At 41.4% G+C, this 255,428-nt stretch overlaps 1 long non-coding RNA gene and 3 other non-coding genes across 4 annotated transcripts; all 4 read right to left on the reverse strand.

Moving 5' to 3' along the window:
• Window positions 1–3,101: 3,101 nt before the first annotated feature.
• On the reverse strand, window positions 3,102–242,993 carry LOC138371291 (uncharacterized). Its single transcript, XR_011230394.1, has 3 exons — window positions 242,642–242,993; window positions 210,870–210,939; window positions 3,102–3,179 (listed from the first exon to the last, which is right to left on the reverse strand). It is a non-coding gene; the product is annotated as an uncharacterized lncRNA (long non-coding RNA).
• On the reverse strand, window positions 117,606–117,678 carry TRNAV-CAC (transfer RNA valine (anticodon CAC)). The gene has a single exon. It is a non-coding gene; the product is annotated as a tRNA-Val (tRNA).
• Window positions 132,410–132,482, reverse strand: TRNAV-CAC (transfer RNA valine (anticodon CAC)). Its single transcript has one exon. It is a non-coding gene; the product is annotated as a tRNA-Val (tRNA).
• TRNAV-CAC (transfer RNA valine (anticodon CAC)) lies at window positions 147,215–147,287 on the reverse strand. Its single transcript has one exon. It is a non-coding gene; the product is annotated as a tRNA-Val (tRNA).
• Window positions 242,994–255,428: the final 12,435 nt, after the last annotated feature.

Below are 255,428 nucleotides of genomic sequence, written 5' to 3' on the forward strand. Positions count from 1 at the left end.
GAAACCTCCGCCCTTTTCCATGACTGTTACATCTAGAAAGGGCAGCTTCCCATCCTTTTCCATCTCGTAAGTGAAACGCAGCACGGAACTCTGCTCAAATGCCTCCTTCAGCTCCTGCAGATGTCTGACATCAGGTACCTGTGTAAAAATGTCATCAACATACCTGCAGTATATGGCCGGTTTCAAGTTCATGTCGACTAAGACTTTTTGCTCGATGGTACCCATGTAGAAGTTTGCAAACAGGACACCTAGGGGAGAACCCATGGCGACCCCATCTACTTGCTTATACATGTGCCCATCCGGGCTCAAGAAGGGTGCCTCTTTAGTACAAGCTTGGAGTAGTTTCCTCAGAATATTTTCTGGCATGTCAAGAGGGTATTGACATGCCAGAAATATTCTGAGGAGGAATATTCTGAGGAAACTACTCCAATAATTTTACCTTGCACCTAGATCCACCAAGCCTGTATGGCGCGCGTTTCAGTACTTCGTAAATCTAGAACTATCTTGAATCTCTAATCTGCAATGAAACAATACATATTATTGCACTTACCAAAACATGGATGAATGTAGAAAATACAGAACTATTAGCTGAATATCAAATAAATGGATTTAATCTATTTCACACAGATAGATATATTAGATATTATATTATATTCCTTTCCTCCCTAGAATCTGGATGTAGCAGGTGCTCAATTGTCAAAAGTGAAAAATTTGGTTTATTTAACATACACGCCATAGACCGGCTTGGGAAAAAAAGTTCGTAAAACCCAGGGGCCATAGACCGGCTTGGGAAAAAAAGTTCGTAAAACCCAGGGGCCATAGACCGGCTATGAAAGAAAATTTGAGAAAACCCTGGGGCCATAGAACGGCTATTTAATCCCCTGGAACGGATAATCATCTGTATCAAACCTTATTACAGGTAAAACCAGTAGGCAGTCTACTGTATTTTATCAAACTCTTATTAGAATAATAGATCTCGTAATAATTTTGCAAAAATAGTGGCATTTACTATTTTTAAAAGATTATTAGAAAAATTACAGATATGGTGCATTCGGAAGACAAAACCAATTTTTCACTTTTGACAATTGAGCACCTGCTACATCCAGATTCTAGGGAGGAAAGGAAGGACGATCTTACTGGATCCCATAGCCTCTCCGAGGCACAAACCAGGCTTTTACACAACCCCCCCCCCTGCACCCGAGCTTTTTAAAATAGTAAATGCCACTATTTTTGCAAAATTATTACGAGATCTATTATTCTAGAGAATAATGCATATAAATGCATATATGCATATAAATACAAAAGTAAATGTAAATAATTTTACCTTGCACCTAGATCCACCAAGCCTGTATGGCGCGCGTTTCAGTACTTCGGAAATCTAGAACTATCTTGAATCTCTAATCTGCAATGAAACAATACATATTATTGCACTTACCAAAACATGGATGAATGTAGAAAATACAGAACTATTAGCTGAATATCAAATAAATGGATTTAATCTATTTCACACAGATAGATATATTAGATATTATATTATATTCCTTTCCTCCCTAGAATCTGGATGTAGCAGGTGCTCAATTGTCAAAAGTGAAAAATTTGGTTTATTTAACATACACGCCATAGACCGGCTTGGGAAAAAAAGTTCGTAAAACCCAGGGGCCATAGACCGGCTTGGGAAAAAAAGTTCGTAAAACCCAGGGGCCATAGACCGGCTATGAAAGAAAATTTGAGAAAACCCTGGGGCCATAGAACGGCTATTTAATCCCCTGGAACGGATAATCATCTGTATCAAACCTTATTACAGGTAAAACCAGTAGGCAGTCTACTGTATTTTATCAAACTCTTATTAGAATAATAGATCTCGTAATAATTTTGCAAAAATAGTGGCATTTACTATTTTTAAAAGATTATTAGAAAAATTACAGATATGGTGCATTCGGAAGACAAAACCAATTTTTCACTTTTGACAATTGAGCACCTGCTACATCCAGATTCTAGGGAGGAAAGGAAGGACGATCTTACTGGATCCCATAGCCTCTCCGAGGCACAAACCAGGCTTTTACACAACCCCCCCCCCCCCTGCACCCGAGCTTTTTAAAATAGTAAATGCCACTATTTTTGCAAAATTATTACGAGATCTATTATTCTAGAGAATAATGCATATAAATGCATATATGCATATAAATACAAAAGTAAATGTAAATAATTTTACCTTGCACCTAGATCCACCAAGCCTGTATGGCGCGCGTTTCAGTACTTCGGAAATCTAGAACTATCTTGAATCTCTAATCTGCAATGAAACAATACATATTATTGCACTTACCAAAACATGGATGAATGTAGAAAATACAGAACTATTAGCTGAATATCAAATAAATGGATTTAATCTATTTCACACAGATAGATATATTAGATATTATATTATATTCCTTTCCTCCCTAGAATCTGGATGTAGCAGGTACTCAATTGTCAAAAGTGAAAAATTTGGTTTATTTAACATACACGCCATAGACCGGCTTGGGAAAAAAAGTTCGTAAAACCCAGGGGCCATAGACCGGCTTGGGAAAAAAAGTTCGTAAAACCCAGGGGCCATAGACCGGCTATGAAAGAAAATTTGAGAAAACCCTGGGGCCATAGAACGGCTATTTAATCCCCTGGAACGGATAATCATCTGTATCAAACCTTATTACAGGTAAAACCAGTAGGCAGTCTACTGTATTTTATCAAACTCTTATTAGAATAATAGATCTCGTAATAATTTTGCAAAAATAGTGGCATTTACTATTTTTAAAAGATTATTAGAAAAATTACAGATATGGTGCATTCGGAAGACAAAACCAATTTTTCACTTTTGACAATTGAGCACCTGCTACATCCAGATTCTAGGGAGGAAAGGAAGGACGATCTTACTGGATCCCATAGCCTCTCCGAGGCACAAACCAGGCTTTTACACAACCCCCCCCCCCCCCTGCACCCGAGCTTTTTAAAATAGTAAATGCCACTATTTTTGCAAAATTATTACGAGATCTATTATTCTAGAGAATAATGCATATAAATGCATATATGCATATAAATACAAAAGTAAATGTAAATAATTTTACCTTGCACCTAGATCCACCAAGCCTGTATGGCGCGCGTTTCAGTACTTCGGAAATCTAGAACTATCTTGAATCTCTAATCTGCAATGAAACAATACATATTATTGCACTTACCAAAACATGGATGAATGTAGAAAATACAGAACTATTAGCTGAATATCAAATAAATGGATTTAATCTATTTCACACAGATAGATATATTAGATATTATATTATATTCCTTTCCTCCCTAGAATCTGGATGTAGCAGGTTCTCAATTGTCAAAAGTGAAAAATTTGGTTTATTTAACATACACGCCATAGACCGGCTTGGGAAAAAAAGTTTGTAAAACCCAGGGGCCATAGACCGGCTTGGGAAAAAAAGTTCGTAAAACCCAGGGGCCATAGACCGGCTATGAAAGAAAATTTGAGAAAACCCTGGGGCCATAGAACGGCTATTTAATCCCCTTGAACGGACCTGTGCATGGACCACTGAGGCATAAAAAAAAACACGGGCCATAGACCGGCTTGGGAAAAAGAAGTTCGTAAAACCCTGGGGCCATAGAACGGCTATTTAATCCCCTTGAACGGACATGTGCATGGACCACTGAGGCATCGAAAAAAAACATGGGCCATAGACCGGCTTGGGAAAAAAAGCTAGGTTAGGCTAGGTAAAAAAGAAAGGAGCTAGGTTAGACTATGTATGTTTAAATCTCTGATTTAAACAGAGCCAGTGTTCAGTCAAATAACTGAATTTATCAAATCTTATCCTTGTATAATATACAAGCTGATGTGAGATCCCTGTCTACAGGTGGACTGGAACTATTATCAACTAATCCATACATCCCACCTGTCCCTTACAGCCCACAATCTATCATTAGGAAAACCATGTGAGAAATCTTTAAGGAATTCTGATAAAGAAAGAGATCTAGGGGTGGTTCTAAATAGAAAACTATCACCTGAGGACCACATAAAGAACATTGTGTGAGGAGCCTATGCCATGCATTCCAACTTCAACAGCATGTTGTGGGGTGCCGATATTGTGTGCTATCACATGTAAACCAACCAAGCCCACAAATACGTCAACATGGACCAGCATTACACCGTCTAACATACTCTGTCAGATGTAACAACTAAATTTGTGAATTCAAGACCTAATCTATTGCATAACACAGTGTTAGTACGAGAAAAACATTACTTACATTCGAAGCCGTGTTTTAAAATGGCGGCGGTCTTGTTGTACTGACGCTCCAAACTGTGTGTTCGTTTGCGTATGATGAACGTGTGACAATTTACTACAACAATTATTTAATTATTCTTATTCTTTATTTTACTATTTTTAGGGTACATGAAATTTCCAAATTATTTGCACACAATAATATAATTGCATTGTCATAACCTTTATATATTACGGAAAATACGATGACATGAACGAAGTCAAAGTGAAGTTGAAGTCAAAGTCATTCGCCGAACGTATTAGTCATTTTTTTTCTCCCAAACGATAAGGGATAAGAAATCCACAGAGCATATAAGTGTAGAGTAAAGTCAATTTTATTCAGGAAAGTACATACATAGTTGATTTACAAACATAATGTTGGATTTATAGATAGAGCTAGTGCATACAATACCTAAAGCCAATATAGTAGGCATATAGCATTTCAGGCAACCGGGCAGTATATATGGACCCCTTACTCAAATCTCTGAATATGTTAGATATTAAGTCCCTGCACATACTCTCATGTGTATTTTATATATATAAAACGCTGCACTGTAATGTCAATCCTGACCCTAAAAGCTTCCTAGAAGGTTGTAACAGATCCCATGAGCACCACACCAGAAACAAATACCTGTAGGTGTGTACTGATGGTGCCTTATAGTGTGTACTCGTACCTTATGGTGTGTACTGGGGCCTTATGGTGTATACTGGTGCTTTATGGTGTGTACTGGTGCCTTATGGTGTGTTCTAGTGCCTTATGGGGCGTACTGGTGCCGTATGGAGTGTACTGGTGCCTTATGGTGTGTACTGGTGCATTATTGTGTGTACTGGTGCCTTATTGTGTACTGGTGCCTTATGGTGTGTACTGGTGCATTATGGTGTGTACTGGTGCATTATGGTGTGTACTGGTGCATTATGGTGTGTACTGGTGCCTTATGGTGTGTGTTCTGGTGCCTTATGGTGTGTACTGGTGCATTATGGTGTGTATAATGCACACTTTAGTGCGCGCGGCACTAGCTGGAAAAACAAGCGGGTTGTGCTCAAGCGTAAACACAAAAAAGTTTATAATCTTTTCACGCTGCTAACCTCAATTCTCGAGCTACGTTTTTCATTTTGGTATCAATGCGTTGGCAATAAAATTCTCTACAAGATCATATGCATAAAATGTCACCGAAGCATTTGGTATCCCACCACGAAGTAAATAAACACGAAGATGACTCGCCGTGACACCCAAACAGGAAGTAAATGTTCATACTCTTTCGTTTGTTGCCAGCCTCACAATCATCCTACAGCGCTCATTTTGATATCACTGAACTCACAATAAAATTCCCCACCCAGACATATGCCTATCAATGTCTAATTATGGTATCGGGTGACCCGCACGAGTGTGGGAACTGGGCGAAGCATTAGCCGTGATTTCAGCAGGGACGACACTGGTGTGATGCAGGGCTTTGAATGTTTATACTGATTTCACTGTCCTGACATTATTTCTGGAGCTACGTATTTCATTTTTATAGCAATGTGTTCGCAATAGAAAGTTCTATAAGAACATGGGTAGAGTTGGCCAACACAGCGTCAAATAAATTTGCGGCGAATAAAATCTTACGCGTGTTTGTACCCGTGAGCGTCAAAAGTTTTTACTTTGCTCATGTTTTTCAAGTTTATACTTGTTTCACACCGTTTTTTTTTGTATAGTGTTCGGAATAAAATTCCCTACACAGACATATGCATATCAAATACAATTCCTTGGAATTCACAGCTGTAGAGATGACGGAAAACACACAACCGGAACCCGCTCTTGACACTCCAACTCACACCCGCAACACCCACAAAAAAAGTTTCTCTTGTTTCATGTATACTTACTTTAGTTTTCGTGCTACAGTTCTCATTTAGGTATCAAAATATTCCTAAGAAAATAGACTACAATACTGAAACAATCTAAGACAATTATGTGTACTTACCAAAGCAAAGACGATTGTAGTAAAATAAGTTGAGCATTTTATCTCCACTCCACCTCCTTCAGGTACTGATTCCTGAAGTTGCTCAACAGATGTTCCTAGGTGGAGTAAAGCTGATGTAGGTGGTTATTTCTTGTCCACCCAATACACCCTTTTCCTGTGATAAGTGGTGTAACAAGGTATGACGCAAAGTGGAACATCGCATGTCTTGCACGCTATACCAGTTTCCTTCCTGATACCCGACTTTGAACACACTTCACACCTGCGACGTTTGGGGATTTTTACCAGCTCATGTTTCAATTTATAGTTCAGGCGAGTCTCTGCTATAACAACACGTCGCTGTTGTCTCTGGGTTGGCAATAAACTACTGTCTGAATCGTCGCTCTCACTATTGTTTTAAACACTAATGTGGAATATGAATTATCTTCATCAGATTCAGCTTCAGCACTAGGTGTAGACGTGAAGAGAGGGCGCCTCACACCCGACGGGCCAGGTGTTGACGGGTCAGCAGCAGGATACACAGGACCAGTGTCATGATTTATGTCTGGAGCATGAACTAGATGTGGAGATGGTGTAGTTGTTGCAGGCCACTCTGCCTTGTCAAATTTCAATAAAGACCAAATAGCAACTTCATGGAACTAGAGCAGAGTTAGTTTCCTTCGATCATCTGTGTTGGCCTTGTACAATGCATGTACAATGCATTGAGTAAAGACCAAATAGCAACTTCATGGAACTAGAGCAGAGTTAGTTTCCTTCGATCATCTGTGTTGGCCTTGTACAATGCAACCACAAGTTGACATTGAATGTGAATTAACAATGAGACAAGTAAGATTTATACTAATACATTTATACTAACTCTGTTGAGCGTTGACCATTTATACATCAAATCTGTTGATGTGAGCACTTTAGTTTAGTCTGCCGTTTAAAGAAAAAAAGAGCATATCAATGGTATATCACAGAAAACGAATTTATCATAAACTCATGTATTTGTCTTATCATATTGAACTGCATTCATATTTTTAATATATAACAATATGAATATACAAATTTCTGTAAATCCCCTACCTTGTTGGAATCTGTGGAAATGAATGAGCAAATGTGCTGGCTGAAGGCGCTGAAGGAAACCACATTGGTTTCATTTTGGATACAAATGTCCATGGAAATTCAAAATGGAAACTAATTATATAGTTGAACCTGCAGAGACGAGTTTAAGAATCTGTGTTGAGAGTGATGGACACAGCCTTCACAATTATACTTCAGAGAATGTAAACATCTAAGAGTCATTAGAAATATGTGTAGAATAATAAACCCTACATTGTTTGAGTTAGGGAAAACACCATTTGTGATATATAGATACTATAGCTGTTCCTAAAGATTCACCCTTTTTTGCACCAGCAAGATAACATATAAGATTTTAAGAGTTGACGAATGTTAATATTCTTGTTTGATAAACTGTGAACTTGAGACATAGTTAATAAGAACATATTAACACAACAAAATGTTTTCAGAATCTTTAACACCACTTTCCAGCAACTTATATAATTTATATAAATTATTTTAGAGAATAATACATAAATTATATATTTAAACATGATATAGTGTTTAGTGGAATGTATAAGGAGTCAAATTGTGTTAAAAAGAGCAATTTTTAGAAAATTTGGAAAAATACTTTTTTCTGTTCAAATTATAACTAAATGGATTTTAAAGGTTTCACTCAGCCAATATATATCATTCACAATTTATTAATGAATTTTACAAAAAAACACCATAAATTTTATATTTAAACATGTAAAAACTATTTGTTTTACATTTGGAAGAAAATAATTGTAGAAAAACAATTTATAATTAAACCTTTGTGTTTGGATTTTTTGAGTAAAAGTTTCTCAAAGGCTTTCCTGCACCATTCTCAATGCAAATCATTCCCACACCTATGGGAAGAGATAGGCGAAAGTTGTGTAGATGATTTGTGTTTGCTGGGCCCGGGCCCTTTCTGGGCCTGTACCCGGGCCCTTTCTGGGCCTGTACCCGGGCCCTTTCTGGGCCTGTACCCGGGCCCTTTCTGGGCCTGTACCCGGGCCCTTTCTGGGCCTGTACCCGGGCCCTTTCTGGGCCTGTACCCGGGCCATTTCTGGGCCTGTTTCCGGGCCCCTTCTGGGCCTGTACCCGGGCCCTTTCTGGGCCTATACCCGGGCACTTTCTCTGCCTGTACCCGGGCCATTTCTGGGCCTGTACCCGGGCCATTTCCGGTCCTGTACCCGGGCCCTTTCTGGGCCTGTACCCGGGCCCTTTCCGGGCCTGTACCCGGGCCATTTCTGGGCCTGTACCCGGGCCTGTACCCGGGCCATTTCTGGGCCTGTAACCGGGCCCTTTCTGGGCCTGTACCCGGGCCCTTTCTGGGCCTGTACCCGGGCCCTTTCTGGGCCTGTACCCGGGCCCTTTCTGGGCCTGTACCCGGGCCCTTTCTGGGCCTGTACCCGGGCCCTTTCTGGGCCTGTACCCGGGCTCATTCTGGGCCTGTACCCGGGCCCCTTCTGGGCCTGTACCCGGGCCCTTTCTTGGCCTGTACCCGGGCCCTTTCTGGGCCTGTACCCGGGCCCTTTCTGGGCCTGTACCCGGGCCCTTTCTGGGCCTGTACCCGGGCCCTTTCTGGGCCTGTACCCGGGCCTTTTCTGGGCCTGTACCCGGGCCATTTCCGGGCCTGTACCCGGGCCATTTCTGGACCTGTACCCGGGCCCTTTCTGGGCCTGTACCCGGGCCCTTTCTGGGCCTGTTAACATGAAAACGTCTCTCGAGTTTATCTCTCTAATGTTGTTTTCCCATCTTTCATTTTATCAGCTTAGTTCCTTTATTATGCCCCAATTACTCATCCATTGAGCGGTAGTTAAACTGAACCCAAATTTAAAAAAAATTCCTTTTGCTAAGCAAGCTACAGTCTTGATAACGTCAGATATATTGTTTGTTAACACATTTCTCAACAATGAACAGTCAGTTTTATCAAGCTAACATATCCTAACAGAACGAGTGAGAGTATTAACTGGTCTAATTATTTAATAGACCAGTATATATTATTAGATTATACTGGTATAATTATATATATATAAATATATATATATATATATATATATATATATATATATATATGTATATATATATATATATATATATATATATATATATATATATATATATATATATATATATATATATATTACAACTATTTAACACTGGGAAGGGATCAGGATAAGGATTTGGGATGGGATGGGGAGGAATGGTGCCAAACCACTTGGACGGCGGTCGGGGATTGAACGCCTAGGACTGCTACTGTGCATTTAAATTACTAACTTACCTGAGAGTCTCTATCCCTACATGTAAATGTTTGTGTATACTGGTAATGTGAGGAACATACAGAAGATAAGGGTAGCTGAACACTACAAAAGGCTGAAGGACAACTTTATTAAAGTTGCATAATGAAATGTGTAAGTACTTCATTCATAATGATATGCTGCCGAAATCTTAGCGAAGAATCCAAAATTTGCTTACTGTAGGTAATGCATGCACATGACTGTAAAACTGCCGCCCAGTTGGGTGGGTGTGGGTGGGTGTGGAGCACATGACTGTAAAGCTGCCGCCCAGTTGGGTGGGTTTGCAGCAAGACTAGTAACTGTGTGACTCACTATAGATGCAAAGTGCCTTTTATAGTGACTGTTGTGAGCCTCTTGTTGATCACCTGTGACACAAAGATTATTGATGTGTGTATTTGTGTAGGTGATTAAATATGTATGTGTATGTATATATGTATACGTATATATATATATATATATATATATATATATATATATATATATATATATATATATATATATATATATATATATATATATATATATAAATATATATATATGTATGAGTGTGTGTACATGTGTATACAACATTAATAATTTTGTAACTAGCGTCAAACATTGTTATTTGCTTAGCTAAACGAACTAGAGGGTTCAGTTCCTGAACTGATTATGTGCCTCTGTAATCCTTTACACCACCGCCCACGGGATGGGTATGGGGTGCATAATAAAGAAAGAAATAGAAGAAATTGAAATTGCATAATACGGTTATTGACATTCAATAATAGTAAGATAAAGCAATGAGGACCAAATGGGAGACCAGTGATCAGATGAATATTACAAACTCAAGGGTAGCCTTCTCTTCTTGTATATAAATGAAAAAATAAATGTTTGTTTAATTCTAATGCTTGTAGGCGAGAACAGTTGTGAACGCCAGCTAGCGCACAAGTACATGAGCGCCCAAAATACTTTTACACAAAAGACATGTACAGACAGGCGTGTGGCTTCTGACTTCTTTTTTATTGATTAATATTAAATATTAGGCGCTTACCTATAATAGTTATCATTTTATACATGTATAACTCTCACATAATAAATATAAAAGGAGTTTATCCAAAAACTGACAGAAGTGTTGTGTTTTGTGCGTTGTATCGTGTTTGTGGGCATTCGGGTGTGTTGTGTTTACGCTGGCGGGCGGCGTCCTTACCAACTCCGGATTATGTCTATTACATCACTAAACTTCATTTAATAACTATATGCCTGTTAAATAGAAGATTTTAATTGTTAATAGCATTATATTGTCGTTTTAATATGGAACACGTACACATATGCGAAACGTCTAAAGCTGGTGTCCGAAGTGGTAAAAATATTAGTGTGCGATGTTGTCAATGTACGGAGTGTCTTGTATCCACGTGGAACTATAATACAGCACATGTTAGTGCATTCAGGTGACAAACCTCACGATTGTCCAGAGTGTGGGAAGAGATTCAGTCGTCCTGGTCATATGAAGAGGCACAAGATGATACAAGCAGATAATAGGCTAAACACTTTGAGTGTGAAAGATAATTAAGAGAATGTTGAAGGATAATGAGGCACATAATAGTATATTAACTCACCTTTAATCTAACAGTGTGCTATCACAATGCCAGTTGGATGTTCTTCAGAGGTAATTATATTTTGCTTGAGAAATACACTTCACAATGAAAGGTAAAGATATGAAGATATTTTATTATATTGTTCTTTTATGAAAGTTAGATGACTAAGCAAGAACTAGAGAAGCTGTCGCTAGGAAAACTCAAAATTGCTTATAAGTACTGTATAGAAATATCTCTTTAATTTAGCAAAGGTAAAACAAAGCTTTAAATGTTTTTCTTCATATTTATGTAAATAATGTGCTTCCTTTTTTTGCTTCCTGTAGAAATTTATTTAAAATGTAATATACTCTGTAGCTAAGTTATGGACATTTTTGTTGTAATATTATTTAGCATTGGAGTTGGTGAAGAAGACAATCTGAGACGTACTTAAGGTGACACTATTTGATTGGTAAGGAAATGTATATTAATCGAGGAATCTTCTCAGGAGATTCATATGCAAACTGATGTCCATTTTTTATTTTTTGTTTAGGCCTATTTATGAGTTCTATTCTTGATTATAAATATTTCACCGAAGAGCATGTTGAAGGCTGATTGGCATTTATAGCTGTCAGTCAAGTTAATATGAAATTTAAATTAATATTACTCTAGAAATTTATCACTCTAAATTTACCAGAAATTTATTACTCTAGCCTAACTTTATCAGTTATGCTGTAATTGTCTGGGAATAATATTTTACCCGATTTACCTGAGGGCCAAAAACCCGAGTGGCCTCAATGAGAACAGGAAGTCGTCGGCTTGTTGAAGGTTCCCTTCCCCCTCCCAGTTTGCCTTCATGATTTTTTCCAGGTATATTTTGAAATTCAGCACAGTTTTGGCAGTTATGGGTTTGGTGGGTCGGCAGTTCCATTGATCAATAACCCTGTGGGTGAAAAAGCCTGATTCAAAGTTATATTAGTCTGATTGGCAATTATATTATCCTGACTGTCACTTTATATAAAAAAATTATATCAAAGAGATATTTATGTTGTGGTGCTTGTGGGTTCTATTACGTCTATCAATGGAGAGTTTCAGATCAGGGTTAGCATTTAGGAACAAGGTTTTGTACTTGTAAATAGCACAAGAGAATGTGTAGAGCGAGTGTATATGTAGCATGTTCAGGGATTTTAAACAGAGAGGTTGGGTGTTGTTTGGAGACAGTTTTATTGTTATGATAGCAGATTTTTGTTGGGTGATGATGGGCTTGAGGTAGTTTGCAGTGGATGAATGAACCTCATCCATAGATACTGTATGTTGAGATACCACCCCTAATTTACAAAAAAAAGCCTCTAGATTTTTAGCTCCAGCCATTGCATTGCTCTACAACAAATTATTTGAACTCTAAACCTTTCCTGATATTTTGAGAAAAAAAGGAAGAGTAACCTTAGTCCATAAAAGCAGCAATCTCACTGAAGTCAACAATTATAGACCAATATCAATTCTGCCGATTTTGTCTAAATTAATTTAAAGTTAATTTACACGCAGCCTTACTCCTATTTATACTTAGTTCTTCCCATAATGGCTTCAGGCCCAAAAAAGGACCATGCCCAGTTAGTATGATTAATTTAATTTATGCAGCCCTTGGAAAACTTATTCATTTATTTGTTGACCTACATAAGACGTTTTGACACTGTAAACACATTAACTTTCTTAAATTGCAACATTATGGAGTAAGAGGTCACTCCCTCCAATACCTACAATCTTACCTCATGCAGTGACAGGCTCCAGTATGTCTCTGTGAATGATTCCAATTTTCCCACTCTACCCATAAACACTGGTGTCTCACCGGGCAGTATTCTTCACCCTCTCGTCTTTTTCATCTCTTCCTCCCTTTCCAGCTCGTTGCCATCGTGAGGGGGATTGGTTGGCGGATGCTAGAGTGTGATGCTCCATGGGACAGTGTCCTCTGTCCTTTTGAAGCCTTATGCTCCTGCTGCCTTCTTCACTAATTGTGCTGAATGCTTTTTCCTACTAAGTTTAATTTTTCCTTCCCAATTCTCCTTTTTAATTGCTATTTCCCAGCGACTTTTTGCTATTCTTGATCATTCTTTTAGATGTCATCTTCTGTTTTGACACTGGGTGTTAGGTGAGGCACAGTCTCTCGCCCGTAAAACTGTGGTACCCGAAATTGTTGAGCAAAGGGACACTTTTATTGTCACTCTTTTTCTTCGTTGCTGAGCCCAATCTTGATGGACTGATGGTTCTTAAAGTGGTGATTGCAGGGCATATATCCACAATGCACCCCTGGGGGGGGCACGTCTTATCGGGTGTCTTATCCTCTAATTGTGGCGCCATGGTGGGTATGGGGGGCTTGTTTGTTGATGAAATAATTACCTGTTCATTTACATGCTGATATCTGACACTTATTTTTAACTTCTCAAATGTGGAATGGGAGACCAGGGCCCTGAGTCGGACTGTGATGGAAAGCCGGGCTCTGTAGCCCCCTCTACATTGGGCCCAGACTGGACTACTCCCCTGCTCCCCTTCCTCTTCTGTGGTTGGGTCGAGCCCCAAGCCCCCTGTGGTGACTACCTCGTCCCCTAGTACGACTCCATCTCTCATTGACTACTGCACCTTATGACCCTCCTCTCTCTTTCTCTCTCTAGGGGGTTCTCACCACCGTGCCCGCCATGGCTGCTCTCGCATGCTTCCTTCCCATACCAATTCCTACCATGCCTTGTTTGATCTTGCTACGTGGACTAAGTCAAAATCAAATCAAATCAAATGTTTATTTAGGTAAGATACATACAAGAGATTTTAAAAAGAGTGATGGATTTTTAGATAGGGCTAGTACATACAATGCCTAAAGCCACTATTTATTTATTTATTTATGCATATACAAGAATGTACATAAGGAATGTGAGGATACAATTATGGTAATTACAGTCTTGTAAAGCCACTAGCACGCAAAGCGTTTCGGGCATGAAAAACTTAAATGATTAAAGCTTAATACTAATTGAGCATAAAGAATAAAATGAGTTGAGAACAAATAAAAAAAAAGAGATAAAAAGGGGGAACATGGCTGAAAAAGCAGCACAAATACAATTCGGTCGACAAACAGCGTCATTTAAAAAAAAAAACATTGGTTGACAATAGAGGGGTAAGGTAGGTTCCAGGGAATTTATTAGGTATAGCTTCGTTTTTATCTTAAACTGGTTGAGAGAGGTAGTCTTTAACATGGTTGGGAAGGTCATTCCACATTCTAGGTCCCTTGATACTTTGACTTACTTCCTTGAAGTACTTTGACCTCCATCATTTAGATTCTACTGCTGACAATTTCTCCCTCCATAGGGACCTTGTTGGTTCAGTAGATGCCTCTGTTACTTTTAACCCCACCCATCTCGGTATGCATGTTGTTGCTGCTTCTTCTCGAGATGCAGCTGTCCACTTGGCGACTTTGTCGTGCATTGAGGTGACCCCCCCCTGTTGGGGTCTCCAAGAATGCTCAGTTAAGTGCCAGTGTTGGCACTGTTCTCCTCCCACACCATGTTGCAACTGGTATTAGGAACCTCAAGGACTGCCACGAGGATATTAAACATGTCCTCGAGGCCCAAGGCCATTCTGTTCTCCAGGTTTACACGTTCCCGACCCCCTCGTGTCTGTCGGCATCTGTCCCTTCGGCTTGTGAAAATTACCTTTGATGGTTGGACACTTCCGCCCTCTGTTATTCTTGCTGGTGCCAGATGCTCCATTCAGGAGTACATACCCTCTTCTCGGCTTTGTAATAAGTGCTGGAAGTTCGCACATGATGCCCTCAAATGCTCCAGTATTCTCTCTCTCTCTCTGCCCTATGTGTGGGAACGAAGGTCACTCTAAGTCGGAGTGTACTTCTCCCCAGGCTCGAGGTCTCAATTGCGGTGATGCCCACCCTACCTTCTCTCGCGCGTGTATCCATTACAAACTTGAGGCAGCCGTCCTCAACATGAAGCACTGGGAACGTTTGTCATTTCCTGAGGCGAGGCGCCAAGTTCACCATCCCCCTCCTCCCCCTTTCGCTGGGGTTTCTTACGCTCACATGTTGCGCTCTTCCTTTCCTCGTCCTTCCCACCTTCCTCAGTCTCAACAGTTTCCAGGCCTTAGACCCAGATATGCCCACCGCCTGCTCCCCCGTTCCTTTACATTCTGACCCGAAGGTCCCCCCTCCTGGTTCTCTGTCTGGGGTTCCCCTTCTTTCTACCCAGTTTGCCATTTCTCCTGTGTCTTCTTTCTCATCTCCCTTTGATCCTCCTTCCCATCCTTCTCCTCTGTCTCTTAGCTCTCCACGCTGCCTGTCTGTTCGAGCTGATATCCATCTTTCTAGCGATCATCTTGTTGTTCGTTTTCGTTCTTCTTCTGTTTAGACATTTGAGTCTGTTGCCCAGTACGTTGCTGCTGGAACACCTGTCTCTCTGAGTCAGAAGCAAAAGCCTGGCTTATCTCCTTCCTCCTCCCTGGCTGGTAAGAAAGCTTCACTTTCATCCTCGCCCCCTACCTCTGACTCTATCGCTCCACCCCTCCCATTTCGGTGGTCGAGCCCCCTGTTCCTACTGTGGAGGTTTCTTTGGCCCCCGCTACCCTCTCGGTTCCTGCCCTTGCTGAGGTGTGCTTCCTGGTTTCTGCCCCTCCTGCTGTCCTTGAAAGTCCCTCTCGGTTGCCTCCTCCTCTGGACCCTGCTCATCTGCCTCTGGTCTGTCCTCCCACTCCCTTCCCTCCATCTTTACTCAGTTTACCCATGCCCACTATCCCTGACTTCGCTGACCCTGATCCTGATCCTGCACTTCTTTGACATGCTGTGTTAATTTTTAACCTTTGTTTCTTCATTGTTCTCTGTTCCTGTCCTTTCTCTTTTTGTCGATGTCTATTCTTCAATGGAATATTCATGGATATTACGCCAATTTCCATGAATTCCAACTTTTAATTTCACAGTTTTTGCTCCTTTGTGTCCATCTCCAGGAGCCGATGCTTGGTGCTCATCCTGGTCGCTTCCGTGATTATTCCTTTCTCTCCCCCTGACCCCCCCCCCTTCAGATTTTGCTGGGGCCAATAACTTTTCTGCTTTTGATTCGTTCTGATGTTCCCTTCATCCCCTTACTTTTTCCATCACCTCTTCAATGTTCTGTTGCCTGTGTCTTTGTTTGTAAATGGTACACAGTTTGTTCCATTTATCTCCCCCCAAATGTGCCCCTTTCTCTTCCCGATCTTAAACACCTAGTGGACTCCTTGCCAGAGTCTGTGCTCCTGCTGGGTGATTTCAGTTGTCGACATACCCTCTGGGGTGATGTTCTGACAAGCACCCGGGGTCGCCTTCTTGAACCGTTCGTCCTCTCTTCTTCCCTGTCTCTTCTGAATTCTGATGGGCCCACTCATTTGGACTCTTGGACTGCACCCTTTCCTGTCTTGATTTTTTTCTTTGCTCGTCGTCTCTTTACATGAATTTCACATTTCGGGTTCTTGGTGACTTCCATGGCAGTGACCATTCCCCATCCTTGTTAACTTTTTTTCTTTTCACCCTCCCCTCTCCTTCCCTAGGTGGCAGTTTGCCGAGGCTGACTGGCATCAATTTACCCTCTGTGCTACTCTCCGACCTCTCCATTTTGCTTCTCCCTCGTGCCCTCTTCCTTTTTCTTGACACCGTCTTCAATGCTGCCCTCCACTCTATTCCTCGCTCTACCTCTCAGGAAACATGGAAGTGCGTTCCCTGGTGGAATGTGGACTGTGCTTGGGCTGTCTGCTATAAGTGTGCAGCCTGGAAGAGACACTGCCGCCGGCAGATGGCTGATTTTTGTCTTTTGTTTCGGAAGGCAAGTTCAGTGGTCCGTAGGACCATCTGTACAGGTAAACGTGAGTGTTGGAGGTCTTATGTTTCCACCATTATGTCCGAAAATACTCTGCCGCAGATCTGGAGGGGTATCCACAAGATAGTGGGTAAATTTGCTTCTGATGTCTCGCCGGTCCTCCACCTCCGTGATACTCTTGTGGTGGACCCGTTGCATGTTGCGACCAAACTGGGTTCCCACTTTTCGTCTGTTAGCTCTGGTTCTCATCTTCCTCAATCTTTCCTTCTTCGTAAGCCTGTTCTTGAATCTCGTCCTTTAGATTTCTGCACTCATCTCAGCCTTCCCTATAACGATCCCTTCTCTCTCTCTGAACTTAAGTCTGCCCAGTCCCTCTGTGGTTCTATGGCAGTGGGTTCCGATGGCATTCATTATGAGATGCTTCACCATCTCCATCTGTGCATGTCTCGGTATTTACTGAGTCTGTATAATCGGGTCTGAGAGTTGTCTTCAGTACCTGAGGACTGGCTTGATGCCATTGTCCTCCCCATCCTCCCTGTTATGTTTCCAGGGTCTCTCGGGACATTCCCTAAGGACTTCCACCCTATTGCCCTCATGAGTTGTCTGCAAACTCTTTTGAACGTATGGTTAACGTTTGTCTGATGTGGGTTTTAGAACACTCACCACCTCTCCCCTTCTTAATTTGGTTTTCGCAAGTGCCGCAGCACAACAGATGTCCTGGCAAACTTAGAGGTCTATATTTGTACTGCTTTTACTGCGAAGACCTCTGTTGTTGCCGTCTTCTTTGACCTGGAAAAGGCTTACGACACCACCTGGAGATATCATATTCTGTCACAACTTCATTCATCTTGCCTTCGTGGTAATCTCCCTCTCTTCCTCCAAAGCTTTATCTCTCGTTTCTTTCGAGTTAGGCTTAGTGCCACTCTCTCTGCCCCTTTTAGGCAATATGAGGGTGTACCCCAAGGTAGTGTTCTGAGTACTACTCTTTTTCTAGTTGCCCTCAATGGTCTTTTTTTCCTCCCTTCTGGCGTTTTCTTCGCTCTCTATGTCGACGATCTTACCCTTTGCTGTCGGGATGATGATTCGCCTCTCCTTCAACGGTGGCTTCAACTTGCGATTGATGCCATGTCATCTTGGGCCACTGATCATGGCTTCAAGTTCTCTATGTCTAAGACTTGTGCTATGACTTTTACTCAGAAGCATGTCGTTCTTTGTCCCTCTTTCACTTTATGGTCATCTCCTTGTGTTCAGGGAGTCCGCTAAGCTTTTGGGGTTAATCTTTGACACTCGTTTGTCTTGGTCGCCTCATATCTCTTACCTCCGAGTTGAATGCTCCAAGACCCTTACCATCCTTAAGGTTTTGTCCCATACTTCTTGGGGAGCTGATAGCCGCACACTCCTCTCTTTACATTCGTCTCTCGTCCTGTCTAAACTCGATTATGGTTGCCCTGCTTACTCGTCTCCTTCTACTCTTCGTCGTCGTGATGCTTTGCACCGTACTGGGTTGCGCCTCAGCTCTGGTGCCTTTCGTTCGATTCCCACCCTCAGCTTGTTTGTTGATACTGCCTTCCTATCTTTCCAGGATCACCGTGATCGCCACTGTCTTTGATATCTTGCACGGTCCTTGCAACATCCTTCCTCTCGCCTCTTGTCATGCTTTGACTTTTACCCCTCCTGTAGTTCCTGTTCTTCATCACCACCTCCCTCTTTTTCGTCTTGTCTTTATTTAGATTTCACATGGTGGATTCTTCGTGACTCCATAACAGTGACCATTTCCCCATCCTTGTCACCTTTTTCTCTTTTCACCCTTCTCTCTCCTTCCCTAGGTGGCAGTTTGCCAAGGCTGACTGGAATCTATTCACTCTACATGCTACTCTTTCTGACCTCTCCTATCTGCCTCACCGTCGAGCCCTACTCCTTTTTCATCACACCATATTAGACGCTACCGTCCACTCTATTCCTTGCTCTACCTCCAGGGGCATGCGGAAGTGCGTTCCCAGGTGGAATGCTGGGTGTTTCGACTGTCCTCTGTAAGAGTGCAGCCTGGAAGAAAGACAGATGCAGACAGACGGCTGTTTTCTTTTGTTTTATAAGGTGACTGCCGTACGGTTAAACATGAGAGTTGGAAATCTTTTGTCTCCACCATTACGTCTGATATTCCTCTGCCCCAGATCTGGAAGAAAACCCGTAAGATTGCGGGTAAGTTTGTTCCAGATGTCTCACCAGTCCTTCACTTCCATGATTCTATTGAGGCGGATCCTGTGTCAGTCGCCACCGAACTGTGTTCCCCTTTTTCGACTGGTGGCTCCAGTTCTAGTCTTCCTTCATCTTTCCTTATTCGTAAGCACCTTCATGAATCTTGTCCTATAGATTTTCGCATGCATCTCCAGCTTCTCTATAATGATCTCTCTCTCCGAACACCAGTCTGCCCTGACTCTGCGGTTCTATGGCAGCGGGCTCAGAAAGCGAAACATCTCCTAATGAATGTCACCTCTCTCAATGCATGGTTTCAGTATATACTGAATCTGTTTAACCTTATCTGGCAGTCATCATCTGTCCCTGAGAACTGGCTTCAGGTGGTGGTTTTTCCTATTCAGAACCCCCTCCCCGCTCAGCTCGTTGTCGCCATGTGGGGGCTTAGTGGGCGGCTGCCGGAGTGTGATGCTCCTTGGGACAGTCCTCTGTCCTTTTCTAGCCTTGTGCTCCTGCTGCCGTCCTCTCCAATTCTGCTGGGCATCTTTTCCTTTTCCTTCTGTTTCGTTTTTCTCCCCCCTCTTCTCCTATCTGCTTGCCGTTTCCTACCGACCTTTTGCTCGTTCTGGTTCTTCCCTTGGACTTCTTCTATTTTGACGCCCGGGTGCTTGAGGAGGCATACTCATGCACCCGTAGAACTGCAGTACCCGACGTCGAGAGCGAGGGGAACCTTTTATTGTCAATCCCCACTTCGTCACTGAACCCGATCTCGACGGACTGTCGGTTTCTTAAGGTGGCGTTTGTGGGGCGTATACTCGCGACGCACCCCTAGGAGGCCCCGACAAGATCGGCGATAGCTTCTTGTTGGGTGTCCTGCCTCTAATTGTGGCTTCATGGTGGGTGTGGGGGCACATTCGTGAGTGAATTCTTTCTTTCGTCAAGATGATTACCCCTGCTTCGGCTTCTTCTGGTTTACCTTCTCAGGCTCGTGGGGTGGGCGACCAAGCCCCCGAGTCGGTCCGTATTGGAAGACCGGGCTCTGTAGCCTCCGCTGCATTGGGCCCCGACCTTGCTCCTCCTTTGGCCTCTCTGACTCCTTCCTCTGGCTCCCCTCCCTCCTCTGTGGTTGGGTCGAGCCCCAAGCCCCCAATGGTGACTACCTCGTCCCCTGGCGCGGCTCCTTCTCTAGTTGTAACTACTGCGCCTTTTAACCCCTCTCTCTCTGGGGGTTCTCACCGCCGTCCTCGTCACGGCCGCCCTCGCTCGATTCCTTCCAGTTCTGCTACCTATCAAGCCTTGTTTGGTCCCGCTTCGTGGGCCAAATATTTTGATCTCCTCCCTCTTGATTCTGCGCCTCCTGACGATTTCTCCCTCCATCGACATCTCATTGATTCCGTGGATGCCTCCATTACTTTCAACCCCACTCGTCTCGGTACACGTGTCGTTGCTGCTCCTTCTCAGGATGCTGCTTCCCGCTTGGCTGCCTTATCCTGCCTTGGCGAGACCCCCGTTCGGGTCTCGAAGAACGTTCAGTTGAATGCCAGTGTTGGCACTATTTTGCTCCCGCCCCATGTTGCGACCGGTGTTCGGGACCTGCGCGACTGCCACGACGATATTCGACATATCCTCGCTGCCCAGAGCCACTCTATTCTCCAGGTGGACACGTTTACTCGTCCCCCTCGTGGTAGTCGCCGTCAACCCCTCCGGGTTGTGAAGATTACCTTTGATGGTAGGACCCTTCCACCCTCTGTCATTCTTGCTGGTGCCAGGTGCTCTGTCCAGGAGTACATTCCTTCTCCTCGGCTCTGCAACAAGTGCTGGAGGTTTGGGCATGGTGCCCTCCGCTGCTCCGGGACTGTCTCTCTCTGTCCTTTGTGTGGTGGCGAAGGTCACTCTAAGTCGGAGTGCGCTTCTCCCCAGGCTCGTTGCCTCAACTGCGGTGAGGCCCATCCTACCTTCTCCCGTGCGTGTGTCCATTACAAGCTTGAGGCAGCCGTCCTCAACTTGAAGCACCGGGAGCGTTTATCTTTTCCTGAGGCGAGGCGCCAGGTTCGCCGGCTCCCGCCTTATGCTAATATCTCTTATGCTCGCATGTTGCGCTCTTCCTCTCCTCGTCCTTCCCGCCTTCCTCAGACTCACAACCGTTTCCGGGCCTTGGACCCTGATGCGCCCACTGCCCCCTCCTCTGTCCCTTTGGGTTCTCTCCCGAAGGATCCTCCTCCTGGTCCTCTGTCTGGGGTTCCCCTTCCTTCTACCCGGTCTGTCGTGTCTTCTGTGTCTTCTTCCTCGTCCCCCTCCGATCCTCCTTCCCATCCTCTTCCTCCATCTATCGGCTCTCCCCGCCGCCTGTCGGTGCGGGCGGATGTCTCCTAACGGCCGTCGTGTGTGCTCTCGTTCGGCTTCTCCTGTTGAGACACTGGAATCCGTTGCCCGGTACGTAGTTGCTGGGACACCGGTCTCTTTAAGTCAGAAGCGTAAGCCTGGCTCCTCTCCTTCCTCTTCCCCGGCGGGTAAGAAGGCTTCGCTTTCTTCCTCAGCTCCTCCTTCTGGCTCTGTTGCTCCTTCCCCTCCCGTTTCAGTGCTTGCGCCCCCTGTTCCTGCTATGGAGGTTTCTTTGGCCCCTGCTTCCCTTTCGGTTGCTGCTCTTGCTGGGGTGCGCTCCTCTTTTTCTACTCCCCCTCTTCCTGCTGCTGTCCTTGACTACTCCTCTCCGTCGTCTCCTCCTCCTCCTCCTCCGGACCATGCCCGCCCACCTCTGATCTGTTCTCCCGTTTCCTTCCCTCCGTCTTTGCTCAGTTTACCCATGCCCCCTAACCCTGACTTTGCTGACCCTGATCCCGACCCTGATATTCTTTAACGTGCTCTGTTGGTCTTTCGCCTTTGTTTCCTCCTTGTTCTCTGTTTTTGTCCTTTCTCTTCTCGTCGTTGTCCATTCTTCAATGGAACGTTCGAGGTTATTACGCCAATTTCCTCGAACTCCAACTTCTGGTTTCGCGGTTTTCGCCCCTTTGTGTCTGTCTCCAGGAGCCAATGCTTGGTGCTCGTCCTGGTCGTTTTCGTGGCTATTCCTTTCTCTCCCCCCCCCCCAGCCATTGGTGGGGCTTCTAATTCTTCTGCTCTCTTGATTCGGGCTGATGTTCCCTTTGTTCCTTTACTTTTTCCTTCGCCTCTCCATTGTTCTGCTGCTCGTATCTTTGTGGGGAAATGGTACACAGTTTGTTCCATTTATCTCCCCCCGAGTGTCCCGCTCTCTCTTCCTGATTTGAAACACCTCCTAGACTCCTTGCCGGAGCCTGTGCTCCTGCTGGGTGACTTCAATTGTCGTCATTCTCTTTGGGGTGACGTTCTGACGAATACCCGGGGTCGCCTCCTTGAGCCGTTTCTCCTCTCTTCTTCCCTGTCTCTTCTGAATTCTGGTGAGCCCACTCATTTGGACTCTCGAACTCGCACCCTTTCTTGTCTTGATCTTTCTCTCTGCTCTTCTTCTCTTTACTTAGATTTCACGTGGCAGGTTCTTGATGACCTCCATGGAAGTGATCATTTCCCCATCCTTGTTTCCTTTTTCTCTTTTCGCCCTTCCCTCTCTTTCCCTAGGTGGCAGTTTGCTAAGGCGGACTGGACCCTATTTTCCCTCAGTGCTACTCTCTCTGACCTCTCCCTTCTGCCCCTCTCTCGCGCTCTCCTCCTTTTTCATGACACTGTCTTCGACGCTGCCCTCCGCTCTATTCCTCGCTCTTCCTCTCGGGGTCCACGGAAGTGCGTTCCCTGGTGGAATGCGGACTGTGCTCGGGCTGTCCGCTGTAAGCGTGCAGCCTGGAAGAAGCACCGCCGTAGGCAGACGACCGATTCTTTTCTTTTCTTTCGGAAAGCGAGTGCGGTGGCCCGTAGGGCCATCCGTACGGCTAAACGTGAATGTTGGGCTTCTTATGTCTCGACAATTACGTCCGAAACCCCTCTGGCCCAGATCTGGAAGCGTATCCGCAAGATAGCGGGTAAGTTCGTTCCCGATGTTTCACCGGTCCTTCACCTCCATGATACTCTTGTGGCGGACCCGTTGCAGGTCGCTTCCGAACTGGGTTCCCACTTTTCTTCTGTTAGCTCTGGTCTTCATCTTCCCCAATCTTTCCTTCTTCGTAAACCTGTCCTTGAGTCTCGTCCTTTAGATTTCTGCACTCATCTTCAGCTTCCCTATAATGATCCCTTCTCTCTCTCTGAACTTCGTTCTGCCCTGGCCCTCTGCGGTTCTACGGCGGCGGGCTCCGATGGTATTCATTATGAGATGCTTCGCCATCTCCCTCCGAGCACGTCTCAGTATTTACTGAGTCTGTATAATCGGATCTGGGAGTCGTCGTCAGTCCCTGAGGACTGGCTCGATGCCGTTGTCCTCCCTGTTCGCAAACCGGGGTCTCTGGGTACTTCCCCTAAGGACTTTCGCCCTATTGCTCTCACAAGTTGTGTCTGCAAACTCTTTGAACGTATGGTTAACGTTCGTCTGATGTGGTTCCTGGAACACCATCACCTCCTCTCCCCTTCTCAATTTGGTTTCCGCAAGTGCCGCAGCACGACAGATGTCCTGGTGAACTTGGAGGTCTATATTCGTACTGCTTTTGCTGCGAAGACCTCCGTTGTTGCCGTCCTTTTTGACCTAGAAAAGGCTTACGACACCACTTGGCGTTATCATATCCTATCTCAACTTCATTCTTTTGGCCTTCGTGGTCATCTCCCTCTCTTTCTCCGCAGCTTCCTCTCTCGTCGTTCCTTTCGGGTGCGCCTTGGTACCGCTCTGTCTCCCTCTTTTCAGCAATACGAAGGTGTGCCCCAGGGTAGTGTTCTGAGCACTACTCTTTTTCTGGTTGCCCTCAATGGTCTTCTTTCCTCTCTTCCTTCTGGTGTCTTCTCCGCTCTCTATGTCGATGATCTTACCCTTTGTTGTCAGGGTGATGATTCGCCTCTCCTTCAACGCCGGCTTCAACTTGCAATTGATGCCGTGTCGTCTTGGGCCACAGGTCATGGCTTCAAGTTCTCTACTTCTAAGACTTGTGCCATGACTTTTACGCGGAAACGGGTTGTTCTTCGTCCCTCTTTGTCACTTTATGGTCATCCCCTTGAATACAAAGATTCCGCGAAGCTTTTGGGGTTATTCCTTGACACTCGTTTGTCTTGGTCTCCCCATATCTCTTACCTCCGTGTTGAGTGCTCTAAGGCCCTTACCCTCCTTCGGGTCTTGTCCCATACTTCTTGGGGGGCAGATAGGCGCACTCTCCTTGCTTTACATTCCTCTCTCGACCTGTCTAAGCTCGATTATGGTTGCCCTGCTTACTCGTCTGCTTCTCCTTCTACTCTTCGCCGTCTTGATGCTTTGCACCATACTGGGTTGCGCCTCAGTTCTGGTGCCTTTCGTTCGACTCCCGTCCTTAGCTTGTATGTTGACACTGGCTTCCTGTCTCTCCAGGACCGCCGTGATCGCTACTGTCTTCGCTATCTTGCGCAGTCCTTGCAACATCCTTCCTCTCTCCTCTGTCGTGCTTTAACTTTTACCCCTCCTGCGGTTCCTGTTCCTCTTCACCATCTCCCTCTTTCTGTCCGGTTATCTCGCCTACAGGATTTTCTTTCCGTTCGTATTTCTGATGTTTCTCCTCGTGTTGTTCCTTCTTTGCCCCCGCGGAGGGTCCCTCTTCCGCGGTTTTGTACATCCTTGACTCGTATCACTAAAGCTTTTACCCCTCCTACGGTTCTAAAGTGCCTTTTCCTCGAGCACTTTTCTTCTCACTCCCGCTCCGTTTCTGTCTTCACCGATGGGTCTAAGTCAGCGGACGGTGTTGGCTACTCTGTTGTTTTTCCTGATCGCACTTATATGTGTCGCTTGCCTCCGGAGACTAGCATCTTTACAGCGGAACTTTATGCTATTCTCTATGCTCTTCGTCTCCTGCTTTCTCGTTGTCAGTCTTCCTTTGTGGTTGTTGTTGACTCTCGTAGTGCCCTCATGGCTCTCGGGTGCTTTAATCCAGTTCATCCAGTAGTTGTCGAGATCCAGCATTGGCTGTTTCTCGTTCACAGTAAATTTAAGTCGGTTGAGTTTTGTTGGGTTCCCAGCCATATTGGCGTGTCTTTAAATGAGCGTGCGGATGCTGCCGCTAAGGAAGCTGTCCGCTCTTGTCCCATCTCTCGTAAAGGCATTCCGTATTCCGACTTTTACCCGGTTATCCATTCCTCAGTCCTTACCCGTTGGCAGGCTTCTTGGTTGTCTGTTACTGGTAACAAGCTACGTACTCTTAAATGTTGTGTTTCCTCGTGGCCGTCCTCCTTCCACCGTAACCGGCGGTGGGAAACAGCTCTGGCGAGGTTGCGTATTGGCCATACTCGCTTAACCCATGGTCACTTGATGGAGCGCCGCCCTGCTCCTTATTGTCCTAGTTGCATTGTCCCTCTTACGGTCGTGCATGTCCTTCTTGAATGTCCTGACTTCCAGGACGAGCGTGTGTCTTGCTTTCCGACCGCCCCTCGCGGTCACCTGTCCCTCGATAGAATTCTTGGTGACTCGGATACTTTTGATATCGTTCGCCTTATGCGTTTTTGTTCTCGTATTGGCATCCTTGGTGATATTTAGCGCCCTCTGATTATTTTGCGTATTTGATGGTGCTACATAGCCTTCCCGGTTTGGTGCCTTCTTTTGATAATTACTTACTTACTTCCTATTCAGAAACCAGGGTCTCTAGGGATAGCTGCTAAGGACATCTGCCCCATTGCCCTCACGAGTTGCATCTGCAAACTCTTTGAACGTATGTTCAATGTCCTTATGATGTTGTTCTTAGAACACTATCGCCACCACTTACCTTCTCAATTTGGCTTTTACAAGTGTCATGACTGATGTCTTGGTGAACATGGTCTATATATGTACTGCTTTTACTGCAAACACCTCTGTTGTTGCTGTCCTTTTTTTGACCTGGAAAAGGCATATGACACCACCTGGAGATACCATATTTTGTCCCAACTCCATTCGTGGTAATCTCTTCCTCTTCCTACGAAGCTTCCGCTCTAATCGTTCCTTTAGTGATGGTTTGTACCATTCTGCCTTTTTACGGCAATATGAAGGTGTACCTCACAGTAGTGTTCTGAGCACTTACTAATTTTCCTGGTTGCCCTCAGTGGTCTTCTTTACTCCCTTCCCTCTGGAATCTCATCAGCTCTCTATGTTGACAATCTTACCCATTGCTGTCAAGGTGATGACTTGCCTTTCCTTCAACGGCGACTTCAACTTGCGATTGATGCCGTGTCATCCATGATGCCAATCATGGCATCAAGTTCTCTACAACTAAAACTTTTGTGATGACTTTTACTCGGAAGTAGGTCGTTCTTCATCCCCCTTTGTCGCTTTATGGTAATCCCCTTTTGTGCAAAGATTTTGCTAAACTTATGGAGTTAATCTTTGAAACTCGTTTGTTTTGGTCTCCCCATATCTCTAACCTCTGAGTTGGATGCTCTAAGGTCCTTAATTTACTTAAGGTAAGTTATACTTCCTGGGGAGCTGATACAAGCACGCTCCACCTTCGTGCTGTCTAAACTTAGGTATGGTTGTCTTGCTTACTCGTCTGCCTCTCCTACTCTTTGCTGTCTTGATGCTCTGCACCATAATGGGTTATACCTCAGCTCTGGTGTCTTGCGTTTGACTCCTACCCTAAGTCGGTATGATGAAACAGGCATACTGTATCTACAGGATCGCCATGATCGCTACTGTCTTTGCTACATTGCACAGTCCGTACAACACCCTCCTCACTCTCGCTTATGTCGTACTTTTCCTTGCACACTTTTCTTCACACTTCCGCTCCATTTCCATCTTCACAGATGGGGTCAAAGTCTGCAGATGGTGTAGCCTACTCTGTTGTTTTTCCTCACCACACCTATGTGTCGCCTGCCTCCAGAGACTAGCATCTCCACAGCAGAACTTTGTGCTATTTTGTATGCTCTTTGTCAACAGCTTTCTTGCTGTCAATTTTCCTTTATTGTTGTAGTTGACTCTCACAGTGCCCTCATGGCTCTGGAGCCCTTTAATCCAGTTCATTCGGTTGTAGTCGAAATTCAACATTGGCTGTTTATCTCCAATAGATTTAAGACAGTGGAATTTTGCCGGTTTCCCAGCCATATTTGTGTGTCCTTAAATGAGTGTGCGGACTCTGTCACTAAGGAGGCTATCTGCACTTGCCCCATCTCCCTTAAAGGTGTTCCTTATTCTGACTTCTACCCAGTTATTCATTCCTCCATCCTTACCCATTGACGGGATTGTTGGTCTTCTGTTACTCGTGACAAACTGCATACTCTTAAAGGTAGTGTGTCCCCATGGCCCTCCTCCCATCACCATAATTGGTGGTGAGAAATGGCTCTGATGAGATTACGTATTAGCCATAAATGTCCCTACATTTATGTTTAATTCATAGGCACTTAATGGAGCACCGCCCTGCTCTTTATTTTCCAAACTGCATTGTCCCTCTTACGGTTGTGCATATCCTTGTCGAATGTCCTGACTTCCAGGAGGTGTGTGTGTCTTGTTTCCTGACTGTCCCTCGTGGTCACTTGTTCCTCGATAGAATCCTTGAGGAATCAGATACCTTTGATATTGTCTGCCTTATGCACTTTTGTTCTCGAATTGGCATCCTTAGTGATATTTACCATTTTTTTATATTCCACACAGTTGATGGTGCTTCGTAGCCTTCCGGGCTTGGTGCCCTCTGTTGATAATTACTTGCCTACTCTTTCTCATTTACATTAATGACATTCCGAATGCCTCTCAATACCTCAAGCCAGTTTTATTTGCTTTTTACACAACCCTCATTTTCTCCAATCCTAAGAATTGGCAATATCCAGATTGGTAATAAAGTATATAGTATATTCCATGATGTTCTCATTGATAAAAAGCTGAATTTCCAGTGTCACATACAAATTATAGCTAAAAAATATTTTAAAATCACTTGGCATTCTTTTCTAAATCAGATATTATGTACGTCACCCTCTACCTTGGTTAAGCTTTATTGGCCTCTCGTCTTTCCTTATCACAATTTTGGTATCATTGCCTGGGGTTCTCCCTAAATTATTTATGATCTCTAATTACTCAAGACAAATCATCAATTAGAACAATAACAAACTGAAGCCACAGACAGCATTGCATTCTGCCCTCCCCCCCTTTCTTAAATCTAAATCATTGAATATTTTAGATATTAAGTCTAAGTCACTTCACACCCTGTCAAGTGCACTATATATATATATATATATATATATATATATATATATATATATATATATATATATATATATGTCGTACCTAGTAGCCAGAACTCACTTCTATGCCTACTATTCAAGGCCCAATTTGCCTAATAAGCCAAGTTTTCATGAATTAGTATATTTTCTCTAATTTTTTTCTTATGAAATTATAAAGCTACCCATTTCATTACGTATGAGGTCAATTTTTTTTTATTGGAGTTAAAATTAATGTAGATATATGACCGAACCTAACCAACCCTACCTAACCTAACCTAACCTATCTTTATCGGTTAGGTTAGGTTAGGTAGCCGAAAACGTTAGGTTAGGTTAGGTTAGGTAGGTCAGGTAGTCGAAAAACAATTAATTCATAAAAACTTGGCTTATTAGGCAAATCGGGCCTTGAATAGTAGGCATAGAAGTGCGTTCTGGCTACTAGGTACGACATATATATATATATATATATATATATATATATATATATATATATATATATATATATATATATATATGTCGTACCTAGTAGCCAGAACGCACTTCTCAGCCTACTATACAAGGCCCAATTTGCCTAATAAGCCAAGTTTTCGTGAATTAATTGTTTTTCGACTACCTAACCTCCCTAACCTAACCTAACCTAACTTTTTCGGCTACCTAACCTAACCTAACCTATAAAGATAGGTTAGGTAGGGTTTGTTAGGTTTGGTCATATATCTACGTTAATTTTAACTCCAATGAAAAAAAATTGACCTCATTCATAATGAAATGGGTAGCTTTATCATTTCAAAAGAAAAAAATTAGAGAAAATATATTAATTCGGGAAAACTTGGCTTATTAGGCATATCGGGCCTTGCATAGTAGGCTGAGAAGTGTGTTCTGGCTACTAGGTACGACATATATATATATATATATATATATATATATATATATATATATATATATATATATATATGTCGTACCTAGTAGCCAGAACTCACTTCTCAGCCTACTATGCAAGGCCCAATTTGCCTAATAAGCCAAGTTTTCATGAATTAGTTGTTTTTCGACTACCTAACCTACCTAACCTAACCTAACCTAACTTTTTCGGCTACCTAACCGAACCTAACCTATAAAGATAGGTTAGGTTAGGTTAGGTAGGGTTGGTTAGGTTCGGTCATATATCTACGTTAATTTTAACTCCAATAACAAAAAATTGACCTCATACATAATGAAATGGATAGCTTTATCATTTCAAAAGAAAAAAAATAGAGAAAATATATTAATTCAGGAAAACTTGGCTTATTAGGCAAATCTGGCCATGCATAGTAGGCTGAGAAGTGCGTTCTGGCTACTAGGTACGACATATATATATATATATATATATATATATATATATATATATACATGTCGTACCTAGTAGCCAGAACGCACTTCTCGGCCCACTATGCAAGGCCCGATTTGCCTAATAAGCCAAGTTTTCCTGAATTAATATATTTTCTCTAATTTTTTTCTTATGAAATGATAAAGCTACCCATTTCATTATGTATGAGGTCAATTTTTTTTAATTGGAGTTAAAATTAACGTAGATATATGACCGAACCTAACAAACCCTACCTAACCTAACCTAACCAATCTTTATAGGTTAGGTTAGGTTAGGGAGCCGAAAAAGTTAGGTTAGGTTAGGTTAGGTAGGGTAGGTAGTCGAAAAACAATTAATTCATGAAAACGTGGCTTATTAGGCAAATTGGGCCTTGCATAGTAGGCTGAGAAGTGCGTTCTGGCTACTAGGTACGACATACATATATATACATATATATATATATATGTCGTACCTAGTAGCCAGAACGCACTTCTCGGCCTACTATGCAAGGCCCGATTTGCCTAATAAGCCAAGTTTTCCTGAATTAATATATTTTCTCTATTTTTTTTCTTATGAAATGATAAAGCTACCCATTTCATTATGTATGACGTCAATTTTTTTTATTGGAGTTAAAATTAACGTAGATATATGACCGAACCTAACTGACCCTACCTAACCTAACCTAACCTATCTTTATAGGTTAGGTTAGGTTAGGTAGCCGAAAAAGTTAGGTTAGGTTAGGTTAGGTAGGTTAGGAAAAGTCGAAAAACAGTTAATTCATAAAAACTTGGCTTATTAGGCAAATCGGGCCTCGCATAGTAGGCAGACAAGTGCGTTCTGGCTACTAGGTACGACATATATATATATATATATATATATGTCGTACCTAGTAGCCAGAACGCACTTCTCAGCCTACTATGCAAGGCCCGATTTGCCTAATAAGCCAAGTTTTCCTGAATTAATATATTTTCTCTAATTTTTTTCTTATGACATGATAAAGCTACCCATTTCATTATATATAAGATCAATTTTTTTTTATTGGAGTTAAAATTAACGTAGATATATGGCCAAACCTAACCAACCCTACCTAACCTAACCTAACCTATCTTTATAGGTTAGGTTAGGTTAGGTAGCAGAAAAAGTTAGGTTAGGTTAGGTTATGTAGGTTAGGTAGTCGAAAAACAATTAATTCATGAAAACTTGGCTTATTAGGCAAATCGGGCCACGCATAGTAGGCTGAGAAGTGCGTTCTGGCTATTAGGTACGACATATATATATATATATATATATATATATATATATATATATATATATATATATATATATATATATATATATATATATATATATATATATATATGCAGAATAACCACATATGAAAAATAGAAAATGCTTAATGCATTTTCGGCTAATTCGCCTTCATCAGAGCAAAGTAGAACGATTCTATTTTGATTCTTCTTTGCTCTGATGAAGGCGAATTAGCCGAAAATGCGTTAAGCATTTTCTATTTTTCATATGTGGTTATTCTGCATACTTGGATCAGTGTTTTTGTGATCATTGTTGCATATATATATATATATATATATATATATATATATATATATATATATATATATATATATATATATATATATATATATATATATATATATATATATATATATATATATATATATATATATATATTCAGATTCAGATTCAGATTCAGATGTTTATTCAGGTAAGGTATATACATACAAGTGATGTTACATTAATGGATTGATATATAGATAGAGCTAGTACATACAATGCCTAAAGCCACTATTACGCAATGCGTTTCGGGCAAGAAAAACATTAATATCTAGAACTTAATACTAATTGAGCATAAAGAATAAAAGGTGTTGAGAACAAATACAAATAAAGATAAAAAAAAAGGGGGAACATGACTGAAAAAGCAGCACAAATACAATAGGTTGACAAACAGTGTTGATTAAAAAAAAAAAAAAAAAAAAAAAAAAAAAAAAAAAAAAAAAAAAAAAAAAAAAAAAAAAAAAGAGAATAACAGACATGGGTTGACAATAGAGGAGTGAGGTAGATTACAGGGAATTTATTAGGTAGTGTTTAGTTTTTATCTTAAACTGGTTGAGAGAGGTACAGTCTTTAACATGGTTGGGAAGGTCATTCCACATTCTGGGCCCCTTGATTTGCAGAGCATTTCTAGTTTGATTAAGACGTACTCTAGGAATATCAAAACTGTATTTATTTCTGGTGTGGTGCTCATGGGTTCTGTTACAACCTTCTATGAAGCTTTTAAGATCAGGATTGGCATTATAGTTAAGCGTTTTATATATGTATAATACACATGAGAGAATGTGCAGTGACTTAATATCTAACATATTAAGAGATTTGAGTAGGGGTACCGAGTGATGTCTGGGGCCAGAGTTGGATATTGTTCTAATAGCGGCTTTGTGTTGGGTAATTAGAGGACGTAAGTGATTTTGGGTAGTAGAACCCCAAGCACAAATACCATAGTTGAGATAAGGATAGATAAGGGAGTAATAGAGAGTCACCAGGGCAGGGCGTGGTACATAATATCTGATCTTAGAAAGAATGCCCACAGTTTTTGAAACTTTTTTTGATATATTTAGAATGTGTCCCTTGAAATTCAGCTTGTGGTCAATGAGAATGCCAAGGAATTTGCCATCTAATTTGTTACAAATTTGGGTATTGTTTATTTTGAGATTTATAAGACTAGAGGATTTATTGCCAAACAGAATATAGAAGGTTTTGTCAATGTTAAGGGTGAGTTTGTTGGCAGTTAGCCAAAGATGGACTTTATTTAGCTCAGTATTTACTGTGGCATTTAGAGCAAGAGGGTCAGGACTGGAGTAAATGAAGGTTGTGTCATCAGCAAATAGAATTGGTTTGAGGTGTTGGGAGGCATTTGGAAGGTCATTAATGTAGATGAGAAAGAGGAGAGGGCCAAGTATGCTGCCCTGAGGAACACCAATGTTGATGGGTAGGGTGGGAGAAATTGTATTATTCACAGAAACATATTGGAGCCTGTCAGTAAGGTAGGACTCGAGGTATTGTAGGGAGTGTCCTCTGACTCCATAATGATGTAATTTAAGAAGAAGGTTATGGTGGTTGACAGTATCAAAAGCTTTACGCAGGTCCACAAATAACCCAACAGGGAACTCCTTTTTATCAAGAGCTGTATGAATCGAGTTAAGCATACTAATAAGTGCATCGTTAGTGCTTTTGTTGGGTCTGAAGCCATATTGGCAAGGGCTAAGTATATTGAGTTTGGCTAGATATGAGTAAAGCTGCTTGTATATAAGTTTTTCAAAAATTTTTGACAAGTTTGGCAGGATTGATATAGGTCTGTAGTTGTTAACATCTGTGGGGTCACCACATTTGTGGACAGGCGTTACTCTCGCTTTTTTTAGAATATTTGGAAAGGTTTAGAGTTCAAGTGACTTGTTGAAGAGCAAAGCAATAGCAGGGGCTAAAGATCTGGAGGCTTTTTTGTAAATTAACGTTGGTATCTCCTCAAGGGCACCAGACTTGGTTTTAAGGGAAAGGATTATCTCATTGACGTCAGTGGAGTTAATAGGCTTTAGGTACAGAGACTGTGGATAGTTACCTGTAAGATAGTCCTTAATGTCAGTACTGGAAGATGGAATATCATTAGCAAGGGATGAACCAATGGAAGAGAAGAACCTATTGAACTCAATAGCAGAATCAGAGGCTGAAAGCTGACCATCGTTATTAGACAGGAGAGTCGGTTTGTTATTTAAAGATTTCTTTGATCCCAATATTTGTGAAATTGTGCTCCAAGTTTGTTTAATGTTGCTCTTTATTTGAGTAAATTTATCTTCGTAGTATTTAGTTTTGGCTCGTCTAATTATCTTAGATAGCAATAATGAGTAATTCTTTGAGAATTCTTTGGAGACAATTCCTAACCTATACTTCTTCTCAAGGTCGTGTTTTTTGTTAATGGATTTCAGTATTCCCTTTGTAAGCCAAGGATTGTTAAGCCTTTTGCTTGTGACTTGTTTTGTAAGCCTAGGACAGTGGGTGTTATAAAGGCTAAGAGTTGTTTGTAGAAAAGATTGCACTGCTAGGTTGATGTCCCCTATGTTACCTAACTCGGACTCCCAGTTGACATTATCAGCAGCAGTTATAAAATTGTTTATAGCAGTTTCATTGTGCAGCCTAAAGCTTAACTCCCTTGTTTCTAGAGGTGGTTTGCTAATGTTAGTTAGGAGAAATGTGGGGTAGTGGTCTGTAGTGCTATCGGTGATTATACCTGAAGTAAGCGGAGAGGTTATGTTGGTCCAGATGTGATCTAGAGTCGTGGCAGTGCTATCAGTGATTCTAGTAGGTCTAGTGATTAAGGGTATGAGGAGGCAGGAATTCATACAGTTGAGGAAGCTAACAGCAGTAGGGTGTTCTGGCTCGCAGAGGTCAATATTAAAGTCCCCTGCGATAATTAGGTGGTTTTTGTTCAGTCTGTTATCAAGAATTAGATTTCTAAGGTTTGAGTTGAATACAGACACATCAGTGTTGGGAATTCTATAGACTGCACCCACAGACAGGACAGACTCGGCACCCTTGACTCTGAAGCTGGCGAAGATATACTCCCCATAGCAGTCTCTAGTTCTAAATTCTTTTAAGCATGTTAGTTCATGGTGGTAGTAAAGAGCAGTGCCACCACCTCTCTGAAGTTGACGACAGTTGTGAATTGCTGAGTAGTTAGGCATGTTAAAGAGTTGAGTAGTATCCTCTTTCAACCATGTTTCAGTAAGTACAATAAAAGAGAATTTGTTGCCAATAGTTTCAATCAAGGCACTAACATCATCGAAGTGTTTACCTAGGGATCTAACGTTCAAATTGATTACAGAGATATTGTGATTATGAGTATATATATATATATATATATATATATATATATATATATATATATATATATATATATATATATATATATATATATATATATATATATATATATATATATATATATATAATAATAATATTCCTTAATATAATATAATAAAATATGAAACACTGAACTGCAATGCTAAACCTGTTCTTAAATACATGGTAGGGGGCTGTAACAGAATCTTTGAAATCCACACTAGAAACAAATATTTATTTGATATTCCAAGAGTGCGACTTAGCCAAAGTGGAAATATTCCACAAATCAAGAGTCCCAAAATGTAAAATGTTCTTCCCAATAACATCAAAGACTGTCCCTCTCTCAACCAGTTTAAGAGAGAAACTAAGTACTACCTAATAAATGCCATGTAACCTACCTTACCTACTGATTGTCAACCTATGTCTTGCTATTATTAAACAATAATGAATAATGACTGAACTTGTAATACTGCTATATGCCAAGTAAACAAAAAAAGTTACTATGTTTATTTAGTTAAAATTACCATCGGCTGTTCTGTTGCAGTTTTGCTGTTCCGTTCAACATGTAATTATTGTCATTCTTTTTATTTTTTCTACTTTTGTTCAACATTTGCTTTTCATCTCAATTATTTTTAGCAATTAATTTTAAGTGTTTATCCACAGCATGTCTGAAACACTGTGCATATTAGTGGCGTTAGGCACAGTATATTCTTGCTTTATCTAGAAATCCAACATTGTGCTTGTAACCCATTTTCTATGTACGTTTCTCAAAAAAACATTATCATCTTTAGCATTATCATTATGTTAAACAAGAATAACTTATGGAATAGTATAGTGAAAGGACAGAAGAGTGGGGAATATAATATGTGATTTTTGAGAATATACCAACAGTTTGAGACTTTGCCTTTGTACTGTATGTGAGTGTTCCAATTTAGTCTCTTGTTTATGTATAGGCCAAGGAACTTTTTCGTCTTTTTAATGGTAATGTTGACATTATCTATTTGAAGGTGAATTTCATTTGATAATTTACTTCCAAATACAATGTAATAGGTATTCTCTATATTTAGTTTGTTGGTTGACATCCAACCACATCCAGTTTGTTTCAATTTGTTGTTTACAATATTACTTATTGTGTGATGCATTGGAGTTTGAATAGATGAAGGTAGTATCGCCAGCAAATAGTATTGGTTTAAGGATGTTAGAGATATTTGGTAAATCATTGATGTATATAAGCAATAGGAGAGGTTCTAAGATGCTGCCCTGTGGCACTCCTACGGTTACAGTAGAGATGTGGGGGGGGGGGTTATGTCATTAATGGCTACATATTGGTGTCTATCATTAAGATATGATAGAATATAGTTATCAGGAAGGCCTCAGATTCTGTAATGATTAAGTTTAAGAAAGAGGTAGGTATGGCTTACAGTATCAAAGCCTGACTGTCAATTATATTAACCTGAATCTGGCAGTTATATTATCCTGAGACTGGCAATTATAAAACTCATATATATGAAAATAGCATAAATATGTTAATTACATTATCTTGAATCGGGCAGTTTTATATTTATACGGATCTAGCAATTCGATATATATATATATATATATATATATATATATATATATATATATATATATATATATATATATATATATATATATATATATATATATATATATATATATGCAATTGACGATCACTAAACACTGATCATTTGTATGCGGAAAAACCACAAAGAAATGGGGAAGAGAGATGAACGTTTCGGCCTGTTAAAGCCGTTGTCAACACCAGACTGACTAGAGAAAGAGATAGAGGATACAGGCAGGTTGTGTGTATTCGATTCCCTGCAATGATTGTGAGTCTGTGTACCTTGGACAAACAGGAAAATCCTTACAATTACGTATGTCCCAACATGCTTATAGTATAAGAACTGCCCAAACGTCTAATGCTTTGTATCTACATACAAGTTTGTGTGATCACACTATTAATTGGGATGGGGCGAAAAGCATTGCCAATTACAATGGATTTGTGGAACGGAATTTAATTGAGTCTTCCCTAATTAGTAAATGTCCAAATCTTCTCAATGTTAGTACTGGTATGTACAAACTTGACCCAGTTTTAAGTTACAATATTACACAACAGTTTAAGAAAAAACTCTGAATGGGAGGCTTACAATGTCTCATTACAATTTTTTATTCATTTATTGTGTGTTCATGAGGCTTTTCTTTAATCTTCATCCTTATTCTCTGACCGCTTAATCCTCTTTGATCATTCTAAGCTAAGCTATTCCTGTTTCTGGTAATTCTTTCCCTAGAGATGGGTTGGTCAGGTTCCTGGGTTGGCCTGTATCCTCTCTCTCTCTAGTCAGTCCGGTGTTGACAACGGCTTTAGCAGGCCGAAAGTTCATCTCTCTTCCCCATTTCTTTGTGGTTTTTCCACACACACACACACACACACACATATATATATATATACAGTATATATATATATATATATATATATATATATATATATATATATATATATATATATATATATATATATATATATATATATATATATATATACAGTACTGTATATGAATCTGGCAATAATATTAGCCTGATTCTGATATTTGTATTATCTTATATCTGGTATTTTATAAACCAAAACTTTGCATATATATGAGTGACTCCAGAATTTGTATTATAATGCGGAGTATTTCATCGAAGGCTTAATTACTAATATTTATTTCATTTGTTTACAGATGCCTTAATCTGACAATTTATTAATATAAAAGGATGTCTGCTTTTAAATTAGTGATTTACAAAATTTGATATAAAGTCCTTAGTTTGAATATTGTTTAATTGATAAGTATATTTATGATCATTATTGGCCTGTATTATGAGGTGTAGGAGTAACCTATATGGTTTTGATTGGTCGTTTAATTTCTTGTCTTGATGGATGTGAATGATGTTTAATTATTATATATTTAGGCTCTATTATTAATTCAAATTATTTATAGATAGAATAATGTGCAATAGATGGCTCTTAAAACCTGTTAATTATTATATTATTATTACTTGACAATTGTCTCAACATTCCAATTTACTGTCCTCTTACTATAAGTGTTGTTTTAATTAGCACATAAATGATCTTCACGTAATATGGTTTATTTACCCCCATGACAATGCTTCAGTATTTGTAAAGTTATAATTCCCGGTTATTAAGGTAATTAGAGAAATAACAAACCCTGAATATATGAACGTTAAAAGCATTTTGGTATGTGCAAAATATTCTTGTTTTGCAAGAACACTGGCTTACATCTTATGAATATCAAAACCACTTCAAATTTATTGATAGTTCTTTTTTCCACTGCTAGTATTGACATGTCTATTGACTGGTCAGGTCCTGGAAGACCCTATGGTGCTGCTGCTATCCTGGGCATAACCATATGCAATGTAAAGTTGAGGTTGTCAATATTGTATCAGGGCTCACTCCTGCTATACTTGTGTCCTATAGTTATCTGGAGATGATTTCATGAAATGATGACGAGATGAAATCATCTGGAGATGATTTCGGGGCTTATCGTCCCCCATGGCCCGGTCCTCGACCAGGCCTCCTTTTTGTTACATAATCACAAGGAAGCAGCCTGTAGCAGCTGTCTATCTCTCAGGTACATATTTACTGCTAGGTGAACAGACTCATCAGGATGAAAGAAACTCTGCCCATTTGTTTTCGTCTCCACCAAGGATTGAACCCGGAACCTCAGGACTACGAATCCGATGTGCTGTCCACTCAGATGTCAGAGCCCCTTTGCTCAGGGGCCTGAAAGGTGCTCAGCAGTATTTGATTATGTGTGTGTGTGTATATGCATGGTTTCCACAAGCAATATCAACTGTGCAGATGAGTATGGAAATGTATGATCAGAAATATATCAATTGACTAATTTGTATCATAATGCTGAACTCATGGGTGGTAGGTGATTTTTAACACTGATTTTACCTGCCAAGATATATACTTAAATTTGTTTAATGAATTTATGGATGCTGAAAATTTACATAATTCTGCTATTAATGATTTATTTACTATTACTATAGCTTTATGTCATGAGATAGGAATGGAAGGTCTCATATTGATCATTTTCTTATTGATGATATAACTGGTCACACCTTTAAGTATAAGGCTGTCAGTGATGACAACCTGTCCTGGTATCATCCTGCCATGGCCACCTCCAATATACCTCACTCACAAGTTGCTGCTGCCAAAGATAACATAAACCTCCCTAGAACACACCTAAACGTAGGAAGGCCACTCTTGCTGACCTGGATAAGTTTAAATGCCTGCTTAACCAATACTCAAATCACAAGTGATGCAATTGCTTGCAATATTATTCAGTGCAATTTGCATCAGAACAATCTCAAGGACTTTTTCACATCTCTCATGTCAGTGAGAGATAGGGTAGGGAAGAGTATTTATCTTATAACCAGTAATAGTGGTAGTATGCCTGGTTGTAATAATCATGTTACGAAATTTAAAGAGATCTACCTTTTGGCATAACCTACGGAAAGATGTAGGGAGACCCAGATCTTTTGGCATAACCTATGGAAAGATGCAGGGTGCCCCAGACCTTTTGGCATAATCTACAGAAAGATGCAGGGTGCCCCAGACCTTTTGGCATAATCTACAGAAAGATGTAGGGTGCCCCAGACCTTTTGGCATAACCTATGGAAAGATGCAGGGTGCCCCAGACCTTTTGGCATAATCTACAGAAAGATGTAGGGTGCTCCAGACCTTTTGGCATAACCTATGGAAAGATGCAGGGTGCCCCAGACCTTTTGGCATAATCTACAGAAAGATGTAGGGTGCCCCAGACCTTTTGGCATAATCTACAGAAAGATGTAGGGTGCCCCAGACCTTTTGGCACAACCTACGGAAAGATGTAGGGTGCCCCAGACGTTTGGCATATCCTATGGAAAAATGCAGAGTGCCCCCAGCCCTTTTGGCATAACCTTTCTTGAATACTTTTCTTCACACTCCCACTCCATTTCCATCTTCACCGATGGGTCTAAGTCTGCAGTTGGTGTTGGCTACTCTGTTGTTTGTCCTGACCACACTTATATGTGTCGCCTACCTCCGGAGACTAGCATCTTCTCTGCGGAACTTAATGCTTATTCTCTATGATTTTTGTCTCCTGCTTTCTTGTTGTCAAGCTTCCTTTGTGGTTGTCGTTGACTCTTACAGTGCCCTCATGGCTCTCGGATACCCTAATCCGGTCCATCTAGTGGTCTTCAAGGTTCAATATTGGCTGTTTCTTATTTCCAGTAAATTTAAGTCAGTAGAGTTTCGCTGGGTTCCCAGCCATATTGGTATCTTTTTAAATGAGGGTGCGGACACTGCCGTTAGGAAAGCTGTCCGCTCTTGTCCCATCTCCCGTAGAGGTATTCCTTCTTCCGACTTTTACCCAGTTATTCATTCCTACATCCTTACCCGTTACCAGGATTGTTGGTCTTCTGTTTCTGGTAACAAACTGCGTACACTTAAGAGTAGTGTGTCCTCGTGGCCTTCCTCCTACCACCGTAACCAGCGATGGGAAACGGCTCTGGCGAGGTTGCATATTGATCATATACGCCTAACTCACAGTCACTTAATGGGGCACCGCCCTGCTCCTAAATGTCCAAATTTAATTGTCCCTCTTACAGTCATGCATTTCTTTGTTGAATGTCCTGACTTCCAGGACGAGCGTGTGTCTTCCTTTCTGACCGTCCCTCGCAGTCGCTTGTCCCTCGATAGAGTTCTTGGTGAATCGAATATTTTTTATATCGTTCGCCTTATGAGTTTCTGTTCTCGTATTGGCATCCTTCGTGATATTTAGTGCCCTCTGATTATTCTGCACATTTGATGGTGATGCATAGTCCTCCCGGTTTGGTGCCTTCTTTTGATAATTAATTGCTAACTTTTGGCATAACCTACTGAAAGATGCTGAGGTGCTCCAGACTTTTGGCTTAACTTATGGAAAGATGCAGGGAGCCCCAGAGCTTTTGGCATAACTTACGGAAAGATGTAGAGTGCTCTAGACGCTTTGGCATAACCTACGGAAAGATGTAGGGTGTCCCAGACCTTTTGGCATAACCTACGGAAAGATGCAGGGTTTCCCAGACCTTTTAGCCTAACCCACAAAAAGATGCAGGGTACCGCAGACCTTTTGGCATGACCTACGGAAAGAAGAAGGGGAGGGGGGGGCAGACCTTCTGGCATAACATACGTAAAGATGCAGGGGGCCCCAGAGATGGTTGGTGGCCCCAGCTCAGGTGTGGCACCAGGGCTCAATATCATCAAGAAAGAGGATTAAGAAAGAGAAAGATAATATTGTGAGATCAAAAGTTGCCGATAATCTTTCAAGGAAAAAGTTTTATGAATTTTTGGGTGAAATCAGAAACAAAAGGTTCATGCAGAGGAGTAACAAAAGTTATAGATGATGTCTCCGGGGCACATTAATATATGAAATGGTTTAAAAGAAAAATCTTTAACATTGTAGAACACTGCGAGGTGCAGGACAGATGAGACTGAAACTGACCTAATTACAGCTGTATGGGAAACCTGTATGCACCCTGCCCCCCCCCCCCCTAATACAATACAACAATACAATTTTATTTAGGTAAGGTACATACATACAATAAATATTTACAAGGATTGTTTAACTTATAGGTATAGCTAGTACATACAATGCCTAAAGCCACTATTACGCAAAGCGTTTTGGGCATGAAAATGCCCGAAACGCTATGTTAATGTTAAACACCTGCACACAGTAACCCCTGTAATGGCCCTAATGTTAAACACCTGCACACAGTAACCCCTGTAATGGCTCTAATGTTAAACACCTGCACACTGTAACCCCTGTAATGGCCCTAATGTTAAACACCTGCACACTGTAACCCCTGTAATATGGCCCTAATGTTAAACACCTGCACACAGTAACCCCTGTAATGGCCCTAATGTTAAACACCTGCACACTTTAACCCATGTATTGGTTGAGAAAACATAGAAAGCTAAACAATAGGAATTATGATATTTTACATAATTATGATATAATACAGTAATATATTATGATATATTACTGTATTTTATTTTGTTTGTATACAAGGGTTCTTACATTCCTGTACAGCCAATAGCACGTGTAGCGAGTAGATTATCCCAATAATATACTCGCTCCAAATGCATTGTTAATATTCCTGTCAACCTTTGGAGATGAATGAGGTGAGGCGTTGCCCGGGCAACACGGTGAGGTGTTGCCCGAGCATATAAGCAGCGGTGTAACGAACATTGGCTAGTCTACTTTCAAGTGTGGTCTAGAGCAGACACTTGCGAGATACTGTACCGACGCTCAGTGCGCTCAACTCACACCAAAGTATCACCGGTGTACTTCTGTATATTCGACCAAATATATATATAGTATCTTAGTGTCTGTGTTTATTTGTCACCATACTTTACGTAACAATAGAACCGTTACAGAATATTGTTGAAAACATCTTGATAACTGATTAAACCAAAATTATTTATTAGTCAGAAGAAAGACAGAAACGCGATCTATATGTAAAACCTCTACCAGACAAATATTTTAAGTAAAACCAAAGATATTTGTAGTTGTATAAAAGTGGCAGTTTTCATCGCTCGTCGAGCTCGAAAACCGCAGCATTCATCTCAGAACCATGCCTATTTCACTCAGATTCCTTAATAAACGTAAGAGTTTTATATGTTACAAGGAAGACAGATATATAAGCTTCGTTCTAAATACCTTACTATTGGCATATTTAAATTTAAAGTGAAGATACGTGTACTTTTATAATAGCCGAGCTCCGACCCTGGACAGATTGATCGACCTTGAGGTGCTTCCGGGCAACTCTCTCTCAGAACAATGTTTATTTCAAGTGAATTCGTTAATAAAAATATATGTTTTATGTCTCAAGAAAGGCAGACATATAAGCTTCACTTTAAACACTTTACCATACACATATTTAAAGTTCTAATGAAGATACATGTATTTTAAAAATTACGGAGCTCCGACCACGTACAGACTGAACAACAGAGCAACTCTCTCTCAGATCAATGTTTATTTCACGTAAATTCGTTAATAAAAACAAATGTTTTATATGTCTTAAGCAAGATAGAAATATGAGCTTCATTTTAAATCCATTACAATAGCTCAATAGAATTTATAGCTCAAGTGAAGATACATATGTTTTTATAGTGGCGTTCAGTAGCTTTTCGGTCATGGAGTGCAGACGCCTACGCACTTGCCGATATACAATACAATACAATTTTATTTAGGTAAGGTACATACATACAATAAATTTTTACAAGGATTGGTTGACTTATAGGTAGAGCTAGTACATACAATGCCTAAAGCCACTATTACGCAAAGCGTTTCGGGCATGATAAACTTAAATGACAAGCTTAATACTAATTGAGCATAATGAGTAGAATGAAAACAAGAAATGAAAACATAGATAAAAAAGCAGCACAAATACAATTATGTCGACAAACAGCGCTCTTTAAAGAAAAAACAGACATTGGTTGACAATAGAAGGGTAAGGTAGGTTACAGGGAATTTATTAGGTATAGCTTCGCTTTTAACTTAAACTGGTTGAGAGAGGTACAGTCTTTAACATGGTTGGGAAGGTCATTCCACATTCTGGGCCCCTTGATTTGTAGAGCATTTCTAGTTTGATTAAGTCGTACTCTAGGAATATCAAAACTGTATTTATTTCTGGTGTGGTGCTCATGGGTTCTGTTACAACCTTCTATGAAGCTTTTGAGATCAGGATTGGCATTATAGTTTAGCGTTTTATATATGTATAATACACATGAGAGAATGTGCAGTGACTTAATGTCTAACATATTCAGAGATTTGAGTAGGGGTACCGAGTGATGTCTGGGGCCAGAATTGGATATTGTCCTAATAGCAGCTTTGTGTTGAGTAATTAGAGGACGTAAGTGATTTTGGGTAGTAGAGCCCCAAGCACAAATACCATAGTTGAGATATAGATAGATAAGGGAGTAATAGAGAGTCACCAGGGCAGGGCGTGGTACATAATATCTGATCTTAGAAAGAATGCCCACAGTTTTTTAAACTTTTTTTGATATGTTTAGAATGTGTCCCTGGAAATTCAGCTTGTGGTCAATGAGAATGCCAAGGAATTTGCCATCTAATTTGTTACAAATTTGGGCATTGTTTATTTTGAGATTTATTTGATTAGAGGATTTATTGCCAAACAGAATATAGAAGGTTTTGTCAATGTTAAGAGTGAGTTTGTTGGCAGTTAGCCACAGATGGACTTTATTTAGCTCAGTATTTACTGTGGCATTTAGAGCAAGGGGATCAGGACTGGAGTAAATGATGGTTGTGTCGTCAGCAAATAGAATTGGTTTGAGGTGTTGGGAGGCATTTGGAAGGTCATTAATGTAGATGAGAAAGAGGAGAGGGCCAAGTATGCTGCCCTGGGGAACACCAATGTTGATGGGTAGGGTGGGAGAAATTGTATTATTCACAGAAACATATTGGAGCCTGTCAGTAAGGTAGGATTTGAGGTATTGTAGGGAGTGTCCTCTGACTCCATAATGATGTAATTTAAGAAGAAGGTTTTGGTGGTTGACAGTATCAAAACCTTTACGCAGGTCCACAAACAACCCAACAGGGAACTCATTTTTATCAAGAGCTGTATGAATCGAGTTAAGCATACTAATAAGTGCATCGTTAGTGCTTTTTTTGGTCTGAAGCCATATTGGCAAGGGCTAAGTATATTGAGTTTGGCTAGATATGAGTAAAGCTGCTTATAGATTAGTTTTTCAAAAATTTTTGACAAGTTTGGCAGGATAGATATAGGTCTGTAGTTGTTAACATCTGTGAGATCACCACATTTGTGGACAGGCGTTACTCTAGCTTTTTTTTAGAATATCTGGAAAGGTTTGGAGTTCAAGTGACTTGTTGAAGAGGAAAGCAATAGCAGGGGCTAAAGATCTGGAGGCTTTTTTGTAAATTAAAGTTGGTATCTCCTCAAGGGCACCAGACTTGGTTTTAAGGGAAAGGATTATCTCATTGACTTCAGTGGAATTAATAGGCTTTAGGTACAGAGACTGTGGATAGTTACCTGTAAGATAGTCCTTAATGTCTGTACTGGAAGATGGAATATCATTTGCAAGGGATGAACCAATGGAAGAGAAGAACCTATTGAACTCAATAGCATAATCAGAGGCTGAAAGCTGACCATATATTGTATAATTAACAAAGATATGCTAATAAAACCTAAAATCTTATATGCCTCCAGAAGGACCCAGATATGAACATTATTATGATTGCACCAAATGAAATATATCATGTTGGAGGACAAAGATATATCAATTTTAAATTAAGTTTCGTCTCCCGCCTGGGCAAGAGAGATGAGGCGACTTTCGCCCAATCTATTGGAGATTCTGTCCACTAAAGGCCCAAAGCTACTCAAACCCTCCTAGCATTACTTAAGTAATGAAGTAATATGGTATATTTACTCACTATAACGTGAGTGCTGAATGCAGAACATGAGAAAACATATATTTACTCCAAACTAATATAATTTCATTATGAAATAAGTAAATAAGTAGCATCAAAGGAAGACGACGGTCCAAGCGTCAATGTTGTGGAGCGACTTATCCAAGATATATCGTTGTTTGGAAAGTGTTTGTTGGCAAATCCAGTTGTCGCACTTCTCTGCACAAATTATCACAAATTTAAATAATAATGTTAACAAGTAGAATACGTATTTTTAATAAAATCTAACATAACTAGCCAGAAAACATTTAACATTTATTAAAAAAATATATGTTTGGAAGTTAAATCGACTTCATAGGATAATAGTTTTGTTATATATACTCGTTATTCGTTGACATGCGTTCGCTACTTAAACTACCATGTACTGTACTTATGTAAAATCTCCCATGTCTCTTCGCTCGGCTTAGACTCGCTTACAAGTATCTCTGGGAATTCTCATTATCTGCTGATGTAGACCTGACCAAATGTAAACCGTGTCAACAAAATTATTCGCACACCCTCAGTCACTATGTGATGTCTTGCCTACAGTAAGCAAATGCTGGATACTTCTGTAGCGAGTAGATTATCCCAATAATATACTCGCTCCAAATGCATTGTTAATATTCCTGTCAACCTTTGGAGATGAATGAGGTGGGGCGTTGCCCGGGCAACACGGTAAGGTGTTGCCCGAGCATATAAGCAGCAGAATAGCAAACATTAACCAGGCTGGTCACCATTTGGTCCGGGAGACATCTCCCGTCACGCTGGGTGCAGTCGCACCTCCACAGATCTCCAGTATCAGCTTTTGATACTGGTAATGGCTTAAAAGGGCCACCACTTACGGGCTATTCATGCCCGTGCCACCTTTTGGGTGGCTTAATCTTCATCAATCAATCAATCCCTTCTCCACACGGGAGACATCTCCCGTCACGCAGGGTGCAGTCACACCTTCACAGATCTCCAGTATCAGCTCTTGACACTGGTAATGGCTCAAAAGGGCCACCACTTACGGGCGATTCATGCCCGTGCTACCTTTTGGGTGGCTTAATCTTTATCAATCAATCAAACATTAACCAGTCTACTTTCAAGTGTGGTCTAGAGCATACACTTGCGAGATACTGTACCGACGCTCAGTGCGCTCAACTCACATCAAAGTATCACCTGTGTACTTCTGTATATTCGACCAAATATATATATATTATCTTAGTGTCTGTGTTTATTTGTCACCATACTTTACGTAACAATAGAACCGTTACATTGGTGACCCCAGATAGTTTCGACGATACCCAGCCACGATGGACTACAACATGGACTCTCACTGGACCTCCACTGCTGCTGCTTGCTGTGGACCGCAGCCACCTGTCGTGGAACGTTGCCAATACCCTTGCCACAGCTATGATTTTCATCGCGATCATCTCTGCATTTTCATCTACTACGGCTTGCTGCTCCACGATCACTACTCACTCATCTGGCAGCTTCATCAGTAACTACATAATGTGGGATCTACAGCCTGTCCTGCCGACTCTCCGTCGCTGCCAGGGCACTGCTTGTTCTACAGGGGCGCCCACGAAAGCTGCTCTTTCATCAGATTCATCTACACGTTCACTGCATTCTGATACTCTGCCGACTCAAGCACTTTGCGCAGTACAGGACTTACAGCTTGCGTTTCCGACTCTTCGTCGCCTCCAGGACAATTCAGCTCTAGCAGTGATTACCTCGTTGTCCTAACTACGTGCCTATATTACCTCCTATTGTCCTGGTGCCCGAGCCCATCCGCCCCGGATCTAAATGCTCCATCAACAACCCAAGACGCTACAGCTTCGACACAGAGCAGACAGCAGACTACGACCGCATCGAGCCGCCACACTCTCGCTCCCTGAGTTCAGACACACAATTCTCAATCGAGCCGCCACGTTCTCCCACATAGAGCTCCACGACTCCGGCCTCACTCAGCTCTCTGCTCTGCTCCAGGCTTCGTCTCAACGTCCGCGACACTGCTAAATCCAGAGACACATCCGCCGACTACGCAGTTCACTTTTCGACCACAGTTACCAGCAGCACCGCCACCTACGACGACGGACGATCCTGTACGACCTCCCACCCTACAACCCCAGTTACCAGCCGCACCACAACCTGATCCTACGACGACGGACGATCCTGTGCGACCTCCCACCCTACGACCCCAGTTAGATGACATCAGCGAAGAGGAGGAAGTTAACTTTGATGGTTATGTAACGCGAGCAGGGCGTAAAATTCACCGACCAGCTAAGTTCCTTGATCAAGTATTTTTCCTTTCATCCCCTGGGAGGGGAAGTTCTGTAGCGAGTAGATTATCCCAGTAATATACTCGCTCCAAATGCATTGTTAATATTCCTGTCAACCTTTGGAGATGAATGAGGTGAGGTGTTGCCCGGGCAACACGGTGAGGTGTTGCCCGAGCATATAAGCAGCAGAATAGCAAACATTAAACAACTTGCACTTCAAATACTAGGACAAAAACAGTGGAAAGATAATGTGGAAATAATTACCACCATTTTGTATCTTGGAGCAGTCGCTAAAGGCAAAGGACTCAACATAACTTTAAACTGGATCCCATCCCATATTGGAATCCCATTAAATGAAAAAGCTGATAAAATTGCTAAATTGGCAACTCGTCATCCAGTGACACATAAAACAATTCAACCCAGCCTAGAGAACATAAAAAACATCATCACCAAAAAAACTCTCACATCTCAACAAAGCCTACCTGCACCAGAGAATAGCTGAAGGTTCGCCATCTGCAACATGGTATCTTCAGGCTACCAAATTAGAAAGGTTAAATATCCCAAAAGGAATCCACAGGGAAATAGCAGTTAGGTTATATAGACTACGTCTAGGTTACAGATGCAACTGGGAGATTGGTGAATCCCGACAGAGAGAGTGCATCTTCTGCCAAACTGTCACAGAAAAGCCATTACTTCACTATCAACTGGAATGTGAAGCAACCAATGACCTTAGAAGAGCTTTAAGAGTTCCTAAATCATGCAGTGGCCACCCTGAAGCCATCAACACAGCCACTCTCCTGGTCAACAAAGGTGTCCAGCAGCTGGACACCCTCATAAAGACTGTGAAGCAGTATCCTCCCCCGCGATAACAGCTTGATGGTTAAATGCAACCTCAGAATACTGAGAAAAAAAAATTGTACCACTTACGGGCTATTCATGTCCGTGCCACCTCTTGGGTGGCTTAATCTTTATCAATCATCAATCAATCAAACATTAAACAGAGTCTACTTTCAAGTGTGGTCTAGAGCAGACACTTGCGAGATACTGTACCGACGCTCAGTGCGCTCAACTCACATCAAAGTATCACCTGTGTACTTCTGTATATTCGACCAAATATATATATAGTATCTTAGTGTCTGTGTTTATTTGTCACCATACTTTACGTAACAATAGAACCGTTACACTTCGCTAAGATTTCGGGCAGCACATCATTATGAATGAAGTACTTACACATTTCTTGGACACTATTGATGGTGTTATCTCTAAATTCAGCGATTTTTTCACATTCCATTATATAGTGACGCAAAGTATGCGAATAGTTCTGCTGACAGTTTACATTTAGTCAACTCTACCCTTATTAATATCCCCCTTTGTTATGTTCATTCATAGAATCACTTGATCCATCGTCCAGGCCACGTAACCCAAATTACACTGGTAATAGCACTTATGCTTATTATAATGATTCTAAATTGCATGTACTAAAATGCACTGCCAGAAGAATTAATTGGACTAGCTTATAGAAGGACCTGCACTGCTGAAATGCTTAAGCTCTTTCAAACGGCTCTGGCTGAGGCCAGGGAACGTATGGTAGAGCTGAGGCAGACAGACTGGGAAACTTTTGTCAGTGGTCTCAATTCTCACACGCCAATCGACTTGGAGATCAACTATGAACATGTTTGCCATACAATTTTCGTTTTCTCTAATAGTCACAAAGCCTATTTGAGAGAACGGCATTTTTGTATTGGATCTTCGTGGTAAGACTTGTTTTGTTGACACGACGAGTGTAATTAATCGACGTAGGTTTTTTTGTTTGTTGCCGGTCTAACGCATCCTTGTTTGACATTTTATACATATTTCCTTGTAGAACATTCTATTGCGAACACATTGGTACAAAAATGAAATACGTACATTGAAAATTAAGGTCAGGACAGTGAAAAGAATAAACTTTTCAAAACTAATTTCGTCGATGTGCAGTAACGGGTAACACTTCACCCACTTCCCACACTCTTGAAGGGGGCGCGATCATGATTCTACATTTATATGCTATGTACGTGTAGGGAATTTTATTGCGATTTCAGTGTTACCAAATTTAATGCTGTAGAACAAGTATGGAGTTTACAACCCTGAAAAGAATAGAAACATTTCGTCGCTGTTTGGAGCTCACGGCTAGTGATCAATGTATAGTTATTCATTTGCGGCCGGTCTAACGCATCCTTGTGTGACATTTTATACATATGTTCTTGTAGAACATTTTATTGCGAACACATTGGGCGCTGCCCAATAAACTCGCCCCTCGGAGCAAAATTTAAAAAAAAAATTTTTTTAATCTTGATGGAACATAAAATGGCCGCCTGTGTTTATGCTGTCGTCAGATGAGGCTGTGACGTCACAGGTGAGGGAAGCACGTACTGCGCATTAATGCCTCGATCCCTCGTTATTTATTTATTTATTATATTTATTTATATATATACAAGAACTTACATTGGGGGTTAAGAGACAACATAGAGTTTAAGTTGGAATTACAATCTTGTAAAGCCACTAGCTATATATAGCGTTTCGGGCAAGTCCTTAAACTAATCTTTGAGCAAATCCTTAAACAAACAAAGTTCTAGAGAAATAATTAGGAGTAAAATTGATAAAAAGTGTTTAACAGGTACATTACAGCTTTACTTTACAAGTACAGATGATTTTAAGCAGGATAATTACAGTAAAATTGTCAAAAAATTGTTTACAGGTACGATGCAAGAATTTTCGACACAGAAGCAGATCAGAACAATACACAATAATAACAATACACAATAATGAACAAGGAATCCTAAGTACAATTAGGAAAACATCTCAGGGTTATACATTGGATTACTGAAGCACAATATGAGGATCATTACAAGGAGTAATGCAGTAGAATATGCACTCATATTCTATTATTAAGTTAATATTAAGTTCCTTCCTCATGTTAAGTATCTTTGTGGTACTAGGGGCATCCAAGGATTATCTTCAAGGCTTCGTTCTGCAAGTTTTCAAGCCCTTTAAGCTTTCTTTCAGTCATCAAGGCAAGCAGAGGTGCAGCATAATCCACTAAAGATCTGATGTATGCAAGGTACATCATTTTGACAATTGTGACATTGGCACCATAGCCTGAGTGATAACCTGCAACATCTCCAAGAGGACTTATGGAGCCTCTCTTTATACTGACGACAGAGTTTGAATACAACAGGACAATACAAGGCCAAGGTATTTGAATCTGTTAACATAGTCAAGCTGGGAGCCATCATACAGTTACATCTTGCGAACAGCTCCTCCCTGCCTGGGTGGACACCCGTTTAGTATCTTTGTTTCCTCTGCTGAGATATGACTAAACCTAAGTCCTGACATAAGACTAATACAGAGTTAAGAGTGTTCTGCATGTTAGCATAACAAGTAGTGTGTATCATTATATCATCAGCATATACCCAGTAGTGTGTATCATTATATCATCATGTATGATGATTCATGATACAAGGGGGTCTAAATTGATCTATCGAACGATCTAAATTGGGTACTGAAATATGGTCAAAAGATTGGCAGAGCCGTTTAATTCTGACAAATGTAAGGTTTAGAGGATAGGTAATGACAATAGAGTTAGAAGCAAAAGGCAACATGAAAAGCAAATGGAATACCATGACATATCTATTATCCTAGGAACTAAACAACACTCCTACAACCAGATACTGTACCACTCTCTAAGGATGGCTTTACACCGTCAACTGACTTAGAAATGACGAATGAATTTAATAGCTTCTTTTCATCGGTTGGTGCTAACCTTGCCAGTAAAATCCCACAGACTCAGACATATATCAACACATATATCTCTCAGGCAGCTATCCAAACTCTCTTCTCCTTTCACCAGTCAGTCCGACAGATGTTGTGTCCATCATACACTCACTAAAAACCAAAGCTGGGAACATCAGTGAAATCCCATCCATTGTATACAAGAGCGCCTCCCATGCCCTTGCGCAACCTATAGCTCTGCTGTTCAACAAATCCCTTGAGTGTCATACCTTTCCTGATATCCTTAAAAAAGCAAGAGTAACGCCAGTTCATAAAGGAGGTAATCCGTCAGACATAAACAATTATAGACCAATATCGAACCTACCCATACTATCAAAAATATTTAAAAAAATTATCTACAAACAGCTCTACTCCTACCTCGTAAAATTAAACATTCTTAGCCCCTGTCAGTTTGGCTTCCGCTCCCAAAAGAGTACCAACGATGTAGTTATTAGTCTCCTTGATACCTTGATATAATTTACTCAGCCCTTGACAAAAATGAGTTTCCGATTGGACTCTTCATTGACCTGAGAAAGGCCTTTGATACTGTTAATCACAACTACCTCTTACTTAAACTTCATCATTATGGAATCCGAGGCCATGCACTGGACTATATCCATTAATCCTATCATAGTGATAGACACCAATGTGTAACCATCAATAATATATATCCTCTCCCACTCTATCAATAACCGTTGGAGTGCCACAGGGCAGCATCTTGGGACCTCCCCTATTTCTTATATACATCAATGATCTGCCTAATGTCTATAACATTCTGAAACCTATTTTGTTTGCTGATGATACTACCCTCATCTACTCTAACCCCAACCCACATACACTAAATGATGTTAATAATGAACTAAAAAAAGTCCACTTATGGATGTCAACCAACAAACTAACGCTTAACATAGAAAAGACCTACTATACATCTTATTTGGAAGCAAATCTACAAAATCAATTCAGCTTCAGATAGATAATGTAAACATTAGCAATAAAAATGATGGAAAGTTTCTTGGCCTATTCCTAGACAAGAGACTCAACTTCAGTACCCATATACAACACATAACTAAGAAAGTCTCTAAAACAGTTGGTATACTCTCCAAAATCAGATATTATGTACCTAACTCTGCTCTCATCTCTCTATATTATGCACTAATCTATCCCTATCTCAACTATGGTATCTGTGCATGGGGTTCAACCACTGCAAACCACCTCAAGTCCATCATCACCCAGCAAAAATCTGCTATCAGAATAATATCAAATTCTGCTTTCAGACAACACACAGCCCCCTTGTTTAACTCCCTAAACATGCTAAACATAATCTCACTCCATAAATTCTCTTGTGTCAACTACATTTACAAAACCCTGTTCTTAAATGCAAATCCTTGTCTGAAACTCTTCCTGGACAGATGTATTAGGACCCATTATCACCACACCAGAAATAAATATCTCTTTGATATCCCCAGAGTTAAACTTAATCTGTGTAAACACTCCATGCAAATAAAGGGAACCAGTTTATGGAACTCACTCCCTACTGAATTGAAAAGCTGTCCAACTTTTACATCATTCAAAATCAATACTAAAAAGTATCTAATTTCATCCTCATAGTTTTTCACTTTTTGCCTAAAATTGCACTGTATCTATTGCTACCCAATCTCCCAACCTTTATGTTCCCAATTTGAACATCTTTACCATTGTGATCATTGCTGTTGTAGCGAGTAGATTATCCCAATAATATACTCGCTCCAAATGCATTGTTAATATTCCTGTCAACCTTTGGAGATGAATGAGGTGAGGCGTTGCCCGGGCAACACGGTGAGGAGTTGCCCGAACATATAAGCAGCAGAATAGCAAACATTCACTAGAGGGCTCACACGCTGACAGCACGGGAGACATCTCCCGTCACGCAGGGTGCAGTCGCACCTCCACAGATCTCCAGTATCTTCTATTGATACTGGAAATGGCTCAAAAGGGCCACCACTTATGGGCTATTCATGCCCAAGCCACCTTTTGGGTGGCTTAATCTTCTCTCTCTCTCTCTCATCACTGAGCCACCACCATCTGGTCACCATTTGGTCCGGGAGACATCTTCCGTCACGCAGGGTGCAGTCGCACCTCCACAGATCTCCAGTATCATCTATTGATACTGGTGATGGCTCAAAAGGGCCACCACTTACGAGCTATTCATGCCTGTGCCACCTTTTGGGTGGCTTCATCTTCATCTTAACACATTCACAAGGGAGACATCTCCCGTCATGCAGAGTGCATTCGCACCTCCACAGATCTCTAGTATCAGCTCTTGATACTGGTAATGGCTTAAAAGAGCCACCACTTACGGGCTATTTATGCCCGTGCCACCTTTTGGGTTGCTTCATCTTCATCTTAACACATTCATAAGGGAGACATCTCCCGTCATGCAGGGTGCATTCGCACCTCCACAGATCTCCAGTATCAGCTCTTGATACTGGTAATGGCTTAAAAGGGCCACCACTTACGGGCTATTCATGCCCGTGCCACCTTTTGGGTGGCTTAATCTTCATCAATCATCATCAATCAAACATTCACCAGAGTCTACTTTCAAGTGTGGTCTAGAGCAGACACTTGCGAGATACTGTACCGACGCTCAGTGCGCTCAACTCACCAAAGTATCACCTGTGTACTTCTGTATATTAGACCAAATATATATATAGTATCTTAGTGTCTGTGTTTATTGTCACCATACCATTACGTAACAATAGAACCGTTACATTGGTGACCCCGGAGAGTTTCGACGATACCCAGCCACGATGGACTACAACATGGACTCTCACTGGACCTCTACTGCAACTGTTTGCTGTGATGGAACACTGCCAACACCCTCGCCACAGCTATGATTTTCATCGCGTCCATCTCTGCATTTTCATCTACTACGGCTTGCTGCTTCACGATCGTTACTCACTCATCTGACAGCCTCATCAATGATTACATCATGTTGGATCTACAGCTTGTCCTGCCGACTCTCCGTCGCTGCCAGGGCACTGCTTGTCCTACGCCCAGGACAGCTGCTCTGTCATCAGATTCATCTACACGTTCACTGCATTTTGATACTCGGCCGACTCAAGCCCTTTGCGCAGTACAGGGCTTACAGCTTGCGTTTCCGACACTTCGTCGCCTTCAGGACAATTCAGCTCTAGATGTGATTACCTCGTTGTCCTAACTACGTGCCTACATTACCTCCTAATGTCCTGGTGCCCGAGCCCATCCGCCCCGGATCTAAATGCTCCACCAGCGACCCAAGGACGCAACAATTATGCACATTCTTCTCCTGCTACACCGAGCTTGTCCACACGCTGCCTACATCTTTTATTGGTACCAGACTACAATTTCCACAGTCAACAATGTAGTACTCGGCGTGTACAGTCCTAATCAACCCAAGACGCTACAGCTTCGACACAGAGCAGACAGCAGACTACGACCGCATGGAGCCGCCACGCTCTCGCTCCCCCAGTTCAGACACTCACAATTCTCAATCGAGCCGCCACGCTCTCCCACATAGAGCTCCACGACTCCGGCCTCACTCAGCTCTCTGCTCTGCTCCAGGCTTCGTCTCAACGTCTGCGACACTGCTAAATCCAGAGACACATCCGCCGACTACGCAGTTCACTTTTTCGACCACAGTTACCAGCAGCATCGCCACCTACGACAACGGACGATCCTGTACGACCTCCCACCCTATAACCCCAGTTACCAGCCGCACCACAACCTGATCCTACGACGACGGACGATCCTGTGCGACCTCCCTCCCTACGACCCCAGTTACTACCGCACCACAACCTGATCCTACGACGACGGACGATCCTGTGCGACCTCCCACCCTACGACCCCAGTTAGATGACATCAGCGAAGAGGAGGAATTAACTTTGATGGTTATGAAACGCGAGCAGGGCGTACAATTCACCGACCAGCTAAGTTCCTTGATCAAGTATTTTTCCTTTATTCACAACTGTCGTCAACTTCAGAGAGGTGGTGGCACTGCTCTTTACTACCACCAAGAACTAACATGCTTAAAAGAAATTAGAACTAGAGACTGCTATGGGGAGTATATCTTCGCCAGCTTCAGAGTCAAGGGTGCCGAGTCTGTCCTGTCTGTGGGTGCAGTCTATAGAATTCCCAACACTGATGTGTCTGTATTCAACTCAAACCTTAGAAATCTAATACTTGATAACAGACTGAACAAAAACCACCTAATTATCGCAGGGGACTTTAATATTGACCTCTGCGAGCCAGAACACCCTACTGCTGTTAGCTTCCTCAACTGTATGAATTCCTGCCTCCTCATACCCTTAATCACTAGACCTACTAGAATCACTGATAGCACTGCCACGACTCTAGATCACATCTGGACCAACATAACCTCTCCGCTTACTTCAGGTATAATCACCGATAGCACTACAGACCACTACCCCACATTTCTCTTAACTAACATTAGCAAACCACCTCTAGAAACAAGGGAGTTAAGCTTTAGGCTGCACAATGAAACTGCTATAAACAATTTTATAACTGCTGCTGATAATGTCAACTGGGAGTCCGAGTTAGGTAACATAGGGGACATCAACCTAGCAGTGCAATCTTTTCTACAAACAACTCTTTGCCTTTATAACACCCACTGTCCTAGGCTTACTAAACAAGTCACAAGCAAAAGGCTTAACAATCCTTGGCTTACAAAGGGAATACTGAAATCTATTAACAAAAAACACGACCTTGAGAAGAAGTATAGGTTAGGAATTGTCTCCAAAGAATTCTCAAAGAATTACTCATTATTGCTATCTAAGATAATTAGACGAGCCAAAACTAAATACTACGAAGATAAATTTACTCAAATAAAGAGCAACATTAAACAAACTTGGAGCACAATTTCACAAATATTGGGATCAAAGAAATCTTTAAATAACAAACCGACTCTCCTGTCTAATAACGATGGTCAGCTTTCAGCCTCTGATTCTGCTATTGAGTTCAATAGGTTCTTCTCTTCCATTGGTTCATCCCTTGCTAATGATATTCCATCTTCCAGTACTGACATTAAGGACTATCTTACAGGTAACTATCCACAGTCTCTGTACCTAAAGCCTATTAACTCCACTGACGTCAATGAGATAATCCTTTCCCTTAAAACCAAGTCTGGTGCCCTTGAGGAGATACCAACTTTAATTTACAAAAAAGCCTCCAGATCTTTAGCCCCTGCTATTGCTTTGCTCTTCAACAAGTCACTTGAACTCCAAACCTTTCCCGATATTCTAAAAAAAGCGAGAGTAACGCCTGTCCACAAATGTGGTGACCCCACAGATGTTAACAACTACAGACCTATATCAATCCTGCCAAACTTGTCAAAAAATTTTGAAAAACTTATATACAAGCAGCTTTACTCATATCTAGCCAAACTCAATATACTTAGCCCTTGCCAATATGGCTTCAGACCCAAAAAAAGCACTAACGATGCACTTATTAGTATGCTTAACTCGATTCATACAGCTCTTGATAAAAAGGAGTTCCCTGTTGGGTTATTTGTGGACCTGCGTAAAGCTTTTGATACTGTCAACCACCATAACCTTCTTCTTAAATTACATCATTATGGAGTCAGAGGACACTCCCTACAATACCTCGAGTCCTACCTTACTGACAGGCTCCAATATGTTTCTGTGAATAATACAATTTCTCCCACCCTACCCATCAACATTGGTGTTCCTCAGGGCAGCATACTTGGCCCTCTCCTCTTTCTCATCTACATTAATGACCTTCCAAATGCCTCCCAACACCTCAAACCTATTCTATTTGCTGACGACACAACCTTCATTTACTCCAGTCCTGACCCTCTTGCTCTAAATGCCACAGTAAATACTGAGCTAAATAAAGTCCATCTTTGGCTAACTGCCAACAAACTCACCCTTAACATTGACAAAACCTTCTATATTCTGTTTGGCAATAAATCCTCTAGTCTTATAAATCTCAAAATAAACAATACCCAAATTTGTAACAAATTAGATGGCAAATTCCTTGGCATTCTCATTGACCACAAGCTGAATTTCCAGGGACACATTCTAAATATATCAAAAAAAGTCTCTAAAACTGTGGGCATTCTTTCTAAGATCAGATATTATGTACCACGCCCTGCCCTGGTGACTCTCTATTACTCCCTTATCTATCCTTATCTCAACTATGGTATTTGTGCTTGGGGTTCTACTACCCAAAATCACTTACGTCCTCTAATTACCCAACACAAAGCCGCTATTAGGACAATATCCAACTCTGGCCCCAGACATCACTCGGTACCCCTACTCAAATCTCTTAATATGTTAGATATTAAGTCACTGCACATTCTCTCATGTGTATTATACATATATAAAACGCTAAACCATAATGCCAATCCTGATCTTAAAAGCTTCATAGAAGGTTGTAACAGAACCCATGAGCACCACACCAGAAATAAATACAGTTTTGATATTCCTAGAGTACGTCTTAATCAAACTAGAAATGCTCTGCAAATCAAGGGGCCCAGAATGTGGAATGACCTTCCCAACCATGTTAAAGACTGTACCTCTCTCAACCAGTTTAAGATAAAAACTAAACACTACCTAATAAATTCCCTGTAATCTACCTCACTCCTTTAATCAACACTGTTTGTCAACCTATTGTATTTGTGCTGCTTTTTCGGTCATGTTCCCCCTTTTTTTTTTTTTTTTTTTTTATCTTTTTTTGTATTTGTTCTCAACACCTTTTAATCTTTATGCTCAATTAGTATTAAGTTCTAGATATTAATGTTTTTCTTGCCCGAAACGCATTGCGTAATAGTGGCTTTAGGCATTGTATGTACTAGCTCTATCTATATATCAATCCATTAATGTAACATCACTTGTATGTATATACCTTACCTGAATAAACATCTGAATCTGAATCTGAATCTGAATCTTTCATCCCCTGGGAGGGGGAGTTCTGTACCGAGTAGATTATCCCAATAATATACTCGCTCCAAATGCATTGTTAATATTCCTGTCAACCTTTGGAGATGAATGAGGTGAGGCGTTACCCGGGCAACACGGTGAGGAGTTGCCCGAGCATATAAGCAGCAGAATAGCAAACATTCACCAGAGTCTACTTTCAAGTGTGGTCTAGAGCAGACACTTGCGAGATACTGTACCGACGCTCAGTGCGCTCAACTCACACCAAAGTATCACCTGTGTACTTCTGTATATTAGACCAAATATATATATAGTATCTTAGTGTCTGTGTTTATTGTCACCATACCATTACGTAACAATAGAACCATTACACTCTCTTCTTATATGTGCTGCCAATGTGCTGTATGGTGTTTATAAATCTTGTTTATCTGTATCTTTTGCTACCCAGTCTCCCAATCTTTATGTACCCAATCTGAACATCTTCACCATTGTGATCATTGCTGTCTTATATGTGCTGTCAATCTGCTGTATGGTGTCTATTAATCTTGTTTCAGATTCAGATTCAGATTCAGATGTTTATTCAGGTAAGGTATATACATACAAGTGATGTTACATTAATGGATTGATATATAGATAGAGCTAGTACATACAATGCCTAAAGCCACTATTACGCAATGCGTTTCGGGCAAGAAAAACATTAATATCTAGAACTTAATACTATTTGAGCATAAAGAATAAAAGATGTTGAGAACAAATACAAATAAAGATAAAAAAAAAAGGGGGAACATGACTGAAAAAGCAGCACAAATACAATAGATTGACAAACAGTGTTGATTAAAAAAAAAAAAAAATAACAGACATGGGTTGACAATAGAGGAGTGAGGTAGATTACAGGGAATTTATTAGGTAGTGTTTAGTTTTTATCTTAAACTGGTTGAGAGAGGTACAGTCTTTAACATGGTTGGGAAGGTCATTCCACATTCTGGGCCCCTTGATTTGCAGAGCATTTCTAGTTTGATTAAGACGTACTCTAGGAATATCAAAACTGTATTTATTTCTGGTGTGGTGCTCATGGGTTCTGTTACACCCTTCTATGAAGCTTTTAAGATCAGGATTGGCATTATAGTTTAGCGTTTTATATATGTATAATACACATGAGAGAATGTGCAGTGACTTAATATCTAACATATTAAGAGATTTGAGTAGGGGTACCGAGTGATGACTGGGGCCAGAGTTGGATATTGTTCTAATAGCGGCTTTGTGTTGGGTAATTAGAGGACGTAAGTGATTTTGGGTAGTAGAACCCCAAGCACAAATACCATAGTTGAGATAAGGATAGATAAGGGAGTAATAGAGAGTCACCAGGGCAGGGCGTGGTACATAATATCTGATCTTAGAAAGAATGCCCACAGTTTTTGAAACTTTTTTTGATATATTTAGAATGTGTCCCTGGAAATTCAGCTTGTGGTCAATGAGAATGCCAAGGAATTTGCCATCTAATTTGTTACAAATTTGGGTATTGTTTATTTTGAGATTTATAAGACTAGAGGATTTATTGCCAAACAGAATATAGAAGGTTTTGTCAATGTTAAGGGTGAGTTTGTTGGCAGTTAGCCAAAGATGGACTTTATTTAGCTCAGTATTTACTGTGGCATTTAGAGCAAGAGGGTCAGGACTGGAGTAAATGAAGGTTGTGTCGTCAGCAAATAGAATTGGTTTGAGGTGTTGGGAGGCATTTGGAAGGTCATTAATGTAGATGAGAAAGAGGAGAGGGCCAAGTATGCTGCCCTGAGGAACACCAATGTTGATGGGTAGGGTGGGAGAAATTGTATTATTCACAGAAACATATTGGAGCCTGTCAGTAAGGTAGGACTCGAGGTATTGTAGGGAGTGTCCTCTGACTCCATAATGATGTAATTTAAGAAGAAGGTTATGGTGGTTGACAGTATCAAAAGCTTTACGCAGGTCCACAAATAACCCAACAGGGAACTCCTTTTTATCAAGAGCTGTATGAATCGAGTTAAGCATACTAATAAGTGCATCGTTAGTGCTTTTTTTGGGTCTGAAGCCATATTGGCAAGGGCTAAGTATATTGAGTTTGGCTAGATATGAGTAAAGCTGCTTGTATATAAGTTTTTCAAACATTTTTGACAAGTTTGGCAGGATTGATATAGGTCTGTAGTTGTTAACATCTGTGGGGTCACCACATTTGTGGACAGGCGTTACTCTCGCTTTTTTTAGAATATCTGGAAAGGTTTGGAGTTCAAGTGACTTGTTGAAGAGCAAAGCAATAGCAGGGGCTAAAGATCTGGAGGCTTTTTTGTAAATTAAAGTTGGTATCTCCTCAAGGGCACCAGACTTGGTTTTAAGGGAAAGGATTATCTCATTGACGTCAGTGGAGTTAATAGGCTTTAGGTACAGAGACTGTGGATAGTTACCTGTAAGATAGTCCTTAATGTCAGTACTGGAAGATGGAATATCATTTGCAAGGGATGAACCAATGGAAGAGAAGAACCTATTGAACTCAATAGCAGAATCAGAGGCTGAAAGCTGACCATCGTTATTAGACAGGAGAGTCGGTTTGTTATTTAAAGATTTCTTTGATCCCAATATTTGTGAAATTGTGCTCCAAGTTTGTTTAATGTTGCTCTTTATTTGAGTAAATTTATCTTCGTAGTATTTAGTTTTGGCTCGTCTAATTATCTTAGATAGCAATAATGAGTAATTCTTTGAGAATTCTTTGGAGACAATTCCTAATTGGGAATTCCGTCCTCTAATTACCCAACACAAAGCCGCTATTAGAACAATATCCAACTCTGGCCCCAGTCATCACTCGGTACCCCTACTCAAATCTCTTAATATGTTAGATATTAAGTCACTGCACATTCTCTCATGTGTATTATACATATATAAAACGCTAAACTATAATGCCAATCCTGATCTTAAAAGCTTCATAGAAGGGTGTAACAGAACCCATGAGCACCACACCAGAAATAAATACAGTTTTGATATTCCTAGAGTACGTCTTAATCAAACTAGAAATGCTCTGCAAATCAAGGGGCCCAGAATGTGGAATGACCTTCCCAACCATGTTAAAGACTGTACCTCTCTCAACCAGTTTAAGATAAAAACTAAACACTACCTAATAAATTCCCTGTAATCTACCTCACTCCTCTATTGTCAACCCATGTCTGTTATTTTCTTTTTTTTTTTTCTGTTATTTTCTTTTTTTTTTTTTTTTTTTTAATCAACACTGTTTGTCAATCTATTGTATTTGTGCTGCTTTTTCAGTCATGTTCCCCCTTTTTTTTATCTTTATTTGTATTTGTTCTCAACATCTTTTATTCTTTATGCTCAATTAGTATTAAGTTCTTGATATTAATGTTTTTCTTGCCCGAAACGCATTGCGTAATAGTGGCTTTAGGCATTGTATGTACTAGCTCTATCTATATATCAATCCATTAATGTAACATCACTTGTATGTATATACCTTACCTGAATAAACATCTGAATCTGAATCTGAATCTAACCTATACTTCTTCTCAAGGTCGTGTTTTTTGTTAATAGATTTCAGTATTCCCTTTGTAAGCCAAGGATTGTTAAGCCTTTTGCTTGTGACTTGTTTTGTAAGCCTAGGACAGTGGGTGTTATAAAGGCTAAGAGTTGTTTGTAGAAAAGATTGCACTGCTAGGTTGATGTCCCCTATGTTACCTAACTCGGACTCCCAGTTGACATTATCAGCAGCAGTTATAAAATTGTTTATAGCAGTTTCATTGTGCAGACTAAAGCTTAACTCCCTTGTTTCTAGAGGTGGTTTGCTAATGTTAGTTAAGAGAAATGTGGGGTAGTGGTCTGTAGTGCTATCGGTGATTATACCTGAAGTAAGCGGAGAGGTTATGTTGGTCCAGATGTGATCTAGAGTCGTGGCAGTGCTATCAGTGATTCTAGTAGGTCTAGTGATTAAGGGTATGAGGAGGCAGGAATTCATACAGTTGAGGAAGCTAACAGCAGTAGGGTGTTCTGGCTCGCAGAGGTCAATATTAAAGTCCCCTGCGATAATTAGGTGGTTTTTGTTCAGTCTGTTATCAAGTATTAGATTTCTAAGGTTTGAGTTGAATACAGACACATCAGTGTTGGGAATTCTATAGACTGCACCCACAGACAGGACAGACTCGGCACCCTTGACTCTGAAGCTGGCGAAGATATACTCCCCATAGCAGTCTCTAGTTCTAATTTCTTTTAAGCATGTTAGTTCTTGGTGGTAGTAAAGAGCAGTGCCACCACCTCTCTGAAGTTGACGACAGTTGTGAATTGCTGAGTAGTTAGGTATGTTAAAGAGTTGAGTAGTATCCTCTTTCAACCATGTTTCAGTAAGTATAATAAAAGAGAATTTGTTGCCAATAGTTTCAATCAAGGCACTAACATCATCGAAGTGTTTACCTAGGGATCTAACGTTCAAATTGATTACAGAGATATTGTGATTATGAGTTAATACATTGTTTACATCATGTGCTGCAAAATATCTGCAATTTAGATCATTAAAGTGATTATTGTCATAGATAGTGGATAAGAGGTTAAGTTCTGGGTCTATACTTGACTGCATAAAAAAAGCTGATTGTAGAATCAGAAATAAGTAGAAAAAAGCTATAAAATAGGGAAAAATATATACACAATACTGTACAAAACAAACACAAAAGGGGCTTACAGGGGTACAATGGAGTAAGGGAGTATGGCTAGGCTAGGCAACCTAGGCAATTAATGAGATTAAAGAAAAAACATGTAAACATGGACTTTACAAAACACAAGATATGGAAATACAAAACAAAAAATATAAGCAAGACTAAGCAATACAAAAAAAAAAAAAAAAAAAAAATTGAGTAAAAATGAGGTAGATTGCTTACGAGTACTCACAGGTACACTGTAAGTAACAATTTGCAATTTGAGATGCAGGCAAAGCCAGGGGTACAATGGAGTAAGGGAGCATGGCAAGGCTAGGCAACCTAGGTAATAAATGAAATCAAAGAAAAGTTGAATAATAAACATAGGCAAATTTAAGCTAATGATTAATAACTATAGATAGTTCAGTAATGACTGTATAATTAAAAAGACCTGAAGAACTACTTAATAACTCAATTAAATAATTTCGGTAAATGACTAGGTAAGAGTAAGTTAAAAATTAAGTCAGAAAATGAACCAAGGAGACTTAGGATACCTAGCCCCACTAGATGACAGGGGGTTAATTAAGTTAATTCATTGGGAGTGATAAGGTGAGACAAACCACATTGGGAGAGGAAAGTGTTGAGGTTTTCTTCTCTAGTAATAGTAAACATTTTGCCCTCTGCGGTTTTTCTCACCTTTATCAGACCATCTCTAACGAAGCACTGATGAATAGCATCTGGGTTTTGTTGCCGGATTTGACGCAGGCGGTAGAGGATTTGCTGTCTGTTCCTAGTCAAGCACTCGTTGATGTATAATCCCTTCCGTTGGGATGCAGCTGTCCGGACTAGATTGGATTTCGTGAACTGGGAAGACAGCTTCAGGCGAATTTTCCGTTGATTTAGACCTGATGGATTCTTTTTGCCTACTCTGTAGGCAGCAATAACGTCAGTTTTGTTTAGATTGAGCTGCAATTTGTTTTTTAAGAGATCCTGAGCTATTTCGAAACAATTTTCACCTTCATGTTCCACAGGTATATCTTGGGACGACACGATAACAGAGTCTAGCAGCTTTTGCTGGTCTTGTTCCTCCTGGGAGACGGAACGTTCAGCTGAAAAATTACTAATTAAATTAGTAAATCAGTAAATTAGTTTAAATTACTAATCAAGCTGTCAATGTAATCAATCAGAGCTTTAATATAACAATGTGCTTTAATATACTTACTAAGCTCTCTCATCTCATTTTTCTCTTGCAATGTATCTTTATCATTTATCAATTCTGATAGAAATTACCTACTTAAAATTATCTGCTAGATAAAGGACCTGCCCGAAACGCTGTGCGTACTAGTGGCTTTACAAGAATGTAAATACTGTACTATCCAATGTATTCTCACAAACCCAATGTACCTTCTTGTATATATATACATAAATAAATAAATAAATAAATAAAAGTGAATATGAAAAACTTGTTGGTCAACTCTGCGCATGTAGTGCATCAACTGTGGGAGAGCTATTTCCTTCAAAAAGTATAATCGTGTGGCTTTATGTTTAAAGATACAATTTCAAGTACATTCTTTGATTGAAAAACATAAATAAAAATACAAGTGTTAATTGTAAATGATCACTTATAAACAAAAATAAGAAGTAGGAAAAATGATATGTGGAACCAGACAAAAACATTGGAACGCTCAGGTGATGAGAGGGTAAACAACCGCCACCATTTTAGCAGCGCGCCAGCCGGTGATGTCCAGCACGAGCATTAAGGGAAAACCTTGACACAAACTGCACCTATCATAAAGAAGAAGCACCACCACTGACCGCCAAGTGCTCACATCAAGTCTAACTCTAAGAAACAACACTCAAGCCTTGACGCTTCTCCCAACATCCGGGGGAGAAAACCTTCACACAAACTGCACCTGTCATAAAGAAGATGAAGACTCACCAGTGTCCACAGTGTCCGAAGGTATTCACCCGTCCTGGACATGTGAAGACTCACATGTTAGTGCATTCAGGTGATAAACCTCACGAGTGTCCAGAGTGTGGGAAGAGATTCAGTAAACGTGGACATATGAAGCGTCACAGGACGGTGCATACGGATGAGAGACCTTTTCAATGTGCCGAGTGTGGCAAAAAATTTAGAGTACGTGGAGATATAATAAGGCACATGTTAGTGCATTCAGGTGACAAACCACATAAGTGTCCAGAGTGTGGGAAGAGATTCAATCAGCGTGGAAGTATGAAGAATCACATGATGGTGCATACGGATGAGAGACCTTTTCAATGTGCCGAGTGTGGCAAAAAATTTAGAGAACGTGGAACTATAATAAGACACATGTTAGTACATTCAGGTGACAAACCACATAAGTGTCCAGAGTGTGGGAAGAGATTCAGTCGTCTTAGTGATATTAAGACTCACATGTTAGTACATTCAGGTGACAAGCCTCATGAGTGTCCAGAGTGTGGAAAGAGATTCAGTCGTCTTGGAAATATGAAGACTCACAGGATGGTGCATGCGGATGAGAGACCTTTACAATGTGCCGAGTGTGGCAAAAAATTTAGAGAACGTGGAAATATAATAAGGCACATGTTAGTGCATTCAGGTGACAAACCTCATGAATGTCCAGAGTGTGGGAAGAGATTCAGTCAAGGTGGAAGTATGAAGACTCACATGTTAGTGCATTCAGGTGAGAAAGCTCATGAATGTCCAGAGTGTGGGAAGAAATTCAGTCAGCATGCACATTTGAAGACTCACATGTTAGTGCATTCAGGTGACAAGCCTCACGAGTGTCCAGAGTGTGGGAAGAGATTCAGTGAGCGTGGACATATGAAGACTCACATGTTAGTGCATTCAGGTGAGAAACCTCATGAATGTCCAGAGTGTGGGAAGAAATTCAGTCAGCATGGACATATGAAGACTCACATGTTAGTGCATTCAGGTGACAAGCCTCACGAGTGTCCAGAGTGTGGGAAGAGATTCAGTGAGCGTGGACATATGAAGACTCACAGGATGGTGCATGCGGATGAGAGACCTTTTCAATGTGCCGAGTGTGGCAAAAAATTTAGAGAACGTGGAAATATAATAAGGCACATGTTAGTGCATTCAGGTGACAAACCTCACGAGTGTCCAGAGTGTGGGAAGAGATTCAGTCGTCTTGGTAATATGAAGAGCCACAAGATGATACATGCAGATAATAGGCTAAACACTTAGAGTGTGGAAGGTAATTAAGAGAATGTTGAAGGATAATGAGGCAGATAATGGTATATTATCTTACCTTTAACAGTGTGCTATCACAATGCCAGTTGGATGTTCTTCAGAGGTAATTATATTTTGCTTGAGAAATACACTTCACAATGAAAAGGTAAAGATCTGAAGGTATTTTATTATATTGTTCTTTTATGAAAGTTAGATGACTAAGCAAGAACTGGAGAAGCTGTCACTAGGAAAACTCAAAATTGCTTATAAGTACTGTATATAAATATCTCTTTAATTTAGCAAAGGTAAAACAAAGCTTTAAATGTTTTTTTCATATTTATGTAAATAATGTGCTTCCTTTTTTTGCTTCCTGTGGAAATTTATTTAAAATGTAATATACTCTGTAGCTAAGTTATGGACATTTTTGTTGTAATATTATTTAGCATTGGAGTTGGTGAAGAAGACAATCTGAGATGAACTTAAGGTGACACTATTTGATTGGTAAGGAAATGTATATTAATCGAGGAATCTTCTCAGGAGATTCATATGCAAACTGATGTCCATTTTTTATTTTTTGTTTAGGCCTATTTATGAGTTCTATTCTTGATTATAAATATTTCACCGAAGAGCATATTGAAGGCTGATTGGCATTTATAGCTGTCAGTCAAGTTAATATGAAATTTAAATTTATATTACTCTAAAAATTTATCACTCTAAATTTACCAGAAATTTATTACTCTAGCCTAACTTTATCAGTTATGCTGTAATTGTCTGGGAATAATATTTTACCCGATTTACCTGAGGGCCACTAACCCGAGTAGCCTCAGTGAGAACAGGAAGTCGTCGGCTTGTTGAAGGTTCCCTTCCCCCTCCCAGTTTGCCTTCATGATTTTTTCCAGGTATATTTTGAAATTCAGCACAGTTTTGGCAGTTATGGGTTTGGTGGGTCGGCAGTTCCATTGATCAATAACCCTGTGGGTGAAAAACCCTGATTCAAAGTTATATTAGTCTGATTGGCAATTATATTATCCTGACTGTCAATTTATATAAAAAAATTATATCGAAGAGATATTTATGTTGTGGTGCTTGTGGGTTCTATTACATCTATCAATGGAGAGTTTCAGATCAGGGTTAGCATTTAGGAACAAGGTTTTGTACTTGTAAATAGCACAAGAGAATGTGTAGAGCGAGTGTATATGTAGCATGTTCAGGGATTTTAAAAAGAGAGGTTGGGTGTTGTTTGAAGACAGTTTTATTGTTCTGATAGCAGATTTTTGTTGGATGATGATGGGCTTGAGGTAGTTTGTAGTGGATGAATGAACCTCATGCATAGATACTGTATGTTGAGATACCACCCCTAATTTACAAAAAAAGCCTCTAGATTTTTAGCTCCAGCCATTGCATTGCTCTACAACAAATTATTTGAACTCTTAAACCTTTCCTGATATTTTGAGAAAAAAAGCAAGAGTAACCTTAGTCCTTAAAAGCAGCAATCTCTCTGAAGTCAACAATTATAGACCAATATCAATTCTGCAGATTTTGTCTAAATTATTTTAAAGTTAATTTACACGCAGCCTTACTCCTATTTATACTTAGTTCTTCCCATAACAGCTTCAGGCCCAAAAAAGGACCAATCATGCCCAGTTAGTATGATTAATTTCATTTATGCAGCCCTTGGAAAACTTATTCATTTATTTGTTGACCTACATAAGACGTTTTGATACTGTAAACACATTAACTTTCTTAAATTGCAACATTACGGAGTAAGAGGTCACTCCCTCCAATACCTACAATCTTACTTCAGTGACAGGCTCCAGTATGTCTCTGTGAGTGATTCCAATTTTCCCACTCTACCCATTAACACTGGTGTCTCACCGGGCAGTATTCTTCACCCTCTCGTCTTTTTCATCTCTCCCTCCCTTTCCAGCTCATTGCCATCGTGAGGGGGCTTGGTTGGCAGATGCTAGAGTGTGATGCTCCATGGGACAGTGTCCTCTGTCCTTTTGAAGCCTTATGCTCCTGCTGCCTTCTTCACTAATTGTGCTGAATGCTTTTTCCTACTAAGTTTAATTTCTCCTTCCCAAGTCTCCTTTTTAATTGCTATTTCCCAGCGACTTTTTGCTATTCTTGATCATTCTTTTAGATGTCATCTTCTGTTTTGACACTGGGTGTTAGGTAAGGCACAGTCTCTCGCAAGTAAAACTGTGGTACCCGAAATTGTTGAGCAAAGGGACACTTTTATTGTCACTCTTTTTCTTTGTTGCTGAGCCCAATCTTGACGGACTGATGGTTCTTAAAGTGGTACATGTGATTGCTGGGCATATATCCACGATATACCCCTGGGGAAGGTCCACGTCTTATCGAGTGTCCTATCCTCGAATTGTGTCGCCATGGTGGGTATGGGGGCTTGTTTGTTGATGAAATGATTACCTGTTCATTTACATGCTGATATCTGACCCTTATTTTTAAGTTCTCAGATGTGGGGTGGGAGACCAGGCCCCCGAGTCGGACTGTGATGGAAAGCCGGGCTCTGTAGCCCCCTGCTACTTTGGTCCCAGACCAAGCAGCTTCGGACTTTCCCTGCTTGATGGTGTTTTGGGTGTTCTTCTAGTCTCCGAGGCCAGGCTTGACTTGTGAGAGCTTAGTCTACCAGTCCCGACTATCTCTGCTCCCCTTCTACCTCTGTGGCAGGGTTGAGCCCCAAGCCCCCAGTGATGACCACCTCATCACATGGAGTGGCTTCATCTCTCATTGTAACAACTGCACCTTTTACCCCCCCTCTTACTGGAGGTGCTCGGTGCCATCCTCTCCACAGTCACACTCACACGATTCCTTCCGGTTCTAATACCTTCCAAGCTTTGTTTGGTCCTGCTACATGGACTAAGTATTTTAATCTCGGTCATGTTAATTCTACTCGTCCTGATGATTTATTCATCCATAAACACCTAGTTGATGGGGTTCTGGGGGTTATTCTACTCCCCAAGCCCGGCCTGAGGCCAGGTTTGACTTGTGAGAGTTTGGTCCACTAGGCTGTTGCTTGCAGCAGCCCACAGGCCCACATACCCATCGCAGCCCGGTTGGTCCAGCACTCGTTGGAGGAAACTATCTAGTTTCCTCTTGAAGATGTCCACGGTTGTTCCGGCAATATTTCTTATGCTCGCTGGGGGGATGTTGAACAACCATGGACCTCTGATGTTTATATAGTTCTCTCTAATTGTGCCTATGGCACCCCTGCTCTTCACTGGTTGTACAGTACTCTGCATTTTCTACCATATTGTTCACTCCAGTATGTTGTTATTTTACTGTGCAGATTTGGGACCTGGCCCTCCAGTATTTTCCCACTTGTATATTATTTGATATTTCTCCCATCGTCTTTCTAGTGAGTACATTCGGAGAGCTTTGAGACGATCCCAATAATTTAGATGCTTTATCTCGTTCATGTATCCCGTATATGTTTTCTGTACTCCCTCTATTTCAGCAATCTCTCCTGCTCTAAATGGGGAAGTGAGTACTGAGCAGTACTCAAGATGGGACAGCACAAGTGATTTGAAGAGTACAACCATTGTGATGGGATCCCTGGATTTGAAAGTTCTCGTAATCCATCCGATCATTTTTCTGGCTGCCGCAATATTTGCTTGGTTATGCTCCCTAAAATTTAGGTCATCAGACATCATTATTCCCAAATCCTTTACATGTTTCTTTCCTACTATGGGCAAATTAGATTGTGTTTTGTACCCTGTATTAAGTTTAAGGTTCTCAATTTTACTGTATCTTAGTACCTGGAATTTATTGTTGTTAAACATCACGTTATTTTCTGTAGCCCAGTCGAAAACTTTATTAATATCTGCTTGTAGTTTTTCAATATCTTCAGCAGAGGTAATTTTCATGCTGATTTTTGTGTCATCTGCAAAGGATGATACGAAGCTGTGCCTTGTATTTGAGTCTATATCTGATATGAGAATAAGGCAAAGCCGTGGTGCAAGGACTACCTTGAGGTACTGCAGCTTTTAACTGCGCATGGACTCGATTTTATATGGTTAACTGTTACTCTCTCTGGTCTGTTCGACAGAAAACTGAGTATCCAGCGTCCTACTTTACCAGTTATTCCCATTGACCTCATTTTGTGTGCTATCACTTCATGGTCACATTTATCGAATGCCTTTGCAAATCTGTGTATACTACATCTGAACTCTGTTTTTCTTCTAATGCCTCAGTGATTTTGTCATAATGGTCAAGTATCTGTGAGAGGCATGATCTTCCTGCTCTAAATCCATGTTGGCCTGGATTGTGGAGGTCATTGGTCTCCATGAAACTAGTGACCTGATCGCTCTCTCAAATACAGTAATTTTATTATGTGGGACGTAAGTGCAACTGGTCTATAATTCTTTGCCAATGCTTTGCTACCTCCCTTGTGTGGAGGGGCTATGTCTGCTGCTTTAAGCGCATCTGGTATCTCCCCCGTGTCCAAGCTCTTTCTCCACACTATACTGAGTGCCTGTGCTACTGGCACTTCGAATTTCATTATAAATATTGAATTCCATGAGTCTGAACCCGGGGCTGAGTGCATGGGCATATTGTCAATTTCTCTTTCAAAACCTGCCACGCTCGTGTTGATATCAATTATATTTACAGGGGTTTGTATATCACGCGTAAAGAAGTTGTCCGGATCTTCCACTTTCATGCTGTGTATCGGGGTGCTAAACATGTCCTCATATTGCTTTTTTAGGATTTCACTAATTTTTTTGTCATCCTCATTGTATGAACCTTCACTAGTACGAATAGGTCCAATACTGGCAGTGGTTTTTACTTTTGATTTAGCATATGTGAAGAAATATTTTGGGTATTTCTTTATTTTTTGAATTGCTTTCTGTTTTAGTTGCCTTTCTTCAAGTTGATATGAATGCTTCAGTCTGTTCAATTTCTTCAATCTCCCTGTTTAAATTATTCCTTCTTTGTATGGAAAGTCGTGTCTGCTTCAGCACTTCTGTTAACTTTTTTCTTCTTCTGTAATGTCGTCTGTGTTCTCTTTCTACGTTGGACCTTGTGTAGGATTTTTATTTCTTAAACATTTTCCCATTGAATGTTGTAAGTTCCTTGTTTATTTTCTCCGAGTCTATCCTTTTATTATTAAAATTTAATTTATTGAATAGCCCTTCTCGCTTGTTGTTTCTCTTGGGCCTACTACCATTATTAATGTTAGTTTCCACTTCAATGAGCTTGTGGTCCGAGTACATAGTGTCCGAGACAGTAATGTCTCTGATTAGCTCATCATTGTTCGTGAATATGAGGTCCAGCGTGTTCTCATTCCTAGTCGGTTCTGTAATCTGCTGACTGAGCGAGAATTTGTCACAGAATCTCAGTAGTTCTCTGACCTGTGATTGGTTATTTCCAGGTTGATTTCATGCTATAGTATTACTGTTTATTATTCTCCATTGTAAACTGGGTAGATTGAAGTCTCCAAGGAAGATAATATCTGGTACTGGGTTTGCTAGGTTATCAAGGCTATTTTCTATTTTGTGGATCTGCTCAGTGAATTCCTGAACTGTTGCATCTGGCAGTTTGTATATTAGAATAATAATTAGATTTATATTCTCTACCTTGATTCCAAGTACCTCTACCACCTCATTGGTCAAGTTCAGGAGCTCTGTGCATTCCAGCTCCTCTTTAATATACAGACCTACTCCTCCACTTGACCTAATTACTCTTACTCTAGTTGATTTGGTGGATACCTTTGTCACTTTTAACCCCACCCATACTGGTACACGTGTTGTTGCAGCTCCTTCTCGGGAAGCAGCTGTCCACTTAGCCTCGTTGTCCTGCATTCGGGAGACACCGGTTCGAATATAAAAAAATGCCTGGTTAAATAAATGCCAGGATTGGCACAGTTATTCTTCCATACCATGTAGCAACTGGTGATAAGGAACTTAAAGACTACCATAATAAACATGTCCTTGAGGCCCAAGGCCATTCTATCCTCATTAATATGTTACTCGCCTTCCCTCGTGGTCGTCATGGCCAGTCTCTTTGTGTAATGAAAATCACTTTTGATAGGTCCCTTCCATCTTCCGTAACTCTTGGTGCCAGATGCTGTATTCAGGAGTACATCTGCTCTTCTCGGCCCCCTCCCCTCTGTGGTGTCACCTTGTCATGGTGAGGGGCTCACGTACACCACCCTGGGACTAGTGAGGGTTGCCTTTGCCCACTCTCCTGTCCCCTCTTTGTGTGTTGTACATGCAGATAGGCACCACGTAGGGGCCTTGTGAGCCATCGGACTGCCCGCTGGAGGGGTAGCCCTGAGTGGATGGCTGGGTGTCCAGGCTGGGGCAATAGGGGGAGTGGGGTCTTTGCACCAATGTGGGAGAATGAACTATGCAGGAGGACTCCTTGTTAAAAAGGGGGGGGGGGGGCCCTGCTGAGAGACGATGCACCCTTCCTGCACTGGCCCGTGCTGTTCCAGGCCCCAAACTTTTAGAAAGACTGCTGCATGGTTGATGAAACGACTTCCCTTTCCCAGGCTCATGGGGGGTGGGTGACCAGGCCCCTGAGTCGGACTGTGCTGGAAGACTGGGCTCTGTAGCCCCCGCTACATTGGGCCCAGACTGGACTACTCCCCCACTCCCCTTCCTCTTCTGTGGTTGGGTTGAGCCCCAAGCCCCCTGTGGTGATTACCTCGTCCCCTAGTACGACTCCATCTCTCATTGTGACTACTGCACCTTATGACCCCCCTCTCTCTCTCTCTCTAGGGGGTTCTCACCACCGTCCCCGCCATGGCTGCTCTCGCATGCTTCCTTCCCATACCAATTCGTACCATGTCTTGTTTGATCTTGCTACGTGGACTAAGTACTTTGACCTCCATCATTTAGATTCTACTCCTGACAATTTCTCCCTCCATAGGCACCTTGTTGATTCAGTAGATGCCTCTGTTACTTTTAACCCTACCCATCTCGGTACGCATGTTGTTGCTGCTTCTTCTTGGGATGCAGCTGTCCACTTGGCTACTTTGTCCTGCATTGAGGTGACCCTCCCTGTTGGGGTCTCCAAGAATGCTCAGTTAAGTGCCAGTGTTGGCACTGTTCTCCTCCCACACCATGTTACAACCGGTATTAGGAACCTCAAGGACTGCCACCAGGATATTAAACATGTCCTCGAGGCCCAAGGCCATTCTGTTCTCCAGGTTTACACTTTCACGACCCCCTCGTGGCCATCGCCGTCTGTCCCATTGGCTTGTGAAAATTACCTTTGATGGTTGGACACTTTCGCCCTCTGTTATTCTTGCTGGTGCCAAATGCTCCATTCAGGAGTACATACCCTCTTCTCGGCTTTGTAATAAGTGCTGGAAGTTCGGACATGGTGCCCTCAAATGCTCCAGTATTCTCTCTCTCTCTGCCCTATGTGTGGGAACGAAGGTCACTTTAAGTCGGAGTGCACTTCTCCCCAGGCTCGCTGCCTCAATTGCGGTGATGCCCACCCTACCTTCTCTCGCGTGTGTATCCATTACAAACACGAGGCAGCTGTCCTCAACTTGAAGCACTGGGAACGTTTGTCTTTTGCTGAGGCGAGGCGCCAAGTTCACCATCCCCCTCCTACTCCTTTTGCTGGGGTTTCTTACGCTCACGTGTTGCGCTCTTCCTCTCCTCGTCCTTCCGACCTTCCTCAGTCTCAACAGTTTCCAGGCCTTAGACCCAGATACGCCCACCGCCTGCTCCCCTGTTCCTTTACATTCTGACCCGAAGGTCCCCTCTCCTGGTTCTCTGTCTGGGGTTCCCCTTCTTTCTACCCAGTTTGCCATGTCTCCTGTGTCTTCTTTCTTATCTCCCTTTGATCCTCCTTCCCATCCTTCTCCTCTGTCTCTTAGCTCTCCACGCCGCCTGTCTGTGCGGGCTGATGTCCATCCTTCTCCTAGCAATCATCGTATTGCTCGCTTTCGTTCTTCTGTTTAGACGTTTGAGTCTGTTGCCCAGTACGTTGCTGCTGGAACACCTGCCTCTCTGAGTCAGAAGCAAAAGCCTGGCTTATCTCCTTTCTCCTCCCCGGCTGGTAAGAAAGCTTCACTTTCATCCTCGCCCCCTACCTCTGACTCTATCGCTCCACCCCTCCCATTTTGGTGGTCGAGCCCCCTGTTCCTGCTGTGGAGGTTTCTTTGGCCCCCGCTACCCTCTCGGTTCCTGCCCTTGCTGAGGTGTGCTTCCTGGTTTCTGCCCCTCCTGCTGTCCTTGAAAGTCCCTCTCGGTTGCCTCCTCCTCTGGTCCCTGCTCATCTGCCTCTGGTCTGTCCTCCCACTCCCTTCCCTCCATCTTTACTCAGTTTACCCATGCCCACTATCCCTGACTTCGCTGACCCTGATCCTGATCCTGCATTTCTTTGACATGCTGTGTTCCTTTTTAACCTTTGTTTCTTCATTGTTCTCTGTTCTTGTCCTTTCTCTTTTTGTCGGTCTATTCTTCAATGGAATATTCATGGATATTACACTAATTTCCATGAATTCCAACTTTTGATTTCACAGTTTTCGCTCCTTTGTGTCCGTCTCCAGGAGCCGACGCTTGGTGCTCGTGATTATTCCTTTCTCTCCCCCTGCCCCACCCCCCCTTCATATTTTGCTGGGGCCAATAACTTTTCTGCTTTTGATTCGTTCTGATGTTCCCTTCGTCCCCTTACTTTTTCCATCACCTCTTCAATGTTCTGTTTCCCGTGTCTTTGTGCATAAATGGTACACAGTTTGTTCCATTTATCTCCCTTAAATGTGCTGCTTTCTCTTCTCGATCTTAAACACCTAGTGGACTCCTTGCCAGAGCCTTGTGCTCCTGCTGGGTGATTTCAGTTGTCGACATACCCTCTGGGGTGATGTTCTGACAAACAGCCGGGGTCGCCTTCTCGAACCGTTTGTCCTCCCTTCTTCCCTGTCTCTAAGGAATTCTGATGAGCCCACTCATTTGGACTCTTGGACTGCACCCTTTCCTTTCTTGATTTTTTCTTTGCTCGTTGTCTCTTTACTTGAATTTCACATGGCAGGTTCTTGATGACTTCCTTGGCAGTGACCATTTCCCCATCCTTGTTACCTTTTTTCTTTTCACCCTGCCCTCTCCTTCCCTAGGTGGCGGTTTGCCGAGGCTGACTGGCATCAATTTACCCTCTGTGCTACTCTCCGACCTCTCCATTTTGCTTCTCCCTTGCGCCCTCCTCCTTTTTCATGATACTGTCTTCAATGCTGCCATCCACTCTATTCCTCGCTCTACCTCTCAGGAAACATGGAAGTGCGTTCCCTGGTGGAATGTGGACTGTGCTTGGGCTGTCTGCTATAAGCGTGCAGCCTGGAAGAGACACCGCCGCCGGCAGATGGCTGATTCTTGTCTTTTGTTTCGGAAGGTGAGTTCAGTGGTCCGTAGGACCATCTGTTCAGGTAAACGTGAGTGTTGGAGGTCTTATGTTTCCTCCATTACGTCCGAAAATACTCTGCCGCAGATCTGGAGGGGTATCCGCAAGATAGTGGGTAAGTTTGCTTCTGATGTCTCGCCGGTCTTCCACCTCTGTGGAAGGTGGTGGACCCGTTGCACGTTGCGACCAAACTGGGTTCCCACTTTTCTTCTGTTAGCTCTGGTTCTCATCTTCCTTAATCTTTCCTTCTTCGTAAGCCTGTTCTTGAATCTCGTCCTTTACATTTCTGCACTCATCTCAGCCTTCCCTATAACGATCCGTTCTCTCTGAACTTAAGTCTGCCCGGTCCCTCTGTGGTTCTATGGCAGTGGGTTCCGATGGCATTCATTATGAGATGCTTCACCATCTCCATCTGTGCATGTCTCGGTATTTACTGAGTCTGTATAATCGGGTCTAAGAGTTGTCTTCAGTACCTGAGGACTGGCTTGATGCCGTTGTCCTCCCCGTCCTCCCTGTTATGTTTCCAGGGTCTCTCGGGACATTCCCTAAGGACTTCCACCCTATTGCCCTCTTGAGTTGTCTGCAAACTCTTTTGAACGTATGGTTAATGTTTGTCTGATGTGGTTTTTAGAATACTCGCCACCTCTCCCCTTCTTAATTTGGTTTTCGCAAGTGCCGCAGCACAACAGATGTCCTGGCAAACTTGGAGGTCCATATTTGTACTGCTTTTGCTGCGAAGACCTCTGTTGTTGCCGTCTTCTTTGACCTGGAAAAGGCTTTCGACACCACCTGGAGATATCATATTCTGTCACAACTTCATTCATCTTGCCTTCGTGGTAATCGCACTCTCTTCCTCCAAAGATTTATCTCTCGTTTCTTTCGAGTTAGGCTTAGTGCCACTCTCTCTGCCCCTTTTAGGCAATATGAGGGTGTACCCCAAGGTAGTGTTCTGAGCACTACTCTTTTTCTAGTTGCCCTCAATGGTCTTTTTTTCCTCCCTTCTGGCGTTTTCTTCGCTCTCTATGTCGACGATCTTACCCTTTGCTGTCGGGATGATGATTCGCCTCTCCTTCAACGGTGGCTTCAACTTGCGATTGATGCCATGTCATCTTGGGCCACTGATCATGGCTTCAAGTTCTCTATGTCTAAGACTTGTGCTATGACTTTTACTCAGAAGCATGTCATTCTTTGTCCCTCTTTTGCTTTATGGTCATCCCCTTGTGTTCTGGGAGTCCACTAAGCTTTTGGGGTTAATCTTTGACACTCGTTTGTCTTAGTCGCCTCATATCTCTTACCTCCGAGTTGAATGCTCCAAGACCCTTACCATCCTTAAGGTTTTGTCCCATACTTCTTGGGGAGTTGATAGCTGCACACTCCTCTCTTTACATTCGTCTCTCGTCCTGTCTAAACTCGATTATGGTTGCCCTGCTTACTCGTCTCCTTCTACTCTTGGTCGTCTTGGTGCTTTGCACCATACTGGGTTGCACCTCAGCTCTGGTGCCTTTCGTTCGACTCCCACCCTCAACTTATATGTTGATACTGCCTTCCTATCTTTCCAGGATCGCCGTGATCGCTACTGTCTTTGATATCTTGCGCGGTCCTTGCAACATCCTTCCTCTCGCCTCTTGTCATGCTTTGACTTTTACCCCTCCTGTAGTTCCTCTTCTTCATCACCACCTCCCTCTTTTTCGTCTTCTCTTTATTTAGATTTCACGTTTCGGGTTCTTCGTGACCTCTATAACAGTGACCATTTCCCCATCCTTGTCACCTTTTTCTCTTTTCACCCTTCTCTCTCCTTCCCTAGGTGGCAGTTTGCCAAGGCTGACTGGAATCTATTCACTCTACATCGTACTCTTTCTGACCTCTCCTATCTGCCTCACCGTCGAGCCCTACTCCTTTTTCATCACACCATATTAGATGCTGCCCTCCACTCTATTCCTTGCTCTACCTCCAGGGGAATGCGGAAGTGCGTTCCCAGGTGGAATGCTGGGTGTTTCGACTGTCCTCTGTAAGAGTGCAGCCTGGAAGAAAGACAGATGCAGACAGACGGCTGTTTTCTTTTGTTTTATAAGGTGACTGCGGTCCGTACGGTTAAACTTGAGAGTTGGAAACCTTTGTCTCCACCATTACGTCTGATATTCCTCTGCCCCGGATCTGGAAGAAAACCTGCAAGATTGCGGGTAAGTTTGTTCCAGATGTCTCACCAGTCCTTCACTTCCATGATTCTATTGTGCGGATCCTGTGTCAGTCGCCACCGAACTGTGTTCCTCTTTTTCGACTGGTGGCTCCAGTTCTAGTCTTCCTCCATCTTTCCTTATTCGTAAGCACCTTCATGAATCTTGTCCTATAGATTTTCGCATGCATCTCCAGCTTCTCTATAATGATCTCTCTCTCCGAACACCAGTCTGCCCTGACTCTGCGGTTCTATGGCAGCGGGCTCAGAAAGCGAAACATCTCCTAATGAATGTCACCTCTCTCAATGCATGGTTTCAGTATATACTGAATCTGTTTAACCTTATCTGGCAGTCATCATCTGTCCCTGAGAACTGGCTTCAGGTGGTGGTTTTTCCTATTCAGAAACCAGGGTCTCTAGGGATAGCTGCTAAGGACATCTGCCCCATTGCCCTCACGAGTTGCATCTTTGAACGTATGTTCAATGTCCTTATGATGTTGTTCTTAGAACACTATCGCCACCACTTACCTTCTCAATTTGGCTTTTACAAGTGTCATGACTGATGTCTTGGTGAACATGGTCTATATATGTACTGCTTTTACTGCAAACACCTCTGTTGTTGCTGTCCTTTTTTTGACCTGGAAAAGGCATATGACACCACCTGGAGATACCATATTTTGTCCCAACTCCATTCGTGGTAATCTCTTCCTCTTCCTACGAAGCTTCCGCTCTAATCGTTCCTTTAGTGATGGTTTGTACCATTCTGCCTTTTTACGGCAATATGAAGGTGTACCTCACAGTAGTGTTCTGAGCACTTACTAATTTTCCTGGTTGCCCTCAGTGGTCTTCTTTACTCCCTTCCCTCTGGAATCTCATCAGCTCTCTATGTTGACAATCTTACCCATTGCTGTCAAGGTGATGACTTGCCTTTCCTTCAACGGCGACTTCAACTTGCGATTGATGCCGTGTCATCCTGGGACACCAATCATGGCATCAAGTTCTCTACAACTAAAACTTTTGCGATGACTTTTCCTCTGATGTAGGTCGTTCTTCATCCCCCTTTGTCACTTTATGGTAATCCCTTTTTGTGCAAAGATTTTGCTAAACTTATGGAGTTAATCTTTGAAACTCGTTTGTTTTGGTCTCCCCATATCTCTAACCTCTGAGTTGGATGCTCTAAGGTCCTTAATTTACTTAAGGTAAGTTATACTTCCTGGGGAGCTGATACAAGCACGCTCCACCTTCGTGCTGTCTAAACTCAGGTATGGTTGTCTTGCTTACTCGTCTGCCTCTCCTACTCTTTGCTGTCTTGATGCTCTGCACCTTAATGGGTTATACCTCAGCTCTGGTGCCTTGCGTTTGACTCCTACCCTAAGTCGGTATGATGAAACAGGCATACTGTATCTACAGGATCGCCATGATCGCTACTGTCTTTGCTACATTGCACAGTCCGTACAACACCCTCCTCACTCTCGCTTATGTCGTACTTTTCCTTGCACACTTTTCTTCACACTTCCGCTCCATTTCCATCTTCACAGATGGGGTCAAAGTCTGCAGATGGTGTAGCCTACTCTGTTGTTTTTCCTGACCACACCTATGTGTCGCCTGCCTCCAGAGACTAGCATCTCCACAGCAGAACTTTGTGCTATTTTGTATGCTCTTTGTCAACAGCTTTCTTGCTGTCAATTTTCCTTTATTGTTGTAGTTGACTCTCACAGTGCCCTCATGGCTCTGGAGCCCTTTAATCCAGTTCATTCGGTTGTAGTCGAAATTCAACATTGGCTGTTTATCTCCAATAGATTTAAGACAGTGGAATTTTGCCGGTTTCCCAGCCATATTTGTGTGTCCTTAAATGAGTGTGCGGACTCTGTCACTAAGGAGGCTATCTGCACTTGCCCCATCTCCCTTAAAGGTGTTCCTTATTCTGACTTCTACCCAGTTATTCATTCCTCCATCCTTACCCATTGACAGGATTGTTGGTCTTCTGTTACTCGTGACAAACTGCATACTCTTAAAGGTAGTGTGTCCCCATGGCCCTTCTCCCATCACCATAATTGGTGGTGAGAAATGGCTCTGATGAGATTACGTATTAGCCATAAATGTCCCTACATTTATGTTTAATTCATAGGCACTTAATGGAGTGCCGCCCTGCTCTTTATTTTCCAATCTGCATTGTCCCTCTTACTGTCGTGCATATCCTTGTTGAATGTCCTGACTTCCAGGAGGCGTGTGTGTCTTGTTTCCTGACTGTCCCTCGTGGTCACTTGTTCCTCGATAGAATCCTTGATGAATCAGATACCTTTGATATTGTCTGCCTTATGCACTTTTGTTCTCGAATTGGCATCCTTAGTGATATTTACCATTTTTTTTATATCCCACACAGTTGATGGTGCTTCGTAGCCTTCCGGGCTTGGTGCCCTCTTTTGATAATTACTTGCCTACTCTTTCTCATTTACATTAATGACATTCCGAATGCCTCTCAATACCTTAAGCCAGTTTTATTTGCTGTTTACACAACCCTCATTTTCTCCAATCCTAAGAATTGGCAATATCCAGATTGGTAATAAAGTAGATAGTATATTCCATGATGTTCTCATTGATAAAAAGCTGAATTTCCAGTGTCACATACAAATTATAGCTAAAAAATATTTTAAAATCACTTGGCATTCTTTTCTAAATCAGATATTATGTACGTCACCCTCTACCTTGGTTAAGCTTTATTGGCCTCTCGTCTTTCCTTATCACAATTTTGGTATCATTGCCTGGGGTTCTCCCTAAATTATATATGATCTCTAATTACTCAAGACAAATCATCAATTAGAACAATAACAAACTGAAGCCACAGACAGCATTCTGCCCTCCCCCCCTTTCTTAAATCTAAATCATTGAATATTTTAGATATTAAGTCTAAGTCACTTCACACCCTGTCAAGTGCACTATATATATATATATATATATATATGTATATATATATATATATATATATATATGTCGTACCTAGTAGCCAGAACGCACTTCTCAGCCTACTATACAAGGCCCAATTTGCCTAATAAGCCAAGTTTTCTTGAATTGTTTTTCGACTACCTAACCTCCCTAACCTAACCTAACCTAACTTTTTCGGCTACCTAACCTAACCTAACCTATAAAGATAGGTTAGGTTAGGTTAGGTAGGGTTTGTTAGGTTTGGTCATATATCTACGTTAATTTTAACTCCAATGAAAAAAAATTGACCTCATTCATAATGAAATGGGTAGCTTTATCATTTCATAAGAAAAAAATTAGAGAAAATATATTAATTCGGGAAAACTTGGCTTATTAGGCATATCGGGCCTTGCATAGTAGGCTGAGAAGTGCGTTCTGGCTACTAGGTACGACATATATATATATATATATATATATATATATATATATATATATATATATATATATATATATATATATATATATATATATATATATATGCAGAATAACCACATATGAAAAATAGAAAATGCTTAATGCATTTTCGGCTAATTCGCCTTCATCAGTGCAAAGTAGAACGATTCTATTTTGATTCTTCTTTGCTCTGATGAAGGCGAATTAGCCGAAAACGCGTTAAGCATTTTCTATTTTTCATATGTGGTTATTCTGCATACTTGGATCAGTGTTTTTGTGATCATTGTTGCATATATATATATATATATATATATATATATATATATATATATATATATATATATATATATATATATATATATATAATAATAATAATAATAATAATAATAATAATAATATTCCTTAATATAATATAATAAAATATGAAACACTGAACTGCAATGCTAAACCTGTTCTTAAATACATGGTAGGGGGCTGTAACAATCTTTGAAATCCACACTAGAAACAAATATTTATTTGATATTCCAAGAGTGCGACTTAGCCAAAGTGGAAATATTCCACAAATCAAGAGTCCCAAAATGTAAAATGTTCTTCCCAATAACATCAAAGACTGTCCCTCTCTCAACCAGTTTAAGAGAGAAACTAAGTACTACCTAATAAATGCCATGTAACCTACCTTACCTACTGATTGTCAACCTATGTCTTGCTATTATTAAACAATAATGAATAATGACTGAACTTGTAATACTGCTATATGCCAAGTAAACAAAAAAAGTTACTATGTTTATTTAGTTAAAATTACCATCGGCTGTTCTGTTGCAGTTTTGCTGTTCCGTTCAACATGTAATTATTGTCATTCTTTTTATTTTTTCTACTTTTGTTCAACATTTGCTTTTCATCTCAATTATTTTTAGCAATTAATTTTAAGTGTTTATCCACAGCATGCCTGAAACACTGTGCATATTAGTGGCGTTAGGCACAGTATATTCTTGCTTTATCTAGAAATCCAACATTGTGCTTGTAACCCATTTTCTATGTATGTTTCTCAAAAAAAACATTATCATCTTTAGCATTATCATTATGTTAAACAGGAATATTTTAGGGAATAGTATAGTGAAAGGATAGAAGAGTTGGGAATATAATATGTGATTTTTGAGAATATACCAACAGTTTGAGACTTTGCCTTTGTACTGTATGTGAGTGTTCCAATTTAGTCTCTTGTTTATGTATAGGCCAAGGAACTTTTTCGTCTTTTTAATGGTAATGTTGACATTATCTATTTGAAGGTGAATTTCATTTGATAATTTACTTCCAAATACAATGTAATAGGTATTCTCTATATTTAGTTTGTTGGTTGACATCCAACCACATCCAGTTTGTTTCAATTTGTTGTTTACAATATTACTTATTGTGTGATGCATTGGAGTTTGAATAGATGAAGGTAGTATCGCCAGCAAATAGTATTGGTTTAAGGATGTTAGAGATATTTGGTAAATCATTGATGTATATAAGCAATAGGAGAGGTTCTAAGATGCTGCCCTGTGGCACTCCTACGGTTACAGTAGAGATGTGGGGGGGGGGGTTATGTCATTAATGGCTACATATTGGTGTCTATCATTAAGATATGATAGAATATAGTTATCAGGAAGGCCTCAGATTCTGTAATGATTAAGTTTAAGAAAGAGGTAGGTATGGCTTACAGTATCAAAGCCTGACTGTCAATTATATTAACCTGAATCTGGCAGTTATATTATCCTGAGACTGGCAATTATAAAACTCATATATATGAAAATAGCATAAATATGTTAATTACATTATCTTGAATCGGGCAGTTTTATATTTATACGGATCTAGCAATTCGATATATATATATATATATATATATATATATATATTGTGACGGTAACGCGTTGGTGTTCGGCTGTTTAAGGCTAGGGGTATGGCCTCGTCACATAGTTATAAAAAAAAATAGAAAAACTGGAACTTCGTCTGTGGTAAGGTAAGGAGAAGACACACAAAACACAAGTAAACTTTAACAATGAAATTTTAATTACGTTAAATAAATCAAAACATGAAAATAATGCACAAACAAATATGTATAATAAAATCAATGAATCAAAATAATAAGAATACTTAAATGACACAATGAAAAGTTACGTTAAGGCAAAATAACAAGAAGTGCAATACAACAGTAAGTGGGAGGTGCTGGAATATTGGCTTAAAGCCACCACCTCTCTCAGTATACTCTAGAGTCTAGCTGGGAGGAGTGCTGGCTACGAAAGCACGGAACATTCTGAAGACTGATGTTGGGGCGACCCCAGACATCGGGTAGTATTGGGGGGCGAGTGCAGGTGCAGCCAGACCGGCGACCAATCAGCGGAGCCGTAGCGATCAACGGGTAGTTTGGTGATTTGGGTCCGAACAGGTGGCGGGCTGCATACGTTTCTGCTCACCCTTGCAAGCCTTGCTGGTGCTGGTGTTGTTGTCGTTGTTGGACATTTCTTCCATAGTCTTTTTATATAATTGTGAAGACGTAATTTTGGAGGGAAGAGCAGGCTCAATCTCTTGAAGGAGATTATCGTCACAACTCTCCCCCGAAGCCTGCGGTTCTGGAAGAAGTACGTCGTTATGTGGTGGAGTAATGGATGGAGTCGCTTCTACTTCATAAACTCTGGAGAGGGCATCGGCTATGGTGTTGTCAGAACCCTTGATATAGCGGATCTCCAGGTTGAAGTCTTGTAAATACAGAGCCCATCGTAGAAGACGCTGGTTGGTGAATTGGGCTTGATGTAGGAAGCGGAGAGGGTTGTGGTCTGAGAAGATGGTGGTAGACCTGGCGCCTTGTAGGTACGGAGCGAAGTGTTGGAGGTTCAGGACGATGGATAGTAGCTCCTTTTCAATAGTGCTGTAGTTCCTCTGGTGTGGTTTCAGTTTGTAGCTGTAGTAGCTGACAGGTAGAACCTCCTCGCCTCGTAGTTGCATCAGGACACCACCAACGCCGGTACCACTGGCGTCGACATGAAGGACGAAAGGCTTGGTGATATCTGGAGAGGCGAGAATGGGGTTAGAACAGAGGAGGAATTTGAGTTGTTCGAAAGCAACGGTTTGCTGCATGGTCCAATTATACCGTTGCTTGGGACTGGTTAATAGAATTAGAGGTGTGGCGACTGTACTGAAATTCCTCACAAACCTACGGTAGTAAGAGGCAAGACCAAGGAAGCGCAGGAGCTGCTTCCTGGTGGTAGGCTGTGGATACTGTAGGATGGCTTGAGTGTGTGAGTCTAACGGAGCTATGCTGCCACTCCCAATAACATGACCCAGATAACGCACTTTACCTTTCGCGAAAGTGGACTTGCCCAGGTTGATGGTGAGGCCGGCTGTCAGGAGCTTGGAGAACAGACGTCGCAGCTGGAGCAGATGTTCACTCCAGGAGTTGGAGGCTACGACGATATCGTCCAGGTAGGCGTATGTGTTATCCAAGCCCTGGATGACACGGTTGACAGCTCTTTGAAAGGTGGCCGGGGCATTACATAGTCCGAAAGGAAGGCGTTCATATCTGAAAAGTCCAAAAGGAGTGATGAAGGCAGATATCTCTTTAGCGCGCTCCGTTAGACACACTTGATAGTACCCCTTAAGCAAGTCCACTTGGGACAAGTACTGGGCACTACCAATGGCATCAAGGATGTCATCTATCCTTGGCAAGGGGTAAGCATCCTTGACAGTGACAGAGTTCAGTTTTCGATAGTCAGTGCACAACCGCACCTTACCTTGGGGTTTGGGCACCAAGATACAAGGTGAGGCCCAGGGGGACTCACAAGGTGTAGCCAGTCCATGGTCCAAGAGGTACTGCACCTCAGCACGCATGACTTCCTTCTTGCTCGGGCTGATTCGGTAGAAGGGTTGACGAATCGGCCGGGTGTCGGGGAGCAGTTGGATGTCGTGTTGGGTAACATTACACTCTTGGGGATCATCTCTGAACAACTCTTGATGTTCTCTGAAGATCTTGACGAGAGGTGCACTATGATTATCCTGAAAGTATTTGGGAAGATCATTAAGGATTTCGGAATTAGAAAGCGCCGACTCCTTGTCAGTGCTTTCGGGAGAAGAAGCTGGGAAGGTCTCACTGTGGAGGTAGGGTTCTGTGAATGTGGAATAATTAGTCAAGACAGTGGGAGGAGTACCATTATATTGCTTCAGGAGGTTGACGTGGCACAGCTGGGTCTTCCGCCGCCTATCTGGAGTCTCTATCACATAATTATTATTATTCCTGCACTCTTTGACGCAGTAGGGTCCTGAAAATTTGTTTTGTAAAGGTGAACCTGGGATAGGGAAATAAGCAAGGACGAAGTCTCCCGGCTTGAATTTTCTTACTTTGCTGGTCTGGTCGTAATGAGTCTTCATTCTCACCTGGGCTTTCAATAGATTATCATGGGCAAAGCGGTGGACTCTCTCTAGAATGTGCTGAAGGTTTTGAAGAAACTGGGGCACATTCTGATGCTCACTGAAGGTGGCATCTCTGAGAGAGTCTTTGAAAGCCTTAAGGGGAGTACGGCACTTACGGCCGTAGAGCATCTCATAAGGAGATACTCCTAGGGACTCATTGGGGAGACTTCTGAAAATACACATTATTAGGTCAATCTGCTTATCCCAATCCTTTGAGGTTTCACTACAAAACTTTTTCAAGAGTGCTTTGATGGTCTGATGACTACGTTCAAGAGAACCCTGTGAAGCAGGATGATAGGGGCTGGACAATACCTGTTTGATGTTGAACTCCTCCAGTGTCCTTTTGAAGAGATCACTGGTGAAGTTGGTGCCACAGTCACTTTGAATCTCCCTGGGAAATCCGTATTGAGTGAAGATCTTCAATAGATGTTTGATAACCGTAGCAGCCGTGATGTTCTTCACTGGAACTGCTATGGGAAATCTGGTGGTAGGACACAGGATGGTTAGGATGTAGGCGTTACCTGAACTGGTCCGAGGTAAAGGACCGACACAGTCTATTATGAGTCTGTGGAAAGGTTCCGCAGGCACCTGTATGGGAATCAGTGGTGCTCTGGGAATGGAGACGTTCGGTTTGCCTGCCATCTGACATGTATGACACTGTTTTACGTACTGTTTGACGTTGTTTACCATACCTGGCCAGTAGTAGTCTTGACGAATCCCATGGTAAGTCTTGTTGAAGCCGTAGTGGGAGAATGCTCCGTGGGCCAGGTGTAGAATAGTGGGCCGCAGGCTGGTGGGAATCACAAGTTGTTCGGTGTTGGCCCAATCGTCCTCCTCCTTCAGTTTACTGGGTCTATATCTGCGGTAGAGCAAGTCGTTCTCTAGGAAGAACCCAGGAATACTGTCGGGTTGAGTCTCAGCCTGGAAAAACAATGGTGTTAAAGTAAGATCTTCCCTCTGCAACTTACGGAACTCCAACTTGGTCAGATGCGGGGGTAGTTTCTGAGGGTCTTGAGGGACAGCGGTGGCAGTATAGTCAGCTGGCTGTGGACGTGCGGCTTGTGCACGGGTGGTCACGAGAACCGGAGGAGAAACTTCACTCTCTTGAACCTCTGCTGGAACATACTCAAGAATAGGGTTACTTGGCACAGAGTTACACACCTGGGGTTTGTCCATGACGATCAGGTTGGTTGGTTGCAGGTCTTCTGCCAAGTCGTTGCCTAGGAGAAGTTGCACTCCAGGCATGGGAAGGGTATGGAGTAGTAGCAGTGAGGTCAGTGATGAAGACCGTTTCCCCGGTGTAGACTATGTTGGGCACAGCCGACTTCAAGATGATCGATTGTAGAGCCGCTGTGTCCCTCAAGATCTTCAATTTGAAACGTCCCTCCGGATTTGAACCGTTGGCAGAGACAGTTCCAGTATACAGGTGGTTACTGAAAAGAGAAAGATCATTAACATCAACACCAACATTCATCACAGGCTTACCGGACTTAGGAGGAGTTGGTTTGGGTCTTTGTTGGTCAGTGGTTCCCTTGTATTGAGACTTTCCACACTTGTCTATGGTATGTCCATAGAGTCTACAATACTTGCAGTACAGTTGTGAACCAGCTTGATCGGGGCTCACCTTCTCGTAACTGTACCACGACTTCTTACTGGAGGATGGTTCAGGTGTCAGCCGGTGGATGAGGCTGTAAGTGTCAGCCGACTTAGCACACTTCAGGTAGTCGGTTTCTTCTTTATCTGCTAAGTAGAGGCGGACAGGAGGCGGCACACGTCTCAAGAATTCTTCAACAAGCATCAGGTTGACGAGTTCTGTAAAAGTAGAGACATGTGCTGCTTCCAGCCATTTCATGAAATACCTCCGTTTCGTGTTAGCAAACTCAAGGAAGGTAGTGGTACTTGCCTTCAGGTGGTCACGAAATTTCCTTCTATAACTTTCAGTAGAGAGGAGGTAGGCGTCCAACACTGCTTGTTTCAGAGTGTAGTAGTCATTCTCAGACGCCAAAGTACTGAGTGTGACTGCAGCTCTACCTGTAAGATGGACTCTGAGAAGTGTGGCCCATTGGTCGACAGGCCAACTGAGTTGATTAGCAAGGGTTTCAAAGGTGGTAAAGAACACATCAACTTCTGCTTCTACAAAGGATGGCATTAACTTACTTGCATGTGATATATTAAAACTGACGGGAAGATTGGCAGTAGCTTGTTGGCGTTGAGTGAAGTGTGAAGTTTCCAAGGCGATTTCACGTTGACGACACTCTAAAGCCAGAGTCGCTTGTTGTTTGTCATGTTCGCGTTGCATCTCCAACTCTCGTCGTTTGGTTTCAAGCTGTACTCGTTCCCGCTCCTGGAGTGTTTCAAGCTGTACTCGTTCCCGCTCCTGGAGTAGTGCAACCTCACGTTCCTGGAGGGCGAGTCCGCGTTCTTGTTCTTCTCTTCGTATGGCAGCAGCTCGTTCTTGTTGTTCGAGGGCTTCCCTTTGCTGCTCACGTTCAATCTTGGCCAGCTCTAGTTTGAGTTTCAGCGTTGCCAAATCAGTTTTATCTGCAATATAGTAAGTTTCATGAGTTTCAGAGTCTATCTTACCTTGCTCTAAATAGTAATCCAGCAACAGGTTGTGTAGGTCATTTTTGTTGGCTTGGTAGGGAACTTCTAGTTGATACTCATGTGCAAGAGTTTGTAATTCAGTCCTCTTGGCACGACTTAAAGTCCCTATTTCACCTGCTGGATTTGCACGGAAAGTTTGGAGACGAAACATGGTGAAATTAGCAAATAAAGGTACACGAATGTTCAATAATGAAATGTCAGAAACAGGACAACGTGGCAACTGGCACCTATCCTGTGTGATCTTTAACAATTAACGTTAAGTGAAAGATATTAAATGATTAAATTAAATCAAGGGCGCAGGAAATCTTGTACCCGGTACTCATGTAAGAGAATAAGGGCAAGAAAATCCTACTAACAAATGAAACAAAGTTTCGAAAACAAATGAAACAGTTAAATGCTTCAAAAGTAAAATTGGTAGTCCAAGGATGTAGGCATACCTTGCCAAGTCTCTATAGGACATAAAGCAAGTTTTTCCCACTGAATTTAATATGATACTTACAGAATTAGCGAACTTTTGTGCTCTGAAAAAATAAGCTAATTCCCTACCGTTGTATGTATCATCATCTCTGACTGACGTGTAGGGGTGCGAGGTGTCAACTGGTGACGAGAACTGCTGCTGAGGTCCCAATTCAGCAACTAAAGTTCGAGCTAGAGGAACTATGGCCCTCTTTGTCCTCCTACAGTCAGATTGCAGAAGATTGGGTACTCTTGACCCGGGGCAGACCACAGTACCAGGGTACCAATATGATGATCTGTCAGAATGAGAAATATTCAAGGGACATAGATGGTAAATACGAGTAATAACATGGAGGGAGAGATGACCAATTAAGAGTATGACTGAGGCCTACAGTCACCACGTAATCCAAAGTTGTCTCACCTTCACTATATGTTACTCTCGTAATGCACAATACACCGCACCTTATAAAAAATGAAATTGAATGAAAAATAGTAAAGCTACGTTAACAGAGTTAAATACGCTTACCATAAATTACCACTTGGCACCAGTACCTGAGTGAGGCTCCTAGGACAGGCCCCCATAAAACTTGTGACGGTAACGCGTTGGTGTTCGGCTGTTTAAGGCTAGGGGTATGGCCTCGTCACATAGTTATAAAAAAAAATAGAAAAACTGGAACTTCGTCTGTGGTAAGGTAAGGAGAAGACACACAAAACACAAGTAAACTTTAACAATGAAATTTTAATTACGTTAAATAAATCAAAACATGAAAATAATGCACAAACAAATATGTATAATAAAATCAATGAATCAAAATAATAAGAATACTTAAATGACACAATGAAAAGTTACGTTAAGGCAAAATAACAAGAAGTGCAATACAACAGTAAGTGGGAGGTGCTGGAATATTGGCTTAAAGCCACCACCTCTCTCAGTACACTCTAGAGTCTAGCTGGGAGGAGTGCTGGCTACGAAAGCACGGAACATTCTGAAGACTGATGTTGGGGCGACCCCAGACATCGGGTAGTATTGGGGGGCGAGTGCAGGTGCAGCCAGACCGGCGACCAATCAGCGGAGCCGTAGCGATCAACGGGTAGTTTGGTGATTTGGGTCCGAACAGGTGGCGGGCTGCATACGTTTCTGCTCACCCTTGCAAGCCTTGCTGGTGCTGGTGTTGTTGTCGTTGTTGGACATTTCTTCCATAGTCTTTTTATATAATTGTGAAGACGTAATTTTGGAGGGAAGAGCAGGCTCAATCTCTTGAAGGAGATTATCGTCACAATATATATATATATATATATATATATATATATATATATATATATATATATATATATATATATATATATATGCAATTGACGATCACTAAACACTGATCATTTGTATGCGGAAAAACCACAAAGAAATGGGGAAGAGAGATGAACGTTTCGGCCTGTTAAAGCCGTTGTCAACACCAGACTGACTAGAGAAAGAGATAGAGGATACAGGCAGGTTGTGTGTATTCGATTCCCTGCAATGATTGTGAGTCTGTGTACCTTGGACAAACAGGAAAATCCTTACAATTACGTATGTCCCAACATGCTTATAGTATAAGAACTGCCCAAACGTCTAATGCTTTGTATCTACATACAAGTTTGTGTGATCACACTATTAATTGGGATGGGGCGAAAAGCATTGCCAATTACAATGGATTTGTGGAACGGAATTTAATTGAGTCTTCCCTAATTAGTAAATGTCCAAATCTTCTCAATGTTAGTACTGGTATGTACAAACTTGACCCAGTTTTAAGTTACAATATTACACAACAGTTTAAGAAAAAACTCTGAATGGGAGGCTTACAATGTCTGATTACAATTTTTTATTCATTTATTGTGTGTTCATGAGGCTTTTCTTTAATCTTCATCCTTATTCTCTGACCGCTTAATCCTCTTTGATCATTCTAAGCTAAGCTATTCCTGTTTCTGGTAATTCTTTCCCTAGAGATGGGTTGGTCAGGTTCCTGGGTTGGCCTGTATCCTCTCTCTCTCTAGTCAGTCCGGTGTTGACAACGGCTTTAGCAGGCCGAAAGTTCATCTCTCTTCCCCATTTCTTTGTGGTTTTTCCACACACACACACACACACACACACATATATATATATACAGAGCACCACTTGGTTTCCGAACCCCTTGGGGACGAGACCCGTCGGTTAACATGTAAGTTCGTATACGAGAAATAGAGGGGAAAAAATAAACTAGAAATGTAAAAAGAAATTTTTCCGAAAAATGTATGAAAAAAACTCTAGGGAAAAAAATCGTCAGGTTCATGGCGTAAATGCGACCGTGTTTTGTTTGTACTCATCAATAAGTGAAGTCCTGATCCGCTTTATAAAAGTCCTTAATTGTTCCTAACTGATTATTAAGACGTCTGGCAAACATCCTCTGGATGTTTCCTGCCAGCCTGCAGGAACATCCTGCCTAAAATATACGATGATGTACTGTACATTTAAGAAACAAATCTGGCCGGGTCACAGGTCTGTGGAGTGTGGTTAGGCCTACGGAGTCAGCCGGTCCCTCCCCCACCACCGACACACCTCCCCCTCTCCCCCCACCACCGACACACCTCCCCCTCTCCCCCCACCACCGACACACCACCCCCACCTCCCACCCCAAACCCATACACACACACACACACACTCTCTCAAAGGTCACGTGGTTCACGGCTCACTTCAACACCCATATATCGCTTCCTGCCTGCCTGCCTGCCTCCTTCCCAGCCTGCCTCCTTCCCAGCCTGCCAGCCTGCTTCCTTCCCAGCCTGCCTCCTTCCCAGCCTGCCTGCCTGCCTCCTTCCCAGCCTGCCTGCCTGCCTCCTTCCCAGCCTGCCTCCTTCCCAGCCTGCCAGCCTGCTTCCTTCCCAGCCTGCCTCCTTCCCAGCATGCCTGCCTGCCTCCTTCCCAGCATGCCTGCCTGCCTCCTTCCCAGCCTGCCAGCCTGCTTCCTTCCCAGCCTGCCTCCTTCCCAGCCTGCCTCCTTCCCAGCCTGCCTGCCTGCCTGCCTCCTTCCCAGCCTGCCTCCTTCCCAGCCTGCCAGCCTGCTTCCTTCCCAGCCTGCCAGCCTGCTTCCTTCCCAGCCTGCCTCCTTCCCAGCCTGCCAGCCTGCTTCCTTCCCAGCCTGCCTGCCTGCCTCCTTCCCAGCCTGCCTGCCTGCCTCCTTCCCAGCCTGCCAGCCTGCTTCCTTGCCAGCCTGCCTCCTTCCCTGCCTGCCAGCCTGCCTCCTTCCCAGCCTGCCAGCCTGCCTCCTTCCCTGCCTGCCAGCCTGCCTCCTTCCCAGCCTGCCTGCCTGCCTCCTTCCCAGCCTGCCAGCCTGCCTCCTTCCCAGCCTGCCAGCCTGCTTCCTTTCCAGCCAGCCTGCCTCCCTCCCTGCCATCATGCTAACGGGTAGTGTGTGTTAGGCTTATCTTCGGGAATGAGCCGGTCTCACCCCCACCACCAACAAACCACCCGCCCCCCTACATCCCATCTCTCAAGGTCACGCGGTTCAACCGCGTGACTACCACTCACTCCCTGCCTGCAAGCTAGCCTGCCTGCCTGCCTGCCTGTGCCTGCCTGCCTGTGCCTGCCAGCCTGCCTTTCTCTCCCTAATTCTCACTACTACTTCCATCCCTTCCTGCCTACCTCCTAGCATCTCTCCCTACCTCCCCCTCCCTCTTAGCATCTCTCCCTACCTCCTAACATCTCTCCCTACCTCCCCCTCCCTCCTAGCATCTCTCTCCCCCTCTCTCACTGATTCTCCCCCCCCCCTCATTCATACTGCCTCCCACCTCAGCTCCATCGTCCATCCACCCACCAGTCAGCCATCACTGACGCAATGCGTGCATTTGGAGCCAACATGGTGCACAGATGTTTCTTGATTGTGCAGATATGTAAAACAAAAGCACAGAATGAACATTCCAGCCTTATGGCAATTCAAAATAATCGGAATAATAGGCCGTGAATCTGTGAAGTCACAGTGGGCAAACTGGACCATCTTCCACCCACCACCACAAGCCGGCGTGACGCTTGGCGGACCCCTTCCTACCCGAACTTTGTTCGGGTAGCATGACTCCCCAACCCCAATCGGGAAACTGGAAGTTTCGGATAACTAAAGTTCGGAAACCAAGTGGTGCTCTGTATATATATATATATATATATATATATATATATATATATATATATATATATATATATATATATATACAGTACTGTATATGAATCTGGCAATAATATTAGCCTGATTCTGATATTTGTATTATCTTATATCTGGTATTTTATAAACCAAAACTTTGCATATATATGAGTGACTCCAGAATTTGTATTATAATGCGGAGTATTTCATCGAAGGCTTAATTACTAATATTTATTTCATTTGTTTACAGATGCCTTAATCTGACAATTTATTAATATAAAAGGATGTCTGCTTTTAAATTAGTGATTTACAAAATTTGATATAAAGTCCTTAGTTTGAATATTGTTTAATTGATAAGTATATTTATGATCATTATTGGCCTGTATTATGAGGTGTAGGAGTAACCTATATGGTTTTGATTGGTCGTTTAATTTCTTGTCTTGATGGATGTGAATGATGTTTAATTATTATATATTTAGGCTCTATTATTAATTCAAATTATTTATAGATAGAATAATGTGCAATAGATGGCTCTTAAAACCTGTTAATTATTATATTATTATTACTTGACAATTGTCTCAACATTCCAATTTACTGTCCTCTTACTATAAGTGTTGTTTTAATTAGCACATAAATGATCTTCACGTAATATGGTTTATTTACCCCCATGACAATGCTTCAGTATTTGTAAAGTTATAATTCCCGGTTATTAAGGTAATTAGAGAAATAACAAACCCTGAATATATGAACGTTAAAAGCATTTTGGTATGTGCAAAATATTCTTGTTTTGCAAGAACACTGGCTTACATCTTATGAATATCAAAACCACTTCAAATTTATTGATAGTTCTTTTTCCACTGCCAGTATTGACATGTCTATTGACTGGTCAGGTCCTGGAAGACCCTATGGTGCTGCTGCTATCCTGGGCATAACAATATGCAATGTAAAGTTGAGGTTGTCAATATTGTATCAGGGCTCACTCCTGCTATACTTGTGTCCTATAGTTATCTGGAGATGATTTCGGGGCTTATCATCCCCCACGGCCCGGTCCTCGACCAGGCCTCCTTTTTGTTACACAATCCCAAGGAAGCAGCCTGTAACAGCTGTCTATCTCTCAGGTACATATTTACTGCTAGGTGAACAGACTCATCAGGATGAAAGAAACTCTGCCCATTTGTTTCCGCCTCCACCAAGGATCGAACCCGGAACCTCAGGACTACGAATCCGATGTGCTGTCCACTCAGATGTCAGAGCCCCTTTGCTCAGGGGCCTGAAAGGTGCTCAGCAGTATTTGATTATGTGTGTGTGTATATGCATGGTTTCCACAAGCAATATCAACTGTGCAGATGAGTATGGAAATGTATGATCAGAAATATATCAATTGACTAATTTGTATCATAATGCTGAACTCATGGGTGGTAGGTGATTTTTAACACTAATTTTACCTGCTAAGATGTATACTTAAATTTGTTTAATGAATTTATGGATGCTGAAAATTTACATAATCCTGCTATTAATGATTTATTTACTATTACTATAGCTTTATGTCATGAGATAGGAATGGAAGGTCTCATATTGATCATTTTCTTATTGATGATATAACTGGTCACACCTTTAAGTATAAGGCTGGCAGTGATGACAACCTGTCCTGGTATCATCCTGCCATGGCCACCTCCAATATACCTCACTCACAAGTTGCTGCTGCCAAAGATAACATAAACCTCCCTAGAACACACCTAAACGTAGGAAGGCCACTCTTGCTGACCTGGATAAGTTTAAATGCCTGCTTAACCAATACTCAAATCACAAGTGATGCAATTGCTTGCAATATTATTCAGTGCAATTTGCATCAGAACAATCTCAAGGACTTTTTCACATCAGTCGTTTCAGTGCTAGATAGGGCAGGGGAAGACAGTATTTATCTTATAACCAATAAAAGAAGTAGTATGCCAGGTTGGAATAATCATGTTAGGGGAAATTCAAAATAGAACTACCTTTTGGCATAACCTACAGAAAGATGCAGGGTGCTCCAGATCTTTTGGAAAACTCTATGGAAAGTTTCAGGGTGCTACAGACCATTTGGCATAACCTATGGAAAGATGCATGGTACTGCAGACATTTTGGTCTAACCCACAAAAAGATGCATGGTACTGCAGACGTTTTGGCATGACCTTCGGAAAGAGGCAGCAGGCCTTAAACCTTTTGGCATAACCTACGTAAAGATGCAGGGGGCCCCAGAGATGGTGGCCCCAGCTCAGGTGTGGCACCAGGGCTCAATATCATCAAGAAAGTGGATTAAGAAAGAGAAAGATAATATTGTGAGATCAAAAGTTGTCGATAATCTTTCAAGGAAAAAATTTTATGATTTTTTAGGTGAAATTAGAAAAAAGGTTCATGCAGAGGAGTAACAAAAGTTATAGATGATGTCTCTGGGGCCCAATAATATATGAAATGGTTTAAAAGAAAAATCTTTAACATTGTAGAACACTGCGAGGTGCACATCAGATGAGACTGAAACTGACCTAATTACAGCTGTATGTGAAACCTGTATGGCCCCTGCCCCCCCTAATATTAAACACATGCACACAGTAACCCCCTGTAGCACACAGTAACCCCCTGTAATGGCCCTAATATTAAACACTTGTACACTGTAACCCCTGTAATGGCCCTAATGCTAAACACCTGTACACTGTAACCCCTGTAATGGCCCTAATGTTAAACACCTGCACACTGTAACCCATGTAATGCTTGAGAAAACTTAAAAAGCTAAACAATAGGAATTACGATATTTTACATAATTGTGATATAATACAGTAATATATTATGATATATTACTGTACTTTATTTAGTATTTTTGTATACAAGGGTTCTTACATTATAGTACAGCCAATAGCACACATAGCGTTATGGGTGAATGTCTATGTGTCTTACAGGCACACTCTCCCATGGTACATCACCACCATGTGTCTTACAGGCACACTCTCCCATGGTACATCACCATCATGTGTCTTACAGGCACACTCTCCCATGGTACATCACCACCATGTGTCTTACAGGCTCTCTCTCCCATGGTACATCACCACCATGTCTCTTACAGGCTCTCTCTCCCATGGTACATCACCACCATGTGTCTTACAGGCACACTCTCCCATGGTACATCACCACCATGTGTCTTACAGGCACACTCTCCCATGATACATCACCACCATGTGTCTTACAGGCACACTCTCCCATGGTACATCACCACCATGTATCTTACAGGCCCACTCTCCCATGGTACATCACTACCATGTGTCTTACAGGCACACTCTCCCAGGGTACATCACCACAATGTGTCTTACAGGCACACTCTCCCATGGTACATCACCACCAGGTGTCTTACAGGCACACTTTCCCATGGTACATCACCACCATGTGTCTTACAGGCACACTCTCCCATGATACATCACCACAATGTGTCTTACAGGCACACTCTCCCATGGTACATCACCACCATGTGTCTTACAGGCACACTCTCCCATGGTACATCACCACCATGTGTCTTACAGGCACACTCTCCCATGGTACATCACCACAATGTGTCTTACAGGCCTACTCTCCCATGGTACATCACCACCATGTGTCTTACAGGCACACTCTCCCATGATACATCACCACCATGTGTCTTACAGGCACACTCTCCCATGGTACATCACCACCATGTGTCTTACAGGCACACTCTCCCATGATACATCACCACCATGTGTCTTACAGGCACACTCTCCCATGGTACATCACCACCATGTATCTTACAGGCCCACTCTCCCATGGTACATCACTACCATGTGTCTTACAGGCACACTCTCCCAGGGTACATCACCACCATGTGTCTTACTGGTGAGCACATCTAGGTAAGCACATCCAGGTGAGCACGTCTAGGTGAGCACATAAACTATGCCTATAAACTTACTGTTTATAGGCATAGATGATCACCTAGATGTGCTCACCTAGACGTGATCACATATCATACCACGGTTGTGTGTAGTGATTATTTAGTGTCAGAGTGGTTGACAAATGGAATGCATTAGGAAGTAATTTGGTGGAGGCAAACTCCATACACAGTTTCAAGTGTAGATATGATAGAGCCCAATAGGCTCAGGCACCTGTACACTACCGCAAGCACAAATAGATGAGTACCTTCATGTGATCATTTAGTTGTTCTCACTCTAATTATCAGTCTTTCATCTTGTTTATTACTTAATTATTACTGATACCATAAGTTGTTTTTGAAATGTTCATGTTTGTTTTAGTAATGATCGCAAGGTAGGAACCCCAGTTGAAAGATTAGAGAAGACAGGTATACATCAGTATATATGACGAATACATTAGGTTAAGATTTTTCTTTTATTTAGCATACACGAATGCATATGCACATGTTGTGAGTTTTGCAACATATGTGAATGGCGTTTTGTGAGTGTTGCAACACAGAAATGAGGAGTTGTGAGTGTTGCAACACAGAAATGAGGAGTTGTGAGTGTTGCAACACAGAAATGAGGAGTTGTGAGTGTTGCAACACAGAAATGAGGAGTTGTGAGTGTTGTAACACAGAAATGAGGAGTTGTGAGAGTTGTAACACAGAAAAACATTTTGGAACACTCACTGATATTATGGAAATTATGTGGTTGCAATAAGGTATTCCTGACTGGTGAAAACTCACAACACGTTATTCCTGTGTTGTAACGTTGCACATATACCTATAACACCTATAACATGTTATTAGTATGTTGCAGTACTCACAACACATTGTTCTGTGTTATAACAATCGCAATCTTCCTGCTTAATGAAGAACTTAACACTCATATGTTCATTCACTTCATCATACATCATCAGTTGACAGTTGAGGCCTGAGAAGCAAAAATCCACGAGGAAAAACTATAAGAAAAATATGTAAGGTAAGGCAAGGTAATTATGAGGTGAAAGTGCTAGGCCAGTATGCTTATATATCACTTGGAAGGGTCATTAAGATGAGCTGGGATATGAGGACGGAGTGAAGGAACGCTGCCCAACCACTTCCACTTCCGGAATCGAACAAAAACATATTTTATAAACATCAAGGATCTGAATATATTTAATCGAAGGAAACTCTACACAGTTGTTCTCTGGAATTCTATAAGGTATATCAAGATATATACACTTAGTACTTAATAAATAAAAAAATTTCAGGACAGGCTGTTTAATGGCATTGATGTACTCACCTAGATGTGCTTACCTAGATGTGCTCACCTAGATGTACTCACCTAGATGTGCTCACCTAGATGTGCTCACCTAGATGTGCTCACCTAGGTGTGCTCACCTAGGTGTGCTCACCTAGATGTGCTTACCTAGATGTGCTCACCTAGATGTACTCACCTAGATGTTCTCACCTAGGTGTGCTCACCTAGATGTACTCACCTAGATGTGCTCACCTAGATGTGCTCACCTAGATGTACTCACCTAGGTGTGCTCACCTAGGTGTGCTCACCTAGATGTGCTTACCTAGATGTGCTCACCTAGATGTACTCACCTAGATGTTCTCACCTAGGTGTGCTCACCTAGGTGTGCTCACTTAGATGTGCTTACCTAGATGTACTCACCTAGATGTGCTCACCTAGATGTGCTCACCTAGATGTGCTTTCCTAGATGTACTCACCTAGATGTGCTCACCTAGATGTGCTCACCTAGATGTACTCACCTAGATGTGCTCACCTAGATGTACTCACCTAGATGTGCTTACCTCTATGTGCTCACCTACATGTGCTTACCTAGGTGTGCTCACCTAGATGTGCTCACCTAGATGTACTCACCTAGGTGTGCTCACCTAGGTGTGCTCACCTAGATGTGCTCACCTAGATGTACTTTCCTAGATGTGCTCACCTAGATGTACTTTCCTAGATGTGCTCACCTAGATGTACTCACCTAGGTGTGCTCACCTAGATGTGCTCACCTAGATGTGCTCACCTAGATGTGCTCACCTAGATGTGCTCACCTAGATGTGCTCACCTAGATGTACTCACCTAGGTGTGCTCACCTAGATGTACTCACCTAGGTGTGCTCACCTAGATGTACTCACCTAGGTGTGCTCACCTAGATGTACTCACCTAGGTGTGCTCACCTAGATGTACTCACCTAGATGTGCTCACCTAGATGTGCTCACCTAGATGTGCTCACCTAGATGTGCTCACCTAGATGTACTCACCTAGGTGTGCTCACCTAGATGTACTCACCTAGGTGTGCTCACCTAGATGTACTCACCTAGGTGTGCTCACCTAGATGTACTCACCTAGATGTGCTCACCTAGATGTACTCACCTAGGTGTGCTCACCTAGATGTACTCACCTAGGTGTGCTCACCTAGATGTACTCACCTAGGTGTGCTCACCTAGATGTACTCACCTAGATGTGCTCACCTAGATGTACTCACCTAGGTGTGCTCACCTAGATGTACTCACCTAGGTGTGCTCACCTAGATGTACTCACCTAGGTGTGCTCACCTAGATGTACTCACCCTAGTTATCAGTGTTAAATATTAACAAAAACTATAGCTGATTTTTTACTCTTCAATTTAATTTTCTAGTAATGATCACATAGCAGGAATTTTATCTGCGTCATTAGAAGAAATAAAGTACAGTGTATTTGGCGTTTATGGGTTTAATTTTTATTTTACTTCTAGTTCGCCGCAGGTGCAGAAAGAAAGAAGCAACAGATCGATGGAACTTGACGTCATAGTGTGTTCAAACTCATAAGATTCCAATTCTTGCCCTAAACTTTTAACAAAAAAGTCACTCAAGTTATTTTTCTATATTGAAGACTTCAAACAATTTATAATAATAGCTACGGTAATTATGGTAATATTCTGTCAATAGTTGAGGCATTAAGGTAATATTTATGGTAAAGACTTGTATATTCCTTTTGTGTACAGAGGAAATATTGGTATATTTCTAACACAATCTCACGGGAGTCATTATATTATTGATTATATTTCTCTATTGATGCTTGAGAAAAGGAATTTATAATGAGAACGGAGTTATGAACGATAATCTACTTGCACACAAACAACATATATTGAGACATTCACACATGTTGTGAGCTTCACAACAGCAACGGAATAGCGTGTTGTGAGCGTTGCAATACAGGAGTGAGCTGTTATTGTTGCAACACAGAAATAATGTGTTGTGAGTGTTGCAACACATGACTAACATATTTGTTGTGAACGTTGCAACATAAAATAATATACTGTGAGAGTAGCATCACGTTATTTCTGCGTTGCAATGGTGCAACACTCGCCACATAATATCTCTCTGTGTGGGAATGGTGCAACACTCACCACATAATATCTCTGTGTTGCAATGGTGTAACACTCACTACATAATATCTCTGTGTTGCAATGGTGCAACACTCACCACATAATATCCCTGTGTTGCAATGGTGCAACACTCACCACATAATATCCCTGTGTTGCAATGGTGCAACACTCACCACATAATATCTCTGTGTTGCAATGGTGCAACACTCACCACATAATATCCCTGTGTTGCATCATTCAACCCCCATTATTTCTGTGTCGCAACACTCGCAACACGTTATTGCACGCAACATTCCTGTCCGTTGCACGCAACATTCATAACACGTTATTCCTGTCCGCTGCAACATTCACGATACGTTATTCTTGTATTACAACGTTGCAACACTCGCAACACAATATTACTGTGTTGCAGCGTTCATAACATTTTATTTCTGCGTTGCATTATTCACAACACTTTTGTTCTGTGATGCAACACTCACAACATGTCACCCCTGAGTTGCAACACTCACAACGGGTTATTTGTGTGGTGCAACTCTCACAACACGCTAATCTTGTGTTGCAATGATGTAACAACACTCCCAATCTATAATTTATGCGCGCAATACTTACAGAACGTCATTTCTGTGTTGCACTACTCACAAAATGTCATTTATGTGTTGTAACACTCACAACATGTTATTCCTGTGTTGCATCGCTGCATCACTCACAACATGTTATTGTTGTGTTTCAACACTCATAAGACGTTAGCAATGTGATGCAACACTCAACTCGTTTTCCCATCAAGCGTTAAACGTTGTATTCTTGCACCATATTAATTGTTCATTGTTAATATGTAAATTATAAATGATAAGAGATTGAAAAGATAGATAAAAGGTGATGGAAAATACTGTTATAAATAGATAAATAGAAAATAATTAAAATAACAGGAAAGAATATATAAATTATATGCAAATGAATAGTTATTAAAGATGGTTAAGTGTATAAATACAAGTGATTAAGTATCTAAAAATGTTATTGAACTAATAAATACATGATGATTAAAGAATTAATTTAAATGTGATAAATAGATATGTAAAAGGTGCTGGAATAGATCTATAAAAAGTGAATAAATATTAAAGGGATTAAATAGATGAAAAAATAGGACTCAATAATTCCAAGTAGAGTGTTATTTGGGCAATAGATGAAAACAGGAAGTTCCGGTCAAGGGGTCCAACTGGTGACAGCGTGAACACCGGGTCCAACTGGTGACCGCGTGAACACCGGGTCCAACTGGTGACCGCGTGAACACCGGGTCCAACTGGTGACCGCGTGAACACCGGGTCCAACTGGTGACCGCGTGAACACCGGGTCCAACTGGTGACCGCGTGAACACCGGGTCCAACTGGTGACCGCGTGAACACCGGGTCCGACTGGTGACCGCGTGAACACCGGGTCCGACTGGTGACCGCGTGAACACCGGGTCCGACTGGTGACCGCGTGAACACCGGGTCCAACTGGTGACCGCGTGAACACCGGGTCCGACTGGTGACCGCGTGAACACCGGGTCCGACTGGTGACCGCGTGAACACCGGGTCCGACTGGTGACCGCGTGAACACCGGGTCCAACTGGTGACCGCGTGAACACCGGGTCCAACTGGTGACCGCGTGAACACCGGGTCCAACTGGTGACCGCGTGAACACCGGGACCAACTGGTGACCGCGTGAACACCGGGTCCAACTGGTGACCGCGTGAACACCGGGACCAACTGGTGACCGCGTGAACACCGGGTCCGACCTCCCAGTCTGGCCACGACTCTTCCTGCTTAATGAAGAACTCAACAGTCATACATTCATCCACTTCATCATACATCATCAACTGACAACTGAGGCGTGTGAAGGAGAAAGTCGGGAAGGAAAATTAATCTTTATGAGAAGAGGATGTAAGGTAAGGTAAGGAAATGATGAGGTGAAAGCACCAGGCCAGTATGAATATATAACACTTGGAAGGGACATTAGGATGGGCTGGGATGTGAGGACGGAGTGAAGGAACGGTGCTCTACCACTTGCACCATCGGGGATCGAACGCCGACCCTGCAAGAAGCAAAAGTATGGAGTGGAAAAACGGTGCCCAATCACTTGGACCTTCGGGGATCGAACAGAAAACATACTTTATAGACATCATAGATCTCAATAAAGTTAAACAAAGCGAACACTTCGAAGTTATTTTCTCACATTTATTAAGGTAAATAAATATTCAACCAGGAGATATTCTACTTTGTATTTATTTAATCAACAAATAATATGTTTACATTGGTTGTTTATGGACATACAAGTAATTATGGTAATATTATAGTAATAGTTCAGGTAATTATGGTAATATTATAGTAATAGTTCAGGTAATTATGGTAATATTATAGTAATAGTTCAGGTAATTATGGTAATATTATAGTAATAGTTCAGGTAATTATGGTAATATTATAGTAATAGTTCAGGTAATTATGGTAATATTATAGTAATAGTTCAGGTAATTATGGTAATATTATAGTAATAGTTCAGGTAATTATGGTAATATTAAAGCAATAGTTCAGGTAATTATGGTAATATTATAGTAATAGTTCAGGTAATTATGGTAATATTAAAGCAATAGTTCAGGTAATTATGGTAATATTATAGTAATAGTTCAGGTAATTATGGTAATATTATAGTAATAGTTCAGGTAATTATGGTAATATTATAGTAATAGTTCAGGTAATTATGGTAATATTATAGTAATAGTTCAGGTAATTATGGTAATATTATAGTAATAGTTCAGGCAATTATCCTGTTGCTGTCAATATCTTACGACAGTTAAAATGTTTTTGATTACATAACTTTATTGACTCAAGAAATTAAAGAATCGTGAATGAAAACCTGACTGAAGTTAAAACTTGTCATATTCATGTCCAAAATACACAGATTTAAAACGAACGCACACAGACATGTTGTTAGTGTTGCAACGCTCAGGAACGGCATGTTTTGGGTGTTGCAACACAGGAATAAGGTGTTGAGAGTCTTGCAACACTGAAATAAGAAGTTATAAGTGTTGGAACACAAGAAGGAGGTGTTGCGAGTGTTGCAAAACAGAACATGTTGTGAGTGTTGAGCAAAATTTATCAATTTTGTGAGTGCAAAAACAACCACTGCGCCACGGGGATTGTTATTAAAGTTATAGTTAAGGTAATTATGGTCAATTCCTTTCAATATGTTACGGCATTTAACATATTTTTCGTTACATTTCTTTACTGATGCTAGAGAGGAAGGAATCCTGAATGACAACCTTGCTGTAAATGACAGTCCAAATATAGAGAAGGAAAAATACACAGACATAACACGAGTGAATATGTGAGTGTTGCAGTGTAAAGGAATACCTTGTTGTGAGTGTTACATCACAGGAATGAAGTGTTGTGAGTGTTACATCACAGGAATGAAGTGTTGTGAGTGTTACATCACAGGAATTAAGTGTTGTGAGTGTTGCATCACAGGAATGAAGTGTTGTGAGTGTTACATCACAGGAATGAAGTGTTGTGAATGTTGAAACACAGAAATATCAAATTGTGAGTGTTGCAAAATATAAATAATGTGTTGTGAGTGATGCAACACAGAAATAAAATATTGTGATTGTTCAACTGTAGAAATAACAAATTTTTGTTTTGCAACAAAGAAAATAACGTATTTTGAGAGTTATAACCCAGAATAATGTATTGTGAGTACTGCAATACAGTAATAACATGTTGTAGGTGTCACAACGTTGCAACACAAGAATAACGTGTTGTGAGTGTTGCACCAGTATGGAATAATTTATTGTAACAAATAATTACCGTGTTGTGAGTGAGTGTTGCATCATATTTTTTTGTGATGCAAAACTCACAACACGTTATTTCTGTCCTGAAATACTTGCTATACATTATTTCTTAGTTGTAACGCAGACAACAAGTTATTTATGTTTTGCAACACAATGTTATTGTTGTATTGCAACACTCACAATGTTATTGTTGTATTGCAACACTCACAATGTTATTGTTGTATTGCAACACTCACAATGTTATTGTTGTATTGCAACACTCACAATGTTATTGTTGTATTGCAACACTCACAATGTTATTGTTGTATTGCAACACTCACAATGTTATTGTTGTATTGCAACACTCACAATGTTATTGTTGTATTGCAACACTCACAATGTTATTGTTGTATTGCAACACTCACAATGTTATTGTTGTATTGCAACACTCACAATGTTATTGTTGTATTGCAACACTCACAATGTTATTGTTGTATTGCAACACTCACAATGTTATTGTTGTATTGCAACACTCACAATGTTATTGTTGTATTGCAACACTCACAATGTTATTGTTGTATTGCAACACTCACAACATATTATTACTATTTTATAATAATATAATAATAATATATATTATAATATGTGAAAGTTGCAAGAATCGATATATAAAACGTGATTGAAAATATAAAATATGATTAAATAGATGACAAATATTATTGAACTAACACTAAAGTATCTTGTAGCCAATATATGGGAAAAAGGAAGACTAAACCGAGAGTTCGAACTCTCAGCAGTTAACACCCCGGTGTTAACACCCCGAACTCCCCGGTGTTAACACCCTGAACACCCCGGTGTTAACACCCTGAACACCCCGAACACCCCGGTGTTAACACCCTGAACACCCCGGTGTTAACACCCCCGAACACCCCGGTGTTAACACCCTGAACACCCCGGTGTTAACACCCCGAACACCCCGGTGTTAACACCCTGAACACCCCGGTGTTAACACCCCCGAACACCTCGGTGTTAACACCCTGAACACCCCATTGTTAACACCCCGAACACCCCGGTGTTAACACCCTGAACACCCCGGTGTTAACACCCCGAACACCCCGGTGTTAACACCCTGAACACCCCGGTGTTAACTCCCTGAACACCCCGGTGTTAACTCCCTGAACACCCCGGTGTTAACACCCCCGAACACCTCGGTGTTAACACCCTGAACACCCCATTGTTAACACCCCGAACACCCCGGTGTTAACACCCTGAACACCCCGGTGTTAACACCCAGAACACCCCGGTGTTAACACCCTGAACACCCCGGTGTTAACTCCCTGAACACCCCGGTGTTAACACCCAAAAAAAGTATTCCTCTAGAGGGACATGACGAGGGAGGAGAGGGCCATGGCGGCAGAAGCAAGGAAGAAGCGCAGGGCGAGAGGGGAAAACCAAGAAACCACAGCTCCCAACACATCACCCCCAGAGGCGAGGGGGGAACCCACAACCAGCTACCCAGTAACACCAGCGGGGAGGGCAACCCCACCACCCTCCTCTGCATAAAAAACCCCCCTTTCCTTCCTGTCCTCCCGCCCCGTTCACCCCATACCCTCCCTGTCCTTCCCCCGTCACTTGACCCCCCACCCCTCATCCCAGTATCCTCTGCAACCCTGGTATCCACCTCACAAATCCTCACACCCATGGCACAGCTTCCTCCACCAGCAGAACATTCACCAAGGAGGAGATTTGAGAAGGGACAGAAGAAAGTGAGCCTCAAGGCAATGTACACTAACATAGACAGTATGACAAATAAAGCAAATGAACTTGGAGAATGGGTACTAGAGGAAAACCCAGACATAATAGCTCTCACAGAAACAAAGCTGACGAAAACAATAACAAATGCAGTGTTCCCACAGGACTATTATGTTATGAGGAAAGAGAGAGAAGGGAGAGGTGCGGGTGGTGTAGCTCTGCTGGTAAGAAAAGGCTGGGATTTTGAGGAGTTGGTAGTTCAGGGATGTGAAGGTTTCAGTGACTACATAATAGGAACAATAACAACTGGAGGGCAAAAAATTATAGTTGTAGTCATATATAATCCGCCACCAAATGACAGAAGACCCAGACAGGAATATGATAGAAACAATATGGCCACTATTAACATTCTGCCAGCTTCTGTTGCTGGCAGGAATGGATCTGGACTACTAATCATGGGAGACTTCAACCATGGCAAGATAGATTGGGAGAACAGAGACCCGCATGGAGGACCAGAAACATGGAGAGCTAAGCTGCTGGACGTGGCAACAAGAAACTTTCTAAGCCAGCACATCAAGGATCCAACAAGAATGAGAGAAGAGGATGAACCAGCAATGCTTGATCTGATATTTACCCTAAATGAGTGGGATATAAGGGAAGTCAAGATGGAAGCGCCCTTGGGAATGAGTGATCACAGTGTATTGAACTTTGAGTACCTGGTAGAGCTAGGAATTATCCCCCCAAAAAAAGAACTAGGAAACAAAAGGCTGGCATACCGAAAGGGAAATTATGAGGAGATGAGAAGCTTCCTTAGGGAAATACCTTGGGACACAGACCTCAGAGCTAAGTCTGTACAAGATATGATGGACTATGTCACCCAAAAGTGTCAGGAGGCAGTAAGCAGATACATCCCGGCCCAAAAGGAAAAATCCGAGAAGCAAAAGAAGAACCCAGGGTATAATAGGGCATGTATGGAAGCAAAGAAACTGAACAAAAGGGCGTGGAGGAACTTCCGGAATAACAGAACACTAGAAAGCAGAGAGAGATACCAGAGAACCAGGAATGAGTATGTCAGGGTGAGAAGAGAAGCAGAGAAAAGTTATGAAAATGATATAGCAAACAAAGCCAAGACCGAACCAAAGCTACTCCACAGTCATATCAGAAGGAAAACAACAGTGAAAGAACAGGCATTGAAACTTAGAACAGGCGAGGACAGGTATACAGAGAATGACAAAGAGGTGTGTGATGAATTCAACAAGAGGTTCCAAGAGTTCTTCACAACAGGACAAGGTGAGGTCACTGTGCTAGGAGAAAGGGAAGTAAACCAGGCGGCCTTGGAAGAGTTTGAAATTACGAGAGAAGAGGTCAAGAGACACCTGCTGGACCTGGATGTTAGAAAGGCTGTTGGTCCAGACGGGATCTCGCCATGGGTACTGAAAGAGTGTGCAGAGGCACTTTGCTTGCCACTCTCCATAGTGTATAGTAAGTCACTGGAGACGGGAGACCTACCAGAAATATGGAAGACGGCGAATGTGGTCCCAATATACAAAAGGGGCGACAGGCAAGAGGCACTGAACTACAGGCCAGTGTCCTTGACTTGTATACCATGCAAGGTGATGGAGAAGATCGTGAGAAAAAACCTGGTAGCACATCTGGAGAGAAGGGACTTCGTGACAAATCGACAACATGGGTTCAGGGAGGGTAAATCTTGCCTGACTGGCTTAATAGAATTCTATGACCAGGTAACACAGATTAAGCAAGAAAGAGAGGGCTGGGCGGACTGCATTTTCTTGGATTGTCGGAAAGCCTTTGACACAGTACCGCATAAGAGGCTGGTACATAAGCTGGAGAGACAGGCAGGTGTAACTGGTAAGGTGCTCCAATGCATAAGGGAGTACCTAAGCAATAGGAAGCAGAGAGTTACGGTGAGGGGTGAGACCTCCGATTGGCGTGAAGTCACCAGTGGAGTCCCACAGGGCTCTGTACTAGGTCCTATCTTGTTTCTGATATATGTAAATGATCTCCCGGAGGGTATAGATTCATTTCTCTCAATGTTTGCGGACGATGCTAAAATTATGAGAAGGATTAAGACAGAAGAGGACTGTTTGAGGCTTCAAGAAGACCTAGACAAACTGCAGGAATGGTCGAACAAGTGGTTGTTAGAGTTTAACCCAACCAAATGTAATGTAATGAAGATAGGTGTAGGGAGCAGGAGGCCAAATACAAGGTATTATCTGGGAGAGGAAATTCTTCAGGAGTCAGAGAAGGAAAAAGACTTGGGAGTTGATATCACGCCAGACCTGTCTCCTGCAGCACATATCAAGAGGATAACATCAGCTGCATATGCCAGGCTGGCCAACATACGTACGGCATTCAGAAATTTGCGTAAAGAATCATTCAGAACTTTGTATACCACATATGTCAGGCCAATCCTGGAGTATGCAGCCCCAGCATGGAGTCCATATCGAGTCAAGGATAAGACTAAACTGGAAAAGGTTCAAAGATTTGCCACCAGACTAGTACCCGAGCTGAGAGGTATGAGCTACGAGCAGAGACTACGGGAATTAAACCTCACTTCGCTGGAAGACATTAGAGTTAGGGGGGACATGATCACCGCATTCAAGATTCTCAAGGGAATTGATAGGGTAGATAAAGACAGGCTATTTAACACAAGGGGCACACACACAAGGGGACACAGGTGGAAACTGAGCGCCCAAGTGAGCCACAGAGATATTAGAAAGAACTTTTTTAGTGTCAGAGTGGTTGACAAATGGAGTGCATTAGGAAGTGATGTGGTGGAGGCTGACTCCATACACAGTTTCAAGTGTAGATATGATAGAGCCCAATAGGCTCAGGAATCTGTACACCTGTTGATTGACGGGTGAGAGACGGGACCAAAGAGCCAGAGCTCAACCCCCGCAAGCACAACTAGGTGAGTACCCGAACATCTCGGTGTTAACACCCTGAACACCCCTCGAAGGGGCCTCGTAGCCTGGTGGGTAGCGCGCAGGACTCGTAATTCTGTGGCGCGGGTTCGATTCCCACACGAGGCAGAAACAAATGGGCAAAGTTTCTTTCACCCTGAATGCTCCTGTTATCTAGCAGTAAATAGGTACCTTGGAGTTAGTCAGCTGTCACGGGCTGCTTCCAGGGGGTGGAGGCCTGGTCGAGGACCGGGCTGCGGGGACACTAAAGCCCCGAAATCATCTCAAGATAACCTCAAGATAACCCCGGTGTTAACACCCTGAACACCCCGGTGTTAACACCCTGAACACCCCGGTGTTAACACCCTGAACACCCCAGTGTTAACACCCTGAACACCCCAGTGTTTACACCCCGAACACCCCGGTGTTAACACCCCCGAACACCGGGTGTTAACACCCTGAACACCTCAGTGTTAACACCCTTAACACCGGGTCCGACCTCCCAGTCTGGCCACGACTCTTCCTGCTTAATGAAGAACTCAACAGTCATACATTCATCCACTTCATCATACATCATCAACTGACAACTGAGGCGTGAGAAGACAAAATCAGGAAGGAAAAGTCTCTGAGGAAGCGAGGTAAGGTAAGGTAATTATGAGGTGAAAGTACTAGGCCAGTATGATTATATACCACTTGGAAGGAATATTAAGATCATCTGGGATATATAAGGACGAAGTGAAGGAATGGAAAGCTAACACTTGGACCATCGGGGATGGAACGCAGACCTTGCAAGAATCGAGAGGACGGAGTGGAGAAACGGTGCCCAAGCACTGGGACCATCGGGGATCGAACACAAACGTATTTTATAAGCAGCACAGCTCTAATAAATTTCAGCAAACTGAAGTGTACACAGTTGTTCTCACCAGTTCTTTAAGGTTTATCAATTAGTTATTGAACTTAGTTAATGAATCAATATTAAAGTTATGTTTATCAGTTAGTTATTGAACTACGCCTGGAACCCGTAGGTGCGGGACTCTGAAGTCCTCCTCCTTGGGCTCTAGCAGCCCCAGGCTCTGCTTCAGGAGGCTGGGGTCGTTCTTGCCCTTGCTGGGGTGGTTCTTCTCCGGCCCCGACCACGGTGGTCTCCGGGTTATGAGTCCCTTCTCCAGCTTCCAGGTCAACTCCGGAGCTCACAGTTCCTGCGACGGCGCTGGAACCAATCATATTGGCGTTTGCCTTTCCATTGGAGACTTTCGGCGCCGTGGAGAGGGGGGACCTGCTGCATGGTTGACAGCTTCTCCCCCGTATCAACCTACCCTGGCTTTGTGCCCTGGAGAGGTTACTCCAGACCGACAACCAGAGCACAACTCCATAGTCTCCTGAGACTGATGAATGTCTGCTACTTCTACGACTAGAAGATATAGGTAATAATATATATGTAATAGTATTAGTTAACACAAAAACTATATATTGGAGGAACTCTACAACCTGTAATAAGAAGTCTTTTACTTTGAATGTAACCAATGTTGTAACTCTTTTTGTGTAATGAAATTTTAAATAAAATATAATGACAAAATAAAAAAAATATAGGGATGGTATGAAAAGACAATATATAAGTGTGCGCGGGTGCCCCACAAGGCTTCCCAGGATGCTGCATGTCGTCTTCTTCGAGGTCGAGGGTCCCTACAAACGCAACCAAAGATGGTAACCCCTATATATTTATATAACCTATATCTATAAAATAGAATGTTTATCCGAGGATGGTGACCAGACACTTGGTGGGACTTGCCTCGCCCAGCTTTCCAAGATGAGTCATGTTGGGTAGGGGAGCGTCGGTGTCCGCCGAATTGTAATACTTTAAGAAATATCGGCAATTATATTAATAGCAAACCTAAGACAACCGTGCAGTAATAACATCTATGTAGGAGAAATCCACAAAGGCCGTGACGAGAGTTCGAAGCTACATCCGAGAGCATCCCAGACGCTGCCTTAATCGACTGAGCTACGACATGGTAAAAGAATTGCAACCAGAAGTTCTACTGACCTTACTTGGATCCTGCAGCCTCTCTGAGACAAAAACCAGGATTTTACACAATTCCCCCCATGCACCCGAGCTCTGTCAATAAGCCGTTCTACCTCTTTACAAAATGAAGTAAGAGCGAAGAGGTAGAACGGCTTATTGACAGAGCTCGGGTGCATGGGGGGATTTTTGTAAAATCCTGGTTTGTGTCTCGGAGAGGCTGCAGGATCCAAGTAAGGTCAGTAGAACTTCTGGTTGCAATTCTTTTACCATGTCGTAGCTCAGTCGATTAAGGCAGCGTCTGGGATCCTCTCGGACGTAGGTTTGAACCCTCGTCACGGCCCTTGTAGATTTGTTCATATGATGCATCACGCTATTGTGATTTCTGTCTGTAATCTATGTAGGAGCTTATGATATATTAATAGCAGTGCTTATAAGCAACACATCCATCCTCCATCGTACATATATTGATGTAATGAACAATTGGATAGCAGAATTTGGTATTATTGAATTTGGATAAACCGGCAAAGGTTTTGTCAAATCAAATCAAATGTTTATTCAGGTAAAGTACATACATACAAGGTGAGACACAAATATGTTGTGGGATTTATAGATAGAGCTTGTACATACAATGTCTAAAGCCACTATTACGCCAAGCGTTTCGGGCAAGGTTGGCCCGAACCTTTGTATTTGTTTCTCATAAATCCTAACGTAACTTACCATCCAAGGTCTAATTCTAATACATGCTAACTGAGGCCAAATGTGGGAACCGACCTGTGAGATTTATATTTATTTGATTTATATGAATTTATATAGAATTTATATTTACGTTAATTTGTATACTTCGATAGCAATTTGTATGATGATAAGTGGACTGTATTTCTGCAATAATCTCACAAATCGATCCTCTACACATTAGGGGGGTTTATATTGAATTTATATATATGCAGCCAATCAAACTACAGTATTAGACTACATACATTGAAGAGGTTCCTTATCTTATTGTACAGCCGGCCTTAGTCCACCAGGTATAACCAGGATGTAGACACCAAATTATCCTCTTTGAGGTAGCTTCCATCACCCAGTAACTGGTACACAAAGCATGCTTCCTCGTCTTGACCTGTCAAAAGGGCGCTAGCTGTAAAGCCAGAATCCTAATATATGACAGCTATATCAGAGAAAACACTGTACAAGGAATCATAAAGACCTGGCTTAATTACCTTTAGTATGAGGCGATCTCGTGATCTAACCAGTTCACCCTATCTAATGACATTAATGGCCACAAATGATAGATAAATGGGTTTCGACAGAACACTTAACTTGTATTTGTTGACAGCGTGTTGATGATGGTACACCTTTGGTTTCCATAACACTTCGTCCAAGTAAAATTAACAGGAGCCGAAATGCTCCCGTGCGCCTCTGGTCTAAGTACAATAACAATGGCTGACCACTCCCTCACAACTGACGCTACTGGCCTACATTGTCCAGATGACAGTAAGTGATAGAAGGGTCACATTTACTCTATTTTAATTCTGATAATTAAGTTAATTTATATGAGATGTTTTTATGATGGTAAAGTCCAAAGACTAATGTATTTAAGAATAATTCCCACCATAATAGGTGGTGAATTTATAATAGTATGTGGTAATGATACTCCGTTTTCTATAGACAGTAATTCCACTACATGTTACATTTTCTATGGGTTAACTTGTTTATACAACGCAGCAGCAATATTATCTGCCTGCATGTAATATTAAATGATGTTGGATTTTCCGACATAATTCCCCAGGGGGCTGCTCACGGGTCGAAGTCCTATTTAGAACAGACGAACACCGATACTCCTCCTTCGAATTATTAGATTAATTTGATGTTAGTAGTTAGTAATCACACATTTGTGCATCTGTTCGTACAGGACGGATGTCCCGTACTAGAGTTGCAGGGGTTAGAAGTCTAATGCGATTTCATTTCCCTGTTAACTCTTGAAAGGCTAATATTCAAGCCTAATTACATATTATTTAACCCAGAAGACTGAATGTGATCAAGTACTACAGTCAAGTATGATTCAGGGACTGCAGTGAGATCAGTGACATTAGATATAACTTGAAGTTTGTTCAGGTAACTGGTCACTGATATATAAACACTGAGGCCCATGGAATACATCTTGATTAAATAATAAATGTATCAAATCAGTCATCAGATTTATTGGGGTTTAATTCAGTTAATTGATTCAGAGGATTGAATAGCTCATCATTAAAGTAAAATATGGTTCTGAGACTGCAGTGGGTTCAGTGAAACTGGTCGCAGTGACTTGTAGCTGTTTTAGGCTACTGTTCACTGATTTGCCACTGAGGCCTCATGAACTCATCTTCAGCTTTAAATGATGATACTAACATCAACCTCTGTTGGTATAGTCAGCTGTAATCTCCTTAGTATAATGCTACTGGAGAAATATAATCAGCTGACAAATTTAGATTTCTACTGGTATTGTTTATCTGCAGCCATAGGTCTCCTCAGGCTTGATACTGGGCCTGAGAGTAATTTACCTCCTGCAGATTTTAACATGGTTATGCCCTGATATTTAGTAGGGCTACCGATGAATCGATGGCAATAGTCTGTCCCTACAAGGAGACCGAAGTCGGTGAGGTGATCAGACTTAATATTATCTGCCAATTTTATTCCTCTATTTCTCAGGAATTTGGCTGTTGCTCTCAGACCTTGAACTTGTAGGTCTACTGGTATTTTGTCCACCACAATGGCTTGTACTCTACAGACGTACCTGCCTATACGTACTGATGGTTGTACCACCTGGTAGACTTGAGGTCCTGCATCTGTTACAAACCCTGAGATATTGAATGACATCTGGGCTACAGGCCTTAATTGTAGTTCATCTGCCAGCCTTTTAGTGACAAATGTTCTCTGGGATCCTTGGTCAAACAACCCACGGGTATGGACCTTGGCCCTGTTATTCAGGATGGTAATTTGGGCAGTAGGCAAAGTCGTATTACCTTTAGACTTTGCCGATTGGACACTCTTTGTTTGTTGCACTTTGCAGTACTGTACTGTGGTGGGAATGCAATCTTCCACCTTGGGTCTTGAATACGTTAATTTCGTATATTTGCACAGTGCTGCATGGTGCCTACCTCTTCTACACCTGTTACAGGTGTTGAATTGGGTATCACAATAGTCTATGTTGTGTGACTTGAGACACCTTGAACATCTCCCTAATTCCTGGAGTCGCTCAATACGAGTGTCTCTGGTTGGATAATTAGCACAACAGTATGTTGAATGTTTCTTTTTGGAGAACATACATGTCCCCCAGCCTACTGCACGTTTGGAAGTTACCGGTTTGGGTGAACTAGTAACAGTAGGCTTGGAGGATTCTGCTGCATTGTCAGATTTTCTGCAACTTGATGTTAGAGTAATTGACTGACGTTTATTTGGGGTAGTTGTTTTACCCTTTAATTGACTATTATTTTCTATTTCTGAAGGCTTGCATGAGGCTTTAACTTTCTCATTTGCTCGTCGTTTGTTTATGATGGAATGTAAACCTTCAGTGATGTCCTGTACTGTCAGGATGGTGTTATGTTGATGTGCATATAATTCATCTAGTATATCTCTGGACAATTTTCGTTGAAGGACTACTTTGGTCATCCATTCACTAGTAGTTATATCAGCCTTAAGACTGAATGTTCTTAGTAGTGACTCAAACTCCATGCTGAAGGATTGTAATGAGTCAGCAGTCTGATCAGGTTGAGGTAAATCTAGCAGTTGTAGTACTAGATGTATGACAGTTTTCTCATTGCCAGCATTATCCCTAGGAAGCTGGACTGGGAAATTAGTGCTGTCGCTATTTTCATTTACATTTTCTACTACTGGTTCAGCTTCACCTCTAGCTTCGAGGCATGTTAACTTAGTAGCCTCAGGTATTGGGTTTTCAGAATCCACAGAGACTGTGGATAAATTGTCTGAGAACTGCTTAATTTCTGGTGGTATAATATTGGGTGAAGCTGTAGTGGGTGAAGCTTTACTGGGTGAAGCTTTATCCTTGTTGATTAAAGGATCTAATCTGGCTTGACATTTATTCTCAAAAAGATCCAGATCATCCATAACATTATCTACTTTATTTGATGTACTGACTAATTGTTCTGATTCAATTATCCTGTGTAAATGTTTCAACCTGCCTTGAGTTTCTTCTTCATATTGTGCTAGGTCAGACAGGAATTGTTCCACATCTTCAACTACTACGTCGTCGTGGACTTGATTTTGGTAAGATTTCCTATTTGCTTTCAATATATGCAATTGGGTTTGAATCTGTAATAGTGGTATTTTCAACCGACGATAATTAATTACAGGCTCATATAACAACTGTTCATATTGGTCGAGATCTCTTGTCAGTTGACGTTTGCTTGCTACTAAAGCACACTTTGCTTTCTGTGGCTTAGTCATGGTGACTTGTTAATTGGGCACCACTGGCTCATAAATTGTGAGCAAGTACTAATGGTAGCCTAGGGTAAATTTCTGCACTCGCTAGGCTGTAATCCTACCTCTACTAGTGGTTAGCACTTAAAATTAATACACATTATATATATACAATCATACACACTAATGATTTGAGTGATAAACCAGTGTCACTGGAAGTACCTTTAGGTTAGCTCTTCTATATCACCCTAGGATGGAATACACTAATTAATCACTCAAAGGTGTAATGATCATAAGTAAATTATTATATATACAACTCAACTCGAGTTGATAAAAATTACACCCAAAATAGGGTCTGTACCATTCATTAATGGTGCTAGATTGTTCAATATAGTACAACTAGACTATGGTAATAATGGGACTAGGATGAACAATAAATAGTTCAACTAGTCAATGGTAATATCCTACCCTGTTGTGGGTTGGCAATTGGTAAATATTATACTGTGATCACTAGTGCAATATATATTAAATAATTCTCTATTTTGGAGAAATAATATACACAATTATTGATAATAGCCTCTTAATTAGCCTCTATGAAACTTCTAATATTATCTAGAAGTATTAAATATTATTAGTGACCTCGCGAAATAAAGTCCACAAAATTCGTGGATAATCTCTCGCGAAATTTAACACCACGAAATCTGTGAACAATCTCGCAACACAGCCACTAATTTGGCTGGCTTCAATATTAGCGCAGTCATTTCACAGAATAACGCCACCAAATCTGTGGGTGTGCATGAAACCGCTGATGAGGCTGATCTGAACTGAGCGGGGCTCGTGAACTCGCTCGAGGCAACGCCGCCATCTTTGACTGCTGGCTTTGTATAAATCACACTGCACTAGTATATTTAATGAATCCACTGGTTAACTGGTTCATCCGGTACTAAGATGACCAAATGTGGGTTCAAAGGACCAAATAATCCAGTTCCGAAGGTCCAAATAATTCGGTTTCGAAGGACCAAATAATGTGGGAACCGACCTGTGAAATTTATATTTATTTGATTTATATGAATTTATATAGAATTTATATTTACGTTAATTTGTATACTTCAATAGCAATTTGTATGATGATAAGTGGACTGTATTTCTGCAATAATCTCACAAATCGATCCTTTACACATTAGGGGGGGTTTATATTGAATTTATATATATGCAGCCAATCAAACTACAGTATTAGACTACATACATTGAAGAGGTTCCTTATCTTATTGTACAGCAGGCCTTAGTCCACCAGGTATAACCAGGATGTTGACACCAAATTATCCTCTTTGAGGTAGCTTCCATCACCCAGTAACTGGTACACAAAGCATGCTTCCTCGTCTTGACCTGTCAAAAGGGCACTAGCTGTAAAGCCAGAATCCTAATATATGACAGCTATATCAGAGAAAAGACTGTACAAGGAACCATAAAGACCTGGCTTAATTACCTTTAGTATGAGGCGATCTCGTGATCTAACCGGCTCACTCTATCTAATGACATTAATGGCCACAAATGATAGATAAATGGGTTTTGGCAGAACACTTAACTTGTATTTGTTGACAGCGTGTTGATGACGGTACACCTTTGGTTTCCATAACACTTCGTCCAAGTAAAATTAACAGGAGCCGAAATGCTCCCGTGCGCCTCTGGTCTAAGTACAATAACAATGGCTGACCACTCCCTCACAACTGACGCTACTGGCCTACATTGTCCAGATGATAGTAAGTGATAGAAGGGTCACATTTACTCTATTTTAATTCTGATAATTAAGTTAATTTATATGAGATTGTTTTTATGATGGTAAAGTCCAAAGACTAATGTATTTAAGAATAATTCCCACCATAATAGGTGGTGAATTTATAATAGTATGTGGTAATGATATTCCGTTTTCTATAGACGGTAATTCCACTACATGTTACATTTTCTATGGGTTAACTTGTTTATACAACGCAGCAGCAATATTATCTGCCTGCATGTAATATTAAATGGTGTCGGATTTTCCGACACCAAATATAGTACATATATGTTATACTAGGCCTAGAAATATATCTGTTTGGTTTTAGCTGTATTTTTTCCCGACTATAAGGTGAATAGTACCAAATTCTACTATGTAATTGTCCATTACGTCAATATTTAATTTATATGTACGATGCTCTACATAGTTACAAAATGTACAGGAGGATGGATTGCTATCATTAAAGATAAAAACATTTCTTTTGGTTTGTTATGGTAGGAAAAATTTAGACTGTAGCAGAGCGTAGTTTCGATCTACGGACCTCTAGTGGGATTATGGGCCCAGCACGCTTCCACTGCGCCACTCTGCTCCACAATGCATAGTTATATGACTCTCAATATTAATAATTAGTATAATGTAGTATTAGCAAATTACAAATTGGTATAAGTTTTATGATTTAATAAATATTGTCAATGTTCTTTGTTATTAATTTTAGCTCTTTGAAGGGAAGGGAAGGGAACTATCAGGGGGGAAAGCGCCAAGCCATTACAACTATATAGCACTGGGAAGGGGTCAGGATAAGGATTTGGGATGGGACGGAGGAAAGGAATGGTACCCAACCACTTGCTCGGTCGGGGATTGAACGCCGACCTGCAAGAAGCGAGACCGTCGCTCTACTGTCCGACCCAAGTGGTCGGACACTTTGAGTTTATTTCAATAGGTTATGAAAACAAACATTTAAAAAGTCAAATGTTTCCGCCCGGGATCGAACCGGGGACCTTGCGCGTGTGAGGCGCACGTGATAACCACTACACTACGGAAACCTGAAGTATAGCGACCTGTTATTATATGGACCAAATCCGGTTAATTGCTACCAAAGATGCACATAGTTTTTCTTCAGCGATATAATATGATCAAAACACATTGCTTGAGTAATTATATAAATTAAACAAGGTTTAATAACGAAAATAGAGAGAAAATCCTGTTTTATGTGTGTACGGGGTGTATGACGTCACGATAACATGAGAGGTTTAGTTTAGTTTAGTTCACTTATTATGCACCCCATACCCATCTTGTGGGAGGTAGAAGGAGTTACAGAAGCACATAATGGGCTCAGGGACTGAACCCCACAATTCACTTAGTTAAGCAAGTTCAAATCTTGATAACTAGTTACAAAATTCAGTATAAGTCGTCACATCATAAATGGGTTCGTGATTGACCACAAGTACGGTTTCTAAATTAAGCAACTGACATGTGGAGAGCTAGTGTCACAATTTTTTTTTTTTTTTTTTAGATATATACAAGAGTTGTTACATTCTTGTGCAGTCACTAGTACGCGTAGCGTTTCGGGCAGGTCCCTGGAATACGATCCCCTGCCTCGAAGAATCGTTTTTTCATCCAAGTACACATTTTACTGTTGCGTTAAACAGAGGCTACAGTTAAGGAATTGCGGCCAGTAAATCCTCCCCGGCCAGGATACGAACCCATGACAGCGCTCGCGGAACGCCAGAACCCCCCTCCAGTGGGCAGCGGTGGATAGCAGATCATTTTGAATTAAATATTTACACATCTCTGGAACATTTAATTTGTTATAGGAAGCAGAAGGAAGTGATATTAGGGTCTCAGAGTGCGGGAGCAGGTGTTTTTAAGGGTTCAGAGAAAGGGAGCGAGCGGGAAAAAGCAGGAAAAACTGATTTTAGGGCTTCAGGAAGCAAAAGGGAGTGTTTTTAAGGCTTCAGAGAGCGGGAGGAAATAGGAGGAAGTATTTTTAGGGATTCGGAGAGCGGAAGGAATTGTTATTAGGGCTTCAGAGAGCGGGAGCGAGTGGCAGGAAGCAGGAGAAATAATTTGTAAGGCTTCAGAGAGCGATTGATTGATGAAGATTAAGCCACTCAAAAGGTGGCACGAGCATGAATAGCCCGTAAGTAGTGGCCCTTTTGAGCCATCACCAGTATCAAAAGCTGATACTGGATATCTGTGGAGGTGCGAATGCACCTCCACAGATACTGTGGAGGTGCTCTCCTGGCGACCATATTTCTTGGATAAGTCGCTCCACACAATTGTCGCTTGGACCGTCGACTTCCTATGGCGTCACCTCTCACATATTTACGTCTAATTTCGTTATGAAATTAGATTATTTCAGAGTAAAAATAGGTTTGATCATGTTCTATGTGTAGCACCAACATTATAGTAAGTAAATATGCCATATTTCTTCATTACTTACGTAATGCTAGGACGATTTGTGTAGTTTTGGCCTGATTTGGGTTGATTGGGGTAATTCTATGGACCGATTTAGGGTGGCAGTCTATGGTATGTTGTTGTCGGGTGACTGTGTCTTGGAGGGCCAAAATAGCTTCTGATTGCATTTTCACAAGGTTGTGCAGTTTCTGGAGCCATGGATTACTTCGGAGAGGTTTGAAGTTTAAACAGGGAGCCATAGATTGAGTGAATTCTAAAGCTAGAGATCCGAGGTGAGTTGAAGGGGGGGAGTGAGGAGGGGGAGCAGATGCTGTGTTTACAAACATCGGCGAGGGCATTGTGACACTTGTGTTGTGACACTAGCTCTCCACATATGTCAGTTGCTTAATTTAGAAACTGTACTTGTGGTCGATCTCGAACCCATTGTTGATGTGACGACTTATACTGAATTTTGTAACTAGCTCATCAAGATTGTAACTTGCTTAGCTAAATGAATTGTGGGGTTCAGTCCCCGAGCCCATTATGTGCCTCTGTAACCCTTTCCACTACCGCCCACAAGATGGGTATGGGGTGCATAATAAATGAACTAAACTAACTAACTTCCGGCCTAAACATAACACTGGGAATATTGTAACATCTCTGACTGCCCTGTTATCAATGATTTCAGACCAAACGGTACGAGGTATTTTGAGCTCTGTAACTACTTTTATTATTATTTATATTGCAGTCTCCGTGGTGTAGTGGTAAGACACTCGCCTGGCGTTCCGCGAGCGCTATGTCATGGGTTCGTATCCTGGCCGGGGAGGATTTACTGGGCGCAATTCCTTAACTGTAGCCTCTGTTTAACGCAACAGTAAAATGTGTACTTGGATGAAAAAACGATTCTTCGCGGCAGGGGATCGTATTCCAGGGACCTGCCCGAAACGCTACGCGTACTAGTGGCTGTACAAGAATGTAACAACTCTTGTATATATCTCAAAAAAAAAAAAAAAAAAAAAAAAATTATTATTATTATTATTATTATTTATATATGGAGGAGTTCATACATGGTTGTAAAGCCACTAGCACACATTGCGTTTCGGGCAGGTCCTTAGTCCTATGTTCCCTGGAATACCAACCAGGTACCCATTTTACTGTAGGGGTAAACAAAGGCTATAGTTAAGGATTGGCGGCGTCCAGTAAATCCTCCCCGGCCAGGATACGAACTCAGGACAAAGCGCAAGCTAAACGCCAGGCGAGTCTTAACCACTACACCACCAGGACTACTTCATACACTTACGTGTATTGGAAGATATTCTTGTGCTAGTGTACTGGTGGATCAGCCTGGCATTCCATATTCTCTCCTGATTCCGTGTATGACTGGCCTTCCTGTGAGGCGGGGAGGTTAGATGAACTTGTGGCTAGTTTTTGATCTACACTTTGTAATCCATCATATAGAATAGCGAAGCAGCATATTGCTGTGTAGACCTAAGCTTATTAATACAAGATTTTCTGAATATTAATTTCAGTGGGAGACACAGTTCATCTGCCAGTTCTTTTATAACGTGATTTAATTTCGTTTATACCTGGGGACTTTTGAGTCGTTGACCCAATGTACCTTCTTGTATATATAAAATAAATAAATTAATAAATAAATTTACGATGCTTACTGTCTGAGACATTTATTTTTGCTATATTTCGTATATGACAAGTGAAATTCAGTTCCTTGTCAATGTGAAGACCAAAAATAATTTTCCAACTACTCTGCTTTCAATTTGGGTATTGTTAATTGTTAGTTTAATATGATCCATAGCAAGTCATTGAGCGTTCCTCGTACAACAGGTGTCAAGGTCACTAACCAGCAGAGTCACCCCATAAATGTATCTCGTTTTCTGTCAAACAAAAATCACAGAGAATGTTAAAATTTGTCAATAACATAAACTGTGTAACTTCAGAGATATCTAAGTCAACATGTGGATTTATACAATACAATACAATACAATACAATTTTATTTAGGTAAGGTACATACATACAATAAATATTTACAAGGATTGTTTGACTTATAGGTAGAGCTAGTACATACAATGCCTAAAGCCACTATTACGCAAAGCGTTTCGGGCATGATAAACTTAAATGACAAGCTTAATACTAATTGAGCATAATGAGTAGAATGAAAACAAGAAATGAAAACATAGATGCAAAAGCAGCACAAATACAATTATGTCGACAAACAGCGCTCTTTAAAGAAAAAAACAGACATTGGATGACAATAGAAGGGTAAGGTAGGTTACAGGGAATTTATTAGGTATAGCTTCGCTTTTAACTTAAACTGGTTGAGAGAGGTACAGTCTTTAACATGGTTGGGAAGGTCATTCCACGTTCTGGGCCCCTTGATTTGTAGAGCATTTCTAGTTTGATTAAGTCGTACTCTAGGAATATCAAAACTGTATTTATTTCTGGTGTGATGCTCATGGGTTCTGATACAACCTTCTATGAAGCTTTTGAGATCAGGATTGGCATTATAGTTTAGCGTTTTATATATGTATAATACACATGAGAGAATGTGCAGTGACTTAATGTCTAACATATTCAGAGATTTAAGTAGGGGTACCGAGTGGTGTCTGGGGCCAGAATTGGATATTGTCCTAATAGCAGCTTTGTGTTGAGTAATTAGAGGACGTAAGTGATTTTGGGTAGTAGAGCCCCAAGCACAAATACCATAGTTGAGATATGGATAGATAAGGGAGTAATAGAGAGTCACCAGGACAGGGCGTGGTACATAATATCTGATCTTAGAAAGAATGCCCACAGTTTTTGAAACTTTTTTTGATATGTTTAGAATGTGTCCCTGGAATTTATTTATTCCGTGATAGCACGACAATTATAGACTAAGTAACATAAATAATTTAAATACTTTTAAATACTTATTACTAAATACTTATAATTCCGTGATAGCGCGACATTTATAGACTAAGTAACATAAATAATTTAAATACTTTTAAATACTTATTACTAAATACTTATAATACTTTAAATACTTTAAATACTTATTATTAAAGTATTTAAATACATTTAAATACTTTTTTTGATATGTTTAGAATGTGTCCCTGGAATTTATTTATTCCGTGATAGCGCGACAATTATAGACTAAGTAACATAAATAATTTAAAATACAAGCCTAAGGGACATGTGGGAGCACTGGATAAAACTGGGTTAAAATGTTTATCATAAAATGTATAAAATTATCGATTATATCATTGACAGTATTTATTTATTTATTATTTATTTATTTATTTATTTATTTATATATAAGAAAGTACATTGGGGATTAACAGAGAACATAGAAATTGAGTTGATTTTACATTCTTGTAAAGCCACTAGCACGCTTAGCGTCTCCTCCATAGAATAAGAACCATATATGGCTTCATGCATGGAAGGAGTGTGCATCATTGCATCACCACCATTCTTAACACTTTTAACTCTGTATTAGACTCATGTCAGGACCTAGGTTTAGTCATCTCAGCAGAGAAAAAAAAGATACACAATCGGCGCCCACCCAGGCAGGGAGGAGCTACGTTCGCAAGATGCAACTGTCTGATGGCTCCCAGCTTGACTATGTTAACAGGTTCAAATACCTTGGCCTTGAGGTGCCACTGTATGGTCCTGTTATATTCAGACTCTGTCGTCAGTATAAAGAGAGGCTCCGAGCTCTCAAGGCTGTTGCAGGTTATCACTCAGGCTATGGTAGCCGGAAAACTGGAAAAGGTTCAAAGATTTGCCACCAGACTAGTACCCGAGCTGAGAGGTATGAGCTACGAGCAGAGACTACGGGAATTAAACCTCACTTCGCTGGAAGACATTAGAGTTAGGGGGGACATGATCACCGCATTCAAGATTCTCAAGGGAATTGATAGGGTAGATAAAGACAGGCTATTTAACACAAGGGGCACACACACAAGGGGACACAGGTGGAAACTGAGCGCCCAAGTGAGCCACAGAGATATTAGAAAGAACTTTTTTAGTGTCAGAGTGGTTGACAAATGGAGTGCATTAGGAAGTGATGTGGTGGAGGCTGACTCCATACACAGTTTCAAGTGTAGATATGATAGAGCCCAATAGGCTCAGGAATCTGTACACCTGTTGATTGACGGGTGAGAGACGGGACCAAAGAGCCAGAGCTCAACCCCCGCAAGCACAACTAGGTGAGTACCCGAACATCTCGGTGTTAACACCCTGAACACCCCTCGAAGGGGCCTCGTAGCCTGGTGGGTAGCGCGCAGGACTCGTAATTCTGTGGCGCGGGTTCGATTCCCACACGAGGCAGAAACAAATGGGCAAAGTTTCTTTCACCCTGAATGCTCCTGTTATCTAGCAGTAAATAGGTACCTTGGAGTTAGTCAGCTGTCACGGGCTGCTTCCAGGGGGTGGAGGCCTGGTCGAGGACCGGGCTGCGGGGACACTAAAGCCCCGAAATCATCTCAAGATAACCTCAAGATAACCCCGGTGTTAACACCCTGAACACCCCGGTGTTAACACCCTGAACACCCCGGTGTTAACACCCTGAACACCCCAGTGTTAACACCCTGAACACCCCAGTGTTTACACCCCGAACACCCCGGTGTTAACACCCCCGAACACCGGGTGTTAACACCCTGAACACCTCAGTGTTAACACCCTTAACACCGGGTCCGACCTCCCAGTCTGGCCACGACTCTTCCTGCTTAATGAAGAACTCAACAGTCATACATTCATCCACTTCATCATACATCATCAACTGACAACTGAGGCGTGAGAAGACAAAATCAGGAAGGAAAAGTCTCTGAGGAAGCGAGGTAAGGTAAGGTAATTATGAGGTGAAAGTACTAGGCCAGTATGATTATATACCACTTGGAAGGAATATTAAGATCATCTGGGATATATAAGGACGAAGTGAAGGAATGGAAAGCTAACACTTGGACCATCGGGGATGGAACGCAGACCTTGCAAGAATCGAGAGGACGGAGTGGAGAAACGGTGCCCAAGCACTGGGACCATCGGGGATCGAACACAAACGTATTTTATAAGCAGCACAGCTCTAATAAATTTCAGCAAACTGAAGTGTACACAGTTGTTCTCACCAGTTCTTTAAGGTTTATCAATTAGTTATTGAACTTAGTTAATGAATCAATATTAAAGTTATGTTTATCAGTTAGTTATTGAACTACGCCTGGAACCCGTAGGTGTGGGACTCTGAAGTCCTCCTCCTTGGGCTCTAGCAGCCCCAGGCTCTGCTTCAGGAGGCTGGGGTCGTTCTTGCCCTTGCTGGGGTGGTTCTTCTCCGGCCCCGACCACGGTGGTCTCCGGGTTATGAGTCCCTTCTCCAGCTTCCAGGTCAACTCCGGAGCTCACAGTTCCTGCGACGGCGCTGGAACCAATCATATTGGCGTTTGCCTTTCCATTGGAGACTTTCGGCGCCGTGGAGAGGGGGGACCTGCTGCATGGTTGACAGCTTCTCCCCCGTATCAACCTACCCTGGCTTTGTGCCCTGGAGAGGTTACTCCAGACCGACAACCAGAGCACAACTCCATAGTCTCCTGAGACTGATGAATGTCTGCTACTTCTACGACTAGAAGATATAGGTAATAATATATATGTAATAGTATTAGTTAACACAAAAACTATATATTGGAGGAACTCTACAACCTGTAATAAGAAGTCTTTTACTTTGAATGTAACCAATGTTGTAACTCTTTTTGTGTAATGAAATTTTAAATAAAATATAATGACAAAATAAAAAAATATAGGGATGGTATGAAAAGACAATATATAAGTGTGCGCGGGTGCCCCACAAGGCTTCCCAGGATGCTGCATGTCGTCTTCTTCGAGGTCGAGGGTCCCTACAAACGCAACCAAAGATGGTAACCCCTATATATTTATATAACCTATATCTATAAAATAGAATGTTTATCCGAGGATGGTGACCAGACACTTGGTGGGACTTGCCTCGCCCAGCTTTCCAAGATGAGTCATGTTGGGTAGGGGAGCGTCGGTGTCCGCCGAATTGTAATACTTTAAGAAATATCGGCAATTATATTAATAGCAAACCTAAGACAACCGTGCAGTAATAACATCTATGTAGGAGAAATCCACAAAGGCCGTGACGAGAGTTCGAAGCTACATCCGAGAGCATCCCAGACGCTGCCTTAATCGACTGAGCTACGACATGGTAAAAGAATTGCAACCAGAAGTTCTACTGACCTTACTTGGATCCTGCAGCCTCTCTGAGACAAAAACCAGGATTTTACACAATTCCCCCCATGCACCCGAGCTCTGTCAATAAGCCGTTCTACCTCTTTACAAAATGAAGTAAGAGCGAAGAGGTAGAACGGCTTATTGACAGAGCTCGGGTGCATGGGGGGATTTTTGTAAAATCCTGGTTTGTGTCTCGGAGAGGCTGCAGGATCCAAGTAAGGTCAGTAGAACTTCTGGTTGCAATTCTTTTACCATGTCGTAGCTCAGTCGATTAAGGCAGCGTCTGGGATCCTCTCGGACGTAGGTTTGAACCCTCGTCACGGCCCTTGTAGATTTGTTCATATGATGCATCACGCTATTGTGATTTCTGTCTGTAATCTATGTAGGAGCTTATGATATATTAATAGCAGTGCTTATAAGCAACACATCCATCCTCCATCGTACATATATTGATGTAATGAACAATTGGATAGCAGAATTTGGTATTATTGAATTTGGATAAACCGGCAAAGGTTTTGTCAAATCAAATCAAATGTTTATTCAGGTAAAGTACATACATACAAGGTGAGACACAAATATGTTGTGGGATTTATAGATAGAGCTTGTACATACAATGTCTAAAGCCACTATTACGCCAAGCGTTTCGGGCAAGGTTGGCCCGAACCTTTGTATTTGTTTCTCATAAATCCTAACGTAACTTACCATCCAAGGTCTAATTCTATTACATGCTAACTGAGGCCAAATGTGGGAACCGACCTGTGAGATTTATATTTATTTGATTTATATGAATTTATATAGAATTTATATTTACGTTAATTTGTATACTTCGATAGCAATTTGTATGATGATAAGTGGACTGTATTTCTGCAATAATCTCACAAATCGATCCTCTACACATTAGGGGGGTTTATATTGAATTTATATATATGCAGCCAATCAAACTACAGTATTAGACTACATACATTGAAGAGGTTCCTTATCTTATTGTACAGCCGGCCTTAGTCCACCAGGTATAACCAGGATGTAGACACCAAATTATCCTCTTTGAGGTAGCTTCCATCACCCAGTAACTGGTACACAAAGCATGCTTCCTCGTCTTGACCTGTCAAAAGGGCGCTAGCTGTAAAGCCAGAATCCTAATATATGACAGCTATATCAGAGAAAACACTGTACAAGGAATCATAAAGACCTGGCTTAATTACCTTTAGTATGAGGCGATCTCGTGATCTAACCAGTTCACCCTATCTAATGACATTAATGGCCACAAATGATAGATAAATGGGTTTCGACAGAACACTTAACTTGTATTTGTTGACAGCGTGTTGATGATGGTACACCTTTGGTTTCCATAACACTTCGTCCAAGTAAAATTAACAGGAGCCGAAATGCTCCCGTGCGCCTCTGGTCTAAGTACAATAACAATGGCTGACCACTCCCTCACAACTGACGCTACTGGCCTACATTGTCCAGATGACAGTAAGTGATAGAAGGGTCACATTTACTCTATTTTAATTCTGATAATTAAGTTAATTTATATGAGATGTTTTTATGATGGTAAAGTCCAAAGACTAATGTATTTAAGAATAATTCCCACCATAATAGGTGGTGAATTTATAATAGTATGTGGTAATGATACTCCGTTTTCTATAGACAGTAATTCCACTACATGTTACATTTTCTATGGGTTAACTTGTTTATACAACGCAGCAGCAATATTATCTGCCTGCATGTAATATTAAATGATGTTGGATTTTCCGACATAATTCCCCAGGGGGCTGCTCACGGGTCGAAGTCCTATTTAGAACTGACGAACACCGATACTCCTCCTTCGAATTATTAGATTAATTTGATGTTAGTAGTTAGTAATCACACATTTGTGCATCTGTTCGTACAGGACGGATGTCCCGTACTAGAGTTGCAGGGGTTAGAAGTCTAATGCGATTTCATTTCCCTGTTAACTCTTGAAAGGCTAATATTCAAGCCTAATTACATATTATTTAACCCAGAAGACTGAATGTGATCAAGTACTACAGTCAAGTATGATTCAGGGACTGCAGTGAGATCAGTGACATTAGATATAACTTGAAGTTTGTTCAGGTAACTGGTCACTGATATATAAACACTGAGGCCCATGGAATACATCTTGATTAAATAATAAATGTATCAAATCAGTCATCAGATTTATTGGGGTTTAATTCAGTTAATTGATTCAGAGGATTGAATAGCTCATCATTAAAGTAAAATATGGTTCTGAGACTGCAGTGGGTTCAGTGAAACTGGTCGCAGTGACTTGTAGCTGTTTTAGGCTACTGTTCACTGATTTGCCACTGAGGCCTCATGAACTCATCTTCAGCTTTAAATGATGATACTAACATCAACCTCTGTTGGTATAGTCAGCTGTAATCTCCTTAGTATAATGCTACTGGAGAAATATAATCAGCTGACAAATTTAGATTTCTACTGGTATTGTTTATCTGTAGCCATAGGTCTACTCAGGCTTGATACTGGGCCTGAGAGTAATTTACCTCCTGCAGATTTTAACATGGTTATGCCCTGATATTTAGTAGGGCTACCGATGAATCGATGGCAATAGTCTGTCCCTACAAGGAGACCGAAGTCGGTGAGGTGATCAGACTTAATATTATCTGCCAATTTTATTCCTCTATTTCTCAGGAATTTGGCTGTTGCTCTCAGACCTTGAACTTGTAGGTCTACTGGTATTTTGTCCACCACAATGGCTTGTACTCTACAGACGTACCTGCCTATACGTACTGATGGTTGTACCACCTGGTAGACTTGAGGTCCTGCATCTGTTACAAACCCTGAGATATTGAATGACATCTGGGCTACAGGCCTTAATTGTAGTTCATCTGCCAGCCTTTTAGTGACAAATGTTCTCTGGGATCCTTGGTCAAACAACCCACGGGTATGGACCTTGGCCCTGTTATTCAGGATGGTAATTTGGGCAGTAGGCAAAGTCGTATTACCTTTAGACTTTGCCGATTGGACACTCTTTGTTTGTTGCACTTTGCAGTACTGTACTGTGGTGGGAATGCAATCTTCCACCTTGGGTCTTGAATACGTTAATTTCGTATATTTGCACAGTGCTGCATGGTGCCTACCTCTTCTACACCTGTTACAGGTGTTGAATTGGGTATCACAATAGTCTATGTTGTGTGACTTGAGACACCTTGAACATCTCCCTAATTCCTGGAGTCGCTCAATACGAGTGTCTCTGGTTGGATAATTAGCACAACAGTATGTTGAATGTTTCTTTTTGGAGAACATACATGTCCCCCAGCCTACTGCACGTTTGGAAGTTACCGGTTTGGGTGAACTAGTAACAGTAGGCTTGGAGGATTCTGCTGCATTGTCAGATTTTCTGCAACTTGATGTTAGAGTAATTGACTGACGTTTATTTGGGGTAGTTGTTTTACCCTTTAATTGACTATTATTTTCTATTTCTGAAGGCTTGCATGAGGCTTTAACTTTCTCATTTGCTCGTCGTTTGTTTATGATGGAATGTAAACCTTCAGTGATGTCCTGTACTGTCAGGATGGTGTTATGTTGATGTGCATATAATTCATCTAGTATATCTCTGGACAATTTTCGTTGAAGGACTACTTTGGTCATCCATTCACTAGTAGTTATATCAGCCTTAAGACTGAATGTTCTTAGTAGTGACTCAAACTCCATGCTGAAGGATTGTAATGAGTCAGCAGTCTGATCAGGTTGAGGTAAATCTAGCAGTTGTAGTACTAGATGTATGACAGTTTTCTCATTGCCAGCATTATCCCTAGGAAGCTGGACTGGGAAATTAGTGCTGTCGCTATTTTCATTTACATTTTCTACTACTGGTTCAGCTTCACCTCTAGCTTCGAGGCATGTTAACTTAGTAGCCTCAGGTATTGGGTTTTCAGAATCCACAGAGACTGTGGATAAATTGTCTGAGAACTGCTTAATTTCTGGTGGTATAATATTGGGTGAAGCTGTAGTGGGTGAAGCTTTACTGGGTGAAGCTTTATCCTTGTTGATTAAAGGATCTAATCTGGCTTGACATTTATTCTCAAAAAGATCCAGATCATCCATAACATTATCTACTTTATTTGATGTACTGACTAATTGTTCTGATTCAATTATCCTGTGTAAATGTTTCAACCTGCCTTGAGTTTCTTCTTCATATTGTGCTAGGTCAGACAGGAATTGTTCCACATCTTCAACTACTACGTCGTCGTGGACTTGATTTTGGTAAGATTTCCTATTTGCTTTCAATATATGCAATTGGGTTTGAATCTGTAATAGTGGTATTTTCAACCGACGATAATTAATTACAGGCTCATATAACAACTGTTCATATTGGTCGAGATCTCTTGTCAGTTGACGTTTGCTTGCTACTAAAGCACACTTTGCTTTCTGTGGCTTAGTCATGGTGACTTGTTAATTGGGCACCACTGGCTCATAAATTGTGAGCAAGTACTAATGGTAGCCTAGGGTAAATTTCTGCACTCGCTAGGCTGTAATCCTACCTCTACTAGTGGTTAGCACTTAAAATTAATACACATTATATATATACAATCATACACACTAATGATTTGAGTGATAAACCAGTGTCACTGGAAGTACCTTTAGGTTAGCTCTTCTATATCACCCTAGGATGGAATACACTAATTAATCACTCAAAGGTGTAATGATCATAAGTAAATTATTATATATACAACTCAACTCGAGTTGATAAAAATTACACCCAAAATAGGGTCTGTACCATTCATTAATGGTGCTAGATTGTTCAATATAGTACAACTAGACTATGGTAATAATGGGACTAGGATGAACAATAAATAGTTCAACTAGTCAATGGTAATATCCTACCCTGTTGTGGGTTGGCAATTGGTAAATATTATACTGTGATCACTAGTGCAATATATATTAAATAATTCTCTATTTTGGAGAAATAATATACACAATTATTGATAATAGCCTCTTAATTAGCCTCTATGAAACTTCTAATATTATCTAGAAGTATTAAATATTATTAGTGACCTCGCGAAATAAAGTCCACAAAATTCGTGGATAATCTCTCGCGAAATTTAACACCACGAAATCTGTGAACAATCTCGCAACACAGCCACTAATTTGGCTGGCTTCAATATTAGCGCAGTCATTTCACAGAATAACGCCACCAAATCTGTGGGTGTGCATGAAACCGCTGATGAGGCTGATCTGAACTGAGCGGGGCTCGTGAACTCGCTCGAGGCAACGCCGCCATCTTTGACTGCTGGCTTTGTATAAATCACACTGCACTAGTATATTTAATGAATCCACTGGTTAACTGGTTCATCCGGTACTAAGATGACCAAATGTGGGTTCAAAGGACCAAATAATCCAGTTCCGAAGGTCCAAATAATTCGGTTTCGAAGGACCAAATAATGTGGGAACCGACCTGTGAAATTTATATTTATTTGATTTATATGAATTTATATAGAATTTATATTTACGTTAATTTGTATACTTCAATAGCAATTTGTATGATGATAAGTGGACTGTATTTCTGCAATAATCTCACAAATCGATCCTTTACACATTAGGGGGGGTTTATATTGAATTTATATATATGCAGCCAATCAAACTACAGTATTAGACTACATACATTGAAGAGGTTCCTTATCTTATTGTACAGCAGGCCTTAGTCCACCAGGTATAACCAGGATGTTGACACCAAATTATCCTCTTTGAGGTAGCTTCCATCACCCAGTAACTGGTACACAAAGCATGCTTCCTCGTCTTGACCTGTCAAAAGGGCACTAGCTGTAAAGCCAGAATCCTAATATATGACAGCTATATCAGAGAAAAGACTGTACAAGGAACCATAAAGACCTGGCTTAATTACCTTTAGTATGAGGCGATCTCGTGATCTAACCGGCTCACTCTATCTAATGACATTAATGGCCACAAATGATAGATAAATGGGTTTTGGCAGAACACTTAACTTGTATTTGTTGACAGCGTGTTGATGACGGTACACCTTTGGTTTCCATAACACTTCGTCCAAGTAAAATTAACAGGAGCCGAAATGCTCCCGTGCGCCTCTGGTCTAAGTACAATAACAATGGCTGACCACTCCCTCACAACTGACGCTACTGGCCTACATTGTCCAGATGATAGTAAGTGATAGAAGGGTCACATTTACTCTATTTTAATTCTGATAATTAAGTTAATTTATATGAGATTGTTTTTATGATGGTAAAGTCCAAAGACTAATGTATTTAAGAATAATTCCCACCATAATAGGTGGTGAATTTATAATAGTATGTGGTAATGATATTCCGTTTTCTATAGACGGTAATTCCACTACATGTTACATTTTCTATGGGTTAACTTGTTTATACAACGCAGCAGCAATATTATCTGCCTGCATGTAATATTAAATGGTGTCGGATTTTCCGACACCAAATATAGTACATATATGTTATACTAGGCCTAGAAATATATCTGTTTGGTTTTAGCTGTATTTTTTCCCGACTATAAGGTGAATAGTACCAAATTCTACTATGTAATTGTCCATTACGTCAATATTTAATTTATATGTACGATGCTCTACATAGTTACAAAATGTACAGGAGGATGGATTGCTATCATTAAAGATAAAAACATTTCTTTTGGTTTGTTATGGTAGGAAAAATTTAGACTGTAGCAGAGCGTAGTTTCGATCTACGGACCTCTAGTGGGATTATGGGCCCAGCACGCTTCCACTGCGCCACTCTGCTCCACAATGCATAGTTATATGACTCTCAATATTAATAATTAGTATAATGTAGTATTAGCAAATTACAAATTGGTATAAGTTTTATGATTTAATAAATATTGTCAATGTTCTTTGTTATTAATTTTAGCTCTTTGAAGGGAAGGGAAGGGAACTATCAGGGGGGAAAGCGCCAAGCCATTACAACTATATAGCACTGGGAAGGGGTCAGGATAAGGATTTGGGATGGGACGGAGGAAAGGAATGGTACCCAACCACTTGCTCGGTCGGGGATTGAACGCCGACCTGCAAGAAGCGAGACCGTCGCTCTACTGTCCGACCCAAGTGGTCGGACACTTTGAGTTTATTTCAATAGGTTATGAAAACAAACATTTAAAAAGTCAAATGTTTCCGCCCGGGATCGAACCGGGGACCTTGCGCGTGTGAGGCGCACGTGATAACCACTACACTACGGAAACCTGAAGTATAGCGACCTGTTATTATATGGACCAAATCCGGTTAATTGCTACCAAAGATGCACATAGTTTTTCTTCAGCGATATAATATGATCAAAACACATTGCTTGAGTAATTATATAAATTAAACAAGGTTTAATAACGAAAATAGAGAGAAAATCCTGTTTTATGTGTGTACGGGGTGTATGACGTCACGATAACATGAGAGGTTTAGTTTAGTTTAGTTCACTTATTATGCACCCCATACCCATCTTGTGGGAGGTAGAAGGAGTTACAGAAGCACATAATGGGCTCAGGGACTGAACCCCACAATTCACTTAGTTAAGCAAGTTCAAATCTTGATAACTAGTTACAAAATTCAGTATAAGTCGTCACATCATAAATGGGTTCGTGATTGACCACAAGTACGGTTTCTAAATTAAGCAACTGACATGTGGAGAGCTAGTGTCACAATTTTTTTTTTTTTTTTTTTAGATATATACAAGAGTTGTTACATTCTTGTGCAGTCACTAGTACGCGTAGCGTTTCGGGCAGGTCCCTGGAATACGATCCCCTGCCTCGAAGAATCGTTTTTTCATCCAAGTACACATTTTACTGTTGCGTTAAACAGAGGCTACAGTTAAGGAATTGCGGCCAGTAAATCCTCCCCGGCCAGGATACGAACCCATGACAGCGCTCGCGGAACGCCAGAACCCCCCTCCAGTGGGCAGCGGTGGATAGCAGATCATTTTGAATTAAATATTTACACATCTCTGGAACATTTAATTTGTTATAGGAAGCAGAAGGAAGTGATATTAGGGTCTCAGAGTGCGGGAGCAGGTGTTTTTAAGGGTTCAGAGAAAGGGAGCGAGCGGGAAAAAGCAGGAAAAACTGATTTTAGGGCTTCAGGAAGCAAAAGGGAGTGTTTTTAAGGCTTCAGAGAGCGGGAGGAAATAGGAGGAAGTATTTTTAGGGATTCGGAGAGCGGAAGGAATTGTTATTAGGGCTTCAGAGAGCGGGAGCGAGTGGCAGGAAGCAGGAGAAATAATTTGTAAGGCTTCAGAGAGCGATTGATTGATGAAGATTAAGCCACTCAAAAGGTGGCACGAGCATGAATAGCCCGTAAGTAGTGGCCCTTTTGAGCCATCACCAGTATCAAAAGCTGATACTGGATATCTGTGGAGGTGCGAATGCACCTCCACAGATACTGTGGAGGTGCTCTCCTGGCGACCATATTTCTTGGATAAGTCGCTCCACACAATTGTCGCTTGGACCGTCGACTTCCTATGGCGTCACCTCTCACATATTTACGTCTAATTTCGTTATGAAATTAGATTATTTCAGAGTAAAAATAGGTTTGATCATGTTCTATGTGTAGCACCAACATTATAGTAAGTAAATATGCCATATTTCTTCATTACTTACGTAATGCTAGGACGATTTGTGTAGTTTTGGCCTGATTTGGGTTGATTGGGGTAATTCTATGGACCGATTTAGGGTGGCAGTCTATGGTATGTTGTTGTCGGGTGACTGTGTCTTGGAGGGCCAAAATAGCTTCTGATTGCATTTTCACAAGGTTGTGCAGTTTCTGGAGCCATGGATTACTTCGGAGAGGTTTGAAGTTTAAACAGGGAGCCATAGATTGAGTGAATTCTAAAGCTAGAGATCCGAGGTGAGTTGAAGGGGGGGAGTGAGGAGGGGGAGCAGATGCTGTGTTTACAAACATCGGCGAGGGCATTGTGACACTTGTGTTGTGACACTAGCTCTCCACATATGTCAGTTGCTTAATTTAGAAACTGTACTTGTGGTCGATCTCGAACCCATTGTTGATGTGACGACTTATACTGAATTTTGTAACTAGCTCATCAAGATTGTAACTTGCTTAGCTAAATGAATTGTGGGGTTCAGTCCCCGAGCCCATTATGTGCCTCTGTAACCCTTTCCACTACCGCCCACAAGATGGGTATGGGGTGCATAATAAATGAACTAAACTAACTAACTTCCGGCCTAAACATAACACTGGGAATATTGTAACATCTCTGACTGCCCTGTTATCAATGATTTCAGACCAAACGGTACGAGGTATTTTGAGCTCTGTAACTACTTTTATTATTATTTATATTGCAGTCTCCGTGGTGTAGTGGTAAGACACTCGCCTGGCGTTCCGCGAGCGCTATGTCATGGGTTCGTATCCTGGCCGGGGAGGATTTACTGGGCGCAATTCCTTAACTGTAGCCTCTGTTTAACGCAACAGTAAAATGTGTACTTGGATGAAAAAACGATTCTTCGCGGCAGGGGATCGTATTCCAGGGACCTGCCCGAAACGCTACGCGTACTAGTGGCTGTACAAGAATGTAACAACTCTTGTATATATCTCAAAAAAAAAAAAAAAAAAAAAAAATTATTATTATTATTATTATTATTTATATATGGAGGAGTTCATACATGGTTGTAAAGCCACTAGCACACATTGCGTTTCGGGCAGGTCCTTAGTCCTATGTTCCCTGGAATACCAACCAGGTACCCATTTTACTGTAGGGGTAAACAAAGGCTATAGTTAAGGATTGGCGGCGTCCAGTAAATCCTCCCCGGCCAGGATACGAACTCAGGACAAAGCGCAAGCTAAACGCCAGGCGAGTCTTAACCACTACACCACCAGGACTACTTCATACACTTACGTGTATTGGAAGATATTCTTGTGCTAGTGTACTGGTGGATCAGCCTGGCATTCCATATTCTCTCCTGATTCCGTGTATGACTGGCCTTCCTGTGAGGCGGGGAGGTTAGATGAACTTGTGGCTAGTTTTTGATCTACACTTTGTAATCCATCATATAGAATAGCGAAGCAGCATATTGCTGTGTAGACCTAAGCTTATTAATACAAGATTTTCTGAATATTAATTTCAGTGGGAGACACAGTTCATCTGCCAGTTCTTTTATAACGTGATTTAATTTCGTTTATACCTGGGGACTTTTGAGTCGTTGACCCAATGTACCTTCTTGTATATATAAAATAAATAAATTAATAAATAAATTTACGATGCTTACTGTCTGAGACATTTATTTTTGCTATATTTCGTATATGACAAGTGAAATTCAGTTCCTTGTCAATGTGAAGACCAAAAATAATTTTCCAACTACTCTGCTTTCAATTTGGGTATTGTTAATTGTTAGTTTAATATGATCCATAGCAAGTCATTGAGCGTTCCTCGTACAACAGGTGTCAAGGTCACTAACCAGCAGAGTCACCCCATAAATGTATCTCGTTTTCTGTCAAACAAAAATCACAGAGAATGTTAAAATTTGTCAATAACATAAACTGTGTAACTTCAGAGATATCTAAGTCAACATGTGGATTTATACAATACAATACAATACAATACAATTTTATTTAGGTAAGGTACATACATACAATAAATATTTACAAGGATTGTTTGACTTATAGGTAGAGCTAGTACATACAATGCCTAAAGCCACTATTACGCAAAGCGTTTCGGGCATGATAAACTTAAATGACAAGCTTAATACTAATTGAGCATAATGAGTAGAATGAAAACAAGAAATGAAAACATAGATGCAAAAGCAGCACAAATACAATTATGTCGACAAACAGCGCTCTTTAAAGAAAAAAACAGACATTGGATGACAATAGAAGGGTAAGGTAGGTTACAGGGAATTTATTAGGTATAGCTTCGCTTTTAACTTAAACTGGTTGAGAGAGGTACAGTCTTTAACATGGTTGGGAAGGTCATTCCACGTTCTGGGCCCCTTGATTTGTAGAGCATTTCTAGTTTGATTAAGTCGTACTCTAGGAATATCAAAACTGTATTTATTTCTGGTGTGATGCTCATGGGTTCTGATACAACCTTCTATGAAGCTTTTGAGATCAGGATTGGCATTATAGTTTAGCGTTTTATATATGTATAATACACATGAGAGAATGTGCAGTGACTTAATGTCTAACATATTCAGAGATTTAAGTAGGGGTACCGAGTGGTGTCTGGGGCCAGAATTGGATATTGTCCTAATAGCAGCTTTGTGTTGAGTAATTAGAGGACGTAAGTGATTTTGGGTAGTAGAGCCCCAAGCACAAATACCATAGTTGAGATATGGATAGATAAGGGAGTAATAGAGAGTCACCAGGACAGGGCGTGGTACATAATATCTGATCTTAGAAAGAATGCCCACAGTTTTTGAAACTTTTTTTGATATGTTTAGAATGTGTCCCTGGAATTTATTTATTCCGTGATAGCACGACAATTATAGACTAAGTAACATAAATAATTTAAATACTTTTAAATACTTATTACTAAATACTTATAATTCCGTGATAGCGCGACATTTATAGACTAAGTAACATAAATAATTTAAATACTTTTAAATACTTATTACTAAATACTTATAATACTTTAAATACTTTAAATACTTATTATTAAAGTATTTAAATACATTTAAATACTTTTTTTGATATGTTTAGAATGTGTCCCTGGAATTTATTTATTCCGTGATAGCGCGACAATTATAGACTAAGTAACATAAATAATTTAAAATACAAGCCTAAGGGACATGTGGGAGCACTGGATAAAACTGGGTTAAAATGTTTATCATAAAATGTATAAAATTATCGATTATATCATTGACAGTATTTATTTATTTATTATTTATTTATTTATTTATTTATTTATATATAAGAAAGTACATTGGGGATTAACAGAGAACATAGAAATTGAGTTGATTTTACATTCTTGTAAAGCCACTAGCACGCTTAGCGTCTCCTCCATAGAATAAGAACCATATATGGCTTCATGCATGGAAGGAGTGTGCATCATTGCATCACCACCATTCTTAACACTTTTAACTCTGTATTAGACTCATGTCAGGACCTAGGTTTAGTCATCTCAGCAGAGAAAAAAAAGATACACAATCGGCGCCCACCCAGGCAGGGAGGAGCTACGTTCGCAAGATGCAACTGTCTGATGGCTCCCAGCTTGACTATGTTAACAGGTTCAAATACCTTGGCCTTGAGGTGCCACTGTATGGTCCTGTTATATTCAGACTCTGTCGTCAGTATAAAGAGAGGCTCCGAGCTCTCAAGGCTGTTGCAGGTTATCACTCAGGCTATGGTAGCCGGAAAACTGGAAAAGGTTCAAAGATTTGCCACCAGACTAGTACCCGAGCTGAGAGGTATGAGCTACGAGCAGAGACTACGGGAATTAAACCTCACTTCGCTGGAAGACATTAGAGTTAGGGGGGACATGATCACCGCATTCAAGATTCTCAAGGGAATTGATAGGGTAGATAAAGACAGGCTATTTAACACAAGGGGCACACACACAAGGGGACACAGGTGGAAACTGAGCGCCCAAGTGAGCCACAGAGATATTAGAAAGAACTTTTTTAGTGTCAGAGTGGTTGACAAATGGAGTGCATTAGGAAGTGATGTGGTGGAGGCTGACTCCATACACAGTTTCAAGTGTAGATATGATAGAGCCCAATAGGCTCAGGAATCTGTACACCTGTTGATTGACGGGTGAGAGACGGGACCAAAGAGCCAGAGCTCAACCCCCGCAAGCACAACTAGGTGAGTACCCGAACATCTCGGTGTTAACACCCTGAACACCCCTCGAAGGGGCCTCGTAGCCTGGTGGGTAGCGCGCAGGACTCGTAATTCTGTGGCGCGGGTTCGATTCCCACACGAGGCAGAAACAAATGGGCAAAGTTTCTTTCACCCTGAATGCTCCTGTTATCTAGCAGTAAATAGGTACCTTGGAGTTAGTCAGCTGTCACGGGCTGCTTCCAGGGGGTGGAGGCCTGGTCGAGGACCGGGCTGCGGGGACACTAAAGCCCCGAAATCATCTCAAGATAACCTCAAGATAACCCCGGTGTTAACACCCTGAACACCCCGGTGTTAACACCCTGAACACCCCGGTGTTAACACCCTGAACACCCCAGTGTTAACACCCTGAACACCCCAGTGTTTACACCCCGAACACCCCGGTGTTAACACCCCCGAACACCGGGTGTTAACACCCTGAACACCTCAGTGTTAACACCCTTAACACCGGGTCCGACCTCCCAGTCTGGCCACGACTCTTCCTGCTTAATGAAGAACTCAACAGTCATACATTCATCCACTTCATCATACATCATCAACTGACAACTGAGGCGTGAGAAGACAAAATCAGGAAGGAAAAGTCTCTGAGGAAGCGAGGTAAGGTAAGGTAATTATGAGGTGAAAGTACTAGGCCAGTATGATTATATACCACTTGGAAGGAATATTAAGATCATCTGGGATATATAAGGACGAAGTGAAGGAATGGAAAGCTAACACTTGGACCATCGGGGATGGAACGCAGACCTTGCAAGAATCGAGAGGACGGAGTGGAGAAACGGTGCCCAAGCACTGGGACCATCGGGGATCGAACACAAACGTATTTTATAAGCAGCACAGCTCTAATAAATTTCAGCAAACTGAAGTGTACACAGTTGTTCTCACCAGTTCTTTAAGGTTTATCAATTAGTTATTGAACTTAGTTAATGAATCAATATTAAAGTTATGTTTATCAGTTAGTTATTGAACTACGCCTGGAACCCGTAGGTGCGGGACTCTGAAGTCCTCCTCCTTGGGCTCTAGCAGCCCCAGGCTCTGCTTCAGGAGGCTGGGGTCGTTCTTGCCCTTGCTGGGGTGGTTCTTCTCCGGCCCCGACCACGGTGGTCTCCGGGTTATGAGTCCCTTCTCCAGCTTCCAGGTCAACTCCGGAGCTCACAGTTCCTGCGACGGCGCTGGAACCAATCATATTGGCGTTTGCCTTTCCATTGGAGACTTTCGGCGCCGTGGAGAGGGGGGACCTGCTGCATGGTTGACAGCTTCTCCCCCGTATCAACCTACCCTGGCTTTGTGCCCTGGAGAGGTTACTCCAGACCGACAACCAGAGCACAACTCCATAGTCTCCTGAGACTGATGAATGTCTGCTACTTCTACGACTAGAAGATATAGGTAATAATATATATGTAATAGTATTAGTTAACACAAAAACTATATATTGGAGGAACTCTACAACCTGTAATAAGAAGTCTTTTACTTTGAATGTAACCAATGTTGTAACTCTTTTTGTGTAATGAAATTTTAAATAAAATATAATGACAAAATAAAAAAAATATAGGGATGGTATGAAAAGACAATATATAAGTGTGCGCGGGTGCCCCACAAGGCTTCCCAGGATGCTGCATGTCGTCTTCTTCGAGGTCGAGGGTCCCTACAAACGCAACCAAAGATGGTAACCCCTATATATTTATATAACCTATATCTATAAAATAGAATGTTTATCCGAGGATGGTGACCAGACACTTGGTGGGACTTGCCTCGCCCAGCTTTCCAAGATGAGTCATGTTGGGTAGGGGAGCGTCGGTGTCCGCCGAATTGTAATACTTTAAGAAATATCGGCAATTATATTAATAGCAAACCTAAGACAACCGTGCAGTAATAACATCTATGTAGGAGAAATCCACAAAGGCCGTGACGAGAGTTCGAAGCTACATCCGAGAGCATCCCAGACGCTGCCTTAATCGACTGAGCTACGACATGGTAAAAGAATTGCAACCAGAAGTTCTACTGACCTTACTTGGATCCTGCAGCCTCTCTGAGACAAAAACCAGGATTTTACACAATTCCCCCCATGCACCCGAGCTCTGTCAATAAGCCGTTCTACCTCTTTACAAAATGAAGTAAGAGCGAAGAGGTAGAACGGCTTATTGACAGAGCTCGGGTGCATGGGGGGATTTTTGTAAAATCCTGGTTTGTGTCTCGGAGAGGCTGCAGGATCCAAGTAAGGTCAGTAGAACTTCTGGTTGCAATTCTTTTACCATGTCGTAGCTCAGTCGATTAAGGCAGCGTCTGGGATCCTCTCGGACGTAGGTTTGAACCCTCGTCACGGCCCTTGTAGATTTGTTCATATGATGCATCACGCTATTGTGATTTCTGTCTGTAATCTATGTAGGAGCTTATGATATATTAATAGCAGTGCTTATAAGCAACACATCCATCCTCCATCGTACATATATTGATGTAATGAACAATTGGATAGCAGAATTTGGTATTATTGAATTTGGATAAACCGGCAAAGGTTTTGTCAAATCAAATCAAATGTTTATTCAGGTAAAGTACATACATACAAGGTGAGACACAAATATGTTGTGGGATTTATAGATAGAGCTTGTACATACAATGTCTAAAGCCACTATTACGCCAAGCGTTTCGGGCAAGGTTGGCCCGAACCTTTGTATTTGTTTCTCATAAATCCTAACGTAACTTACCATCCAAGGTCTAATTCTAATACATGCTAACTGAGGCCAAATGTGGGAACCGACCTGTGAGATTTATATTTATTTGATTTATATGAATTTATATAGAATTTATATTTACGTTAATTTGTATACTTCGATAGCAATTTGTATGATGATAAGTGGACTGTATTTCTGCAATAATCTCACAAATCGATCCTCTACACATTAGGGGGGTTTATATTGAATTTATATATATGCAGCCAATCAAACTACAGTATTAGACTACATACATTGAAGAGGTTCCTTATCTTATTGTACAGCCGGCCTTAGTCCACCAGGTATAACCAGGATGTAGACACCAAATTATCCTCTTTGAGGTAGCTTCCATCACCCAGTAACTGGTACACAAAGCATGCTTCCTCGTCTTGACCTGTCAAAAGGGCGCTAGCTGTAAAGCCAGAATCCTAATATATGACAGCTATATCAGAGAAAACACTGTACAAGGAATCATAAAGACCTGGCTTAATTACCTTTAGTATGAGGCGATCTCGTGATCTAACCAGTTCACCCTATCTAATGACATTAATGGCCACAAATGATAGATAAATGGGTTTCGACAGAACACTTAACTTGTATTTGTTGACAGCGTGTTGATGATGGTACACCTTTGGTTTCCATAACACTTCGTCCAAGTAAAATTAACAGGAGCCGAAATGCTCCCGTGCGCCTCTGGTCTAAGTACAATAACAATGGCTGACCACTCCCTCACAACTGACGCTACTGGCCTACATTGTCCAGATGACAGTAAGTGATAGAAGGGTCACATTTACTCTATTTTAATTCTGATAATTAAGTTAATTTATATGAGATGTTTTTATGATGGTAAAGTCCAAAGACTAATGTATTTAAGAATAATTCCCACCATAATAGGTGGTGAATTTATAATAGTATGTGGTAATGATACTCCGTTTTCTATAGACAGTAATTCCACTACATGTTACATTTTCTATGGGTTAACTTGTTTATACAACGCAGCAGCAATATTATCTGCCTGCATGTAATATTAAATGATGTTGGATTTTCCGACATAATTCCCCAGGGGGCTGCTCACGGGTCGAAGTCCTATTTAGAACAGACGAACACCGATACTCCTCCTTCGAATTATTAGATTAATTTGATGTTAGTAGTTAGTAATCACACATTTGTGCATCTGTTCGTACAGGACGGATGTCCCGTACTAGAGTTGCAGGGGTTAGAAGTCTAATGCGATTTCATTTCCCTGTTAACTCTTGAAAGGCTAATATTCAAGCCTAATTACATATTATTTAACCCAGAAGACTGAATGTGATCAAGTACTACAGTCAAGTATGATTCAGGGACTGCAGTGAGATCAGTGACATTAGATATAACTTGAAGTTTGTTCAGGTAACTGGTCACTGATATATAAACACTGAGGCCCATGGAATACATCTTGATTAAATAATAAATGTATCAAATCAGTCATCAGATTTATTGGGGTTTAATTCAGTTAATTGATTCAGAGGATTGAATAGCTCATCATTAAAGTAAAATATGGTTCTGAGACTGCAGTGGGTTCAGTGAAACTGGTCGCAGTGACTTGTAGCTGTTTTAGGCTACTGTTCACTGATTTGCCACTGAGGCCTCATGAACTCATCTTCAGCTTTAAATGATGATACTAACATCAACCTCTGTTGGTATAGTCAGCTGTAATCTCCTTAGTATAATGCTACTGGAGAAATATAATCAGCTGACAAATTTAGATTTCTACTGGTATTGTTTATCTGCAGCCATAGGTCTCCTCAGGCTTGATACTGGGCCTGAGAGTAATTTACCTCCTGCAGATTTTAACATGGTTATGCCCTGATATTTAGTAGGGCTACCGATGAATCGATGGCAATAGTCTGTCCCTACAAGGAGACCGAAGTCGGTGAGGTGATCAGACTTAATATTATCTGCCAATTTTATTCCTCTATTTCTCAGGAATTTGGCTGTTGCTCTCAGACCTTGAACTTGTAGGTCTACTGGTATTTTGTCCACCACAATGGCTTGTACTCTACAGACGTACCTGCCTATACGTACTGATGGTTGTACCACCTGGTAGACTTGAGGTCCTGCATCTGTTACAAACCCTGAGATATTGAATGACATCTGGGCTACAGGCCTTAATTGTAGTTCATCTGCCAGCCTTTTAGTGACAAATGTTCTCTGGGATCCTTGGTCAAACAACCCACGGGTATGGACCTTGGCCCTGTTATTCAGGATGGTAATTTGGGCAGTAGGCAAAGTCGTATTACCTTTAGACTTTGCCGATTGGACACTCTTTGTTTGTTGCACTTTGCAGTACTGTACTGTGGTGGGAATGCAATCTTCCACCTTGGGTCTTGAATACGTTAATTTCGTATATTTGCACAGTGCTGCATGGTGCCTACCTCTTCTACACCTGTTACAGGTGTTGAATTGGGTATCACAATAGTCTATGTTGTGTGACTTGAGACACCTTGAACATCTCCCTAATTCCTGGAGTCGCTCAATACGAGTGTCTCTGGTTGGATAATTAGCACAACAGTATGTTGAATGTTTCTTTTTGGAGAACATACATGTCCCCCAGCCTACTGCACGTTTGGAAGTTACCGGTTTGGGTGAACTAGTAACAGTAGGCTTGGAGGATTCTGCTGCATTGTCAGATTTTCTGCAACTTGATGTTAGAGTAATTGACTGACGTTTATTTGGGGTAGTTGTTTTACCCTTTAATTGACTATTATTTTCTATTTCTGAAGGCTTGCATGAGGCTTTAACTTTCTCATTTGCTCGTCGTTTGTTTATGATGGAATGTAAACCTTCAGTGATGTCCTGTACTGTCAGGATGGTGTTATGTTGATGTGCATATAATTCATCTAGTATATCTCTGGACAATTTTCGTTGAAGGACTACTTTGGTCATCCATTCACTAGTAGTTATATCAGCCTTAAGACTGAATGTTCTTAGTAGTGACTCAAACTCCATGCTGAAGGATTGTAATGAGTCAGCAGTCTGATCAGGTTGAGGTAAATCTAGCAGTTGTAGTACTAGATGTATGACAGTTTTCTCATTGCCAGCATTATCCCTAGGAAGCTGGACTGGGAAATTAGTGCTGTCGCTATTTTCATTTACATTTTCTACTACTGGTTCAGCTTCACCTCTAGCTTCGAGGCATGTTAACTTAGTAGCCTCAGGTATTGGGTTTTCAGAATCCACAGAGACTGTGGATAAATTGTCTGAGAACTGCTTAATTTCTGGTGGTATAATATTGGGTGAAGCTGTAGTGGGTGAAGCTTTACTGGGTGAAGCTTTATCCTTGTTGATTAAAGGATCTAATCTGGCTTGACATTTATTCTCAAAAAGATCCAGATCATCCATAACATTATCTACTTTATTTGATGTACTGACTAATTGTTCTGATTCAATTATCCTGTGTAAATGTTTCAACCTGCCTTGAGTTTCTTCTTCATATTGTGCTAGGTCAGACAGGAATTGTTCCACATCTTCAACTACTACGTCGTCGTGGACTTGATTTTGGTAAGATTTCCTATTTGCTTTCAATATATGCAATTGGGTTTGAATCTGTAATAGTGGTATTTTCAACCGACGATAATTAATTACAGGCTCATATAACAACTGTTCATATTGGTCGAGATCTCTTGTCAGTTGACGTTTGCTTGCTACTAAAGCACACTTTGCTTTCTGTGGCTTAGTCATGGTGACTTGTTAATTGGGCACCACTGGCTCATAAATTGTGAGCAAGTACTAATGGTAGCCTAGGGTAAATTTCTGCACTCGCTAGGCTGTAATCCTACCTCTACTAGTGGTTAGCACTTAAAATTAATACACATTATATATATACAATCATACACACTAATGATTTGAGTGATAAACCAGTGTCACTGGAAGTACCTTTAGGTTAGCTCTTCTATATCACCCTAGGATGGAATACACTAATTAATCACTCAAAGGTGTAATGATCATAAGTAAATTATTATATATACAACTCAACTCGAGTTGATAAAAATTACACCCAAAATAGGGTCTGTACCATTCATTAATGGTGCTAGATTGTTCAATATAGTACAACTAGACTATGGTAATAATGGGACTAGGATGAACAATAAATAGTTCAACTAGTCAATGGTAATATCCTACCCTGTTGTGGGTTGGCAATTGGTAAATATTATACTGTGATCACTAGTGCAATATATATTAAATAATTCTCTATTTTGGAGAAATAATATACACAATTATTGATAATAGCCTCTTAATTAGCCTCTATGAAACTTCTAATATTATCTAGAAGTATTAAATATTATTAGTGACCTCGCGAAATAAAGTCCACAAAATTCGTGGATAATCTCTCGCGAAATTTAACACCACGAAATCTGTGAACAATCTCGCAACACAGCCACTAATTTGGCTGGCTTCAATATTAGCGCAGTCATTTCACAGAATAACGCCACCAAATCTGTGGGTGTGCATGAAACCGCTGATGAGGCTGATCTGAACTGAGCGGGGCTCGTGAACTCGCTCGAGGCAACGCCGCCATCTTTGACTGCTGGCTTTGTATAAATCACACTGCACTAGTATATTTAATGAATCCACTGGTTAACTGGTTCATCCGGTACTAAGATGACCAAATGTGGGTTCAAAGGACCAAATAATCCAGTTCCGAAGGTCCAAATAATTCGGTTTCGAAGGACCAAATAATGTGGGAACCGACCTGTGAAATTTATATTTATTTGATTTATATGAATTTATATAGAATTTATATTTACGTTAATTTGTATACTTCAATAGCAATTTGTATGATGATAAGTGGACTGTATTTCTGCAATAATCTCACAAATCGATCCTTTACACATTAGGGGGGGTTTATATTGAATTTATATATATGCAGCCAATCAAACTACAGTATTAGACTACATACATTGAAGAGGTTCCTTATCTTATTGTACAGCAGGCCTTAGTCCACCAGGTATAACCAGGATGTTGACACCAAATTATCCTCTTTGAGGTAGCTTCCATCACCCAGTAACTGGTACACAAAGCATGCTTCCTCGTCTTGACCTGTCAAAAGGGCACTAGCTGTAAAGCCAGAATCCTAATATATGACAGCTATATCAGAGAAAAGACTGTACAAGGAACCATAAAGACCTGGCTTAATTACCTTTAGTATGAGGCGATCTCGTGATCTAACCGGCTCACCCTATCTAATGACATTAATGGCCACAAATGATAGATAAATGGGTTTTGGCAGAACACTTAACTTGTATTTGTTGACAGCGTGTTGATGACGGTACACCTTTGGTTTCCATAACACTTCGTCCAAGTAAAATTAACAGGAGCCGAAATGCTCCCGTGCGCCTCTGGTCTAAGTACAATAACAATGGCTGACCACTCCCTCACAACTGACGCTACTGGCCTACATTGTCCAGATGATAGTAAGTGATAGAAGGGTCACATTTACTCTATTTTAATTCTGATAATTAAGTTAATTTATATGAGATTGTTTTTATGATGGTAAAGTCCAAAGACTAATGTATTTAAGAATAATTCCCACCATAATAGGTGGTGAATTTATAATAGTATGTGGTAATGATATTCCGTTTTCTATAGACGGTAATTCCACTACATGTTACATTTTCTATGGGTTAACTTGTTTATACAACGCAGCAGCAATATTATCTGCCTGCATGTAATATTAAATGGTGTCGGATTTTCCGACACCAAATATAGTACATATATGTTATACTAGGCCTAGAAATATATCTGTTTGGTTTTAGCTGTATTTTTTCCCGACTATAAGGTGAATAGTACCAAATTCTACTATGTAATTGTCCATTACGTCAATATTTAATTTATATGTACGATGCTCTACATAGTTACAAAATGTACAGGAGGATGGATTGCTATCATTAAAGATAAAAACATTTCTTTTGGTTTGTTATGGTAGGAAAAATTTAGACTGTAGCAGAGCGTAGTTTCGATCTACGGACCTCTAGTGGGATTATGGGCCCAGCACGCTTCCACTGCGCCACTCTGCTCCACAATGCATAGTTATATGACTCTCAATATTAATAATTAGTATAATGTAGTATTAGCAAATTACAAATTGGTATAAGTTTTATGATTTAATAAATATTGTCAATGTTCTTTGTTATTAATTTTAGCTCTTTGAAGGGAAGGGAAGGGAACTATCAGGGGGGAAAGCGCCAAGCCATTACAACTATATAGCACTGGGAAGGGGTCAGGATAAGGATTTGGGATGGGACGGAGGAAAGGAATGGTACCCAACCACTTGCTCGGTCGGGGATTGAACGCCGACCTGCAAGAAGCGAGACCGTCGCTCTACTGTCCGACCCAAGTGGTCGGACACTTTGAGTTTATTTCAATAGGTTATGAAAACAAACATTTAAAAAGTCAAATGTTTCCGCCCGGGATCGAACCGGGGACCTTGCGCGTGTGAGGCGCACGTGATAACCACTACACTACGGAAACCTGAAGTATAGCGACCTGTTATTATATGGACCAAATCCGGTTAATTGCTACCAAAGATGCACATAGTTTTTCTTCAGCGATATAATATGATCAAAACACATTGCTTGAGTAATTATATAAATTAAACAAGGTTTAATAACGAAAATAGAGAGAAAATCCTGTTTTATGTGTGTACGGGGTGTATGACGTCACGATAACATGAGAGGTTTAGTTTAGTTTAGTTCACTTATTATGCACCCCATACCCATCTTGTGGGAGGTAGAAGGAGTTACAGAAGCACATAATGGGCTCAGGGACTGAACCCCACAATTCACTTAGTTAAGCAAGTTCAAATCTTGATAACTAGTTACAAAATTCAGTATAAGTCGTCACATCATAAATGGGTTCGTGATTGACCACAAGTACGGTTTCTAAATTAAGCAACTGACATGTGGAGAGCTAGTGTCACAATTTTTTTTTTTTTTTTTTAGATATATACAAGAGTTGTTACATTCTTGTGCAGTCACTAGTACGCGTAGCGTTTCGGGCAGGTCCCTGGAATACGATCCCCTGCCTCGAAGAATCGTTTTTTCATCCAAGTACACATTTTACTGTTGCGTTAAACAGAGGCTACAGTTAAGGAATTGCGGCCAGTAAATCCTCCCCGGCCAGGATACGAACCCATGACAGCGCTCGCGGAACGCCAGAACCCCCCTCCAGTGGGCAGCGGTGGATAGCAGATCATTTTGAATTAAATATTTACACATCTCTGGAACATTTAATTTGTTATAGGAAGCAGAAGGAAGTGATATTAGGGTCTCAGAGTGCGGGAGCAGGTGTTTTTAAGGGTTCAGAGAAAGGGAGCGAGCGGGAAAAAGCAGGAAAAACTGATTTTAGGGCTTCAGGAAGCAAAAGGGAGTGTTTTTAAGGCTTCAGAGAGCGGGAGGAAATAGGAGGAAGTATTTTTAGGGATTCGGAGAGCGGAAGGAATTGTTATTAGGGCTTCAGAGAGCGGGAGCGAGTGGCAGGAAGCAGGAGAAATAATTTGTAAGGCTTCAGAGAGCGATTGATTGATGAAGATTAAGCCACTCAAAAGGTGGCACGAGCATGAATAGCCCGTAAGTAGTGGCCCTTTTGAGCCATCACCAGTATCAAAAGCTGATACTGGATATCTGTGGAGGTGCGAATGCACCTCCACAGATACTGTGGAGGTGCTCTCCTGGCGACCATATTTCTTGGATAAGTCGCTCCACACAATTGTCGCTTGGACCGTCGACTTCCTATGGCGTCACCTCTCACATATTTACGTCTAATTTCGTTATGAAATTAGATTATTTCAGAGTAAAAATAGGTTTGATCATGTTCTATGTGTAGCACCAACATTATAGTAAGTAAATATGCCATATTTCTTCATTACTTACGTAATGCTAGGACGATTTGTGTAGTTTTGGCCTGATTTGGGTTGATTGGGGTAATTCTATGGACCGATTTAGGGTGGCAGTCTATGGTATGTTGTTGTCGGGTGACTGTGTCTTGGAGGGCCAAAATAGCTTCTGATTGCATTTTCACAAGGTTGTGCAGTTTCTGGAGCCATGGATTACTTCGGAGAGGTTTGAAGTTTAAACAGGGAGCCATAGATTGAGTGAATTCTAAAGCTAGAGATCCGAGGTGAGTTGAAGGGGGGGAGTGAGGAGGGGGAGCAGATGCTGTGTTTACAAACATCGGCGAGGGCATTGTGACACTTGTGTTGTGACACTAGCTCTCCACATATGTCAGTTGCTTAATTTAGAAACTGTACTTGTGGTCGATCTCGAACCCATTGTTGATGTGACGACTTATACTGAATTTTGTAACTAGCTCATCAAGATTGTAACTTGCTTAGCTAAATGAATTGTGGGGTTCAGTCCCCGAGCCCATTATGTGCCTCTGTAACCCTTTCCACTACCGCCCACAAGATGGGTATGGGGTGCATAATAAATGAACTAAACTAACTAACTTCCGGCCTAAACATAACACTGGGAATATTGTAACATCTCTGACTGCCCTGTTATCAATGATTTCAGACCAAACGGTACGAGGTATTTTGAGCTCTGTAACTACTTTTATTATTATTTATATTGCAGTCTCCGTGGTGTAGTGGTAAGACACTCGCCTGGCGTTCCGCGAGCGCTATGTCATGGGTTCGTATCCTGGCCGGGGAGGATTTACTGGGCGCAATTCCTTAACTGTAGCCTCTGTTTAACGCAACAGTAAAATGTGTACTTGGATGAAAAAACGATTCTTCGCGGCAGGGGATCGTATTCCAGGGACCTGCCCGAAACGCTACGCGTACTAGTGGCTGTACAAGAATGTAACAACTCTTGTATATATCTCAAAAAAAAAAAAAAAAAAAAAAAATTATTATTATTATTATTATTATTTATATATGGAGGAGTTCATACATGGTTGTAAAGCCACTAGCACACATTGCGTTTCGGGCAGGTCCTTAGTCCTATGTTCCCTGGAATACCAACCAGGTACCCATTTTACTGTAGGGGTAAACAAAGGCTATAGTTAAGGATTGGCGGCGTCCAGTAAATCCTCCCCGGCCAGGATACGAACTCAGGACAAAGCGCAAGCTAAACGCCAGGCGAGTCTTAACCACTACACCACCAGGACTACTTCATACACTTACGTGTATTGGAAGATATTCTTGTGCTAGTGTACTGGTGGATCAGCCTGGCATTCCATATTCTCTCCTGATTCCGTGTATGACTGGCCTTCCTGTGAGGCGGGGAGGTTAGATGAACTTGTGGCTAGTTTTTGATCTACACTTTGTAATCCATCATATAGAATAGCGAAGCAGCATATTGCTGTGTAGACCTAAGCTTATTAATACAAGATTTTCTGAATATTAATTTCAGTGGGAGACACAGTTCATCTGCCAGTTCTTTTATAACGTGATTTAATTTCGTTTATACCTGGGGACTTTTGAGTCGTTGACCCAATGTACCTTCTTGTATATATAAAATAAATAAATTAATAAATAAATTTACGATGCTTACTGTCTGAGACATTTATTTTTGCTATATTTCGTATATGACAAGTGAAATTCAGTTCCTTGTCAATGTGAAGACCAAAAATAATTTTCCAACTACTCTGCTTTCAATTTGGGTATTGTTAATTGTTAGTTTAATATGATCCATAGCAAGTCATTGAGCGTTCCTCGTACAACAGGTGTCAAGGTCACTAACCAGCAGAGTCACCCCATAAATGTATCTCGTTTTCTGTCAAACAAAAATCACAGAGAATGTTAAAATTTGTCAATAACATAAACTGTGTAACTTCAGAGATATCTAAGTCAACATGTGGATTTATACAATACAATACAATACAATACAATTTTATTTAGGTAAGGTACATACATACAATAAATATTTACAAGGATTGTTTGACTTATAGGTAGAGCTAGTACATACAATGCCTAAAGCCACTATTACGCAAAGCGTTTCGGGCATGATAAACTTAAATGACAAGCTTAATACTAATTGAGCATAATGAGTAGAATGAAAACAAGAAATGAAAACATAGATGCAAAAGCAGCACAAATACAATTATGTCGACAAACAGCGCTCTTTAAAGAAAAAAACAGACATTGGATGACAATAGAAGGGTAAGGTAGGTTACAGGGAATTTATTAGGTATAGCTTCGCTTTTAACTTAAACTGGTTGAGAGAGGTACAGTCTTTAACATGGTTGGGAAGGTCATTCCACGTTCTGGGCCCCTTGATTTGTAGAGCATTTCTAGTTTGATTAAGTCGTACTCTAGGAATATCAAAACTGTATTTATTTCTGGTGTGATGCTCATGGGTTCTGATACAACCTTCTATGAAGCTTTTGAGATCAGGATTGGCATTATAGTTTAGCGTTTTATATATGTATAATACACATGAGAGAATGTGCAGTGACTTAATGTCTAACATATTCAGAGATTTAAGTAGGGGTACCGAGTGGTGTCTGGGGCCAGAATTGGATATTGTCCTAATAGCAGCTTTGTGTTGAGTAATTAGAGGACGTAAGTGATTTTGGGTAGTAGAGCCCCAAGCACAAATACCATAGTTGAGATATGGATAGATAAGGGAGTAATAGAGAGTCACCAGGACAGGGCGTGGTACATAATATCTGATCTTAGAAAGAATGCCCACAGTTTTTGAAACTTTTTTTGATATGTTTAGAATGTGTCCCTGGAATTTATTTATTCCGTGATAGCGCGACAATTATAGACTAAGTAACATAAATAATTTAAATACTTTTAAATACTTATTACTAAATACTTATAATTCCGTGATAGCGCGACATTTATAGACTAAGTAACATAAATAATTTAAATACTTTTAAATACTTATTACTAAATACTTATAATACTTTAAATACTTTAAATACTTATTATTAAAGTATTTAAATACATTTAAATACTTTTTTTGATATGTTTAGAATGTGTCCCTGGAATTTATTTATTCCGTGATAGCGCGACAATTATAGACTAAGTAACATAAATAATTTAAAATACAAGCCTAAGGGACATGTGGGAGCACTGGATAAAACTGGGTTAAAATGTTTATCATAAAATGTATAAAATTATCGATTATATCATTGACAGTATTTATTTATTTATTATTTATTTATTTATTTATTTATTTATATATAAGAAAGTACATTGGGGATTAACAGAGAACATAGAAATTGAGTTGATTTTACATTCTTGTAAAGCCACTAGCACGCTTAGCGTCTCCTCCATAGAATAAGAACCATATATGGCTTCATGCATGGAAGGAGTGTGCATCATTGCATCACCACCATTCTTAACACTTTTAACTCTGTATTAGACTCATGTCAGGACCTAGGTTTAGTCATCTCAGCAGAGAAAAAAAAGATACACAATCGGCGCCCACCCAGGCAGGGAGGAGCTACGTTCGCAAGATGCAACTGTCTGATGGCTCCCAGCTTGACTATGTTAACAGGTTCAAATACCTTGGCCTTGAGGTGCCACTGTATGGTCCTGTTATATTCAGACTCTGTCGTCAGTATAAAGAGAGGCTCCGAGCTCTCAAGGCTGTTGCAGGTTATCACTCAGGCTATGGTACCAATGTTAGAACTGTTAAAATGATGTACCTTGCATACATCAGATCTTTAGTGGATTATGTTGCACCTCTGCTTGTCTGCTTGCTCTGGAGGACTTGGAGGCTTCGTGGGGCTGGAGACTTGGAGGCGTGGAGGTCTCGGAGGGCTCGGAGGGCTTGGAGAGGGTTGGAGGGCTTGGAGGGGGTTGGAGGCTTGGAGGGCTTGAAAAACTGTAGAAGGAAGCCGTGTGAATTACCCTTGGGTGCCCTCGTGTCAAGCAGAGATTTAATATAAGAAAGGAACGTAATATTCGGAGCGTTATTGATCGTGTTACTGAAATTATGGTACAAGCCTCACTACAGGAATTTCCGGAGATTTCAGAACCGCTAGACCGAGTGGGGGCTGATTTGATTGATCTCCATTGCAGTCATTCAGGCAATCGGTACGTGTTGGTATTAGTGGCCCATCTGTCCAGATACACCACCTTGATCGCCATCCCTCAAAAGGATTCTCATACTGTTGCCCGAGTATTTTTAAATAGGTTCGTAAATGTATTTGGACCTCCTAAAGTTTTAGTTACGGACCGAGGTCAAAAATTTAATGGGGATATATTTTGAGAAGTTTGTAAGATATTGGAGACAACCTCAGCCTTTACAACAGCTTACCACCCTTAGGAAAACGGGATGACTGAACGTACCAACCGTTCAGTTAAGGATATGCTTGCAATCCTTGCTGAACGCGATGCAAACTCATGGGACGAACACCTACGTTATGTTCAGCTGGCTCTGGATACTACTATCCACTAGTCTATTAATACCCAACCCCCTTCTTTTGTTCACTGGTCAATCATGCAATTTCCCATCAGGTCTGCTTAACAGACACAATGTTGCATATGGAGAGGACTATCCTTCAGAAGTTCTGAACAAAAAGAGGAATGCTTGGAGAGTTGCAGCTGAGGCTTCAAGAGAAGCACGGGGTAGATATGCTCACTATTATGACAGTAATGTACGACCTCTGAAACTGAAGGAGGGCAGCCTGGTCTTGAGAATCAATGAAGCTGCTCCCGCCAATCAGAGTAGGAAACTAGCTCCTAGATGGCGGGGGCCGTATAGAGTGATCAAGAAAGACGGCCCTGTAAATTTTGTCATAATGGGAGTATTTGAGGATCAGGTGGAAAGAACTGTCCACATTAATAAGTTGAAGATTTACCATGCTAGGGAGGAACTGGAATTGCCTTCAGCAAGTCTAATTCCTGACTCAGCAGAGCTGACTAATGACTCAAGTTACGAGTCAGATGGGGAGAATGTCCCTCTGTCATCTCTCGTCAGTAGTCAAGTGCACTCTCGTCACCCCATGGTAACAAGATCTCGCACTGTATAGTAAAGGTTAAAGTAACTCCCTTAGTTAGTATCATTTAGAATTCATTAGATTTTCCTGTAGAGGCAATAATGATGTGGATTTCTTAACTGTACTTAACTCAGATAGCAGACTTTACCTTGCTCTGGGGTTTCCAACTTCCAACAAACCCAGAGTTATATCCATGCTTCCGCCATGTTCTTGTCTGTCTTTTCCTAGGTCTGATTTGTACACCTGCCCAGTTGTCTCAGCCACACGTGAACCCTATCTGAGAAGATCAAGGGGGAGACACGTTACACAAAGTCCTCCCCGACCAGACCCAGTAACTAATCACATGGTTATTTAGGGTTAGTGACAATACACCAGCCACCCAGCCGACTCCTCACGTCACTAACGAGGTTGTCTTGGCTCAGTATGCTATCTACAAGGATGCAGTCACCAGATGTCAACGTTTCACACCATCGTGGGTGGTTGTCTCGACGTCCTCACCACCCACCAGCTGCGTCGTCAAGACTGCAAGCAGATCGGAAGTAATTGTGGAAAAATCGAAGAGGGAGCCAGCATGTAGCAGTACTAATTATTCTCGTCGTTGGATCCATGGTTACGTCGTCTATTGTAACGCAAGCGGAACGAGGCGGACACTAGATGAACGACACGGGCTCCCTACAGAGTACAGTCTACTCGCCATAAAAGCGGGCCACAGCCTCCCTCGGCCCGAGGTTAACTGTACGAGGGTATACACTATCACACCAACAGTGGAAAAAGCTTGAAGTTGCCCAAAACAATGCTATGAGAGCTGCACTGGGAGCCCCCATGTGGACCAGGCTTGAAACTCTTAGACTGGAGACGGGTTTGCCCTCTCTACAAGAAAGAATATCACAAAGGACAGCTACAATTATCAGTAAGATAATTATTTCTTCTGATCCAATCCCAGTACGGCAGGCCTTGGTGGTTGGACTAGGCCAAAACAATGGAAACTCTTGGGTTGCAAGAGCAGGAAAAGTCATAAACAGACTACATTTAAAAAACATGATTCTTGATAGAGAGGGTGATCATCCACACCCAAATTACACTCCTTCCGCGCCGTGGGAAGAGCCTACTTTCAAAATAGTAATAGAAAGTCTCCCAATGAAAAAGGCTGCCTATGATCCGACAATCCTAAGGCGCATAATAGAAGAGCAAATGTATAGCATAGCAGTAGCAGGAGCCACCCACATCTTCACAGACGGATCGGTGGACACAGAAAATGAGAGTGCTGGCGCTGCTCTTTGCACGACCAGCGTTCAGGCATATTGGAGACTGGGAGGACTAGTATCATCAACCCAAACTGAGCTGTTCGCCATACAACAGGCATTCGCATATGTGATTGCACAAAACACTCAAAATGCAATCATACACACAGACTCAAAAGCTGCACTTCAAATACTAGGACAAAAACAGTGGAAAGATAATGTGGAAATAATTACCACCATTTTGTATCACGGAGCAGTCGCTAAAGGCAAAGGCCTCAACATAACTTTAAACTGGATCCCATCCCATATTGGAATCCCATTAAATGAAAAAGCTGATGAAATTGCTAAATTGGCAACTCATCATCCAGTGATACATAAAACAATTCAACCCAGCCTAGAGAACATAAAAAACATCATCACCAAAAAACTCTCACATCTCAACAAAGCCTACCTACACCAGAGAATAGCTGAAGGTTCGCCATCTGCAACATGGTATCTTCAGGCAACCAAATTAGAAAGGTTAAATATCCCAAAAGGAATCCACAGGGAAATAGCAGTTAGGCTATATAGACTACGTCTAGGTTACAGATGCAACTGGGAGATTGGTGAAACCCGACAGAGAGAGTGCATCTTCTGCCAAACTGTCACAGAAAAGCCATTACTTCACTATCTTCTGGAATGTGAAGCAACCAATGACCTTAGAAGAGCTTTAAGAGTTCCTGAATCATGCAGTGGCCACCCTGAAGCCATCAACACAGCCACTCTCCTGGTCAACAAAGGTGTCCAGCAGCTGGACACCCTCATAAAGACTGTGAAGCAGTATCCTCCCCCACGATAACAGCTTGATGGTTAAATGCACCTCAGAACACTGGGAAAAAAAAAAATTAATAATTACGGGAGACATCTCCCGTCACGCAGGGTGCAGTCGCACCTCCACAAATCTCCAGTATCAGCTCTTGATACTGGTAATGGCTGAAAAGGGCCACCACTTACGGGCTATTCATGCCCGTGCCACCTTTTGAGTGGCTTAATCTTTATCAATCAATCAATCGAGGGTATACACGCATGGTGTTTACGGTCTAGTAGTCTGGTGTCATCAAGACCCGCCTGAGATGAAGTGAACCATGGTGACTGAAGATTGGGAGCCACTTGTTCTGTCAACACGCCACCCACCTCAACGCCTTTCTGCAGCTACCTCCGTCACGAGACATCGTTGTGCGTCTAAGTTCAAGTATGTTTATTGAGATAAGCAATAAATACATCTCAAAGGGATAGAGTAGCTTAGGCTATTTCTACCCCCCTCTACTTCAAGTCCCTCAAGGGGCGCACAAATTCAGTGATTACAAATAGACATATAACAGTACAAGAATCCCATTTAACATTGCATACAGCAAGTACAGCATATAATTGTTACATTCTTGGGGCAAAATTCTTGTAGCTCCTAAGTATACTGTCTATTATACCATTATCACACATCCAAACAATTTGATGCGGTACACTATTTATTTCCTTATTTCTATATTTTTCAATAAGGTGACACTCTAATACATAATGTTCTAAGGTGTGGGCGTACGGCATACTACATAATTTACACTCCTTATCTTTTTCACTGACATCAACACCGTATTGCCAGATATATTTGTATCCTAATCGTAATCTCATGTAAATTGAATCCTTCCAAGTAGACTTTCCTTTACCATAAGTGAAGGACGAATTTGTATTTATTATTGAATAATTCTTAAGTGTGTTACTACTGTCCACCATTGCCATTCTCTTTATCATTTCTTCACCCTCCTGAATCACCTTGAGTCTTGTTTTTATTTGTTTCAAGGTTAACTGACAAACAACATCAACAAGAGTTTTTTCAGTGGCTCTCTTCGCTATGTCATCAACTACCTCATTCAACAGTATTCCCACATGTGAAGGGATCCACATGAATCTTACTTTATACCCAGTTTTTTCTAGTCTCTTAACATTCTCTCTACACTCTATCACAATATTCTGATATACTGGGCGTCTGCTATTTAAAGACTCTAACGCTCCTCTGCTGTCAATAAAGAAGCAAGCATTTTTACCACATTTGACTACTTCCTGTAATCCTGCTAATACTACTTGGAGTTCTGCCTGCGTTGAAGAGACATTGTCAGTTAAGCGGCGTCCAATAACAGTATCTACAGTGCCGATGTCAGTGTACTCCCTGATCAAGACTCCACATCCTGCCTTCCCATCCCTAGCTACTGACCCATCACAATATACATGTAGAGTGTTTTCCGTAGGCAGTTTTCTAATTATACAATCATATGTACCCCGCAGCTCTCCTATTTCATACATACTTTTTTTCTTATGCAAGGGAGTAATTACTACATCTACATTACAATCCTCCCATGGTGGTGTAAATTTCATCTTGGGCACAGCAATACACTCTGTAATAACATCATACTTTATAACATTATTTATTCATATATACTCTCTTCTTCATCATACACTGTTCACTACTTCCCACCTTTTGAACCGAGAGGATTAATGTATTAGCTCTCCAACCTCTCATTAATCTAATGGCAGAGGCTACATTTATCTCTGAAATTCTATCCCCAATACTCTGCAGATTCAACTCCATCCTCATTATCTCAATCATAGCATTTCTTGGGCATCCTAAGATAATTCTCATTGCTTCATTTTGTACCTTCTCCAACTTGCCCATCCTACCTTTACCAAAACAAGAAATGACAGGTGCAGCATAATCAATAAGAGATCTTACAGTACTCAAGTACATCATTCGTAGCACAGGGACTCCCACTCCCTTTCCACAGCATGCCAAGGCCTTCAGAGGTTGTAATCTCTTCCGACATTGACCCAACAGTCTGTTCATCTCAGCTTCCAAACTCTCATGGGTATATCCAACATATATGCCTAAATATTTATATATATTAACTCTCTCTATATTTTTATCGTTTATTTTCAAAACAATGGGGCTCCGACTTCTACATTCAAACTTAGTTTTGTTTTCATTAACCACCAGTCCCATATGGTGACACAGGTTTCCGAAATTGTCCAACACTGTTTGAACCTTTGAAATATCTTTGCCCTGAAACAAAATATCATCGGCATATATGATCGGAGTTACCCCATTTGAGTATCTCTCAGATGCTATCTTATTCATTAGTACATTAAACAAGGTGGGACTCAACACTCCTCCCTGAGGTGTGCCGAGTTCAAAAGACCTCACACCTGACATACAACCTTGATACCACACCTGAGCCTTCCTTTCGTAAAGATTATCCCCTATCCAGCGCAATAATTTCCCTTTAACACCAAGACTAGCTAATTCATATAAAATAACCTCTTTGTTGGCTTTATCAAAAGCTCCTTGTAAATCAAGGAAAATTCTATAATAATCATTTCCATTAGCTAGACATTTAATAATACAATCAGAGGTACTTTTTCCTTTGAGGAACCCGAACAAGTTACTAGACAGCTGATCACCTATTATATATAAAAGTCTATTTAAAATGATCCTCTCCATCATTTTACAAAAACACGAGGTTAAAGACACAGGTCTGTACTCTCCATTGGCTTTAGGGATAGGGATGATCATAGCTTTTTTCCATTTACTGGGATTATTGCCCTCTTTATAACTAATATTAAAGAGGTCTAAAAGTGGGCTTTTCGTCATAGTGGCAAGTTCATTAAGTATTTCATAAGTTACTCCATCCTCCCCAGGTGCGGTAGATTTTCCAACTTTAATCGCCGTTATTAGTTCTTCTCTGGTAATACCTGTGCAAGTGACATCACCACTGTTACCTGCTATAAGTATAAAATCCTTTCTTAGATCTTTCCAAGAATCTAATGACTCTCTCGTTACAGCGGGTAATGAACTAAGCTTGGCAGCTTCCGCCCATTTATTTACGAGACCATTTGCAATTCCTTGCGGGTCAGGATATGCAAGAAAATTATGCTTTTTACTCCGTACTTTATTTACGTCTTGCCAGATTTCCTTCAAGTTTCTGTTACTCCCAACTTTCTCTGCAATTTCCTGCCAATACTTGCTCCTAATTTCCTTTCTCTTCTCCCCACACAGCCTAGCAACTGCCAGTAAAGCATTCTTCCCTTCCTCAGTCCTAGCAATCCTATTCCAATACCTGTGAGCTCTCTTCATTGTTAATGTCCACCCCTTAAGCATCTTGTCATGTGTATAATTTTCTTTTCTGGGGGGGATGCTTTTTTATACTAGCTGTTTTCCGGTTCAATATTGCATTAAATACATCTACCTCCTTAATTAGATCTTCATAAAATGATACTGCCGGAACTGGCTTATAAGTATCATACCAAGACTTAATATGAGCAACAAGACCCCTTAATTCTCCCTCACTAACCTCTAAACTTTTCCTCTGAAGGCAGGAATTCTTTCTGCAGGCAGGAAGATCAGCAAAAGCTGCTTGACTCTGTAGTTGTGTCGTCCCAAGCTATTCCAGTGGAAAGCGAAGGTGAAAAGAGTATTAAAATTGTTCAGGATCTCTTAAAAAAAGAATTGCAGATCACTCTAAACAAAACAGACATTATTGCTGCCTACAGAGTAGGCAAAAAGAATCCATCAGGACAAAACCAGCGGAAAATTCGCCTGAAGCTGGCTTCCCAGTTCATGAAATCGTATCTTGTCCGGACAGCTGCATCCCAACGACAGGGAATCTACATCAACGAGTGCTTGACTAGAAAAAGACAGCAACTCCTCCACCGCCTGCGTCAAATCCGTCATCAAAACCCAGCTGCGATTCATCAGTGCTTCGTTAGAGATGGCGTGATTAAAGCGAGAAAGACTTCAGTAGGTAAAATGTTTACAATTGCTAATGAGGATAACCTCAACACTTTCCTCTCCCAATGTGGTTTGTCTCACCTTATTATCACTCTCAATGAGTCAACATAATTAACCCCTTTGTCACCTAGTGCGGGATATGTATCCTAAGTGCACATGAGCACCACACCAGAAACCATGAGCACAGATCCCATGAGCAACACACCAGAAACAAATACCAATTTTATTCCAAGAGTACGACTTAGTCAAACTAGAAATGCTTTACAAATCAAGGGACCTCGTATATTAAAGTCCCCTGCAATAATTAAATGGTTTTTGTTCAGTCTGTTATCTAGTATTAGATTTCTAAGGTTTGAGTTGAATTCAGACACATCAGTGTTAGAAATTCTATAGACTGCACCCACAGACAGGACAGACTCGGCACCCTTGACTCTGAAACTGGCGAAGATATACTCCCCACAGCAGTCTCTAGTTCTTATTACTTTTAAGCATGTCAGTTCTTGGTGGTAGTAAAGAGCAGTACCACCACCTCTTTGAATTTGACGACAGTTGTGAATTGCCGAGTAGTTAGGCATGTTAAAGAGTTGAGTAGTATCCTCTTTCAACCATGTTTCAGTAAGTATAATAAAAGAGAATTTGTTGTCAATAGTTTCAATCAAGGCACTAACATCATCGAAGTGTTTACCTAGGGATCTAACGTTCAAGTTGATTACAGAGATATTGTGATTATCTGTTAATACATTGTTTACATCATGTGCTGTAAAATATCTGCAATTTTGATCATTAAAGTGATGATTGTCATAGATAGTGGATGGAGGTTTAGTTCTGGGTCTATACTTGTCTATCAAAATTTTGTCTATTTGTCAAAATACTTGTCTATCAAATTTTTTTGAAAAACTAATCTACAAGCAGCTTAATTTACTCTTATCTAGCCAAGCACAATATACTTAGCTCTTGCCAATATGGCTTCAGACCCAAAAAAAGCACTAACGATGCACTTATTAGTATGATTAACTTAATTCATGCAGCTCTTGATAAAAATGAGTTCCCTGTTGGGTTATTTGTGGACCTGCGTAAGGCTTTTGACACTGTCGACCACCAAAACCTTCTTCTTAAATTACATCATTATGGAGTCAGAGGTCACTCCCTGCAGTACCTCAGATCTTACCTTACTGACAGGCTCCAGTATGTTTCTGTGAACAATTCAATTTCTCCCACCCTACCCATCAACATTGGTGTTCCTCCAGGCCCTACTTGGCCCTCTCCTCTTTCTCATCTTCATTAATGACCTTCCAAATGCCTCCCAACACCTCAAACCTATTCTATTTGCTGACGACACAACCTTCATTTACTCCAGTCCTGACCCCCTTGCTCTAAATGCCTCAGTAAATACTGAGCTAAATAAAGCCCATCTTTGGCTAACTGCCAACAAACTCACCCTTAACATTGACAAAACTTTCTATAATCTGTTTGGCAATAAATCCTCTAATCAAATAAATCTCAAAATAAACAATACCCAAATTTGTCACAAATTAGATGAAAAATTCCTTGGCGTTCTCATTGATCACAAGCTGAATTTCCAGGGACACATTCTAAATATATCAAAAAAAGTTTCAAAAACTGTTGGCATTCTTTCTAAGATCAGATATTTTGTACCCCGCTCTGCCCTGGTTACTCTCTATTACTCCCTCATCTATCCATACCTCAACTATGGTATTTGTGCTTGGGGTTCTACTACCCAAAATCATTTACGTCCTCTAATTACTCAACACAAAGCTGCTATTAGGACAATATCCAACTCAGGCCCCAGACATCACTCGGTACCCCTACTCAAGTCTCGGAATATGTTAGATATTAAGTCACTGCACATTCTCTCTTGTGTATTATACATATATAAAACGCTGAACTGTAATGCCAATCCTGACCTCAAAAGCTTCATTGAAGGTTGTAACAAAACCCATGAGCACCACACCAGAAATAAATACAGTTTTGATATTCCAAGAGTACGACTTAATCAAACTAGAAATGCTCTACAAATCAAGGGACCCAGAATGTGGAATGACCTTCCCAACCATGTTAAAGACTGTACCTCTCTCAACCAGTTTAAGAAAAAACTAAACACTACCTAATAAATTCCCTGTAACCTACCTCACCCCTCTATTGTCAACCCATGTCTGTTATTTTTTTTTAATCAACACTGTTTCTCAACCTATTGTATTTGTGCTGCTTTTTCAGTCATGTTCCCCTTTTTTTTATCTTTATTTGTATTTGTTCTCAACACTTTTTATTCTTTATGCTCAATTAGTATTAAGTTCTAGATATTAATGTTTTTCTTGCCCGAAACGCATTGCGTAATAGTGGCTTTAGGCATTGTATGTACTAGCTCTATCTATATATCAATCCATTAATGTAACATCACTTGTATGTATGTACCTTACCTGAATAAACATATTTATTTATTTATTTATTTATGTACCACGGTAATATATAGCTGTGCCGCCACCTTTTTTATTAGGCCTACAGTTATGAATGGCTTTATAACCAGCTAAGTTGTAGAGTTGGGTATAGTCTTTATTTAGCCAAGTTTCTGTTAAAATAATGAATTATAAGTTAGTACCTAGTGCTGTGAGTAATGCATTTAAATCGTCAAAATGTTTACCAAGTGATCTAACATTTTGGTTGTAAACTGATAGACAGGTGCTATTTTGGAGTTTGTTTTTAGCCTGGTGTGCTGTGAAATACTTGCAATAATGATGATCAATGTGCTGGTTGGTGTAGATATGAGACAGAAGATTTTGATCAGGATCAATATCACTGTGCATAGAGATGCAGAGGGATCACGATACAAGATACACGATATAGCAAAACACAAGAATAAAAGCAAATACAATAAAATAATAACTAATTAGAAGTAAAATAAAGATCCAATAGATAGCCAGAAAGGACACAGAAGTTAGATAAAATAAAAAACAAAAAATCAGTAGAGATTGACATTATAAATGTAAAATAAAAAATAATAAGAAAAATAATGATCATAAAGTAAAATGATCTTGAAGATAATTAGCTTAGTAATGGTTAATTAAAATCCTATAATTAGTATGAGCCTAAGAAAACAAAGTGAGCTCAAATAGATAATTCCGAGAAAAAAAAGATGACATGTAAATCTAAGTAAATCTAGAAATTTACTCTAATATAAATCTAAGTGTAAAAATAAACAGGGTGAGTGTATATTCATGTGGAAGATTTTACTATGATACTGAGGTAGATGCTTATATAAACAATTATACTGTTAATTAATTCCAATAAATGATTACAAGAAACAAATACCAAGTTACTTTAAGTAACAGGGTAATAAAAAGCCCTGGGTTTAGTGACAAGGGGATTAACTAAGAACAAATAGTTAGGAGTAAAAAACAAGCAATGTCAACAACATAGATGACAAACAAAAAATAAAATTAAAAAACCTTTGGAAAGGAAAGGCAGAGCTTAAGTTCACTTTGGTCGTATGTGAGACTACAAATTATGTTCTGGTTATTCAGCTGTTATCTCACAGTCATCCAGGAAAGAAGTGAGGTGTGCCTCAGTGGTTATGACATAAGTCTTTCCAGAGTCAGTCTTCCTAGCTATTATTTTACCATCGCGCACAAAACAATGTTTAATAGCAAGGGATCTTTTGCAGATTCCACGTAGTTTAAATAAGATACGAAGAAATAAAATTATACGTATATAAAACGCTGAACTATAATGCCAATCCTGACCTCAAAAGATTCATTGAAGGTTGTAACAGAACCATTGAGCACCACACCAGAAATAAATGCAGTTTTGATATTCCTAGAGTACGACTTAATCAAACTAGAAATGCTCTTCAAATCAAGGGACCCAGAATGTGGAATGATCTTCCCAACCATGTTAAAGACAGTACCTCTCTCAACCAGTTTAAGATAAAAACGAAGCACTACCTAATAAATTCCCTGTAACCTACCTTACCCCTCTATTGTCAACCAATGTCTGTTTTTTTTTTTAATGACGCTGTTTGTCGAATTGTATTTGTGCTGCTTTTTCAGCTATGTTTTCATTCCATGTTTTCATTTTATTCTTTATGCTCAATTAGTATTAAGCTTTAGTCATTTAAGTTTTTCATGCCCGAAACGCTTTGCGTAATAGTAGCTTTAGGCATTGTATGTACTAGCCCTATCTATAAATCCATCACTCTTTGTAAAATCTCTTGTATGTATGTACCTTACCTAAATAAACATTTGATTTGATTTGATTTGATTTAATTTTTGGACAGGGATAAACCTGTCTGCAGCTTCCTGGCACTTCTGGGTGACAAAATCCATCATGACCTGCACATTCTTGTCTCTAAGTTCTGTTTCCCATGGTATTCCCCTGAGGAAGTTCCTCATCTCGTCATATTTTCCTCTTCGGTAATTCAGTCTTTTTCCCTCCGATCTCATCCTTGGATAGGTTATTCCTACCTCCACCAAGTACTCAAAGGTCAGTACACTGTGGTCACTCATTCCTATGGGGGCTTCAACTTTGACTTCCCTTATTTCTGACTCATTCAGGGTGAATATCAAGTCGAGTCTAGCTGGTTCATCATTGCCTCTCACTCTTGTGGGTTCCTTGACATGCTGGCTCAGAAAATTCCTTGCTTCCACTTCCAAGAGTTTAGCTCTCCACGTATCTGCACCACCATGTGGGTCCCCATTCTCCCAGTCTATCTTTCCATGGTTGAAATCGCCCATGATTAAGAGTCTTGAGCCATTCCTGCAGGCAACTGAAGCTGCTCTCTCTATTATATTAATGGTTGCCATGTTGTTCCTATCAAACTCCTGTCTAGGTCTTCTGTCATTTAGGGGAGGGTTGTAAATGACTGCCACTATTATCTTAGGTCCACCCATTGTTATTATAGTTCCTGTTATGTAGTCTCTGAACCCGTCACAGCCCGGAATTTCCATGTATGTATGAGAGTGTGTACATGTGTATACAACATTAATAATTTCGCAACTAGCGTCAAAATTGTTATTTGCTTAGCTAAACGAACTAGAGAGTTCAGTTCCTGAACCAATTATGTGCCTCTGTAATTCTTTACACCACCGCCCACGGGATGGGTATGGGGTGCATAATAAAGAAAGAAATTGAATTGTACGCACTGGCTTTGTATATGTATATGTATATATATATATATATATATATATATATATATATATATATATATATATATATATATATATATATATATATATATATATATATATATATATATATATATAGTATATTTTTTATATAATATATATAGTATATTTTGGTAGCAGTCTTTCCTGTAGACATATATTATTAAATATGACCGAAAAAGTAAGATTAATAATTCTAACACGAATTTTCTCAATCTTTCGTACATTTCTTTTCACTGTTAGAGGTAAATCAAAAATCAATTCTCCAAAATTCATTTTTATTTCTAGTCTGACGCGACACGAGCGCGTTTCGTAAAACTTATTACATTTTCAAAGACTTTAGTTTACAAATACACAACTGAATAGAACTTACGCATCTCCGATTTTATATCTACATTTGAGTGAGGTGGATGGGGTGAGGTGGCATTAATAGGGTATTAATTTCATCAACACAAGACAGAACAAGAGGTGGCATTAATAGGGTATTAATTTCATCAACACAAGACAGAACACGAAACAATGGGTATTGAATAGAAGTGTTTGTAGAAAGCTTTCTACAAACACTTCTATTCAATACCCATTGTTTCGTGTTCTGTCTTGTGTTGATGAAATTAATACCCTATTAATGCCACCTCTTGTTCTGTCTTGTGTTGATGAAATTAATACCCTATTAATGCCATGGGGCATTATTAAACTTACGCATCTCCGATTTTATATCTACATTTGAGTGAGGTGGATGGGGTGAGGTGGCATTAATAGGGTATTAATTTCATCAACACAAGACAGAACAAGAGGTGGCAGCTTTCTACAAACACTTCTATTCAATACCCATTGTTTCGTGTTCTGTCTTGTGTTGATGAAATTAATACCCTATTAATGCCACCCCTTGTTCTGTCTTGTGTTGATGAAATTAATGTCCTATTAATGCCACCTCACTCAAATGTAGATATAAAATCGGAGATGCGTAAGTTCTATTCAGTTGTGTATTTGTAAACTAAAGTCTTTGAAAATGTAATAAGTTTTACGAAACGCGCTCGTGTCGCGTCAGACTAGAAATAAAAATGAATTTTGGAGAATTGATTTTTTATTTACCTCCAACAGTGAAAAGAAATGTACGAAAGATTGAGAAAATTCGTGTTAGAATTATTAATCTTACTTTTTCGGTCATATTTAATATATATATATATATATATATATATATATATATATATATATATATATATATATATATATATATATATATATATATATATATATATATATATATATATATATATATATAGAAGGGGTACGTACCACCTCTGGTGCAAGTGTAGGAACCCATAGCCTCGGAGAAGAAAATAAAGAGTACTCAGAGAAGACCTTGTGGATCCTCACTGAACATTTTGATATTTTCTTCTCCTACCACCCCTATTTTGGTATATATATATATATATATATATATATATATATATATATATATATATATATATATATATATATATATATATATATATATATATATATATATATATATATATATATATATATATATATAGGATGTTCTTAAACAAATAGTAAAACTCAAACCAAACAAATCCCCAGGGCCGGATGAAGTGTTTGCTAGGGTGCTTAAAGAATGCAAAGAGGAGCTTTGTGACCCACTGTCAACCATATTTAATTTAATAAATCAATAGAGTCAGGCAGAGTGCCAGAGTTTTGGAAAGTTGCTAATGTGATACCAGTTTTTAAGAAAGGAGATAGATCACTTGCGTCTAACTATCGACCAATTAGCCTAACGTCTATTGTGGGAAAGTTACTCGAATCTATAATAGCAAATAAAATTCGTCTTCATCTTGAAAAACATAAATTAATAATTGAGTCGCAACATGGTTTTATAAATGGCCGTTCATGTTTAACAAATTTGTTATCTTTTTATTCTAGCATTGTTGAGGCAGTTGATAGTGGTAAGGATTGCGATGTTGTATACCTTGACTTTAGCAAAGCTTTTGATACAGTGCCACATGAAAGACTGATTAAAAAAATAGAGTCTCATGGTATTGGGGGTGCTATATTAAGCTGGATTAGGGCATGGCTATACCAAAGGAAACAGAGAGTTAGTATAAATGGAATCAAGTCAGAGTGGGAAAATGTTGTAAGTGGAGTGCCTCAAGGCTCTGTCCTGGGACCTCTGTTGTTTATAATATATATAAATGATTTAGATTCAGGTTTGAGTAGCAACATTTGCAAATTTGCCGATGATACGAAAATCGGTAGGGAAATTAATTCGGAGGAGGACTCACTATCACTTCAAGTTGATCTAGATAGGGTTTTGAAATGGTCAAAGGATTGGCAGATGCAGTTTAATGCTGATAAATGTAAAGTTCTGAGGTTAGGTAATGATGATAGAGTTACAAGATACGAGCTAGATGGTGTTGTGATTGCGAAGTCGGATTGCGAAAGGGATCTGGGAGTTATGATTAGTAAGAATTTAAAACAAAAGGATCAATGCATAAATGTTCGTAATAAGGCAAATCGGACACTTGGATTTATTAATCGCAGCGTTAGTAACAAGACACCTGGTGTGGTTCTCAAGCTATATCTTGCTCTAGTTAGGCCCCATTTAGATTATGCAGTTCAGTTTTGGTCGCCATATTATAGAATGGATATAAATTCACTTGAACGTGTCCAGCGTAGGATGACTAAGTTAATTCCCCAAATTAGAAATCTTTCATATGAAGAAAGATTAACAAAGCTTAAGTTGCATTCACTGGAAAGGCGAAGAGTTAGGGGTGACATGATAGAGGTTTACAAGTGGATGAATGGACATAACCGGGGGGATATTAATAGGGTATTAAAAGTATCAACACAGGACAGAACACGAAACAATGGATATAAATTGGATAAGTTTAGATTTAGGAAAGACTTGGGTAAATACTGGTTCAGTAACAGGGTTGTTGATTTGTGGAACCAATTGCCGCGTAACATTGTGGAGGTGGGGTCCCTCGATTGTTTCAAGCACGGGTTGGACAAGTATATGAGTGGGATTGGGTGGTTATAGAATAGGAGCTGCCTCGTATGGGCCAATAGGCCTTCTGCAGTTACCTTTGTTCTTATGTTCTTATGTTCTTATGTTCTTATATATATATATATATATATATATATATATGTCGTACCTAGTAGCCAGAACGCACTTCTCAGCCTACTATGCAAGGCCCGATTTGCCAAATAAGCCAAGTTTTCCTGAATTAATATATTTTCTCTATTTTTTTTTCTTATGAAATGATAAAGCTACCCATTTCATTATATATATGAGATCATTTTTTTTATTGGAGTTAAAATTAACGTAGATATATGACCAAACCTAACCAACCCTACCTAACCTTACCTATCTTTATAGGTTAGGTTAGGTTAGGTAGCAGAAAAAGTTAGGTTAGGTTAGGTTAGGTAGGTTAGGTAGTCGAAAAACAATTCATGAAAACTTTTCTTATTAGGCAAATCGGGCCTTGCATAGTAGTTTGCGAGGGCAGCGGCGGGGGCAGGCGGAGTGAAGGCAGAGCCCCTCTGTGCGCCCGTATTTATACGGCCCCAGACTGCCCGCGCAACGCCGCGGGACGCGCTGCGCAAATGTTTCTCTCTCCCCCATCAGAAATATCCCCGCTTGCGATCAAGCAGTGACCATTTTCTGATCAGGGTGAGAAAGATACTGGCAGTATGGGGCTTTAAATTTATTGAAGATTAAATTCTGCAGAACATGTAAATATATAAAGTTCAAATATATAAAGTAAGTAATTATATAAAGTTTATATTAAACACGGTTTATATTATAGACTTATAACAAAGTTTATATTATATTAAACTTAATATTGAACATGTAAATATATAAAGTTTCAAATATATAAATTAAGTAAATATATAACGTTTATATTAAAATATATAAAGTAAATAATTCATGAACGTTCAACATGTTCAATATTAAGTTTAATATAATATCAACTTTGTTATAAGTCTATAATATAAACCGTGTTTAATATAAACTTTATATAATTACTTACTTTATATATTTGAACTTTATATATTTACATGTTCTGCAGAATTTAATCTTCAATAAACTTTAACGCCCCATACTGCCAGTATCTTTCTCCCCCTGGTCAGAAAAACACCATTAATAGTGTCCAAGAAATGTGTAAGTACTTCATTCATAATGATGTGCTTCCCGAAATTTTAGCGAAGTATCCAAAATTTGCTTACTGTAGGTAATGCATGCACATGACTGTAAAGCTGCCGCCCAGTTGGGTGGGTGTGCAGCAAGACTAGTAACTGTGTGACTCACTATAGATGTAAAGTGCCTTGTATAGTGACTGTTGTGAGCCTCTTGTAATGTCACTTGTGACACCTCTTTGTGTCACTTGTGACACAAAGATTATTGATGTGTGTATTTGTGTGGGTGATTAGATATGTATGTGTATGTATATGTGTATACGTATATATATATATATATGTACATATATGTATGAGGGTGTGTACATGTGTTTGCAACATTGTTAATTTTGTAACTAGCGTCAAACATAGTTATTTGCTTAGCTAAACGAACTAGAGGGTTCAGTTCCTGAACCGATTATATGCCTCTGTAATCCTTTACACCACCGCCCACGGGATGGGTATGGGGTGCATAATAAAGAAATTGAATTGATTATCACGTAAGTGCTAAGTAATTTCCTGTTTGATTTTTCATTCATGGTTATACATTGTTATATGTATATATTTTCAGATTATAATTCGTATTATGCAAATATCTCCGAGTGAAATAGTGTACTGTGGTGTTTGTGTGTTACTGAGGAAGTCTTGGTTGTAGGGTTGATGTAAAGTCATGACTTGGTTACTGACTTTAATACTTAATATGATTACATGACTAGTAGCTACCAAGCTTGGCGGGCGTCCTGTACGCTCTCCTGTTTACCTTCCTCTCTCTGGCGTCTCAGCCGCCGCACATAGAAAACGGATGGTACCATTTTCTGTGAACATGACATCCCTCCTTTTCTTTAAAAAGAATGAATACAGGATGTCTACCATGCTTGTAGCACAAAGCAAAGTTATTGACACAAAGTAAGTTATTAACATATCAAGAGATACTGCATACATTTAACATTAGTTAAGCACACAAAGAATTTAAACAACTTAATCTTTTCCACAAAGGATTTCAATGTTAAAAATACATATGCAATGTTAAACAAACATGAAAGAAACTGTAATACAAAGTTACAAAATATTGAATGAGATATCTGCATTATTCAAACAATATTAAATTTAGTTTAGCACAATAAGTAAATACTTTTCATTACATAGGAACACAATTAATCATCAAATCGTGTAGGGCGTTTAACATGACGTTTAGGACGAGAGTCCTTAAATGCAATAACATCCCTTGATGAATTGTTTGTCGGGTTATAACTATTTTTTTCTTTTTCTTTTGCACGACTTTGCACTTCATCATTTTCTACACTAGTTGGAATCACTTTGAAATAAGCCATATTACGTGTTATACTATGATCTCTATTACTAGCTGTTACCATAGTTCCTTTTACACTAATCACTTTATATGGTTTTGTATCATACGGCATATCTAACTTTCCCTCTTTTTTCTTTTTAACGAGAACAGTGTCACCAACCTTTATGAACTGTTCCTTTGCACGTTGATCATGAGCAATTTTCATTTTGCCCTTGGCTAGTGCATCCTTCTGAGCGAGACGTTTATCCGTTACCTCGGCTGACATGACGGGTAGTGCGATTCTCATAGGACGTCCAAATAAAAGTTCACCAGGTGACTTACCCAGTGTTCCATGCGGTGTTGCACGGTAGTTCCTGAGAAAAGCATACATAGCTTGTTTCCAGGATCGTCCTTCGGCATGAGCACAGCGTACCGCTTTCATGAGAGGTTGCATGAATCTCTCAACTTCTCCATTTGCTTGAGGATGTAGTGGCATCACACGGCGGTGTTTGAATCCAATATGCTCAGAAAAGTTGACGAAGTCTTGTCCATTGAATGGCGGTCCATTGTCTGTCTTGACAATTTCGGGAATGCCAAAGTTTGGAAAGATCTTGTCGAGTTTCGGGATGACAGCCTTTGCAGATGTGGAAGTGATGATTTCTACTTCTGGATAACGTGAGTGATCATCAATGACTACCATCAAGTACTCTCCAGTTGGTAGTGGTCCACAGAAGTCCATCGATACTTCCGTCCATGGTGCAGCAGGTAGTGGTGAAGGTTGTAGAGGTGTTGGTCTTGAAGTATCCACTGCAGCTTGGCAAGGGACACAGGCATCATGCATATCCTTTGCTTGACGATCAATGCCAGGAAACCACACCTTTTCTCGTAGCAGCTGTTTCGTCCTAACAAGACCTTGGTGTCCTTGATGTGCAAGCTTCAGAGCACGTTGCTGGAGAACAGCTGGAATCACGATACGAGTACCTCGCAGCACAGTGTCGCGTTGTTGCGTAACACTTAATTCTGTCTGGAAGCGTTCAAGTGCTTTGAATGCATCTTGGTCAACTCCTGAGGGTGGGATGCGTAGAAACTTTTTCTTAGTCAATGCATCCACTGTTGCTTGCAGAGTTGGGTCCTCTAGGGTTGCAGTACGTATTTCATCAAGAGTAAGAGCCTTAGGGACTGCATCACAGGTTACAGAGTGTACATATTCCTCGGCAACTTGCTGATGCTTGGTGATGGTGAAACTGTTGGCAGGATGTCGACTGATGTAATCAGCAGGATTGCCTGCACCCGGCTTGTATTTCACCGTAAAGTTGTATGGTTGCAGACGAAGAGCCCATCTCTCAATGCGAGCTGGTGGTTTGGACTTTGGATTATTGAAGATGGTCTCCAATGGTTTGTGGTCAGTGACTATCGTGGTGAAGGGTGCACCAAGCAGATACACATTGAAGTGTTCACAGCCCCATACAAGAGCAAGAGCTTCCTTCTCTGTCTGACTGTATCGTTGCTCAACATCTGTGAGAGAACGGCTGGCGTAGGCAATTACTACTCTGGAATCTGGTTGACCAGGTTTGTGTTGGGCTAAAACAGCACCTAATCCAACAGGACTAGCATCCACCGTTAATTCAGTGTCCATTGATGGATCAAAGTATGCAGCAGTCGCATTCTCTACTAGTGCATCTTTCACAGCATCAAATGCATTTTGCTCGATATCGCTCCAGTACCATGATGCATTTTTCTTCAGGAGCTCACGTAGAGGCTTTGTAATGGTAGCAAAATCTGGAATGAAGCGAGAACAATAGTTTGCCATTCCCAGAAAACTATGTACTTCAGTGGACGTTGAAGGAGGTGCAGCATTCTTGATATCTGCAACTTTCTTAGGATCTGGAGACAGACCTTTGTCACTAAGTACATGTCCAAAGAATTAAATTTTATGTTGATTGAACTCACACTTTGCTCGGCTTAGCGTCAAATTCTTTTCTCGTAAGCGTTGCAATGTTGCACGAAGAGCTTTGTCGTGTTCAGCTTGGGTACGGCCATAAACAATGATGTCATCAGACATGTTGTCAGCATTAGGTATGTCTTGCAATACCTGGCTGATGATGTGCTGGAATACCTCGGCAGCACTGTTAATACCAAAACTCAGGCGCTTGTACCTATACAGACCTCGATGTGTCGTAAACGTTGTGATGAATCGACTCTCCTCATCAAGTTCAAGCTGATGATAGCCCTTGTTTAAATCTAACTTGCTGAATACAGTTGCACCATTCAAGCGGTAGATCATATCATCTACAGTCGGTGTAGGATGGCGTTCACGCATTATTGCCTTGTTGGGAACACGCATGTCCACACAAATGCGTATCTCATCTGGATTCTTCGGCTTTGGTGGAGTGACAATTGGGCTTACCCATGGTGTTGGGCCTGTTACTGGTTCAATGATATCTAGTTCTATCAGCCTATCCAGTTCGGCATCGACTTTCTTGCGAGTATGGAATGGTTGTCGGCGATGTGGTTGGGCAACTGGAATTACATCTGAGTTGATATGCAGATGTACTTTGCTATCAGTATAACAACCTATGGATTTAAATCGATCAGAAAATTCAGCAACAATACCATCAACATTGTTTGCAGATTCCACTGCTACAGCATTAGAAAGCTGAAGTAGCCCCAATTTGGTTGAAGTCTTGTAACTGAGTAAAGACTCCTTTGCATTCCTAACAACATGGAATGTAGTAATGAGCATTGCATTCTTTGACTTAATCTCTGCAGTGAAAGTTCCAATCACTGGCAAGGCTACCTTTGAAGCATAGGCAGTGGCTTTGCCATTATAGTTCTCAAGCTTTGGGAACTGTTTTTTAAATTTTTCATAGTGGCACTCAGCAATGGTGTCAATGTTTGATCCAGTGTCAATGAGAACCTTGAGACAAATACCAGCAATGTATACACATGTCTCTGGGTTGTTTGGAAGATCATTCCATTCTGTGATTGCTTGTACTCCATAAGTATAATCACATTCACTGTCATCTGAGACTGGTTGTAATGAAATGTTGTCTTGTACATTATTAACATTCTGGATATGAGGTGCAATATTGTGTTTACCACCTCGACCCCTATGACCTGATCCTCGTACAGTGCTTTTATTCATTGACTGTGGTTTCTTTAGTGCGGAACGACACATAGCACCAAAATGACCTAGTTTTCCACACTCATAGCACTTCTTACCTTGAGCAGGACAAACATTATCTTGGTGTGGGTAGTCTCCTCCACAATTGTAACATTTATTGTTGACACCCTCTGATGTGGGTCGTTGTGACTGCTTGAGCCTTGTTCCTTGACCTTGATAGTATGACTGCCGAGTTCCTTGTCCGAAACTCGGGAAGGAATCACACTGCGATGTTCCTTGATAGTATGACTGCCGAGTTCCTTGTCCGAAACTCGGGAAGGAATCACACTGCGATGATTTAGCCGAGAACCACGTCAAAACTGGGGTCAAGGAACAAGGCTCAAGCAGTCACAACGACCCACATCAGAGGGTGTCAACAATAAATGTTACAATTGTGGAGGAGACTACCCACACCAAGATAATGTTTGTCCTGCTCAAGGTAAGAAGTGCTATGAGTGTGGAAAACTAGGTCATTTTGGTGCTATGTGTCGTTCCGCACTAAAGAAACCACAGTCAATGAATAAAAGCACTGTACGAGGATCAGGTCATAGGGGTCGAGGTGGTAAACACAATATTGCACCTCATATCCAGAATGTTAATAATGTACAAGACAACATTTCATTACAACCAGTCTCAGATGACAGTGAATGTGATTATACTTATGGAGTACAAGCAATCACAGAATGGAATGATCTTCCAAACAACCCAGAGACATGTGTATACATTGCTGGTATTTGTCTCAAGGTTCTCATTGACACTGGATCAAACATTGACACCATTGCTGAGTGCCACTATGAAAAATTTAAAAAACAGTTCCCAAAGCTTGAGAACTATAATGGCAAAGCCACTGCCTATGCTTCAAAGGTAGCCTTGCCAGTGATTGGAACTTTCACTGCAGAGATTAAGTCAAAGAATGCAATGCTCATTACTACATTCCATGTTGTTAGGAATGCAAAGGAGTCTTTACTCAGTTACAAGACTTCAACCAAATTGGGGCTACTTCAGCTTTCTAATGCTGTAGCAGTAGAATCTGCAAACAATGTTGATGGTATTGTTGCTGAATTTTCTGATCGATTTAAATCCATAGGTTGTTATACTGATAGCAAAGTACATCTGCATATCAACTCAGATGTAATTCCAGTTGCCCAACCACATCGCCGACAACCATTCCATACTCGCAAGAAAGTCGATGCCGAACTGGATAGGCTGATAGAACTAGATATCATTGAACCAGTAACAGGCCCAACACCATGGGTAAGCCCAATTGTCACTCCACCAAAGCCGAAGAATCCAGATGAGATACGCATTTGTGTGGACATGCGTGTTCCCAACAAGGCAATAATGCGTGAACGCCATCCTACACCGACTGTAGATGATATGATCTACCGCTTGAATGGTGCAACTGTATTCAGCAAGTTAGATTTAAACAAGGGCTATCATCAGCTTGAACTTGATGAGGAGAGTCGATTCATCACAACGTTTACGACACATCGAGGTCTGTATAGGTACAAGCGCCTGAGTTTTGGTATTAACAGTGCTGCCGAGGTATTCCAGCACATCATCAGCCAGGTATTGCAAGACATACCTAATGCTGACAACATGTCTGATGACATCATTGTTTATGGCCGTACCCAAGCTGAACACGACAAAGCTCTTCGTGCAACATTGCAACGCTTACGAGAAAAGAATTTGACGCTAAGCCGAGCAAAGTGTGAGTTCAATCAACATAAAATTTAATTCTTTGGACATGTACTTAGTGACAAAGGTCTGTCTCCAGATCCTAAGAAAGTTGCAGATATCAAGAATGCTGCACCTCCTTCAACGTCCACTGAAGTACATAGTTTTCTGGGAATGGCAAACTATTGTTCTCGCTTCATTCCAGATTTTGCTACCATTACAAAGCCTCTACGTGAGCTCCTGAAGAAAAATGCATCATGGTACTGGAGCGATATCGAGCAAAATGCATTTGATGCTGTGAAAGATGCACTAGTAGAGAATGCGACTGCTGCATACTTTGATCCATCAATGGACACTGAATTAACGGTGGATGCTAGTCCTGTTGGATTAGGTGCTGTTTTAGCCCAACACAAACCTGGTCAACCAGATTCCAGAGTAGTAATTGCCTACGCCAGCCGTTCTCTCACAGATGTTGAGCAACGATACAGTCAGACAGAGAAGGAAGCTCTTGCTCTTGTATGGGGCTGTGAACACTTCAATGTGTATCTGCTTGGTGCACCCTTCACCACGATAGTCACTGACCACAAACCATTGGAGACCATCTTCAATAATCCAAAGTCCAAACCACCAGCTCGCATTGAGAGATGGGCTCTTCGTCTGCAACCATACAACTTTACGGTGAAATACAAGCCGGGTGCAGGCAATCCTGCTGATTACATCAGTCGACATCCTGCCAACAGTTTCACCATCACCAAGCATCAGCAAGTTGCCGAGGAATATGTACACTCTGTAACCTGTGATGCAGTCCCTAAGGCTCTTACTCTTGATGAAATACGTACTGCAACCCTAGAGGACCCAACTCTGCAAGCAACAGTGGATGCATTGACTAAGAAAAAGTTTCCACGCATCCCACCCTCAGGAGTTGACCAAGATGCACTCAAAGCACTTGAACGCTTCCAGACAGAATTAAGTGTTACGCAACAACGCGACACTGTGCTGCGAGGTACTCGTATCGTGATTCCAGCTGTTCTCCAGCAACGTGCTCTGAAGCTTGCACATCAAGGACACCAAGGTCTTGTTAGGACGAAACAGCTGCTACGAGAAAAGGTGTGGTTTCCTGGCATTGATCGTCAAGCAAAGGATATGCATGATGCCTGTGTCCCTTGCCAAGCTGCAGTGGATACTTCAAGACCAACACCTCTACAACCTTCACCACTACCTGCTGCACCATGGACGGAAGTATCGATGGACTTCTGTGGACCACTACCAACTGGAGAGTACTTGATGGTAGTCATTGATGATCACTCACGTTATCCAGAAGTAGAAATCATCACTTCCACATCTGCAAAGGCTGTCATCCCGAAACTCGACAAGATCTTTCCAAACTTTGGCATTCCCGAAATTGTCAAGACAGACAATGGACCGCCATTCAATGGACAAGACTTCGTCAACTTTTCTGAGCATATTGGATTCAAACACCGCCGTGTGATGCCACTACATCCTCAAGCAAATGGAGAAGTTGAGAGATTCATGCAACCTCTCATGAAAGCGGTACGCTGTGCTCATGCCGAAGGACGATCCTGGAAACAAGCTATGTATGCTTTTCTCAGGAACTACCGTGCAACACCGCATGGAACACTGGGCAAGTCACCTGGTGAACTTTTATTTGGACGTCCTATGAGAATCGCACTACCCGTCATGTCAGCCGAGGTAACGGATAAACGTCTCGCTCAGAAGGATGCACTAGCCAAGGGCAAAATGAAAATTGCTCATGATCAACGTGCAAAGGAACAGTTCATAAAGGTTGGTGACACTGTTCTCGTTAAAAAGAAAAAAGAGGGAAAGTTAGATATGCCGTATGATACAAAACCATATAAAGTGATTAGTGTAAAAGGAACTATGGTAACAGCTAGTAATAGAGATCATAGTATAACACGTAATATGGCTTATTTCAAAGTGATTCCAACTAGTGTAGAAAATGATGAAGTGCAAAGTCGTGCAAAAGAAAAAGAAAAAAATAGTTATAACCCGACAAACAATTCATCAAGGGATGTTACTGCATTTAAGGACTCTCGTCCTAAACGTCATGTTAAACGCCCTACACGATTTGATGATTAATTGTGTTCCTATGTAATGAAAAGTATTTACTTATTGTGCTAAACTAAATTTAATATTGTTTGAATAATGCAGATATCTCATTCAATATTTTGTAACTTTGTATTACAGTTTCTTTCATGTTTGTTTAACATTGCATATGTATTTTTAACATTGAAATCCTTTGTGGAAAAGATTAAGTTGTTTAAATTCTTTGTGTGCTTAATTAATGTTAAATGTATGCAGTATCTCTTGATATGTTAATAACTTACTTTGTGTCAATAACTTTGCTTTGTGCTACAAGCATGGTAGACATCCTGTATTCATTCTTTTTAAAGAAAAGGAGGGATGTCATGTTCACAGAAAATGGTACCATCCGTTTTCTATGTGCGGCGGCTGAGACGCCAGAGAGAGGAAGGTAAACAGGAGAGCGTACAGGACGCCCGCCAAGCTTGGTAGCTACTAGTCATGTAATCATATTAAGTATTAAAGTCAGTAACCAAGTCATGACTTTACATCAACCCTACAACCAAGACTTCCTCAGTAACACACAAACACCACAGTACACTATTTCACTCGGAGATATTTGCATAATACGAATTATAATCTGAAAATATATACATATAACAATGTATAACCATGAATGAAAAATCAAACAGGAAATTACTTAGCACTTACGTGATAATCAATTCAATTTCTTTATTATGCACCCCATACCCATCCCGTGGGCGGTGGTGTAAAGGATTACAGAGGCATATAATCGGTTCAGGAACTGAACCCTCTAGTTCGTTTAGCTAAGCAAATAACTATGTTTGACGCTAGTTACAAAATTAACAATGTTGCAAACACATGTACACACCCTCATATATACATGTACATATATATATATATATACGTATACACATATACATACACATACATATCTAATCACCCACACAAATACACACATCAATAATCTTTGTGTCACAAGTGACACAAAGAGGTGTCACAAGTGACATTACAAGAGGCTCACAACAGTCACTATACAAGGCACTTTACATCTATAGTGAGTCACACAGTTACTAGTCTTGCTGCACACCCACCCAACTGGGCGGCAGCTTTACAGTCATGTGCATGCATTACCTACAGTAAGCAAATTTTGGATACTTCGCTAAAATTTCGGGAAGCACATCATTATGAATGAAGTACTTACACATTTCTTGGACACTATTAATGGTGTTTTTCTGACCAGGGGGAGAAAGATACTGGCAGTATGGGGCGTTAAAGTTTATTGAAGATTAAATTCTGCAGAACATGTAAATATATAAAGTTCAAATATATAAAGTAAGTAATTATATAAAGTTTATATTAAACACGGTTTATATTATAGACTTATAACAAAGTTGATATTATATTAAACTTAATATTGAACATGTTGAACGTTCATGAATTATTTACTTTATATATTTTAATATAAACGTTATATATTTACTTAATTTATATATTTGAAACTTTATATATTTACATGTTCAATATTAAGTTTAATATAATATAAACTTTGTTATAAGTCTATAATATAAACCGTGTTTAATATAAACTTTATATAATTACTTACTTTATATATTTGAACTTTATATATTTACATGTTCTGCAGAATTTAATCTTCAATAAATTTAAAGCCCCATACTGCCAGTATCTTTCTCACCCTGATCAGAAAATGGTCACTGCTTGATCGCAAGCGGGGATATTTCTGATGGGGGAGAGAGAAACATTTGCGCAGCGCGTCCCGCGGCGTTGCGCGGGCAGTCTGGGGCCGTATAAATACGGGCGCACAGAGGGGCTCTGCCTTCACTCCGCCTGCCCCCGCCGCTGCCCTCGCAAACTACTATGCAAGGCCCGATTTGCCTAATAAGAAAAGTTTTCATGAATTGTTTTTCGACTACCTAACCTACCTAACCTAACCTAACCTAACTTTTTCTGCTACCTAACCTAACCTAACCTATAAAGATAGGTAAGGTTAGGTAGGGTTGGTTAGGTTTGGTCATATATCTACGTTAATTTTAACTCCAATAAAAAAAATGATCTCATATATAATGAAATGGGTAGCTTTATCATTTCATAAGAAAAAAAAATAGAGAAAATATATTAATTCAGGAAAACTTGGCTTATTAGGCAAATCGGGCCTTGCATAGTAGGCTGAGAAGTGCGTTCTGGCTACTAGGTACGACATATATATATATATATATATATATATATATATATATATATATATATATATATATATATATATATATATATATATATATATATATATATACCAAAATAGGGGTGGTAGGAGAAGAAAATATCAAAATGTTCAGTGAGGATCCACAAGGTCTTCTCTGAGTACTCTTTATTTTCTTCTCCGAGGCTATGGGTTCCTACACTTGCACCAGAGGTGGTACGTACCCCTTCTATATATATATATATATATATATATATATATATATATATATATATATACATATATATATATATATATATATATATATATATATATATATATATATATATATATATATATATATATATATATATATATATTAAATATGACCGAAAAAGTAAGATTAATAATTCTAACACGAATTTTCTCAATCTTTCGTACATTTCTTTTCACTGTTGGAGGTAAATAAAAAATCAATTCTCCAAAATTCATTTTTATTTCTAGTCTGACGCGACACGAGCGCGTTTCGTAAAACTTATTACATTTTCAAAGACTTTAGTTTACAAATACACAACTGAATAGAACTTACGCATCTCCGATTTTATATCTACATTTGAGTGAGGTGGCATTAATAGGACATTAATTTCATCAACACAAGACAGAACAAGGGGTGGCATTAATAGGGTATTAATTTCATCAACACAAGACAGAACACGAAACAATGGGTATTGAATAGAAGTGTTTGTAGAAAGCTGCCACCTCTTGTTCTGTCTTGTGTTGATGAAATTAATACCCTATTAATGCCACCTCACCCCATCCACCTCACTGAAATGTAGATATAAAATCGGAGATGCGTAAGTTTAATAATGCCCCATGGCATTAATAGGGTATTAATTTCATCAACACAAGACAGAACAAGAGGTGGCATTAATAGGGTATTAATTTCATCAACACAAGACAGAACACGAAACAATGGGTATTGAATAGAAGTGTTTGTAGAAAGCTTTCTACAAACACTTCTATTCAATACCCATTGTTTCGTGTTCTGTCTTGTGTTGATGAAATTAATACCCTATTAATGCCACCTCTTGTTCTGTCTTGTGTTGATGAAATTAATACCCTATTAATGCCACCTCTTGTTCTGTCTTGTGTTGATGAAATTAATACCCTATTAATGCCACCTCACCCCATCCACCTCACTCAAATGTAGATATAAAATCGGAGATGCGTAAGTTCTATTCAGTTGTGTATTTGTAAACTAAAGTCTTTGAAAATGTAATAAGTTTTACGAAACGCGCTCGTGTCGCGTCAGACTAGAAATAAAAATGAATTTTGGAGAATTGATTTTTTATTTACCTCTAACAGTGAAAAGAAATGTACGAAAGATTGAGAAAATTCGTGTTAGAATTATTAATCTTACTTTTTCGGTCATATTTAATAATATATGTCTACAGGAAAGACTGCTACCAAAATATACTATATATATTATATAAAAAATATACTATATATATATATATATATATATATATATATATATATATATATATATATATATATATATATATATATATATATATATATATATATGCGAACAAGCCTGAATGGTCCCCAGGACATATGCAACTGAAAACTCACACCCCAGAAGTGACTCGAACCCATACTCCCAGAAGCAACGCATCTGGTATGTACAAGACGCCTTAATCCACTTGACCATCACGACCGGACATAATGAGGTGATAGCCGAGGCTATTTGAACCACCCCACCGCCGGCACTCGGATAGTTATCTTGGGCATAGCATTTTACCAAATCACCTCATTCTTTGGGGCAACACGTGAGGAACACAAATGCGAACAAGCCTGAATGGTCCCCAGGACATATGCAACTGAAAACTCACACCCCAGAAGTGACTCGAACCCATACTCCCAGAAGCAACGCATCTGGTATGTACAAGACGCCTTAATCCACTTGACCATCACGACCGGACATAATGAGGTGATAGCCGAGGCTATTTGAACCACCCCACCGCCGGCACTCGGATAGTTATCTTGGGCATAGCATTTTACCAAATCACCTCATTCTTTGGGGCAACACGTGAGGAACACAAATGCGAACAAGCCTGAATGGTCCCCAGGACATATGCAACTGAAAACTCACACCCCAGAAGTGACTCGAACCCATACTCCCAGAAGCAACGCATCTGGTATGTACAAGACGCCTTAATCCACTTGACCATCACGACCGGACATAATGAGGTGATAGCCGAGGCTATTTGAACCACCCCACCGCCGGCACTCGGATAGTTATCTTGGGCATAGCATTTTACCAAATCACCTCATTCTTTGGGGCAACACGTGAGGAACACAAATGCGAACAAGCCTGAATGGTCCCCAGGACATATGCAACTGAAAACTCACACCCCAGAAGTGACTCGAACCCATACTCCCAGAAGCAACGCATCTGGTATGTACAAGACGCCTTAATCCACTTGACCATCACGACCGGACATAATGAGGTGATAGCCGAGGCTATTTGAACCACCCCACCGCCGGCACTCGGATAGTTATCTTGGGCATAGCATTTTACCAAATCACCTCATTCTTTGGGGCAACACGTGAGGAACACAAATGCGAACAAGCCTGAATGGTCCCCAGGACATATGCAACTGAAAACTCACACCCCAGAAGTGACTCGAACCCATACTCCCAGAAGCAACGCATCTGGTATGTACAAGACGCCTTAATCCACTTGACCATCACGACCGGACATAATGAGGTGATAGCCGAGGCTATTTGAACCACCCCACCGCCGGCACTCGGATAGTTATCTTGGGCATAGCATTTTACCAAATATTTGGTAAAATGCTATGCCCAAGATAACTATCCGAGTGCCGGCGGTGGGGTGGTTCAAATAGCCTCGGCTATCACCTCATTATGTCCGGTCGTGATGGTCAAGTGGATTAAGGCGTCTTGTACATACCAGATGCGTTGCTTCTGGGAGTATGGGTTCGAGTCACTTCTGGGGTGTGAGTTTTCAGTTGCATATGTCCTGGGGACCATTCAGGCTTGTTCGCATTTGTGTTCCTCACGTGTTGCCCCAAAGAATGAGGTGATTTGGTAAAATGCTATGCCCAAGATAACTATCCGAGTGCCGGCGGTGGGGTGGTTCAAATAGCCTCGGCTATCACCTCATTATGTCCGGTCGTGATGGTCAAGTGGATTAAGGCGTCTTGTACATACCAGATGCGTTGCTTCTGGGAGTATGGGTTCGAGTCACTTCTGGGGTGTGAGTTTTCAGTTGCATATGTCCTGGGGACCATTCAGGCTTGTTCGCATTTGTGTTCCTCACGTGTTGCCCCAAAGAATGAGGTGATTTGGTAAAATGCTATGCCCAAGATAACTATCCGAGTGCCGGCGGTGGGGTGGTTCAAATAGCCTCGGCTATCACCTCATTATGTCCGGTCGTGATGGTCAAGTGGATTAAGGCGTCTTGTACATACCAGATGCGTTGCTTCTGGGAGTATGGGTTCGAGTCACTTCTGGGGTGTGAGTTTTCAGTTGCATATGTCCTGGGGACCATTCAGGCTTGTTCGCATTTGTGTTCCTCACGTGTTGCCCCAAAGAATGAGGTGATTTGGTAAAATGCTATGCCCAAGATAACTATCCGAGTGCCGGCGGTGGGGTGGTTCAAATAGCCTCGGCTATCACCTCATTATGTCCGGTCGTGATGGTCAAGTGGATTAAGGCGTCTTGTACATACCAGATGCGTTGCTTCTGGGAGTATGGGTTCGAGTCACTTCTGGGGTGTGAGTTTTCAGTTGCATATGTCCTGGGGACCATTCAGGCTTGTTCGCATTTGTGTTCCTCACGTGTTGCCCCAAAGAATGAGGTGATTTGGTAAAATGCTATGCCCAAGATAACTATCCGAGTGCCGGCGGTGGGGTGGTTCAAATAGCCTCGGCTATCACCTCATTATGTCCGGTCGTGATGGTCAAGTGGATTAAGGCGTCTTGTACATACCAGATGCGTTGCTTCTGGGAGTATGGGTTCGAGTCACTTCTGGGGTGTGAGTTTTCAGTTGATATATATATATATATATATATATATATATATATATATATATATATATATATATATATATATATATATATACATATACATATACAAAGCCAGTGCGTACAATTCAATTTCTTTCTTTATTATGCACCCCATACCCATCCCGTGGGCGGTGGTGTAAAGAATTACAGAGGCACATAATTGGTTCAGGAACTGAACTCTCTAGTTCGTTTAGCTAAGCAAATAACAATTTTGACGCTAGTTGCGAAATTATTAATGTTGTATACACATGTACACACTCTCATACATACATGGAAATTCCGGGCTGTGACGGGTTCAGAGACTACTTAACAGGAACTATAATAACAATGGGTGGACCTAAGATAATAGTGGCAGTCATTTACAACCCTCCCCTAAATGACAGAAGACCTAGACAGGAGTTTGATAGGAACAACATGGCAACCATTAATATAATAGAGAGAGCAGCTTCAGTTGCCTGCAGGAATGGCTCAAGACTCTTAATCATGGGCGATTTCAACCATGGAAAGATAGACTGGGAGAATGGGGACCCACATGGTGGTGCAGATACGTGGAGAGCTAAACTCTTGGAAGTGGAAGCAAGGAATTTTCTGAGCCAGCATGTCAAGGAACCCACAAGAGTGAGAGGCAATGATGAACCAGCTAGACTCGACTTGATATTCACCCTGAATGAGTCAGAAATAAGGGAAGTCAAAGTTGAAGCCCCCATAGGAATGAGTGACCACAGTGTACTGACCTTTGAGTACTTGGTGGAGGTAGGAATAACCTATCCAAGGATGAGATCGGAGGGAAAAAGACTGAATTACCGAAGAGGAAAATATGACGAGATGAGGAACTTCCTCAGGGGAATACCATGGGAAACAGAACTTAGAGACAAGAATGTGCAGGTCATGATGGATTTTGTCACCCAGAAGTGCCAGGAAGCTGCAGACAGGTTTATCCCTGTCCAAAAATTAAATCAAATCAAATCAAATCAAATGTTTATTTAGGTAAGGTACATACATACAAGAGATTTTACAAAGAGTGATGGATTTATAGATAGGGCTAGTACATACAATGCCTAAAGCTACTATTACGCAAAGCGTTTCGGGCATGAAAAACTTAAATGACTAAAGCTTAATACTAATTGAGCATAAAGAATAAAATGAAAACATGGAATGAAAACATAGCTGAAAAAGCAGCACAAATACAATTCGACAAACAGCGTCATTAAAAAAAAAAACAGACATTGGTTGACAATAGAGGGGTAAGGTAGGTTACAGGGAATTTATTAGGTAGTGCTTCGTTTTTATCTTAAACTGGTTGAGAGAGGTACTGTCTTTAACATGGTTGGGAAGATCATTCCACATTCTGGGTCCCTTGATTTGAAGAGCATTTCTAGTTTGATTAAGTCGTACTCTAGGAATATCAAAACTGCATTTATTTCTGGTGTGGTGCTCAATGGTTCTGTTACAACCTTCAATGAATCTTTTGAGGTCAGGATTGGCATTATAGTTCAGCGTTTTATATACGTATAATTTTATTTCTTCGTATCTTATTTAAACTACGTGGAATCTGCAAAAGATCCCTTGCTATTAAACATTGTTTTGTGCGCGATGGTAAAATAATAGCTAGGAAGACTGACTCTGGAAAGACTTATGTCATAACCACTGAGGCACACCTCACTTCTTTCCTGGATGACTGTGAGATAACAGCTGAATAACCAGAACATAATTTGTAGTCTCACATACGACCAAAGTGAACTTAAGCTCTGCCTTTCCTTTCCAAAGGTTTTTTAATTTTATTTTTTGTTTGTCATCTATGTTGTTGACATTGCTTGTTTTTTACTCCTAACTATTTGTTCTTAGTTAATCCCCTTGTCACTAAACCCAGGGCTTTTTATTACCCTGTTACTTAAAGTAACTTGGTATTTGTTTCTTGTAATCATTTATTGGAATTAATTAACAGTATAATTGTTTATATAAGCATCTACCTCAGTATCATAGTAAAATCTTCCACATGAATATACACTCACCCTGTTTATTTTTACACTTAGATTTATATTAGAGTAAATTTCTAGATTTACTTAGATTTACATGTCATCTTTTTTTTCTCGGAATTATCTATTTGAGCTCACTTTGTTTTCTTAGGCTCATACTAATTATAGGATTTTAATTAACCATTACTAAGCTAATTATCTTCAAGATCATTTTACTTTATGATCATTATTTTTCTTATTATTTTTTATTTTACATTTATAATGTCAATCTCTACTGATTTTTTGTTTTTTATTTTATCTAACTTCTGTGTCCTTTCTGGCTATCTATTGGATCTTTATTTTACTTCTAATTAGTTATTATTTTATTGTATTTGCTTTTATTCTTGTGTTTTGCTATATCGTGTATCTTGTATCGTGATCCCTCTGCACAGTGATATTGATCCTGATCAAAATCTTCTGTCTCATATCTACACCAACCAGCACATTGATCATCATTATTGCAAGTATTTCACAGCACACCAGGCTAAAAACAAACTCCAAAATAGCACCTGTCTATCAGTTTACAACCAAAATGTTAGATCACTTGGTAAACATTTTGACGATTTAAATGCATTACTCACAGCACTAGGTACTAACTTATCATTCATTATTTTAACAGAAACTTGGCTAAATAAAGACTATACCCAACTCTACAACTTAGCTGGTTATAAAGCCATTCATAACTGTAGGCCTAATAAAAAAGGTGGCGGCACAGCTATATATTACCGTGGTACATAAATAAATAAATAAATAAATATGTTTATTCAGGTAAGGTACATACATACAAGTGATGTTACATTAATGGATTGATATATAGATAGAGCTAGTACATACAATGCCTAAAGCCACTATTACGCAATGCGTTTCGGGCAAGAAAAACATTAATATCTAGAACTTAATACTAATTGAGCATAAAGAATAAAAAGTGTTGAGAACAAATACAAATAAAGATAAAAAAAAGGGGAACATGACTGAAAAAGCAGCACAAATACAATAGGTTGAGAAACAGTGTTGATTAAAAAAAAATAACAGACATGGGTTGACAATAGAGGGGTGAGGTAGGTTACAGGGAATTTATTAGGTAGTGTTTAGTTTTTTCTTAAACTGGTTGAGAGAGGTACAGTCTTTAACATGGTTGGGAAGGTCATTCCACATTCTGGGTCCCTTGATTTGTAGAGCATTTCTAGTTTGATTAAGTCGTACTCTTGGAATATCAAAACTGTATTTATTTCTGGTGTGGTGCTCATGGGTTTTGTTACAACCTTCAATGAAGCTTTTGAGGTCAGGATTGGCATTACAGTTCAGCGTTTTATATATGTATAATACACAAGAGAGAATGTGCAGTGACTTAATATCTAACATATTCCGAGACTTGAGTAGGGGTACCGAGTGATGTCTGGGGCCTGAGTTGGATATTGTCCTAATAGCAGCTTTGTGTTGAGTAATTAGAGGACGTAAATGATTTTGGGTAGTAGAACCCCAAGCACAAATACCATAGTTGAGGTATGGATAGATGAGGGAGTAATAGAGAGTAACCAGGGCAGAGCGGGGTACAAAATATCTGATCTTAGAAAGAATGCCAACAGTTTTTGAAACTTTTTTTGATATATTTAGAATGTGTCCCTGGAAATTCAGCTTGTGATCAATGAGAACGCCAAGGAATTTTTCATCTAATTTGTGACAAATTTGGGTATTGTTTATTTTGAGATTTATTTGATTAGAGGATTTATTGCCAAACAGATTATAGAAAGTTTTGTCAATGTTAAGGGTGAGTTTGTTGGCAGTTAGCCAAAGATGGGCTTTATTTAGCTCAGTATTTACTGAGGCATTTAGAGCAAGGGGGTCAGGACTGGAGTAAATGAAGGTTGTGTCGTCAGCAAATAGAATAGGTTTGAGGTGTTGGGAGGCATTTGGAAGGTCATTAATGAAGATGAGAAAGAGGAGAGGGCCAAGTAGGGCCTGGAGGAACACCAATGTTGATGGGTAGGGTGGGAGAAATTGAATTGTTCACAGAAACATACTGGAGCCTGTCAGTAAGGTAAGATCTGAGGTACTGCAGGGAGTGACCTCTGACTCCATAATGATGTAATTTAAGAAGAAGGTTTTGGTGGTCGACAGTGTCAAAAGCCTTACGCAGGTCCACAAATAACCCAACAGGGAACTCATTTTTATCAAGAGCTGCATGAATTAAGTTAATCATACTAATAAGTGCATCGTTAGTGCTTTTTTTGGGTCTGAAGCCATATTGGCAAGAGCTAAGTATATTGTGCTTGGCTAGATAAGAGTAAATTAAGCTGCTTGTAGATTAGTTTTTCAAAAAAATTTGATAGACAAGTATTTTGACAAATAGACAAAATTTTGATAGACAAGTATAGACCCAGAACTAAACCTCCATCCACTATCTATGACAATCATCACTTTAATGATCAAAATTGCAGATATTTTACAGCACATGATGTAAACAATGTATTAACAGATAATCACAATATCTCTGTAATCAACTTGAACGTTAGATCCCTAGGTAAACACTTCGATGATGTTAGTGCCTTGATTGAAACTATTGACAACAAATTCTCTTTTATTATACTTACTGAAACATGGTTGAAAGAGGATACTACTCAACTCTTTAACATGCCTAACTACTCGGCAATTCACAACTGTCGTCAAATTCAAAGAGGTGGTGGTACTGCTCTTTACTACCACCAAGAACTGACATGCTTAAAAGTAATAAGAACTAGAGACTGCTGTGGGGAGTATATCTTCGCCAGTTTCAGAGTCAAGGGTGCCGAGTCTGTCCTGTCTGTGGGTGCAGTCTATAGAATTTCTAACACTGATGTGTCTGAATTCAACTCAAACCTTAGAAATCTAATACTAGATAACAGACTGAACAAAGACCATTTAATTATTGCAGGGGACTTTAATATACGAGGTCCCTTGATTTGTAAAGCATTTCTAGTTTGACTAAGTCGTACTCTTGGAATAAAATTGGTATTTGTTTCTGGTGTGTTGCTCATGGGATCTGTGCTCATGGTTTCTGGTGTGGTGCTCATGTGCACTTAGGATACATATCCCGCACTAGGTGACAAAGGGGTTAATTATGTTGACTCATTGAGAGTGATAATAAGGTGAGACAAACCACATTGGGAGAGGAAAGTGTTGAGGTTATCCTCATTAGCAATTGTAAACATTTTACCTACTGAAGTCTTTCTCGCTTTAATCACGCCATCTCTAACGAAGCACTGATGAATCGCAGCTGGGTTTTGATGACGGATTTGACGCAGGCGGTGGAGGAGTTGCTGTCTTTTTCTAGTCAAGCACTCGTTGATGTAGATTCCCTGTCGTTGGGATGCAGCTGTCCGGACAAGATACGATTTCATGAACTGGGAAGCCAGCTTCAGGCGAATTTTCCGCTGGTTTTGTCCTGATGGATTCTTTTTGCCTACTCTGTAGGCAGCAATAATGTCTGTTTTGTTTAGAGTGACCTGCAATTCTTTTTTTAAGAGATCCTGAACAATTTTAATACTCTTTTCACCTTCGCTTTCCACTGGAATAGCTTGGGACGACACAACTACAGAGTCAAGCAGCTTTTGCTGATCTTCCTGCCTGCAGAAAGAATTCCTGCCTTCAGAGGAAAAGTTTAGAGGTTAGTGAGGGAGAATTAAGGGGTCTTGTTGCTCATATTAAGTCTTGGTATGATACTTATAAGCCAGTTCCGGCAGTATCATTTTATGAAGATCTAATTAAGGAGGTAGATGTATTTAATGCAATATTGAACCGGAAAACAGCTAGTATAAAAAAGCATCCCCCCCAGAAAAGAAAATTATACACATGACAAGATGCTTAAGGGGTGGACATTAACAATGAAGAGAGCTCACAGGTATTGGAATAGGATTGCTAGGACTGAGGAAGGGAAGAATGCTTTACTGGCAGTTGCTAGGCTGTGTGGGGAGAAGAGAAAGGAAATTAGGAGCAAGTATTGGCAGGAAATTGCAGAGAAAGTTGGGAGTAACAGAAACTTGAAGGAAATCTGGCAAGACGTAAATAAAGTACGGAGTAAAAAGCATAATTTTCTTGCATATCCTGACCCGCAAGGAATTGCAAATGGTCTCGTAAATAAATGGGCGGAAGCTGCCAAGCTTAGTTCATTACCCGCTGTAACGAGAGAGTCATTAGATTCTTGGAAAGATCTAAGAAAGGATTTTATACTTATAGCAGGTAACAGTGGTGATGTCACTTGCACAGGTATTACCAGAGAAGAACTAATAACGGCGATTAAAGTTGGAAAATCTACCGCACCTGGGGAGGATGGAGTAACTTATGAAATACTTAATGAACTTGCCACTATGACGAAAAGCCCACTTTTAGACCTCTTTAATATTAGTTATAAAGAGGGCAATAATCCCAGTAAATGGAAAAAAGCTATGATCATCCCTATCCCTAAAGCCAATGGAGAGTACAGACCTGTGTCTTTAACCTCGTGTTTTTGTAAAATGATGGAGAGGATCATTTTAAATAGACTTTTATATATAATAGGTGATCAGCTGTCTAGTAACTTGTTCGGGTTCCTCAAAGGAAAAAGTACCTCTGATTGTATTATTAAATGTCTAGCTAATGGAAATGATTATTATAGAATTTTCCTTGATTTACAAGGAGCTTTTGATAAAGCCAACAAAGAGGTTATTTTATATGAATTAGCTAGTCTTGGTGTTAAAGGGAAATTATTGCGCTGGATAGGGGATAATCTTTACGAAAGGAAGGCTCAGGTGTGGTATCAAGGTTGTATGTCAGGTGTGAGGTCTTTTGAACTCGGCACACCTCAGGGAGGAGTGTTGAGTCCCACCTTGTTTAATGTACTAATGAATAAGATAGCATCTGAGAGATACTCAAATGGGGTAACTCCGATCATATATGCCGATGATATTTTGTTTCAGGGCAAAGATATTTCAAAGGTTCAAACAGTGTTGGACAATTTCGGAAACCTGTGTCACCATATGGGACTGGTGGTTAATGAAAACAAAACTAAGTTTGAATGTAGAAGTCGGAGCCCCATTGTTTTGAAAATAAACGATAAAAATATAGAGAGAGTTAATATATATAAATATTTAGGCATATATGTTGGATATACCCATGAGAGTTTGGAAGCTGAGATGAACAGACTGTTGGGTCAATGTCGGAAGAGATTACAACCTCTGAAGGCCTTGGCATGCTGTGGAAAGGGAGTGGGAGTCCCTGTGCTACGAATGATGTACTTGAGTACTGTAAGATCTCTTATTGATTATGCTGCACCTGTCATTTCTTGTTTTGGTAAAGGTAGGATGGGCAAGTTGGAGAAGGTACAAAATGAAGCAATGAGAATTATCTTAGGATGCCCAAGAAATGCTATGATTGAGATAATGAGGATGGAGTTGAATCTGCAGAGTATTGGGGATAGAATTTCAGAGATAAATGTAGCCTCTGCCATTAGATTAATGAGAGGTTGGAGAGCTAATACATTAATCCTCTCGGTTCAAAAGGTGGAAAGTAGTGAACAGTGTATGATGAAGAAGAGAGTATATATGAATAAATAATGTTATAATGTTATAAAGTATGATGTTATTACAGAGTGTATTGCTGTGCCCAAGATGAAATTTACACCACCATGGGAGGATTGTAATGTAGATGTAGTAATTACTCCCTTGCATAAGAAAAAAAGTATGTATGAAATAGGAGAGCTGCGGGGTACATATGATTGTATAATTAGAAAACTGCCTACGGAAAACACTCTACATGTATATTGTGATGGGTCAGTAGCTAGGGATGGGAAGGCAGGATGTGGAGTCTTGATCAGGGAGTACACTGACATCGGCACTGTAGATACTGTTATTGGACGCCGCTTAACTGACAATGTCTCTTCAACGCAGGCAGAACTCCAAGTAGTATTAGCAGGATTACAGGAAGTAGTCAAATGTGGTAAAAATGCTTGCTTCTTTATTGACAGCAGAGGAGCGTTAGAGTCTTTAAATAGCAGACGCCCAGTATATCAGAATATTGTGATAGAGTGTAGAGAGAATGTTAAGAGACTAGAAAAAACTGGGTATAAAGTAAGATTCATGTGGATCCCTTCACATGTGGGAATACTGTTGAATGAGGTAGTTGATGACATAGCGAAGAGAGCCACTGAAAAAACTCTTGTTGATGTTGTTTGTCAGTTAACCTTGAAACAAATAAAAACAAGACTCAAGGTGATTCAGGAGGGTGAAGAAATGATAAAGAGAATGGCAATGGTGGACAGTAGTAACACACTTAAGAATTATTCAATAATAAATACAAATTCGTCCTTCACTTATGGTAAAGGAAAGTCTACTTGGAAGGATTCAATTTACATGAGATTACGATTAGGATACAAATATATCTGGCAATACGGTGTTGATGTCAGTGAAAAAGATAAGGAGTGTAAATTATGTAGTATGCCGTACGCCCACACCTTAGAACATTATGTATTAGAGTGTCACCTTATTGAAAAATATAGAAATAAGGAAATAAATAGTGTACCGCATCAAATTGTTTGGATGTGTGATAATGGTATAATAGACAGTATACTTAGGAGCTACAAGAATTTTGCCCCAAGAATGTAACAATTATATGCTGTACTTGCTGTATGCAATGTTAAATGGGATTCTTGTACTGTTATATGTCTATTTGTAATCACTGAATTTGTGCGCCCCTTGAGGGACTTGAAGTAGAGGGGGGTAGAAATAGCCTAAGCTACTCTATCCCTTTGAGATGTATTTATTGCTTATCTCAATAAACATACTTGAACTTAGACGCACAACGATGTCTCGTGACGGAGGTAGCTGCAGAAAGGCGTTGAGGTGGGTGGCGTGTTGACAGAACAAGTGGCTCCCAATCTTCAGTCACCATGGTTCACTTCATCTCAGGCGGGTCTTGATGACACCAGACTACTAGACCGTAAACACCATGCGTGTAGACCCTCGATTGATTGATTGATAAAGATTAAGCCACTCAAAAGGTGGCACGGGCATGAATAGCCTGTAAGTGGTGGCCCTTTTCAGCCATTACCAGTATCAAGAGCTGATACTGGAGATTTGTGGAGGTGCGACTGCACCCTGCGTGACGGGAGATGTCTCCCGTAATTATTAATTTTTTTTTTCCCAGTGTTCTGAGGTTGCATTTAACCATCAAGCTGTTATCGTGGGGGAGGATACTGCTTCACAGTCTTTATGAGGGTGTCCAGCTGCTGGACACCTTTGTTGACCAGGAGAGTGGCTGTGTTGATGGCTTCAGGGTGGCCACTGCATGATTCAGGAACTCTTAAAGCTCTTCTAAGGTCATTGGTTGCTTCACATTCCAGAAGATAGTGAAGTAATGGCTTTTCTGTGACAGTTTGGCAGAAGATGCACTCTCTCTGTCGGGTTTCACCAATCTCCCAGTTGCATCTGTAACCTAGACGTAGTCTATATAGCCTAACTGCTATTTCCCTGTGGATTCCTTTTGGGATATTTAACCTTTCTAATTTGGTTGCCTGAAGATACCATGTTGCAGATGGCGAACCTTCAGCTATTCTCTGGTGTAGGTAGGCTTTGTTGAGATGTGAGAGTTTTTTGGTGATGATGTTTTTTATGTTCTCTAGGCTGGGTTGAATTGTTTTATGTATCACTGGATGATGAGTTGCCAATTTAGCAATTTCATCAGCTTTTTCATTTAATGGGATTCCAATATGGGATGGGATCCAGTTTAAAGTTATGTTGAGGCCTTTGCCTTTAGCGACTGCTCCGTGATACAAAATGGTGGTAATTATTTCCACATTATCTTTCCACTGTTTTTGTCCTAGTATTTGAAGTGCAGCTTTTGAGTCTGTGTGTATGATTGCATTTTGAGTGTTTTGTGCAATCACATATGCGAATGCCTGTTGTATGGCGAACAGCTCAGTTTGGGTTGATGATACTAGTCCTCCCAGTCTCCAATATGCCTGAACGCTGGTCGTGCAAAGAGCAGCGCCAGCACTCTCATTTTCTGTGTCCACCGATCCGTCTGTGAAGATGTGGGTGGCTCCTGCTACTGCTATGCTATACATTTGCTCTTCTATTATGCGCCTTAGGATTGTCGGATCATAGGCAGCCTTTTTCATTGGGAGACTTTCTATTACTATTTTGAAAGTAGGCTCTTCCCACGGCGCGGAAGGAGTGTAATTTGGGTGTGGATGATCACCCTCTCTATCAAGAATCATGTTTTTTAAATGTAGTCTGTTTATGACTTTTCCTGCTCTTGCAACCCAAGAGTTTCCATTGTTTTGGCCTAGTCCAACCACCAAGGCCTGCCGTACTGGGATTGGATCAGAAGAAATAATTATCTTACTGATAATTGTAGCTGTCCTTTGTGATATTCTTTCTTGTAGAGAGGGCAAACCCGTCTCCAGTCTAAGAGTTTCAAGCCTGGTCCACATGGGGGCTCCCAGTGCAGCTCTCATAGCATTGTTTTGGGCAACTTCAAGCTTTTTCCACTGTTGGTGTGATAGTGTATACCCTCGTACAGTTAACCTCGGGCCGAGGGAGGCTGTGGCCCGCTTTTATGGCGAGTAGACTGTACTCTGTAGGGAGCCCGTGTCGTTCATCTAGTGTCCGCCTCGTTCCGCTTGCGTTACAATAGACGACGTAACCATGGATCCAACGACGAGAATAATTAGTACTGCTACATGCTGGCTCCCTCTTCGATTTTTCCACAATTACTTCCGATCTGCTTGCAGTCTTGACGACGCAGCTGGTGGGTGGTGAGGACGTCGAGACAACCACCCACGATGGTGTGAAACGTTGACATCTGGTGACTGCATCCTTGTAGATAGCATACTGAGCCAAGACAACCTCGTTAGTGACGTGAGGAGTCGGCTGGGTGGCTGGTGTATTGTCACTAACCCTAAATAACCATGTGATTAGTTACTGGGTCTGGTCGGGGAGGACTTTGTGTAACGTGTCTCCCCCTTGATCTTCTCAGATAGGGTTCACGTGTGGCTGAGACAACTGGGCAGGTGTACAAATCAGACCTAGGAAAAGACAGACAAGAACATGGCGGAAGCATGGATATAACTCTGGGTTTGTTGGAAGTTGGAAACCCCAGAGCAAGGTAAAGTCTGCTATCTGAGTTAAGTACAGTTAAGAAATCCACATCATTATTGCCTCTACAGGAAAATCTAATGAATTCTAAATGATACTAACTAAGGGAGTTACTTTAACCTTTACTATACAGTGCGAGATCTTGTTACCATGGGGTGACGAGAGTGCACTTGACTACTGACGAGAGATGACAGAGGGACATTCTCCCCATCTGACTCGTAACTTGAGTCATTAGTCAGCTCTGCTGAGTCAGGAATTAGACTTGCTGAAGGCAATTCCAGTTCCTCCCTAGCATGGTAAATCTTCAACTTATTAATGTGGACAGTTCTTTCCACCTGATCCTCAAATACTCCCATTATGACAAAATTTACAGGGCCGTCTTTCTTGATCACTCTATACGGCCCCCGCCATCTAGGAGCTAGTTTCCTACTCTGATTGGCGGGAGCAGCTTCATTGATTCTCAAGACCAGGCTGCCCTCCTTCAGTTTCAGAGGTCGTACATTACTGTCATAATAGTGAGCATATCTACCCCGTGCTTCTCTTGAAGCCTCAGCTGCAACTCTCCAAGCATTCCTCTTTTTGTTCAGAACTTCTGAAGGATAGTCCTCTCCATATGCAACATTGTGTCTGTTAAGCAGACCTGATGGGAAATTGCATGATTGACCAGTGAACAAAAGAAGGGGGTTGGGTATTAATAGACTAGTGGATAGTAGTATCCAGAGCCAGCTGAACATAACGTAGGTGTTCGTCCCATGAGTTTGCATCGCGTTCAGCAAGGATTGCAAGCATATCCTTAACTGAACGGTTGGTACGTTCAGTCATCCCGTTTTCCTAAGGGTGGTAAGCTGTTGTAAAGGCTGAGGTTGTCTCCAATATCTTACAAACTTCTCAAAATATATCCCCATTAAATTTTTGACCTCGGTCCGTAACTAAAACTTTAGGAGGTCCAAATACATTTACGAACCTATTTAAAAATACTCGGGCAACAGTATGAGAATCCTTTTGAGGGATGGCGATCAAGGTGGTGTATCTGGACAGATGGGCCACTAATACCAACACGTACCGATTGCCTGAATGACTGCAATGGAGATCAATCAAATCAGCCCCCACTCGGTCTAGCGGTTCTGAAATCTCCGGAAATTCCTGTAGTGAGGCTTGTACCATAATTTCAGTAACACGATCAATAACGCTCCGAATATTACGTTCCTTTCTTATATTAAATCTCTGCTTGACACGAGGGCACCCAAGGGTAATTCACACGGCTTCCTTCTACAGTTTTTCAAGCCCTCCAAGCCTCCAACCCCCTCCAAGCCCTCCAACCCTCTCCAAGCCCTCCGAGCCCTCCGAGACCTCCACGCCTCCAAGTCTCCAGCCCCACGAAGCCTCCAAGTCCTCCAGAGCAAGCAGACAAGCAGAGGTGCAACATAATCCACTAAAGATCTGATGTATGCAAGGTACATCATTTTAACAGTTCTAACATTGGTACCATAGCCTGAGTGATAACCTGCAACAGCCTTGAGAGCTCGGAGCCTCTCTTTATACTGACGACAGAGTCTGAATATAACAGGACCATACAGTGGCACCTCAAGGCCAAGGTATTTGAACCTGTTAACATAGTCAAGCTGGGAGCCATCAGACAGTTGCATCTTGCGAACGTAGCTCCTCCCTGCCTGGGTGGGCGCCGATTGTGTATCTTTTTTTTTCTCTGCTGAGATGACTAAACCTAGGTCCTGACATGAGTCTAATACAGAGTTAAAAGTGTTAAGAATGGTGGTGATGCAATGATGCACACTCCTTCCATGCATGAAGCCATATATGGTTCTTATTCTATGGAGGAGACGCTAAGCGTGCTAGTGGCTTTACAAGAATGTAAAATCAACTCAATTTCTATGTTCTCTGTTAATCCCCAATGTACTTTCTTATATATAAATAAATAAATAAATAAATAAATAATAAATAAATAAATACTGTCAATGATATAATCGATAATTTTATACATTTTATGATAAACATTTTAACCCAGTTTTATCCAGTGCTCCCACATGTCCCTTAGGCTTGTATTTTAAATTATTTATGTTACTTAGTCTATAATTGTCGCGCTATCACGGAATAAATAAATTCCAGGGACACATTCTAAACATATCAAAAAAAGTATTTAAATGTATTTAAATACTTTAATAATAAGTATTTAAAGTATTTAAAGTATTATAAGTATTTAGTAATAAGTATTTAAAAGTATTTAAATTATTTATGTTACTTAGTCTATAAATGTCGCGCTATCACGGAATTATAAGTATTTAGTAATAAGTATTTAAAAGTATTTAAATTATTTATGTTACTTAGTCTATAATTGTCGCGCTATCACGGAATAAATAAATTCCAGGGACACATTCTAAACATATCAAAAAAAGTTTCAAAAACTGTGGGCATTCTTTCTAAGATCAGATATTATGTACCACGCCCTGTCCTGGTGACTCTCTATTACTCCCTTATCTATCCATATCTCAACTATGGTATTTGTGCTTGGGGCTCTACTACCCAAAATCACTTACGTCCTCTAATTACTCAACACAAAGCTGCTATTAGGACAATATCCAATTCTGGCCCCAGACACCACTCGGTACCCCTACTTAAATCTCTGAATATGTTAGACATTAAGTCACTGCACATTCTCTCATGTGTATTATACATATATAAAACGCTAAACTATAATGCCAATCCTGATCTCAAAAGCTTCATAGAAGGTTGTATCAGAACCCATGAGCATCACACCAGAAATAAATACAGTTTTGATATTCCTAGAGTACGACTTAATCAAACTAGAAATGCTCTACAAATCAAGGGGCCCAGAACGTGGAATGACCTTCCCAACCATGTTAAAGACTGTACCTCTCTCAACCAGTTTAAGTTAAAAGCGAAGCTATACCTAATAAATTCCCTGTAACCTACCTTACCCTTCTATTGTTATCCAATGTCTGTTTTTTTCTTTAAAGAGCGCTGTTTGTCGACATAATTGTATTTGTGCTGCTTTTGCATCTATGTTTTCATTTCTTGTTTTCATTCTACTCATTATGCTCAATTAGTATTAAGCTTGTCATTTAAGTTTATCATGCCCGAAACGCTTTGCGTAATAGTGGCTTTAGGCATTGTATGTACTAGCTCTACCTATAAGTCAAACAATCCTTGTAAATATTTATTGTATGTATGTACCTTACCTAAATAAAATTGTATTGTATTGTATTGTATTGTATAAATCCACATGTTGACTTAGATATCTCTGAAGTTACACAGTTTATGTTATTGACAAATTTTAACATTCTCTGTGATTTTTGTTTGACAGAAAACGAGATACATTTATGGGGTGACTCTGCTGGTTAGTGACCTTGACACCTGTTGTACGAGGAACGCTCAATGACTTGCTATGGATCATATTAAACTAACAATTAACAATACCCAAATTGAAAGCAGAGTAGTTGGAAAATTATTTTTGGTCTTCACATTGACAAGGAACTGAATTTCACTTGTCATATACGAAATATAGCAAAAATAAATGTCTCAGACAGTAAGCATCGTAAATTTATTTATTAATTTATTTATTTTATATATACAAGAAGGTACATTGGGTCAACGACTCAAAAGTCCCCAGGTATAAACGAAATTAAATCACGTTATAAAAGAACTGGCAGATGAACTGTGTCTCCCACTGAAATTAATATTCAGAAAATCTTGTATTAATAAGCTTAGGTCTACACAGCAATATGCTGCTTCGCTATTCTATATGATGGATTACAAAGTGTAGATCAAAAACTAGCCACAAGTTCATCTAACCTCCCCGCCTCACAGGAAGGCCAGTCATACACGGAATCAGGAGAGAATATGGAATGCCAGGCTGATCCACCAGTACACTAGCACAAGAATATCTTCCAATACACGTAAGTGTATGAAGTAGTCCTGGTGGTGTAGTGGTTAAGACTCGCCTGGCGTTTAGCTTGCGCTTTGTCCTGAGTTCGTATCCTGGCCGGGGAGGATTTACTGGACGCCGCCAATCCTTAACTATAGCCTTTGTTTACCCCTACAGTAAAATGGGTACCTGGTTGGTATTCCAGGGAACATAGGACTAAGGACCTGCCCGAAACGCAATGTGTGCTAGTGGCTTTACAACCATGTATGAACTCCTCCATATATAAATAATAATAATAATAATAATAATAATAATAATAATAATTTTTTTTTTTTTTTTTTTTTTTTTTTTTTTTTTTTTTTTTTTTTTTTGAGATATATACAAGAGTTGTTACATTCTTGTACAGCCACTAGTACGCGTAGCGTTTCGGGCAGGTCCCTGGAATACGATCCCCTGCCGCGAAGAATCGTTTTTTCATCCAAGTACACATTTTACTGTTGCGTTAAACAGAGGCTACAGTTAAGGAATTGCGCCCAGTAAATCCTCCCCGGCCAGGATACGAACCCATGACATAGCGCTCGCGGAACGCCAGGCGAGTGTCTTACCACTACACCACGGAGACTGCAATATAAATAATAATAAAAGTAGTTACAGAGCTCAAAATACCTCGTACCGTTTGGTCTGAAATCATTGATAACAGGGCAGTCAGAGATGTTACAATATTCCCAGTGTTATGTTTAGGCCGGAAGTTAGTTAGTTTAGTTCATTTATTATGCACCCCATACCCATCTTGTGGGCGGTAGTGGAAAGGGTTACAGAGGCACATAATGGGCTCGGGGACTGAACCCCACAATTCATTTAGCTAAGCAAGTTACAATCTTGATGAGCTAGTTACAAAATTCAGTATAAGTCGTCACATCAACAATGGGTTCGAGATCGACCACAAGTACAGTTTCTAAATTAAGCAACTGACATATGTGGAGAGCTAGTGTCACAACACAAGTGTCACAATGCCCTCGCCGATGTTTGTAAACACAGCATCTGCTCCCCCTCCTCACTCCCCCCCTTCAACTCACCTCGGATCTCTAGCTTTAGAATTCACTCAATCTATGGCTCCCTGTTTAAACTTCAAACCTCTCCGAAGTAATCCATGGCTCCAGAAACTGCACAACCTTGTGAAAATGCAATCAGAAGCTATTTTGGCCCTCCAAGACACAGTCACCCGACAACAACATACCATAGACTGCCACCCTAAATCGGTCCATAGAATTACCCCAATCAACCCAAATCAGGCCAAAACTACACAAATCGTCCTAGCATTACGTAAGTAATGAAGAAATATGGCATATTTACTTACTATAATGTTGGTGCTACACATAGAACATGATCAAACCTATTTTTACTCTGAAATAATCTAATTTCATAACGAAATTAGACGTAAATATGTGAGAGGTGACGCCATAGGAAGTCGACGGTCCAAGCGACAATTGTGTGGAGCGACTTATCCAAGAAATATGGTCGCCAGGAGAGTGTTTGCTGCCATATCAGCCTCCTGTACACAGTGATCCAGTCCTTTTCGTTCATTGAACACCGAACCCTACACGCCCTCTGATATATTGCTTAATTAACAAATATTCACAAATAAAGATTATATTTGTATATGTTATCAGAAAGGCAGATATAAAATAGTTTTTGTGAATCCATCACAGAGATTATACCTTATTAGAGAGGAAAAATATTCATAGTTTAAACAAGGCTTCATGGCCGACGCTCTCCTTACCGATATGGGAACTATGACCTTCCGAAGATCAATGTTAATTTAATCTAGATATTGTAATAAACGAAGTTTTCTATGTCATCATAAAGACATAAATATAAGCTGCATGTTAATACTTTGGCATAAATATAACTGAATTGAAAGTTAAGATATATGCCTTTTTATAGTTACTTGATGGCTCGCTCAGGGAGTGTGAAGGCCTCCACACAAGCCAATCAATTTTATAATTACTTTGCATATATGCAAAGTAACGCCATAGGTCTTTATGTCAGAATAAAGCCATGTAGACGATAATGTAACTACATTTCAAGGAAAACATATCTTAATATAATTATTAAATGAATGCAAAGTTATGGTTAAATAAATAGCCAATACCACACAATCGCCGGTGTCCGGACACATGAATAGTCGCATTAGGTGAAAGGAAATGTACCCAACCATTTCCATTTACCCAACCAGTTTGTGCACCCTATACTCATCCTCTGTGCGGTAATTTATTGTGCATCCCATACTCATCTTGTTACCAGTAGTTTGTGCAACCCATACTCATCCTGTGACCCGTAATTTATTGTGCATCCCATACTCATCCTGTTACCGCTTGTTTGTGCAGCCCATACCCATCCTGTGACCTGTAATTTATTGTGCAACCCCATACTTATCCTGTGACCTGTAGTTTATTGTGCAGCTAATACTCATTCTGTGAGTCATAGGACATTGCGCAACCCTTTCTCATCGTGTGAATCTTTGTTTACTTTGCTCTCCATATTCATCCTCTGCGCGATAGTTTCTTGTGCAACCCATACCCATGATGTGAGTGGTAGTTTATTGTGTACCCTATATTCATCCTGTGAGTATAGGGTACACAATTCTTGTTTGGATTCTTGTAATGTTATTTGTCTATTTGTAGTCACAGTATTTGTGCGCCCCTTGAGGGACTTGAATTAGAGGGGGGTTGAAATAGCCTAAGCTACTCTATCCCTTCGATATGTATTTATTGCTTATCTCAATAAACATACTTGAACTTGAACTTGGGTACACAATGAGTTCATTTGTACTCCATACTCATCATCAAGAAGTGTATTTTACCAGCATTGTAATATAAATTAAGAATAAAAGCTTAACTGGATTACGGACCCATAATCAAAATAAGAGTCATCACTAATTATCATGACAAATTGTCTAGGCTACACTTCCGCCTTCGACAAGCTGCCGCCGGATGTGGGTATAGTTTATTGTACACCCCCGCACCCCCAGTCCTGGAAGGGCGGGCATTGGGATGTGGCAACCCGTTCTCGCAAATTCGTAAAGTCAATATTGACTTATTAACTACGTGCATAGGTGATATACTAACCATAATAGATACCCTTAAAAAGATTCATAGAAAACACCGACCTTACCTAACCTTGTTAGTATCTTAAGATAAGCATTTTATTGCTTCGTAATTACAATTATTACTTAACCTATACCTATTATAGGTTAGGTAATAATTGTAATTACGAAGCAATAAGATGCTTATCTTAACATACTAAGTAGGTTAGGTAAGGTCGGTGTTTTCTATGAATCTTTTTAAGGGTATCTATTATGTTAAGTATGTCACCTATGCACAAATTTAATAAGTCAATATTGACTTATTAAATTTGCGAGAACGGGTTGCAACCCGTTCTCGCAAATTCGTAAAGTCAATATTGACTTATTAACTACGTGCATAGGTGATATACTAACCATAATAGATACCCTTAAAAAGATTCATAGAAAACACCGACCTTACCTAACCTTGTTAGTATCTTAAGATAAGCATTTTATTGCTTCGTAATTACAATTATTACTTAACCTATACCTATTATAGGTTAGGTAATAATTGTAATTACGAAGCAATAAGATGCTTATCTTAACATACTAAGTAGGTTAGGTAAGGTCGGTGTTTTCTATGAATCTTTTTAAGGGTATCTATTATGTTAAGTATGTCACCTATGCACAAATTTAATAAGTCAATATTGACTTATTAAATTTGCGAGAACGGGTTGTCTTTTTCAGAGGACAGGTTGCCTCATAGGCACGTGCTTCAAGCAGACCTTGTAAGCTTCAGCTGTCAGTTGAGCTATTCCCTGTGTGGGAGTTTTGTCGCTTAAGACCGTCTCCCATTGAATGGTTGCAAGGTCTACATTTATTTTTTCCCAGTCGATCCTCTTATTGTTAAAATTGAATTGATTGAATATTCCTTCTCGCTTGTTGGGTCTCTTAGACCTACTATCATTATTTATGCTAGTTCGCACTTCAATGAGCTTATGGTCTGAGTATGAAGTATCTGAGATTGTGATGTCTCTGATTAGTTCATCATTGTTTGTGAACTAATCATGAACTAGAAAACAAGTCTAGAAAACTAGAAAACAACAAAAACACACTAGAAAACAAGTCTAGTGTGTTTTCGTTCCTAGTTGGTTCTGTAATCTGTTGATTGAGCGAGAATTTGTCACAGAATCTCAAAAGTTCTCTGACCTGTGGTTGGTTATTTCCTGGGTCATTCCCTGCTATGATATTTGTGTTTGCCATTCTCCATCTTAGACTCGGTAAATTGAAATCTCCAAGGAAGATTAACTCTTTTGCTGGCCTGGCAGGCGACCTGGCACACACTGCAACGAAGGTTGAGCATTGGCCGTGAGCGCACAAACCACACTCAAATGTTTATACAGTGTGACCTCACTCGAACGAGGCGTAGGTGTTATATGAGGCGAGGGCGATTCGTTTCACTGCGGAATTCGTTCTACCCGTCAGCCCCAGGCTGTCCCCTCCCCTTCATGTGAAAATAACAAAGGTCCTACATCCACTATCAACAAAACAAAAAATCACAGACAATCTATTTATTATGTATTTATCATTTTGAACATGGCACATGATAGAACAATCAATTGTAAACAATTCCATATTAAAATCAAAACTATGTGACTGTTATTGGTGGCCGCAAATATGATGTATTGGCCAGGATTTCCATAAGCCAACTGTATCAGTCTACATAAATATTCATAAACAATTCATTTATTATGAAGTCTTCATTTTCACTATGGCATTTGATAGAACAATCACTTACAAACAATTTGGATTAAAAATTCTACATATATGAGCATTATTGAATCCAAAAAAGCAAAATCACATAATTTTCTCAACAAACTGAAGAGGAGGGGTGGTTGGCGGACTGCCGGTGGTAGGGGAAGGAGGGTCAGGGCCGGCCGCTGGTAGTCAGGTGCGGGAGGGGAGGGGAGGGGGTTGTAGCATGTTGGCAGTATAGGAGTGGGGGGGGGGAGGGTGGCAGCCAGACTGACAGGCCTTGGGCCAGACCAGGCCTCAGGCCAGGCCTCAGGCCAGACCTCAGGCCAGGCCTTGAACCCAGACCTCGACGAAACTCGACCCAATGTTGACTGCATAGAGGCTAGCCGCCTCCTTACCCCTCCCCCCCCCCCCCCAATACATCCCCTCACCACTGACCCCACACTTTATTATGACTTCTTCATTTTGACTACGGAATATGGTAGAGCGATGCATTACAAACCACTGAAATGGTAAAATTTTCTCTCCTAATTTTGTCAAAAGCAGCAAGTGAGCTTAGTATCGAGGCAAGTGCTGTAGCAGTCAGCTGGCGTCTCTACTCACCCTCCTTCTCTGACGCCTTTCCATCCCCTAATACATCCTCTCAACACTGACACCACAATTTATTATAAATTGTTCAATTTGACTATGGAATATGATAGAGCTTTGTGTTGCAAACAACTGAAATGGTAACATTTTCTCAGCTAATTTGGTGAAAAGCAGACAGTGAGTGAACTATCGAGGTGGAGCATGGAGGTGCCAGCAACGTGTTGCCATTTACATGATAACTCGAGCCAGAGCTCTCCACTGACACAACCTGCCTCCCCTGACACCACTGTTACTCCATCTTCCCTGACAACTTCCACCACTGACACAACCAGCCTCCCCTGACACCACTATTACTCCAGCTTCCCTGACAACTTACACCACTGACAACCTGCCTTCCATGAGAATAACTTACACCACCTGCCCCCCCTAACAATAAACCCTAACTACTGACACCACTTGCCCCCCCTGACAACAACTCTCACCAATAACCCTTGATACCATTTTATCATCCTTCAACCATTTATCCCTGGAAACAATGGGTAAGCATAATAAAACACTGTATAACTGTTTACACTTTGGCGAATCATAGATGATGACAGCCACCTCCGACGCTCAGTCTCGGTGACTGCTTGGATGAACAATCTTCGCTTAATCAAACATTTGTATGTTCCACTGAACATTTAGTACCTAATTCAATTTGTTCGGATCTTCTGGGAATTCGCTAGAACGGGGTTCGTTAGTGAGGATGAACTGTACTCTTTTCAGCTTTCTAACCTCAATTTTCATGCTACGTCATTCATTTTGCTATCAAACTGTTCACAATATAAAGGGGCACATTTAAAACCAGTCCCATAATATTCGGACAATAAATGGGATTTTTAAAAATGCATTAATTGATGATGGCATTACCTTCATCAGGGACTCAGCGTGTTTTGGTTTTATGATGTCGATACCCTCATCAGGCCGCGAAACCCCTGATATTATTAGTTGGTTTTTGTTAACCCTTGGGCTGCTCTCTTGCGATTTTAGCCTGCAACACGTCTTATAAAAGTGTTCATGTGTGTTTCCTGATCATGGGAAAAATAGAAAATAATTTGTGACATATTTTGACCACAATAGGGCGAGGAAGTCTGGCAAAAGTGAGGCGTTGACAGAGTAATCATCAGAGGCGGTCAGGTCCACCCGAGCTGTCAGGCGGGAGTTGCCACAAAAATATTATTACTTAATTATTTCAATGTCTGATTTTTTTTCTGTTTTTTTTTCGAGTAATATTATTCAATAGTGTGTAGTGTGATATATTTATATAATAAAATGTGATCCATCGCTATACTCAAAAAGTATTGTGAGCATATTAGTGATTCAATTACAGTGCATCCTCACTCTAACGAACCCTACTCTAAAGCATTCCCGGATAATCCGAACAAATTGCATTTGGCGCTAAATGTTCAGGAGAACATACAAAAATTTATTTGTGTTGTTCCACTGATGGTGATGACCTAGGCTGGTATGGCAGGGCTGTGAGAGCTGTGTACTGTACACACTCTCCACATCGTTCACTTCAATATCTGTATCACTAGTATCAGACACCTGTCTTAGGTCTTTTTCCAGATTTGAGTTATCAAAATCACTGGCATGCTCATCTTCAAGGAATATGCCCTGTATTTCAACATCAGTGTGTGTTTTCTCAAAAACATGGCCAACTAGAGACTGGGAGCTCAATATGGATACATACAAAATGGTTGCTACCTTGAATACGAGCTTGCCCACAACCGTGGGGAATGCTGGGAATTTTTTTCAAGCTGGCAAACACCTCAGGAATCCATCTTGTACCCAAGTTTTGAACCCTACAATATATCTACGAGTGCCTTAACCACTGTGATGCGCCGAGTTTATTGTGACATTCCCCGTGCACATGAAATCAAGTGTTCCCCAAAAAATGTTTTTTTAACCCTGAACATGTCTATGTAAAAATAAATACAAAATTCCACTTACTTTGGCTGTGGGGACGTGGACAAGGTGCACTGTGACGTCATCGCGGCTTGTCGCCCGTACCAGAAACTCACAGAAGCAAGTGTGCAGGCCATTCAAGCATTGCGAGTTGCCACAAATATATTTTTAATTATTTGTTCTATGTATTTTCAATGCGGTTTTATTAGTTTTTTTTATTGTATATGATGCATATTTTTGTTATTTACAATATGTATACAACAGAACGTTCATAATGTTCCATGGAACTGTGATACTGTGTGTCAGTAATGTATCCACAATGTTTATTGTTGCAATATTACTTGCTAAAAATTCACTAAGATTACAATATGTATAGTTTCACACACTATTTACACACTAACACACTGTATTACACAATCAGTACTTCAGAAGTGAGTAATAATCACTGAAGTAGTCCATGGTACAAAGCGCGACTTCGCTCTCGTTGCACCAGGTACATAGATTTTCGCTGTTTCTTTGTTCTATGTGCTTGCAAATAACGCACTCATGTACACCCTTGGCTTTAGTACTTGTAAGTGGTATGTAGCCAAGCTCATAATGCATAAGGTAGTCTTGAAAATATCGCTTTGTAAGGTCCCTGACTGGAAGATTCAGTCATTTATGGCAAGTGTCAGTCAATCTGGAAGAGATTCAGCCATTCTGGAAGAGATTCAGCTAATCTTGAAAATATCTATGGAAAACACCACCATGGAAACCGCTAACACTGTTCATCTATGCTACTTGTATCAGATGCATCATCACTGAACCCAGAAAATGATTCATCTATGTATCACCTATATAAATTGGAGATGGCATAGGTGGGCATGGGTGGCGTTCACAGCTACAACTGGATACGCTTGCTGTGTCGTCCTAATAGGTGCGGTATCACTTGCATCCGACCTTTGTGTTAGGTCCTTATTGCTTCATCAATATCATGACCTAGCTTCATCAATATCATGACCCTTATGTTCTTCAAGTTATAAGGTCTGAATTTCACCGACAGAGAGCAATCTTTCAACACTGCGTCGGACAGGTGTTTGGGAGCCAGAGGCACGTGCACCACCCAATGGTTACTCACTCAATACTAACCCAGCCAGCAGCCCTTGGACATTCTGGGAATTTTTTTCAAAGAAAGCTGCCTCTCACTGGAGGTCCCAAGAGTTCATTTTGTATCCAACCTACCGCGAGCGTGTTTTGACCGAGTACGAAAAAAAAAACTTTTGTCGGTGGGGACAGTTAATGGCGAAAAGCATTTGTCGTTTGGCACAGTGCAGTGGTTAAGGTGTTATGTGCACCGCTTGACTGAGCAAAATTAGGCGCTAATGCATTTCAGAGGGTTAATACACTCAACAAAACTGGTTATTAATACCATGACTAATACAATCAACATCACTGGGTAATGCCAATATGATGAATACACTCACCATTACTGGGTAATGAAAACACCAAGAATAACCTTTGTGTGGCTCTGGGCTATTTAGCATTTGTTACCCACAGGCGCATACCAAAAAAAAAAAAATTATTTTTTCTTCCTAACCTGTTAAGTCGTGTTCCCTGACCACGAGAAAAAAAAATTCAATTGAACTTACAGACGACGTAATTGAGCCGACAAGATGGGCGATGACGTCACACCCTGCATGATCGCTCATGTACGGTGTGCAACCCGTTCTCGCAAATTTAATAAGTCAATATTGACTTATTAAATATGTGCATAGGTGACATACTTAACATAATAGATACCCTTAAAAAGATTCATAGAAAACACCGACCTTACCTAACCTTGTTAGTATCTTAAGATAAGCATCTTATTGCTTCGTAATTACAAGTATTACCTAACCTATAATAGGTATAGGTTAAGTAATAATTGTAATTACGAAGCAATAAGATGCTTATCTTAAGATACTAACAAGGTTAGGTAAGGTCGGTGTTTTCTATGAATCTTTTCAAGGTTATCTATTATGTTTAGTATATCACCTATGCACGTAGTTAATAAGTCATTATTGACTTTACGAATTTGCGAGAACGGGTTGCGGTGTGTCCCAGAGGCGTCGCGTGCGGTCTTCAAGCAACCAGAGTTGCCACAAATTTATTTTCGCGTCATTATTTACAGTGTCTAGGCCTATTTTATTAGCAATATTAGTCACTAATTGTGTTGCACATAATGTTACATCACAGTCATTGTCAATAAATGTTACATACATCGAGTATACACATGTGCACACAAATGTTTTCCATTACGCCATTATATTATGTAATCACAATGTTCATTATTATATGTACACACAAGCATGCACTATGTACAGGTTTTTGCACTATTATTGCACATTTAGAATTCTTGGAGAGAGTGGTAGTCGTTGAAGCAGTCGACAGCACACAATGGCACTGCACACGCTTCACACGATGTTTGCACCACTTTACGTTTCTGTTCTCTCCTTTTTGTTGTTTTTACATACTAGGCATTCACGTTGGCCTATTGCACGCTTTCCAGCTGGTGGCAAATGTTTTAGTCTGTGTTGCTGAAAGGCCTCCATGTGAGCAAGCTTGGTGTTGCAGCATGCTGCAACACTGGGTTCATGATTGGTCTTTGTATGCCAGGGACATCTTGACCAAACTTTGCTAATAACTGTGTTGCAAGTGTAAAAGCAAATGCACAGAAACTAGGTTTATGTCCAGTTTTCCCCAGATACATATTATAGCAGTTCAACATGCTCATGTCAACAAGATGGAAAAACACTTTTTTCGTCCATTTCAATGTTTTCTGCACACACTCGATCATGCCAACCATCATGTTAGCCTTATCAATCAAACGCATGTTGATATTATAGTCAAGAACACAATCTGGCTTATATACTGGTTCTTTCGTTACACAGTTCACCTTGCCACTGTTCACCATTGTACCCTCATGAATGGTTGTCAGCATGTTCACTTCTCTCTTGTCTTTCCACCGAACCGAGAGTATTTGATCACATTTCTGTAGCTGGCACTCACCAACTGCAAGTCTACCGTCAAACACTGGCATTTCCCTCCTTCGTGCCTTTACTGTGCCAACCAATCCAGTTCTATTTTCAACCAAAAACGTAGTTAGCAATAGACTTGTATAGTAATTATCTGTGTATAAGATGTGGCCCTTGTTCGTCCATGGTGCCATCAGTGACTTCACCACACTACCCGAGACACCATGTTCGTTGTTACCAGGAATGTCTACATCGCTAGCTGAATACAGAATCATGTGTAACACGTATCCTGTTTCACAGTCATACAGTACAAAGAATTTCAATCCAAATCTGTTTCGTTTGGAGGGAATATACTGCTTGAATGAAACATATCCTTTGAAAAGCACAAGGGATTCATCAATCACCAGCTTCTGTGCTGGTACGTAAAAATCTCTGAACTTATCAATCACTTCATTCATATAGTGTCTCACTCGCCAAAGTCTATCATCCTCTGTCCGGTCCTCATTACTTGCAAAATGCAGACACCTGAGGAGTATCTGAAACCTATCTCGGGATATATATTTCCCTAAGAAAGGTGTTGGAATAGTCAGATCTTTGCTCCAGTAATCTGTGATAGCGTGTTTGACACAGTGCTTCATCAACATACATATTGCTAAAAACACATACATTTCACCTACATTGGTGGTTTTCCAATGTTGCAATCGTGAAAATTCTGTTATCTCTCTTCTAATGAGATGAGCCGCATGAAGGTTCGTTTGGTGTACAATATATTCCATGAGCGGCTCATCATAGAATGCTGTAAAATAATCTAATTCACTCATATCCTCTCCATTATCAGGGAAAAGCTCGGTAATCCCATCTTTATTGTCAAAGGCAGGAATTCAAGGAATAAAACCAGCACCATCACTCCACACTAGTACACCTGGTGTCCTGCGAGACGCAACAGGGGCACGACGGCGAGGAAGCGATGTACACCGTGGACCAGGAGCTGAAGCCCATCTACGCACAGTACGGCCACTACGTGCACATAAGGTGGAAGCACGTGAACATCACCATCACTACACTACTCTTGGTGCCTCATGTTGTTCCATGCGGTGGCGCTTGGCTGGGCGAGACGCTGCTGACGCAACAAATTCTTGCCCAGTAACACCACTGGTACTGGCACCAGGCCCAGTAACACTATGTTCTGATTCCACTTCACTAAAACCAGAAAATGAGTCACCTTCCTCTGATTCGTCACCGAAAATATCCTCAGACTCTAAATAAGCACATGAACTGTGTGATCGAGGGTGAATTGGAGTAGACACTGGGCTAAGTGGTATTGGCGAGCATATAGGCCTCGCCATAGGAGGCGGCTGTATCTCATTTTCACTGTCAGTGCTACTATCATCGGTCAATTGTGTGAAGTCTTTATCAATATTAGTTATCAAAATCACTTTCCTCACCATCATAATATAATTCACTGGTTATTTGCTCTTGGGCGAGTGATTGCATGGTGCGCGCCCGATAAGCGTTCGGCCGTGCGCTCGACATGGTGGCTGCTGGGTAACTGATGCCTCCCACGCGATGGTAGCGTGAGCTGGATTTTTTTTTACAAAATGGTGTCTGTTTACTATAACCCCTAAGCAGCGTATGGGAGTCCCCTCTACTCGCGGGCCTTTCAAATCTTGCGCGGTACTCCAATGCATCATATGATGTGGAGCGCAAGTTACTGCAAGTCACTCAACCCATCATATGATGAGTTGCGCACTTAAAGGGTTAATACACTCAGCATCACTAGTTAATGACAACATAATAAATATACTTACCATCACTAGTTAATAACAATATGATACACACACACACACACTGGTAGTACAGTAAGAATAAAATTGTCCTTACCATCATTAATGGGCAGAAGTTGTGTTTGCTATCGTCCTTGGTAGCCGAGCAGAGATGGAAGCAGTATTACCTATTAGGCAAAATAAAACAAATTTAAGGTTTCTATGACTAAATTTTTCCCACCAAAACATAGTAAATTTTTTGAAAAATTTAATAATATTTTTTAGGTATTGTACTTTGAGCAAAAGTAAGGAGGGTGGCCAGGAGTAAGGAGGGTGGGCAGGAGAAAGGAGGGTGGGTAGGAGTAAGGAGGGTGGGCAGGAGTAAGGAGGGTGGGCAGGAGTAAGGAGGGTGAGCAGGAGTAAGGAGGGTGGGCAGGAGTATGGAGGGTGGGCAGGAGTATGGAGGGTGGGCAGGAGTAAGGAGGGTGGGCAGGAGTAAGGAGGGTGGTCAGGAGTAAGGAGGGTTGGGCAGGAGTAAGGAGGGTGGGCAGGAGTAAGGAGGGTGGGCTGGAGAAAGGAGGGTGGGCAGGAGTAAGGAGGGTGGGCAGGAGTAAGGAGGGTGGGCAGGAGTAAGGAGGGTGGGCAGGAGTAAGGAGGGTGGGCAGGAGTAAGGAGGAGAATCAGGAGTAAGGAGGGTGGGCAGAAGTAAGGAGGGTGGGCAGGAGTAAGGAGGGTATGCAGGAGTAAGGAGGGTGGGCAGGAGTAAAGAGGGTGGGCAGGAATGGGGAAGGGGGTATGGGCGGGTTCTCGGCTGCCTCCCCTCCCTCTCTAACAGCCTACGTAATACAAACCATGTGCATTAACCCTAAAGCTGCTACAGCCTGGACTGTGTTTACTAGTTGTGTTTTTACGGGGGTTGAGCTCTGCTCTTTCGGCCCGCCTCTCAACTGTCAATCAACTGTTTACTAACTACTTTTTTTTTTTTTTTTCTCCACACCACACACACACACACACACACACCAGGAAGCAGCCCGTGACATCTGACTAACTCCCAGATACCTATTTACTGCTAGGTAACAGGGGCATTCAGGGTGAAAGAAACTTTGCATTCAGGGTGAAAGAAAATATTTGAATTAAGTAAAAATTAATATTAAATGTTAAACAAATCTCCAACTTATTGGCATAAGCGTCATGCAAGTTTCATCCCAATATTTTCAGAAATGTATTTTAGACAATTTTTTTTTAAAAGGAGAACATTTTGTTGATAAGGAGAACAGCTCCTATTAACTGGAACTGAGGGATAATGCAGTAATAAAGAGATGCAAGCACTTGTACAATGTACAAAGAAGAAGAATAGTAGCAAGAAGTGTCCACAAAGTGGATATGCAGCTGGTGCCTGTATAGGATTGCTGAGTAATACATAATAACACCAATAATAATGAGTATGTTATCATGCTCTATTTTGTTATATATCATAAAAATGTATTGCCTAATGTTAATATCTGTTACTTTCACCAATATCCAAAAAATATATATATTTTTTTTTGTCTCCTTTGTTTATTATCTCATTTTGATGTAACCTCTACATCCTGGAGAGTGCATACCCATCCCTAACTATGTCAAGATAGAATGAAATTGGTCACCCAATAAATCAGTCACAACTGATTCAGAAAGTTAGGGCGGTACCGAAGCGAATTTTGGTTGTGGGAGATTCCCAGGTGAGGTATTTAGACGGAACGTTTTGTGCCAGAGATAGGGGGAACAGATTAAGGGTTTGCTATCCGGGAGCTGGAATTGGTGATATTGTTGAAAACATGAATGATATTATGACGGGAAATGGGAACAAACCCATTATTTGTATTAGTGCAGGGGGGTATTGATGTTGGGCGAGTTAGGAGTGAGAAACTAATACAGAGATTTAGGACAGCCACTGAATTGGTTAGGAGCAAGGGAGGAATCCCGATCATATGTGGCATTCTTCCAAGAAAGGGAGTGGGAAATGAATGGATGTCGAGGGCACTTGGTGTCAATTGCCGGCTAGAAAGATATTGCAAATCAAATGCAATATCTTTCATAGACAACTGGGAACGCTTCTATGGAAGAAATGAAATGTATGCTCGTGATGGGTGCATCTATCGAGGGCTGGGGTTGTTGCTGTTGCGAACTCATTGGAACCAGTGGTTAGAGGTGTTTGTTTGGGTTTAAACTGTTAGTAGATAGTGGTATGGGAATTGATTTGGAGGAAGGAGGTAATAAAAGTATGTGTTCGTGGGAGAAAAGAATTGGCAAAATGATCAGGGAAAGAAAATGGCCTCAAAATAACAATTCCCTTAGGATATATTACACTAACAGTAGAAGTCTAAGAAATAAAATTAATGAATTAAATGCTCTTGTCTGCACAGAAAAAAACCAGCGTTGAATGTAATGAAACACCATTTTCTGGGTGAGACCCGGAGGCTCCCCGGAGCTTTATCGGCTGATATGCTAATGTCAGACTTTGGCATCAGTCATGTGTATGGAGTTCTAGGGCCTACCGGGGACCACGAGCCAGAACCTGGCCCCCTCAGAGAGGCAAGGGGAGCAATGGCCTATAGAAACCCCCGTGTGGTTGGAAGCATTCTATGTCTGCCATCGACCGGGTCAAGCATCCAGAAAGGTAAGCATTCCAAAACAAACCCCTATTCTGGTGAAAATTGCTACCTAAGCCGAACTAGTGGATAGAACTCTTCAACAGAAAACAAGGAAACTAGTATGACGTCATACGTCACCGCGCCGCTGTCTGCGCAGCTCCCCCCTCCCCGGGAGGGGGAAGGAGGAGCCCCAGACCTCCCACGCCGGCTATCCACCCATCAGTTCTGAGGCTGGATGTCAAAACACGCGAAAAATGCCGACCGGAGGAAGGGAGGGTTGCCGGGGAGCCTCCGGGTCTCACCCAGAAAATGGCGTTTCATTACATTCAACGCTGGTTTTCTGGGGGGAGCCCCGTCGGCTCCCCGGAGCTAACTACCCACAGAGGAAGGTCAAAGGGACAGAACCGGGAGGCGGACACCACGCACCCCCCAAGGAGGCGAGACAACCGTCAGCAAACGCCAACCCAAGGCGCCACAGCCCCAAAAATCCCAGGAACAACACGAGAACCACGAGCAGCAAGGCCCCTGCACGAACACCAAAAATCTATGCCCGAAAGACCGCAAGGCCACGTCGCCCAGACGGCAGCGAGAGCAGCGAAGCCACGAACGCCACAGGCATGAGGGAAGAACACAGGCAGCTTAGCCGCAAGAACACGGCTGACCACCCGGGACACTATCACCTGCGAACCGGGAAGAACAGAACCGGATCAACGCAAAATGTGCTCCGGACCCAAACGCCGTGGCACGCAAACAACAGCGGAGGGCCGCCACTGAACACAAAAACGACACACCCCCGGCCCGACCAACGAAGCACCAACAAACCCTGGACCCCTCCAGAATGCAGCAGCCCCACCCCGCGCCAGAAAAGATGGAGACTGCTGCCACCAAACAACCAAAACGCTAAAACCGAATGAGCAAGAAAACGCAGCGACTCGACCCCCAGAGGCAAAGGCCCAAAGGAAAGAGCCGACGAAAAAACACACCGGAACCGAAGGGGCACTACCAACCGAGGAGAAGACAGAGCACGCTGACCAGAGACCAGGATGGTGCAAGCGGCGCACGAACAGGCCGGAGGTGAAACGACGCACAAGACAGCTGACTAACAGTGCAGAAGCAACACCAAGACCGAAAGCAAGCTGAAGCGGCTCCGCCTGCGCTGCACGAAAAGAGGCGACAGTATGTGGCAAGACGACGGCCCCCAACCCCCACTTGAAACCCAAGCCGAGAGTAAACCAAGCTAACAAGAGTAACCACCTAAGAAGGGACAGGAAAAGGAAGGACCGCCAAAATACCCCATACTGCCGCCAAGAGAAGCACGCAGGTGGGACACCTACCACGAAGCCACCCGACCACCAACCGGAGGCGAGACCACGAGGCAGAACATAAGCAGCCCCAACAAGGCCCCTCCGAGCCCAGGAAAAAGGCGGAGCCGCGAGATCTCGGGCGCGACCACCGAAACCCAGACGGCACAAGGAGATGGAACGTCTGCCGAACAGAAAAACTCCCCAAAGCATGCAAGCCCGCCAGGAGTTCAGAAACGACGGGTCCGACACGAGACATCGCAAGACCCCCCACCCCCCCCAAAAAAAAAAAAACAGCAGGGAAAGCTAGGAAACCAAAGAAGGCGGAAGGGTCGCCGCCAGAACAGGACCCGAACCAAGGGGCACGAACAACTGCAATAGACTGAGACAAAGAAGCACATCACAGGACACAGGCTGACCAATGCCTAAGAACACACGCAGAACATCCCTGCTGCAGAGGAGGCAGGAAGGAAGAAAGCAGAAGCACAAAAAAACCCAGGAGAACAACCAGGGGTGGACAAGCAGGCAGGGACAAAAACCCCACGCAATCCCCAGGCACAAAACGGCAGCAAAGTGCCACTCCACAACCGGACACAGGAACAAGGACACGCCACCGTGAAACACGGTACCAATGCACACGTGCAGCAGCAGCAACAGGCACCACTGCAACACGTAAATAGCAACTCCCCTCTGCAAAGACAGAGAACGGAGCAGGCAGACCCCAGACAGGGCCAACGGAGACACGACAAAACCCTGCAGGCCCAGAAACCTGCACCAGGCGACCGACGGAGGAGAAACCCCGCTCGATACCTGCTGGATGAGGTACTGGGAGCTCTTTTACACCTGAAGCCCGGCCCAAGGTCAGGCTAGACCGGCCAGAGGATGGCCCACCAGGCAGCTGCTGGGAGCAGTCCACCGGCCCACATACCCCCACAACCAGGACGGGCCGGAACTGCCATACGAAAACAGGCCAGTGCGCCCTGGAAGTCCACGGACGAACCAGCAAGAAGGCTTATGCTCGCAAGTAGGTCGTGTAACAAGCACAGACCTCTGATGGTAATACAGTGTTCCTCAAAGGTGCCAATAGCACCACTGCACTCCACTGGTACTATCCCGCAAGTTCTACCAGATAGGCGGGACCCAAGAGCCAGAGCTCAAATCTTGCAAGCACAGCCAGGAGCTTTACCAGGTGAGTACAGAACCAACCCTACAACCCCCACACCTCACAACATTAAAAAAGGAAGGTCCCCTGAATGACTCCAGCATGGGTTGGACATGCACATGAGGGGGACAGGAAGGGGTGATAAAGGGACAGTCACTGGTGTGCGAACGGTCTCAGTCGTACAAAAATATACCTAAATAAAGACAGGTATATAAACACCGCCGCATCCAGCGCCCGGCCAAAAGACGCCAGACCGCATAAACTCACCTGGCGAATGGTGGCACGAACTTGACACGACTCAACCGTGCCCAGAAGAACTTAGGAGCACCGCCAGGTGAAGACGCCAGACCCGGACCCTGCCGGACCCGCAGGAGAGCAGGGAGAGGCGAAGGAGGCGGTCCACACCCATGACACAGGGAAAACCGCGGTGTCCTCCCCACAACTGGGAACCAGGACACCCCCGGCGCGAAGGGGCACATACCGCAGCCAGGGAGAAGAACGAGAAGCGAAGCACTGTAGCAAAAAAGGGCGCAAAACACCAGCACTGAAACACCGCCCAGACCAAAACAAACTCCACGGCGCATGCGCATAACACGCTGGCCGAACCGCACACCCTCCCTGCGGGAAGGCGCCAGCCAGGACTACTGCACGAGAAAAGTAGCCAAAAGAGGAAGCAGGAACAATAAAACCGGCCAAAGAAGCAAAGAGCCCAAAAAGGAACCCAACCGGGCGACAAGTAGCCCAACCGGGCGACAAGTAGCCCAACAGGGCGACAAGTAGCCCAACAGGGCGACAAGTAGCCCAACAGGGCGACAAGTAGCCCAACAGGGCGACAAGTAGCCCAAAACGGCGACAAGTACGAGGAGCCGACAGACGTTCCAATAATGCGGGAAGTAGCGAAAAACCCTCCCGTACCCTTGAGAACACAGAAGCCAACACTAGTCCCGAAGGCACACGAAGGCGCAGGCGCACCCGAGATCAGAAGTCACGCAGAACCCCATCGAACGGGGAAACATGACAAAAACACCAACCCCAAAAAGGGGTGGGAGGAAACATCCACCCACAGGACGGAACCAACCGACTCAAAGGCCAAGGAACCGAGCCCGGGGAGGGGCCGACGTCCAACAGCACGTACGGCGAGTGGGGAGGAAAGACCCCACTCCGCGTAACCACAAGCCCCGCCTAGAGGGGGATAAAAACCCCCACGGGGTCTAACGGGGCCAAGGCCCCCCCAAGTCAGCCCCTCCCCAGCCCCGGGAACCTACACGACAGGCCCCGGGGCCGAGCCGTTCCCCCAAAGCCCCGGCCGTACCAGAAAACCGGGGCAGCCGTGAAAACACTAAGGAAGGGAGCCCACTGGCAGACTCATACAACACGGCTGGAGGAACAGGCTCAATTGCCCCCGTCACTACCCCGGAAGGGGAATTCCCCGAGACTGCCCGAGTCTCAACACCAAAAACCCCGCCCCGAACCTACAGACGGTAAGGAACCGGATGCAGGCAGGAAGGGTGAACCAGGGGAAAGACAAGGGGGCGTGGATGGAACCGAAGCAACCAACACCGGGAGCTGGTCGGCCGAGCGGACAGCACGCTGGACTTGTGATCCTGTGGTCCCGGGGTCGATCCCGGGTGCCGGCGAGAAACAATTGGCAGAGTTTCTTTCACCCTATGCCCCTGTTACCTAGCAGTAAAATAGGTACCTGGGTGTTAGTCAGCTGTCACGGGCTGCTTCCTGGGGGTGGAGGCCTGGTCGAGGACCGGGCCGCGGGGACACTAAAAGCCCCAAAATCATCTCAAGATAACCACCCTGATAACCACCCCCAAGTGCCAAAACGAACTACAACGGGGCAGCCCCGGGGCTCCCGGGGAGGAAACCACGAGAATGTTGCCACCACCAAGGCTCAAGTGCAACGCCCCTGCTGCCCGCACCCGCTTTGTTAGCACAACTGGGTAACCGAGCCACAACGAGCAACCAAACCCGCAGGACTCCGGGTCGAAGGTGTCACCGACCCCACAGGCAGCAGACGGAGGCAAAACAGAGAGTCACCCAGAGACAAAGGATGAGAGCAACCCTCAAACTCGCTGGAAGCGAGGGGGGGACTCTGGGGTCACATCCATCGAACCCGAGCGCCCCCAGGGGTTTCCCAGGGTCCCGAGCGTTTACTTTAAGAGGACTCGCGCTCAGGTAATCCCAGGCAGGGTACTGCTAACCGGCACCCAAAGCTACCAAACAACTTTCTAAGAGCTGAACCCCCGGGACGTGTACACTCACGGGGACCAAGCAGGGGTACCATCAGAAAATACTCAGAACACAAGGGACACAAGGGGCAAGAACAAAGGCAGACCCCCCCACCAGGTAAATAAACAAAAAGAAAAAGAAAACCCCGCAAGAGGACAGCGTACCCAAGCGGAACAGAGCCGGCCGCTATGATTGGTAAAGACAAGCTGCACAGTACCCTGCGCCCCACCAGTGCAAAAACTGCCCCTTACTCTAAGGCGAACAAGGGAGACAGAACACCCGAGCACACAAAGAGCGGCCGAAAACCAAGCAGTAAACGGCCAAGCAGGGGCAGGACCCAAGGAACTTGTGGAAGGTGGCCCCAAGCCCCAAGGGCAGTACTTACAGGGCACCTAGGGAAGGGAACCCTAGGCGCATGCAGCCCGAGTACTGAAGAATCACTCCCGGCTCACGCACCACCTAGAAAACAGACACCACACTCTAGGTACAGTGCTGAAACAACCACTGGAGCCAGAGCACATAACCATTGCCTATAGCATCAGCCGAAGAACTGATGGGTGGGTAGCCGGCGTGGGAGGTCTGGGGCTCCCCCTTCCCCCTCCCGGGGAGGGGGGAGCTGCGCAGACAGCGGCGCGGTGACGTATGACGTCATACTAGTTTCCTTGTTTTCTGTTGAAGAGTTCTATCCACTAGTTCGGCTTTAGGTAGCAATTTTCACCAGAATAGGGGTTTGTTTTGGAATGCTTACCTTTCTGGATGCTTGACCCGGTCGATGGCAGACATAGAATGCTTCCAACCACACGGGGGTTTCTATAGGCCATTGCTCCCCTTGCCTCTCTGAGGGGGCCAGGTTCTGGCTCGTGGTCCCCGGTAGGCCCTAGAACTCCATACACATGACTGATGCCAAAGTCTGACATTAGCATATCAGCCGGTAAAGCTTCAGAGAGCCGACGGGGCTCCCCCCAGAAATAGATATTATTGCACTTACCGAAACGTGGATGAATGTAGAAAATAGAGAGCTATTAGCTGAATATCAAATAAATGGATTTAAACTATTTCACACAGATAGATATATTAGACGAGGAGGGGGAGTAGCCATATATGTTAGGGACAATTTGAAATGTAGTCTCAAAGAGGGAATCAAAACTGAGCCACACACAGAAACTATTTGGATAGAATTAAACGAAAAAGCAAATAATATTATAATAGGAGTTATATATAGGCCACCAAATTTAGACAGAATGGAAGCAAAGCATCTATGGAATGAAATATCTAGAGCATCTAGATCTAACAGTATTTATGTCATGGGTGACTTTAATTTTAGTGGAATAAACTGGGTGAACAAAACAGGGAATAGTGAAGCAGAAGATTTTCTAGAATTAATTGACGATTGCTTTCTTACGCAACACATTAAGGAACCAACGCGGGAAAATAATATTTTAGATTTAGTGTTAACTAACAGGGAAACACAAATTAATGACATCGAAATAGGGAGTGAGCTAGGGAACAGTGATCACAAAGTAATCAGATTTAGCATAGAATGGAATAGACCTGTAGGAGAAAATTCTGTTAAAGTGCCAGATTTTCGAAAAGCTGATTTTAATAGCCTAAGAAATTTTTTGGGTCAAATAGATTGGAAAGTCTTGGGTATGGGGTGTGGGCCGGTCTTAGAGAGAGACATGAACCCAGCGACAGGTGACGTAAAAGGGGGTTTCGATGTGGATTTAGTATATAACTTGTTTAGGAATATTCTAAACGGAGCACAGGAACGTAGTATACCATACAAATTGACTTGATCGAATACTAATGACCCAAAGTGGATAACAAATAATTTAAAGAACCTTATAGGTAAAAAGAGAGCTTGGTACAAAAGGATTAAGATTGGGGAAGTCAGGTTAGAACAGGAATTCATACAACTGGTTAGAAATGTTAAAAAAAGAGATTAGGAAAGCAAAAAGAAACTATGAAGTTCGCATAGCAGAGCAAGCAAAGTCAAATCCTAAAGGTTTTTTTCAGTTATATCGAACTAAGACTAGGGAAAGGATAGGTCCATTAAAATCTGAGACAGGTCAAATAACGGATAATGACAAGGAGATGAGTAGTATTTTTAACAAATATTTTATATCTGTATTTACTAAAGAAGAACTTAACAATATGCCCTCAGCCGAACAAGTCTATGTGGGTAGGGATGAGGACAGGTTGACTAGTTTAGCAGTTACCAGGGAGGATGTAATTAAACAATTAGAAAAACTAAAACCAAACAAATCCCCAGGGCCAGATGAAGTGTTTGCCAGGGTGCTTAAAGAATGCAAAGAGGAGCTTTCCGAGCCACTGTCTACCATATTTAATAAATCAATAGAGTCAGGCAGAGTGCCAGAGTCATGGAAGGTAGCTAATGTGGTACCTATTTTTAAGAAAGGAGATAGATCACTTGCGTCAAACTATCGGCCAATTAGCCTAACGTCTATTGTGGGAAAGTTACTTGAATCAATAATTGCAAATACAATTCGTCTCCATCTTGAAAAACATAAATTAATAAATGAGTCACAACATGGTTTTACAAATGGCCGTTCATGTTTAACAAATTTGCTAACTTTTTATTCCAGCATAGTTGAGGCAGTTGATAGTGGTAAGGATTGTGATGTTGTGTACCTTGACTTTAGCAAAGCTTTTGATACAGTGCCACATGAAAGACTAATTAAAAAAATAGAAGCTCATGGTATTGGGGGTGCTATATTAACTTGGATTAGGGCATGGCTATTCCAAAGGAAACAGAGAGTTAGTATAAATGGGGTTAAGTCAGAGTGGGATAATGTTGTTAGTGGAGTACCTCAGGGCTCTGTCCTGGGACCTCTGTTGTTTATAATATATATAAATGATTTAGATTCAGGTTTGAGTAGCAACATTTGCAAATTTGCCGATGATACGAAAATCGGTAGGGAAATTAATTCGGAGGAGGACTCACTATCACTTCAAGTTGATCTAGATAGGGTTTTGAAATGGTCAAATGATTGGCAAATGCAGTTTAATGCTGATAAATGTAAAGTTCTGAGGCTAGGTAATGATGATAGAGTTACAAGATACGAGCTAGATGGTGTTGAGATTGCGAAGTCGGATTGCGAAAGGGATCTGGGAGTTATGATTAGTAAGAATTTAAAACAAAAGGATCAATGCATGAATGTTCATAATAAGGCGAATAGGACACTGGGATTTATTAATCGAAGCGTTAGTAACAAGACACCTGGTGTGGTTCTTAAGCTATATCTTGCTCTGGTTAGGCCCCATTTAGATTATGCAGTTCAGTTTTGGTCGCCGTATTATAGAATGGATATAAATTCACTTGAACGTGTCCAATGTAGGATGACTAAGTTAATTCCCCAAATTAGAAATCTTTCATATGAAGAAAGATTAACAAAGCTTAAGTTGCATTCACTGGAAAGGCGAAGAGTTAGGGGTGACATGATAGAGGTTTACAAGTGGATGAATGGACATAACAGGGGGGGATATTAATAGGGTATTAAAAATATCAACACAAGACAGAACACGAAACAATGGGTATAAATTGGATAAATTTAGATTTAGGAAAGACTTGGGTAAATACTGGTTCGGTAACAGGGTTGTTGATTGTTGATTTGTGGAACCAATTACCGCGTAACGTGGTGGAGGTGGTGTCCCTCGATTGTTTCAAGCGCGGGTTGGACAATTATATGAGTGGGATTGGGTGGTTATAGAATAGGAGCTGCCTCGTATGGGCCAATAGGCCTTCTGCAGTTACCTTTGTTCTTATGTTCTTATGTTCTTAACTGGCAGAACTTGGGACTTTGAATTTTTTTTGACTGAGTTTTTCACAGATTTCAAATTCTATTTTCTTTGTCTCTTTAGGCGGTTTTGATGATCAGGGCTTTATCACTTTTATAAAGTACAGTAGCACCTCGATTAACGAGCGGCTGTATCTACGATCCTTTCGAGTAACGAGTGAGCCACTCACAGCAAATTTGTCTTTATTGATGAGCTTCACCTCTATTAACGAGCAAAACCACATGGTGCTTCCTTGCGTCTCGTGGGTTCTTGCAAATTCTCGGACGCCTCCGACACCAGTGTTCAGATTCAGATTCAGATGTTTATTCAGGTAAGGTATATACATACAAGTGATGTTACATTAATGGATTGATATATAGATAGATCTAGTACATACAATGCCTAAAGCCACTATTACGCAATGCGTTTCGGGCAAGAAAACATTAATATCTAGAACTTAATACTAATTGAGCATAAAGAATAAAAGATGTTGAGAACAAATACAAATAAAGATAAAAAAAAAGGGGGAAACATGACTGAAAAAGCAGCACAAATACAATAGGTTGACAAACAGTGTTGATTAAAAAAAAAAAAAAAAAAAAAAAAAAAAAGAAAATAACAGACATGGGTTGACAATAGAGGAGTGAGGTAGATTACAGGGAATTTATTAGGTAGTGTTTAGTTTTTATCTTAAACTGGTTGAGAGAGGTACAGTCTTTAACATGGTTGGGAAGGTCATTCCACATTCTGGGCCCCTTGATTTGCAGAGCATTTCTAGTTTGATTAAGACGTACTCTAGGAATATCAAAACTGTATTTATTTCTGGTGTGGTGCTCATGGGTTCTGTTACAACCTACTATGAAGCTTTTAAGATCAGGATTGGCATTATAGTTTAGCGTTTTATATATGTATAATACACATGAGAGAATGTGCAGAGACTTAATATCTAACATATTAAGAGATTTGAGTAGGGGTACCGAGTGATGTCTGGGGCCAGAGTTGGATATTGTTCTAATAGCGGCTTTGTGTTGGGTAATTAGAGGACGTAAGTGATTTTGGGTAGTAGAACCCCAAGCACAAATACCATAGTTGAGATAAGGATAGATAAGGGAGTAATAGAGAGTCACCAGGGCAGGGCGTGGTACATAATATCTGATCTTAGAAAGAATGCCCACAGTTTTTGAAACTTTTTTAGATATATTTAGAATGTGTCCCTGGAAATTCAGCTTGTGGTCAATGAGAATGCCAAGGAATTTGCCATCTAATTTGTTACAAATTTGGGTATTGTTTATTTTGAGATTTATAAGACTAGAGGATTTATTGCCAAACAGAATATAGAAGGTTTTGTCAATGTTAAGGGTGAGTTTGTTGGCAGTTAGCCAAAGATGGACTTTATTTAGCTCAGTATTTACTGTGGCATTTAGAGCAAGAGGGTCAGGACTGGAGTAAATGAAGGTTGTGTCGTCAGCAAATAGAATTGGTTTGAGGTGTTGGGAGGCATTTGGAAGGTCATTAATGTAGATGAGAAAGAGGAGAGGGCCAAGTATGCTGCCCTGAGGAACACCAATGTTGATGGGTAGGGTGGGAGAAATTGTATTATTCACAGAAACATATTGGAGCCTGTCAGTAAGGTAGGACTCGAGGTATTGTAGGGAGTGTCCTCTGACTCCATAATGATGTAATTTAAGAAGAAGGTTATGGTGGTTGACAGTATCAAAAGCTTTACGCAAGTCCACAAATAACCCAACAGGGAACTCCTTTTTATCAAGAGCTGTATGAATCGAGTTAAGCATACTAATAAGTGCATCGTTAGTGCTTTTTTTGGGTCTGAAGCCATATTGGCAAGGGCTAAGTATATTGAGTTTGGCTAGATATGAGTAAAGCTGCTTGTATATAAGTTTTTCAAAAATTTTTGACAAGTTTGGCAGGATTGATATAGGTCTGTAGTTGTTAACATCTGTGGGGTCACCACATTTGTGGACAGGCGTTACTCTCGCTTTTTTTAGAATATCTGGAAAGGTTTGGAGTTCAAGTGACTTGTTGAAGAGCAAAGCAATAGCAGGGGCTAAAGATCTGGAGGCTTTTTTGTAAATTAAAGTTGGTATCTCCTCAAGGGCACCAGACTTGGTTTTAAGGGAAAGGATTATCTCATTGACGTCAGTGGAGTTAATAGGCTTTAGGTACAGAGACTGTGGATAGTTACCTGTAAGATAGTCCTTAATGTCAGTACTGGAAGATGGAATATCATTTGCAAGGGATGAACCAATGGAAGAGAAGAACCTATTAAACTCAATAGCAGAATCAGAGGCTGAAAGCTGACCATCGTTATTAGACAGGAGAGTCGGTTTGTTATTTAAAGATTTCTTTGATCCCAATATTTGTGAAATTGTGCTCCAAGTTTGTTTAATGTTGCTCTTTATTTGAGTAAATTTATCTTCGTAGTAATTAGTTTTGGCTCGTCTAATTATCTTAGATAGCAATAATGAGTAATTCTTTGAGAATTCTTTGGAGACAATTCCTAACCTATACTTCTTCTCAAGGTCGTGTTTTTTGTTAATGGATTTCAGTATTCCCTTTGTAAGCCAAGGATTGTTAAGCCTTTTGCTTGTGACTTGTTTTGTAAGCCTAGGACAGTGGGTGTTATAAAGGCTAAGAGTTGTTTGTAGAAAAGATTGCACTGCTAGGTTGATGTCCCCTATGTTACCTAACTCGGACTCCCAGTTGACATTATCAGCAGCAGTTATAAAATTGTTTATAGCAGTTTCATTGTGCAGCCTAAAGCTTAACTCCCTTGTTTCTAGAGGTGGTTTGCTAATGTTAGTTAAGAGAAATGTGGGGTAGTGGTCTGTAGTGCTATCGGTGATTATACCTGAAGTAAGCGGAGAGGTTATGTTGGTCCAGATGTGATCTAGAGTCGTGGCAGTGCTATCAGTGATTCTAGTAGGTCTAGTGATTAAGGGTATGAGGAGGCAGGAATTCATACAGTTGAGGAAGCTAACAGCAGTAGGGTGTTCTGGCTCGCAGAGGTCAATATTAAAGTCCCCTGCGATAATTAGGTGGTTTTTGTTCAGTCTGTTATCAAGTATTAGATTTCTAAGGTTTCAGTTGAATCCAGACACATCAGTGTTGGGAATTCTATAGACTGCACCCACAGACAGGACAGACTCGGCACCCTTGACTCTGAAGCTGGCGAAGATATACTCCCCATAGCAGTCTCTAGTTCTAATTTCTTTTAAGCATGTTAGTTCTTGGTGGTAGTAAAGAGCAGTGCCACCACCTCTCTGAAGTTGACGACAGTTGTGAATTGCTGAGTAGTTAGGCATGTTAAAGAGTTGAGTAGTATCCTCTTTCAACCATGTTTCAGTAAGTATAATAAAAGAGAATTTGTTGCCAATAGTTTCAATCAAGGCACTAACATCATCGAAGTGTTTACCTAGGGATCTAACGTTCAAATTGATTACAGAGATATTGTGATTATGAGTTAATACATTGTTTACATCATGTGCTGCAAAATATCTGCAATTTAGATCATTAAAGTGATTATTGTCATAGATAGTGGATAAGAGGTTAAGTTCAGGGTCTATACTTGACTGCATAAAAAAAGCTGATTGTAGAATCAGAAATAAGTAGAAAAAAGCTATAAAATAGGGAAAAATATATACACAATACTGTACAAAACAAACACAAAAGGGGCTTACAGGGGTACAATGGAGTAAGGGAGTATGGCTAGGCTAGGCAACCTAGGCAATTAATGAGATTAAAGAAAAAACATGTAAACATGGACTATACAAAACACAAGATATGGAAATACAAAACAAAAAATATAAGCAAGACTAAGCAATACAAAAAAAAAAAAAAAAAAAAAAAAAAAAAAAAAAAAAAAAAAAAAAAAAAAAATTGAGCAAAAATGAGGTAGATTGCATACGAGTACTCACAGGTACACTGTAAGTAACAATTTGCAATTTGAGATGCAGGCAAAGCCAGGGGTACAATGGAGTAAGGGAGCATGGCAAGGCTAGGCAACCTAGGTAATAAATGAAATCAAAGAAATGTTGAATAATAAACATAGGCAAATTTAAGCTAATGATTAATAACTATAGATAGTTCAGTAATGACTGTATAATTAAAAAGACCTGAAGAACTACTTAATAACTCAATTAAATAATTTCGGTAAATGACTAGGTAAGAGTAAGTTAAAAATTAAGTCAGAAAATGAACCAAGGAGACTTAGGATACCTAGCCCCACTAGTTGACAGGGGGTTAATTAAGTTAATTCATTGAGAGTGATAATATGGTGAGACAAACCACATTGGGAGAGGAAAGTGTTGAGGTTTTCTTCTCTAGTAATAGTAAACATTTTGCCCTCTGCGGTTTTTCTCACCTTTATCAGACCATCTCTAACGAAGCACTGATGAATAGCATCTGGGTTTTGTTGCCGGATTTGACGCAGGCGGTAGAGGATTTGCTGTCTGTTCCTGGTCAAGCACTCGTTGATGTATAATCCCTTCCGTAGGGATGCAGCTGTCCGGACTAGATTGGATTTCGTGAACTGGGAAGACAGCTTCAGGCGAATTTTCCGTTGATTTAGACCTGATGGATTCTGTTGTTGTTGTATCGCGCACGACAAGCATCCCTCTGCATTTATTTGCGCTTTTCTTTTGGTATTTTGTGGTTTTGTGACTACAATTTGTAACGCAAGATGTTGCCAAAGAAGCTGCTTGCTAAAGATAGTGTTGTCAAGAGGAAGAAAGACACAATTACTGTGGATTTGAAGAAGGAAATAATAGCAAAGCATGAGCGTGGTGTCTGTGTGACTGATCTCACAAGGAAGTATGGCAGGTCCTCATCAACAATTTGCACCATTAGTAAGGAGATGAGGAGGTAAGGGAGGATGCTGCCTCTTCCAGTGAGATCAGTGAAGTGTTGGAAATGTTTGAAAAGGTGACCACATTCTTGGAAAAGCATCACCCTGATAAAGCAGTGACACCCCGGTGTGTGAACATGTTTAATGACAATTTGCTGACTCATTTTAGGAACATCCTAAAACAAAGACAAAAGCAATTGTCAATAGATACGTTCTTTGGAAAAGTAGAGAAAAGAAGAGCCAGTGATAGTGAACCACAATCCGGTCCCAGTGGGGAGAAATTCCCGAGAGAGCCCCCCTGATTCAGAGGTGGATTCTCCTTCCACACCATAACCCCTCTTCTCCTTCCCACCTCCCCATCGTCTCCCTCAAGCCAGCAACGACTCTTCATAAGGTAAAGTAAACATGAAAATAGTACAACAAAACATTCATAAATACATGTGCAGTATTATATTTACATTATAAAATGTCATACAAGTATGGATATTTTTGTGAGTGGAACAGATTAAATTTATTTCCTTTATTTTATATGGGGAAATTTGTTTCTTAAGACGAGTTTTCCACATAACGAGCTCAGTGCCAGAAAGGATTAAACTCGTTAATCGAGGTCCCCCTATATACTATTTTTATCCCCTAAATCATTATAATTTTCCCTATACATGTACAGTATTTAGTTGTTATATTTTTTTGGGGTGGGGGGTATTTTTTCTTGACATCATTCCAACACATATTGACCTACAACTTTCACATATTCGAGTACGAATGCCAAACAACATTTATTAAAACATATAAGTAAATTAATGAATTAGAACTACCTTATTCATTGTCGATAACTTTAGCTTCAATTATCTCTAAAACTTTGAGTCAGCTTCAAAAAATTCAGTTTCTGACCGATTCTCACCATTTTTACAAATAATGTTCACAGTTGTCTGTTCTACAATCCTATTAGAATGGATTTTTCACAAACCCTAAACATTTGTAGTTATCAAATTTTTTTTCTAAATTTGGCGCATAATTCAAATGCCACATTGATGATATTTTTTACAGTGAACTAAACTGAAAACATATATTCTAAATCTATGAAAATGAAGATCATATACTATTCTGAGAGCATAATAACACCAAATGAACAATTGGTGATAATATATATTTTTGCAGCTGATCTCAATATCTGAAGTTTTCAATATTCAATTTTATAATTATTTTTTATTTTCTTACTTTACAAGTTACGTTTGTGATCATTTAGACAAAGTTGCAGGATTTGCTAGTATGCACAAAAACTTGGAAAGCATTAGAGCAAATTTGAGAAATTGAACTTTGCCATCAGGTCCTGTCGTATATGTATGCCATGCACAGCTTAAGGGTTAATACAGAACTGTATTACTGTATAATACATTTTATACAGTACTGTATAAAATGCATAAAACTTGACACTAACAATATTTCTCTAATTAAAACAATAATAATATTTTAAATAAAACAACTTGTAACAATCATTTGACAACTTGTAACTTGTACATTAAATTTTGAGTATGCCTATAAAATAAGCACAGGTCATGTCAATGCATTGGGCCTGGATGAGATGGCTGGCACCATGTGCTTCTCTTCCTGGGGTAAAAACGTCGGGCTCACTCGTGAAGGATTTTCGTGATAAATTTTAAACAATTTTACTGTTTGAACTCATTTAATCTATCAAGATGCCTCAGAGCAGCATTCATGGTATTGAAGGTATAAAACAAAAAAAGAAAATATTTGTCAATTGATTAGAAAGTTGACTTGATAGAGAAAGCAGAGCATGGATACTCTGTCACTCGACTCGCCCAAGAATTCAACATTGGTAAAGCTACAGTTTGTGATATAAAAAACCAGCGTTGAATGTAATGAAACGCCATTTTCTGGGTGAGTCCCGGAGGCTCCCCGGAGCTATCCCAGGCTGATATGCTAATGTCAGACTTTGGCATCAGTCATGTGTATGGAGTTCTTAGGCCTACCGGGGACCACGGCCAGAACCGGGCCCCCTCAGAGAGGCAAGGGGAGCAATGGCCTATAGAAGCCCCCGTGTAGTTGGAAGCATTCTATGTCTGCCATCCACCGGAACAGGCACCCAGAAAGGTAAGCGCCCCAAAACAAACCCCTATTCTGGTTAAAATTGCTACCAAAAACCGAACTAGTGGATAGAAATCCCCAACCGAAAACAAGCAAACTAGTGTGACGTCACACACTGCCGCGCCGCTGTCTGCGCAGCTCCCCCCTCCCCGGGAGGGGGAAGGGGGAGCCCCAGACCCCCCGCGCCGGCTACCCACACCTCAGTTCTTGAGGCTGGATGTCAAAAACGCGAAAAACGCATCCCTCATCCTCCCTCCGCCGACCGGAGGGAGGGAGGGATGCTGGGGAGCCTCTGGGACTCACCCAGAAAATGGCGTTTCATTACATTCAACGCTGGTTTTCTGGGGGGAGCCCCGTCGGCTCCTCGGAGCTAACTACCCACAGACAGAAAAAGAGGGACTTACCCGGGAGGCGGTCGTCGCTCACCCCTCAACTCGAAGCCGAGACAACTGGCTGCAACCGCCGACCCAAAGCAACACAGGCCCGACGAGGCCCAGGGACATTCACAAGGTAACGAGTAGCCAGGACCCTGTTCGACCGCCAAAATCCCCGCACCCGAATATCAGACCAAGACATATTCCCAAAGACGGCAGCAAGAGCCGCGAACTTACGAACGTCATGGGCACGGGGATAGACCGCAGGCTGGCTGGACCTAATAACCCTGCGGACAACCTGAGAGACCCGAACCCGCAAACAGGGAAGAAGGGAAACCGGATCAACCCACAGCGCGTCCCCGGACACAGAAGCTGTGGCGCGCAAATAACGGCGAAGTGCCGCAACCGGACACAAAACATGATGCACCCCCGGCCTGACCAACCAAGCATCAACCACCCATGGACCCCTCCGGAACGCAGCAGTCTCATTCTTCGCCAGAAAAGAAGGAGACGGCTGCAAACGAACAAAACTATCACCACGACCAAAAGAGCAGAAACCCCTGCGCCGGAGGAGAGCATGAAGCTCCCCTACCCAACCCCCAGAGGCCAAAGCCAACAAGAAAAGTGCCTTGAAAAAACAATCCTGGACCGAAGGGGCCACAACGAAACGAGGAGATGAAAGGAAAGCGAGCACTCTGTCCAAAGACCAGGACGGCTCAGGTGACGCATGAGCAGGCCGGAGGTGAAACAATGCACGAGACAGCTTGCGAAACGGCGCAGACGTAACATCGATACCGAAAGCAAGCTGAAGCGGCTCCCCCAGCGCCGCACGATACGAAGCGACAGTGTTAGGCAGAAGATGACGGTCCTGAAACAACCACGAGAGGAAGGACAAGACCACCTGAACAGACAAGGAGCTAACACGACGAAGACGCAAAAAGAAACGGAAGGACCGCCAGGAAACTTCATACTGCCGCCGAGAAGAAGCCCTCAGGTGGGACACCAACAAGGAGGCCACCTGATCACCATAGAGATGATGATAGACTCGAGTAAAAAAAAACATACGCGAAGACTCGAGGAGAAGATCGAACCAGCTACGTGACGTACCGGCCCGATCTGCTGAAAGAGGCGGAGCCGCGGGAAAACCCTCGGGTTCGGACACCGAGCAACCAGCGCCTGAAACCAAGGCTGGGCCGGCCACCAAGGGGCCAGATGGACAACTCTCCCCCGGTAAGTCTCTAAGCGAGTCAGGACCTGGAGCAACAGCCGAACCGGGGGAAAGAGGTACAGGAACCCCCATCTCGACCAGTCTAGCCGAAAGGCATCGACCCCGACGGCCTCGCAATCGGGGAAGGGCGCCGCATAAACGGGAAGACGCCACGACCACGCTGACGCGAAGAGGTCCACTTCGGGGCGCCCGAACATCTGGCAAAGCCAACGGAAGGACTCGTCGTCGACCGTCCACTCCGTGGAGAGGGGAATGAAGTGAGACAGGGCGTCGGCCAAGACGTTGGACACGCCCCGTACGTGAACCGCCAGGAGAGCCAAACCCCGAGAACTCAGCAGACGAGTCACCCGAAGCGACCCACCCCAAAGAGACAAGGACCGCATCGAAACCCCGCAGTTCAGGCAATGAACCACCGGAGAGCAGTCCGAATGGAGCCGAATCGTCGATCCGCGGGCCACCCGAATCCTCCCCAGAGCAAACCACACTGCCGCGAACTCCCGCACCGTGCTGTGAGCTTGACGGAAGGACGGATCCCAACGCCCCTGGCCGCCCTGGTGAGCACTGGTCACAAAACCCCAGCCGAGAGACGACGCATCCGTGTACACATCGAGCGAGGGCTCGGGTAGGCGCCAAGGAACTGAACCCCGAAAAACCCGAAGAGGAAGCCGGTGACGCAGCAACCGACGCAAGGCCCCCGGGGGTCGAACTCTGCGATCGCGAGAGAGGCGGAAGGGGGAACCCCGAAGGAACCAGAACAGCCGTCGAAGCCAAACCCGACCCGACGGGTAGACCACCATCGCGAAGTTCAGGTTCCCGCACAGCCCCTCGAGCAACCGCCGGGTGACCCGAGGGCCCTCCAGAAACAGACGAAGGCGGGAACGCAGCCGCAGGAGAGACTCCGGAGGGAGAGACAAGGAGGCGGTTCGAGAGTCCCACACGAGACCCAGCCAAGTCCGAAACTGAGAGGGAACCAGATGGGACTTCCTCCAGTTCACCAAGAACCCGAACTCGGCGAGCTGGGAAAGAACCAAATCCCTGGCTAGCAAGCAAGCTGACTGGCTGGGAGCCCAAACCAGCCAGTCGTCGAGGTAGGCCAACACCCGAACACCTAGGAGACGCAAACGAGCCACCACAACCCGTGTAAGGCGCGTGAACACGCGAGGTGCCAGGTTCAACCCGAACGGGAGACAACGAAAGCGGTAACTCAGACGCCCCACAACAAAACCGAGCCAGTCCCTGAACCGCGGATGAATCGGGACATGCCAATAAGCGTCCCGGAGGTCCAGGGACACCATCCAAGCTCCCGGCTCCAAGAGGAGCCGAACCTGAGACAGTGTAGTCATCCGAAACGAGGGGCAATGAACCCAGGGGTTCAGACGGGACAAGTCCAGAATGAACCGCAGGTCCGCGCAGTCCCGTTTCGGAACCGGAAACAGACGGGAAACCCATCCGAGGGACAACGTCGTTTCGACGACGCCCAAGCGTACCCACTCCAAGACGACTCGACAGAGCGCAGGGGTAGAAACCTGCCCTGCCAGCCCCGACCCCCCAAAGGGGGGAGGGGCCACCCAACGCTACCGCAGGCCGCAAGACACGACCCGAAAGGCCCACGAATCGTGGGACCAGACGCGGGCGAACAGCTCAAGCCGCCCCCCCATCGCCCCGTCAAGGGGGCAAACCCCGAAAGGGCCGGCGACCCTTACGAGACCCAGAACCCCGCACAGCGCGAACACCGCGCCGACCAGACGAGGGAGGGTCCGCAGGAGGAGCCAACCCCAAACCTGACACCAGAGGCCTACCACGACGAGAGGAACCCCGAGCCCTGGCACGACCTTTCCGGGAAGACCCGCCCCGGGACCCCCGGAAAACCAACAAGTCCGACATCGGACGACAAGCCGCCGACGCAGCCTGAATAAACTGAGCCACGGCCGACTCCCCAAACAGGAGAGGACAAAAAGGTGAAGAACGCCTAAGAGCCAGAGCCCAAGCAGATTCCACGGAGGAACCCAGCACCGCCTGCCGACACGCGAGATGGGAAGCATAGAACAGGGAAACCGCATCCCGCAAAATCGGCGTGAACAGCTTCAACAAGGCAGCCGAGGACAAGGTGCCGGACCCCGGGACGGACCCAAGTGTCCCCACATCCTCCATGAGCCAATCCGAAGACAGCTCCAGGAGGGAAAAGAACCGCAAGGCCGAACACAAAAGGCCCCAGGCGCGCAAGTCCTCCGCAACGAGTGCCGCCGAAAGGGAGGGAACCTGCACATGGAGCTGAATAACGCCCACATCACGGGGAAGGGCAGGGGCAAACAAGCACTCATTCAGGTACTCAAGTTCACCCCCCAGGAAAACCTGAAGCACCGTGGAAGCTTCCCGCCACTCCAGCGTGCGGGAACGACAGAAGGAATGCCAGGAATCCAGACCAAACAAGGGGCAGTCTGCTAGCCAGGACGACTCCGGAACCTCGTAACGGAGCCAGAAAGGGAACGAAGTCCCAAACCTGAACGTGGACGGATCCATTTCCGAGGCATAATCCGGGTCACGCAGGAGGTAAGCTGCAAAGGCCGCTCGCACCACACCAGGTTGGATGCGATAAGCCGAAAACCTCCGGAAGGACGGAACCGAACCCGGGGAGGGGCTGACACCAAATCCAACTCGTACGCAGAGGGGGGAAAAGAAAACCCCACTCCTTGTAACAATAAGCCCCGCTCAGTGGGAAGAAAAACCCAGGCGGGGTCCAGCGGGGCCCAAGGCCCCCAAGTCAGCCCCTCCCCAGCCTCGAGGTCCGTCACCACAGGACCCGAGGCCGAGTCCTCTCCCCAAGCCCCGACCCCACATGACAAGGACGGAGCAGCCGGAAAAGCTGGAGGAAGGGGGGCCCACTGGTCAGACCCTGAAGCTTCGGCCGGGAGACAAGACTCGAATGCCTCTGCCGCCCCCCCCCCCCCGGAAGGGGCAACCCCCGAAGCTGCCCGAGTCTCGAGATCAAGTAACCCCTGCTCCGACCCCGAAACCCTCAGACGCTTCGGGGCCGGAAGCAGGGGCGGGGGACCAGAACGAACAGAAGGGGAAGGACGAGGAGGTGCGGACTGAACCAGGATCGAAACGACCCCCACCCCCAAGTCCGGGTCTCAAAAAGCAAAGCGGGGCAGCCCCGGGGCATCCGGGGAAGCAACCAACCGAGCGCGTTGCAACAGACGAAACCTAGACTGCAACGCACGTGCCGCCTGCACCCGAATAGAATCATCAGAGGATTGGGTAAATTGAGTCACAAGCAAGCAGCAACACTCACAGGACTCAGGGTCGAAAGTATCACCGACCCAACAGGCAGCGTGGCAGAGGCAAAAACAATGAGGGTCACCCTGAGACAAGGGGACCGAGCAACCCTCAAACTCGCACACAGCGAGTGGGGACTCCGGGGTCACATCCATCGGACCCACGCGCCCCCTAGGGGATTCCCAGGGTCCTGAGCGTTTACTTTAAGAGGACTCGCGCTCAGGTAGTCCCAGGCAGGGTGCTGCAAACCGGCGCCCAAAACTACCAAGCAAACCTCTAAAGCTGAACCCCAGGGACGTGTACACTCACGGGGACCTAGCAGGGGGCGCCACCGAGGAGAACAGTGGAAGGGCAAAAACAAACTGAATAAAATGACAGAACCCCCCACCAGGCAAAAACAAAAAGAAAAACAAAACCCCGCAAGAGGACAGCGAACCCCAAGGAACAGAGCCGGCCGCGATGTCGGGAAATACAAGCTGAGCAGCACCCTGCGCCGCTACCAGTGCAAACTGCCTCTTACCTGCCGGTAACAAGGGAGAACAGAACACCCAAGAGCCCAACAGGCGGCCGAAAAACCGAAAGGTAAAACGGACCAGCAGAGGCAGACCCCGAGGAGCCTGTGGAAGGTGGCCCCAAGCCCCAAGGGCAGTACTTACAGGGCACCTAGGGAAGGCAGCCCTAGGCGCATGCAGCCCGAGTACTGAAGATAACTCCTGGCTCTCGCACCCACAAAACTAACACCACACGCAAAGCACAGTGCAGTAGCGACACCGGAGCCAGAGCACACGACCATCGCCTATAGCATCAGCCTCAAGAACTGAGGTGCGGGTAGCCGGCGCGGGGGGTCTGGGGCTCCCCCTTCCCCCTCCCGGGGAGGGGGGAGCTCCGCAGACAGCGGCGCGGCAGTGTGTGACGTCACACTAGTTTGCTTGTTTTCGGTTGGGGAGTTCTATCCACTAGTTCGGTTTTTGGTAGCAATTTTAACCAGAATAGGGGTTTGTTTTCGGGCGCTTACCTTTCTGGGTGCCTGTTCCGGTCGATGGCAGACATAGAATGCTTCCAACTACACGGGGGCTTCTATAGGCCATTGCTCCCCTTGCCTCTCTGAGGGGGCCCGGTTCTGGCCGTGGTCCCCGGTAGGCCTAAGAACTCCATACACATGACTGATGCCAAAGTCTGACATTAGCATATCAGCCTGGAATAGCTCCGGGGAGCCGACGGGGCTCCCCCCAGAAAAGCAGAAGGATAATATTAAGAAATTCTTTGCTCAAACTGATACAATAGGCAACAGGAAAAATTGAGGCCTGCTAAGTATACGGATTTAGACTCGTCTGTATTTAAATGGTTTACACAGCATGTTGCGAAAGGAATTGCTGTTTCAGTTGATTCTATTAGAAATGCAGCTGAAAGACTTGCTGTAAAGTTAAACATAGACAATTTCAAGGCTAGCATTGAATGGGTATGTCGATTTAAAGAGAGGTATGGCATCATTAACAAGAAAATTTGTGGCGATGCATTAAGTGCAGGTGTTGGAAGTGGCTAATGCATATAAGCATAAACTTTTTCAGCACATGATATCTAATAATCTAAGCTGGTTTTAAATGTACAATGCAGATAAAACAGGCTTTAACTGGAAATGCCTTCAAAGAAACACATTATCGTTCAGGCTTGAGAAGAGTATTCCTGGTTGTAAGGTAAAGAAGGAAAGAATTTCAGCATTATTGTGCTGTAACGCAGATGGCAGTCACCGAACAAAGTGCGCAATTGTTGGGAAATCTGCCAACCTCAGAGCATTGAAAAACTGCATAAACAGATTACCTGTCATCTACTACAACACAAAAAATGCCTGGTTCACACAGATTATTTTTGAGGATTGGTTCCAGAATCACTTTTGTAAAGAAGTAAAAAAGCAGCAGATCAATATGTGTAGAATTCATGCTGCTGAGGTAAAGGCAATGCTGTTGACTGACAATGCCCCAGCTCACCCCATTGCTAAATTAACATCGCTTGATGGCAAAATAACATGTATGGCTTTACCACCAAACACTACATCTGTAATACAACCTATGGATTAGGGGTTATCTATGCTCTCAAAGGCTTTATAAAAGAGCTATGAATTCAGATATTATGGAAGTTCTGCTCTCTGAGGAAGACGAGATACCTAATAAGGATAAGAAGGCTAGTAGAACACTAGAAAATTTCAAGAAATATTCAATTAAAGATGCAATTTACAACTAGGCCAAGGAATGGAGCGAGTTGAAGGTCACCACATTAAAGAATGCATGGAATAAAATTCTGAGTCCGGTACCTGGTTAGAATAAAGACGAAGATAACTATGATTTTGAGGGCTTTGATAATGCGATTTTTGAGACATTCAGAGATGCATGTGAGAAAGATTTGCAACTTTCTGATGTGAATGCAGGGTTAAATAATGATGCTGATGATCCAGGTTATGGTGAATTAACTGATAATGAGATTATCCAGTGTGTTACTGGTAATAATGATGAGGATGTAGAAGAGGAAGATGAAAGTGTGTTATCTATTTCATGTGCTGCATCATTGCAAAAGGTTAATGATCTATTGATTTGGTTGCTGTAACTGATAATGAAGAACTGACAGATTATTACCTGCACCTAAAGGACATGAAAGATATTATAATGAAGCTCATAACAAAGAAACAAACTAAGATTCAAAAGTTTTTGGTACGGTTTCACAGTAGGCCTACAGGACCAGCACTAGCAAGGACTCACGATCCGAGGATGCCCAGGCAATTGGACCAGCACTAGCAAGGACTCACCTCCTGAGAATGTCCAGGCAACTGGACCAGCACCCAGCACTAGCAAGGACTCACCTTCTGAGGATGCTCAGGCAACTGGACCAGCACCCAGCACTAGCAAGGACTCACCTTCTGAGGATGCTCAGGCAACTAGACCAGCACCCAGCACTAGCAAGGACTCACCTGCTGAGGATGCTCAGGCAACTAGACCAGCACCCAGCACTAGCAAGGACTCACCTTCTGAGGATGCTCAGGCAACTAGATCAGCACCCAGCACTAGCAAGGACTCACCTTCTGAGGATGCCCAGGCAACTGGACCAGCACCCAGCACTAGCAAGGACTCACCTTGTGAGGATGCTCAGGCAACTAGACCAGCACCCAGCACTAGCAAGGACTCACCTTCTGAGGATGCCCAGGCAACTGGACCAGCACCCAGCACTAGCAAGGACTCACCTTCCGAGGATGCTCAGGCAACTGGACCAGCACCCAGCACTAGCAAGGACTCACCTTCTGAGGATGCTCAGGCAACTGGACCAGCACCCAGCACTAGCAAGGACTCACCTGCTGAGGATGTCCAGGCCACTAGACCAGCACCCAGCACTAGCGATAACTTACCTGGGAGTACAGCACAGTTCTAATGACATTAAATGTACAAAGTGTAGTTCAAGTGATATACGTGTACTGCAGTAGTGTGATTCTAGTGGTCTGTACTTTATGTACATACTCTAGTGTATAATGTACATTTATTAGAAAAGTTACTGTTCTTTAAACAATTTATATTCATATGTGTGGCACTCTCAGGATATTAAGGCTAACAAAGTTTGCACTACAAAACTCAACTGGTAGAGTAAGTACAGTACTGTAATGTGCAATATCAATTTATTTCATTGCAATTCAAATTCTTGGTTATTTAAATTTTTCAAAAGGCAAATGTGTACTGGCATATGTATTATTAATTTTTTTTTTTTTTGGGGGGGGGGGGAAGGGGGATGCTGGGGCCGGATTGATGGAATGAATTCCACACTGAAATGAATCGGCTACGCCCCCATATAGTTCGTTCAAGCGAGGGCGCACTGTATTACTCATATAATTTCTACATTTACTGTCTACATTTAATGTCATTTAATTTCATGCATTTCTTTGATAAAGTGTTTACTCGTGTTCTTTATGATCTTGGTTATTTGTAAGTGTTGGCCCCATTAACCTTAAATTATGGTATGTTTATGTTACTCTATGTTCTGATATGTTCCGAGAAAATGTCATGAGGAGCAGTTCTAAATTACACCTTGTATTTCCATTCTGTAATTAATGTAAATAAACTACTGTACTGTTGCTAGAACTACTGACTCCGTAATGTAATAATCTATGCCAGTACTCTGACTATACTCTGTACCTGTAAAGTAAGGCTGTAAAGTACCTGTACACATTTTTTGTCAATTTTACTGTAAATTATCTACTTAAAATTATCTGTTAGTTTAAGGACTTCCCCGAAACTCTATGCGTGCTAATGGCTTTACAAGAATGTAAAATCAACTTCATTTCTATGTTCTCTCTTAACCCCTAATGTACCTTCTTGTATATAAATAAATAAATAAATGCTTGTCATCCTAATGTATCACCTTTGTATTAATTTTTTATTTTCCTTGAACATTCTCATTTTGTTAACTTACTTCTCTTATAATATTAAGTGTTTTACCCCGTCACAACATTAATTAAAAAATTTCTATATTACTATTAATTTTGCCCGAAACACTTTTTGTAATAGTGGCTTCATTAGTACAGTATGTGTAACTGCTGTCCCTTCAATTGAACAATACTCTTATTACATAGAAATCACAATAGTGTGATGCATCAAATTTATTTATTTATTTATTTATTTAGTTATTTATATACAAGAAGGTACATTGGGTTTGTGAGAATACATAGCATGGTATTTACAATCTTGTAAAGCCACTAGTACGCACAGCATTTCGGGCAGGTCCTTAATCTAACAGATAATTTTAAGTAGGAAAATTCTAGCGGAATTAATAAAATGATAACAGATACATTGCAAGAAAGAAAAAAAATGAGATGAGAGAGATTAGTAGGAATATTAAAGCACATTGGTATATTAAAGTTCAGTTTGATTGCATTGACAGCTTGATTGGTAATTTAAACGAAGATTAATAGGCACCATACAGCAAATTGAAAGCACATATAAGAAGACAGCAATGATCACAATGGTAAAGTTGTTTGGATTGGGTACATGAAGATTGGGAGATTGGGTAGCACTAGATACAGTGCAATTTTAAAGCAACAAGGTAAAAAACTATGAAGATGAAATTAGGTACTTTTTAGTTTTGTTTTTGAATGACACAAAAGTTGGACAGCTTTCCAATTCATTAGGGAGTGAGTTCCATAGACTAAGTCAGTTTATTTGCAAAGATTGTTTGCACAGATTAAGTTTGACTCTGGGAATATCAAAGATATATTTATTTCTGGTGTGGTGATAATGGATCCTATTACATCTGTCCAGGGAGAGTTTCAGAACATGATTTGCATTTAAGAACAGGGTTTGTAAATGTAGTTGACACAAGAGAATGTGTGGAGTGAGATTATGTTTAGCATGTTTAGGGAGTTAAACAAGGGGGCTGAGTGTTGTCTGAAAACAGAATTTGTTATTATTCTGAAAGCAGATTTTGCTGGGGGATGATGGACCTGAGGTGGTTTGCAGTGGTTGAACCCCATGCACAGATACCATAATTAAGATAGGGATAGATTGGTGTATAATATAGTGAGATGAGAGCAGAGTTAGATACATAGTATTTGATTTTGGAGAGTATACCAACTGTTTAGAGACTTTCTTAGTTATGTGACTTTAGACTTTCTTAGTTACTTTCCATCATTTTTATTATTAATGTCAACATTGTCTATCTGAAGCTGAATTGCATTTGTTGATTTGCTTCCAAATAAGATGTAGTAGGTCTTTTCTATGTTAAGTGTTAGTTTGTTGGTTGACATCCATAAGTGGACTTTTTTTTTAGTTCATTATTAACAGCATTATTTAGTGTATGTGTTTTGGGGTTAGAATAGATGAGGGTAGTATCATCAGCAAACAATATAGGATTCAGAATGTTGGTGACATCAGGCAGACCATTGATGTATATAAGAAATAGGAGAGATCCCAAGATGCTGCCCAGTGGCACCCCAATGGTTATTGGTAGAGTGGGAGAGGTTATATTATTGATGGCTACACATTGGTGTCTATCACTAGGATAGGATTGTATATAATCCAGGGCATGGCCTCGAATTCCATAATGATGCAGTTTACCTAAGAGGTAGTTGTGATTAACAGTATCAAAGGCCTTTCTCAGGTCAATGAAGAGTCCAATCGGAAACTCATTTTTGTCAGGGGCTGAGTAAATTATATCAAGGAGACTAATAATTGCGTCGTTAGTACTCTCTTGAGAGCGGAAGCCAAACTGACAGGGGCCGAGTATGTCGAGTTTTACGAGGTAGGAGTACAGCTGTTTGTAGATAATTTTTTCAAATATTTTTGATACTACGGGTAGGTTTGATATGAACAAATTTGAAATGAGTTTGTTTGTTTGTTTGTTTCATTTCAAGTTTGAAATGAACAAATCCACAAGAGCCATGACGAGGGTTCAAATCTACGTCCGAGAGTGTATAATGAAGTAAGGGTGAAGAGGTAGAACAAGCTTATTGACAGAGCTCAGGTGCATGGGGGAATTGTGTAAAAACCTAGTTTGTGTCTCGGAGAGACTGCAGGATCCGTGGTAGGTCAAGTTGATTTCTTGGTTGTAATTCTTATCCATGTCGTAGCTCAGTCGATTAACCACCATACTGCGCCAAGTTTATTGTGAAATTCCCCCCTGTGCGCATGAAATAAAGTGTTCCCCAAAAATTCTTTTTTCTTCGTAAAATGATAAATTCCCTTCCCTGAACATGTCTATGTAAAAATAAGTACCAAATTCCTCTTACTTTGCCTCTGGGGATGTGGACAAGGTGCATTGTGATGTCATCAGGGGCTGGTCGCCCGTGCGTGACACGCCCAGACACGGTCGCGCGGGCCATTCAAGCACCAGATGTTGGCACAAATATATTTTCAATTATCTGTTTTATGTATTTCCAATGCGGATTTATTTGCTTTTTTTATTGTATATGATGCATATTTGTATTCTTTACCATATGTATACAGTAGAAAGTTCATAATGTTCCGTGGAACTGTGATACATGTGTCAGCAATGTGTCCAAAATAAATGTTTATTGTCGCAATATTACTTGTTAAAAATTCACTAAAATTACAATATGTACAGTTTCACACACTATTTACACAGTAACACACTGCATTACACACTCAGTACTTCGGAAGTGAGTAATAATCAACAAAGTAGTCCAGGGTACACAGTGCGACTTCGCTCTCGTTGCACCAGGTACAGATAGATTTTCGCTTCCTGTTTCTTTGTTCTGTGTGCTTGCAAATAACGCACTCATGCACACCCTTGGCATTAGTACCTGTAGGTGGTTTGTAGCCAAGCTTGTAAAATGTAAGGTAGTCTTGCAAAGATTACAGGAAAAGATCAATTTGTAAGGTAGTCGTGAAAAGATCGCCTTGTAAGGTCCCACACAGGAAGAAATTCAGCCAGCCTCAAAGAGTGTCCGTCAGTCTGGAAGAGATTCAGCCAGCCTCAAAGAGTGTCCGTCAGTAAAGAAGATATTCAGCTATTCTTGAAAATATCTATGGAAAACACCACCATGGAAGCCGCTAACACTGTTTATCTATGCTACTTGTATCAGATGCATCATCACTGAACGCAGAAAACGATTCATCTATGTATCATCTAAATAAATTGGAGATAGCATAGGTGGGCAAGGGTGGCGCTCAGAGCTACAACTGGATACGCTCGCTGTATTGTCCTCATAGGTGCTGTATCACTTGCATCTGACCTTTGTGTTAGGTCCTTATTGCACCTAGCTTCACAAATATTATAACCCTTATATTTTTCAAACATTAAGGTTTGAATTTCACCGACAAAGCGCGATCTTTCAACTCCGCGTCGGACAGGTGTTTGGGAGCCCGAGGCACGTGCACCACTCATGGTTGCTCACTCAGTACTAACCCAGCCAGCAGCCTTAGGGCATAAGGGGAATTTTTTCCAAGATGGCTACCTCTCACTGGAGGTCCTAAGAGTCCATTTCGTACACAACCAACCTCGCACACATTTAGAATGGGTACGAAAAAATCAAAACGCGCTTTCTCAGTTGGCAAACCGAGTATTCTTGGTTGGCACAGTTAAGTGGTTAAGGAGCGTCTGGGATCTTCTTGGATGTAGGTTCGAACCCTCATCACGGCCCTTGTAGATTTATTCATTTATTACTCTTATGTTCTTTGTACACACAATCTTTTGAATAAATAATAATATTATTATTATTATTATTTACACACACAAAATCACACTAACGTGATATACATCAATGAGAAAATTCACTCGGGCTGTGAGGCGATGCGAACCTGCAATGTTTGTGTCACCTCACAGCCCCAATGGTTCGTTCATTGATGTATATCTCCTTAGTGCGATTTTCTGTGTATCTGAAGATGGGCGTACAGTGTTCAACTACAATACTGCACCCCTTCACCTGAGTGCTTAGGGGTCTTAAGTAAAACTTGGACTGGCTTCAGGACTTCCTGTGATATCAGGATATCACAGACTTCCTGTGATATCAGTAGAAATCTGATTGCAAGACTTTTAGGAAGTCAGTGGTGGTACAGTGGTAGAGTATGCGGCTGGCAATGCCTAGGTCGTGGGTTTGCAACACCACACAGTCCCAGTGGATTTTCGTATTATTATTATTATTATATATAAATTATTATTATATATTATTATAAATTATAAAAAATATCATATTCGATAGGCAATGTCCACACCCCAACAATGCCATAGGCCTATTTCCACAACCCAACAATGTCATAAGCCTATTTCCACACCCCAACAATTTCATAGGCCTATTTCCACAACTCAACAATGCCATAGGCCTATTTCCACAACCCAACAATGCCATAGGCCTATTTCCAGACCCCAACAATTGCAAGTTGAGGTGTAAGACAATGGTGGAGCAGAAAGTACTCCAGTACTTACGGAGGATGATGAGAGTGCGAGGAACAAGGTGGTCAGGTGGAGCCAGTGACTCCTTCCTTCAACAGTTTTGTCTCTCCCTCGTGGTATATCCTCAATGTCTTCAGTGGTGTGGCCTCACTACACACTTACACTGCCATAAGTGTCCTGAGAGTACTGTGGGAGGGACAATTTGGCGGGTATTGTGGACACAGGTCTTTAAGACAGGCGAACTTCACGAGTCGTGGAGACGTCTATAGCAACCTTTGTTGTGATGACGTCACTCGCTCGCTCGCTTACCCGCCACGTTGCTCTTCCCATTTTCTTTGGTTACTGATCTTTGCCGACGTTAAGTGTACTTCATATTACCCGAGAGCCACTAATACTAGTGACCTCGACGAGGACAGGAAGCTGGCGGCTTGTCAAAGGTTCCATCCATTTGCCCAGATAATCTTTTCTATCTGTATTTTAAAACCCAGTAGAGTTTTGGCGTTTACCTTACCTACTCTTCAGCGAGTGGACGGTTCCATGGGTTTACAACATACAGGTGAAAGAGCATCTCCTGTTTTCTGTCCTACATTGTGGCTTGTTGAACTCGAACCCGAGAATCTGACCTTTTGAAGAAAGTGTCCAGATCGACATCGTCCAAATTGTTTAGTATTTGAAAGGTTTCGATGAGCTCCGCCCTGTCATGCTGGTTTGCAGTGTTATATATTTATTTATTTATTTATTTATATATACAAAAAGGTACATTGGGATTGTGAGGATACATAGCATAGTAATTACATTCTTGTAAAGCCACTAGTACGCGCAGCGTTTCGGGCAGGTTCTTAATCTAAGAAAATTTTAAGTAGGTAAATACTAGCAAAATTTATAAAAATGATAACAAATACATAGCAAGAAAAAAAAAGATGAGAAAAATTTGTAGGTATATTAAGGCACATAGGTAGCTCAGATTGATTGCAATGACAGCTTGAATGGTAGTTAACAAAAATTAGTAGGCACAAATACAGTATATAGCTTGCCCAAAAGCACGTAAAAAGAAGACAGCAATGAACACAATGATAGAGTTGTTTGGATTAAGTACATAAAGATTGGGAGATTTGGTAACACTAGATACAAAGCAAATTTAAAGCTCAGCGTGGGAAACTACGAAGATGAAATTAGGAACTTTTTGGTTTTGTTTTTGAATGGGGCAAAAGTTTCACAGCTTTTCAATTCATTAGGGAGTGAGTTCCATAGACTAGGTCCCTTTATTTGCATAGAGTGTTTACACAGATTAAGTTTGACCCTGGGGATATCAAAGAGATATTTATTTCTGGTGTGGTGATAATGGGTCCTATTACATCTGTCCAGGGAGAGTTTCAGAGCAGGATTTGCATTTAAGAACAGGGTTTTGTAAATGTAGTTGACACAAGAGAATGTGTGGAGGGAGTTAATATTTAGCATGTTAAGGGATTTAAACAAGGGAGCTGAGTGTTGTATGAGAGCAGAGTTTGTTATAATTCTGATAGCAGATTTTTGCTGGTTGATGATGGGCTTAAGGTGGTTTGCAGTGGCTGACCCCCATGCACAGATACCATAATTTAGATAGGGATAGATTAGTGCATAATATAGTGAGAGGAGAGCAGAGTTAGGAACATAATATCTGATTTTAGAGAGTATACCAACTGTTTTAGAGACTTTCTTAGTTATGTGTTGAATGTGGGTGCTGAAGTTGAGTCTCTTGTCTAGGAATAAGCCAAGAAACTTTCCATCATTTTTATTACTAATGTTAATGTTATCTATCTGTAGCTGAATTGCACTCGATGATTTGCTTCCAAATAAGATGTAGTAGGTCTTTTCTATGTTTAGTGTTAGTTTGTTAGTTGACATAAGTTGACTTTTTTTAATTTATTATTCACAACATTGTTTAGTGTATGTGGGTTGGAGTCTGAATAGATGAGAGTAGTATCATCAGCAAACAGTATAGGTTTAAGAATATTAGAGACATTAGGCAGATCATTGATATATATAAGAAATATAAGAGTTCCTAAGATGCTGCCCTGTGGCACTCCAACGGTTATTGGTAGAGTGGAAGAAGTTGTATCATTGATGGTTACACATTAGTGTCTGTCACTAAGATAGGATTGGATATAGTCCAGAGCAAGGCCTCTGATTCCATAATGATGGAGTTTAAGTAAGAGGTAGTTGTGATTAACAGTATCAAAGGCTTTTCTTAGGTCAATGAAGAGTCCAATCAGAAATTCATTTTTGTCAAGGGCTGAGTAGATTACGTCAAGGAGATTAATGATTGCATCGTTGGTGCTCTTTTGGGACCGGAAGCCAAACTGGCAGGGGCTGAGTATGTCGAATTTTACGAGGTAGGAATAGAGCTGTTTGTAGATAAGAACACTGTTTTTCCCAAAAACGGTGGGTTTTCTGAGGGAAGAGAAAACGTATGTCTGGAAGCTGACTTTAACCGCCCAAGCTGTGCACGCAACGTGCCGAGGTTATAAAGCTCGGCGTGCAGACTGTGTGGCCCCTCTTCCCGTCAAGCAAGCAGCTGCTCACTTACAAAACGCTGCTCACTGCTGCTTAGCGAGTCGTAAACACAGAAGTTTAGCCCGCTCAACTGTTCCCCCAGCATGGACCCTACACCAGTCCTATCGACAACGACTCAGAGCGACCCGTCAGGGGCGTCCTGCCCTTCTCAACATACAAGGTAGTGTTTGTGTGTGTGTTGGCGCGCCACGGTCCCTCCGTGGCACACCTGGCGCGCCCCTGAAGCACGCCTGTTGGTTCAGCCTTGGCGACCAAATGCAGGTGCAGTGGACCTAGAGGGGGAGGTGACCCTCGGTGTTGTTATGGGGCACTGGTTTTTTCTCCAGTAGGTGGCTGTTATTTGAAGCACAATCGGGAGGAGGCCTGTCCACCCCCCACCCCCCACCTCCCGAATCTGCTCAGCCCTGTACCTTAAGCTCCCTCACCCAGTCGACGTAAGGTCTGCTGCTTGGGCGACTTCTGTTGTGCCGTTAATTATTATCTATGTTCTTCAATTTTCCAGTTCAATTTCCACAGTCAACAATGTAGCACTCGGCGTGTACAGTCCTAATCAACCCAAGACGCTACAGCTTCGACACAGAGCAGACAGCAGACTACGACCGCATCGAGCCGCCACGCTCTCGCTCCCCGAGTTCAGACACTCACAATTCTCAATCGAGCCGCCACGCTCTCCCACATAGAGCTCCACGACTCCGGCCACACTCAGCTCTCTGCTCTGCTCCAGGCTTCGACTCAACGTCTACGACACTGCTGTATCCAGGACTACTAAATAAATATGAAACTCACTAAACACTGTGTAACTAATCAACCCAACAAAGTAATATAAACGTACGTTACTATCCACAGTCTCTGTACCTAAAGCCTACTAATTCCACTGACGTCAATGAGATAATCCTTTCTTTTAAAACCAAGTCTAGTGCCCTTGAGGAGATACCAACATTAATTTACAAAAAAGCCTCCAGATCTTTAGCCCCTGCTATTGCATTGCTCTTCAACAAGTCACTTGAACTCCAAACCTTTCCAGATATTCTAAAAAAGCGAGAGTAACGCCTGTCCACAAATGTGGTGATCTCACAGATGTTAACAACTACAGACCTATATCAATCCTGCCAAACTTGTCAAAAAATTTTGAAAAACTAATCTATAAGCAGCTTTACTCTTATCTAGCTAAACACAATATACTTAGCCCTTGCCAATATGGCTTCAGACCCAAATAAAGCACTAATGATGCACTTATTAGTATGCTTAACTCGATTCATACAGCTCTTGATAAAAATGAGTTCCCTGTTGGGTTATTTGTGGACCTGCGTAAGGCTTTTGACACTGTCAACCACCAAAACCTTCTTCTTAAATTACATCATTATGGAGTCAGAGGACACTCCCTGCAATACCTCAAATCCTACCTTACTGACAGGCTCCAGTATGTTTCTGTGAATAATTCAATTTCTCCCACCCTACCCATCAACATTGGTGTTCCTCAGGGCAGCATACTTGGCCCTCTCCTTTTTCTCATCTACATTAATGACCTTCCAAATGCCTCCCAACACCTCAAACCAATTCTATTTGCTGACGACACAACCTTCATTTACTCCAGTCCTGACCCTCTTGCTCTAAATGCCACAGTAAATGCTGAAATTGAAATTGAAATAAGTTTATTGAGGTAAAATACACACAAAGGGATGAGGTAGCTCAAGCTATTCTCACCCCATTCAGTACAACGTGTTAATATATACATAGACACACATCACAAATAAACATATTGCCAAACATTCTGAGAGGTAAACATATACATTTCCTCCTTCACAAGGAGTATGTTATCAGACGTACACACAAATACTTTTATGACCTAGGTATACTGTATAGACAATTTGCAAGAGACATGCAGATAATTCAACAAAATATTACAATCTTGGTGCAAAATTCTTATATCTCTCAAGAATATCATCAACCTTTCCGTTGTGACACATCCAGGCTATTTGTTCAGGAACAGTCCTTATCTCAGTGTTTCTATATACATTAATCAACGGACAATCAAGAACATAATGGGCCAGGGTGTGAGACCTTAACATACCACATAGTTTACACCTCGTGTCATTATCATGAACATCTAACCCATATTCCCAGTAATATTTGTACCCAAGCCTGAGCCGCATGTACACAGAGTCACTCCAAGCATTTCTCCTTTTACCATAAGTGAAATGGGTGTTTTGACTCACATACATGTAGTGTTGCATGGTTTGACTACTCTCATACATTATCTCTCTCCTCTCCACTCCCGCCTGTGCCTGAATATTTCTGATTTTGCTTCTTATTTGTCTCATTGTGAATTCACATTCAATGTCAACTTGTGGTTTTGATGTGGCACGTTTGGCCAAGTCATCCGCCACCTCGTTGGCGGATGACTTAATTCCAACTTAACTTAATTGATGACTTAATTCGTTGGCGGATGACTTAATTTGTTGGAATAAATTCCAACATGAGATGGAATCCACATGAATTTCACACTATAACCTTTCAGCTGTATCTCAGTTATTCTTCTCTTACAGTCCTCAACTATAGACATGAAGACTGGGTTTCGACTGTTTAAGGACTCCAGTGCTCCTCGGCTATCGACAAATACAAAAACATTTTTGTCGTCATGACGTACTTCCTCCAAACACGCCAGAATGGCCTGCAGTTCAGCTTGTGTGGATGATATATAATTACTAAGCCGGAGTTCAATTATCCTGTCCACAGTCCCAAACTCCGTATAATCCCTTATTAGGACACCACACCCTGCCCTGCCATCCTCCGCCACCGACCCGTCGCAATATACATGTAAACTGTTGCCTCTTGGTAACCGAGATATCATGCTTCCATACAAACACCGTAATTGTCCCGGTTCATGATGAATCTTTTTCGCCTTGAGGGGTACAATTTCGACGTCCATTTTCTGTACTTTCCAGGGAGCAGACATATTACACTGTCGAGAGGGTTTACAGCAGTCAAGTACGTCGTATTCCCTGAGGTCATGAGCTAATCCCCTCGGGTAGCGACAAAACTTTCTATATTCTGTTTGGCAATAAATCCTCTAATCAAATAAATCTCAAAATAAACAATACCCAAATTTGTAACAAATTAGATGACAAATTCCTTGGCATTCTCATTGATCACAAGCTGAATTTCCAGGGACACATTCTAAATATATCAAAAAAAGTTTCAAAAACTGTTGGCATTCTTTCTAAGATCAGATATTATGTACCCCGCCCTGCCCTGGTTACTCTCTATTACTCCCTCATCTATTCATATCTCAACTATGGTATTTGTGCTTGGGGTTCTACTACCCAAAATCATTTACGTCCTCTAATTACTCAACACAAAGCTGCTATTAGGACAATATCCAACTCTGGCCCCAGACATCACTCGGTGCCCCTACTCAAATCTCTGAATATGTTAGACATTAAGTCACTGCACATTCTCTCATGTGTATTATACATATAAAAAACGCTAAACTGTAATGCCAATCCTGACCTCAAAAGCTTCATAGAAGGTTGTAACAGAACCCATGAGCACCACACCAGAAATAAATACAGTTTTGATATTCCAAGAGTACGACTTAATCAAACTAGAAATGCTCTACAAATCAAGGGGTCCAGAACGTGGAATGACCTTCCCAACCATGTTAAAGACTGTACCTCTCTCAACCAGTTTAAGTTAAAAACGAAGCTACCTTGAGGTTACCTTACCTTGAGGTGCTTCCGGGGCTTAGCGTCCCCGCGGCCCGGTCGTCGACCAGGCCTCCTGGTTGCTGGACTGATCAACCAGGCTGTTGGACGCGGCTGCTCGCAGCCTGACGTATGAGTCACAGCCTGGTTGATCAGGTATCCTTTGGAGGTGCTTATCCAGTTCTCTCTTGAACACTGTGAGGGGTCGGCCAGTTATGCCCCTTATGTGTAGTGGAAGCGTGTTGAACAGTCTCGGACCTCTGATGTTGATAGAGTTCTCTCTCAGAGTACCAGTTGCATCTCTGTTTTTCAACGGGGGTATTCTGCACATCCTGCCATGTCTTCTGGTCTCATGTGATGTTATTTCTGTGTGCAGGTTTGGGACCAGCCCCTCTAATATTTTCCACGTGTAAATTATTATGTACCTCTCCCGCCTGCGCTCAAGGGAGTACAGTTTTAGGCTCTTTAGTCGGTCCCAATAGTTTAGATGTTTTACTGAGTGGATTCTAGCAGTAATGGATCTCTGCACGCTCTCCAGATCAGTAATTTCTCCAGCTTTGAAAGGTGCTGTCATTGTGCAGCAGTACTCTACTCTAGAGAGCACAAGCGTTTTGAAAAGTATCATCATCGGTATAGCATCTCTAGTGAAAAGTTCTTGTTATCCAACCTGTCATTTTTCTTGCAGTTGTGACGGCTACTTTATTGTGTTCTTTAAAGGTAAGGTCTTCCGACATGAGTACACCCAGATCCTTTACATTGCCTTTTCGTTCTGTTATGATTTGCCTGAGTTTTGTACGTGGTTTCCGTTTTTATATTTTCATTTTTTCCATAGCGCATGAGCTGGAACTTATCTTCGTTAAACACCATATTATTTTCTGTAGCCCATAGAAAGACCTGATCTACATCTGACTGGACGTTCGCCGTGTCCTCTATGTTGCCTACTCTCATGAAGATCCTAGTGTCATCTGCAAAGGATGATACAGTGCTATAGGTTGTGTTCTTGTCTATGTCCGATATGAGGATGAGAAAAAGTACTGGAGCAAGCACAGTACCCTGGGGGACTGAGCTCTTTACGGTTGATGGGCTGGATTTTATTTTGTTGACTATTACACATTGGGTTCTGTTGGTCAGGAAATTGTAGATCCATCTGCCTATTTTTCCGGTAATTCCTTTGAACGCATTTTATGTGCAATAACACCATGGTCACATTTATCAAAAGCTTTTGCGAAATCTGTGTAAATTACATCCGCGTTATTTTTGTCTTCCATAGCATCTAATGCCATATCATAGTGGTCCAGCAACTGCGACAGGCAAGAGCGCCCTGTTCTGAAACCATGTTGTCCGGGGTTATGGAGTTGCTGTGATTCCATGTATTTTGTGATTTTACTTCTTAGCACTCTCTCAAAATTTTTTATGATGTGCGATGTTAGCGCTATCGGTCTGTAATTTTTTGCCTCTGCCTTATTTCCTCCTTTATGGAGTGGTGCTATCTCTGCTGTTTTTAGTATATCAGGAATAACGCCAGTATCTAGGCTTTGTCTCCACAGAATGTGGAGGGCCTGCGATAGTGGTTTTTTACAGTTCTTTATGAATATGGAGTTCCAAGAATCCGGGCCTGGTGCAGAGTGCATAGGCATACTGTTTATGGCTTCTTCAAAATCCAGTGGGGATAGGGTGACGTCTGATATATGATTTGATTTATTAGCTATACCTAATAAATTCCCTGTAACCTACAGGGTTCCCTGTAACCCTGTCCCCTCTATTGTCAACCAATGTCTGTTTTTTTAAGGAGCGCTATTTGTCGACAGATTTGTATTTGTGCTGCTTTTTCAGCTGTTTTCATTTCTTGTTTTCATTTTACTCTTTATGCTCAATTAGTATTAAGCTTTAGTCATTTAAGTTTTTCATGCCCGAAATGCTTTGCGTAATAGTGGCTTTAGGCATTGTATGTACTAGCTCTATCTATAAGTCCACCTATCTCTGTAAAAATTTCTTGTATGTATGTACCTTACCTAAATAAACATTTATTTATTTATTTATAACTATGCTGGAATAAAAAGTTAGCAAATTTGTTAAACATGAACGGCCATTTATAAAACCATGTTGCGACTCATTTGTATGGCAAACAGCTCAGTTTGGGTTGATGATACTTGTCCTCCCAGTCTCCAATATGCCTGTACGCTGGTCGTGCAAAGAGCAGCGCCAGCACTCTCATTTTCTGTGTCCACCGATCCGTCTGTGAAGATGTGGGTGGCTCCTGCTACTGCTATGCTATACATTTGCTCTTCTATTATGCGCTTTAGGATTGTCGGATCATAGGCAGCCTTTTTCATTGGGAGACTTTCTATTACTATTTTGAAAGTAGGCTCTTCCCACGGCGCGGAAGGAGTGTAATTTGGGTGTGGATGATCACCCTCTTTATCAAGAATCATGCTTTTTAAATGTAGTCTGTTTAGGACTTTTCCTGCTCTTGCAACCCAAGAGTTTCCATTGTTTTGGCCTAGTCCAACCACCAAAGCCTGCCGTACTGGGATTGGATCAGAAGAAATAATTATCTTACTGATAATTGTAGCTGTCCTTTGTGATATTCTTTCTTGTAGAGAGGGCAAACCCGTCTCCAGTCTAAGAGTTTCAAGCCTGGTCCACATGGGGGCTCCCAGTGCAGCTCTCATAGCATTGTTTTGGGCAACTTCAAGCTTTTTCCACTGTTGGTGTGATAGATTTGTGAGTGCAGGTGCGGCATAATCGATCACTGATCTGTTCCGCGATTCGTTTTCTTCGCCTATATAGGGAACGACGTTCCCGTTCCAATCTGCATCTCTTCCTCTTTTTTCTTAGAGGTATGCGGTTTGAACATATTTCTAGTGCTACTGAGCTTATTTTTTCCAGGCACTGGTTCAGGTTTGCATTTTCCAGCTGTTCTTCCCAGTTTATTTCTGTGAAGTCCTGGTTTATTTGCTCCCAGTTTATCTGTTTATTATTGAAGTTGAATTTGCTGAAATCTCCTCCACCGGGAATCTGGACTGGTTTAAAGGTCTACTCCCCATGGTTGTCATAACTTCAATTAAGTTGTGATCTGAGTAACAGGTATTTGTAATCATTATGTTCCTGATCAATTCATCATTATTAGTGAAAATGAGGTCCAGCGTGTTCTCCTTCCTAGTTGGTTCTACTATTTGCTGGTTTAAGGCAAACCTGTCGCACATCCGTAGCAGGTCATTTGCATGTGCCTGTTCATTTAGGCTACTTCCTGGTATTCTTTCTGATATTACTGTATTAGCCAGGTGCTTCCATTTCAGGTGCCGTAGGTTGAAGTCCCCAAGCAGGATGATGTTCGGAGCTTGATTTGTGAGGTTTTCCAAGCAGTGTTCTATTTTCATTAGTTGGTCTTTAAACTGGTGAGGGTTTGCCTCCGGTGACTTATATACAAGGACAATAACTACATTTAAAATCTCTATTTTGATTATCAGCACTTCCACCATATCATTTGAGGTGTTTAGCAGCTCAGTACAGATGAGTGTGTCTTTGATGTAGAGGCTGACCCCACCCTGAAGCCGGTGTTTCCTATCACATCTGAAAAGATTGTACTCTGAGATCCATATTTCACCATCATGGTAGTCCTTTGTGTGGGTTTCTGTTAGGGCTGCAAACACTGTATTTGCCTCATGAAGGAGAGGCAAATCTATAAATTTCATCTATAAATTGAACTTTGTTGGTTTTGCGTGTTTTTATACCCTGGATGTTGGCAAATATAAATGATGTTATCGTGTTAGTGGAAGTGCTGGAAGCCTTACTTGGTGTTAATATCTGAGGCTCTGATAAGGAGGCCACTGTGTTTGCGTCCAGGGTGTGTCGTTTTGGAAGTGATTCGTCCAGTTTTGGTAGTAGGACGGGTGTTGTCTGGTGTAGCACCTGTGTGCTTGTTGGTAATTTGAATTCCAGTCTTGTGGGTATCTCCGTTCCCCTCTGTAATCCTGTAGTGGTTCCATCTGACTGTTCCTCTCTCTTATATTTACTACTCTGTTTCTGCCTTCCTCTAAAAATCTTTCATATGAAGAAAGATTAACAAAGCTTAAGTTGCATTCACTGGAAAGGCGAAGAGTTAGGGGTGACATGATAGAGGTTTACAAGTGGGTGAATGGACATAACAAAGGGGATATTAATAGGGTATTAAAAGTATCAACACAAAACAGAACACGAAACAATGGGTATAAATTGGATAAGTTTAGATTTAGGAAAGACTTGGGTAAATACTGGTTCAGTAACAGGGTTATTAATTTGTGGAACCAATTGCCGCGTAACATTGTGGAGGTGGGGTCCCTCGATTGTTTCAAGCGCGGGTTGGACATGTATATGAGTGGGATTGGGTGGTTATAAATAGGAGCTGCCTCGTATGGGCCAATAGGCCTTCTGCAGTTGCCTTTGTTCTTATGTTCTTATAAGAACATAAGAACATAAGAACAAAGGTAACTGCAGAAGGCCTATTGGCCCATACGAGGCAGCTCCTATTCTATAACCACCCAATCCCACTCATATACTTGTCCAACCCGTGCTTGAAACAATCGAGGGACCCCACCTCCGCAATGTTACGCGGCAATTGGTTCCACAAATCAACAACCCTGTTACTGAACCAGTATTTACCCAAGTCTTTCCTAAATCTAAACTTATCCAATTTATACCCATTGTTTCGTGTTCTGTCCTGTGTTGATACTTTTAATACCCTATTAATATCCCCCCGGTTATGTCCATTCATCCACTTGTAAACCTCTATCATGTCACCCCTAACTCTTCGCCTTTCCAGTGAATGCAACTTAAGCTTTGTTAATCTTTCTTCATATGAAAGATTTCTAATTTGGGGAATTAACTTAGTCATCCTACGCTGGACACGTTCAAGTGAATTTATATCCATTCTATAATATGGCGACCAAAACTGAACTGCATAATCTAAATGGGGCCTAACTAGAGCAAGATATAGCTTGAGAACCACACCAGGTGTCTTGTTACTAACGCTGCGATTAATAAATCCAAGTGTCCGATTTGCCTTATTACGAACATTTATGCATTGATCCTTTTGTTTTAAATTCTTACTAATCATAACTCCCAGATTGGATAGAACGTTTTGTGTTTTGGATAGAACGTTTTGTGCTAGAGATAGGGGGAACAGGTTAAGGGTTTGCTATCCCGGAGCTGGCATTGGTGATATTATAAACAACATGAATGATATTATGGCTGGTAATGGGAACAATCCCATTATTTGCATTAGCGTGGGAGGAAATGATGTTGGTCGAGTCAGGAGTGAGGAACTGATTCAGAGGTATAAAACAGCCATAGAGTTAGTTAGGAGCAAGGGAGGAATCCCGATCATATGTGGCATTCTTCCAAGAAAGGGAGTGGGAAATGAATGGATATCGAGGGCACTTGGTGTCAATTGCCGGCTGGAAAGATATTGCAAATCAAATGCAATATCTTTCATAGACAACTGGGAACACTTCTATGGAAGAAATGAAATGTATGCTCGTGATGGGGTGCATCTATCGAGAGCTGGGGTTGTTGCTGTTGCGAACTCGCTAGAAGAAGTGGTTAGAGGTGTTTGTTTGGGTTTAAACTGTTAGTAGATAGAGGTATTAATAAACTGGTTGAACAAAACAGGGAATAGTGAAGCAGAAGATTTTCTAGAATTAATTGACGATTGCTTTCTTACGCAACACATTAAGGAACCAACACGGGAAAATAATATTTTAGATTTAGTGTTAACTAACAGGGAAACGCAAATTAATGACATCGAAATAGGGAGTGAGCTAGGGAGCAGTGATCACAAAGAAATCAGATTTAGCATAGAATGGAACAAAGCTTAAGTTGCATTCACTGGAAAGGCGAAGAGTTAGGGGTGACATGATAGAGGTTTACAAGTGGATGAATGGACATAACCGGGGGGATATTAATAGGGTATTAAAAGTATCAACACAGGACAGAACACGAAACAATGGGTATAAATTGGATAAGTTTAGATTTAGGAAAGACTTGGGTAAATACTGGTTCAGTAACAGGTTGTTGATTTGTGGAACCAATTGCCGCGTAACATTGTGGAGGTCGATTGTTTCAAGAACGGGTTGGACAAGTATATGAGTGGGATTGGGTGGTTATAGAATAGGAGCTGCCTCGTATGGGCCAATAGGTCTTCTGCAGTTACCTTTGTTCTTATGTTCTTATGTATGGGAATTGATTTGGAGGAAGGAGGTAATAAAAGTATGTGTTTGTGGGAGAAAGGAATTGGCAAAACGATCAGGGAAAGAGAAGGTCCGCAAAATAACAATTCACTTAGGGTATATTACACTAACAGTAGAAGTCTAAGAAATAAAATTAACGAATTAAATGCTCTTGTCTGCACAGAAAAAATAGATATTATTGCACTTACCGAAACGTGGATGAATGTAGAAAATAGAGAACTATTAGCTGAATATCAAATATATGGATTTAACTATTTCACACAGATAGATATATTAGACGAGGAGGTGGAGTAGCCATATATGTTAGGGACAATTTGAAATGTAGTCTCAAAGAGG

Source organism: Procambarus clarkii, chromosome 35, assembly GCF_040958095.1.
Source record: "Procambarus clarkii isolate CNS0578487 chromosome 35, FALCON_Pclarkii_2.0, whole genome shotgun sequence".
Taxonomy (NCBI): Eukaryota; Metazoa; Arthropoda; class Malacostraca; order Decapoda; family Cambaridae; genus Procambarus; species Procambarus clarkii.